Source organism: Dendrobates tinctorius, unplaced genomic scaffold, assembly GCF_039654945.1.
Source record: "Dendrobates tinctorius isolate UK_male_01 unplaced genomic scaffold, ASM3965494v1 ptg000120l, whole genome shotgun sequence".
NCBI classification, from domain to species: Eukaryota; Metazoa; Chordata; class Amphibia; order Anura; family Dendrobatidae; genus Dendrobates; species Dendrobates tinctorius.
In genome coordinates, this window is record NW_027361788.1 from 36499736 (window position 1) to 36788093 (window position 288358).

General features: G+C 46.3%; 1 long non-coding RNA gene across 1 annotated transcript; it reads left to right on the forward strand.

The window, feature by feature from the left end:
• The first annotated feature begins 30083 nt into the window (after positions 1–30083).
• On the forward strand, positions 30084–209512 carry LOC141046781 (uncharacterized). Its single transcript, XR_012219660.1, has 4 exons — positions 30084–30308; positions 168136–168231; positions 209199–209369; positions 209477–209512. It is a non-coding gene; the product is annotated as an uncharacterized lncRNA (long non-coding RNA).
• The last annotated feature ends 78846 nt before the right edge of the window (positions 209513–288358 follow it).

Genomic DNA, 288358 nt, shown 5'->3' on the forward strand with positions numbered 1-288358 from the left:
TCAGCAATGATCAGTCTTTGCCACAAGTGGGATGTAAAGAGATGACCATTAAGGTGGGGCGAGTAGAATTAAAAAAACAAGGTCTGATAGTTGTATATATTGATCGATGAGAATGTAACCCAATAGTAACCTTAGGTACTAATGTGATGGAAAATTGTCTTGCCGAGGTTATTGTTTTGTTACAACAGGTAGTTGAAACTGTTGGTTCCAGTGAGCAACGGGTCCTGCAAAAGGTGATCAAGGCCCTGATGCAAAGGCAGCAGGTAGAGTTATCTGGCGGAGAAGTTGGCAGCGTCAGAGTGAATGATTCATTCCCCATTGCAATATCCCCTAGGAGTGAAATGTTAATTTGGTGTTGGGCAGCCATAGGCCACAGGGGAAGAAATTACCAAGCCCTGGTAGAACCAGTGTACTCTGATATTAGGCCCACTGTCCTGACAGCCAGAGGGGTAGTTGATATTCGCAAGGGGAGAAGACTTGTACGCATCTTGAATTGTGGGGAGGAGGAGGCCACAATACCTCGGTATGCCACAGTTACTAAGCTGTTTACTGTCAATAGCAATGCAATACAGACAGCAGGACCCTTGGTTTCATTCGACCCAGCAGAGGACAATGGTTCTGCAAAACAGCTGGAGGAGTGGTGTCAGCAACTGCACTGACTCCACCCCTTCATACCAAAAGAATGGGGTTTAGCGAGTGGCTCAAGAGTATGAACGGGTATTCAGCAAACATCCTTTAGACTTTGGGAAGGGAAAAGGGGTCCAACACCATATCCCCACTGGAGATCATCCACACAATATCAATATGCCAAAGGTATGTTGCGGGAAATGAAGGAAGCTGGGGTGATCAGAGATAGTTGTAGCCCCTGGGCAGCTCCAATAGTCTTTGTGAAAAAGAAAGATGGTACTATGAGAATGTGTGTTGACTACAGGAAAATTAACAGCATTACACATAAGGATGCCTACCCATTACCCAGAATTGAAGAGTCATTAGCTGCACTGAAAACAGCTATTTTTTTTTACCTTAGATCTCACTATTGGGTATTGGCAGGTTCCTGTGGCAGAGGCAGACAAAGCCAAAACAGCATTTACTTCACCAATGGGTCACTGTGAGTTTAACTATATGCCGTTCAGGCTCAGCACTGCCCCAGGGACATTTCAACAGCTAATGGAGTGCTGTCTTGGGCACAAGAACTTCAAGACAGTCCTGTTGTTGTGCATCGGATTTCTGGCTCTGCACAGCAGGAACCCAGAGCCATATATTCAGCGGTCTCCCATTCCGCTCCAACCGCTAAGGGCCCTGCTCAGCAAGCACGGCGTGCTGCTCAGACTTGTTCTGTGAGCCTGGATCTTGCTGCCACCTCTGGTGCAGCAATGGTAGCGCAACCTGCTCAGCAGGGAACCGCTCCAGAGGCTAAGTCCTCCTGCCGTGCTACTGGGCATGCCCGCAACTTGACCTCTAACTGGAGAGCAGAGGTCACGTGCTCAGGTCCTGCGTTGGATCTGATTGGTTCCTTCCAGGGTACTGGATGGTCCCGGAAGCGCATGGCTATAAAAAGCCCGCATGGCGGCTCGGCCATGCGCTAGTGTAGCATATTATGCTGAGTGTGAATGGTGATGGATGCATGTTCTGGTGACTGACTTATTAAGAAACCCCTTCCCTCTGATAATGCGAATGGTGACAGAGTGTTGGTCCTAGTCAGCGCCAGGTAGTGGCAGGCTATACGCCACTGTGCTCTCCGCACCTAGCACTAGCGTCCGACAGTGGCCGGCTCCTCCGGCACTGTCGTTAAGCGACTTCTGTTTACGTCGCGCAGCAGTCAGCAACACCTCTTGGCGTTCGTGGCTGCGATGCCACACGCTGGCTGGCCAAGTGATGTGAACAGGTCCAGCGTTTATTTCTAAATTACTCTAGGGTGTCTCTGTGCCTTAAACAGAGCCGCTCCTATCACCTCGGGTGACGCTAACCTGAGCGCTGCACCCCGCCCTTTGGTGAATCTGCCATTATCCAGCAGCGGTCTTTACACCTACCACACGGTGGACCCCGGGAGGCAAATGCACCTCCTATTATTTATATTTGGTGCGTTCCACCATCCCTAACATTATATTAGCGCCAGGGTCTGGCTGGTAATGGCAGACGTGCAGCAGTTGCAGCGCTATATTTGGCAGCTGGAGAGCAGGTTGGCGGCTATTGAGAGCGCCAACTCAGCTGCGAATACTGCGCTAGCTGCCACTCAGACAGTTGCTGAGGCTGTCTCACGTGTGCCCGCACTTTTACCCACGCTGGCTATTACTCGCCTCCCGCTTCCCGACAAGTTTTCGGGTGACAGTGCCACCTGTAGGGGATTCGTGAGCCAGTGCTCAATTCAGCTCGAGTTACTGGCTGCACAGAGCGGGCTAAGGTGGGCTTTATTGTGTCACTCTTGTCTGGCCGGGCATTACAGTGGGCTACACCGTTGTGGGAACGTGATGATCCAGTGGTTCAGGGTGCTGCTCAGTTCCTCGCGGTCCTGAAGCAGGTCTTTTTGGGACCACGGATCACGCACAATACCTCTCTCCTATTACTATCCCTAACACAGGGGTCACTCTCGGTCAGCGATTATGCCGTCCGGTTCCGGACATTGGCGTCCGAATTAGAGTGGCCGGACAAAGCTTTAGTCCCGGTGTTTTGGAGAGGGTTAGCTGAGCACGTTAAAGATGCTCTAGCTACCAGAGAGGTTCCCGCAAGTCTGGAGGAATTGATTGCCGTTTCCACCCGCATAGACCTCTGGTTTACGGAGCGTGGGCTGGAACGGGCACAATCCAGACGCAGGGTTCACTTGGCTCCCACATTCTCCGAGCCGCTAACATACCCCGCACAGGAGCTTTCACCCTCCGAACCTATGGAGGTGTCTCGCACCGGCTCAAAGCCACGGCCGATGCGAAGCTCTGTATGTTGCTATCAGTGCCGACAGTTTGGTCACCCGGCTAGCACATGTCCACTGCAGGTGAAAAAACGTCCACGTCCAGTGGCCGTAGGTGGTGGGCAGTCCAATATGAAACCCTTCTCACCCAAACCGGTATTCCGGGGCATCTTAGACAGTGGGTCCTCCACCCTGGAGGCAGAGGTTACCGTGGATTCCGGGGCCAAGGGGAACTTTATGTCTTCTACCTTCGCCCAGAAACACGCCATTCCCCTGGTACTATTACCACAGCCTCTGACCATCAGGGTGGTTAACGGAGCACCGAATACCCTCTCAGGTGACTCATCAGACAGCTCCACTTGGACTCTCTATCTCACCGTCTCATCATGAAACTCTGTCCCTGCTCGTCTTGCAGATGGCATCGATCAGGTGCTTCTCGGGGTTCCCTGGCTCCGTTGCCACTCTTCTCATATTGAGTGGGCGACAGGGAAGATACTCACCTGGAGCAAGGACTGTTAGGGGAGGTGTCTGAGGGTCAGTCTTCAGGTGGCCTCCACTGAAGTGCCTGCGGATCTCTCCGCACTACCTAAACCCTACCACCAGTACGCGGACGTCTTCTACAAAAAATCTGCGGAGACGCTCCCGCCGCACCGTCCATACGATTGCCCGATAGACCTCATGCCAGGCACAGAACCTCCTAGAGGCTGTGTATATCCACTATCACTCCCCGAGACAGAAGCTATGTCACAGTATATCCGGGAGAACCTGGCTAGGGGTTTTATTAGAAAGTCGGTGTCGCCGGCTGGTGCAGGGTTCTTCTTCGTTCAGAAGAAGAGCGGAGAGTTACGTCCCTGCATTGACTACAGAGGTCTCAATGCCATAACTGTAAAAAATAAATACCCTCTTCCACTGATCTCTGAACTGTTTGATAGGTTGCAAGGGGCCCGGATCTTTACGAAACTAGATCTACGGGGGGCATACAACCTGATCCGCATTCGCGAAGGAGACGAGTGGAAGACAGCCTTTAATACCAGGGATGGCCACTATGAATATCTGGTCATGCCCTTCGGCCTTTGTAATGCGCCCGCTGTCTTCCAGGATTTCGTCAACGACATCTTCCGCAACATGCTCTCTACTTCGGTGATGGTCTATCTGGATGACATTCTCATCTTTTCGACAGATTTGGCCACTCACCGAAGAGACGTCTGCAGGGTCTTCCACCGTCTACGGGCGAACTCCCTTTTCGCCAAGCTGGAAAAGTGCCAGTTTGAGCAGGAGTCCTTGCCATTCCTGGGCTACATCATCTCGGCCCAGGGGTTGGCTATGGATCCTGCCAAACTGCAAGCGGTAATGGATTGGCAAGAACCTCATTCACTCAAAGCGGTGCAGCGCTTTTTAGGGTACGTAAAATATTACCGCCAGTTTATACCTCACTTTTCCACACTGGTTGCTCCATTGGTTGCTCTCTCAAAGAAAGGAGCTAACCCTAATGCTTGGACCAAACAGGTCTCCAAGGCCTTCTCGGCTATAAAATCTCATTTTGCTGGCGCTCCCATTTTACATCGTCCCAATGTGAACAAACCATTTACTGTATACTGGAGGTAGATGCATCTTCTGTCGGTGCAGGAGCAGTCCTTTTCCAAAAGGATGCTCAAGGTCGGAAACATCCCTGCTTCTTCTTCTTTGCATCGGCGGAGAAGAATTACTCCATCGGGGACATGGAGCTGCTAGCCATGAAGTTGGCATTTTCAGAGTGGAGACATCTCCTGGAGGGAGCTCGGTTTCAGTTCCAGGTCTGTACGGACCATAAAAACCTGGTCTACCTACAGACGGCCCAACGCCTGAGCTCTCGTCAGGCCAGGTGGTCGCTCTTCTTCTCCCGCTTCCGCTTCACCTATCAGGAGAGAAGAATGTCCGTGCAGATGCTCTCTCACGCTCGGTGGTTTTGGCGGAGGAAGGGGAGGCTGAGTCTCGGTTAATCCTCCCGCCGGAGAGTTTTACGACCGTGGCTCCAGTGGCTCTCGAGTCAGTGCCACCAGGCAAGACCTTGGTGCCTCCTCAGCTACGGCCTGAGGTCCTCGCCTGGGCACATGCCTCCAGGGTGGGTGGTCATTTTGGCAATAAATGGACCGCCAAACTCCTGGCAAGGTCATATTGGTGGCCACATATGGCTCGAGATGTTAAGGAATATGTGCAAGTATGCATCTCATGTGCTCGGAACAGACCCTCTATACAGAGGCCGGCGGGGCTGCTGTATCCCCTGCCAGTGGCGGATAGACCTTGGGAGATGGTTGGCATGGATTTCGTGGTTGGCCTGCCCAAGTCTGGTGACAGTACGATCATCTGGGTGGTCACCGACCATTTTTCCAAAATGGTGCATTTGGTGCCACTCGCACGGTTGCATTCTGCTCATGGTCTTGCCACTTTGTTCATCAAGCATGTATTCTGCCTACATGGCATGCCGGACAAAATCGTTAGTGACCAGTTCGCATCTCGGTTTTGGAGGGAGCTCTGCAGCTTACTCAGCATCGAGCTAAATCTGTCCTCCGCTTACCATCCCGAAACGAATGGATTGGTTGAGAGAGCCAATCAGACCTTTGTCCGAATTTGCCCTAAACAATGCAGTGGCTGATTCCACTGGTCAGACGCCCTTTCTCCTAAACTATGGCCAACATCCACGCGTCCCTGTCCCGATGCCAGTGTCCTCCACTGACTCCAGGGTGGCAGACTGGGCAGTGGAGGCACGGGACATTTGGGATCGCACTCAGGATGCTATCCGTGCTTCTAAGGAAAGGATGAGGGCGTCCGCCGACACACATCGGCGACCCCCTCCAAGCTTCTCCCCTGGCAACATGGTATGGCTCTCCACCCGAAATATCAAACTGCGGGTCGAGTCCCCCCAAGTTCGCGCCGCGTTACATTGGACCTTTTAAGGTCCTTGAGCTAATTAGCTTGGTGGTCTATGGCCTGGCTCTTCCTCCACATTTAGCCATTTCGGACGTGTTTCATGTGTCCCTCCCCAAACCAGTTCACATGGCCCGGTTTTCTGAGTCATCGGCCGGGTTGTCAGACTTATCGTCTGACGAGTTTGAGGTTAATGCCATCGTAGGGCGCAGGTTTGTTCGTGGCAAAAAAATTTATTTAGTGGATTGGAAGAGTCATGAGCCCAAGGCTCGAACCTGGGAGTCGGTGGAAAACATCCACGCACCGCTCCTGATTGCAGCCTTTGAGCGCAGTGAGGCGCAGAGGAGGGGCCCTGGGAGGGGGGGTAATGTTAGGCATCGGATTTCTGGCTCTGCACAGCAGGAATCCAGAGCCGTACATTCAGCGGTCTCCCATTCCGCTCCGACCGCTCAGGGCCCTGCTCAGCAAGCACGGCGAGCTGCTCAGACTTGTTCTGTGAGCCTGGATGTTGCTGCCACCTCTGGTGCAGCAATGGTAGCTTAACCTGCTCAGCAGGGAACCGCTCCAGAGGCTAAGTCCTCGTGCCGTGATTCTGGTCATGCCAGCAACTTGACCTCTAACTGGAGAGCAGAGGTCACGTACGCAGGTCCTGCATCGGATCTGATTGGTTCCTTCCAGGATACTGGAAGGTCCCGGAAGCGCATGGCTATAAAAAGCCCACATGGCGGCTCAGCCATGCGCTAGTGTAGCATATTATGCTGAGTGTGAATGGTGATGGATGCATGTTCTGGTGACTGACTTTTTAAGAAACCCCTTCCCTCTGATAATACGAATGGTGACAGAGTGTTGGTTCTAGTCAGCGCCAGGTAGTGGCAGGCTATATGCCACTGTGCTCTCCGCACCTAGCACTAGCATCCGACAGTGTCCGGCTCCTCCGGCACTGTCGTTAAGCGACTTCTGTTTACGTCGTGCTGCAGTCAGCAGCACCTCTTGGCGTTCGCGGCTGCGACGCCACATGCTGGCTGGCCCTGTGATGTGAACAGGCCCAGCGTTTATTTCTATATTACTCTAGGGTGTCTCTGTGCCTTAAACAGAGCCACTCATAGCACCTCGGGTGACGCTAACCCGAGCACTGTACCCCGCCCTCTGGCGAATCTGCCATTATCCAGCAGCGGTCTTTACACCTACCGCACGGTGGACCCTGGGCGGCGAATGCACCTCCTATTATTTATATTTGATGCGTTCCGCCATCCCTAACAGTTGTACCTTGAAGACGTTATTGTTTTCTCCAAGACTTATGATGACCATTTGGAACACCTGGCTGAGGTATTCGAAGCCCTGTCCAACTTTGGCCTGAAAGTGAAGCCATCCAAATGCCACCTCCTGAAGCCCAAGGTGCAGTACCTAGGCCATGTAGTGAGCGCAGAACGCGTGGCACCAGACCCTGACAAAGTCACTGTCATCCGGGACTGGCAGAAGCCCAGCAACCTCCATGAGGTACGTCAATTCCTCGGGTTGGTAGACTACTACCGAAGGTTCATCAAAGGTTTCACTGAGATAGCCACACCCATGCAAAACCTTCTAGTGGGTCAGCCCAAGAAGAAGAGTCCTACATTTGACTGGAATGATGAACTGGAGAGGTCCTTCACTCGACTGAAGTTGGCTCTCACAGGAGATGAAGTTCTGGCCTACCCAGACTCTGACCAACCATTTGTCCTTTATACTGATGTCAGCAACGTGGGACTGGGAGCGGTACTGTCACAGGTACAGAATGGCAAAGAAAGGGTGATCTCCTACGCCAGCAGGAAGCTACATCCCACTGAAAGGAACCCTGACAACTACAGCTCCTTTAAACTGGAGTTTCTTGCCATAGTCTGGGCTGTGACTGAAAGATTCAAACATTACCTAGCTGCGGCCAAGTTTACCATCTTCACGGACAACAACCCGCTGACTCACTTGGAAACCGCAAAGCTAGGTGCGCTGGAGCAGCGATGGATGGCCCGGCTGTCCAACTAAGAGTTTACCATCAAGTACCCAGCAGGGCACAAGAATGCCAATGCTGATGCACTGTCCAGAAAGCCCAATCTGTCAGATGGGGGAGAAGATCCTGAAGCACTCAAAGAAATCGAGTTACCTGCCTTTCATCGGCCAATTGCTGCCCAACGCACTCAAGGAGTGAAATACAAGCGCTACATCATGAAAGAGGCCACACTAAACCCATTGCTTCATCATGAGTGAGCAGAAATACAGGATAGTGACCCAGCAGTCTGCCTGGTAAAGGAGCTACTGACACAAGTTGACTCACGCCTGGGTCCAGATGCTCCTGAAGAAACCCAACAGTTGTGGAAGGAAAGGGGCAGGCTGTTCATCTACGAGGGAAAGCTGTGTCGGAGGAGTGTCAATGCCCACACTCACGAGTTGGTCTGGCAGGTGGTATAGTCCAGTCAAAATACGAGAAAAAAAAATCCTTTACCCTGAACAAATTCCAAAAAAGCGTTTAATTGTTTTTTTTGGTAGTATTACATGTAGGGAAAAACATACTAAAAGTTTACCAAGATAGGGTTACCACAAAGGGTCCAAATGTGACGTCAAAGAATATGGCCGCCAAAGCTGTAAAATGTTAAATGCGACTCGCCTTTCAGTGTCTATCATATTTCTTTTACAGTTACTACTATTATTATATTTATTATTTAACGATTTATTTATCTTCTTTTAAAGAGCTGAGAATGATGGAAAGTCAAGAAACTTGCCCCTTATGCAGCCATGAAATAGAAGATGACGGAGAAAGAGTGGTGATTGGTGCGTAAGGAGCTGAAGGGATCAATAAAGCCAGTATTGAGAGGGGCGTTAGCACTGTGCTAGCTGCTGGAGCAGTGGTACACAAGAGATGTCGTATGAACTACATAAACAAAAAGCAATTAGACTTGCATAAGAAAGCTACTTCCGTTCATCGTTCACCTGCCAAGAGAGGTACACGGGTGTCTACTGGATCCTATGATAGCATGATGCAGTGTTTGTTCTGTGGACATGAAGTGGTGAAGACAAGATCTAGTAGTGATTTCGATGACTATATCTTTGTTAAAACGCATGGATTTGTAAGGTCCATCTTGTCACATTGCAAACAGCGTAATGATGACTGGGCAATCACCATTCAAGGGAGAATCGCGAACTTTGGGAAGGACTTACATGCTGCAGACTGTCTGTATCATCGTTCATGTGACATTAACTTTCGGACAAATTACGTAATTCCTATGCGTCATGGTGGTGGATCTACTACAAAGAAACCGCGGAAGGTAGGGAGGCCGATGAACATTGTTAGCAGCGGATTAATCAGCGTAACATCCAGAGTCAGCAACACAGAACGTAGATTTATTCATATCCAGGTTGAACAGCTTAAATCATGAAATGTGATCAGTCTGGTATCTGCTATGGCTTGCAGCATGGGAGCATTACAACAACAAGAAGGGAAGAGAAGGAGGGGGCATCCTGTCTGAGTTTCCCTCCCTTTTTTTTTTTAGTGAACTTTGTTAACAATCTCACAATATGCACAATACATCAAACAGTACAGTAGTAGTTGTTGCAATACATACAGATCAATATGCATTATTCCAACACCCCCACTTAACAACTACTTATCCTTTTAGTCCCATTGTGGTTCTTAATTCTTGAAACCTGGCTCGTGGCAATGGCTTTGTCATAATGTCAGCTGCCATCTTATCAGTTTCACAATAGATGAACTGAATTATGCCACGATCTATCAAATCACGTAAATGATGATGTCTGACGTCAATGTGCTTGGTTCTAGCACTGATCTTTTCACTGCATGCAAGTTTAATGCATCCTTGGTTGTCCTCATAAATCACCGTCGGCTGAGTTGACGGTGTGCCAAGATCATCCATCAATTGTCTTAGCCAAATGACCTCCTGGCTTGCATAGGCTGCGGACACATACTCCGCTTCTGTAGATGACAAGGCAACAGATACTTGTTTCCTACTAGACCAGGAGATTAAACTTTCTCCAACTTTAAACAAGTATCCGCTTGTGGATTTACGATCATGCGAATCACCAGCCCAATCTGCATCTACATAGCCGGTGAGTTCTAGATCTCCCGTTGCAGACAGCTTTAAATTTACATCTTGCGTTTCTTTTAAATATCGGAGAAGTCTCTTAACAGCATTCCAGTCTCTTTGGCGTGGTTTTTCCACATATCTGCAAAGGATTCCAACTGTTGTTGTGATATCCGGTCGAGTCATAGTTGATATGTATAGCAGTGCCCCCACTGCCTGACGATATTTCTCATTGTTTGGCAACAGGTCATCTTCTCCTTCCAGCTTCAGGTAGGATGGTTCCATTGGGGTTGATATACCTTTGGCCTCTGACATTCCAAACTGATTCAGAATCAAATTAATTTTTGCACTTTGGTTTAGAAGAAAACTTCCATCTTCCTCTCTCTCTGAATTTGGATTCCTAGATAATATGTCACATTTCCAAGGTCTTTCGTTTCAAAATGCTGGTTCAGAATTTCAGCCATTTTTCCAATTTCTGCGTCTTCCTGATGAACTACAATCACATCATCCACATATAAGAGAATATACATCCACTTTCCATCTGTATATTTTGTGTATAAGCATGGATCCACTTTTAAAACCTTCTTCCAACAAGACCTTATTCATCTTGGTGTTCCATGCTCTTGCTGATTGCTTAAGACCATAAAGGGATTTTTGTAGTTTGCAAACAAGATTCTCTTCACCCCCTTTTACATAACCTTCAGGTTGAGTCATGTATAAGTCCTCCTCAATGTCACCATTTAAAAAGGCAGTTTTTATATCCAAATGTCTGACATTCATCTTTTGTACAGCAGCTACAGCTAACAAAGCTCTGAACGTGGTCTGTTTAGCGACTGGAGCAAACGTAGCATCGTAATCTTTGCCATACTTTTGAGAATATCCTTTTGCCACCAACCTTGCTTTAAATCTGTGGACTTTACCTTCAGAGTCATATTTTGTTTTGAAGGCCCACTTGCACTTGATTGCCTTTTTGCCCTGTGGCAGCTTGGTGAGTTTCCAAGTTTGAAGTTGATGAAGCGATTTGATTTCCTCATTAGCGGCATTGATCCACTTTGTTCTTTCATGGACAGGTAGTTCTTGCATTTCATCCCATGACTGCGGCTCTGATTCAGGTAGTGTCTTGACTATGTAGGATAGACGTTTAGCTGGTATGCCTTTGTTTGATCTTGACGATCTCCTGATTTCGGATTCACCTGATTTTTCTGTTGTTCCTTCAGTGGTTGAAGAATCCAGCCAGACCTCTACATCCTCCTTGTTATTGTCTTGTAATTGTGACTTCTGCTGGACTACTGGCGTGATGTCACAAAACTTGGGGGACACAAAGTTCTCATCAATCACTACATCTCTACTTATTGTGACCTTGTTTGTTTCTGGGTGTAGAATCCTATAACCTTTTTGGGTTTCACTGTAGCCTACTAGGATCCCTTCCTTAGCGTGAGATTCCCACTTAGTTCACCTTTCTTTGGGAACATGTACAAGTGCTTTACTTCCGAATATTCTTATATGATGCAGTTTTGGCTTTCTGCTGTTCCATTGCTCAAATGGAGTTTTCTCTGTAGCTTTACCTGGTAGTCTGTTCTGAAGATAGCAAGCTGTCATGATTGCTTCACCCTAATATGCTGTGGGCAGATTTGCATCAAACAACATACTTCTTCCACTTTCACAGAGTGTTCGGTTCCTTCTTTCCGCGACACCATTTTGCTCAGGATTGTACGGTACAGTGGTCTGAAATAGGATTCCATTTTTCATTAAAATGCTCTGTGTCTCATTACTTGTGTATTCAGTCCCATTATCTGCACGTAGAATCTTTGGCATTCTCCCAAATTTATTATATACCTCAGCTAGATATACTTCAAGTTTCTCTGGAACGTCTTTCTTGCTGTGAAGCAGATGGACAACTGTATATCTTGAATGATCATCAATAAATGTGAGAAAATATCTCTTCTTCCCAGGAGTCTGAGTGCTCATTGGACCACAGACATCTGTGTGTATTAAATCTAGTGTCTGTTCTGTTCTTGTTGTACTTCTCTTAGGAAAAGCTTTTCTAGACATTTTCCCTTTGATGCAGCTAGTACATTTCATTGTCTGGTTACATAGATCAATTGTAATGTCCTCAGCTAGTTGCTTTTGAACTAACTTCCTTATTGCTTCTGGGTCTCTGTGTGCTAGGCGCCTATGCCATACATGAATGCAGTTATTGTGCCTTTCTTCCTGAGCAGTGTACACACACTCTTTGCATTTAAGCTGGTAAAGTTCATCTGTGATTTTTCCTTCTGCTAGTGTGTGACCCTCTTTTGAGATGATGCAGCTATCATGCTTAAATGTAACTTCATTTCCTTGTTTTGTGAGTTTCTTCACAGATAGCAAATTACTCTCAAGACTAGGCACATAGAGCACATCTTTTACTGGGATCTTCTTGCTTTGTGTTGGTGAGATTTGACAATCAATATAACCATCTCCTATACCTTGTGAAGTCATGTACTGACCATTAGCCATAATCACTTTCTCTGACTTACTTTGGTTAAGCTTAGAAAAGAAGTCTCTGTTATTAGTCATGTGACTAGTTGCTCCAGAGTCTATACACCATGCATGCTTTGATGTATTTACACTGACAGTAAATGCAGTTTCAGTATTCACAGAATTATTTTCTGCAGACACAGCACTTTTAACTCTTTGAAGACTGCTTTGCTTTTTCAGCTGATTCATTCTAGCTTTCCAGACTCTGCAGTCGGCTTTCAATTGTCCTGATTTCTTGCAAACAAAACATTCACGTGTTTCTTTTAGGTGCTTTCTGTTATCATTTAGATTTTGTGTCTGTAAAACAGATTCTGCATTGCATGTCCTGCTGCTTACACCTTCCGCTTTCCGCTTATATTCATCTATGAGCTTCCCTCTGACATACTCCAATGTAAGCTCATCATCTGGGAGCGCATCTAGTGCGGTTACAAGAATGTCATAGCTTTCTGAAAGACCACTAAGCAGTTATGCGGCTACATGAAAGTCCTTCAAATCTTCCCCAATGCCTCTCAGGCATTCTACAATCTCTAGAATGCTTGTTATGTAGTCCTGCATATCCTGGCCATTCTGTAGTTTAGACTGGTACAATTTTCTCATGAGATAAAGTTTATTGCTTAAATTTATCCTCTCATGCACCTTTTGCAGCTGCTCCCACATTTCTCTTGCAGTTTCACTTTTACGCACATGCACAATCTGATCATCATCTATACTGAGTGATATGGTACTTTGTGCTTTCTGATCCATCTCTATCTACTCCTGTGATACTGGGTCAGGTTTAAGCTCCTGTGCGTATTTCCACGTACCTTCTCTTATAAGCAGCATTTTCACTTTGAATTTCCAGGATTGATAATTCTGGTTAGTGAGACTTGGTACTGTAAACTTCATGGAGTTGCTGCTGCTGGTGGCCATCTTTGCTGTCTTCCTTTCTTTTCTTTTCTCTGTGCTCTGGGGATCTGGGACTCTAGGACTCTGGGCCCATAACCTGTTAGCAGCGGATTAATCAGCGTAACATCCAGAGTCAGCAACACAGAACGTAGATTTATTCATATCCAGGTTGAACAGCTTACAGCATGAAATGTTATCAGTCTGGTATCTGCTATGGCTTGCAGCATGGGATCTGTTGTGAGTTCATTCTCCCCTTCACCTTTGATGTCTGATGAACTCCCTCTGCTGGTGAAGAGAGGTAGTGAAATTGATTGGGATGGGAAGAACCTGTCATCTGAACTGGCGGAGTGTGATTGGACATCTGGAATTTTTGAGTGGATGTAAGGCAGCCGACGCCCTGCAGGGCTGCTGGTGATCCTTTCTGCTCTGAGCTCTTGCTTCCAGCTTAGTTCCTGTCCACTAAAAGCTAAGTTTTTGCCCTGCTATTATTCCATGAGATTTTGTCTGGTTTCCTTAGTGTTTGTATTCAGCCAGTTCTGGTTTGGACTGGCTGAATTCCATTTTTGTCTCTGATCAGTCGATCTCTTTGCTCTGTTTTCAGAATATACCTGAGTGCTGATATAGTGATTTTGAAGTCTAGCGACTTCAGGGCCTTTTTCCCTATCAGAAGGTTGGGACATTTTTGGTAGGGTTTTTTGCAGATTGCAGCCAGCATCTTTTCTGTCCTGTCCTATCTAGTTAGTTGGGCCCCATCGTTTGCTCAGCCTGTCTTTTTGTCTGTGTTTGTGTTTTCATCTGTTTTTCACCGACAATACATGTTGGGGGCTGTCTATTGCTTTGGGGTATGCTCTGGGGCAGTTTAGATTTCCCCTTTCCTTCTTTAGGCTTATGTAGTTCTCCGGCTGTGACGAGGGGTCTAGGGCACTGTAGGAACCCCCCACGGCTACTGTTAGTTGTGGTGTATAGGATCAGGGGTCTGCAATCCGATAGCTACCAACCTCTCTGGTTTTTTGGACTTAGCTTGTATTTTTGTTTTCTCCTCCTCCGGTGACTCATTCATAACAGAATCACCAGCCATACCGCAGATTCTAGGGTGCTCAATAGCAGGAAAAAATTGTAAAAAAAAATAAAAAAAAGGGTCAAAATTTTTTTTTGTTGGTGTATATTTTTTCCTCTATTTCTCTGAGGCCGTAGGGGGAATTTTTTCTCAATGGAGATTAAGCAATTGTCTGATCGTGTGGAGCAGCTTACTGCTGAAGTGCAGGGAATTTCCGCCTATCTTGCTCATTCACATGCTGCTGAACTAAAGATCCCTACTCCTGATGTGTTTTTTGGGGATCAGTCTAAATTTCTGAATTTTAAGAATAATTGTAAATTATTTTTTGCCTTGAAGCCTAACTCATCGGGGAGCTCCGCACAGCAGGTTAAAATTGTCATCTCTTTGCTGTGCGACGATCCCCAGGATTGGGCGGTTTCTTTATAACCTGATGATCCTATTCTGACTGATGTGAACGCATTTTTTCAGGCCTTGGGGTTGTTGTATGATGAACCTAATGCTATTGATCAGGCTGAAAAGGCCCTGTTGGCATTGAGCCAGGGTCAGGATTCTGCAGAGTTGTACTGTCAAAAATTCCGAAAGTGGGTGGTCCTTACTACCTGGAATGATGGTGCCTTGGCAGCTCTCTTTCGGAAGGGTTTGTCAGAAACCGTAAAAGATACTATGGTGGGATTTCCTGTTCCCTCTTGTCTTGAGGATTCTATGTCATTAGCCATTCAGGTTGATCGGCGTTTGCGTGAACGCAAAACTGGACGAGAGGTGTTGCCATCTGTTGAACAAATGTCTGAACCTATGCAATGTGATAGAGTTTTGTCTAGGGCGCAATGTCAGGAGTTCAGCAGGCGTAATAAGCTGTGTTTTTTCTGTGGAGATTCCTCTCATATTATTTTTGTCTGCCCTAAATGAGAGAAACGTTTTGCACACACATTTGCTGTGGGTGGTGTTCAACCTAAGTTTCTTCTGGCAATTACTCTGATCTGCTCCCTGTCCACATTTTCCGCTAAGGCTTTTGTGGATTCGGGAGCAGCTCTGAACCTGATGGACTTGGATTTTGCTAAACGTTGTGAGTTTCCTATGACACCTCTGCGGACACCTATCCCTTTGAGGGGTATTGATGCTACTCCTTTGGCAAAGAATAAACCTCAGTTTTGGACCCAGGTGGTAATGCGGGTCGCCCCAGACCATCAAGAAAATTGCAGATTTTTGGTGTTGCATAATTTGCATGATACCATCGTTCTGGGGTTTCCCTGGTTGCAAATCCATAATCCAGTTTTGGATTGGAAATCTGTGTCTGTGGTGAGTTGGGGTTGTCGGTGTGCCCTTAGTGACGCTCCTATTTTCTCCACCTCTCCCCAGTCGCATGATGTTGCTGACTATTTGGCTGATTTTTATGATGTATTTAGTGAGAATGAGTCTGCGTCTTTGCCTCCTCATAGGAGTTATGACTGTGCAATTGAGCTGAGCCCTGGGTGTAAATTTCCCAAGGGTCGACTTTTCAATTTATCTGTACCCGAGCACGAGGCTATGCGATCCTATATTAAGGAGTCGTTGGAGAAGGGTCATATTAGACCATCCTCTTCACCCTTAGGTGCTGTTTTTTTTTGTGGCCAAGAAAGATGGTTCATTAAGGCCTTGTATTGACTATCGTTTCCTCAACAAAATTACTGTTAAATATCAGTATCCGTTACCCCTGATTTCTGATCTATTCTCCAGAGTTAAAGGTGCTTGCTGGTTTACCAAGCATAACCACAGGGAGGCGTATAATCTTATGCACATTAATCAGGGGGATGAATGGATTAAATAAATTTTTGATCATCTATCTGGATGAAATTTTTAACTTTTCCAGGGATTGGGACTCTCAGGTGGAACATGTTTGGACTGTGTTCCGGATTTTTAGGGAAAATTCCCTGTATGTCAAGGGATCGAAATGCCTCTTTGGTGTACAAAGGATTTCATTTTTGGGATTTATTTTGTCTCCATCAACTATTGAAATGGACCCGGCCAAGGTACAGGCCATTTATGATTGGGTTCAGCCCACTTCTTTGAACGCCCTCCAGAAGTTTTTGGGTTTTGCTAATTTTTATCGGAAAATTATAGCTAATTTTCCTGGTATTACCAAACCATTGGGGTTCAAAAATTTCTTCTGCTATCTCCTTCAGTACTCTGGGGTGTAATTCATCTGGACCTGGAGACTTGAATTCATTTAGGTTAGCTAAGTGTTTCCTCACTATCTTTCTGTTTATAGATATCCTGGATTCTTCTATTCCCTTAATAGGACAGTGAAGAACAGTTGATGTTACATTTCCTTTCTGAGAGAAAACAGATGCAAAATAGGAATTTAAAAGTTCGGCCTTCTCAACATCCTGTCTTACCATTTCATCATTTTCATCCTGTAAAAATCCTATAGCATCTTTGACTTTTCTTTTACTTTTGACATATCCCCAAAATCCTTTATTATTGCTTTTGACATCTCTTGCAAGCCTCAATTCATTGTCAACTTTAGCTAATCTGATTTGTGCCCTGCAGGTTCTGCAGACAGCATTATATTCTTCTTTAGATATGCCTCCCTCTCTCCATTTTATAAACATTTTTTTCTTCCTTTTTAGCATGTGCTTAAGATCTGTGTTCACCCATCCTGGTTTCCTTAAATGCTTCCTATTCTTCCCTCTTTTCGGAATTGTTAACAATTGTGCTTTGAGAATTTCATTTTTCAAGATTTCCCATCCTTCCTGGACATTTTTGTCTTTAAGGATATCCAGCCATTGGATCCCTCCAATTCTCTTTCTGAATCCCTTAAAATCTGCCTTTCTGAAATCTATCCTTGACGTCTGAGTCATCACAGGTCTTCCTCCTCTAGTTATCCAAAATTCTTAAATAGCATGGTCGCTACCTCCTTGGGTCCCAGCCACTTTTACCTCCTCAACCATTTCCTCCCTGTTTATAAGGATTAGATCCAAGGTAGCAGTTCCCCTTGTTTTCTCCCCTGCCTTTTGGAAGATAAAGTTGTCAGCAAGAGAGGATAAGAATTTCCTTGACCTGTTAGTTTTGCCTGAGAGAGATTCCCAACAAATGTCTGGATAGTTGAAATCTCCCATGACAACCATGTCATATTTTTTGGAGAACTTGGCCATTTGATGCATAAAGAGTTCATCCATATCTTCAGCTTGCACAGGCGACCTGTAGTAAATGCCTACAATGGTGTCCTTTCCATTGTTCTGTCCATGTATTCTTACCCAGACAGTTTCCACAGAACTCCCAGTCTCTGAAGCTTCAATCTCTGTGCAGATATATGCGTTTCTAACATACAATGCGACACCTCCTCCTCGTTTATCAAGTCTGTTTCTTGCAAATAAGTTGAATCCTTCTAGTCTTGTATTCCAATCATGTGTATTGTCCTACCAAGTTTTAGTGATTCCAATGACACCATATTTCTTTTCCTGTGTTAGTAGTTCCAATTCTCCTTGTTTGTTGCCCATGCTTTGTGCATTAGTATAGAAACATTTTAGTTTGTGATCGTTTTCGCTTTCTCCAATATTTGTATTAATTAGATTCTTTTGTCTTTGTTCTTCCTTTCCACTTCTAATAGCAGAATTCTCAATAGCATTTGTCAGGTGTATGGCTTTTTCTGGTCTTTTGCTTCCCTTCCCATGTTGTTCTAGTTTAAAGCTCTCCTTACAAGTGTAGCAAGGCGACTTCCAAATACATGTTTTCCAGTCTTCGTAAGTTAGTATCAATGACAAATAGGAATGTTTTAATAAAGAGATTTGAATAAAGATGAAGATTTGTAAGATGCAGGTGACGAACCAGGCATCCACGGTTGTCACTTAGGGTTAATAAAAGAAAGTAGAAAATGTGTAAGGAGAAGTGATAATGCTTGAAATAGCACTTTAAATTAGGTAGCATAACTTTAAAGATAGTTAGTTAAAATTGTTTGCAATGTTCAAGAGACAGTGCCTCTCATATTGAGAAGATTCGATAAGAACTGTTTATTAGCATTACAAAAATTTTGTATGTTCCTGTATTTGTCAACTTCTGTTTTCTTGCAGCCTGCGGACGTGCTGTGTTTAACGGGGGGGTATGTGGTGCCCCTGAGGGTTCAGTCACCACAGAGGTACTGCACCTCCTCCTGAGGTGTGGTGCCCCACCATCCAGGTAAGGTGGAGACACCTGACCACACTCCAACACCTGCACCCCACACCACAAAGTAGTGTAGCAAAGCACCTTCGGCGGCTCCCTGCTTGGAGTGTAGCATAGCACCCCTTGGTGGCTCCCTGCTTGGAACACGAAACGTACTGGGAGGTGGGTGGAGTTTAGTTTACACAAAAGAGCGGGAAGAGTTGAGTCAGTCATTCAGTCATTCACTCAGTCAGTGAGTGAGGATGTAGAAGGACAGAGAGTGAGACAGAGAAGATACCCGGGAGAGGAATGGAAGAAGGAAGTGCTGCAGCAGGCCACAGTGATCTGGGTCTGCTGGCACAGGAAAGAGACAGAGAAAGGAAGCTTGATTCTCCATTGGGAAGAAGGATTAGAACGGAATGTAAGGAGAAAAGAGGAACTAAGGAACAGGGTTGGAAGAGAGAACCCTTCCCAAGTTCACAGCGCAAGGCCGGGGCCCGGTCCCCGAGGTTGTATGGATACTAATGGTCCTGCAGCAGACACCGGAGGAATAGAAGTAGTGACCACTTTATTCCCACACAAGACTTGGGGGCACAACAGCAACATAAGAGAGAGCCGGTACTGAGTAGCAAAGAGTCCCCGAAGCAGGCTACAGCTGTCTGCAGTACAAGTAGAGTTCATAGGAACATCTGACAGGAGGAACTCCAGTGTAACTCAGTACTAGGAGTACTTCATTCAAAGGCGCTAAAAGAGGAGACGTTCAGAAAAGGCACATATGTTGGCGGAGTGTTGAAAAGGAGTACTTCATCTTGCCTGGAATTTGGCTGAGCTCCTGACCCGGAGGACACGGCACGGATGCGGGCACCTGTACCTGCAACAGACTGTGAGTAAAGCTTTGAAACTACATGCCCTGGTGTCCTCCACTTATTCCTGCGCCAGCATGCCCAGCACTGCTACATCCCTCGCGCCTGACACTACACCATCTACGTGTCACTTCACCTACACTGCCCTGGGACTCCAGTCCTGCCTGTGGAGGGCTATAACATCACTGCTGCACCACACCATCTGTCCCAGAGGATCTGTCTGCAGCGTCGGCTTACATGTTCATTGCCAAACACCACAGGTGGCGTAACGAATCACTTATAAACTTTCATCACCATAAGCACACTGCAACAACCCCTTTTACAATGGGCGCCTAGGGCCACGGGCCGGGTCCCAGCTGCCGTGGCCTCTCCCATTGAAGCTCATTGGGCCCGGTACAGAGTGCCCCACAGCCCTGGGAAGGCAATCTGTTGTGAGTTCATTTTCCCCTTCGTCACTGAGGTCTGGTGAACTCCCTATTCTGGTAAAGGAAGGTAATGAGCCTGATTATCAGGCACCTGAGCCTAATGAGGATGACTGGCTGAGTGGAGTCACGGACTGGATATAAGGCTGCCGACGCCCTTCTGCCCTGCGGGTGATTTCTCTGTGGACTTCTAGGACACCATTCTGATTCCTGCTCCTCTAAAGCTAAGTTTTCTGTTTTGCCTGTTAGCATTTTTGCTTTGTTTTTTGTTTTCCTTGCTTTTCTGTATTCTGCCATTCCCTGCTGGGTTGAGCTGAATCTCCTTTTGCCTGTAGCTCTGTCTTCAGAATATTCCTGAGTACTGACATAGTTTTTTTGAAGCCTAGCATCTTCAGGGCCTTTTTCACTGTCAGTCTGTTGGCTCTTATTTTCATAGGGTTTTTCACGGATTGCAGACAGCAGCCTTCCTGTCCTTTTCTATCTAGTTAGCTTGGGCCCCGTCTTTGCTCAGTCTATCTTTCTGTCTGTGTTAGTATTTTCATCTTGCTTCACCGTCATTTTATGTTGGGGGCTGCCTTTTGCTTTGGGGTCTGCTCTGGGGCAGTTTAGATTTCCCCTTTCTTTCTTTAGGCCTATTTAATTCTCCGGCTGTGATCGAGGGGTCTAGGGCATCGTAGGAACCCCCCACGGCTACTGCTAGTTGTGTTGATAGGTTCAGGGTTCTGCAATCCGATAGCTGCCAACTTCTCTGGTTTTCTGGACTTAGCTAGCATTTCTGTTTTTGCCTCCTACGGTGACTCAGTCATAACAGAATCACCCGCCATACCGCAGATCCTAGGGTACTCAATAGCAGGAAAGAATTGTGTTTAAAGAAAAAAAAAAAAGTGTGTGTATATTCTTTCCTCTATATCTCTGAGGCCGTAGGGGGAATTTTTTTTTTCTCTCACAATGGAGATAAAGCAATCATCTGATCGTGTGGAGCAGCTCGCTGCAGAAGTGCGGGGAATTTCCGCCTACCTTGCTCGTTCGCATGCTGTTGAACCAAAGATCCCTACACCTGATGTATTTTTTGGGGATCGATCTAAATTTTTGAGTTTCAAAAATAATTGTAAATTATTTTTTGCCTTGAAGCCTAACTCGTCAGGGAGCTCCGCGCAGCAGGTTAAAATTGTCATCTCTTTGCTGCGTGGCGATCCCCAGGATTGGGCGTTTTCTTTGAAACCAGATGATCCTATTCTGACTAATGTGAACGCATTCTTTCAAGCTTTGGGGATGTTGTATGACGAACCTAATGCTATTGATCAGGCTGAAAAGACCCTGTTGGCATTGAACCAGGGTCGAGATTCTGCAGAGTTGTACTGTCAAAAGTTCCGAAAGTGGGCGGTCCTTACTTCCTGGAATGATAATGCCTTGGCTGCTCTCTTTCGGAAGGGTTTGTCAGAAGCCGTAAAAGATACTATGGTGGGATTTCCTGTTCCCTCTGGTCTGGACGATTCTATGTCATTAGCCATTCAGGTTGATCGGCGTTTACGTGAACGCAGGATTGCACGAGAGGTGTTGCCACCGGTTGAACAGACGTCTGAACCTATGCAATGTGATAGAGTTTTGTCTAAGGCGCAACGTCAGGAGTTCAGAAGGCATAATAAGCTGTGTTTTTTTTGTGGAGATGCCTCGCATATTATTTCTGTTTGTCCTAAACGAGAGAAACGCTTTGCACACACGTTTTCTGTTGGTGGTGTTCAACCTAAGTTTCTTCTGGCAATTACTCTGATCTGCTCCCTGTCCACATTTTCCACCAAGGCTTTTGTGGATTCGGGAGCAGCGCTAAACCTAATGGACTTGGATTAACCGTTGTGGATTTCCGATGACACCTCTGCAGACGCCTATCCCTTTGAGGGGGATTGATGCTACTCCTTTGGCTAAAAATAAACCTCAGTTTTGGACCCAGGTGGTCATGCGGGTCGCCCCAGACCATCAAGGAAATTGCAGATTTTTGGTGTTGCATGGTCTGCATGATGCCGTTGTTCTGGGGTTTCCCTGGTTGCAAATTCATAATCCAATTTTGGATTGGAAATCTGTGTCTGTGGTGAGTTGGGGTTGTCAGTGTGCCTTTAGTGAGGCTCCGTTTTTTTCCACCTCTCCTCAGTCGCATGATGTTCCTGACTATTTGGCGGACTTTTATGATGCATTTAGTGAGAATCAGTCTGCGTCCTTGCCTCCTCATAGGAGTTATGACTGTGCAATCGAACTAAGCCCGGGGTGTAAATTTCCCAAGGGTCGGCTCTTCAATTTATCTGTACCCGAGCACGAGGCTATGCGGTCCTATATTAAGGAGGCGTTGGAGAAGGGTCATATTAGACCATCCTCTTCACCCTTAGGTGCCGGTTTTTTTTTTGTGGCCAAAAAGGATGGTTCTTTAAGGCCTTGTATTGATTATCGTGCCCTCAATAAAATTACTATTAAATATCAGTATCCGTTACCCCTGATTTCGGATCTATTCTCTAGAGTTAGAGGTGCTTGCTGGTTTACCAAGCTTGACCTCAGTGGGGCATATCATCTTATCCGCATTAAGCAGGGGGATGAATGGAAGACGGCGTTTAATACTCCGGAGGGACATTTTGAGTACCTGGTGATGCCTTTTGGGCTCACTAATGCCCCTTCTGTCTTCCAGTGCTTCATGAACGATATTTTCCGAGACTTTGTCGATAAATTTTTGATTATCTATCTGGATGATATTTTGATCTTCTCCAAGGATTGGGATTCTCATGTGGAACATATTCGGACTGTGTTCCGGATCTTGAGGGAGAATTCCCTGTATGTCAAAGGATCGAAATGCCTTTTTGGAGTACAGAGGATTTCATTTTTGGGATTTATTTTGTCTCCGTCAACTATTGAAATGGACCCGGCCAAGGTACAGGCCATTTATGATTGGGTTCAGCCCACTTCTTTGAAGGCCCTCCAGAAGTTTTTGGGTTTTGCTAATTTTTATCGGAAATTTATAGTAAAATTTTCTAGTATTGCCAAGCCATTGACTGATCTGACTAAGAAGGGTGCTGATGTGTTGAATTGGTCTCCGGAGGCTGTTGCTTCTTTTCAGGAGCTGAAGCGAAGATTTACCTCCGCCCCGGTTTTGCGGCAACCTGATGTCTCACTCCCGTTCCAGGTAGAGGTGGATGCATCTGAGATTGGTGCAGGAGCTGTTTTGTCCCAAAAGGATCCTGTAACATCTAAAATGAATCACTGTGCTTTCTTTTCCTGAAAGTTCTCTCCATCTGAATGTAACTATGATGTGGGGAATCGGGAACTGTTGGCCATGAAATGGGCATTTGAGGAGTGGAGACATTGGTTGGAGGGAGCTAAACATCAAGTTGTGGTCCTCACTGACCACAAGAATTTGATTTACCTAGAGTTGGCTAAACGCTTGAACCCTAGACAGGCTAGGTGGGCCTTGTTTTTTACATGTTTTGATTTTGTGGTCTCTTTTCTTCCTGGAACTAAGAATGTCAAGGCAGACGCCCTCTCTAGGAGTTTCTTTGCTGATTCTCCTGTGGTGACCAAGCCTGCTACCATCTTAGGCAAAGGGGTAGTTCTTTCTGCCATCTCGCCCGATTTGAGACTTGCTCTGCAAGAGTTCCAGGAGGACAAACCTGAGCGTTGTCCCAGTGGAAAGTTGTATGTTCCTGACCAGTGGAAGAAAAGAGTGATGTCTGAAGTTCATTGCTCTGCATTGGCTGGTCATCCAGGTATTTTTGGTACTAGAGATCTGGTGAGTCGCTCTTTTTGGTGGCCCACCTTGTCTCATGATGTCAGGAATTTTGTGCAGTCCTGTGGGACTTGCTCCCGGTCTAAATCTTGTTCTCGCTCTAGTGGGTTGTTGATGCCTTTGCCGGTCCCCAGGAGGCCATGGACCCATATTTCAATGGATTTCATCTCTGATATGCCGGTCTCTCAAAGAATGACTGTTATTTGGGTGATTTGTGATAGGTTCTCTAAGATGGTTCATCTTGTACCAGTCCCTAAGTTGCCATCTTCCTCTGAGTTGGTGCCCCTGTTTTTGCAACAGGTGGTTCGCTTACACGGGATTCCTGAGAACATTGTATCTGACAGAGGAGTTCAGTTTGTGTCTAGATTTTGGAGGACTTTCTGTTCCAAGCTGGGAATTCAGTTGTCCTTCTCCTCTGCTTTTCACCCTCAGACCAATGGGCAGACAGAGAGAACAAACCAGACCTTGGAGTCGTATTTGAGATGTTTTATTTCCGCTGATCAGGATGATTGGGTTTCATTTTTGCCCTTGGCCGAATTTGCTTTAAATAATAGAGCTAGTTCTGCCACTTTGATGTCACCTTTTTTTTGTAACTTTGGGTTTCATCCTCGATTTTCTTCAGGGCAGGCGGAGCCATCTGCCTGCCCAGGTGTTGACACTGTGGTGGAGAGAATGCACCAGATCTGGGACCAAGTGGTGGATAAGTTATCTCTCTCCCAGGAAAAGGCCCAGCGGTTTTCCAATTGACATAGGACCATTGGTCCCCAGTTTAAGATTGGTGATATGGTGTGGTTATCATCAAAAAATATTGCTATGAAGGTGGCTTCTCCTAAGTTTAAGCCTAGATTTATTGGACCTTACAAGATTTTGGAGATTATTAATCTGGTCTCTTTTCGTTTGGCTCTTCCTGTCACATTTAAAATCCATAATGTGTTCCATAAGTCCTTGTTGAAGAGGTTTGTTGAACCAGTTGTTCCTGGGGTGGCACCTCCAGACCCTGTATTGGTTGAAGGTAACATGGAATATGAGGTAGAGAAAATACTGGATTCCCGTTTGGCTAGACGGAGACGCCAGTATTTGGTTAAGTGGAAGGGTTATGGTCAGGAGGATAATTCCTGGGTCTCTGCCTCTGATATTCATGCCAAAAGATTGGTGCGTGCCTTTCATCGGGCTCACTCTGATCGCCCTGGTGGCGTGGTTGAGGGTTCGGTGACCCCTCCTCAAGGGGGAGGTACTGTTGTGAGTTCATTTTCCCCTTCGTCACTGAGGTCTGGTGAACTCCCTATTCTGGTAAAGGAAGGTAATGAGCCTGATTATCAGGCACCTGAGCCTAATGAGGATGACTGGCTGAGTGGAGTCACGGACTGGATATAAGACTGCCGACGCCCTTCTGCCCTGTGGGTGATTTCTCTGTGGACTTCTAGGACACCAGTCTGATTCCTGCTCCTCTAAAGCTAAGTTTTCTGCTTTGCCTGTTAGCATTTGTGTTTTGTTTTTGTTTTCCTTGCTTTTCTGGATTCTGCCATTCCCTGCTGGGGTGAGCTGAATCTCCTTTTGCCTGCTGCTCTGTCTTCAGAATATTCCTGAGTATTGACATAGCTTTTTTGAAGCCTAGCGTCTTCAGGGCCTTTTTCACTGTCAGTCTGTTGGCTCTTATTTTCATAGGGTTTTTCACGGATTGCAGACAGCCCGCTTCCTGTCCTTTCCTATCTAGTTAGCTTGGGCCCCGTCTTTGCTCAGTCTATCTTTCTGTCTGTGTTAGTGTTTTCATCTTGCTTCACCGTCATTATATGTTGGGGGCTGCCTATTGCTTTGGGGTCTGCTCTGGGGCAGTTTAGATTTCCCCTTTCTTTCTTTAGGCCTATTTAATTCTCTGGCTGTGATCGACGGGTCTAGGGCATCGTAGGAACCCCCCACGGCTACTGTTAGTTGTTGTGGATAGGATCAGGGGTCTGCAATCTGATAGCTGCCAACCTCTCTGGTTTTCTGGACTTAGCTAGCATTTCTGTTTTTGCCTCCTACGGTGACTCAATCATAACATTTATGGCAACGGATGGACTGTAACTGTGCTGCAAGAATTTGTTTCTAATAATGAAGAATGAAGAGTTGGAGAACGTTTGTGTGAGTTCACTTGCCACAGGGACACTATATCCTGTTCAGTCTCTGGTCCCGCAGGTGGGTGAAGGATCAAACACATGCCAGCCACACACCAGCAAACACTCCACAATTGTAGTTTCGGGGCGCCCGGGTGCTGAAGAGTTAAAATTCCTCATCACAGCTGGCACCCGGGCCCTCGTTACAAAGTGGTGCTGCGAGCAGGGTGAAGAACTTTTGCTGAAAGAAGATGGCGGAAACCACAGCATGATCAAGATGGCGGCCGTGAGTACTAACTGGGCGAAAAATGGCGCGGAGGCTGGCGATGGCTCTGCCCATCGTGGGCGTCATATGAAGAGAATGGGAGGGTGCCTTATGCCCTTGTGACATAATCGCGGGGTCCGACTTGAGCCATGATGACCTGGGGGTTATCATGGTTTCAGCAGCTTTCTCCATAGAGTTTAATACATTGCAATGCTGGAGCATTGCAATGTATTATACCTGAAATGAAAGTGAAAGTCCCATAAAGGAACAAGATTAAAAATTTAAAAAAAAAACAAAAAAAAACGTAAAAAAATAATTAAAAAATCCCCTAAAAATTCCCCTAAAAAATAAACATTTTTATGTAAAAAAAATTAAAATAAACAAATAAATACACATGTTTGGTATTGCCGTATCTGTAAAAATCCCATCTATAAAAGTGTCACTCTAGTTAACCCCTTCAGTGTACACCATAAAAAAAAACAGAAAAAAGTAGCAAATTATACTTTTTGCAAGCTGTGTCATCATACGGCTTGGAAAAAGTGCAATAACACATGATCAAAGAGACGGATATAAATAAACATGGTACCACTGAAAGCGTCATCTTGTCCCGCAAAAAAATGAGCCGCCATATAGCTCCATCAGCGAAAACATAAAAAAGTTATAGCTCGCAGAATAAAGTCATGCAAAAATAATTATTTTTTCTGTAAAAGTTTTTATTGTGTAAAAAACACCAAAACATAAAAAAAAGATATAAACGAGGTATCTCTGTAATTGTAGTGACCCGAAGAATAAAGCTGCTATAAATTTACCACACATAGAACAGAGGAAAAAAAAAACGTCAGCTTGTCCCGCAAAAAACAATCCCGCACCTGACTCTGTCAACCAAAATATGGAAAAATCATAGCTCTCAAATTACGGCGATGCAAAAATTTCTTACAAAAAATTCTTACAAAAAAAGTGTCTTTTAGTGTGTGACAGAAGCTAAACATGAAAAAAAGGATATAAGGCTGGTTTCACACTTGCGTTTTTTTGCTCAAAAAAGCGCATGCGTTTTTTCCTATTCTTAACATGAGTGCGCATACACATGCGTTTGTACGCGTTTGTATGCGCATGCATTTTTTTGTAGTGTGCGCTCGGGCGCACAAAATGCACTCTGTTGCATTTTTTGAGCGTCCGACTTGCCCCTCAAAAAACGCATGCGCATGCAATGCGTTTTTTTTCACCCAACCACCCATTAAAGTCTATGGGTGCGCTGACGTGCGCATGGTAATGTGCACGTCAGCACAAAAAAACGCATGCTTTTTAGAAAAAAACGCACACAAACCCGCAAAAAAACGCACAAAAATGCATGATGCGTTTTTTATGCGCGTTTGCACTGCGCACGCAAGTGTGAAAGCAGCCTAAATCTGGTATCGCTGTAATCGCACAGACCCGAAGAATAAAGTCTCCTAATCAAAAATACTGCAGCAATTCTTCACCGTTTGTGGATCTGTGTATTCTGCCTCCCAAGGATCAAAATAAAGCGATCATAGTGGTATACCCCCACGTATCGGGTATCAGCGTACTTAAGACAAATTGCACAACAATTTTGGGGGTCTAATTTCCCCTTTTTCCCTTGTGAAAATAAAAATTTTGGGGCATAAAGATAATTTTTGTTGAAAAAAATATAATTTTTTTATTTTCACGGCTCTATGTTATAAACTTCTGTGAAGCACTTGGGGGTTCAACATGCCCACCACAAATCTAGATGTGCACCTTGGGGGGGTCTAGTTTACAAAATTGTGTCACTCGTGGGGGGTTTCCACTGTTTAGGCACATCAGGGGCTCTGGAAGCTCAACATGACGCCCGCAGACTACTCCACCATAGTCTGCATTCCAAAACGGCGCTCCTTCCCTTCTGAGCTCTGCCATGCACCCAAACAGTAGTTCCACCCCACATATGGGGTATCAGCGTACTCAGGACAAATTGCACAACAGCTTTTGGGGTCTTATTTCTCCTGTTACCCTTGTGAAAATAAATATTTGGGGTCAAAAAGATCATTTTGTGGAAAAAAATATGATTATTTTATTTTCCCGGCCAACGCTATAAACTTCTGTGAAGCACTTGGGGGGTTCAAAGTGCTCACCACACATCTAGAGAAGCTCCTTTGGGGTCTAGTTTCCAAAATAATGTTGATTGTGGGGGGTTTCCACTGTTTATGCACATCAAGGGCTCTCCAAACGTGACATGGCATCTGATCTCAATTTCAGCTAATTTTGTGTTGAAAAAGTTAAACGGCACTCCTTCCATTCTGAGCTCTGCCATGCACCCACACAGTGGTTTACCCACACATATGGGGTATCAGCATACTCAGGACAAATTGCACAACAACTTTTGAGGTCCTTTTACCCTTGGGAAAATAATATTTGGGGATGAAAAGATCTTTCTTGTGGAAAAAATATGATTTTTTAATTTTACGGATCTATGTTATAAACTTCTGTGATGCCCTTGAGGGTTCTGAGCTCTCACCACACATCTAGATAAGTTCCTTGGGGGGTCTAGTTTCCAAAGTGGGGTCACTTGTTGGGGGTTTCCACTGTTTAGGCACATCAGGGGCTCTCCAGATGCGACAGGGTGTCTGATCTCAATTCCAGCCAAAAAGGTCAAATGGCGCTGCTTCCCCTCTGAGCTCTGCCATGCGCCCAAATAGTGGTTTACCCCCACATATGGGGTATCAGCGTACTCAGGAAAAATTGCAAAATAACTTTTGGGGTCCTGTTACAGCAAGAGAACAACAAGGTTTACCCGTCCAGGCCTCCAAACAAATGCACTATCAGGGTGCAGCGGACCCATATAATAAAGATGGCAACACAGGTGCAAAAATACCAATAAAACAACTGCTCGCAGCCTACCAACACATGGAGGGGGCGGTTGCCTGGTATATTGATGCACAAAACAACTTGTATGCGGCGCTGTTCACATTAAGGCCATGCACAGCATCCAGGCCAGCCTAGTAACCACACCCTTCTATTAGCTCAGGCGGGCTGCCCAGCGCTATCAAAATGCATGCCATGTGAACAGACACCGCAGTATACAAGACCAAATGGGCCCAGCTGCACCCCGAATAAAAAGTGCAAAAAACACATTTAAAAAAATGTGGAGTATTAGCTGATATTTTGGCCAAAATACGTGAGCCCGTAATCTTTAGAGGACACCATTGTTGAAAAAAAAAAAATAAAAAGGCCAGACTGGAGTTTGCCAAACTAGATGTTGACAAACTACAAAGCTTCTGGGAGAATGTCCTATGGACAGATGAGACAAAAATTGAACTTTTTGGCAAGGCACATCAGCTCTATGTTCACAGATGGAAAAATGAAGCATATCAAGAAAAGAACACTGTCCCTACTGTGAAACATGGAATAGGCTCTGTTATGTTCTGGGGCTGCTTTGCTGCATCTGGCACAGGTTGTATAGAATCTGTGCAGGGTACAATGAAATATCAAGACTATCAAGGGATTCTAGAGAGAAATGTGCTGCCCAGTGTCAGAAAGCTGGGTCTCAGTCACAGGTCATGGGTCTTGCAACAGGATAATGACCGAAAACACACAGCTAAAAACACCCAAGAATGGCTGTTGCCTCAAAAGGTTGTGCAACAAAATATTAAGCTAAGGGTACCATCATTTCTGTCCAGGCCTATTTCATGAGTTTTTTTTTTTAAATTCTGTGAAAGCATGGTTGAGAAGCAATGTCTGACTTTCATTTCTTCATTTTCATAGATTTTTTTATTTATTATGTTTGACAGATTAAAGTTATTTCTGTGACCATTGTGGGTTTTTCTATCATTAAACGAGGTGTACCAACAATTTTGACCATGTGTGTAGGTCTTGGACAAGCTATCTGTCCAAGGCAGATTTAAGAAAATCTGCTGGGCTTTTATTTTTGAAATGGACTACAGCAGGGTTTCCCAACTCCAGTCCTCAAGGCACACCAACAGATCATGTTTTCAGGATTTCCTTTGTATTGCACAGGTGAAGCAATTATCACCTGAGCAATACTAAGGAAATCCTGAAAACATGATCTGTTGGTGTGCCTTGAGGACTGGAGTTGGGAAACCCTGGACTACAGGATGGCATTGGGACAGTCCCTTTCCTCCCCCGACCTGGGTTTTACATGTGGCCCATGGCCACAGATTCCAGTTAAAAACCCTGCAGTAAAGGGTTTGGGTGTGTCAGTCAGGGTCAGTGTCAATTTGGTGTTTGCATTAGTGCAGAGCAGAAGGCTCTGCAGAGCTCCACCTGAGGCAACATAGGCAAGCGGAGCCAAACAGCCAAGGAAGATGAAAGGCCTTGCACCCACTGCATACACGGTGGTGCAGTCGCTCACGGTAACCGGTCTCGGAGGTGGACTGGCGTGCTTATCAGCTGCAATCTGGAGGATATATTTCCCACCTGCAATCTGGAGGATATCGTGTTCTGTGTATTGCTGTGAGTTGAGCTTTAAAGAGACTATTGTTTTGGAAATTTCCTGGGTCACTGCCTCATCACTGTACACTGCACAACAATATATATATATATATATTGCATGAGTATGCAGACTTACTTTTACAAATTTTGTGTGTATGTTTCTGCTGATTGATCATTTGTTGTATTTTTTGTAATTGTATTAGTGTTTTAACAACTTCAAAATGTGCAAGTTTATTGTGTGTGTGCTTTTATATCTTAATATATAATTGCATTTGGTACATTAAGAAGCATTTCACACCAACCAGTATGATAAAAGAGGAGAGTGCCAAAACAAGGCTGGAAATATTGAAGGATAAATATTCTGCATTGTTGCAATGTTTCCATCTATCATTTATTTATATATTATCTGTTCCATTACACATTGCAGACTATTGGGCATGTAAACACTTGCTGTACCACTAGATGGCAATGTTTTCTTGATGATGTCCCAGTAGACATTTGGATGCAGCAACTATAATTTGGGTCTAAGGCTTAACATTTTACATTGTACAGCCAAATCAGATCCCATGTTTTGCACTGACAAGGAACAACACTTTGAAAACACATGTCTGCAAATTGAAATTTGCTTTTGCTTTAGGATAATAAGTCATGTTTTTAGGATTACTATTTCCAAAAGGTGCGCTAAAGTTCTAGTCCTCCTTTCTGAAGAGACAATTTGGTGCTGTAATTTGCACTCCTCGAATTAACACTTACAACACAACCAGATCATTACAAAATTAGAGAAAGAGACTACTTTACATTAAGTCTTGAAAATATTAACCCATTCACGCCATATGATGTAACTGTACATCATGATTGGGAATTGGTCAATGTAAATTGACGCACCGTTACGTCATGTCTGTTCCTGCTAGCACATAAACTGTGCCCCCATGATTGCTGCCTGAGCTCAGCTTAAGTGATACCCGAGCTCTGGCTATCACAGCCAGGGGCAGTGAATGCACTGTTCCTGGTTGTTTAACCCATTAAATGCGACATTCAATAGCGATTACCAAAATTAGAAGGCTAAGAGAGGGATGGGGTTCCTTATCCCTCCTGATCAATGCCCCCGTGACAAAATCTCACACTCTCTTAAAAAAAAAAAATCTGGAAAAAGCAATGATTTTTTCATCATACCGTCAAACAGAAAGTGAAATAAATGCAATCAGAAATTTAAATGTAAGTAAAAATGGTTTAGCTGAACACATCTTGTCCCGCAAAAAACAAGCTGCCATACAGATTAGTTAATGGAGAAATAAAAAGGATAAGGCTATCGTTTTAAAATGCTCAGGAATCGCATCCCCTTTCCCAGAAAACGCGCGTCTTTTTCTGTGCGATTCTTGCGCGGTTTTTGTTAAAAGGCCGCTCGTTTTTGACACGTTTTTTGACACGCGTTTTCTGGGAACATTGGGGAAGGCTAAAAACGCTCAGCTATGCGGAAATTAATGAGCATGCTGCGTTTTTAGCCGCTAAGCGATTCCTGAGCGGTTAAAAACGCATGCATTGGCACAAAAGGCCAAAAATGCATGCAAATTAATTGGAAGCATCTTGCAAGCGTTTCTGCAGTGTCTGATCTAGCACAAACGCTGCAGAAACGCTTACAAAAACGCAACGTGGGCACACAGCCTAAGGCTCTCAGAATATAGCGATGCAAACACAATTATTTTTTCTTTAACCCTTTCTGACAATGGGCGTAACAATCCGTCCATGTGCCCTGGGCCTATTTGACCAGTGACGGATCATTACGTCATCGCGATCAGGGGGGTGCGCTGGTGATCGCCGGCGGCTATCAGCTGATTCTGACAGCTGACACCCGGCACTATGTGCCAGGAGCGGTCACAGACATGGACATCGGGGGCTTAGGCTACTTTCACACATCAGGTTTTCGCCGTCAGGCACGTTCCGGCGTCGTGACAGATCCGGTTTTCTGCTGGATCCGTCTTGGGCATGACAGCCAAAACCGGATCCGTCTCATCCGGTTCATCCGTTTTTCAACAGATTACGCCAGATCCGGTTTTTAAAAAGGCCCCTTGTGGCCTTCCGAACGGGATTGGCTACTGGAAAACTATATATATACCGTGTTCCTACAGCCCTTCTTTGACAGGTTGTAGAGGAGAAAGTGCAGGTTGGAGAGAAGAGCAAGTGACTGGCGGAGATGGATGTTGTGATTTGAAATATTTTGAAGAATTTCGTGGATTTTACAGCGGAGGCGAATCGTTTGAGGGTGATTGTTCTGGAGAAGGAGAGAGCGAGACAGCAGCGCATCAGGCATCGTAGACGACGTTTGTGGATCCACCCCATCACAGCCAAGAGAATGACGCGTGGGGTCTATTCTACACTCTGCATGGACCTTAGACGAAACCCGGAGAAATTTTTTGGATATGTTCGGATGAAAATGGAGAATTTTGATTACTTGGTGGAGCACATTGCACACCTCATAAGAAAATCGGACACCTATTGCCGCTTCTCTGTTTCACCCGCAGAGCGTCTGATGGTGACTTTAAGGTAAGCCACATTTATTGGATATGCTCGCATCAGAGCACACTTTCACTGCAATCTTGTTGGTGGTAGTTTGTATCTCTGTAGGGTTGAGCAGGTTCGCAGGATGCAGTGACGAGACACTAGACGAATGGTGGTTTTCGAAATCACTTTTATATACTTCAGCCGATGGGCTTGGCTGAACAGAACAAGAATTAAGTACAACACAAACAGTCCGCGCAGGGACTCAACAATCTTAACCAAGTATAGTATCACTTAGCCTTCCAGGGACTGCTGGTTTCGGTAGCGTGGCCGCGTTGAGGTCGCTGAGGCGGCTGTCCTGAGGAAAGTGATGTCGGTGGGGCAACAGGCCCTGAGGAAAATAATACCGTTGGGGCGCAACAGGCCCTGAAGGAAACGCTGCCGCTGGGGCGCAACAGGCCCTGAAGGAAACGCTGCCGCTGGGGCGCAACAGGCCCTGAAGGAAACGCTGCCGCTGGGGCGCAACAGGCCCTGAAGGAAACGCTGCCGCTGGGGCGCAACAGGCCCTGAAGGAAACGCTGCCGCTGGGGCGCAACAGGCCCTGAAGGAAACGCTGCCGCTGGGGCGCAACAGGCCCTGAAGGAAACGCTGCCGCTGGGGCGCAACAGGCCCTGAAGGAAACGCTGCCGCTGGGGCGCAACAGGCCCTGAAGGAAACGCTGCCGCTGGGGCGCAACAGGCCCTGAAGAAAACACTGCCGCTGGGGCGCAATAGGCCCTGAAGAAAGCAATGCCGTTGGGGCTCAACAGGCCCTGAAGAAAGTGATGGAGGTGGCGCGCGGTGATGACGCAGTTCCCCAGAAGGCCTATAGCCGTCCTTTACCAAGGAGTCTCTTCCTAAGCCAGGGTAGCGAGCCTTTTATCCCACCTGTGACAAGGTGGCGTATCTTGAGGCCGATGATGGCCGGGTCGGCGTGATGGGGGAAGGCTGGGGGGAAGGGCCCAGGTCTCTGTGGCCTGGTTACCGGTACTCACGGCCACAACCTGAGGTATAGTTCCTCTCTCTCCAAGGCGGGGGTTAGCGGGGATAATTCTCTCAGAACGGGAGCGGGGAGCAGTCTCTGGGCACAGTCTCTCACGTCTCTCTTGTCGGTAAATCGCCCGCTTTCTCCTCGCAGGCTCCTCTCGGTGCCCCTGCAAGTCACCCTGCGTCTTGCCTTCACTCCCTCCCTTCCCCAACTGCCACTTCAGCGCGTCCCCTGCTCCTTTTACCCTAGCCCCACCCCCTGTTGCCCTGACAACCTCAGTCGCATGTCTCCCTTTGTAATCCCCCTGTTGTGCTTCCTTCAATAACTCTGATGGCGGTCCCCTTGGTTCTGGCCCAAACACTATATGGGGGTCCTCCTCCCCACATTCCCCCACCCTGTAAGCTCGACAGTCCTCGGGCGAGGGAGTTAGTCTATAAAGATTGGCCTGTAAAGGTGTTAATATTCGTTGCCATACGAACTGATCTTGTTCATACCATTCGGGGGGGTTTGCCGGCTGTTGACCGCTCGGAGCGTCTAAGTTCAACTGGGGTGGAATCTTCTGGGGTGGTGAACGTCGGTGGGCTGCATGATGCTGGTGGGTTAATTGTGTCAACTGGCTCATTATTGGGTGGAGCGCCCTTGGGAACTGGAGGGAAATCCTCGTCTTCTGAGTCCCAGCATATGGACTCCGGTTCGGATGTCTTCGGGACAGGTTCCAGTTGCCTCGGGTCGGTGGAAATACACGGGCGTAACATATTACGATGCACAATGTGTGTGGGCAGTGTTTCATCCTGCTCGGGCCGTATTTCGTACACAGGTCCTTCTGGATGGATACGGCGTAGTACCCGATAAGGACTCTTCCCAACGTGACTCCAGTTTATTCTGGGGGCGTTGATCTAGTACAAGCACACGGTCCCCGCTTTGGAGATGGGGAGGGGAGGTTGTATTCTTCCCTGGGTGTTCCCAGTCTTAAAGTTTGATATGTACAATTCGGTGAAGAGTTTGCAGCCTGTGGCGATTATTTCGGACCCAAGACGACACTCCGGTCCAGGGCCGAGGCTCTTCGGGGTCCAACTCTACCTCCGTGATCCCTTTACCCTCTCGTCCGAACAGCAGGAAATAAGGAGTATAGCCCGTAACTCGATGTACCCGATTATTATAAACCCATACTAATTCAGAAACATATTCAGGCCAACGAGCTTTCTTGTCACTCTCCAGAGTGCGTAGCATTTGAATCAATGTCCGATTAAATCGCTCACAAGCCCCATTCCCTTGCGGGTGATATGGTGTGGTCCGGGATTTATCAATCCCATAAAGATGATGTAGTTCCTCCATAACTTTCCCCAAAAAACATGCTCCCTGGTCGGAATGTATACGTTGAGGACAGCCGTACACTTGTATAAAGTTTCTGCAAATTGCGGGGGCGGCTGACTCCGCGGTCTGGTCTCGAATAGGGGTGACCACAGCAAACTTGGTGAAATGATCCACCATGACGAGGCAGTGTTCGTATCCCTGGAATGCGGGACCAATGTGCAGATAATCCACCGTCAGGAGCTCAAAGGGTGCTGAAGTCACAATCGTCTGTGTTGCGGCCCTCTGAGCAGGCGGTTTGGCCAATTCACATAAGCGGCAGGTACGGCAAACTTCTTCCACAACAGCCGACAAGCATGGGTGATAAACTTTCTGTTGTAACCATTGCAAAGTCTTTTTGACTCCAAAGTGGGCCCCTTTTTTGTGAGCCTCTTGAGCCAGCTCGTGTAGTTGAGCTCCGGGTGTAACCACCTGCCAAACAGTCGTTGAGGTTGTTTGCGAAGTGATTTTACGGTACAGTAGTCCCTTTCGGATAATCAGTCTCTCCCATTGTCGCAGCATCAGCGACAGGTCTTGGGTCAAAGTTTGTCGTTGAGTATCAGTGGGTAATTGACCAGCGGCGACCCATGTCCGGAGAAGTCCAACTTCTTCATCTTCTTGTTGCTGTTGTATCCACTTATCCCGAGATTGTTCCAGGATGCCCCTGTGGGCCTCTGGAGAAGATACTTATGCATCAACATTGCTGAGCACGGCAGCGGTAAGAGCGAATGGTATTTCCTCTCCTTCTAATTCTTCATCTCGATTCTGTCCGGGAGTTGTATGTCGAATCCTGGAGAGAGCATCTGCATGAACATTCTCGGCCCCTCTTTTGTAAATAATCTTGTAATTGTACTTCGCCATTCGGGCCACCCATCGCTGCTCCAAAGCCCCCAACTTGGCGTTTTCCAAATGAGCCAGTGGGTTGTCAGTTCGCACTACCACCTCGGAGCCCGCTAGGTACTCTGCGAATCTCTCCGTCATAGCCCACACCACTGCGAGGAGCTCGAGCTTAAAAGAGCTGTAATTGTCAGGGTTACGCTCGGAGTCATGGAGTGAACGGCTTCCATAAGAGATAACCCTCTCCCGGCCATCCTGAACCTGTGACAACACAGCCCCTAGCCCGTGAAGACTCCCGTCAGTGTGCAGGATGAACGGTTGAGAGAAATCCGCATAAGCCAACACTGGGGCGTCCGAGAGTGCAGCCTTGAGATCTCGGAAGGCCTCTTCCTGAGGGTGTTGCCACTGGATTTTTCGCCCATTGGCCCCAGCGGGAGCCCCCTTCAGCAGGTCATGCAGGGCTCGAGCTCGACATGCAAAATTCTTTACGAAACGACGGTAATATCCAGCTAACCCCAGAAAAGCCCGCACGTCTTTCACCGTCTCGGGGGTAGGCCATTCCTGGATAGCAGCAACCTTCTCCCGGGATGGTCTCACACCCTCTGCCGAAACGACATGACCCAGATACTCAATCTGAGAGCGAAATAGGTGGCATTTCTGAGGCTTCACCTTCAACCCGTACTTTTGCAGCCGGCTGAGTACCTGTCCCAACTGCTTCAGGTGGTCCTCGAAGGAGGCGGCATAGACAATGATGTCGTCCAGGTAGATCAACGTGGCCTCAAAATTGAGATCCCCCTAAACATCGCTCCATCAATCGCTGAAAGGTCCCGGGGGCGTTGGCCAGCCCGAATGGCATACGATTAAACTCAAACAGTCCCATGGGCATTATGAACGCCGTCTTAGCTCTGTCCTCTTCTGACATGGGCACCTGCCAGTACCCACTGGCCAAGTCAAGGGTCGAAAAATATGTTGCTTTGCCCAATGCAGACAGTGATTCTTCTATGCGGGCAGTGGGTATGAGTCTTTAATAGTGCAAGCATTCAATTTACGATAATCCACACAGAATCGTAGTGTACAATCTTTCTTCCGGACCAACACGATGGGGGCCGCCCAAGGGCTTTGACTTTCCCGTATCACCCCTTTTTGCAGCATCTGAGCCAGCAAAGTTTTCACCTCCTGATAGAGTTGTGGCGGGATCTGTCGATATCGTTCTCGAATAGGGGCCGCTCCTGCTGTGGGGATCTCATGAGTGATGGCGGTGGTACACCCAAAGTCGTCCTCATGGCTAGCAAATACTTTATGGTACTGTCCCAGCAATGCTTTTACTTGTGAAAGTTGGGCCGCAGTTAGTCCAGAAAGCTCGGCCCGCATCTGCTCCAAAATATTTCGGCCCTTCTCTTGTGTCGAGACTTCGTGGGCCTGTAAGGTTCGTATTGTTACCTCCCAAGGATCCTCGGGGTGTACTCGTAATTGAACCACAGGAGCGGGCAGCACTTCTTCTAAAGGCTTTACTAGTTTGGCCAGTACAGTCCGTGCTTTCAGAATAGTATCTCGGGCCTTCAAGGTTAACGCAGCGGACCAGGACAGTTCCTTTTCGCACCGTAGCGAGGGAACGGGCCACCAGTATGCCAGGAGGTAAGTGCTCTGAGTGACACGGCTCCACCTGCACCTCTACGCCCTCCAAAGGTATCAGGGCCCGAATTGGCAGGGCCACCACTGTCTGTCCAGGAGGCAGCACAAGCAGGGGTGCCGCTGACGCGATGACCTTGCCCAGAGCCTCACCCTCCTGGCAGTCCCGATGCACCCGCGCACCTCGCACCAGCTGCTGGAATACCTGTCCCTGGGCTGTGCGAGAACCCCACTGCTTCAGTGCCCTTTGTGTGGGATCATTAAGCAACAGGTTACCAAACTCTTTTAAAATATTCATGCCTAAGGTGACGGGGTGTTGTTGATCAGCTTCTCCTTGAGTCAGCACCACCCCTCTGCGGCCGAGGGGTTTACCGCACAACGTCATCTGCACCCACACTACCCTGGCAACCGGGACCGGCAGTTGGTTAGTTACTAGTCTAATCATGGGCCCCCACTGAGGCCTTGCTGCCTCCGGAAAGTTTCGTTGAAAGTACGCTGCGGGCATAGTGGTTACTTGTGACCCCGTGTCCACCAGACACCGGACAGCCCGGCCCTCTACTTCTGCCCAAACTACCGGACACTTTGCTACCAAATCTTCGGGACTTCCACCACCCCTAGTTGTGGTTTTCGGCTCCGAGCAGCGTCCCCCCAGCCCGGAGCCCTTTAGTTTAATGGCCGCCGGGGTGGGTATCTCCCACGCCGCGGACACTCTCGGGCGAAGTGGCCTGGTTCTCCACACTCATAACACCGGGCCGGTATAGATTGACCACTCCGCGGAGAACGTGACCCCCAGGGACCTGGATTAACACTGGGTCGTCCAGTCTCCGGTTCGGTTCTGATGAGCTCCACATAATGCTACAGTATATGTTGGTCCCCATTGATGAAGCTCCACTGTCTTATGGGCCCAAATAATGCTCCAAACATAATGGGCCCCATATCTAATGCTCTAGTGTATAATGGGCCCTGTAAATGCTGCTCCAGTGTCGGATGTCCACCTTTGGAATGTTCCAGTGTATGGTGGGCCCCATCTATCATTCTCCAGAGTATAGTGCTCCCCAACAATTGCTGTCCCAACATTGAAAACAATCAAATAAGTCTATGCAAGAAAGCGGACGGCACCGCTGTTACCGTGCTAAGGTCCATGGCTGGCAGCAGGCGGAGAGCTCACATCCAGGACTCCCGGGTGCTTGACCTCGTAGCAAGACGAATGTAGTTTCCAAGAGAAAAAGGTCGCACTCTGCGGGATAATGATGAATGTTTATTGACACTGAATTACATGTCACGTCGGAGATGTGAAGGAGAGTGTGTCAAATGGCTGACTACGGCCGTTTCACGCTACTCGAGCGCTTCCACGGGTCCCGAGTAGCGTGAAATGGCCGTAGTCAGCCATTTGACACACTCTCCTTCACATCTCCGACGTGACATGTAATTCAGTGTCAATAAACATTCATCATTATCCCGCAGAGTGCGACCTTTTTCTCTTGGAAACTACAATCAAATAAGTCTCCTCGCTAGGGAATCCCTGTACTAGTCTGGACTCCTCGTCGTCCCCATCTTCCATCTCACTGCACAGTATTTCAACCTTGCAAGTGCTGTGATCCTGAGCAAGCAGGGGGGCCCACTCGTTGGCGACGGCACTGGCACAGGGCCCCTGATAGTACGGTGGTGTGTCTGACGGCGGGTGTGCCGAACCTGCACTTTCATCTGCAGCTTCCTCTTTGTCACCGTGTAAGATGGAACTGTATATGGGAAGGGTAACCTGAGTTTCATCAGGGTCAGATTCAGGCCGTGTAGCATGCGAGGGGAATGTAGTGGTCTGGGTCAATGTACCAGCAGATTCATCGAGCAGTGGCTGGCCATCAGTGCACTTGTGTCACCCCCAGGAGTACGGTCTCCACAGTGGCATTACCTTCCTCCTAGGGAGTGTGATGTCATGCTTGGGAGCAACGAAGGATCTCTCTAGCAGGTTAACTTATTGGGCGGCGTTATTCCCACGAGTCACGACCCTCCAAACAGCGTTCATGAAGGCAAAGTGTTTGTTTTACGTGGGCAGTATGGTTGCAAAGCTGAACCTTAAAGGAATGTCCAGAAGGGCACCACCAGGAGTGGAGCCTACGGCGTAATTTGACTCAACATGGGCAACCTCAACCATCCAGCCACAAAAAAGATGCACACATTGCAAGCTTAATTCCGTTAACGAACGAGACTCCGTCATGCCCCGCAGTCCGAGTCCGGCTTACTAGAGGGACACGCGAGGCTCTGGCACGTGAGATTGGCCAATAACTGGTGTGTCATGCCCTTACATGTCCGTGGCTGCATGTGCGCTACACTGAAAAGGCCAGCGTTTGTCGCTTACAGGTGCAGATAACCCGCTGAACAACGTTAGTGATGGGGATCACTGATTACAATTATTACCCGCGAACAATGATTTCCCAGTAAGTGCAGGTCAACCGCAGTTCCGGAATTAGGCCTAACCGTCATTCCTGAAAAAATGAAAAACTTACGTGTGCAAACCACAGGTGCTGTAGCTTGCTTAACAGCTCGCCAGCCGTTCCCAGGCCCAGTATGGATTACACGTGATTGCACAAAGGTGAGAAAGGGTACCGTATCCCCGGATAACATGTATGGATAGCATAGTGTACACATTCAAAATATATGTCTATAGATCAGGAGGCAGGCTCAAACGGTGTCAGGCCCAGTATGGATTACACGTGATTGCACAAAGGTGAGAAAGGGTACCGTATCCCCGGATAACATGTATGGATAGCATAGTGTACACATTCAAAATATATGTCTATAGATCAGGAGGCAGGCTCAAACGGTGTCAGGCCCAGTATGGATTACACGTGATTGCACAAAGGTGAGAAAGGGTACCGTATCCCCGGATAACATGTATGGATAGCATAGTGTACACATTCAAAATATATGTCTATTGATCAGGAGGCAGGCTCAGACGGTGTCAGGCCCAGTATGGATTTGACAGCCCAGACTACACAGCGGAGGAGCAGGGAGAGGTAAAGATTGCAAATGCTGGGGCCCTGCCCAAGCAAGGAGGGCCCACTCGTGGGCGTCGGTACTGGCACTGGGCCCCTTATAGTACGGTGGTATGTCTGACGGCGGGCGTGCACCACCACCGTCAGAGACACTCGATTGCACTATGAGGGACCCTGTGCCAGTGCCTGCGCCCAAGAGTTGGCCTACCCACCTGTCCAGGGCAACGGCACTTGCACGGTTTCGTGCGCTAGGTGGTGACCCCGGCCATGGGGGGGGGGAGGCAGCACAGTTATGAAGTTTTAGAAAGTGGCATATGTTGATGTTGGACATTCAGCTGATGCAAAAGGTGTAATTGTTCAAGTCCCAGGAAGAGGAGGACCAAAGCAAGCCATTTTTCTGTCACCCTATGTGTCATCAGGGGAAGGTGGGACAAAATCCTTGGAAACCCATGCATGATTCATTTTAATGAAGGTTAGATCATCCACATTTTGGGTTGACAGACGGGTCCTTTTTTTCTGTCAGGATTGATCCAGCTGCACTGAAGACTCTTTCCGATAGCACACTTGCAGCTGGGCAAGCGAGCTCCTGTAAGGCATATTGTGCCAATTCAGGCCAGGTGTCCAGTTTAGCGGCCCAATAGTCAAAGGGGAATGACCTGTGCGGGAGAACATCGATATGGGAGGAAAAGTAGTTTGTAACCATAGTTGACAACTGCTGTCTCTTGTCACTTTCTATCGATGCGGTACTTGAAAAATCAGTCCACAACATTGTCATGAAACCCCTGTCTCCAACACCACTTCTGCTGTGTGCACCACGAACACCTCTGCCAAGCTGCCCCCGGCCCATACGGCTCGTGTGAGAACCATCACCGCTGCTGTGTGCTGGGAATGCCTCAACCAACCGGTTTACCAGAGTTGCTTGTTTATTAGCCAATATTAGGTCAAGGTTCTCGTGTGGCATGATGTTTTGTAATTTGCCTTTATAGTGTGGATCCAGGATGCTGGCCAACCAGTAGTCGTCATCGTTCATCATTTTGGCAATGCGGGGGTCCCTTTTTAGGATCTGCAAGGCATAATCTGACATGTGGGCCAGTGTCAATGATGCACTGCGAGTGCTGGTTGGAGGAGCACTTTCTGGCAAATCCACATCCCTCCAGTCACGCACAAACCCTGTACCAGACCTTGCCACGCCAACATTTTCACTTGCCCCACAAGATGCATCCTCCTCCCCTAAGTAATCATCATCCTCCTCATCCTCTTCTTCTTCCACCTCGTCCAGGAGAGGTCCCTGAGCAGACAATGGCTGAATGTCATCAAGGATTCCCTCCTCCTCTTCCTCCTCGTCAACATTGGCTGCAGACGCCTTCTCCTTAAGGTGTGTCAAAGTTTGCTTGAGCAGACGCATGACGCTGGGATTGTCAAGTTGTTCTCGTTTGTGGGAGACAAGACCATCCTGAAGACCAACGCCACCCCCCATAACTTAACCCCATACGCCGCTTAATAACACCAGAGACAAAAAGTTTCTTTTGGAATTTGTATGGCCACAGCAGCCTTTTATTAAATTAACAAACAACAATAAATAATGTAATATGAACACCATAAATACAATACTTGAACACTGAGGAGGAGTCCTTGAAGCCACAAAGATCTAGGTGAATTAAACCCAAAAAATGTTGTGGACAAAACTAACATATTACTCCCAGCCGTTACCCCACAGGCTCGGGAGCACCACCACACCGAGGTATATTGTCCACTAATCAACTAGGGGATCCGCCCACTTTACGGAAACTCCCCATCCAATTTTCACCAGATCACCACCACCATAACTATGAACGTAGGATACCCAATACCATGAGTCTCCAAAACCAATTTCAAAACGACTCCAAGGACTCCTCCGCCGCCCCCCTTTCGAACCGCCACAACGAGGGCCCTTGAACACCTCAATGGCCCGAGACCCCCCGAAAACGCCATGCCTTGGCCCTCTCAATGCCTTCCTGCAGACCCAGAGCCCAAATGTCGGATCCCACCGCGTTTAAATGAACACCATCAGCCAACCAAAAATCTCCTTCCCCCTTTTCAAGATCAAAATGACGTACAACCACGCCCCCATTCCTAACCACAAAGGAAGATGCCGCCCTGTTAACTTTTATCCTTGCCTTGTCGACCTTCACCAAGGATCTCATAGAACGCCAACGCTTGCTTGGAACAATTTCTGACCAGACAATGGTGACCCCCGGATACAACAACCACAACCGCAAGAAATCCTGCTTGATGTCCTTAATCAGCACCCGAAAAGGTCGAACCGCTAGATCGTTGCCCCCGACATGAAGAACCAGAATGTCCGGCGCGCGGTCCAACTGAGCACACACATGGATTTCTTTCAATACCCTTCTCCACTCCATTCCTCTGAAACCTAGCCACCGCACCACTGCCACGTTCCTGGAGAAGCCGAGTTGTCTGCCATCGTTCCGGACGTCAGCTTGCATCAGCTCCCCAATGAACAAAGGAGTGCCCAAAAATCCAAACTAACAAAGGTGCGGTACCTGAAACAAAAAAGAGGGGGAGGGGGCGCTAAACATCACAACATACCACGGTACTCGAAAAGTAAATTCCCGATATACCACCAAACCTCCACTCAAGCCGCCCCTCCCTCCCATTGAGGCCGAACATAGCTTCGGTACCGATTAGACTTCCAGCCACCAATATGCATTATGTCCGCAGGACCTAAACCCCCAACCGCTGCTTCCGTAGCAGCCCCAATCCTAAAAGAGTGAGTTGCAAAACGGGATTCGTCTAAGCCCAACAACTGAATAGACTTTTTGAAAACAGCCCCAAACTGATAACGAGACAAACTAGTGCCGTCAACATGACACAACAATGATCCGCTCAAGCTGGGACGCAGTTCCCAAAAATTCTGTAAACCCTGAACAGGGCACATTGAAGAGCCGGGCACACTGCCCAACACCACCCGACGGCCTTTTCCCGACTGATCTGTCTTGGAACGTTGTAACCAAAATTCCACACCACGCGATGTCAACACAACATCCCTTGCCAATAACCCACCAACTGAACCTGTGTTGGGGGAAACAAGCTCACCCGCCCGTAAAGCTCCGAAAAAGGCGAACGAGAAAGCTAAACGAAACAACAGAAGCTCATAATGCGAAGAACAAACCGACTCCAGCACAAGGCCCAACTGTTCCAACATATTAAAAGATACCGGCCTCCTCAAATCCCCCCCACTTTTGCAGCGGCGAAAATCTTTAGCCGCTTGTCTGACCAAAAACGTCTTCGTCAAATCGCGACTATTGCGTAACCGAAAGCCAAAAGACAATCCAGCCAAAACCTGTGACACTTTTGCGCAAGACCAGCTCTCAAGTGAACCGCGCCCCAACCAGGCCAGCAGCATTCCCTCCTGATCCTGCCCGAAACCAATGACAGGGCCAGCTGCCACAACTTCCTCCCACGTCCGCCATACAGCCCGGTAGGCCTCCCAGGTTTTCGGCGCCAAGGAGGACTCAATCAGTGACTCTGCGGCCCATAAGCCAACCTCCACAGTTCCTCCGGGCAAGCCAAACCCTCGACCTCTGCTTCTGGCGCCAAGGAGCGAAAGCGATCCCACTGCGAACGAGAGAGAGTCAGCTATTTCATTCCTGACTCCAGGAACATGTGACGCGGTCACGTACGCATTCAAAGACAAACATAGCAGAACCAATTGCTGCAGTACCCGAACTACCGGAGGAGATGAGGCAGTAAGCCCATTGATTGCGCACACAACACCCATGTTGTCGCAATTAAACCGCACTCGCTGATCCCGAAACTCCCGACCCCACAAATGCACTGCCACCAGGATCGGAAAAATTTCCAACAATGTAATCTTACGCACCAAACCAGACTCGATCCACTCATCAGGCCAACGAGACGTGCACCACTGTCCTCTGAAATAAGCTCCAAAACCGATACCCCCGGCCGCATCCGTAAACAGCTGCAGAGCGTCGTTACCAACCACATCAGACATCACCAAAGAGCGACCGTTGTACCCAACCAAAAAAGACTCCCAAACCGCCAAATCTGCCCTAAGCTCCGACGACAATCTGACAAAATGATGGGGGGCCTGAATCCCTGCAGTAGCGCTCACCAGCCTACGTGAAAAAACTCGCCCCATCGGCATTACTCGACACGCGAAATTCAACTTCCCCAACAACGACTGGAGATCGCGAACGATATTTTCTTCAAATGGCGCGCTTGAACCACCTAGGCCCGCAGATCAGCCAACTTGTCCTTCGGCAGCCTAAACTCCCACTCAACGGTGTCAATAACAATCCCCAAAAAACGCAAGCACGTACTTGGGCCCTCGGTTTTACCAGGCGCCAGCGGAACGCCAAAACGCTCAGCAACCCACTCAATGGTTTGCAATAGTCTTTGACAACGCAACGATTCAGCAGATCCGACGCACAAAAAATCATCCAAATAATGGATAACTGATTCGAAACCAGAAAAGTCACGCACCACCCACTCAAGAAAAGAACTAAAGGCCTCGAAATACGCGCAGGACAATGAGCAACCCATGGGTAAGCACCTGTCCACAAAAAACTTGCCGTCCCAAAAACAACCCAGGAGCCTCATGCTGTCCGGGTGGACCGGTAACAGACGGAAGGCAGCTTCAACGTCAGTCTTAGCCATAAGGGCCCCCCGACCACAACTCCGCACCCACCGTGCCGCCTCATCGAAGGAGGAGTAAACCACCGAACATATCTCCGGATCAATACCATCGTTGACTGACCTACCCCGTGGAAAAGACAAATGCTGGATAAGCCGAAACTTATTTGGCTCCTTCTTTGGAACCACGCCCAGGGGAGAGACCACCAGATCCGGAAAAGGCCGGGACGAGAAAGGGCCGGCCATACGGCCAAAGAAACTTCCATTTCAATTTTGTCCGAGACGACAGCAGCGTGAACCAGAGCCGAACGCAAATTTTTTAAAACGAGCGGAATGACAAAAGGAGGATGCGGAATCACAAAACCATCCCTAAAACCCGCGTACAACAATGCCGCTTTTTCCCAGTCCGCATATCTATTTAGATAAGGGACCATCCTTTCCAGTTTCACTGGAGTCTACCCCTTTTGAATTACCGCCCCCGGCTCCTGGCTTCCCTTTCTTGAAACACTTAGACGCTCCTTGGGAAGCACCGTTACAAGAGGAACAAAGGTGTTTGAATTTACAATTCGCCCCGAATTTACACTGCCCATCGTTGAACTGCCAACAAACCCCCAACTTGTGGTGCCCCCCTTGCCTCGATCCGCTTCCGCTCGTGGCACTTGAGTTACCGCTGCTCTGGCTGGTGCTGCCAGCCCCCCCATGAAAGGAGCTCCCATACTTGTTCTGTGCAATGACGCGCATCCATAACCCAATATCCTTCTGATCCCAACGAATGGCTGGGCGAACAGCCTTCCTCTGCCGGAATTGTTCATCGTACCTCAGCCACGCCTGCCCCCCGTAAACGCCTATCGCATCCAGGTAACAAAACAATGCCGAGCAATTGTTGGGGGCCCTTTCCCCTATAATGCTTGCCAAAATGGCAAACGCTTGCTGCCAATTCACAAACGTTTGAGGAATTAAGCGCCACCTGCGTTTCTCCTCTTCCTCCTTTTTGCTATCCACCCTCTTGCTCTTATCCAGATTAAATTTTTCGAGAGGCAACAACGAGAATATCTCCACATATTCGTCCTTCCATATGCGCTCCTTAACTTCCTTCTTTAAATGAGCCCCCAATGGGCCCTCAAAGCAGACATAGACCTCGCTGTGAGCCCTGTCATCCAAGTGCACGCGACATTCCATCTCCTTTTCTGTTTGCACCGAAACTGACACTGGTTCGCTAGTGCGCCCCGCCAGCCCTGGCCCGCTCAGCCCCACCTGTCCCCCAGATGGAGACCCCACCCAGGCTGCCAAAGGGGATGGTACAACGATACCCCGCTCTAAACGTGACAGCAAATTGCGGACATCTGCAAGCATGGACGTAACCCCCACCCCATTACTCAAACCGTCCATCAAGGGACCCACCCCGCCTAACCCTGGAGACACCAATGACTGACATACAGGGGACACAGATGCATACTCACTGGGCTGCGAGGGAGCTGTGAGCCCTCCAGCCGAAGCATCGGGATCCCCGGATGCGTTCCTGCCCGATTGGCTCCTGATGCTGGCTCCACTTGACCGCCGCTGTCGTCCGGGACTCCCCCCTGAGGGAACCAGGACATCGGGCCCGAAACCCAAGGGGGATCCCGCTTGCAGATCCCCAAGCGACGTTGCTGACTGCGTCGCCACGACCGGAGACCTCGATGACACGCCAGCCGTCCGCACTGACGCGTGTGCGGCCCCCGATGAAGAGCTCCGTGGGACCGGAGCATACCCCCTGCTGCCAGATATGGGGGTGGATGACAAGTGCCCTGCAGAGCAGCAGGCCGACCCGTCCCTGCTGCTTGGCCTCCTGTTACTGCCCCCGGAGCAGGAAGCAGGCCACGTTGCGGGCATCCCCCCCCCCGCCGCGGCGCCCCCGATGGACCCGCTGACCCCGCCACGCTGGAGGGTGAGGGGCAAGGCCCTGCTGTAGCGCAGGCCGCTGACGCCGTCCTTGCCGACCGGGAAGTGGAGCTGGGAGCAGGCCGCGCTGTATTAGAGCCACCAGCGCGGCCCTCCGATGGATCCTGTGTAAGGCGCCGCCCGGCGCGTGTCCGCCCCGCCCCCTGCACAGAGCGAGACAGAGGCCCGGACACCGCCGCAGGGCCTCGCCGGGCTTGAGGATTCCTCCCAAGCCGGGGCCCGTTGGAGCGAGCAGCGCGGGGCGCCCGGCCTGGAGGGTCCCAGGAGGGGCTCCTGCGCCGACGGGAGGCCCGAGGAGCCGCATCTGGGGAAAGACTTTCAGGCGGCCTCACCCGCCGTGCGCGCCGCTCCCTCGCTGCAGGCAGGATCGGCTGCCCGGACGTCCCCGGGGTGATCGCCGCCAGTTGCGCCTCCAGCCATCCTGGCGGCTGGTTCAAGGAAGCCGCCCTCACGCACTGCAACGCCCGCTCCAAGTCGGCCATGGTGAGTCGACAAACTGCTTGGTGTAGCAGAGCGGGAACTGTGAGGAGGGAGGCCCCATTGCATGCCCCTATATATAGTGGCAACACCCCCTCCACCAACCCACTCCCCCCACCTTCACCCTCCAAACCCCCCCGTCATGCTGGCCTCCGCCTAACGCCTTTCCTGAGGGGAGGGGAGGCTCCGGCCAATACTTAAGTGGGATGCTCATGCTTAGGATGGCGTCGTCTGCGCTTACCAGCCGTGTGCATTCCTCAAAACACTGAAAGACTTTACAGAGGTCTTTCAGCTTCGACCACTGCACACCTGTCAACTCCATGTCTGCTCTCAAAGTGCCTGGCCGTGTATCCTCCCACAAATGCATTATGGCCTGCCTCTGTTCGCACAGCCGCTCAACCATGTGCAAGGTGGAGTTCCACCTTGTTGCAATGTCGATAATGAGGCAGAGGTTGGGAAGGTGGAGCAATCGCTGCAGCTTCTGCATATGAATGGAGTGTACAGGCGACCGGCAGCGGATGTGCGCGCACAATCTTCGCACCTTCTGGAGCAGGGCTGTTAACTCCGGATAATTGTTGAGGAAGCACTGTACCACCAGGGTCAAGGTGTGAGCCAAGCAAGGTATGTGGCTGAGTTTTGAAAGGACTATGGCTGCCACAAAATTACGGCCGTTATCACTAACTACCTTGCCTGCCTCAAGATGTATACTGCCCAGCCATGACTCAGTTTGTCGCTGAAAGTACTCGGCCAGCACCTCCGCTGTGTCTGTCGTCCAAACACATCATCTTCAACACAGCCTGCTGACGCTTTCCACTACCTGCTCGATAGGGGGACACCCGTGTGCAACAGTGGCAGCTGCAGATGGAGCGCTCATACGACTGCGCTCTGTGGACGAGCTTTCGCTTCTGGAGGAGGAGGAGGAGGGTCGAACGCCTACAGCCAACTGTTTCCTATACCGTGGCCTAGGCAGCACTGTCCCACCACCGCTGTCCCCTGTGGACCCTGCATCCACCACACTAAACCAGTACGCAGTGATGGACACGTAACGGCCCTGGCCATGCCGACTGGACCATGCATCTGTTGTGAGGTGCACCTTTCCACTCACTGACTGCTTGAGTGCATGGACAATGCGGTCTTTCACATGATGGTGGAGGGCTGGGATGGCTTTGCGAGAGAAGAAGTGGCGACTGGGTAGGTCATAGCGTGGTACTGCATAGGCCATGAGTTCGCGGAAAGCTGCGCTTTCCACCAACCGATAGGGCATCATCTCTAACGAGATTAGTTTGGCAATGTGGGCGTTCAAACCCAGTGTACGCGGATGAGAGACTGAGTACTTTCTCGACCTACTCATAGTCTCTGGGAGGGTGAGCTGGCTCTTGAGAGCTGCATATGGAGGAACTAGCGGTGGACAGGGCGGACTGAGAGAGGGTTGATGGTGGTGATGGAGTTGGTGTTCTTTCTGATGGCCTAGATTCAGTCTTTCGTTGATATAACAGTGGGATTCCCTGACTGCTTTGGCCTTGCAACGACACCTCAACATTTGCTGCTGTGCTAACAGTGTGGGCTTACAGTGGGGGAAACAATGTAGCGTTGCTGACTACCATCTTTTGTGATCAGTTGCACATGTGGTACTTGAGGTTTGGTGTTGTGTCCACGCTTGCAAGTGCATGCTGGTTAAATGTCTAAGCATGCAACTGGTATTCAAATTTTTCAGATTTTTCCCTGGGCTAAAGGTCTTTGCGCACTTCTTACAGATAACTTTGGCCTGATTATGAGGATTTTGTTCAAAAAAGTGCCACACTGCACTCTTCCTACTTTGGAAGACATTTTGCGGCCTAGCACGCTGTGCTATTTTGACAGTCTGGACAAGCTGTCCAGCAACTCTTTTGATTTTTGGAATCTGTCTTTGGAGTGCTCCGGGCCTGCCAGATAACAGCTATTGCGATGTCGATGTCTGCTGTGGATGCTCCTCCTCCTCATCTGAGCTATTGGAAGCAGCACCCTCTTCCTCCAATGGATGCCAATCTGGGTCAACAACTGGGTCATCCATCGCCTCCTCTTCAATGTCATGTGCACCTTCCTCTGTGTCACCGTGTATGGTGGTATAGTATGCGGGAAGGGGCACCTGAGTCTCATCAGGGTCAGAATCTGGCTCATTACACTGCGAGGACAATGTAGTGCTCTGACTGAATGTACCAGCAGAATCATCTATCAGTGGCTGTGCATCAGTGCACTCCATGTCAGATTCATCTTGGCCTGGGTAATTCACCATTTCACTTGATAACCCAGGCATGGTATGTGAAAACAGCTCCATGGAGTAATCAGTTGTATGGCCTGCGTCATCCTTCAATCTTGGTTGGGGTGAAGGACACAAGGAAAGGTGTAGTTCATGAACATGAGCCTCCAATGAAGACTCAGTGCTTTTATTTTTTACAACTTCAGAAGAGGAGGCGATAGAGCTGGAGGCTGAGTCAGCAATGTAAGCCAAAACTTTTTCCTGATGCTCTGGCTTTAAAAGCAGTTTGCCAACTCCTAGAAAACTAAGCCTTCGAGGCCTTGTGGAGCCAGACGATGACGCAGGCTCAACACCTCCTGCATTCGGTCCTATTTTGCTTTTGCCACTACCATCAGATCCACCACCAACACCATCATTACCAGCTGGCAACCCCAGCCCAATTCCACGGCCTCTTCCACCAGCCTTTCTCATTTTTGGTAAAAATGTACCCAAAATCCCACAAACTATATAGTAATGTAAAACAAGGTACAAGGTGTATATCGGACAGGGGAGACGTCGAATTTCTGAACACACTTGTGGACACTGTTGGATTGTGTGATGCCCAGTTAATATCACACTGCTATGTCACAGGCTCAATGTCGCAGGTGTGAAAAATGTCACTATAGGACAGGGGAGATGTAGAATTTCTGAACACACTTGTGGACACTGTTGTGTGAGGCCCAGTTAATATCACACCGCTATGTCACTGGCTCAATGTCGCAGGTGTGAAAAATGTCACTATAGGACAGGGGAGTTGTAGAATTTCTGAACACACTTGTGGACACTGTTGTGTGAGGCCCAGTTAATATCACACCGCTATGTCACAGGCTCAATGTCGCAGGTGTGAAAAATGTCACTATATGACAGGGGAGATGTAGAATTTCTGAACACACTTGTGGACACTGTTGTGTGAGGCCCAGTTAATATCACACCGCTATGTCACAGGCTCAATGTCGCAGGTGTGAAAAATATCACTATAGGACAGGGGAGATGTAGAATTACTGAACACACTTGTGGACACTGTTGTGTGACGCCCAGTGAATATCACACCGCTATGTCACAGGCAGAAATTGGCTAGTGTATGACAAACTACAAGGTGTATATAGAATTGGGCAGAATAGGAATCTCCCTAGAGTGTAGGTCTGTAAGAACGGAACATGTCCTCGACTTATCCTTACAGAGTGACACACAGCTTCACTGTGGCTGTGATAACAGCCGTTACACGGTACTGAGAGAGGAGCGTGCACGTACACCGCTGTCCGGTATCCGTAAAATTGTCAAGCTCCGTGTTTTTTAAGTATACGGACAGACACACGCTGTCTCTCTATAGTTTTGAATGTGATCAAACAGCAAATATACTTAACTGTTTGAAAAGCAATCAAAACTAGAAGGTGTAGGTCTGTAAGAACGGAACATGTCCTCGACTTATTCTTACAGAGTGACAGCTTCACTGTGGCCGTGATAACAGCCGTTACACGGTACTGTGTGAGGAGCGTACACCGCTGTATGGTGTGAAAAAATGCACGCTCAGTACCTCGCCAGGACAAAAAATTGGATTGCTTTTAAAAAAGCAGTTTGCAGAGCAGTGGGAAAACAGCAATGCAGCTATCAGGAAGCCTTAAAAGGCAGCCTAATAACCAACAGAGCTGATGCACCAAAATATAGCCTCCCCTTGCACTGCACAGTAACTGGTGTGTTGTACAGGCTAAATCGCTAGCAGCAGAAGTAGTTTTTGGTATCTTCTTCCCTGCCTAACGCTCTCCCTACAGAATCAGCAGCAGCTCTCCCTATTCTGAGATCAGCATGAGTAACATGGCGGTCGGCGTGCACGCCCTTTTATACCCTCTGTGACGCCCCCCAAAGCAAGCCAATCACTTGCATGCCCTTCTCAAAGATGGTGGTGACCCCTGCCTATGTCATCACTTTGCCCACAGTGTCCGTGGATCCTGATTGGCTGAAAAAGGGCGGAAAACAAACTTTTGAAACACGACTTTGGCGCTAAAGTCACCGAGCTCGTGGCCGACCTCACCCTAGAGTCGGGTTTCGTTTCATGAAACCCGACTTTACCAAAAGTCGGCGACTTTTGAAATTTTTCGACCCGTTTCGCTCAATTCTATCGGTAACTAGATCAAATGGTTAATGTATACATAATAAGCTCAAGAAGTCAGTATAGTAGATAGCTGTAATAAAATAGCGTTTTATAGATATACCGTAGATATCCACAATAGACTCATGGATTCACTGTAGCTATAAGCATTCATTTAAAAAGTAAAAGGTGCTCCCCAATCAGGACAAAGGAAAAATATCCAATTTATGACACATGATTCCAGCCAATCCTGCTGGGATCATACACATCCATAATAGATGCACATGTTTTACAGTCAAAACATATTAAGGTAGGTATGACACTTATCATGAAACAGTGTCACGCTGGCGCCGCCTGGCAGGTCGGTACCAGCGCCGGCTGTCAGGTCGGGCCGGCGTCACCTGTCTCGCCGGGTCCCGCTCTGCCTGCTCCTGCTCCCGGGGTCTCCCCCGACTCCCCGCTTACCACTCCAGCTGGCGCGCAGCGCCCCAAGTCTCCCGTCCTGCTGCTCTGCATGGGGCTTCCTCCTCCTCCTCTGCTCCTGTCCCGGGCATGCGCCTTAGGCCACGGGCGCGCTCTCTTCCCCTCACTTAACCCCTGCTGCACCAGCCCTGTGGAGCGATTACCAATCAAGCTCCAGCACAGGGTATGTCAGGTGGCTCCTTCCTCATGGAGGTGCCTGATTATCGTGTGCCTTCCGTACGGTACTCTGGCCCCGTCTGGTCTCTCCTGACTCCGGTCGCTCCTGACTCCGGTCGCTCCTGACTCCGGTCGCTCCTGACCCTCTGCCTTGTTTGTCTCATTCACACCTGAGCCGCCCCTCTTGGTATCAGCTGTCACGGTAATCGACTCCTTCGGGCCTGCTCCTAACGGTCCCTGTATAGGGGTTGGCACCACCTGGCCAGCTCGCCCCAGGGATCCTGGTACCGTGACCCAGAGGGTCCACTCTTGCTACTCCTTCCAAACAGCTTGTCCCAACACGGTTCCCCCTGCGTTATATAGGGTTCCTAAGGGGAACGATGGGAGATCTCAATGTCTCTCCATATGGAAATGAGTGTATGTCTAGAAAAGCCACTTTTATAGGCAAATATTGCTCACCGCCTCATGGACCATGATTGGAGAGCACCATATATTTTTATATATGGAAATTGCATTCTCCAGCAGGACTTGGCACCTGTCCATGCTGCCAAAAGTAACAATATATGGTTTCAAAAAAACAGTATCACTGTGCTTGATTAGCCAGCAAACTCGCTTGACCTTAAAGGGAATCTGTGCACATCACAATCTGCATTTGTGCGCATGCGCTGGTGAACTAAGTCCCGGAACACAGCAAAATACTTCTGGGACATAGTTCACCGACGCATGCACACTAATACTTTTCGGCTTTGCCCGCAGTTGGGCAAAGCATACTGCGCGTGCGCGAGTCGAAATTGCAATGAGCACGCACGTAATATGGAGGCCAAGTATGGATATTTCCTGAAATATTGCAGACAGCAGCCAAGGAGGGGTGGAGGAAAGGACCCGAAACACCGCCCATCGGACCGGACCCAAGTCATTTAAATACTGTGACATAATGAAGTGACAGATTCCCTTTAACCCAATAGAGAATCTATGGGGTATTGACAAGAGGAAGATGAGAGACACCAGACCTCACAGTGCAGATGAGCTGAAGGCTGTTATCAAAGCAACCTGGGCCTCCATAACACCTCAGCAGTGCCACAGGCTGATCGCCTCCATGCCATGCCATGCCGCACTGATGCAGTAATTGATGCAAAAGGAGCCTCCACCAAGTAATGAGTGCGTTTACTGAACATACATTTCAGTAGGCCAACATTTCGTATTTTAGGCTATGTGCCCACGTTGCGTGTTAAAACGCACACTGAAAACCGGACTCCTTCCCAGAAATCGCGATTTCACAGCGATTCTGTTCGTGATTTTCTCAAGCACTTTCCAAGCGATCTGAAGCATCACTTGGAAAGTGATTGACAGGTTGGTCACACTCATCAAACATAGTGTTTGACAAATGTGAGCAGCTTTTTACCATTGAGGCCGCCTATGCGGCATCAATAGTAAAAGATAAAATGTTAAAAATGATAAAAAATAAAAAATCGGGATATATTTACCTTCCGACGTCCCGCGCTGCCATCCCGGGCCACAGCGTTCCCAGTAATGCCTTGCGAGACCTGTGGTGACATTGGTGTCGCGTTACTTTAGCGATCTCGCGAGACCGCTAGAGTCACACGAGACTACGTCATCACAGGACCTTGCCGCAAGGCATTACTGGGAACGCTTAGGCCGGGAATGCAGCGCGGGACGTCGGAAGGTAAATATACCCCGATTTTTTATTTTTTATTCTTTTTTTACAGGGGTATGGTACCCAGGGCCTGGAGGACAGTCTCCTCTCCTCCACACCGTGGGTACCAACCACACATGAGATGCTTAACTTCCCGCATGGTGGGCATAGCCACATGCGGGAAGTAAGCGATTCTCATGCATTCCCGTCAGCCAGAGCCACCGGACTACTACCCCTAATATCCCACATCATCCCGTCAAAGCCACCAGACTACTACCCCTAATATCCCACATCATCTCGTCAGCCTGGGGTCAGAACCAGAGCACTGAGTGGATTTGCCCTGACTTCCATACCAATGATCCCTTTAATAGAAGCCTGGGGTGAGAATCAGTGCTAACTGGCGAGGAATACGGCCAAGTGAGAGGCGCTAAAAGCACGCATTAGACACGGACCAATGATTCTCTATGGGGTCACTTGCACCAGGCATATATTTCTCATCCGTATTCTACGCTCCGTGCCAATCGCAGCATGCTGTGATTGTCAGCGTACTACGGCCGTAGTACGCCAATGCAAGTCTATGGGTGCGCAAAAAATACGGATTACACACGGACCAGACGTGTGACCTGCGAGCAATACGCAGATCTTTTGGCTGGTGACAGGAAATGGGCCAATCCATCATCAGGAAGTCTAGACATGCAAATGAGCTCAAAAAGCGCTCCAGACATCCAGGAAGTACGCCTCCACGGAGTACAGCAGCGGCATGGTGTCCACTTACATAAATGTGGAGATGTCTATAGTCCTGGTGCAGGAGCGTCCCGAAATCTGGGACAAACGCGATGCCAATTATTCAAACCGGGCAAGAAAGGAGGCGTCATGGAGGCGCATCTGTCGCCAGATGTACCATGACTTTGATGACCGACCACGTGAGGAGCAGCATAAAATTCGTAACTACAAGCCAAAACATGAGTAACCTTAGCGCACAACAAAAAAGGAATATAGAATCAGCATGTGCATGTACTTTTTGCCTCATGAGGCTGTTAGATCTGGATGTGACACGTGGATTCACACAGCCATAATTTGGGTTTAGGCCACAAGCTCCTCATCCTCCTAGACAAACCAATTATTAAGTGTAGCTAAAGAGACCCTGTGTATCTTCCAATTAGATATGCCACCATGGGTAGAAAGCACACCCCAGAAGGCCCCATGCCTAGACTACTGGTAGCAAATGTGACCTATCAACTATGTGAATTTGACAATATTTCCTGCCACATTGCAGTGGAAGATGTGATGAAATGCTGGTGAAGCATCCGGGACCAATACTGCCAGGAACGCCAGCAGCGGTCCAGGAGTGGGGATGCGGGATATGTCAAACGAAAATATATCTACTACGACCGGCTTTCCTTCCTCGCCCCAATTCTGGATCTGAGACCATAAGTAGATACCTCACACCAGATTACACAGATACTTTACAGGGCCAAAAATATTGATGTATTTTTGCCTCTGTTCTATTTCATAACAGAACTCAATCCAACCTTACAGATCGAGGAACGGGCTCAGAGACAGAGCCCATAATTGATCCAGTAGGGGATGAGGTGGCTGGCCCATCTTCTCCCCCTACAAGAAGCATGGCAGAAGATGAGTCATCACAGGAGAACCCATTGGCTGCCCAACAAACACCACCACCAGGACGGTCTGCTGCTGCCCCATCACCCATCCTGGAAGAGCCGGGCAACTTGAGCAGAAGCCCAACTGGCCAGATCAGGGGATCCCCACAGGCTGCTGTTACATCCCGGCAAGGCCGAATAAGGCGCCAGGTCACTGTTCAAGAGAGCAGGACCAATGTGGACACAGGGGTGCTAAATTATTTATCTCGAGTCACTACAGATGATGGGGAGGAGGCCTTCTCACGTAGCCTGACCCTTTATCTCCGTGCCCTTACCCGTGAGGTCAGGCTCCGTATTAGGGGATGTTTTCAGATCCTGCTTGATGCAAGCACCCCCCCAGTACCCCATATGAGCTTTTCGAATATCTGGAGAGGTGGCAGCTTTCCCCCCGAAATCTAATGCGCATGAGACCATCCACACAGATGCTTGCTCAAGCAGGGTCTGAACATCCTCTAATACATGGGCCTACCCTCACCCCCTTCCTCCCCCTACCCAACCTTCCCAACACCAGCAACAGATTTTTGTCTCTAGCCATCCCCACCAATATGGCCACTTAGTCCCACCCAGTGTTGGAGGCTGGTCCCAACCTGGTTGGGGACGACATGGCTATTATTACTCCAGGACACCGCACCAGGCAGGGCGGAGTTCTCCGGAGTGGACCCTCTGGACCGTGGCACCGAGGGACCCCGAACGAGCAACCAGGTGTGGCCGACCCCTATACAGGGACCGTTAGGCGCAGGTCCGGGGGTTCGAATGCCACGGTAGCCGGAACCAATAGAGGCGGCTCGGAATGGATCCGGTAGACTGGACTGGAACAGGACAGCGAGCTGGAACCCGGGTTAGCACGGCTTGTGACGGACAGCAGGTATGGACTCGGGTAGGCAGTGCTGGAGCAGGTACGGAGACTGGACTGGAACAGGTACAGACGCAGGACTGGAGCTGGTACGGACCCAGGACTGGGACAGGTGCGAACACGGAACTGGAGCAGGTGCGGACACAGGGCTGGAGCAGGTACGGACACAGGGCTGGAGCAGGTTCGGACACAGGGCTGGAGCAGGTACGGACACAGGGCTGGAGCAGGTACGGACACAGGGCTGGAGCAGGTTCGGACACAGGGCTGGAGCAGGTTCGGACACAGGGCTGGAGCAGGTTCGGACACAGGGCTGGAGCAGGTTCGGACACAGGGCTGGAGCAGGTTCGGACACAGGGCTGGAGCAGGTTCGGACACAGGGCTGGAGCAGGTTCGGACACAGGGCTGGAGCTGGAGGAGACAAGAGATATTAGCAAAAGGAGCCTGATAACAGGCGAGCGCACGGACCCAAGAGTGCTGAAGGAACAACAGCGGTCAGGCTCCTCCACTAAGGGAGGACGACCTGATATAGCTGCCGCTGCGCCCCCATTGGCCCGGCGGCGCTATCGGGGCAGGGCGCCGCCGGAGGCCGGGTCAGATGGGGAGAGCCGACCGCGGCCTACGGCGCATGCGCGAGGCCCGCGGTGACGTCACCAGCCGCGGGCCGCACAGAGGAAGAAGCCGACGTCGGGGCTGGGAGGAGCGCGGCTGCCGGACGCGGTAAGTATGGCCGCGCGCGCTGGGACACCTGGCGGGGAGCGTGGCAGGGGACCCGGGAGCCAAGACAGCAGGGCCAGGGACCATGACAGTACCCTCCCCCTCACGCCGCCCCCTACTGTGGTTGACAAAAAATCTCCTGAGAATGCGGGGGGCGTTGATGTTCTCCTGGGGCTCCCAGGATCTCTCCTCAGGACCAAAACTCTCCCAGTCAACAAGGAAAAAGGTCCTCCCTCTAACTCTCCTCATGGCAAGAATATCCCTTACCTCGAAGGTGTCATCTGAACCCACCGGCAGAGGAGCTGGAGCAGTAGAAGGATGAAACCGTTTCAGGACCACAGGTTTCACGAGAGAGACGTGGAAGGTGTTCGGGATACGGAGCGAAGCAGGCAACCTCAACCTGTAGGTGACTTCGTTGACTCGATGCAGGATCTCAAAAGGACCAATGTACCGGGGACCCAGCTTGTAAGAGGGTAGTTTCAGTCGGATGTACTTGGACGAAAGCCAGACCTTATCCCCAATGTGAAACGGTGGGGGGTCAAGCCTTCTCTTGTCTGCGTGTCTCTTCATTCGCTCACTGGCTCTCTTGAGGGCTGCGTTGGTCTCGGACCAGATCTCAGAGAATTCCTGGAACTGGGAATTGGCTGCCGGTACCTCGGAGGCTGGGGTGACAGGAAGAGGTATGTTAGGATGTTTGCCAAATACTACGAAAAAAGGTGATTTGGTAGAGGATTCGCCGGCATGATTATTATAGGCGAGCTCCGCCCATGAAAGCAGCTCAACCCAGTCATCTTGATGGGCATTGGAGAAATGCCGAAGGTATGCAGTCAGCGTCTGGTTAGTTCGTTCTACTTGCCCATTGGTCTGCGGATGATAGGCAGATGAAAAATCCAAGGATATGTCCAGAAGTTTGCAAAGCGCCCTCCAAAATTTAGCCGTAAACTGTACTCCACGATCAGACACAATTCGTTAAGGAAGGCCGTGTAATCTAAAAATCTGATGAATGAAGATCTTGGCTAAACCAGGTGCGGAAGGAAGGCCACTTAACGGAAGGAAATGCGCCATCTTAGAAAAGCGGTCCACGACCACAAGGATCACCGTACAGCCAGACGAGTGGGGCAGATCCGTAATAAAATCCATGGCGATACTTTCCCAAGCAGACTTCGGTATCGGTAAGGGAAGCAGCAGGCCAAAAGGATAACGACGAGGTGTCTTATTCCTTGCACAAGAGGAACAGGAGGCGACGAAGTCTGCCACATCCTGACGAAGAGTGGGCCACCAGTAATACCGTGTTATGAGGGCCAGGGTTTTCCTAATTCCGGCATGACCAGCCACTTTGGAGGAATGACCCCACAGAAGAACTCTCCTCCTGACGTTCTCTGGCACAAGAGTTTTGCCCGGAGGTGGAGACAGCAGCGTCAGCGGGGCCACTGTGATTATCTTCGTGGGCTTGATAACATGGGAAGGTTACTCCCCAGATTCAGTCGGCTGAAAGACCCTGGATAGGGCATCGGCTTTAGTGTTCCTGTCTCCGGGGCGAAAGTGCAGCTCGAAATCAAAACGAGCAAAAAACAGGGACCATCTAGCCTGTCGAGGATTGAGCCTCTGGACGGACTGGAGGTAGGCTAGATTCTTGTGGTCAGAATAAACAACAAATGGATGGACAGCTCCATCCAGAAGGTGATGCCACTCCTCCAATGCCAGTTTGATGACCAATAACTCGCGGTCGCCAATCGAGTAATTACACTCAGCTGGGGAGAAGGCTCTGGAGAAGAAACCACAGGGACGTAAGAGGCCTGAACCGGTTCTCTGGGATAAGACAGCCCCGGCGCCATTCGAGGAAGCGTCCACCTCCAGCACAAAAGGTTTGCCGCTCTCTGGACGGATCAAAACGGGAGCCGTGGAAAACGCTTGTTTTAGCGACTGGAAGGCCTCTTCGGCTTCGGGTGTCCAAGAATTAGTAGAGATCCCCTTATGGGTAAGGGCAGAGATCGGCTTGGAGAGTGTGGAAAAATGCGGAATGAATTGCCGATAGTAGTTGGCGAACCCCAAAAAACGTTGGATGGCTCTTAAGCCAATGGGACGAGGCCATTTGAGAATGGCGGAGAGTTTTTCAGGGTCCATCTGCAGCCCGGCATCAGAGACGATGTAACCCAGAAATGGCAGTGAGGTCTGCTCGAACAGGCACTTCTCCATTTTGGCATATAAATGATTCTCCCGAAGACGCCGAAGAACAAGGCGGACGGTCCTCCTGTGAGATGGAAGATCTGAGGAGAAGACCAGGATGTCATCCAGGTATACTACGACACAGGAGTACAGGAGGTCCCAAAAGATTTCATTGACGAACTCCTGGAACACCGCTGGGGCATTGCACAGACCGAAGGGCATCACCAAGTACTCGTAATGGCCGTCACGGGTGTTAAAGGCGGTCTTCCATTCATCGCCAGCACGGATACGGATGAGGTTGTACGCCCCCCTGAGGTCCAATTTGGAGAAGATGCGTGCCCCTCTGAGACTGTCAAACAACTCCGGGATAAGAGGGAGCGGGTACCGGTTCTTGATCGTGATGCTGTTCAATCCTCTATAGTCGATACAAGGGCGCAGAGAACCGTCTTTCTTTTTAACAAAGAAGAACCCAGCGCCCGCAGGAGACGAAGACTTCCGAATGAATCCCTTGGCGAGGTTCTCCGCGACGTATTCAGACATGGCTGCGGATTCTGCAGGAGACAGTGGATAGATCCTGCCATTAGGAGGAATAGAACCAGGGATTAACTTGATCGGGCAATTGAAGGACCGATGTGGTGGGAGAACCTCCGACTCCTTCTTGTCGAAAACGTCGGCATAAGCCCAATAGGCTGAGGGAAGTCCCGAGAGCTCCTGAGGTGGGCGGGTGGGAACAACCGGATGAATGGGGTTCAGACAGCGACCATGACACGGATCTCCCCAGTGCAAGACCTCCCCGGTCGACCAGTTGAGTACCGGCTGATGTGTCCGTAGCCACGGGAGGCCAAGTAGAATGGCATGAGACAGGTCGGGCTATACGTAGAAGACCACTCTTTCACGGTGGAGAGCGCTGACTTGCAAGACAACCTCCTCTGTGACCGCGGTGATGGACTCCTGTAGCGGTCTGCCGTCAACGGAAGCGAGAAGCCGGGGGTTCTTCAGCGTGACGACGGGAATACGATACTTATCCACCACTTCACGCCGGATGAAGTTGCCTGCTGAGCCCGAATCCACATAGGCCACCTCGGACCCACGCCTCTCCTCTGAAAGTAAAAGAACAGAAAGTGTAAGGGCCTGAGAGGACTCATAATCACCTAGGCCGGCCTCTCTTACCTGGCCTAGGTGGAAGAGTTTCCCGGTCTCTCAGGACATGAGCGGATGAAGTGATGAAGTGGGATGCGCTTCCACAATATAGACAGAGGCCCTGCTCCCGTCTCTCCCTCTGACGTCTCTCAGTCATCCGTACCCGATCTACCTGCATAGGCTCAGGAGGCGGAGTATGTACAGGACCAGGCGAGCGTGGACTAAAGGGCCGACTAGCGGTCGGAGCAGGCCGAATGGCTCTCCTGTCCCTCTCTGATTCCCGGGCGCGCTCCTGGAACCGGAGGTCAATTCGAGTGGCCAGGGAGATGAGGTCCTTGAGGGTGGTAGGAGTATCCCGCCCCGCCAACTCATCCTTAATTCTGCCCGACAACCCCCGCCAAGAGGCCCCGACCAATGCCACGTTATTCCACCCTAACTCAGAGGACATGGTGCGGAACCGAATGGCGTACTGACCAACAGTAAGGGAACCCTGGTGGAGGTTGAAGAATGATTCCGTAAGCGAGACTATTCGTCCAGGCTCATCGAACACCTTGCGAAAGGTGTCCAGGAAAACCGGAATATTAGAGACTATGGGATCGTCCCTCTCCCAGAGCGGATTTAGCCAGGACAAGGCCTCTCCCTCAAGATGGGACATGATAAAGGCCAACTTGGCCCTATCGGAGGGATACTGGTGAGGCTGAAGCTCAAAATGCAAGCCACACTGGATTAGGAACCCCCTACACTGTTTGGGGTCCCCACTGTACTGGGGTGGTTTAGCCAAGCAAGGAGAGGGAAACTGAACAGGATTGGGGAGGGCGGCCGAGGCTGCGGCAGCGGACTGGAGATCTCCCAGACGACTGTCTACCGAGGCCATATAGGACAAAATATGGGACTGAGCATCCCGCTGCTGGCTCAACTCCTGCTGGAGGCCAGCCAGCTGAGCGGCATTCCCGGGATCGGCTGCCTGAAGAGCGGACAGACGGGACTCCATGGACTTCATGACCGACATGATGCGCCCCTGGTTCTCCCATAAAAAGAGCAACTCCTTTTGACCGGGAGCAGAAATACCGGCAGGATCCATGGCCTGACCGCACTGTTACTCAGGGCCCCGCACCAGGCAGGGCGGAGTTCTCCGGAGTGGACCCTCTGGACCCTGGCACCGAGGGACCCCGAACGAGCAACCAGGTGTGGCCGACCCCTATACAGGGACCGTTAGGCGCAGGTCCGGGGGTTCGAATGCCACAGTAGCCGGAACCAAGAGGGGCGGCTCAGAATGGATCCGGTAGACTGGACTGGAACAGGACAGCGAGCTGAAACCCAGTTTGGCACGGCTTGTGACGGACAGCAGGTACGGACTCGGGTAGGCAGTGCTGGAGCAGGTACGGAGACTGGACTGGAACAGGTACAGACGCAGGACTGGAGCTGGTACGGACCCAGGACTGGGACAGGTGCGAACACGGAACTGGAGCAGGTGCGGACACAGGACTGGAACAGGTACGACCACAGGACTGGAGCAGGTACAGACACAGGGCTGGAGGAGACAAGAGAGATTAGCACAAGGAGCCTGATGACAGGTGAGCGCACGGACCCAAGAGTGCTGAAGGAACAACAGCGGCCAGGCGCCTCCACTAAGGGAGGACAACCTGATATACAGTATATCTGCCGCTGTGCCCCCATTGGCCCGGCGGTGCTATCGGGGCAGGGCGCCGCCGGAGGCCGGGTCAGATGGGGAGAGCCGACCGCGGCCTACGGCGCATGCGCGAGGCCCGCGGTGACGTCACCAGCCGCGGGCCACACAGAGGAGGAAGCCGACGTCGGGGCTGGGAGGAGCGCGGCTGCCGTACGCGGTAAGTATGGCCGTGCGCGCTGGGACACCTGGCGGGGAGCGTGGCAGGGGACCCGGGAGCTGAGACAGCAGGGCCAGGGACCATGACAGCTATATTGTTGGGTATGAGACACGGGCCTACCTGCACCAACAAGATGCCCCTCAGCAGTATTACTATGGCCACTACCCCCAACAATCACAGGAGGAAGGTCAGTACCAACAGCATGGGCAACAGTATGCACCCACACAGGGCGATGTTGCTCAAAGTAGTCAGCAGCAACCACAGGCTGCTCCTCCGCCTTCTCCTTCCCCAACATTCCACAATTTATAAGTGGCTTAAAACATGGAATTAGTAAACCCATACTGTACATGACTGTTCTTAATTGGTCTGATGGGAGGAGATGTCCAGTGTGTTTGAACTGGTGGTTAAAATCCCAAGGCAAAGTCAAAAGGAGGTTTTATCCAGCAGCAACATGAGCTAAAACAGATAATACTAACATTTCTTATGACTGTTTTCAAATCATATAATTAAGACACCATGACAGGCAAGGCTACCTTAGGCGTTTCTGAGACATATTACATGTCTGTAAAAAATACAATATTTTACGGGGCTATACTGGCAAAGTCAAAGGATCAAAATAGAGTACTCACTTGAAAATGCATAGAAAAGGCGTGCTGTCCATATTCTCTTAGTCCAATTTAGGCCAGCTAACTATATTCCAAAATCAAGGCAGACAGCCTCAAGACCATCACGCTCTCTTTATGTATTATCAAGTCAGTCTTCTAATTTGATCCTTTGACTTTCCCAGTATAGTGTGGTGAAATATTGTGTTTATTACAGACATGTAATATGTGTCAGAAACGCGTAAGGTAGCCTTGCCTGTCATGGTGGCTTATTAATATGATTTGAAAACATTCATAATAAATGTTAGTATTATCTTGTGTAGCTCATTTTAATAATGGATAACTCCTCTTTTTTACTTTGGATTCCAAATGTGTACAGTTGCAATGATGTTATTGCACTATGTATTTTGTCGGATATGTTTGTAATTTTGCTTGAACAACAATGTTGAAATATGGCAAAAGCCCAATTTGGGCCATTACCCAAGTTTTTCATAGGGCAAGAATATGTTTGCCTTACAAACTTAAAAAAAACCCACAAAAAAGCCAAAAGTAAAAACTGGCCAACTACACTTTACGTCTCTGTCTTAATTGTCCAAACCCATATCAAAATACGCTTACCAAATCAAAGCAACAGTCAGAGAATCAGAAGGGGTAGAAATATATATATTTTGACACACATCAAACCAACATTGCCAACATAGATCCAGCATGCTCTTGCCAAGAAGGTTCCCCCTGAGGTGCCATAAAGTAATTAGTGAAATGATCACGCACATTGAGGCCAGAGATCGGTCTACGTTGATGGTTGATAGGTGGTCTCACCCTACACACATTGTCCGGCCTACGCAAAACACCAGCAGAGGAGGAGCAATCATGTATCTTGGTGAAGTTATGAAGTACCACAAAGGCTTTCACTACTTCATTAACATTTTGTTCACTCAGCTGAATGGCAGACTGGAGTACCCGCCATTTGGCACAAATAATGCCAAAGGAACACTCCACCAGTTGCCGAGCACGTGATAGGCGCAAGTTACATATCCTGCGCCTGTGGTGAAGGTTGCGCCGGGGATAAGGCCTCATGACATTGCGCGTTAACTGAAAGGCCTCATCTGCCACAAGAACATAAGGGACAGATTCTTGAGTGGAGCCTGGTAGCTGGCGTGGTGGTGGTAGATCCAACTGGTTGGTGCGTAGCCGCCGAGCCATTATGGAAGTATTGAAGACTCTAGAGTCTCCCGTCCTTCCATAGGCCCCAATGTCAACAATTATAAACTTGTATTGAGGGTCGGCCAGAGCCAACAATACAACAGAAAAGTATTGTTTATAATAGAAGAATTGGGAGCCACAGTTCGGTGGATTACACCCCCGGATATGTTTGCCATCAAGGGCCCCAATACAATTTGGAAACTAGCATTCTTCCTCAAAGTCCCTTGATATCCTCAACCAGTCTTCCATCCTGGCCTCGGGCATGACGACTTGATATAGTCTTGTCCATATTTCAAAACATGTTGACCTGACTATGCCAGATATGGTTGATCTTCCAATCCCAAACTCATGGTGGAGGGCAGCATAAGACAGGCCAGTGGCCAGGAAGCTGAAGAACAACAGAAAAGGATGATTGTCGAATGCACATATTTACAAAACAAACAGGTCCATACATACCAAACTTGGTAAGATTTCAGAGCAAATAACACACACACATCTTGCTTTGCACAATGAGTAAGTGATATTCAGTACGTATTCCACACAACATTCGTGTCTGTAAGTTGAAACACATGTGGACTAAGATGAGGGCCTAAAACGTACTCCAAGAAGGCAAAAATTCAAACTTTGCCCAACACATCATGAACATAGAGAATGTGGTTGTGTAATACATACCGTATTGTGAGTACAAGTCGCTCCTCTGCAGATATAGCTTTGCGCATCCTTGTATCCTGAAAGGTTATCCAAGGGCGCACTGTCTCCAAGAATGTAGAAAATGTTGCAAGGCTCATGCGACAGTATTGGTAGAATTTGACAGGATGCTCCCACAGAGAATAATAGAGACGGTGAAAATGACCTCTTGTGAGTCGCTGCCTCAAAAGTGGATGTACCCACATGTGTCTCCTCCTCCGCAGATCCACTATCACAGGGTATGGTTGGCCAAAGCACCATGACAAAAGCCAGTTGAAGAGAACCTGCTCAGTTGTGTTGAAAGTCAGACTGTCTGCCATGTTGCACATACCACAGCAACACACCTAGTGAAGGCAAGGTGACAAATGGACAGAATGGAGGCTGCCAGCTGTTCCTGAGCCAATAAATACAGTGCAGGCTAATGTTTTAAATATTTATTAGGCCTCAAAACCGTTAAATGTCAATTTTGCAAGGCTGCGAGAAAATCTCGCCATACGGATTGCATACGGATGCCATATACGGATTACATACGGATGCTGACATGCGCAAAATACACAACCGCACCTTGCTTACGGATGACCTACGGAGCACTATTTAGGGGTCATTCATCCGTATTACGCATGTAAACTACGGACCGTATTTTGTGCAGGTTAGTGTGACTCCAGCCTAACTTTCATACCAGAGATCCCTTTAAGAGAGGCCTGCAGTCAGTACCAATGCGCAAAGTGGATTTGCCCTCACTTCCATACTGGGGATCCCTTTAAGAGAGGCCTGGGGTCAGAACCAGAGTGCTGTGTGGAATTGCTCTGACTTGCATGCCAATGATCCCTTTAATAGAATCTTGGGGTCAGATTCAGAGCGCTGTGGGATTTTCCCTAACTTCCATACAGGAGATCCCTTTAAGAGAGCCTGGGGTCAGTACCAGAGCATTTGAAGGCAATTGCCCTGACTTCCATACTGGGGATCCCTTTAAGAGAGCTTGGGGTCCAAACCAGAACGCTGAGTGAAATTGCCCTAAATTCCATACCAATGATCCCTTTAATAGAAACCTGGGGTCAGAATCAGAGCGCTAAGGGATTTGCCCTAACTTCCATACAGGAGATCCCTTTAAGAGAGGCCTGAAGTCAGTAGCAGAGTGGAACTGCCCTAACTTCCATACCAACGATCCCTTTAATAGAAGCCTGGGGTGAGAATCAGAGCGCTGAGGGATTTACCCTAACTTCCATACTGGAGATCCCTTTAAGAGAGGCCTGGGGTCAGTACCAAAGTGCAGAGTGGAATTACCCTAACTTCCATACTGGGGATCCCTTTAAGAGAGGCCTGGGAACAGAATCAGAGCGCTGAGTGGATTTGCCTACCAATGATCCCTTTAATAGAGGCCTGGGGTCAGATTCAGAGCACTGAGGGATTTGCCCTAGCTTCCATACTGGAGATCCCTTTAAGAGGGGCCAGGAGTCAGTACCAGAGCGCTGGATGGATTTGCCCTGACTTCCATACCAATGATCCCTTTAAGAGGGAAGATGTGCCTATAGAAAACCAAAGCGCTGGATGGATTTGCTCTGACTTCCATACCAATGATCCCTTTAAGAGGGAAGATGTGTGATGGGGATATGGGCAGGGAGGGGGGATTAATTTCTGTCATGCTCTCTGCTCCTTTCAGGGGGGCAGACAATGGCTGGTAGCTTATGTTTCCGGGAATGCTAAATTTCTCCCACCATGTCAGTGTCTGTTGAGGTGTTTTCTGGCAAGGGAAAACTGTTGATCATAGCAACCAATCACAGCTCAGCTTCTTTTAACCAGCTCTGGCGAAATGAGAGATGCTTAGTGATTGGTTGCAAGGAAAACTGTTGCTCATAGCAATCAATCACAGCTCATCTTCTTTTACACAGCTCTGGTGAAATGAAAGATGCTTCATGATTGGTTGGTGATACACACATTCATTTTTATATAGATATATATATATATATATAGTAGGGATTTGCTCTGGTAGGCAGTGGCAGGACCACAGTAATGAGGCAACACACAGGCTAAGGCCGGGGTCACACTGGCGAGGAATACGGCCGAGTGAGAGGCGCTAAAAGCACGCATTAGACACGGACCAATGATTCTCTATGGGGTCACTCGCACCAGGCGTATATTTCTCATCCGTATCCTACGCTCCATGCCAATCGCAGCATGCTGCGATTGTCAGCGTACTACGCCCATAGTACGCCAATGCAAGTCTATGGGTGCACAAAAAATATGGATTACACACGGACCAGACGTGTGACCTGCGAGCAATACGCAGGTCTTTTGGCTGGTGACAGGAAATGGGCCAATCCATCATCAGGAAGTCTAGACATGCAAATGAGCTGAAAAAGCGCTCCAGACATCCAGGAAGTACGCCTCCACGGAGTACAGCAGCAGCATGGCGTCCACGTACATAAATGTTGAGATGCTCATTGTCCTGGTGCAGGAGCGTCCCGAAATCTGGGACCAACGCTATGCAAATTATGCAAACCGGGCAAGAAAGGAGGCGTCATGGAGGCGCATCTGTCGCCAGATGTACCATGACTTTTGTGACCGACCACGTGAGGAGCAGCATAAAATTCATAAGTACAATGCAAAACATGAGTAACCTTAGCGCGCAACAAAAAAGGAATATAGAATCAGCACCCCCCTTCCTGTGCATGTACTTTTAGCCTCTTGAGGCCGTTAGATTTGGATGTGACACGTGGATTCACACAGCCATAATTTGGGGTTAGGCCACAAGCTCCTCATCCTCCTAGACAAAACAATTATTAAGTGTAGCTAAAGAGACTCTGTGTATCTGCCCAATTACATATGCCACCATGGGTAGAAAGCACACCCCAGAAGGCCCCATGCCTAGACTACTTGTAGAAAATGTGACCTCTCAAATATGTGAATTTGACAATATTTCCTGTCACATTGCAGTGGAAGATGTGATGAACCGCTGGCGAAGCATCCGGGACCAGTACCGCCGGGAACGCCAGCAGCGGTCCAGGAGTGGGGATGCGGGATATGTTAAAAGGAAGTACATCTACTATGATCGGCTGTCCTTCCTCGCCCCAATTCTGGATCTGAGACCATAAGTAGATACCTCACACCACATTACACAAATACTTTACAGGGCCAAAAATATTGATGTATTTTTGCCTCTGTTCTATTTCATAACAGAACTCAATCCAACCTTACGGATCGAGGAACGGCCTCAGAGGCAGAGCCCATAATAGATCCTGTAAGGGATGAGGTGGCTGGCCCATCTTCTCCCCCTACAAGAAGGATGGCAGAAGATGAGGCATCACAGGACAACCCAATGGCTGCCCAACACACAACACCACCAGGACGGTCTGCTGCTGCCCCATCACCCATCCTGGAAGAGCCGGGCAACTTGAGCAGCAGCCCAACTGGCCAGATCAGGGCCTCCCCACAGGCTGCTCTTACATTACGGCAAACACGAAGAAGGCGCCAGGTCACTATTCAAGAGAGCAGGACCAATGTGGACACAGGGGTGCTCAATTATTTATCAAGAGTAACTACAGATGATGGGAAGGAGGCCTACGCATGTAGCCTCACCCTTTATCTCCGTGCCCTTACCCGTGAGGTCAGGCTCCGTATTAGGGGATGTTTTCAGATCCTGCTTGATGCAAGCACCCCCCCAATACCTCATATGAGCTATTCGAATATCTGGAGAGGTGGCAGCTCTCCCCCTGAAATCTAATGCGCATGAGACCATCCACACAGATGCTTGCTCAAGCAGGGTCCGAACATCCCCTAATACGTGGGCCAACACCTCAACCCCTTCCTCCCACTATCCAACCTTCTATTCAGCAGCCACAAATGTCAGCCTCTAGCCAACCCCACCAATATGGCCACTTGTACCCACCCAGTGTTGGAGGCTGGTCCCAACCTGGTTGGGGACGATCTGGCTATCTTGGTGGGTATGAGCCACGTGCCTACCACAGCCAACAAGATGCCCCTCACCATCATCATTACTCTGGCCAGTATCCCCAACAGTCCCAGGAGGCAGGACAATTCCAGCATCATGGGCAACAGTATGGCCCCACACAGGGCGATGTTGGCCACAGTGTCCAGCAGCACCCACAGGCTGCTCTTCCACGTTCCCCTTCCCCAACCTATGAGGATTTATAAGTCTGATGGCCGGAGATGTCCAGTGCGGTTTAACTGGTGCTCCAAATAGAAAGGTAAAAACAGGTGTTCTCCATCACCAAATTTTTTTACCTAATTTTAACATTCTAATTTTTTCACAATGTTTTCCAATGAGATGAAACAATCCATCATGACAGGCAAGGCTACCTCACGCCTTTCAGACAGATATTACATGTGTGTACAAAAGAGAATATTTCAACGCGCTATACTGTAAAATGAAAGGATGAAAATACACTACTCACTTGCTAATGGCTAGGAAAGGCGTGCTGGCCTTAGTGAAGTAGTCACCTTTTTTGCTATCAATCTATAGTAAAACAAATCAAGGCGACCAGCCTTCAGAATATCACGCTCTCTCTATGTCTTAACAAGTGAGTTTTGTTTTTTCATCCTTTCCAGTATAGCATGGTTAAATATTCTCTGTTCTACAGACAGGTAATATCTGTCTGAAAGCCGTGAGGTAGCCTTGCCTGTCATGGTGGAATATTTCTATGATTGGAAAACATTCTGAAGAAATGTGAGTGTTATCTTTTAGCATTAATTTTGGTGATGGAGCTCACCTATTTTTTTTCCTTTCTAGTTTAATATTCTCATGCAGCAATGTTGTTATTGCCTAATCTTTTTTTGGGTTATGTTATGTAATGTTACTTTTCAAAAAAGTTGAAGGCACAAAGGGTCATTTTGCCCATTGCCAAAATGTTCTTATGGCAATATTATGTTTGCCTTTAAGCAACCAAAAAAAGGCAAAACTAAAAGTTTGTCTACTATAGTTAACGTCTCTGTGTGATTTTTCACAATCCCTCACAACATTCTAACAGACACCAACCAATGCAATGAAACAGTCATAGAATCATAAAGGCTTGAGTAATATATATTTAGACACACTTTTAAAGAAACATATTAGAACATAGACACAGCATGCTCTTGCCAAGAAGTTGCCCCCTCAGGTGAGCTAAAGTAATTAGTGAAAATATCACGCACTTTGAGGCCAGAGAGCAGTCTACGTTGAGGGTTCATAGGTGGTCTCACCCTGCGCACATTGTCCGGCCTACGCACAATACCATCAGGGGAGGAACAATCATGTATCCTGGTAAAGTTATGCAGAACAACACAGGCTTTCACAACTTCATTCACATTTTGTTCACTCAACTGAATGGCAGACTGGAGTACCCGCCATTTGGCACAAAGAATCCCAAAGGAACACTCCACCAGTCGCCTAGCACGTGATAGGTGCAAGTTAAAAATTCTGTGCCTGTGGTCAAGGTTGCACCGGGGATATGGCCTCATGACATTGCGTGATAACTGAAAGGCCTCATCTGCCACAAGGACATAAGGGACGATTCTTCAGGGGAGCCTGGTAGCTGGCGTGGTGGTGGTAGATCCAACTGGTTGGTGCGTAGCCGCCGAGCCATTATGGAAGTATTGAAGACTCTAGAGTCTCCCGTCCTTCCATAGGCCCCAATGTCAACAATTATAAACTTGTATTGAGGGTCTTCCAGAGCCAACAATACAACAGAAAAGTATTGTTTATAATTGAAGAATTGGGAGCCAGAGTTCAGCAGCTTACGCACCCGGATATGTTTGCAATCCAGGGCCCCAATACAATTTGGAAACTGGCAGTCCTCCTCAAAGTCCCTTGATATCCTCAACCAGTCTTCCATCCTGGGCTTGGGCATGACCACTTGATGGAGTCTTGTCCAGATTTCTGTACATGTAGACCTCACTATGCCTGAAATGGTTGATCTTCCAATGAGAAAATCATGGTGGAGGGCGGCATAAGACAGGCCAGTGGACAGGAAGCTGTAGAACAACATAAATTGATAAGTTTAGAATGCCTAAAGTCCAAAAACATCAGTTACATGCCGACCAAACTTGGTAGGAATTGAGATAGAATAACACACACATATTTGGTTGCACAATGACTAAGTGATATGCAGTACATATTAGAGCTAACATTCTGGTGTGTAAGTTGAAACATATTTGGAGTAAGATGAGGGCCTAAAACTTTGTCCAAGAAGGCAAAAAAACATACTTTAGCACACACATTATGAACATAGAGAATGTGGTTGTGTAGTACATACCGTATTGTGAGTAGAAGTCGCTCCTCTGCAGATATCGCTTTGCGCATCCTTGTGTCCTGAAAGGTTATCCCAGGGCGCACTGTCTCCAAGAGTCGATCAAATGTGGAAATGCTCATGCGACAGTACTGGTAAAATTTCTCAGGATGATCCCGCAGAGAAGAATAGAGGCGGTGAAAATGACCTCTTGTGAGTCGTTGACTCAAAAGTGGATGGACCCACATGCGTCTCCTCCTCCGAGGATCCACTATCACTGGGTATGGTTGCCCAAAGCGCCGTGACAAAAGCCAGTTAAAGAGAACCTGCTCAGTTGTATTGAATCTCAGACCCTCTGCCATGTTGCACAAAGAACACCAACACACCTCGTGAAAGCAAGCTCACAAATGGACAGAATGGAGGCAGCCACCTGTTTCTGAGTGTATAAATAGGGTGCAGGCTAATGATTTAAATTGTTAGCAGGCCTCAAAACCGTTAAATGTCCATTTTGCAAGGCTGCGAGAAAATCTCGCCATACGGATTACATACGGATTACATACGGATGCAGACATGCGCAAAATACGCGACCGCACCTGGCTTACAGATGACCTACGGAGCACTATTTAGGGGTCATTCATCCGTATTACGTATGTAAACTACGGAGCGTATTTTGCGCTGGTTAGTGTGACTCCAGCCTTAGGCCTCTTTCACACATCAGTTTTTTGCCTTCAGGCGCGATCCGGCTTTTTTTTTGTAAAACCGGATCCGGCAAAATGCAATGCCGGATCCAGTTTTTCCCCATTGACTTGCATTAGCGCCGGATCGTGCCGGATGGCATTGCGTTTCATCCGTTTTTTGCCGGATCCGGCAACTTGTCTCATTCCGGCGTCTGGAAAAAACGGCTACTGTAACGTTTTTTGTCTCCGGCGAAAAAGCCGGAAGCGCCGGATCCGGCGCTTCCAGCTTTTTGCTACAATGAAAGTCTATGGGCGCCGGAATGCGCCGGATCCAGAAAAAGACGGATCCAGCCACCGGATCCGTTTTTTTTAAGTCTGCGCATGCTCAGATCCAATTGGCCAGCCCCCAGGAACAGATATAACCTGCTAGACGGATCCAGCAAAAAAACGGATCCGTTTCTACAGTTCTCCAAAATTTATGCCGGATCCGTTTTTTCTAAAAATAGCCGGATCCTGCCTGACGGCAAAAAACTGATGTGTGAAAGTAGCCTTAGAGTCCAACTTCAGTGGTTTAATGTCACTTTTAGGCCTCTTTCACACATCAGGTTTTCGGCGTCAGGCGCGATCCGGCGCTTTTGACTAAAAACGGATATGGCGAAATGCAATGCCGGATCCGGTTTCCCCCCCATTGACTTGCATTAGAGCCGGATCGAGCCGGATGGCCATGCGTTTCATCCGATTTTCACCGGATCCGGCAATGTGACGCGATCCGGCGTCTAGAAAAAACGGCTACTGTAACGTTTTTTGTCTCCGGCGAAAAAGCCGGACACGCCGGATCCGGCGTGTCCGGCTTTTTCATACAATGAAAGCCTATGAGCGCCGCAATGCGCCGGATCCGGTTTCTTTGGTCTGAGCATGCTCAGTAGCTCTGCCCACAGGACATATATAAAAGCAAGACAATGGGACCCTCAGCCTCACCCAACATGCCACCCAAGCCAAGAACCAGGAGCAGGAGAAGGCAGCAGACATCTGCAGCAGCAGCACCATCAGCACCACCCCAAATGGAGCAGCATGCTGAACAACGGGAGGGGAGTCCAGCAGCAGATGAGAGACGGTAATTATCAAATCCCCCATTCCTCCAAACTAGGGCTATGGAATATCAAGATATTCATTGGCCCTTTGTTTCTCTTTATTCAACAGCCGCCCAATAGATGCAGCAGCAGCAGCAATGGCAGCAGCAGAAACACCACCCACAGCCATGGAGTCTGGCCATGAGGAAGACAGCACATCTTCTGGGAGCCCTCCCTCGCATCGTCAGCGTTTGACGGTAAGTTTTTATTTCCAAAATCCATCATCTCTGTAATATATGTGTATTCATTGCCTTTTATTTCAAAACAGGAATCACAAGATGAAGAGGAGCTCCCAGAAGAAGAAGGAAGGGGTGGACAGACACTTGGAGTGGGCTCACAATTGGTAAGTTTTTTGCATCAAACGCAGAAACACAACATCACACTACACACAACACATAGAAAACAATGTTCTGCAGACCACACACAGCAAACAAATGCCTACATCCAAAGACATAACATTTTTTGTTTTCTTCTCTAGTCTTCCCAATCTGGTGCTCGGCCAAGAGGTCCTCGCAGTGCCTCCCAGGGTCGTCGGCGACAGCAACGCGGCGGTCACCAGCGTGTAAGTATAAATATTTTTGCTTTGTTTTTTTTGCACTTTTTATTTCATTTCTTTTGTGGAGGCTAATTATGTTATTTTTGTCTTTTTCTTTAACAGCCTTCACAGCGTGCTCCCGACTCTGACGGTGAGGATGGAGGGATTGATGTGGACCGCCTCATCGATCTCGTCAGAGAAAGGGAGCCGCTCTGGAATATGGCTGACCGCCGCCACGCTGACCTGATCGTTACCCGACGACTCTGGGAGGAAATCTGTTCGCTCCTTGTGGACCGCTGGGAGGACCTCGAAGCTCGGGCCCAGATTAAAGAGCGTAAGTATATACAGTACCGGTTGCTTAATTTAAACCAGTGTTTCCCGAACTCCAGTCCTCGTGGTCCCCACGGATCATGTGTTCAGGATTTCTATTTACTTTGGAAATCCTGAAAATATGACCCCTGGGGACCATGAGGACTGGAGTTTGGGAAACACTGATGTTGTATACTAACCACTTTGTCCTTTCTCATTTCAGGGGAGAGAATTGTGAAGCGGTGGCGGTCTGTGAGGGATCGTTTCAACAAGGAGTTCAATAAAGAGATGCGGGCCCCGAGTGGATCTGGAGGACGCAGGAGCAAGTACAAGTACGCACGAGCCCTGTCGTTCCTCCGGGAGACAATGCTCACCAGAAGGTAAATATTACACACCACATGTGACAAAAAAATGTTTAGATGTAACTTTTTTTTTTCAGCCAGGGCCATACCATGTCAGTATTTTAATTGTTTTTTTTTCTCTTTATTCCACAGCACGGTGAGCAGCACTCGGGAGCCGGCACGATTGGACCCTTCTGAGGCGATCCCTGAGGAGACCGGCACCGAGGGACACTTCGACCGCCCCGGTACATCTGCACCTTCCCAGCCTTCCAACACATTCGACCCATCTGTCCCATCCACCAGCACAGGAGCATCGTGGCCGCCTACATTACATGAAGCTGCTGGTGAGGAGATCGCTTTCCCTTTACCCCACCCTTCTGCCCCTGCCACCTCTAGTACACCTGCGGGTACTGGGCGGCAGCGGCAGAGGGGTCAGGAAAAGACTTATGCGCCAGAGTTCTTGCATCTGAATGCATCTTTCCAGAACTGTCTAAAAGTCTTGTCAGAGCAAATCTCCGCAGGCTATCAGCAGATCAACTCCAGCATTCTGGAGGTGAAGACACTTCTGCAAACCATGCATTCAGAAGCAAGATCTTCGCCAAACCACACCTTTTTCAGGTCTGTTGTGGAGCGCATGGAAACGCTCTCTCCTGCCCAGCAGATGCATGTAATGCATTCATGCCACGCTGCTCTCCAGCAAGTTACCTCCCAACCTCCTCCTCCCACCACAGTAGTTCCTCCACCTGCACCCCCTCCAGCCACTTTCCATCCTCCCCCTCCTATTACATCTACACCCCCTCCAGCCACTTTCCATCCTCCCCCTCCTATTACATCTACACCCCCTCCAGCCACTTTCCATCCTCCCCCTCCTATTACATACCATCCACCTCCCCAGCACCAGCAACCTCCCCAGTACCAGCAACCTCCCCAGTACCTGCAACCTCCCCAGTACCAGCAACCTCCCCAGTACCTGCAACCTCCCCAGTACCTGCAACCTCCCCAGTACCTGCAACCTCCCCAGTACCTGCAACCTCCCCAGTACCTGCAACCTCCCCAGTACCTGCAACCTCCCCAGTACCTGCAAACTCCCCAGTACCTGCAAACTCCCCAGTACCAGCAACCTCCCCAGTACCAGACATCTCCCCACTTCCAGCAACCTGCCCCGTACCAGACATCTCCCCACTTCCAGCAACCTGCCCCGTACCAGACCTCTCCCCACTTCCAGCAACCTGCCCCGTACCAGACATCTCCCCACTTCCAGCAACCTGCCCCGTACCAAACTCCTTCCCCATACAACTTGCCATCAACATCATCTGCTCCTACAGTCCCTGCCCAACCCTCCACTCCACCACCCACCACCTCTTCTGCTTCCCACATGTCCACCCATTCTGTAGTTTTTTCCACACCTTCACCTCTAACTGTTCCTTCCCCACCACGATCCCAGTCCTCTCTCCACACTCCCAGTGTCGAAGTGTCCCGCAGCCCCTCCAGCAGTATTTCCACCACACACTACACAGATTTATAATGTGTGTATTTAAATAAAAATGACCAGTTTTATGGTTTCAAAGCTTTATTAAACAAGTTTATTAAAATTTTAAAAAAGTTTACTAAAAAAAACATTTTTCAATAAAAGTTAAATTATTTTACACTGGTTGTCTGTCATTTCTTTCTGCGGCGAAAAAGGTTAAATACAGGGTATTTAAAAGGTGAAATGGTATTCAAAACTAGGTATATAACTGTGGGTACATTTTAGCTTTTTGCCACAGTTGTGTTCCTGGTTGTGTTTGAAGCAAAGTATTTCACCTAAAAAGTTGTGTTTATTGTTGGTGATTTCCTAACAATGTACACAACTTTTGTTAAAAGGTGAAATACTTTGCATAAAACACAACCAGGTACACACCTGTGGCCTAAAGCTAAAAATAGAGACCATGACAAGATAGCCAACTTTGGTTGGCAAAGGTATATACTGTTGGTACAGAAGGTACACAAGTTTGGTTAGGGCACAAATCTTTCACACTCTGTCATCCTGCCAGTGTACTCTGCCTTGAGGTGACATAAAGTATAGTGCAAAATTGTCCCTCATTACTGAAACCGTCACAGAACTTCTAGTGGTAATGTCCTGGTAATCTTGCAAGGTGGTTTCTTCAGAGGTGTCCTCAATGGAAATGGGTTCCTTGCAGATAACAAAATTGTGGAGTACCACGCACGCTTTGATCACCTCGTCCACAGTTTCTGTCTTGAGGTTGATCGCAGTCAATAGGACCCGCCATTTGGCTGTCAGAATACCAAAGGTACATTCAACCATTCTTCTTGCTCTTGTGAGGCGGTAATTAAAAATGCGTTTTGGTCTTGTCAATCCTCTGCTAGAGTACGGTTTCAAAAGGTGTTCTGACAGCTGGAAGGCTTCATCCCCTACACAGACAAATGGCATAGGTGGACCAGATGTTTGCGGCAGCGGTCTAGGTGGTGGGAACTGGAAGGTGTTTCCATACAGTTTACGCCCCATGGCAGACAGTTTGAAAACTTGAGAGTCATTGGAGCGGCCATAGGCCCCAATATCAACCGCAATAAATTTGTATTCCGCGTCAGCGATGGCCATGAGGACAATTGAAAAATATTTCTTGTAATTGAAATATTCCGATCCCGATCCAGCTGGCTTTACAATGCGGATATGTTTCCCATCCACAGCGCCCAAGCAGTTGGGAAACTGACATATCTGTTGAAACTTGTCAGCAATTTCAATCCACCTCTCTGTTGTGGGCTCTGGTAAAAACTCTTCAGCTAAGGAGTCCCACAGTGCACGGCATGTGTACTTCACAATTCCAGATATGGTGGAAATCCCGAGTCTGTACTGGAAATGCAGTGACGAAAGGGATTCTCCAGTTGCAAGAAATCTGTGGGGAATTAAAAAACAATCAATTAGTTTAAAATCACAGCATTACATACCAAAACTGAGCTATAACACTTGGAGATACAAACTACCACCAACAAGATTGCAGTGAAAGTGTGCTCTGATGCGATCACATCCAATAAATGTGGCTTACCTTAAAGTCACCATCAGACGCTCTGCGGGTGAAACAGAGAAGCGGCAATAGGTGTCCGCTTTTCTTATGAGGTGTGCAATGCGCTCCACCAAGTAATCAAAATTCTCCATTTTCATCCTAACATATCCAAAAAATTTATCCGGGTTTCGTCGAAGGTCCATGCAGAGTGTAGAATAGACCCCACGTGTCATTCTCTTGGCTGTGATGGGGTGGATCCACAAACGTCGTCTACGATGCCTGATGCGCTGCTGTCTCGCTCTCTCCTTCTGCAGAACAATCACCCTCAAACGATTCGCCTCCGCTATAAAATCCGCCAAATTCTTCAAAATATTTCCAATGACAACATCCATCTTCGCCAGCAACTTGCTCTTCTCTCCAACCTGCACTTTCTCCTCGACAACCTGTCAAAGAAGGGCTGTAGGAACACTCTATATATAGTTTTCCAGTAGCCAATCCCGTTCGGAAGGCCACAAGGGTCAATTTTAAAAACCGGATCTGGCGTAATCCGTCGAAAAACGGATAGAAAAACGAATGAACCGGATGAGACGGATCCGGTTTTGTCTGTCAAGAAAAAGACGGATCCGGCAGAAAACCGGATCCGTCACATCCGGTTTTACTAAACATTTGCCGGATCCGGCGTTCCGGCACGACGCCGGATCGCGCCTGACGCCGAAAACCTGATGTGTGAAAGTAGCCTAAACAGCAGGTTAACAGAAAGGAAAGAAAAGCACAAATATACTCCAGCTTGGAGAACCACTGGTTCCAGACACACCCTTGCATGGGACAGGTTTAACTAAGGGTTATTTTGATTCTTCCTGCTAACGGTGAGTGCACATGGTGCGGATTGTGCTGCGGATTTTTCCACACAGATTTGCAAGTAAATCCACACGTAAAATGACCTGCATTTTACCTGCGGATTTGCCTGCGGTTTCCCCTGCGTTTTGACATCTGTACAATGGAACAGGTGTCAAACAGCTGCAGAGTCCACAGAAAGAATTGACATGCTGTGGATTTAAAACCGCAGAAAATCCGCGTGGAAAAATCATAGAATCATAGAATCATAGAATCGTAGAGTTGGAAGGGACCTCCTGGGCCATCTGGTCCAACCCCCTGCTCAAAGCAGGATTCACTAAATCATCCCAGTCAGATGTCTGTCCAGCCTCTGTTTGAAGACTTCCATTGAAGGAGAACTCACCACTTCTCGTGGCAGCCTGTTCCACTCATTGATCACTCTAACTGTCAAAAAGTTTTTTCTAATATCTAATCTGTGTCTATTCCCATTCAGTTTCATCCCATTGCTTCTAGTCTTTCCTTGTGCAAATGAGAATAAAGTTGATCCTTCTACAATGTGACAGCCCTTTAGATATTTGTAGACAGCTATTAAGTCTCCTCTCAGTCTTCTCTTTTGCAAACTAAACATTCCCAAATCCTGCAACCTTTCCTCATAAGACAGGGTTTGCAGACCGGTCACCATTCTGGTCTCTCTTTTCTGAACTTGCTCCAGTTTGTTGATGTCTTTTTTAAAATGTGGTGCCCAAAACTGGACACAGTATTCCAGATGAGGTCTGACCAAAGAGGAGTAGAGGGAAATAATGACTTCACGTGATCTAGACTGTATGCTTCTGTTAATACATCCTAGAATTGCATTTGCCTTTTTTGCTGCTGCATCACACTGTTGACTCATATTCAGTCTGTGATCTATTAGTATACCCAAGTCTTTTTCACATGTGCTGTCACTTAGCCCTATTCCTCCCGCAGCATGTGCACTGCGGTTTTGAAAATCCATTGATTAGCATTGTACTGTACATCGCTTGCGGACTGCGGTGGATCCGCAGAGGCAAATCCACTGCGGATCCGCAGCAGAATCCGCACCATGTGCACATACCCTAAAGCTTTGCAGCACAGTTAGTCCAGTAAAACAAATTCAGGCTAACTCCAGCCAAGTTCCTAATATCTTCCACATACCATGTGCCAAACACCAGCCTCCATTACATAGCCCATAACGCCACCCACAGGTGAGGTACACATCACACGGGCTGATCACGTGACCGTGACATCATCGCAGGTCCTTGACTTTAGGGAAAATCCCTGCCAAACTTTATCCTGCTGGGAGAAATGTATCTCCCATCCAGCACTACACCCTTAGCTGTACCACTTTATATATATATATATATATATATATATATATATACATATATATATACTGTATATATACAGTATATTTTTGTCTTAAAGATATAAGATAAAGATAGAGATATCAGCAGGACACATAGCAGATGTACAGACATGCTACAAGTACCTTGACATCCCACATAGATACGGTAACCATGATGAGGAGGCAAGGAAAGCAGCAAAAATCCAAATACCATCAAAGAGTAAGACAGGTTCTGAAGAGCCAACTCAATGGGAAGAATAAAATCCGTGCCATCAGTACATATGCACTGCCAGTTATCAGATACCCTGCTGGCATTGTATGCTGGCCAAAAGAAGAGATGGAAGCTGCAGATGTGAAGACACGGAAGCTCCTCGCATTGCATGGAGGACTCCATCCTAAGTCTGGCACCAAAAGATTGTATACCAACAGAGAGGAGGATGGTCGAGGCTTGATAAGCTTCCAAGGCACCATCACAGGTGAAAAAAAGAGTATCCACGAATACATCAGAAAAATGGCACCAATGAGATGAGATGCTGAGATAAAGTCTAAGGCAACAACGACAATGAAGCACCATGGCAAGACAAGCCGCTGCATGGGATGTACCACTGACAGATAATGGAGGTGGCTGACATGAAGAAATCCTACCAATGGCTAGAGAAAGCTGGACTCTGAGACAGCACAGAGGCACTAATCATAGTGGCACAAGAGCAAGCTCTAAGTACCAGATCCATAGAAGCGGAAATTTACCACACGAGACAAGACCAAAGGTGCAGACTATGCAAAGAAACCTTTGAAACCATTCAACACATAGGGGCAGGATGTAATATGCAAGCAACAACAGCGTATACCGAACGTCACAACCAAGTAGCGGGAATTGCATGGAGGAATATCTGCACAGCATATGGGCTAAGTCTCCCTGAGTCCAGGTAGGAGACCCCAGAGAAAGTGGTGGAGAATGAAAGGGCAAAAATCCTGTGGGACTTCGAGATCCAGACAGATAAGCAGGTGTTGGCTAACCAACCAGACATTGTGATAGTAAACAAGGACCAGAAGACAGCAATGATAATAGATGTGGCAGTGCCAAGTGACAGCAGCATCAGAAAGAAGGAATATGAGAAGCTGGAGAAATACCAGGGCCTCCAAGGAGAACTGGAGAAGATGTGGAAGGTAAAGGCAAATAAGAAAGGGAACACTTAAACAACAGAATATAACTCCAAGTAAATCAAACTTCTGGGAAATCAAACTGTCCACTTAGGAAGCAACACCGATTGACAATCAATTTCACATGCTGTTGTGCAAATGGAATAGACAACAGATGGAAATTATTGGCAATTATCAAGACACCCTCAATAAAGGAGTGATTCTGCAGGTGGGGACCACAGACCACATCTCAGTATCAATGCTTTCTGGCTGATGTTTTAGTCACTTTTGAATGTTGGTTGTGCTTTCACACTCGCGGTAGCATGAGACGGACTCTACAGCCCACACAAGTGACTCACGTAGTGCAGATCATACAGGATGGCACATCAATGCGAGTTGTGGCAAGAAGGTTTGCTGTGTCTGTCAGCGTAGTGTCCAGAGGCTGGAGGCACTACCAGGAGACAGGCCAGTACACCAGGAGATGTGGAGGGGGCCATAGGAGGACAACAACCCAGCAGCAGGACCACTACCTCCACCTTTGTGCAAGGAGGAACAGGAGGCGCACTGCCAGAGCTTTGCAAAATGACCTCCAGCAGGCCACAAATGTGCATGTGTCTGCACAAATGGTTAGAAACTGACTCCATGAGGATGGTCTGAGTGTCCGACGTCCACAGATGGGGTTGTGCTCACAACCCAACACCGTGCAGGACGCTTGGCATTTGCCACAGAACACCAGGATTGGCAAATTCGCCACTGGCACCCTGTGCTCTTCACAGATAAAAACAGGTTCACACTGAGCACATGTGACAGACGTGACAGAGTCTGGAGACGCCGTGGAGAGCGATCTGCTGCCTGCAACATCCTTCAGCATGACCAGTTTGGCAGTGGGTCAGTAATGGTGCGGGGTGGCATTTCTTTGGAGGGCTGCACGGTGTTGGGCTGTGAGTACAACCCCCATCTGTGGATGCCAGGCCCTCAGACCATCCTCATGGAGTCGGTTTCTAACCGTTTGTGCAGACACATGTGTGGTGCCCCCAGGAGTATGGTCGCAACAGTGGCTTTGCCTTCCTCCAGGGAAGGGTAATGCCAGGCTTGGAGGCAATGATGGGTCTCTCTCGCAGTTAATCCATACATGCAACACAGTTCCACTCCAGGCCAGCAGGGGGAACTCTGAACCAGGATTAAGGGGAGGGGTGCCCTCTGAGGGCCAAGAGGAAGGAGTGGTGAGTGAGTCTGCGGAGGGTGAAGTGTGCAGACATGTAGAGAGAAGCTGGAGGTTGAGCTAGGAAGGAGAGCTCCCTCAGCTTGAGAGCGCACGAACTGGAGCCTGGTCTCCACGGCTGTACGGATACTAAGGGTCCTACAGCAGATACCAGAGGAGTAGGAGGCTGTACATGCCCTACTCCCATCTAAGACTTGAGACACAACAGCAGCTTGGATAGAGAGCCAGGACTCAGAGAAGGGAGTCCCCGAGAGAGGCTACAGCTGTCTGCCGTGCAAGTACGGTTCTTAGGAACATCTGACAGGAGGAACTTCAGAGTAACTTAGTACTGGAGTGCTTCATTCAAACAAGCGTTAGGAAGGAGACTGCACAGCCTCTGTGAGGGCCTGCCAGGGGTCTGTACGGGCCTGCCAGGGGTCTGTGCGGGCTGCCGGGGGTCTGTGCGGGCCTGCCGGGGGTTGTGTGTGTGTGTGTGCAGGCATCGTCCGATGGGGCTACAAGTCCCATCGGGCTATGCCTGCTACAATGACAGTGATTGACACATTAGCCAATTATGGGACAATAGTAGTCCCATCATCCGGCTAATGTGTTGAATGTAAAAAAAAAAAAAAAAACACACATACTACATACATACTACATACATACTACATATATTCTACATTCATACAACATACATACATACTACATAATATATACATACTACATATATACTACATTCATGCAACATACATACATACATACTACATAGATACCACATATATACTACATACATACTACATGCTACATACATACTACATACATGCTACATACATAATACATGCTACATACATACTACATATATACTACATGCATGCAACATACATACATACTACATATATACAACATGCATGCAACATGCATACTACATATATACCACATGCATGCAACATGCATACTACATATATACCACATATATACTACATGCAACATGCATACTACATATATACTACATGCATGCAACATGCATACTACATATATACCACATATATACTACATGCATGCAACATACATATATACTACATGCAACATGCATAGTACATATATACTACATGCATGCAGCATACATACTACATATATACCACATGCATGCAACATGCACACTACATATATACCACATGCATGCAACATGCATACTACATATATACCACATGCATGCAATGTACATATATACAACATATATACTACATGCATGCAACATGCATACTACATATATACCACATATATACTACATGCATGCAACATACATACTACATGCATGCAACATGCATACTACATATATACCACATATATACTACATGCATGCAACATACATATATACTACATATATGCTACAAGCAACATGCATACTACATATATACTACATGCATGCAACATACATACATACTACATACATATATACCACATGCATGCAACATGCATACTACATATATACTACATGCATACTACATATATACCACATGCTTGCAACATACATATATACCACATATATACTACATGCAATATACATACTACATATATACTACATATATACTACATGCATGCAACATACATATATACTACATATATACTACATGCAACATACATACTACATATATACTACATGCATGCAACATACATAAATACTACACACATACTACATATATACTACATGCATACTACATATATACCACATGCAGGCAACATACATATATACCACATATATACTACATGCATGCAACATACATATATACTACATATATTCTACATGCAACATACATACTACATATATACTACATATATACTACATGCATGCAACATGCATACTACATATATACTACATGCATGCAACATACATATATACCACATATATACTACATGCATGCAACATACATATATACTACAAATATACTACATGCCACATACATACTACATATATACTACATATATACTATATGCATGCAACATACATACTACATATATACCACATATACTGTATACTACATGCATACTACATATATACCACATGCATGCAACATACATATATACAACAGATATACTACATGCATGCAACATACATATATACTACATATATACTACATGCAACAAACATACTACATACATACTACATATATACCACATATATACTACATGTATGCAACATTAATACATACAACATATATACTACATATATACTACATGCATGCAACATACATATATACTACATACAATACATTCATACAATACATACACATAGACATACAGTACATATAACATAGAGTACATACTCACCATCACTTGTCACTTTGTTCCCCAAAGCCATTGTCATCTGTGGAATAAATATTAAAATAACAAACCACCAATATACTTACCCCTGATCCGCAAAAGTCCACAAGTGTCCCACAACGATCTTGCGTGGAGAACAGCAGCATCAGCTGATGCTACCATTCTATATGGGCTCCAGGAATCCAATGACAGGAGGTAGGTATCCTTCCGCACTGTATTCCTCCGCCACTGTAAAAAAGTCCCTAGTCTCACTTTATGGCAAAAGCTGTGTGGGAAATTTCTCACACAGCAATGCCATAAAGTGTAGTATGTTGCATGCATGTGGTATATATGTAGTATGTATGCTGCATGCATGTAGTATATATGTAGTATATATGTAGTATGCATGTTGCATGCATGTGGTATATATGTAGTATGTATGTTGCATGCATGTAGTATATATGTAGCATGCATGTAGTATATATGTATGTTGCATGTAGTATATATGTGGTATATATGTAGTATGCATATTGCATGCAAGTAGTATATATGTAGTATGTATGTTGCATGCATGTAGTATATATGTAGTATGCATGTTGCATGCATGTAGTATATATGTGGTATATATGTAGTATGCATGTGGTATATATGTAGTGTGTATGTATGTTGCATGCATGTAGTATATATGTAGTATGCATGTTACATGCATGTAGTATATATGTAGTATGCATGTTGCATGTAGTATATATGTAGTATATATGTATGTTGCATGCATGTAGTATATGTGTGGCATATATGTAGTATGCATGTTGCATGCATGTAGTATATATGTATGTTGCATGCATGTAGTATATATGTAGTATGTATGTTGCGTGTAGTATATATTTTGTATATATGTATGGTGCATGCATGTAGTATATATGTTGTATATATGTATGTTGCATGCATGTGGTTTATATGTGGTATATATATGTAGTATGTATGTATGTTGCATGCATGTAGTATATATGTAGTATGCATGTTGCATGTAGCATATATGTAGTATATATGTATGTTGCATGCATGTAGTATATATGTGGTATGTATGTTGCATGCATGTAGTATATATATCGGGTATATACTACTACTGTCCCATCATTGGCTAATGTGTCAATCACCGTCATGGTAGCAGGCATCGCCCGATGGGACTTGTAGTCCCATGGGACGATGCCTGCACAGACCCCCGCAGTCTGCACAGACCCCCAGACAGTCGGTACAGAAGAGGCTGGGGAAGAGGCTGTGCAAGGACAGAAAAGGGTTTTTCTTATTCCGATACCGGAAGTCCCATAGACTTGAATGGGACTTCCGGTATCGGAATCGGCGATACCCGATACTTTTTTCGTATCGGGCCGATACCATCCGATCCGATATTTTAGGGTATCGGATGGTATCGCTCAACACTACATACAGTACATATAACATGGAGTACATACTCACCATCACTTGTCACTTTGATTCCCGAAGCCAGTGTCATCTCACTGTAAAAAATATTAAAATAACAAACAACCAATATTCTCCCTGATCCGCAGAAATCCACGAGTGTCCCACGATGATCTCCTGCAGTGCATCACTGAGAGGTTACTATAGTTCACTGGTCTCACTTTATGGCAAAAGCTGCGTGGGAACTTTCTCACACAGCAATGCCAAAAGTGAGTCTAGGGACTATTTTTTTACAGTGGTGGAGGAATACAGTGCGGAAGGATACCTACCTCCCGTCATTGTATTCCTGGAGCCCCTAGAGAGCGGTCACATCAGCTGATGCTGCTGTTCTCCACAGGAGATCGTCGTGGGACACTCGTGGATTTCTGCGGATCAGGGAGTATATTGGTTGTTTGTTATTTTAATATTTTTTACAGATGACACTGGCTTCGGGGATCAAAGTGACAAGTGATGGTGAGTATGTACTCTATGTTATATGTACTGTATGTCTATATGTATGTATTGTATGAATGTATTGTATGTAGTATGTAGTATGTATGTAGTATGTATGTTGTATGTTGGTAGCATGTTTTATGTATGTAGTATGTATGTAGTATGTACTATGTTTGTATGTATGTATGTTGTATGAATGTAGTATATATGTAGTATGTATGTAGTATGTATGTTGTATGAATGTAGTATATATGTAGTATGTATGTAGTTTGTATGTTGTATGAATGTAGTATATATGAAGTATGTATGTAGTATGTATGTATGTATGTTGTATGAATGTAGTATATTTGTAGTATGTATGTAGTATGTAGGTATGTATGTTGCCTGAATGTAGTATATGTGTAGTATGTATGTAGTATGTATGTATGTTGTATGAATGTAGTATATATGTAATATGTATGTATGTTGTAGGAATGTAGTATATATGAAGTATGTACAGTATGTAGTATGTAGTATGGATGTATGTTGCATGAATGTAGTATATATGTAGTATGTATGTAGTATGTATGTTGTATGAATGTATTATATATGTAGTATGTATGTATGTTGTATGAATGTAGTATATATGTATGTTGCATGAATGTAGTATATTTGAAGTATGCATGTAGTATGTATGTATGTTGTATGAATGTTGTATATATGTAGTATGTATGTTTTTTTTTTTTTTACATTCAACACATTAGCCGGCTGATGGGACTACTACTGTCCCATAATTGGCTAATGTGTCAATCACTGTCATTGTAGCAGGAATAGCCCGATGGGACTTGTAGTCCCATCGGACGATGCCTGCACACACACACAACCCCCGGCAGGCCCTCATAGACCCCCGGCAGCCTGCACAGTCCCCCGGCAGGCCCGCACAGACCCCCGGCAGCCCGCACAGACCCCCGGCAGGCCCGCGCAGACCCCCGGCAGGCCCGCACAGACCCCCGGCAGCCTGCACAGACCCCTGGCAGGCCCGCACAGACCCCCCAAGAGGCCCGTACAGACCCCGACCACACACACACGCACACGTACAGTCTCCGCCCACGCACTGCCCACACCCTTCCCCACTCCTGAACTGGATGTGCAAGGAAAGAAAGGGTTTATTTTCATTCCGATATTTGTGCCCCATTGACTTGCATGGGTTTCCGGTATCAGAATCGGCGATACCCGATATTTTCGGGTATCGGTCCGATCCAATCCGATCCGATATTTCCTGATATTGGAAGGTATCGCTCAACACTAGACAGAAGTGATTACAGAATGCATTGAGAAAAACAGACACGCAGACATTAGCTTGTATACTCACATTTTGCTTGAATTCAGTATCTTTACAGATGTCTTGTCTTGTCTTGCAGTCTCCAGAGGCTTGAGAGTAATGGACAATGAGTGTGGGGGGCTGGCTAATCAGTGTCTTGACAGGTTTACTCTGGAAAAACACATGCGTATGAAAACGCTAGCGAACGCATGTGCTTGCGTACGCATGCGTTCTCATAGACTGTAAGGGTACGTGCACGCGCTGCGGATTCCGCTGCGGATTTTGCCAAAACTGCAGATAATCCGCAGGTCCAAAGACCTGCGGATTATCTGCGGTTTTGCCTGCGGATTCACTATCTCCACAATGGTGGAGATAGGAACCCGCAGCGGTTTCCGCAGAAAGAATTGACATGCAATTCTTTCTGCGGATTCAAAACCGCAGCAAATCCGTGCGGATTTTTCCGCAGCGTCGGCACAGCGTTTTTTTTTTCCCATTCATTTGAATGGTACTGTACACCACAGCTAAAACTGCTGTGGGTCCGCAGCGGCCAAAACCGCTGCGGAAACGCAGCGGAATCCGCAGCGTGTGCACACAGCCTAATGTGTTGTTTAGACGCATTCCTTCCGCAATTTGCCGCTTCCAAAGTAGCAACATGTTGCATTGGCCACGCCCCGCCGCACAAGCCGAAACGACGCATGCATTGTCAAAAGCGACCGAATGCATACGATTGAATGTACCTGCGTCCACGACGTTAAAGATAGGAAAACAGGACGCATAAGGATGTATGCGGCAGAAACACTGAGGACACAACCGCAAATGTGAATCCAGCCTAACATGTTTTTTATGCTATGACTAAGGGCAGTATTGCCTGAAACACATCAGTTTGTTTTTATGATGCACTAATAAAGGACAAGATTTTTATTCTACTTTCATCTCCTCCATTCAATATTTGCATGAACTGGACAAGTGAGTGATTTGCATTTTTACCTGGGAGTCAGCTGGCAGGAGCTTGATGGTGATCCATGCTCTGCACATGTCTAATGAGAATTGGATTCAAACACGTCTGGTTGAGTGAGCTGATGAAATCCTAGTATCGGCAATGGTATATTTACCATATATATTTATATTTAATGGTATTATTATACCTTGTAGAAAAACCATAAGCAAAAAAGGGCCCCATAAAATATAACTTTTATTAATAATTTAAAAGGACTGTACAAAAAACCCACACAATCACTACAAAAATGTCTATCAAAAACAGGAATGGGATATATATATATATATATATATATATTTACCAATTAGCAAACATCAATTGCCATCCGAGCTTTTTAATAGCTCTGTTCCTGCATATTGTTGAAAACCCAGCTTGTGAATAAAGCGCAAAATTAGTGCAATAAAAATAATAACCATTTGGATTGTTTTGGGCACATATATAGATATAATGCTTATACACAATGAATCCTGAATCAAAACCAGGGAGAGATTTACTGTATTTTACTCTAATGCACCCTATTAACTTTGAGGTTGGCCCCCACTCAATGTCAGCAGACCTAAATGCCCTAGTTAGGCCCTAAACAGATATTTAGATCATAGACAATGCCCCCCTTTTTTACTAAAGAAACATATGGTGTCTTATTTAACACACAAGGGTAGGTCGCCCATATGCACAGAATATGGAAAAAGGCCACTATATAAAGGGGTAAATGGATACCACAATCGGTAACTAGATCAAATGGTTAATGTATACATAATAAGCTCAAGAAGTCAGTATAGTAGATAGCTGTAATAAAATAGCGTTTTATAGATATACCGCAGATATCCACAATAGACTCATGGATTCACTGTAGCTATAAGCATTCATTTAAAAAGTAAAAGGTGATCCCCAATCAGGACAAAGGAAAAATATCCTGCTGGGATCATACACATCCATAATAGATGCACATGTTTTACAGTCAAAACATATTACAGGTATGACACATCATGAAACAGTGTCACGCTGGTGCCACCTGACAGGTCGGTACCAGCGCCGCCTGTCAGGTCGGGGCCGGCGTCACCTGTCTCGCCGGGTCCCGCTCTGCCTACTCCTGCTCCCGGGGTCTCCCCCCGACTCCCCGCTCACCATCCCAGCTGGCGCGCGGCGCCCCCAGTCTCCCGTCCTGCAGCTCTGCATGGGGCTTCCTCCTCCTCTTCTGCTCCTGTCCCGGGCATGCGCCTTAGGCCACGGGCGCGCTCTCTTCCCCTCACTTAACCCCTGCTGCACCAGCCCTGTAGAGCGATTACCAATCAAGCTCCAGCACAGGGTATATCAGGTGGCTCCTTCCTCATGGAGGCGCCTGATTATCGTGTGCCTTCCATACGGTACTCTGGCTCCGTCTGTTCTCACCTGACTCCGGTCGCTCCTGACTCCGGTCGCTCCTGACTCTGGTCACTCCTGACTCCGGTCACTCCTGACTTCAGCCACTCCTGACTCCTGTCACTCCTGATGCTCCTGACTCCAGTCGCTCCTGACTCCAGTCGCTCCTGACCCTCTGCCTTGTTTGTCTCATCCACACCTGAGCCGCCCCTCTTGGTATCAGCTGTCACGGTATTCAACTCCTTCGGGCCTGCTCCTAGCGGTCCCTGTATAGGGGTCGGCACCACCTGGCCAGCTCGCCCCAGGGACCCCGGTACCATGACCCAGAGGGTCCACTCTTGCTACTCCTTCCAAATAGCTTGTCCCAACGCGGTTCCCCCTGCGTTATATAGGGTTCCTAAGGGGACTGATGGGAGATCTCAATGTCTCTCCATATGGAAATGAGTGTATGTCTAGAAAAGCCACTTTTATAGGCAAATATTGCTCACCGCCTCATGGACCATGATTGGGGAGCACCATATATTTTTATATATGGAAATTGCATTCTCCAGCAGGACTTGGCACCTGTCCATGCTGCCAAAAGTAACAATATATGGTTTAAAAAAAAACAGTATCACTGTGCTTGATTAGCCAGCAAACTCGCTTGACCATAAGGGAATCTTTGCGCATTACAATCTGCATTCGTGCGCATGCGCCGGTGAACTAAGTCCCGGAACACAGCAAAATATTTCTGGGACATAGTTCACCGACGCATGCACACTAATACTTTTCGGCTTTGCCCGCAGTTGGGCAAAGCATACTGCGCGTGCGCGAGTCCAGATTGCAATGAGCACGCATGTAATATGGAGGCCAAGTATGGATATTTCCTGAAATATTGCGGACAGCAGCCAAGATTGGGTGGAGGAAAGGACCCGAAACACTGCCCATCGGACCGGACCCAAGTCATTTAAATACTGTGACATAATGAAGTGACAGATTCCCTTTAACCCAATAGAGAATCTGTGGGGTATTGACAAGAGGAAGATGAGAGACACCAGACCTCACAGTGCAGATGAGCTGAAGGCTGTTATCAAAGCAACCTGGGCTTCCATAACACCTCAGCAGTGCCACGGGCTGATCACCTCCATGCCATGCCGCACTGATGCAGTAATTGATGCAAAAGGAGCCTCCACCAATTAATGAGTGCGTTTACTGAACATACATTTCAGTAGGCCAACATTTCCTATTTTAAAGTCATTTTTCCAGCTGGTGTTATAAAGTATTCTAATTTACTGAGATAATGACTTGGGTTTACAATGGCTGTAAGCCATAATCATCAACATTAAAAGAAATAAACACTTGAAAGTAATCACTCTGTGATGACTCTACATAATATATGAATTTCACTTTTTGTATTGAAGAACTGAAATACATTATCTTTTTGATGATATTCTAATTTTGTGAGAAGCAAGCATCTGTGTGTGTGTGTGTGTATATATATATATATATATATATATATATATATACTAGCTGAAGAGCCCGGCACTGCCCGGGCATAGTAACTGCGGTTAGTTATAACAAATTATAATGATTATATCTTTCTCTATATATAAAGCTGAGTGTACAGCCCCACCCACTCCACATAGCCACATTCACTATAATATCCCACATCATCCCGTCGGCCAGAGCTACTGGACTACTACCCCTAATATCCCACATCATCCCATCAGCCAGAGCTACCAGACTACTACCCCTAATATCCCACATCGTCCCGTTAGCCAGAGCCACCAGACTACTAATATCCCACATCATCCCATCAGGCAGAGCCACCGGACTACTACCCCTAAGATCCCACATCGTCCCGTTAGCCAGAGCCACCAGACTACTACCCCTAATATCCCACATCATCCCCTCAAAGCCACCAGACTACTACCGCTAATATCCCACATCATCCCGTCAGAGCCACCGGACTACTACCACTAATATCCCATATCATCCCGTCAGCCTGGGGTCAGAACCAGAGCACTGAGTGGATTTGCCCTGACTTCCATACCAATGATCCCTTTAATAGAAGCCTGGGGTGAGAATCAGTGCTGAGGGATTTACCCTTCTTTCATACCAGAGATCCCTTTAAGAGAGGCCTGGGGTCAGTACCAATGCGCAAAGTGGATTTGCCCTCACTTCCATACTGGGGATCCCTTTAAGAGAGGCCTGGGGTCAGAACCAGAGTGCTGTGTGGAATTGCCCAAACATCCATACCGGGGATCCCTTTAAGAGAGGCCTGGGATCAGAATCAGAGCGCTGATTGGATTTGCCCTGACTTGCATGCCAATGATCCCTTTAATAGAATCCTGGGGTCAGATTCAGAGCGCTGAGGGATTTTCCCTAACTTCCATACAGGAGATCCCTTTAAGAGAGCCTGGGGTCAGTACCAGAGCATTTGAAGGCAATTGCCCTGACTTCCATACTGGGGATCCCTTTAAGAGAGCTTGGGGTCCAAACCAGAATGCTGAGTGAAATTGCCCTAAATTCCATACCAATGATCCCTTTAATAGAAGCCTGGGGTCAGAATCAGAGCGCTGAGGGATTTGCCCTAACTTCCATACAGTGGATCCCTTTAAGAGAGGCCTGGAGTCAGTACCAGAGTGGAACTGCCCTAACTTCCATACCAATGATCCCTTTCATAGAAGCCTGGGGTGAGAATCAGAGTGCTGAGGGATTTACCCTAACTTCCATACTGGAGATCCCTTTAAGAGGGGCCTGGGGTCAGAACCAGAGCACTGGATGGATTTGCCCTGACTTCCATACCAATGATCCCTTTAAGAGGGAAGATGTGCCTATAGAAAACCAAAGCGCTGGATGGATTTGCTCTGACTTCCATACCAATGATCCCTTTAAGAGGGAAGATGTGCCTATAGGATAGGAGATGTGTGATGGGGATATGGGCAGGGAGTGGGGGATTCATTTCTGTCATGTGCTCTCTGCTCCTTTCAGGGGGGCAGACAATGGCTGGTAGCTTATGTTTCCGGGAATGCTAAATTTCTCCCACCATGTCAGTGTCTGCTGAGGTGTTTTCTGGTGAAGGAAAACTGTTGATCATAGCAACCAATCACAGCTCAGCTTCTTTTAACCAGCTCTGGTGAAATGAAAGATGCTTAGTGATTGGTTGCAAGGAAAACTGTTGCTCATAGCAACCAATCACAGCTCATCTTCATTTACACAGCTCTGGTGAAATGAAAGATGCTTCGTGATTGGTTGGTGATACACACATTCATTTATATATATATATATATATATATATATATATATATATATATTTATATATATATATATTGTAGGGATTTGCTCTGGTAGGCAGTGGCAGGACCGCAGTAATGAGGCAACACACAGGCTTCAGTGGTTTAATGTCACTTTAAACAGCAGGTTAACAGAAAGGAAAGAAAAGCACAATCATACTCCAACTTGGAGAACCACTGGTTCCAGACACACTCTTGCATGGGACAGGCTTAACTAAGGGTTATTTTGATTGTTGCTGCTAAGGGTGAGTGCAGTAAATCCACAGGTAAAATGACCTGCATTTTACCTGCGGATTTGCCTGCGGTTTCCCCTGCGTTTTGACATCTGTACAATGGAACAGGTGTCAAACAGCTGCAGAATCCGCAGAAAGAATTGACATGCTGTGGATTTACAACCGCAGAAAATCCGTGTGGAAAAATCTGCAGCATGTGCACTGCGGTTTTGAAAATCCATTGATTAGCATTGTACTGTACATTGCTTGCGGATCTGCAGTGGATCCACAGAGGCAAATCCACTGCAGATCTGCAGCAGATTCCACACTGTGTGCACATTCCCTAAATCTTTGCAGCACAGTAAGTCCAGTAAAACAAATTCAGGCTAACTCCAGCCAAGTTCCTAATATCTTCCACATACCATGTGCCAAACACCAGCCTCCATTACATAGCCCATAGCGCCACCCACAGGTGAGGTACACATCACACGGGCTGATCACGTGACCGTGACATCATCGCAGGTCCTTGACTTTAGGGAAAATCCCTGCCAAACTTTATCCTGCTGGGAGAAATGTATCTCCCATTCAGCGCTACACCCTTTGCTGTACCACTATATATATATATATATATATATATACATGTATACTGTATATATACAGTATATTTTTGTCTTAAAGATATAAGATAAAGATAGAGATATCAGTAGGACACATAGCAGATGTACAGACATGCTACAAGTACCTCGGCACCCACATAGATACGGTAACCATGATGAGGAGGCAAGGAAAGCAGCAAAAATCCAAATACCATCAAAGAGTAAGACAGGTTCTGAAGAGCCAAATCAATGGGAAGAATAAAATCCATGCCATCAGTACATATGCCCTGCCAGTTATCAGATACCCTGCTGGCATTGTATGCTGGCCAAATGAAGAGATGGAAGCTGCAGATGTGAAGACACGGAAGCTCCTCGCAATGCATGGAGGACTCCATCCTAAGTCTGGCACCAAAAGACTGTATACCAAAAGAGAGGAGGATGGTCGAGGCTTGATAAGCTTCCAAGCCACCATCACAGGTGAAAAAAAGAGTATCCATGAATACATCAGAAAAATGGCACCAATGAGATGAGATGCTGAGAAAAACTCTAAGGCAGCAACAAAAATAGAACTGGAAGGAAGAAAAGAAACATGAAGCACCATGGCAAGACAAGCCGCTGCATGGGATGTACCATTGACAGATAATGGAGGTGGCTGACATGAAGAAATCCTACCAATGGCTAGAGAAAGCTGGACTCTGAGACAGCACAGAGGCACTAATCATAGTGGCACAAGAGCAAGCTCTAAGTACCAGATCCATAGAAGCGGAAATTTACCACACGAGACAAGACTTTGTGATAGTAGACAAGGACCAGAAGACAGCAATGATAATAGATGTGGCAGTGCCAAGTGACAGCAGCATCAGAAAGAAGGAATATGAGAAGCTGGAGAAATACCAGGGCCTCCAAGGAGAACTGGAGAAGATGTGGAAGGTAAAGGCAAATAAGAAAGGGAACACTTAAACAACAGAATATAACTCCAAGTAAATCAAACTTCTGTGAAATCAAACTGTCCACTTAGGAAGCAACACCGACTGACAATCAATTTCACATGCTGTGGTGCAAATGGAATAGACAACAAATGGAAATTATTGGCAATTATCAAGACACCCTCAATATAGGAGTGGTTCTGCAGGTGGGGACCACAGACCACATCTCAGTATCAATGCGTTCTGGCTGATGTTTTGGTCACTTTTGAATGTTGGTTGTGCTTTCACACTCGTGGTAACATGAGACGGACTCTACAGCCCAAACAAGTGACTCACATAGTGCAGATCATACAGGATGGCACATCAATGCGAGTTGTGGCAAGAAGGTTTGCTGTGTCTGTCAGTGTAGTGTCCAGAGGCTGGAGGAGCTACCAGGAGACAGGCCAGTACACCAGGAGATGTGGATGGGGCCGTAGGAGGGCAACAACCCAGCAGCAGGACCACTACCTCCGCCTTTGTGCAAGGAGGAACAGGAGGCGCACTGCCAGAGCTTTGCAAAATGACCTCCAGCAGGCCACAAATGTGCATGTGTCTGCACAAATGGTTAGAAACCGACTCCATGAGGATGGTCTGAGTGCCCGACGTCCACAGATGGGGTTGTGCTCACAACCCAACACCGTGCAGGATGCTTGGCATTTGCCACAGAACACCACGATTGGCAAATTCGCCACTGGTGCCCTGTGCTCTTCACAGATGAAAGCAGGTTCACACTGAGCACATGTGACAGACGTGACAGAGTCTGGAGACGCCGTGGAGAGCGATCTGCTGCCTGCAACATCCTTAAGCATGACCGGTTTGGCAGTGGTCAGTAATGGTGCGGGGTGACATTTCTTTGGAGGGCTGCACGGTGTTGGGCTGTGAGTACAACCCCCATCTGTGGATGCCAGGCCCTCAGACCATCCTCATGGAGTCGGTTTCTAACCGTTTGTGCAGACACATGTGTGGCGCCCCCAGGAGTATGGTCGCAACAGTGGCTTTGCCTTCCTCCAGGGAAGGGTAATGCCAGGCTTGGAGGCAATGATGGGTCTCTCTCGCAGTCAATCCATACATGCAACACAGTTCCACTCCAGGCCAGCAGGGGGAACTCTGAACCAGGATTAAGGGGAGGGGTGCCCTCTGAGGGCCAAGAGGAAGGAGTGGTGAGTGAGTCTGCAGAGGGTGAAGTGTGCAGACGTGTAGAGAGAAGCTGGAGGTTGAGCTAGGAAGGAGAGCTCCCTCAGCTTGAGAGCGCACGAACTGGAGCCTGGTCTCCACGGCTGTACGGATACTAAGGGTCCTACAGCAGATACCAGAGGAGTAGGAGGCTGTACATGCCCTACTCCCATCTAAGACTTGAGGCACAACAGCAGCTTGGATAGAGAGCCAGGACTCAGAGAAGGGAGTCCCCGAGAGAGGCTACAGCTGTCTGCCGTGCAAGTACGGTTCTTGGGAACATCTGACAGGAGGAACTTCAGAGTAACTTAGTACTGGAGTGCTTCATTCAAACAAGCGTTAGGAAGGAGACTGCACAGCCCGTCAGCTGAAAGAGAATCCCTGAGTTGCTTCCAGGCTAGCCTGCTCCGTTACCATCTGTAATCAGGACCCTGGACAGCAGTTATCAAGTAAAGGTACAGAAATTGCACCCCGCTGTGTCTTGTCTGCTTCCTACCTTTCCGGCACTGCTACATCCCCGTGCCAACCACATCTACACTGCCCTGGGACTATAGCTTCACCTGTGGTGAGCTATTACATCTTTGCTGCACCACACCATCAGTCCCAGCAGATCTGTCTGCAGCGTCGGCTTAACATCTCCCATGCCGAGCACCACAGGTGGCGACACGAACTATTCCATTCCATTAACTACATTTCCCCATTACTTGGGTGCCCAGGGCCACGGACCGGGTCACTGCTGCTGTGACACATCCCACTGACACCGGCCCGGTACCGAGTACCCCACAGCCCTGGGAGGGCAACCCACATGCACATTTGTGGCCTGCTGGAGGTCATTTTGCAGGGCTCTGGCAGCGCTCCTCCTGTTCCTCCTTGCACAAAGGCTGAGGTAGTCATCCTGCTGCTATGTTGCTACCCTCCTACGCCCCCTACATGTCTTCTGGTGTACTGGTCTGTCTACTGGTAGCGCCTTCAGCCTTTGGACACTATGCTGACAGACACAGCAAACCTTCTTGCCACAGCTCGCATTGATGTGCCATTCTGGATGAGCTACACTACCTGAGCCACATGTGTGGGTTATAGAGTCCGTCTCATGCTAACACGAGTGTGAAAGCTCCACTAACAGTTAAAAGTGAACAAAACATAAGCCACAAAGCATTGGTACTGAGATGTGGTCTTGTTAGGTGTTGGATTCCTGCATCTGCACAGCAGGAATCCAGAGCCATACATCCAGCGGTCTCCCATTCCTTTTCGACCGCTCAGGGACCAGCACAGCAATCTCGGCGATCCAGGCGCCCTGCTCAGACCAGCTCTCTGGGTCTGGATGTTGCTGCCACCTCTGGACCAGCAATGGTAGAGCAACCTGCTTTGCAGGAAACCACTCCAGAGGATAAGTCCTCTCACCGCGCTACTGGGCATGCCCACAAGACGATCTCCCAGTGGAGATCGGGGGTCACGTGCTCAGGTCCTTGTCCTGATCTGATTGGCCCATCTCAGAGGTCTGGAAGGTCCCAGAAGCGCATGGCTATAAAAGGCCCGAATGGCCGCTCGCCCATGCGCTAGTATAGACTATACTTGCTATGTGTGAATGGGGATGCATGTATGATTCTGGTGACTGACTCATTATGAAACTCCTTCCCTCTGATATTATGCATGTGGATAGGGAATTAGAGTTATAGTCAGCGCCAGTCAGTGGTAAGCCATACGCCACAGTGCATGGATCGCCCTCCCCAGGGCTAGTGGGGAACTCGGAGCCGGGCCCATTGGTTTCAATGGGAGTTGTCACAGTGGCAGTGACCCGGTCCGTGGCCCTGGGCATCCATTGTAAAAGCGGGATGTCGAGCTTGTGGGTGATGGTTAAAGAATGAGTCGTGACGCCACCTGTGGTGTTCGGCAAGGGAGATGTTAAGCCGATGCTGCAAGCAGATCCTCTGGGACAGATGGTATAGTGCAGCAATGATGGTGTGGCCCTCCACAGGAAGGGCTGTAGTCCCAGGGCAGTGTAGATGAAGTGACCGTGAGGAGAGATGTGGATGGTGCAGTGTTAGGCACAAAGATGTAGTAGTGCTGAGTGTGTTGACGCAGGAATAAGCGGAGGACCCCAAGGCATGTAGTTCCAAAGCTTTACTCGCAGTCTGTTGTGCATACAGGTGCCCGCCTCAGTGCTGTGTCCTTCGGGTCAGGGGCTCAGCCAACCTCCAGGCAAGATGAAGTGCTCCCTTCCAACACTCCGCCAACATGTGCCTTTTCTAAACGTCTCCCTGTTTGCGCCTATAGTGAAGTACTCACTATAGTGAAGTACTCTCATTCGCACAAGGAAAGACTAGAAGCAATGGGATGAAACTGAATGGGAGGAGACACAGATTAGATATTAGAAAAAACTTTTTGACAGTTAGAGTGATCAATGAGTGGAACAAGCTGCCACGAGAAGTGGTGAGTTCTCCTTCAATGGAAGTTTTCAAACAGAGGCTGGACAGACATCTGACTGGGATGATTTAGCGAATCCTGCTTTGAGCAGGGGGTTGGACCAGATGGCCCAGGTGGTCCCTTCCAACTCTGCGATTCTATGATTCTATGATTCTATGATTCTACTGAGTTACACTGGAGTTCCTCCTGTCAGATGTTCCTATGAACTCTACTTGCACGGCAGACAGCTGTAGCCTGCTTCGTGGACTCCTTGCTACTAAGTCCCGGCTCACTCTCGTTGCTGTTGTGCCCCCAAGTCTTGTGTGGGAATAAAGTGGTGACAACTTCTATTCCTCCGGTGTCTGCTGCAGGACCATTAGCATCTATACAACCTCGGGGACCGGACCCCTGCCTTGCGCTGTGAACTTGGGAAGGGTTCTGCTCTAACCCTAATCCTTAGTCCTCCTCTCCTTACGATCCGTACTAATCCTTCCTTCTTATGGAGAGAGTCAGGCTTTCCATCAATGTTCCTTTCCTGTGCCAGCGGACCCAGGTCACTGAGGTCGGCTGCAGCACTTCCTTCATCCATCTCACTCAGGGGATCTTCACTCTTCCACTGACTCTGTCAGACTGACTAAATCCTAAACTCTTCCCGCTCTTTTGGTGCCAACTAAGCTCCACCCGCCTCCCAGCACGCTTCATGTTCCAAGCAGGGAGCCACCAAAGGGTGCTTTGCTACACTACTGTGTTGTTTGGATGCAGGTGTTGGAGCGTGGTCAGGTGTCTCCACCTTACCTGTATGGTGGGGTACCACACCTCAGTAGGAGGTGCAGTACCTCTGTGGAGACTGAACCCTCAGGGGTGCCTGTTGTGAGTTCATTCTCACCAGTTGTGAGTTCCCCTTCTGGATCCCTCTGGTGGTGATGGGAGGTGGTGCGGCTGGTTTGATCGGTGGAGATCTGCCACCTGAGAATGAGGATGACAATTGGATCTCAGGATTCTCAGATTGGATTTAAGACAGCCGACACCCTATTCAGTTTCTGCTGATTCCTTCTGGCTTGTCAGCTCTTGGGTTTCAGCTCGGTTCCAGTCATCTAAAGCTAAGTTTTTCTGCTAATGTTCACACTTGATTTTGTTGGTCTATTCAGTTTTTTGTGTGGTCTGCCAGCCCCGGCTGGGGGCTGAGCTGAATTTCCACTCTTATTTATCAGTATTTTGCCAATTGGCTTTTTGTCCCTTACTAGTTCGGTCTCTTTTTGCTCTGTCTCAGAATATTTCAGAGTGCTGATATAGTAGGAGAAGTCTAGTGACTTCAGGGTTAATTTTGCTATCAGAAGTGTTGGGCATTATTTTTGTAGGGTTTTTTGCAGGTTGCAGAAAGTGTCTTCCCTTTCCTTTCCTGTCTAGTTAGTTTGGGCCCCATCATTTGCTCAGCCTATTTTCCTGCCTGGGTTTGTGCCTTCATCTTGTTTCACCGTCAATACATGTGTGGGGGCTATCTATTCCTTTGGGGTCTTCTCTGGGGCAGTTAGTTTTCCCTTTTATTGCTTTAAGCTTATGTAGTCCTCCGGCCATGACGAGGCGTCTAGGTTCATCGTAGGCACGCTCCACGGCTACTGCTAGTTGTGTGGTAAGATCAGGGATCTGCAATCTGCATAGTTACCAACCACTCTGGTTTTCTGTGGCTTACCTTGTTTGCTTTTTTCTCCACGGTGACCCATTCATAACAGAATCACCAGCCATACCACAGATTCTAGGGTACTCAAAAGCAGGAAAGAATTGTAAAACAAACAAAAAAAAGTGTCAGAATTTTTTTTTTTTTTTTATATGTATATTTTTTCCTCTTTTTCTCTGGGGCCGTAGGAGGATTTTTTTTTTTCTAAATGGAGATTAAGCAATTGTCTGATCGTGTGGAGCAGCTCACTGCTGAAGTGTGGGGAATTTCCGCCTATCTCGCTCATTCTCATGCTGCTGAACCAAGGATCCCTACTCCTGATGTGTTTTTTGGGGATCGGTCTAAATTTTTGAATTTTAAAAATAATTGTAAATTATTGTCATCTCTTTGCTGCTCGGCGATCCCCAGGATTGGACGTTTTCCTTGACACCTGAAGATCCTATTCTGACTAATGTGGATGCATTTTTTCAAGCCTTGGGGTTGTTGTATGATGAACCTAATGCTATTGATCAAGCTGAGAAAGCCCTATTGGCATTGAACCAGGGTCAGGATTCTGCAGAGTTATACTGTAAAAAATTCCAAAAGTGGGCGGTCCTTACTACCTGGAATGATGGTGCCTTGGCTGCTCTCTTTCGGAAGGGTTTGTCAGAAACCGTAAAAGATACTATGGTGGGATTTCCTGTTCCCTCTAGTCTTGACGATTCTATGTCATTAGCCATTCAAATTGATCGGCGTTTACGTGAACACAAAACACATAGAGTTTTGTCTAGGGCGCAACGTCAGGAGTTTACAAGGCGTAATAAGCTGTGTTTTTTCTGTGGAGACGTCGCTCATATTATTTCTGTCTGCCCAAAACGAGAGAAATGTTTTGCACACACATTTGCTGTGGGCAGTATACAACGTAAGTTTCTTTTGGCAATTACACTGATCTGTTCCTTATCTACATTTTCCACGAAGGCTTTTGTGGATTCAGGAGCAGCGTTGAATCTGATGGATTTGGACTTTGCTAAACGTTGTGGATTTTACATGACGCCTCTGCGGATGCCTATTCCTTTGAGGGGTATTGATGCTACTCCTTTGGCGGAGAATAAACCTCAGTTTTGGACCCAAGTGACAATGCGGGTTGCCCCAGACCACCAAGAAAATTGTAAATTTTTGGTGCTGCATAATTTGCATGATACTATTATTCTGGGTTTTCCTTGGTTGCAAACTCATAATCCAGTTTTGGATTGGAAATCTGGGTCTGTGGTGAGTTGGGGTTGTCAGTGTGTTCTTAAGGACGCTCCTGTTTTCTCCACCTCTCCTCAGTCTCATGATATTCCTGATTATCTAGCCGAATTTTCTGATGTATTTAGTGAGAGCAAGTCTGCGTCTTTGCCTCCTCATAGGAGTTATGACTGTGCAATTGAGTTGATGCCTGGGTTTAAATTTCCCAAGGGTCGGCTTTTCAACTTATCAGTACCCGAACATGATGCTATGCGATCCTATATTAAGGAGTCATTGGAGAAGGGTCATACTAGACCATCCTCGTCACCTTTAGGTGCTGGGTTTTTTTGTGGCTAAGAAAGATGGTTCATTAAGACTGTGTATTGATTATCGTTCCCTTAACAAGATGACGGTTAAATGTCAGTACCCGTTACCTCTGATGTCTGATTTATTCTCCAGAGTTAAGAGTGCCTGCTGGTTTACTAAGCTTGACCTCAGGGGACGTATAATCTTATTCGCATCAAGCACGGGGATGAATGGAAGATGGCGTTTAATACTCCAGAGGGACATTTTGAGTACCTGGTGATGCCTTTTGGGCTCACTAATGCCCCTTCTGTCTTCCAGTCCTTTATGAATGATATTTTCCGTGACTTTGTGGATAAGTTTTTGATCATCTATCTGGATGATATTTTGATCTTTTCTAGTGATTGGGATTCTCATGTGGAACACGTCCGGACTGTGTTCCGGATTTTGAGAGAGAATTCCCTGTTTGAATCATAGAATCGTAGAGTTGGAAGGGACCTCCTGGGCCATCTGGTCCAACCCCCTGCTCAAAGCAGGATTCACTAAATCATCCCAGTCAGATGTCTGTCCAGCCTCTGTTTGAAGACTTCCATTGAAGGAGAACTCACCACTTCTCGTGGCAGCTTGTTCCACTCATTGATCACTCTAACTGTCAAAAAGTTTTTTCTAATATCTAATCTGTGTCTCCTCCCATTCAGTTTCATCCCATTGCTTCTAGTCTTTCCTTGTGCAAATGAGAATAAAGTTGATCCTTCTACAATGTGACAGCCCTTTAGATATTTGTAGACAGCTATTAAGTCTCCTCTCAGTCTTCTCTTTTGCAAACTAAACAATACCAAATCCTGCAACCTTTCCTCATAAGACAGGGTTTGCAGACCGGTCACCATTCTGGTTGCTCTTTTCTGAACTTGCTCCAGTTTGTTGATGTCTTTTTTAAAATATGGTGCCCAAAACTGGACACAATATTCCAGATGAGGTCTGACCAAAGAGGAGTAGAGGGAAATAATGACTTCACGTGATCTAGACTGTATGCTTCTGTTAATACATCCTAGAATTGCATTTGCCTTTTTTGCTGCTGCATCACACTGTTGACTCATATTCAGTCTGTGATCTATTAGTATACCCAAGTCTTTTTCACATGTGCTGTTGCTTAGGCCTATTCCTCCCATTCTGTATATGCTTTTTTCATTTTTATTGCCCAGATGTAGTACTTTGCATTTTTCCCTGTTAAAAACCATTCTGTTAGTTGCTGCCCACTTCTCCAATTTATTTATATCTTTTTGAATCCTCTCTCTCTCTTCTCTAGTATTAGCTATCCCTCCTAGCTTTGTGTCATCAGCAAATTTAATCAGTTTACCCTCAATTCCTTCATCTAAATCGTTGATAAAGATGTTGAACAATACAGGGCCCAGGACAGAGCCCTGTGGTACCCCACTTGAGACATTCTTCCAACTGGATGTGCAGCCATTTACGACCACTCTTTGGGTCCGATCACTAAGCCAGTTATGAATCCACCTAACAGTTGCCTTGTCCATTCCATACTTAGTCATTTTTTCAATAAGGATTGTATGAGATACTTTGTCAAATGCTTTGCTGAAGTCAAAATATACTATATCTACAGTATTTCCTTGATCCACACAATCAGTGATTCTGTCATAGAAGGAAATTAAGTTAGTCTGACATGACTTATTAGTTACAAACCCATGCTGACTCTGTTTAATCACTTCATTCTTATCCAGGTACTGACATACATGCTGTTTAATAATTTGTTCAAAGATCTTTCCTGGTATAGAAGTCAGACTCTCCGGCCTATAGTTGCCTGGGTCCACCTTCTTCCCCTTTTTGAAGATATGAACAACATTTGCTGTTCTCCAGTCTTCTGGGACTTCTCCTGTTCTCCAAGAATTTTCAAAGATTATGGAGAGGGGTTCAAAAATTTCTTCTGCTATCTCCTTCAGTACTCTGGGGTGTAATTCATCTGGACCTGGAGACTTGAATTAATTTAGGTTAGCTAAGTGTTTCCTCACTATCTTTCTGTTTATAGATATCCTGGATTCCTCTATTCCCTTAATAGGACAGTGAAGAACAGTTGATGTTACATTTCCTTTCTGAGAGAAAACAGATGCAAAATAGGAATTTAAAAGTTCGGCCTTCTCAACATCCTGTCTTACCATTTCATCATTTTCATCCTGTAAAAATCCTATTGCATGTTTGACTTTTCTTTTACTTTTGACATATCCCCAAAATCCTTTATTATTGCTTTTGACATCTCTTGCAAGCCTCAATTCATTGTCAGCTTTAGCTAATCTGATTTGTGCCCTGCAGGTTCTGCAGACAGCATTATATTCTTCTTTAGATATTCCCCCCTCTTTCCATTTTATAAACATTTTTTTCTTCCTTTTTAGCATGTGCTTAAGTTCTGTGTTCATCCATCCTGGCTTCCTTAAATGCTTCCTATTCTTCCCTCTTTTCGGAATTGTTAACAATTGTGCTTTGAGATTTTCATTTTTCAAGATTTCCCATCCTTCCTGGACATTTTTGTCTTTAAGGATATCCAGCCATTGGATCCCTCCAATTCTCTTTCTGAATCCCTTAAAATCTGCCTTTCTGAAATCTAACCTCGACGTCTGAGTCTTCACAGGTCTTCCTCCTCTAGTTATCCAAAATTCTAAAATAGCATGGTCGCTACCTCCTAGGGTCCCAGCCACTTTTACCTCCTCAACCATTTCCTCCCTGTTTATAAGGATTAGATCCAAGGTAGCAGTTCCCCTTGTTTTCTCCCCTACCTTTTGGAAGATAAAGTTGTCAGCAAGAGAGGATAAGAATTTCCTTGACCTGTTAGTTTTGCCTGAGAGATTCCCAACAAATGTCTGGATAGTTGAAATCTCCCATGACAACTATGTCATATTTTTTGGAGAACTTGGCCATTTGATGCATAAAGAGTTCATCCATATCTTCAGCTTGCACAGGCGGCCTGTAGTAAATGCCTACAATGGTGTCCTTTCCATTGTTCTGTCCTTGTATTCTTACCCAAACAGTTTCCACAGAACTCCCAGTCTCTGAAGCTTCAATCTCTGTGCAGATATATGCATTTCTAACATACAATGCGACACCTCCTCCTCGTTTATCAAGTCTGTTTCTTGCAAATAAGTTGTATCCTTCTAGTCTTGTATTCCAATCATGTGTATTGTCCCACCAAGTTTCAGTGATTCCAATGACGTCATATTTCTTTTCCTGTGTTAGTATTTCCAATTCTCCTTGTTTGTTGCCCATGCTTTGTGCATTAGTATAGAAACATTTTAGTTTGTGATTGGTTTCTCTTTCTCCAATATTTTTATTAATTAGATTCTTTTGTCTTTTTTCTTCCTTTCCACTTCTAATAGCAGAGATCTCAATAGCATTTGTCAGGTGTATGGCTTTTTCTGGTCTTTTGCTTCCCTTCCCATGTTGTTCTAGTTTAAAGCTCTCTTTACAAGTGTAGCAAGGCGACTTCCAAATACATGTTTTCCAGTCTTCGTAAGGTGCACCCCATCTCTAGCAAGTAGTCCATTGTAAAGGTAATTCACTCCGTGATCCAGAAATCCAAATTGTTGCTGACGGCACCATCGACGTAGCCAGTTGTTCACCTGCAGAATCTTATTCCACCTCCTTGTTCCATGGCCATCCACTGGGAGGATGGAAGAGAAGACCACCTGCGCTCCCAGTTCTTTCACTTTCTTGCCTAAGTCTTCAAAGTCTCTGCAGATGGTTTCCAGGTCGTTTCTTGCGGTGTCATTTGTCCCCACATGTAGTAGCAGGAATGGGTAGTCATCTGTAGGTCTGAAGAGTCCTGATATCCTGTCAGACACATCTTTAATTTTTGCACCTGGAAGACAGCACATTTCTCTTGAAGTTATATCCGGTCAGCAGATAGCGGCCTCTGTTCCTCTCAACAGGGAATCCCCCATGACCAACACTCTCCGTTTCTTCTTCACAACATTTTTCTTTCTCCATCCAGAAGGACTCTGAAGGCATACAAGGTTGCTGTTTGTGGGCAAAGTCTTATCCTGATGTATTTCTTCATCGTTTTCCTGCGTGAGAGCCTGGTACTGGTTCCTGAGAAGTATGGGTGCTGACTGCCTCCTGATCCTCCTGCTTCTCTGGGTCACATGTCTCCATTCCTCTGTTTCTTCAGGTGCACTTCGAATTTCTTCTCTTTCTGTAACATGAAGAGATAATTGTGCTCTGTCTAAGAACTCTTCACCTTCCTTAATGATCTTCAATGTAGCTAACCTCTCTTCGAGACTTTGCAACTTTTCCTCCAACAGGGACACAAGCTTGCATTTGTGGCATGTGAAGTTTGGCTTTTCCACTGGTAAGTCTGTGAACATGTAGCAAGAAATGCAGCTCACCAAATGGCTCCTGGCCTCTTCCATATTGAGATTTCTTAAAAACGATGAAAGATGAGCCAGAATTTGCGGTTTTCCGATTGATCCAAAACCCAGTGATCGTTGAGCTCGCGGAGACTCTTCACTTATCCCAGAAGGCACTGGGAATATGCAAATGATCTCCTCAAGACTCTTCCCCTGGTTTTCCGATTTCCTCTTTTCAGCTGCAACGGACAAAACCCAGTGATCGTTGAACTCACGGAGACTCTTCACTTATCCCAGAAGGCACTTGGAATATGCAAATGATCTCCTCAAGACTCTTCCCCTGGTTTTCCGATTTCCTTTTTTCAGCTGCAACGGCCAAAACCCAGTGATCGCTGAGCTCGCGGAGACTCTTCACTTATCCCAGAAGGCACTGGGAATATGCAAAGGATCTCCTCAAGACTTTTCCCCTGGTTTGTTAAGGGATCGAAATGCTTCTTTGGTGTACAGAGGATTTCATTTTTGGGATTTATCTTATCTCCATCGACTATTGAAATGGACCCGGCCAAGATACAGGCCATTTATGATTGGGTTCAGCCTACTTCTTTGAAGGCCCTCCAGAAGTTTTTGGGTTTTGCTCATTTCTATCGTAAATTTATAGGTAATTTTTCTGGTATTGTCAAACCACTGACTGATCTGACCAAGAAGGGTGCTGATGTGCTGAACTGGTCTCCTGAGGCTATCTCAGCATTTCAGGAGCTTAAGCAGAGATTTACTTCAGCTCCAGTTTTATGGCAACCTGATGTCTCACTTCCATTTCAGGTGGAGGTAGATGCTTCTGAGATTGGTGCAGGAGCTGTTTTGTCCCAAAAAGACCCTGTGACTTCTAAGATGAATCCCTGTGCCTTCTTTTCTCGACAGTTCTCCCCATCTGACCGCAACTATGACGTGGGGAATCGGGAATTGTTAGCCATGAAGTGGGCATTTGAGGAGTGGAGACATTGGTTGGAGGGAGCTAGACATGAAGTTGTGGTCCTCACCGATCACAAGAATTTGATTTATCTGGAGTCGGCCAAACGCTTGAATCCTAGACAGGCTAGATGGGCCTTGTTTTTCACGCGTTTTAATTTTGTGGTCTCTTTTCTTCCGGGCACTAAGAATGTTAAGGCAGACGCCCTTTTTAGGAGTGTCTTTGCCAATTCTCTTAGTGTGACCGAGCCTACTACCATCCTAGGTGAGGGGGTAGTTCTTTCTGCCATTTCGCCCGATTTGAGACGCGCCCTGGAGGAATTTCAGGAGGATAAACCTGAGCGTTGCCCTATGGGAAAATTGTATGTTCCTGACCAGTGGAGAAAGAGAGTGATGTCTGAAATTCATTGCTCTGCATTGGCTTGTCATCCAGGTATTTTTGGTACCAGAGATTTGGTGAGTCGGTCCTGTTGGTGGCCTACCTTATCTCGTGACGTCAGGAATTTTGTACAGTCCTGTGGGACTTGTTCTCGGTCTAAACCCTGTTCTCGTTCTAGTGGATTGCTGATGCCCTTGCCGGTGCCCAAGAGGCCATGGACCCATATCTCAATGGATTTTATTTCTGATATTCCTGTCTCTCAGAGAATGACTGTTATCTGGGTGATTTGTGATAGATTTTTGAAGATGGTCCATCTTGTACCACTCCCAAAGTTGCCATCTTCAGCTGAGTTGGTGCCCTTGTTTTTACGACAGGTGGTTCGGTTACATGGGATTCCTGAGAACATTGTGTCCGACAGAGGAGTCCAGTTTGTTTCCAGATTCTGGAAAGCCTTTTGTTCCAATCTGGGAATTCAGTTATCCTTCTCCTCCGCGTTTCATCCCCAGACCAATGGACAGACTGAGAGAACAAACCAGACCTTGGAGTCTTATTTGAGATGTTTTATATCTGCTGATCAGGATGATTGGGTCTCATTTTTGCCCTTGGCCGAATTTCCGCTAAACATTAGAGCTAGTTCTGCCACTTTGATGTCACCCTTTTTCTGTAATTTTGGGTTTCATCCTCGGTTCTCTTCAGGGCAAGTGAAATCTTCGTCCTGCCCAGGTGTGGACACTGTGGTTAAGAGTATGCAGCAGATATGGGACCAAGTGGTGGATAAGTTGTCACTTTCTCAGGAAAAGGTCCAGCGATTTTCCAACCGGCATAGGACCATTGGTCCCCGGTTTAAAGTGGGTGATATGGTTTGGTTGTCGTCTAAGAATATTCCTCTGAAGGTTGCATCTCCTAAATTTAAGCCAAGACTTATTGGACCTTTTAAGATTTTGGAGATTCTTAAATCTGTTTCGTTTCGATTGGCTCTTCCAGTTACGTTCAAGATCCATAACGTATTTCACAAATCTCTGTTGAAGAGGTTTGTTGAGCCAGTGTTTCCTATGGCAGCACCTCCTGACCCTGTGTTCGTCGAAGGCAATGTGGAATATGAGGTAGAGAAAATATTGGATTCTCGTTTGGTTAGACGGAGATTCCAGTATTTGGTCAAATGGAAGGGTTATGGTCAGGAGGATAATTCTTGGGTCTCTGCCTCCGATATTCATGCCAATAGATTGGTTCGTGCTTTTCACCGGGCCCATCCTGATCGGCCTGGTGGGGTGGATGATGGTTCGGTGACCCCTCCTCAAGGGGGGGTACTGTTGTGAGTTCATTCTCACCAGTTGTGAGTTCCCCTTCTGGACTCCCTGTGGTGGTGACGGGAGGTGGTGCGGCTGGTTTGATCGGTGGAGATCTGCCACCTGAGAATGAGGATGACGATTGGATCTCAGGATTCTCAGATTGGATTTAAGACAGCCGACGCCCTATTCAGTTACTGGTGATTCCTTCTGGCTTGTCAGCTCTTGGTTTTCAGCTCTGTTCCAGTCATCTAAAGCTAAGTTTTTCTGCTAATGTTCACACTTGATTTTGTTGGTCTATTCTGTTTTTTGTGTGGTCTGCCAGCCCCGGCTGGGGGCTGAGCTGAATTTCCACTCTTATTTATCAGTATTTTGCCAATTGGCTTTTTGTCCCTTACTAGTTCGGTCTCTTTTTGCTCTGTCTCAGAATATTTCAGAGTGCTGATATAGTGGGAGAAGTCTAGTGACTTCAGGGTTAATTTTGCTATCAGAAGTGTTGGACATTATTTTTGTAGGGTTTTTTGCAGGTTGCAGAAAGTGTCTTCCCTTTCCTTTCCTGTCTAGTTAGTTTGGGCCCCATCATTTGCTCAGCCTATTTTCCTGCCTGTGTTTGTGCCTTCATCTTGTTTCACCGTCAATACATGTGTGGGGGCTATCTATTCCTTTATATAAAATAATACACCCTGTTTCATGCAAACAGTGTAAAAGCAAAATAAAAAGTTGTAACTCTCAGAGCACAGTGAATCAAAAATACACCTAGCTGTGCCCTCAATGGGTCATCAGAGACATTGAGTCTTTTTGGTGCACACTTTGATGAAATTACAAAATGTCATCTAAACGACTTCACACATTATTCTCGTGGTATGAAATGACTGCTTTCAGATCAGTTGAAAAGGTTAATAGGACAAATGATAGCCCAAAGGCAGTGGGGAAAGCATCTTTTCCAATCCTGAACCATAGTACACACCTGGGCGTTGTACAGTGTTAGCTGAGCCGATCGCATGTTTACATGAAGTTCTATGTGTTTTCCCACAAGCAAATTAACTTTTACTTTCTAATCTGATCCTTTTTCCATTTCTGGAACTTTCAAAGTCAATAAGGGTTTTACTGGTTTCTGGTTTGGTTACTGGAAGTAATGCACTAGTGCCTACTGCCTACAAAGTAGGAAGGTTTGTTTTTTTTCGTTCAAAGAGAAACTGTATTACATAAAAAGTAAACCTTTTATAATAAAAATCATAAAAATTCATATATTATCATAACCCCTTAACCCCTTCCTGACATGAGACGTACTATCCCGTCCACGGTACCCGGGCCCGTATGACCGGGCACGGGATAGTACGTCTACCGCGATCAGCGGCGCCCACGTGGTGAGCGCCGCTGATCGCGGCCGGGTGTCAGCTGATTATCACAGCTGACACCCGGCACAATGTGTCAGGGGCGGTCACGGACCGCCCCCGACACATTAACCCCTTGCACACCGCGATCAAACGCGATCGCGGTGTACCAGGAGTTAAAGGGAAGCATCGGCAGGGAGGGGGCTCCCTCCGTGCTTCCCTGAGCCCCCCACGGCAGCGCAATGTGCAGCGCTGCTGCGGGGGGCTCCTATCCTCCAGGCCCCCGAATCCAAGATGGCGACGGGGGCCTTCGGGGGCCTGGGGAAGCTGGCTTCCTCAGTGCCTGCAAAGCGCAGGCATGAGGAAGCCTTGTGCACTGCCTGTGACAGATTGCTGATCTGTCACAGTGATCTGTGATGTGACAGATCAGCGATCTGTCACAGGACAGTGATGTCCCACCTGGGACTATGTAATAAAGTAAAAAAAAATTAAAAAAAAAGTGTAAAAATAAATTAAAAAAAATCGCCAAATAAATTAGTAAAAAAAAAAAAAAATATTCCCCAATAAATTCATTTTTTTAAAATAATAAAAAAAAAACAATAAATGTACACATATTAGGTATCGCCGCGTCCGTAACGACCTGCCCTATAAAACTGTCCCATTAGTTAACCCCTTTAGCGAACCCCTTAAAAAATAAAAATAAAAAACGAAGCAAAAAATAATGATTTATTATCATACCGCCAAACAAAAAGTGCAATAACGCGAGATCAAAAAGACGCATATAAATATCCATGGTACTGCTGAAAACGTCATCTTGTCCCGCAAAAAACAAGCCGCCACACAGCATCATCAGCGAAAAAATAAAAAAGTTATAACTCGCAGAATAAAGCGATGCAAAAATAATTATTTTTTATATAAAATAGTTTTCATTGCATAAAACCGACAAAAACATAAAAAAACGACCTAAATGAGGTATCGCTGTAACCGTACTGACCCGAAGAATAAAAGCGCTTTATCAATTTTACCGCACGCGGAACGGTGTAAACGCACCCCCCCAAAAGAAATTCATGAAACGCTGGTTTTTGTTCATTCTGCGTCCCAAAAATCGGAATAAAAAGCGATCAAAAAATTTCACGTGCCCGAAAATGGTACCAATAAAAACGTCAACTCGTCCCGCAAAAAATAAGACCTCACATGACTCGGTGGGTCAAAATACGGAAAAATTATAGCTCTCAATATGTGGTGATGCAAAAACTATTTTTACAATAAAAAGCGTCTTTTAGCGTGCGACAGCCGCCAAACATAAAAACCGCCATAAATAGTAAATCAAACCCCCCGTTATCACCCCTTTAGTTAGGGAAAAATAATAAAATTAAAAAAATGTATTTATTTCCATTTTTCCATTAGGGTTAGGGCTAGGGTTAGGGCTAGGGGTGTGTTGGGGTAGGGTTAGGGTTAGGGCTAGGGTTAGGGTTAGGGCTAGGGTTAGGGTTAGGGCTAGGGCTAGGGCTAGGGTTAGGGTTAGGGCTAGGGCTAGGGCTAGGGTTAGGGCTAGGGTTAGGGCTAGGGTTAGGGCTAGGGTTAGGGGCGTGTTGGGGTTCGGGTTGGAGTTAGAATTGGGGGTTTCCACTGTTTGGGCACATCAGGGGCTCTCCAAATGCAACATGGCGTCTGATCTCAATTCCAGCCAATTCTGAGTTGAAAAAGTCAAATGGTGCTCCTTCCCTTCCAAGCTCTGCTATGCGCCCAAACAGTGTTTTACCCCCTCATGTAGGGTATCAGCCTACTCAGGACAAATTGCAAAACAATTTTTGGGGTCCAATTTCTCCTGTTACCCTTAGGAAAATAAAAAATTGGGGGCAAAAATATCATTTTTGTGGAAAAAAAATGATTTTTTTATTTTCACGTCCGAGTGTTATAAACTTCTGTGAAGCACTTGGGGGTTCAAAGTGCTCACCACACATCTAGATAAGTTCCGTGGGGGGTCTAGTGTCCAAAATGGGGTCACTTGTGGGGAGTTTCAATAGTTTAGGTACATCAGGGGCTCTCCAAACGCACATGACACCCGCAGACCATTCCATCAAAGTCTGCGTTCCAAAACGTCACTGCTTCCCTTCCGAGCCCCGACGTGTGTACATACAGTAGTTTTCTCCCACATATGGGGTGTCAGCGTACTCAGGACAAATTGGACAACAACTTTTGGGGTCCAATTTCTCCTGGTACCCTTGGGAAAATAAAAAAATGGTGACTAAAAGATCATGTTTGTGGAAAAAATACGAATTTTTTATTTTCACGCCCGGGCGTTGTAAACTTCTGTGAAGCACTGGGGGGGTCAAAGTGCTCACCACACATCTAGATAAGTTCCTTGGGGGGTCTAGTTTTCAAAATGGTGTCATTTGTGGGGGGTTTCCACTGTTTAGGTACATTAGGGGCTCTCCAAAGGCAACATGACACCCGCAGACCATTCCATCAAAGTCTGCATTCCAAAACGTCACTACTTCCCTTCCGAGCCCTGACGTGTGCCCATACAGTAGTTTTCTCCCACATATGGGGTAGCAGCGTACTCAGGACAAATTGGAAAACAACTTTTGGGGTCCAATTTCTCCTGGTACCCTTGGGAAAATAAAAAAAATGGTGACTAAAAGATCATGTTTGTGGAAAAAATACGAATTTTTTATTTTCACGCCCGGGCGTTGTAAACTTCTGTGAAGCACTGGGGGGGTCAAAGTGCTCACCACACATCTAGATAAGTTCCTTGGGGGGTCTAGTTTACAAAATGGTGTCATTTGTGGGGGGTTTCCACTGTTTAGGTACATTAGGGGCTCTCCAAAGGCAATATCACACCCGCAGACCATTCCATCAAAGTCTGCATTCCAAAACGTCACTACTTCCCTTCCGAGCCCCGACGTGTGCCCATACAGTAGTTTTCTCCCACATATGGGGTATCAGCATACTCAGGACAAATTGGACAACAACTTTTGGGGTCCAATTTCTCCTGGTACCCTTGGGAAAATAAAAAAATGGTGACTAAAAGATCATGTTTGTGGAAAAAATACGAATTTTTTATTTTCACGCCCGGGCGTTGTAAACTTCTGTGAAGCACTGGGGGGGTCAAAGTGCTCACCACACATCTAGATAAGTTCCTTAGGAGGTCTAGTTTCCAAAATGGTGTCATTTGTGGGGGGTTCCACTGTTTTGGTACATCAGGAGTTTTCCAAACGCGACATGGTGTCCGATCTCAATTCCAGCCAAAAACGTCAAATGGCGCTGCTTCCCTTCCGAGCTCTGCCATGCCCCCAAATAGTGGTTTACCCCCACATGTGGGGTATCAGCGTACTCAGGACAAATTGCACAATAACTTTTAGGGTCCTGTTACCCTTGGAAAAATAAGAATTGAGGGTGAAAAGATCATTTTTGTGGAAAAATTATGATTTTTTAATTGTATGGCTTTATGTTATAAACTTCTGTGAAGCCCATGGGGGTTCAAAGTTCTCACCACACATCTAGATAAGTTCCTTAGGGTGTCTAGTTTCCAAAATGGTGTCATTTGTGGGGGGGTTTCCACTGTTTTGGTACATCAGGGGTTTTCCAAACGCGACATGGTGTCCGATCTCAATTCCAGCCAAAAACGTCAAATGGCGCTGCTTCCCTTCCGAGCTCTGCCATGCGCCCAAATAGTGGTTTACCCCCACATGTGGGGTATCAGCGTACTCAGGACAAATTGCACAATAACTTTTAGGGTCCTGTTACCCTTGGAAAAATAAGAATTGAGGGTGAAAAGATCATTTTTGTTGAAAAAATATGATTTTTTAATTGTATGGCTTTATGTTATAAACTTCTGTGAAGCCCATGGGGGTTCAAAGTTCTCACCACACATCTAGATAAGTTCCTTAGGGGGTCTAGTTTCCAAAATGGTGTCATTTGTGGGGGGTTTCCACTGTTTTGGTACATCAGGGGTTTTCCAAACGCGACATGGTGTCCGATCTCAATTCCAGCCAAAAACGTCAAATGGCGCTGCTTCCCTTCCGAGCTCTGCCATGCGCCCAAATAGTGGTTTACCCCCACATGTGGGGTATCAGCGTACTCAGGACAAATTGCACAATAACTTTTAGGGTCCTGTTACCCTTGGGAAAATAAAAATTGGGGTGAAAAGATCATTTTTGTGGAAAAAATATGATTTTTTAATTGTACCGCTGTACGTTATAAACTTCTGTAAAGCCCTTGTGGGTTCAAAGTTCTCACCACATATCTAGATAAGTTCCTTGGGGGGTCTAGTTTCCAAAATGGGGTCACTTGTAGGGGGTTTCCACTGTTTAGGTACATCAGGGACTCTCCAAACGTGACATGGCGTCCAATCTGAATTCCAGCCAATTTTGCATTGAAAAAGTCAAACGGCGCTCCTTCCATTCTGAGCTCTGCCATGCGCCGAAACAGTCGTTCCCCCCCACATATCAGGTATCTGCGTACTCAGGACAAATTGCACAATAACTTTTGCAGTTCAATTTCTCCTGTTACCCTTGGTAAAATAAAAAAAATTGAACCTGAAGTATTTTTTTTATGAAAAAAAGTTAGATGTTCATTTTTTTTTAAATATTCAAAAAAATTCCTGTGACGCACCTAAAGGGTTAATAAACTTCTTGAATGTGGTTTTGAGCACCTTAAGGGGTGCAGTTTTTAGAATGGTGTCACTTTTGTGTATTTTCTATCATATAGACCCCTCAAAGTGGCTTCAAATGTGATGTGGTCCTAAAAATAAAATGGTGTTGTAAAAATGAGAAATCGCTGGTCAACTTTTAACCCTTATAACTTCCTAACAAAAAAAATTTTGGTTCCAAAATTGTGCTGATGTAAAGTAAACATGTGGGAAATGTTAGTTATCAAGTTTTTTGTGTGCCTTATCTCTGTGATTTAAGGGCATAAAAATTCAAAGTTGGAAAATTGCGAAATTTTCAAAATTTTCGCCAAATTTCCGTTTTTCTCACAAATAAACGCAAGTTATTTGAATGAAATTTTACCACTAACATGAAGTACAATATGTCACGAGAAAACAATGTCAGAATCACCGGGATCCATGGAAGCGTTCGAGAGTTATGACCTCATAAAGGTACAGTGGTCAGAATTGTAAAAATTGGCCCGGTCATGAACGTGCAAACCACCCTTGGGGGTGAAGGGGTTAAAGACCACCGATATGCATTAAAACTGAGACCTTTAAGGGGCCTTATTCCTCATTATCTCAAAACTGCGGCAAGAAATAAGTAAATTGCAGCCCCCTCAGTGGGCAAAAATCCTTGTGTGATAATTGCAAAACCTAAAGAAACCTGATATAAATCTGGTATCGCTGTAATTGCACCAACCCGAAGAATAAATCTGTCTTATCACTTATATCGCATGGAAAATGGTGCAAAAACAAAATAACTATTTTTGTGCTGCTGTCTATATGTTAATTTTTCCTTCTAAAAATCGGATTAAGTCTCGGTTCACACGTATCCAGCTCTCTTTGATGAGCACTTTTTGAGGTATATCCCCAAAAACACGATTCAGTTAAAATCCCTGAAGGGACCACTCACAATAATGAGGCAGATGAACTCACTTTGGACTTTGTCTAGTCTCTGTGTTGTCAATATCCCATCATTTTTAGATGTCTTTTTACAGCACAAGTGTGGTCAATCACCATTCTGTGAGCGCCTAAAAATATGAATATCACAGGAAGAGATGCCAAAAGGGCTCCAAAGTATCTCCATCTGCCTCATTATGGTGGGTGATTCCTTCAGGGGTTTCTTCTGAATCGCATTTCTGTGGAATTTACACTAAAACCCCGTCAAAAGTGCTCAGCGTATATCACAAGAATGTGATCCTAGCCTTATAGTGAAAGTGATCAAAAAATGTTGTGTACCCCAAAATGTTACTGTAAGGATTCTGGACTTTTCTTTGTGCCTGTTCACCCTTTTCCAAGATGGAGTCTTGTATCTCGCCTTGTCATGGAACTTCCTGTCTGTTCTGATATTTAAGTCCAGGTCGTGTGTTCCTCTTTGCCTGAGTATTTTGTTGCTGTTGGCTCTTGCCTTACTGCCTGACTACTGGTGGACTCCCTGCTGCTGATGCCCATTACTCGGTGCTCTACCTATCCTTGTTGTGCTGCCTACTGTCCTCTGTGCGTTTCCCTGATGCTGTCTGTGCTTAACTACTGTCTGGACTTCTAGCGCGGAGCTATTCACTTCTGGATCTGGGCCTGTGTTTGTTGAGCTGCGGTGCTGGACTTGTGTGGGACTTTCAGCTCAAAAAGATACATATAGTGAACTTCTCCTGTTAATGCCACTTCTGTATAATGCTGGTCTTCTATGTTTAACCCCTTTACCCCCAAGAGTGGTTTGCATGTCAATGACCAAGCAAATTTTTACAATTCTGACCACTGTCCCTTTATGAGGTAATAACTCTGGAACGCTTCCATGGAACCCAGTGATTCCGACATTAGTTTCTCAGGACACATTGTGCTTCATGATACTAGTAACATTTCTTTGATATGACTTGCATTTATTTGTGAAAAAAATGGAAATTTGGCAAAAATGTTGAAAATGTCGCAATTTTCCAACTTTGAATTTTCATGCCCTTAAAACAGAGAAATATGTCACACAAAATAGTTAATAAGTAACATTTCCCACATGTCTACCTTACATCGGCACAATGTTGGAACCAACATTTTTTTTTGTTAGGAAGTTATGAGGGTTAAAAGTTGACCAGCGATTTCTCATTTTTACAACTCCATTTTTTTAGGGACCACATCACATTTGAAGTCACTTTGAGGGGTCTATATGATAGAAAATACCCAAAAGTGACACCATTCTAAAAACTGCACCCCACAAGGTGCTCAAACCACATTCAAGAAGCTTATTAACCCATCAGGTGCTTCACAGGAATTTTTTGAATGTTTTAAAAAAATGAACATTTAACTTTTTTCCACAAAAAAATTATTTCAGATCCAATTTGTTCTATTTTTACCAAGGGTAACAAGAGAAATGGGACCCCAAAAGTTGCTGTACAATTTTTCCATAGTACGCTGATACCCCATATATGCACTTAAACCACTGTTTGGGTGCATGGCAGAGCTTGGAAGGAAAGGAGCGCCATTTGACTTTTCATTGCAAAATTGGCTGGAATTGAGATTGGACGCCATGTCAAGTTTGGAGAGCCCCTGATGTGCCTAAACAGTGGAAACCTCCTACAAGTGACACCATTTTGGAAAGTAGACCCCCTAAGAAACTTATCTAGATGTGTGGTGAGCACTTTGAAACCCCAAGTACTTCAAAGAAGTTTATAATGTAGAGCTGTAAAAATAAAAAATCATATTTTTTTCACAAAAATAATCTTTTCACTCCCAATTTTTATTTTCCCCGGGGTATCAGGAGAAATTGGACCCCTAAAGTTGTGTATTTTGTCCTGAGTATGCTGATACCCCATATGTGGGGGTAAACCACTGTTTGGGCGCATGGCAGAGCTCGGAAGGGAAGGAGCACCATTTGACTTTTTCAACGCAGAATTGGGTGGAATTGAGATCAGATGCATGTCGTGCCTAACCCTAACCCTAGCCCTAACCCTAGCTCTAACCCTAATGGGAAAATGGAAATTTTTTTTAAATTATTTTTCCCTAACTAAGGGGGTGATAAAGGGGTGTTTGATTTACTATTTATAGCAGGTTTTTATGTTTGGCAGCTGTCACACATTAAAAGACGCTTTTTATTGCAAAAAATATTTTTTGCATCACCACCTATTTTGAGAGCAATAATTTGTCCATATTTTGGCCCACAGAGTCATATGAGGTCTTGTTTTTTGCGGGATGAGTTGACATTTTTATTGGTACCATTTTCGGGCACATGGCTTTTTTTATCGCTTTTTATTCCGATTTTTGGGAGGCAGAATGAACAAAAACCAGCAATTCATGCATTTCTTTTGCGGGGGGCGTTTACTTCATTCCACATGTGGTAAAATTCATAAAGCAGTTTTATTATTCGGGTCAGTACAATTACAGCGATACCTCATTTATATCATTTTTTATAAATAATTATTTTTGCATCGCTTTATTCTGAGAGCTATAACTTTTTTATTTTTTCACTGATGAAGCTGTATGGGGGCTTGTTTTTGTGTGACAAAATGATGTTGTTCAAAGGTACTACATTTATTTATATCCATCATTTTGATCGCGTTATTCCACTTTTTGTTTGACGGTAAGATGATAAAGCATTGCTTTTCTTGGCTTGTTCTTTTATGATTTTCACTAAAGGGGTTAACTAGTGGGACAATTTTATAGGTTGGGTCATTACGGACGCAGGGATACCAAATAAGTGTACTTTTAAAAAATATATTTTTACAATTATTTAAAAAATAATTTTTTATTTCATTCTTGCTTTTACACCTCGTCCCACTATGGAACATTTATTTTGTGCAAGCTGACCGCTTCTATAGCATGCAGATCTGCATGCTATAGAATCTGCCAGTGCTGCATGCATTTTACACTGACCTGTGAGACTTCCTGACATGCACTGCGCATGACGGGAAGTCTATCAGGCCTGGAGACCCGGATGTTGTCATGACAACATTGGGTCTCTATGGCAGCGACTGGGACCCCACGTTATGCCGCAGGGTCTCCCATCCAAAGGCAAAGGGGCTGTCACAGCTGACAGCCCCTCTGCCTGCTCCCGGAACACTGTGACCATGTTTGATCGCAGTGTGCCAGGGGTTAAGGTGCCGGGAGTGGTCCGTGACCACTCATGGCACTTAGTGCCGGGTGTCAGATATGAGAATCAGCTGACACCCAGCTGCAATCAACCGCACTCCCCCTGTGAGTGCGGCTGATAGCCTATGACGTACTATCTCGTCCATGTGAATTAAGTCCCAGGGCACATGGATGGGATAGTACGTCATCTGGCAGAAAGGGATTAAGTGCCGTGTGCATTTCCACTCATATGATTGCTGAAATTCTACACTTTAGGGCTGCGTGTGTGTGTTCATTCATAATATAGCTGGACTTCCTTATTAAACACAGTGTGCTTACTCTCATACTTACTGCTGGACTCCCACGTTTAGTGCCTTTTGCACACCTGCATCATATTACTGTTGGACTGGTTCATATTAGCGGTTGCGCTCCATTCTTCAGTCACACTGGACATTTCCATATTGTGCTGTGCGTTCGGTACTGTTGCAGGAAGTGCACTGTTAGTTTTGCTTTACTTGCATCTTTCTATATTGTGCTGCGTTTTCGTTACTATTGCGGGAAGTGCTCTGTTAGTTTTGTTTCACTTGCATTATTCTATATTGTGTTGTGTTTTTGTTATTAATGCAGGAAGTGCTCTATTAGTTTTGTTTCTCTTGTTAATATACTCATTTGCATCAACTTTAGTCTCAGTTTCGTATTATCCCACGCACTCAGATACCATAGTACCCATATAATTGTTACAGTTACCAATAAAAACCCTAACGTATCCCACAAAAAATCAGCCCCCACTCAAGTCCGTCAGCTGTCACTGGAAATATAGGGGGTTCCCACATTGCTGGCAGAGCAAAGATTTTGAAAAAGTGGCAATCCTTCCCCCTTCTGTAGGGGAGATGGACTGACGTACGGACCTGTCTGCAGTGGGAAGGTAAAGGTATAGTGTGCTTTAGGTGGACTGTTGCATTTATACACTCACTGGCCACTTTATTAGGTACACCTGTCCAACTGTGTGTTAAGACTTAATTTCTAATCAGCCAATCACATGGCGGCAACTCAGTGCATTTAGGCATGTAGACATGGTCAAGACAATCTCCTGCAGTTCAAACCGAGCATCAGTATGGGGAAGAAAGGTGATTTGAGTGCCTTTGAACGTGGCATGATTGTTGGTGCCAGAAGGGCTGGTCTGAGTATTTCAGAAACTGCTGATCTACTGGGATTTTCACGCACAACCATCTCTAGGGTTTACAGAGAATGGTCCGAAAAAGAAAAAAAATCCAGTGAGCGGTCGTTCTGTGGCCGGAAATGCCTTGTTGATGCCAGAGGTCAGAGGAGAATGGGCAGACTGGTTCGAGCTGATAGAAAGGCAACAGTGACTCAAATTGCCACCCGTTACAACCAAGGTAGGCAGAAGAGCATCTCTGAACGCACAGTGCGTCGAACTTTGAGGCAGATGGGCTACAGCAGCAGAAGACCACACCGGGTACCACTCCTCTCAGCTAAGAACAGGAAACTGAGGCTACAATTTGCACAAACTTATCGAAATTGGACAGTAGAAGATTGGAAAAACGTTGCCTGGTCTGATGAGTCTCGATTTCTGCTGCGACATTCGGATGGTAGGGTCAGAATTTGGCGTAAACAACATGAAAGCATGGATCCATCCTGCCTTGTATCAACGGTTCAGGCTGGTGGTGGTGGTGTCATGGTGTGGGGAATTTTTTCTTGGCACTCTTTGGGCCCCTTGGTACCAATTGAGCATCGTTGCAACGCCACAGCCTACCTGAGTATTGTTGCTGACCATGTCCATCCCTTTATGACCACAATGTACCCAACATCTGATGGCTACTTTCAGCAGGATAATGCGCCATGTCATAAAGCTCGAATCATCTCAGATTGGTTTCTTGAACATGTCAATGAGTTCACTGTACTCAAATGGCCTCCTCAGTCACCAGATCTCAATCCAATAGAGCATCTTTGGGATGTGGTGGAACGGGAGATTCGCATCAGGGATGTGCAGCCGACAAATCTGCGCCAACTGTGTGATGCCATCATGTCAATATGGTCCAAAATCTCTGAGGAATGCTTCCAGCACCTTGTTGAATCTCTGCCACGAAGAATTGAGGCAGTTCTGAAGGCAAAAGGGGGTCCAACCCCTTACTAGCATGGTGTACCTAATAAAGTGGCCAGTGAGTGTAGATGGGAGACAGCTGAAATAGTGAGATGGGTGCAATACTGAAGGTTGGCCACAAGATGGGAGTAGAGAGAGTTGTGAGAAATGGGCTTAAAGGGAATCTGTCACCTTTTTAGCCTCTATTAGCTGCCGGCATAGACATCGGGGGCTTATCTACAGCATTCTGTAATGCTGTAGATAAGCCCCCGATGTAACCTGAAAGAGAAGAAAAACACGTTATATTATACTCACCGAGGTGGGCGGTCCGGTCCAATGGGTGTCGCCGTCCCGTCCAGCGCCTCCCTTCTTCATACGATGACGTCCTCTTCTCCCGTCCTGTAATGGCGCCGGCGCAGGCGCACTGCTCTGCCCTGTTGAGGGCATAGCAGAGTCCTGCAGTGCGCAGGCGTCGGGAGAGGTCTGGCGCCTGCGCACTGCAGAATTCTGCTGTGCCCTCAACAGGGCAGAGCAATGCGCCTGCACCGGAGCCATTACAGGACGGGAGAAGAGGACGTCATCGTATGAAGAAGGGAGGCGACGGACGGGACGGCGACACCCATCGGACCGGACCGCCCACCCCGGTGAGTATAATATAACGTATTTTTCTTCTCTTTCAGGTTACATCGGGGGCTTATCTACAGCTTTACAGAATCCCTTTAACATCAACTTATGGCTACAAAACCGCATAGTCATGGGGGCGGGGTTATAGGAACTCTGGGAGGAATCCTCAAGGAGGGGGATAAAAGGCAGGTAGAGAGTTCTAGAAGAGTCAGTTCAGGGAGAGGAGCTGAGGAGAAGAGTAGACTGGAGGAAGTAGAAGTACAGTGCTGATGACAAGAAAAGCAGCAGACGGAGAGACAGGAGAAGTTGCAGACTGAGAGAGCCCGGGGGGTACCATAAGATGGACGGACTCGGGCAGGCAAAGCGCTGCAGTGTATAGGCCTAGGGCAGCTGCAGTGAAAGAGCAGCGAGGGCCGTCTGTTAGGAGTGGCGGAAGGCACTAAAAAAAAGAAATAATTAAAGTGCCTTTGCCACTTGGGGTCCACCGTGCGGCAGGTGATATGACTGCTGCTAGAGAGGCAGAGCACTGTAGCATTAATGTGCACGGGGTTAACTGCACCCAGAGAGCACTGGAGCAGGCTCTGTTAAAGACACAGCTGCAAACTTAAAGCACACAAAACCGCTGCGTCTGTTTAAGTCACAGAACGACAGCGATATATAAACACAGTATTAAAGGGTCACAGGTGCAGCCTTAAATGTCAGAACTACTCCGACAAGACCTACCGTGAAGAGGAGGTGCCTGGCGTCGCAAGTGCGAACGCTCGAGGAACTGCAATCGCAGCGCGGTGTAAACAGAGCCTAAGAGGAGACACCGCAATATCGCTGGCGCGATGCAGGACGCTAGCTGCTGAGACAGGAAATAGCTGGAGTGCGCTGGCGCTGGCGCTGCCACTGGCGGCTGCCCAATCACTCACACAATCGTAATATCAGAGGGAAGGGGTTTCTTAATAAGTCAGTCACCAGTCCAAGCATCCGTCACCATACATACAGCAGCAGTATGAAATACTAGCGCATGGCAGAACAGTCATGCGCGCTTTTTATACCAAACGGGACCTTCCGGAGATCTCCCAAAGTCCAGAAGGAGCCAATAGGATTAGACACAGGACCTGAGCATGTGACACCCGAACTCCAATGGGAGCTCGTCCCATGAGCATGCTCAGTGGAGGGAACAGAGGACTTAGCCTCTGGAGAGAGTTGCCGCAAGGCACTCTCCTCTGCAATCTCCTTTACTGCAGATGAACCGCAGGAGACTGCAGCATGTAAGGGTCTAGATTTCACCATAGGGAAGGGAGAAATCAGACTCCTAACACCGTCATACAGAAGTAAGAAGGAAGCGAAGGTACCCGGGCCTGTGTGCGGAGAGTGTCTAGCTGCTGCTGTATGTTGCTGTGGTCTTCAAGAGTACGGCCAATAAAGAGGACCTGTTGGACACACTTCAGTCTCCGTCTCAGTCTGTTCGCGGCGAAGAAAGGGGTCACCCCCCAGTCGGCACACCTTCCTACACCTCTCTTAAAATCCAGTGAAATCTGCACACCCAAATGCCCCCCTCCTTCTGAGTCCCACTGTGTCTAAACCACAGGAAACGGCCACATGTTTGACATTGTAACGGGGTCTACCAAGCTGGGGTACCTCTTTCAGTACCACCCCGTGTTTTCGGAGGTCCACTCTGCATTGGCTGGAGTCTGAATGAATGACGCTGGCTGGAATCCCCTGTTTACATAAGCGCATATAAAAGATCACTGCTTCTCCATGTATTTCCAGTCTGACAACACTTTACTCACAGGACACAGAATATATCACACAGATACAGAGGGCAGGCCAATAGAAAAGCGGCAGGCCAGACATGCATTACAAAAGTCGCAGGTGGCCGAAGCCTGCCGATGTTTACTGTGGAAATTACAAAGGTGGAGGGTGGGCGGACAAAAGGGGAATGCTGATGCATTAGGGACATGCATCTCACATAGAACCTATTATACATACATATAACTGCACAACATATTCTGGGTGCTAAGTGGTTCTGTAACACGTACCACGGCTCCCCTTTTCAGCGATGCGATCGGCATACACAGTCTGATCCTCAACGGATCGGTTTGGGGATGACCGAAGTTTATGGGGTTGGTACAAGTTCCGTTTGTCGACTTAGTCCATCGGCGTTACCGTTTTGTTTGCCGGGTCTGTGGTGGATGGTGAAGTCCAGAGGTTGTAGGGCTAAACTCCACAGCAGCAATCTGGCGTTGTCTCCGGAGACCTGATTAAGCCAGACTAGGGGATTATGGTCCGTTAGGAGGGAAAACTGTCGTCCATACAAATATGGTTGCAACTTCTTGAGTGCCCATACTACCACCAGGCACTCCTTCTCAATGGCCGCATAGCTTACTTCACGGGGCAGTAGTTTCCGACTCAGGTAAGCTACCGGGTGTTCTTGGCCGTCCGGCCCTACTTGGCTCAGTACTGCCCCCAATCCAAGCATAGAAGCGCGTGTGTGAACCAGGAAACGTTTAGTTGGACCGGGTGCGGCCGATGCAGGGGTATTGCTGAGGGCATCCTTTAGTTGGCGGAAGGCTTCCTCACACTCTGAGATCCAGGTTACCTGGCGGGGTTGTTTCTTACGGGTCAAATCAGTGAGGGGCTTGGCTACGCTGCTGTAATTGGGAACGAATTTCCTGTAATACACCGCTGTCCCTAGAAACGCCATGACCTGGGTTTTAGTGCGTGGGATGGGCCACTTGGCTATGGCCTCAATCTTGGCTGGTTCTGGTCGTTGTTTCCCACTTCCCACCCAATGCCCTAAATACTGAATCTCTGCTTTGCCCACGTGACACTTGTTTGGGTTCAGGGTGATTCCGGCCTGGTGGATCCTGTCCAATACTGTCTCTAGGTGATTTAGATGCTCTTCCCATGTCGCACTGTAGATGGCGATGTCGTACAGGTAGGCACAAGCATAGTCCTGGAGACCATCCAGAAGCCGGTCAGCCAGCCTTTGGAAGGTCGCCGGGGCATTCTTCATCCCGAATGGCATAACTCGAAACTGGAATAAGCTGAACGGGGTGACAAAGGCCGACTTGGGAATAGCGTCAGGACTAAGGGGAATCTGCCAGTACCCTTTGCATAGATCAATGGTGGTCAAATACTTTGCCCCCGCCAGCTGGTCTAACAACTCATCCACACGCGGCATAGGATATGCATCCGTCACTGTTTTCTCATTGAGCTTACGATAGTCTACACAAAACCGTGTAGTCCCATCCTTCTTGGGCACTAACACTACGGGGGATGCCCGGGGACTATCTGACTCTTCAATGACCCCTAAACGCAACATCTCTTGTTATCTCTTGTCGCATCCCCTCTCGTACAGACTCAGGGACGCGGAAGGGGTTTTGTCGCAGGGGGGTCTGATCCTGGGTCTCAACCTTGTGTTGTGCCAGGCGAGTGTACCCCGGTCTCTCTGAAAACATCCTCTGTCACAGCCTCAACAACGCCTCCGCCTGCTGTCTCTCCCGGGGGCCTATGTCTTCACCCAAGTTTACCTGGTCCCATGTTTTAGACTGAGTCCTTTCCCCTAAGACATCCGGCAAGGGAAGTCCGGCTAAATCCTCTGCTTCAGGTGCACAGATGGCCACTACCTCTTCAGGGCGCTCCCGGTAGGGCTTCAGCATATTCACGTGGAACATGCGGATAACCCTGGGGTCGCCACAATCGGCGACATTATAGGTTGTGTCGGCTATTTTCCCCACTACCTGGTAGGGCCACTGCCATGCAGCTTGAAACTTAATCTGCTTAGTGGGCTCTAACACCAGGACCTTCTGTCCTATTTCCAAAGTGCGCTCTCTGGCCCTCCGATCATACCATATGCGCTGGCGCCGCTGGGTCGCCTGCAGGTTCTCACGTACAACCTGGGTCAGCTCCTGTAGGCAGTCCCGGAATTCCAGCACATAGGGTACAATAGGTACCCCTTCTATGAGGCCCTCCCCTTCCCAGTGTTCCAGCTCTAAGTCTAGGGGTCCCCTTACCCGTCTCCCGTATACCAGCTCGAACGGGGAGAACCCCATGGATTCTTGGGGCACCTCCCGATAGGCAAACAGGAGGTGTGGCAAGAATTTCTCCTAGTCCCTGTAGGTCCTGGTAAAAGTCCCAATGAGCTGTTTTAATGTCCCGTTAAAGCGTTCACACAACCCATTGGTTTGCGGGTGGTACGGGGCGCTTCTAATGGACTTTACGCCGCACAGCTTCCACAGTTGGTTGGTTTCTTCTGCTGTAAACTGGGTACCCTGGTCCGAGATAATCTCCCGGGGAAATCCAGCCCGTGAGAACACCTGGAGCAGGGCGGCTGCCACCGTCTCTGCCAGTATGTTAGGTAACGCAACCGCCTCTGGATACCGTGTGGCATAATCTACCACTGTCAATATATACTTTTTCCCAGACGGACTGGGTTTGGCTAACGGCCCTATCAGATCGACAGCTACTCGGCTACATGGTTCCTCCACAATGGGGAGGGGGCGTAATTTGGCCTTGCATCGATCCCCCTCTTGCCAATGTGCTGACAACTGTCACAGGTCTGGCAGTACTGATGAACATCATAGGTTACCCCCGGCCAAAAGAAGTTTTGTGTCAGACGATGCCTGGTGCGACTGACGCTGAAGTGCCCGGCCAAGGGTATATCATGAGAGATTCGCAGTAGCTCCTGCCTATACTTATTGGGAACTACCAGCTGTTGTTTTATAGTGGGGCTCATCCCTGTGTGGTGCTGCTCTGTGATCCGGTAGAGGAGTCCCTGCTTCCATACAAACTGTTCCCCTTCCAGTACTCCTCTCCCCTCCTGTGCCTTCCCACGATATCCCTCTAATGAAGGATCCTCAAGTAACTCCCTCTTAAATTCATCTGGGGTGGCCCAAGAAATGTGTCTGGCTATGGGAATACGTGCAGGGCTGGGATGTCTTACCTGGGCCTCTTCTGAGTGTGATTCTGCCTCCGCAGCTTGATCTTGTCTCCGGGTGGTCACAGGATAGGCCTCAGCCAGAGGGGCCACTGAGAATGCAGACAACATGGGCCCCAAGTCATTTCCCAGCAAGACGTCTGCAGGCAAATCCTCCATCAAGCCGACCTCAAAAAGGCCATCCCCGACTCCCCAGTTCAGGTGAATCCTGGCAGTGGGTAGTCGATGTATAGCTCCCCCTGCTACATGGACTGCCACTGTCCGGTCCATCTTCTCTTGGTCCCTGATGAGATGAGGCTTCACAAGGGTCAAAGTTGCCCCAGAATCTCTTAGTCCCTGCATACGTTTCCCATTAACCCACATGACCTGTCGATGCTGTTGTCGATTATCTTCCCGGGCTGCCTGCACGGGGTCTACTTCATGCAGCACTTCCTCCATCTCTTCCACCCATTGGTTAGTCATAGCCCCCAATGCCGGGTCAGCTTCGCCTTGGTAGCAGTGTACAGCAGCCCGGCTGAAGGTAGCTGTTCCCGCCTTTGGCCACTGGGTATGCTGAGTCCGGTTGGGGCATTGTCTTTGCAGGTGGCCCAGCTGAAGGCAGGTGTGGCATCGCGCCCAAGGGGGACTGTGGTAGGCCGGGTTTCTAGCTGGTCCCCCTACAATCTTCGGTGGTTTGGGGCCCTCCAGGTCCATGGGCGGGCCCCTAGTGACCACCTTTGATCTGGAGAACTGCGGCCTCCTGGCATCATGATGTTCATTGGCCAGACGAGCGGCTTCCTCAAGAGTCGTTGGCCGCCTGTCCCGAAGCCATTCCTGTGTCTCGGGGTTTAGTCCATTAAAGAATCGTTCTAACAGGAAGAGCTGAAGGACGTCCTCCTTAGTGGTTGCTTGGCTCCCTTGTACCCACTGTAGCAGTGACTGCCATAATTTACAGGCCCATTCAGGATGGGTATCGGTTACGCGTTTTATAAGTCCGCGGAACTTTAGGCGGTAGGCCTCTGGTGTCAGCGCATACCGGGCCAAGATCACTTCTTTGATCCGCTCATAGTCCATACAGTCCTCATCAGGTACCATGCGATAGGCGTCCGCTGCCCGGCCTGTCAGCTTGCTGGCCAGAATCTGAACCCGTTCCTCCGGCTTCACTTGATGAAGGGCACACTGCCACTCAAAGTCCTGCAGAAAGCCATCAATGTCTTCCTCTGCCTCCCCCAGCTGTCAGAAGGCATTATACTGAATCTTTTTGTGGCTTACTGTTGAAGGTACCTGGTTGAAGGCAAGAGCTCTCCCTGCTCGCTGGCTCTCCTCTCTCCGCTCTGCAATCTCCATCTTGGCCAGCTCCACTTTGGTCTGCTCTGCCATCTCCATCTTGGCTAGCTCTATCTTGGTCCGCTCGGCCATCTTTTCCTTCAGATCAGTACGCACATCAGCCATCACCTCTCGTATGATCTCTACTGCAGGGTTTAGGCCATAGAACGCCAGTCTGTTCTTTACCTCTCTCTGAAATTCGGTCTCCTCCACGTTCACATTGGGGGGCGCTGCACGGTCGTGTTCCTTGATGGCTGCTTTCAAATCCGCTTTTGTTTTGTTGCTGGCGATCAACCCTCGGGCTTCCACCAGATCTTTTAATGTAGTCCTCTTTAACTTCTGGTAGTTATTTTCCATTCATTCCTTTCCTCCTGTAGAAGGGGTATCATATCCCGCCGCTGCCACCAGTGTAACGGGGTCTACCAAGCTGGGGTACCTCTTTCAGTACCACCCCGTGTTTTCGGAGGTCCACTCTGCGTTGGCAGGAGTCTGAATGAATGACGCTGGCTGGAATTCCCTGTTTACATAAGCGCATATAAAAGATCACTGCTTCTCCATGTATTTCCAGTCTGACAACACTTTACTCACAGGACACAGAATATATCACACAGATACAGAGGGCAGGCCAATAGAAAAGCGGCAGGCCAGACATGCATTACAAAAGCCGCAGGTGGCCGGAGCCTGCCGATGTTTACTGTGGAAATTACAAAGGTGGGGGGAGGGCGGACAAAAGGGGAATGCTGATGCATTAGGGACATGCATCTCACATAGAACCTATTATACATACATATAACTGCACAACATATTCTGGGTGCTAAGTGGTTCTGTAACACGTAACAGACATTATTTAGTGGGGAGAGCCCAAATAACAATTATGGGGTGTGTCTCCAGAAGCATAAGCTGGTCACAATGTATGGGGGCACTAAAATATATGGGTGCTCTACTCAGTATGTGGACATAATGTATGGGCACTAAACTGGCAGATTTTCAATTCTCCAGAATAAATCACAGTGTGGATGTTACAAAATAGTCACTGCAGCCGTAGATGAATTCATTGAGAGGTGCAATTTCTACAATGGGGTCCGTTTGTTTTCTTTTCTCCTGTTCTGGCATCTTATGAGCTCATTAAGAAACACCTCTCAGGACGTGTGCAGCTGCCACCTTACACCACATATGGGCTATCACTGTCTTCGGGAGATATTGCAGAACATATGATCCATTTTCCCCTATTACCCCTTGTGTAAATTCTACATTTGGTGCTAAAACAGTATTTTACGTGAAAACATGTTTTTGATTTCACATCAATGTTATAAAGTTTTGTGAATCACCTCTAGGTTAAAAATGCTCAGTACACAAACAGATGAATTCCTTGAGGGGTCTAGTTTCCAAAATGCAGTCAGTTGTTAGGGGTTTCTGCTGTTTTGGATTTTTTGGAATAATTACGAAAAGTACTGGAAAAACTAACATGAAGAACACAAGATATACTTTATTATGACATTTAAAAGTGGACAAACCAATGTTATTAAACTGGCAAAGCTATTAAGGTGATAGCAAAGATAACACAGCTTACAACTGGTATTTCATGTAGCTTAGGCCTCTTTCACACTTCAGTTTTTTACAATCAGTCACAATCCGCCAGGTTTTGAAAAAAACGGATCCTCAATTTTCTTTTGAGGATCCGTTTTTTTTCTTCATTGACTTTCATTAATGGCGGATTGTGACGGATTGCTGTCCGTTGTATCCGTTTTTTTTGAGGATCCGCCAAAAGTTGCTGTCCGTCACCATCCTCAAAGATTTCAAAACGGAGCTTGCAACGTTTTTTTTTCTGGCGGATCCTCCAGACACTGATTTAACCCGAAATTCTTTCTGGGTGCCGGACAAAAAAAAAATCTCTCTCTCTCTCTCTCTCTCTCTCCTTTTCCAGGCTGCGATTCCTTTAAAATTCTTCATGGGTGGCATCCGTTGTCATCAGTTCTAAAACGGATCCAGCATCCGTCCTTTTGGCGGATTTTGACTGATGCAAAAAACTGAAGTGTGAAAGAGGCCTTAGGAACTCAGCATCTTGTCTGTCAGCTTGCAAAGTGAAAGTAAAATGTGCTCCAGCTGCTCACACAGTGAAAAGGAATTTCCAGGTTGGTTTGTTTTTAACAGTGCTTTACTGGCAATTTAACACTATTGCTGGAAAAAGAAACTCATGAACTATTAACCAGTAGTAAATAGTAGCTGTTGCAATATACTCAATAATAACCATTATTCCAAAAACCCCACTCAACAAATACTTATCCTGATAGTCCGATAGTGATTCTGAAATCTTCAAATTTGTCTTTTAGAAGCGGCTTTGTCATAGCATGAGCTATTATCTGGTCAGTCTCGCAATAAACAAACTCAATTGTACCACACTCTAACAAATCAAGCAGGTGATGATGTTTAATGTCAATATGTTTGGTACTCGCACTGATCTCACTGATTGCAAGTTTAATACATCCTTGATTGTCTTCCTAAATCACCGTCAGTTGAGTTGATGGCTTACGAACATCGCCTAACAGTTGGTTTAACCAAATCACCTCTTGACTTGCTTAGGCTGCAGACACATACTGTTCTTCTGTAGATGACAAGGCTACAGATACCTGTTGTCACGGCACTGTTGCAGGATATCACGGGGATACAGGCTCCTTCCCTATCCGTAAAACTTTGGGCACCCTAGCTTTCACTGCTCCCCAGATTACTTCTGATGGTGAAGACATCGGGCCACATGCCTTGATGAGCTCCTAAATCAGCCCTTATCTGTCCCCTCACCCACCCACAAACCAGACTAACAAGGAAAGACATTCAAGGCTAAATGAAAATACCAATCATACAAATATGCACTCACAAACAACAAAGTGGAACATCAGGAAGGAAAAAAAACAAATAGCAGAGGATGAGGACATGCACACAGATAAATCAAACAGTCTTCAGAACAACACTCCAAATGCCTCCTCAAACAACTAACACCTTCAATTTCAGAACCAGGCAGTTTGAAATTAAAACTGTCAATCCCTAATTGCCAGAGGCAACTATATATAGCAAAAGGGAAGTGGCCAACACTGAACAGCTGACACCATCAAAGCAGGAAAGCTCCAGAGCTCTTAGCAGAACAGATTAACCCCTGCAGTCATAGCAGAAATCTGCAGTTTAATGGTGAAGTGCTTCTAATCAGTGCAGGAGTATGTGAAATCAGACACCATAGTCTTCTTGCCCCTCTTTGTTGAGGTAAACCCATGACACCTGTTTTCTGCTAGACCAGGAAACTGAACTTTCTTCAAGCTTGAACAAATAGCCACTTGTCGATTTAAGATCACTTAAGTCACAAGCCCAGTTTGCATTTACATAACCTGTTAGTTTTAGATCTCTTGTGTAGATATCCTTACATTTATGTCTTGAATCTCTTTCAAATATTGAAGAACTCTCTTCACAGCATTCCAGTCTTTTTGGTACTGTTTTTCCTTATATCTGCAGAGAATTCCAATTGTTGCTGCCATATCTGGCAAGTCATAGTTGCTATGTATGTAGATGCCCCCACTGCCTGCCTGTCTGTACTTCTCATTGTTAGGTAACAGATCATCTTATCCTTCCAACTTCAAGTAGGATTATTCTATTGGGGTTAATATTACCTTTTGGCTTCTGATTTTCTAAACTGATTCAGACTTGAGTTGATTTTTACACTTTAGAAATCTTCAGTGTTCTGCTCTTTGCAACTGGATTCCTAAATAATATGTCGCATTTCCAAGGTCTTTTGTTTCAAAATGCAGATTTAGAATTTTAGTCATCTTGGCACTTTCTGTTTAGTCTTGATGAACCATAATTACATTATCCACATATAAGAGAATATACATCCACTTTCCATCTGTATAAACACGGATCTACTTAACCTTTTTAAAATCGTTCTTCCAATAAGACAGTTCATTTTGATGTTCCATGCTTCTGACAATTGCTTAAGACCATAGAGAGATTTTTGTAGTTTGCAAACAAGATTCTCTTCATCCTCTTTGACACAACCCTAAGGTTAAGACATCTTCAATGTCACCATTTTAAAAAGCAATTTTGATGTCCAGATATCTGACAAACATCTTTTGGATGTTTGAAGTTGATGAAGAGATTTCATTTCCTCATTAGCAGCATTAATCCACTTCAGTTTTTCATGAACAGATGGTTGTTACATCTCATCCTATGACTGTGGCACTGACTCAAGTAGTGTTTTCACAAAGTAGGATAGACACTTAGTTGGTATAGACTTGTTTGACCTTGACAATCTACTAACTTCAGGTTTACCTAATTTTTTTGTTGCTTCTTCCGTGGTTGAAGATCCTAACAAGAAAAAGGATCTAGAAGTTTGGTTATTTTGAAATTGTGACTGAGATTTTTGTTGCTTCAGCTGGACTACTGGTATGATGTCATGAAACTTGAGCAACACAAAGTTCTCATCAATCATTACATCTCTGCTTATTGAGACCTTGTTCGTTTCTGGGTGCAAGATACTATATCCATCCTGGGTTATACCGTAGCCCATCAAGAGACCTTCTTTTGTGTGAGATTCCCACTTTGTACGTATTTTTGGGAATATGTACAAATACTTTACTTCTGAAAATTCTTATGTGTTATAGTTCAGGCTTCTTGCTGTTCCAATGCTCAAATAAAGTTTCCTCAGTGGATTTGCCTGGTAGTCTGTTTTGAAGATAGCAAACTTTATCCCAATATGTTGTTGGCAAATCTGCATCAAATGGCATACTTCTTCCACTTTCACAAAGTGTCCGGTTCCTTTTTCTGTTACACCACTTTGTTCAGGGTTGTATGGTACATTGGTCTGAAACACGATTCCATTCTTCCTTAAAACGCTTTTTGTCTCATTTAAATATATACAATTCCATTATCTGCACACAGAATTTTTGTCATTCTTCCAAATTTGCTATATACTTCAGTGAGATATATTTCAAGTTCCTCTGGAACTTCATCTTTGCTGTGAAGCAGATAAACAACTGAATATCTTGAATAATCTGTTACTCAGGACACCGCACCAGGCAGGGCGGAGTTGTCCGTAGTGGACTCTCTGGACCATGGCACCGAGGGACCCCGAACGAGCAACCAGGTGTGGCCGACCCCTATACAGGGACCGTTAGGTGCAGGTCCGGGGGTTCGAATGCCACGGTAGCCGGAACCAAGAGGGGCGGCTCGGAATGGATCCGTTAGACTGGACTGGAACAGGACAGCGAACTGGAACCCGGGTTGGCACGGCTTGTGACAGACAGCAGGTACGGACTCGGGTAGGCAGTGCTGGAGCAGGTACGGAGACTGGACTGGAACAGGTACAGACGCAGGACTGGAGCTGGTACGGACCCAGGACTGGGACAGGTGCGAACACGGAACTGGAGCAGGTGCGGACACAGGGCTGGAGCAGGTATGGACACAGGGCTGGAGCAGGTACGGACACAGGGCTGGAGCAGGTACGGACACAGGGCTGGAGCAGGTACGGACACAGGGCTGGAGCAGGATCGGACACAGGACTGGAACAGGTGCGGACACAGGGCTGGAGCAGGTGCGGACACAGGGCTGGAGCTGGAGGAGACAAAAGAGATTAGCACAAGGAGCCTGATGATAGGCGAGCGCACGGACCCAAGAGTGCTGAAGGAACAACAGCGGTCAGGCGCCTCCACTAAGGGAGGACGACCTGATATAGCTGCCGCTGCGCCCCCATTGGCCCGGCGGCGCTATCAGGGCAGGGCGCCGCCGGAGGCCGGGTCAGATGGGGAGAGCCAACCGCGGCCTACGGCGCATGCGCGAGGCCCGTGGTGACGTCACCAGCCGCGAGCCGCACAGAGGAGGAAGCTGACGTTGGGGCTGGGAGGAGCGCGGCTGCCGGACGCGGTAAGTATGGCCGTGCGCGCTGGGACACCTGGCGGGGAGCGTGACAGGGCACCCGGGGCCGAGACAGAAGGGCCAGGGACCGTGACAGTACCCTCCCCCTCACGCCGCCCCCTACTGCGGTTGGCAAAAAATCTCCTGAGAATGCGGGGGGCGTTGATGTTCTCCCGGGGCTCCCAGGATCTCTCCTCAGGACCAAAACCCTCCCAGTCAACAAGGAAAAAGGTCCTCCCTCTAACTCTCCTCATGGCAAGAATATCCCTTACCTCGAAGGTGTCATCCGAACCTACCGTCAGAGGAGCTGGAGCAGGAGAAGGATGAAACCGATTCAGGACCACAGGTTTCAGGAGAGAGACGTGGAAGGTGTTCGGAATACGGAGCGAAGCAAACAACCTCAACCCGTAGGCGACTTCGTTGACTCGTTCCAGGATCTCAAAAGGACCAATGTACCGGGGACCCAGCTTGTAAGAGGGTAGTTTCAGTCGGATGTACTTGGACGAAAGCCAGACCTTATCCCCAATGTGAAACGGTGGGGGGTCCAGCCTTCTCTTGTCTGCGTGTCTCTTCATTCGCTCACTGGCTCTCTTGAGGGCTGCGTTGGTCTCGGACCAGATCTCAGAGAATTCCTGGAACTGGGAATTGGCTGCCGGTACCTCGGAGGCTGGGGTGACAGGAAGAGGTATGTTAGGATGTTTGCCAAATACTACGAAAAAAGGTGATTTGGTAGAGGATTCGCCAGCATGATTATTATAGGCGAGCTCTGCCCATGGAAGCAGCTCAACCCAGTCATCTTGATGGGCGTTGGAGAAATGCCGAAGGTATGCAGTCAGCATCTGGTTAGTTCGTTCTACTTGCCCATTGGTCTGCGGATGATAGGCAGATGAAAAATCCAAGGATATGTCCAGAAGTTTGCAAAGCGCCCTCCAAAATTTAGCCGTAAACTGTACTCCACGATCAGACACAATTCGTTGAGGAAGGCCGTGTAATCTAAAAATCTGATGAACGAAGATCTTGGCTAAACCAGGTGCGGAAGGAAGGCCACTTAACGGAAGGAAATCTTAGAAAAGCGGTCCACGACCACAAGGATCACCGTACAGCCAGACGAGCGGGGCAGATCCGTGATAAAATCCATGGCGATACTTTCCCAAGGAGACTTCGGTATCAGTAAGGGAAGCAGCAGGCCAAAAGGAGAACGACGAGGTGTCTTATTCCTTGCACAAGAGGAACAGGAGGCGATGAAGTCTGCCACATCCTGATGAAGAGTGGGCCACCAGTAATACCGTGTTATGAGGGCCAGGGTTTTCCTAATTCCGGCATGACCAGCCACTTTGGAGGAATGACCCCACAGAAGAACTCTCCTCCTGACGTTCTATGGCACAAGAGTTTTGCCTGGGGGTGGAGACAGCAGCATCAGCGGGGCCACTGTGATTATCTTCGTGGGCTCGATAACATGGGAAGGTTCTTCCCCAGATTCAGTCAGCTGAAAGACCCTAGATAGGGCATCGGCTTTAGTGTTCCTGTCTCCGGGGCGAAAGTGCAGCTCGAAATCAAAACGAGTAAAAAACAGGGACCATCTAGCCTGACGAGGATTGAGCATCTGGGCGGACTGGAGGTAGGCTAGATTCTTGTGGTCAGAATAAATAGCAAATGGATGGACAGCTCCTTCCAGAAGGTGACGCCACTCCTCCAATGACAGTTTGATGGCCAATAAATCGCGGTCGACAATCGAGTAGTTACACTCAGCTGGGGAGAAGGCACTGGAGAAGAAACCACAGGGACGTAGGCGGCCCGAACCGGTTTTCTGGGATAAGACAGCCCCGGCGCCAGTCGAGGAAGCGTCCACCTCCAGCACAAAAGGTTTGCCACTCTCTGGACGGATCAAAATGGGAGCCGTGGAAAACGCTTATTTTAGCGACTGGAAGGCCTCTTCGGCTTCGGGTGTCCAAGAATTAGTAGAGATCCCCTTAAGGGTAAGTGCAGAGATCGGCTTGGAGAGTGTGGAAAAATGCGGAATGAATTGCCGATAGTAGTTGGCGAACCACAAAAACGTTGGATGGCTCTTAAGCCAACGGGACGAGGCCACTTGAGAATGGCGGAGAGTTTTTCAGGGTCCATCTGCAGCCCGGCATCAGAGACGATGTAACCCAGAAATGGCAGTGAGGTCTGCTCGAACAGGCACTTCTCCATTTTGGCATATAAATGATTCTCCCGAAGACGCCGAAGAACAAGGCGGACGGTCCTCCTGTGAGATGGAAGATCTGAGGAGAAGACCAGGATGTCATCCAGGTATACTACGACACAGGAGTACAGGAGGTCCCGAAAGATTTCATTGACGAACTCCTGGAACACCGCCGGGGCATTGCACAGACCGAAGAGCATCACCAAGTACTCGTAATGGCCGTCACGGGTGTTAAAGGCGGTCTTCCATTCATCGCCGACACGGATGCGGATGAGGTTGTGCGCCCCCCTGAGGTCCAATTTGGAGAAGATGTGTGCCCCTCTGAGACGGTCAAACAACTCCGGGATAAGAGGGAGCGGGTACCGGTTCTTGATAGTGATGCTGTTCAATCCTCTATAGTCGATACAAGGGCGCAGAGAACCGTCTTTCTTTTTAACAAAGAAGAACCCGGCGCCCGCAGGAGACGAAGACTTCCGAATGAATCCCTTGGCGAGGTTCTCCGCGACGTATTCAGACATGGCTGCGGATTCTGCAGGAGACAGTGGATAGATCCTGCCCCTAGGAGGAATAGAACCAGGGATTAACTCGATCGGGCAATCGAAGGACCGATGTGGTGGGAGAACCTCCGACTCCTTCTTGTTGAAAACGTCGGCATAAGCCCAGTAGGCTGAGGGAAGTCCCGAGAGCTCCTGAGGTGGGCGGGTGGGAACAACCGGATGAATGGGGTTCAGACAGCGACCATGACACGGATCTCCCCCGCGCAAGACCTCCCCGATCGACCAGTTGAGTACCGGCTGGTGTGTCCGTAGCCACGGGAGGCCAAGTAGAATGGCATGAGACATGTCGGGCAATACGTAGAAGGCCACTCTTTCTCGCTGGAGAGCGCCGACTTGCAAGACAACCTCCTCTGTGACCGCGGTGATGGATTCATGTAGCGGTCTGCCGTCAACGGAAGCGAGAAGCCGGGGGTTCTTCAGGGTGACCACGGGAATACGATACTTATCCACCACTTCACGCTGGATGAAGTTGCCTGCTGAGCCCGAATCCACATAGGCCACCTCGGACCCACGCCTCTCCTCTGAAAGTAAAAGAACAGAAAGTGTAAGGGCCTGAGAGGACTCATAATCACCTAGGACGACCTCTCTTACTTGGCCTAGGTGGAAGAGTTTCCCGGTCTTTCAGGACAAGAGCGGATGAAGTGGGATGCGCTTCCACAATATAGACAGAGGCCTTGCTCCCGTCTCTCCCTCTGACGTCTCTCAGTCATCCGGACCCGATCTACCTGCATAGGCTCGGGAGGCGGAGTATGTACAGGACCAGGCGAGCGTGGACTAAAGGGCCAACTAGCGGTCGGAGCAGGCCGAATGGGTCTCCTGTCCCTCGCTGATTCCCGGGCGCACTCCTGGAACCGGAGGTCAATTCGAGTGGCCAGGGAGATGAGGTCCTCGAGGGTGGTAGGAGTATCCCGCCCTGCCAACTCATCCTTAATTCTGCCCGACAACCCCCGCCAAAAGGCCCCGACCAATGCCGCGTTATTCCACCCTAACTCAGAGGACATGGAGCGGAACCGAATGGCGTACTGACCAACAGTAAGGGAACCCTGGTGGAGGTTGAAGAATGATTCCGTAAGCAAGGCTATTCGTCCAGGCTCATCGAACACCTTGCGAAAGGTGTCCAGGAAAACCGGAATATTAGAGACTATGGGATCGTCCCTCTCCCAGAGCGGATTTAGCCAGGACAAGGCCTCTCCCTCCAGATGGGACATGATAAAGGCCACCTTGGCCCTATCGGAGGGATACTGGTGAAGCTGAAGCTCGAAATGCAAGCCACACTGGTTTAGGAACCCCCTACACTGTTTGGGGTCCCCACTGTACCGGGGTGGTTTAGCCAAGCGAGGAGAGGGAAACGGAGCGGGATTGGGGAGGGCGGCCGAGGCTGCGGCGGTGGACTGGAGATCTCCCAGACGACTGTCTACCGAGGCCATATAGGACAAAATATGGAGGCCAGCCAGCTGAGCGGCATTCCTGGGATCGGCTGCCTGAAGAGCGGACAGACGGGACTCCATGGACTTCATGACCGACATGATGCTCCCCTGGTTCTCCCGTAAAAAGAGCAACTCCTTTTGACCGGGAGCAGAAATACCGGCGGGATCCATGGCCTGACCGCACTGTTACTCAGGGCACCGCACCAGGCAGGGCGGAATTGTCCGGAGTGGACCCTCTGGACCGTGGCACCAAGGGACCCCGAACGAACAACCAGGTGTGGCCAACCCCTATACAGGGACCGTTAGGCGCAGGTCCGGGGGTTCGAATGCCACGGTAGCTGGAACCAAGAGGGGCAGCTCGGAATGGATCCGGTAGACTGGACTGGAACAGGACAGCGAGCTGGAACCCGGGTTAGCACGGCTTGTGACGGACAGCAGATACGGACTCGGGTAGGCAGTCCTGGAGCAGGTACGGAGACTGGACTGGAACAGGTACAGACGCAGGACTGGAGCTGGTACGGACCCAGGACTGGGGTAGGTGCGAACACGGAACTGGAGCAGGTGCGGACACAGGACTGGAACAGGTACGACCACAGGACTGGAGCAGGTGCAGACACAGGGCTGGAGCAGGTACGGACACAGGGCTGGAGCAGGTACGGACACAGGGCTGGAGCAGGTACGGACACAGGGCTGGAGCAGGTATGGACACAGGACTGGAACAGGTGCGGACACAGGGCTGGAGCTGATTAGCACAAGGAGCCTGATGACAGGCGAGCGCACGGACCCAAGAGTGCTGAAGGAACAACAGCGGTCAGGCGCCTCCACTAAGGGAGGACGACCTGATATAGCTGCCGCTGCACCACCATTGGCCCGGTGGCGCTATCAGGGCAGGGCGCCGCCGGAGGCCGCGTCAGATAAGGAGAGCCGACCGCGGCCTACGGCGCATGCGCGAGGCCCGCTGTGACGTCACCAGCCGCGGGCCGCACAGAGGAGGAAGCCGATGTCGGGGCTGGGAGGAGCGCGGCTGTCGGACGCGGTAAGTATGGCCGCGCGCGCTGTGACACCTGGCAGGGAGCGTGGCAGGGGACCCCCAGGGGCCGAGACAGCAGGGCCAGGGACCGTGACATAATCATTGATAAATGTGAGAAAATATATCATCTTTCCAGGAAATGGAGTACTAGTTTGACCACAAACATCTGTGTGTATTAAGTCCAGAAGCTGTTATGATTTTGTAGTACTATTCTTAGGAAAGGATTTTCTTGATATTTTCCCTGTAAGCCTGCTGTTCTGTTCGAATTCGCAATTGCATTATTTAACTATATGCAGGGCCGGTGTTAGGGGCTGGCAGACCAGGCAGCTGCTATGGGGCCCCCGTGAGGCAGGGGAACCCGCCTGCCCCGAGTGCCGACTCCCCTCGCTGCCGCAATGATGGAGGAGATGGATGGAGGAGAGAGCGTCAGCTTACACTCGCTTTCCCATCATTCCCTGCTCTGCCTCTGACACAGCGGGTGCGCGATGACGTCATCGCGCTTTCACTGTGTGCCAGTCAGAGCAGGAGACTGAAGCCAGGAGCAGACAGCAGGGCGAGCACGAGGAGAAGGTGAGGAGTATTTTTTTTTTCAGTGTGAGTACTGGACTGTGGGGCCATTCTGGGGGGCTGTGCAGCTATATACCATGATGGGCTGTGCTGCTATATACCATGGTGGGCTTGTCATGATCCAGGTTTGATATGACAGAGATAAAGCACAGGTAACCTTTTTTTTTTCTGTGCTTAGGTTTGGTTTTTGCCCCCCGGTGGCCATTAGGATTATTGCACTGTGGTGTCTTTTTTTCTAAATTTGCCCCCCCGGTGGTGGTGAGCGTCATTGCACTCTGTTTCTTTAGTTTAGTGCACATGATTAGAATACAGGTGTGATTGCTGGCTCTGCTATAAAAGAGTCTCAGGTGTTGCAATCAGCGTTGGTGATATTATTGTTTGGCTTTTCCAACCATGCTGGGTGAAGGAAGGAGCTGGTCCAGGACAGCTCAGTCAGAGTCCTGGAGAGGCAGCTATCGTGTCAGAGAGGAGTTCGTGTAAAGCATGGTGGAGTGGCAGCTATGGTGTCAGTGAAGAATCCTTGCAAAGCCTGCTGGCCGCGTCACACTGGACAATTACACGTGCCGTGTCCTGTTGTATCAGTTACCGGCCTGCTGGCCGTGTCACACAGGACGGGGCACGTGACAGGGCTGTGTTGCTATATACCAGGCTGTGCTGCTGCTATACACCATGGTGGGCTGTGTTGCTATATACCATGGAGGGCTGTGTTGCTGTGCACCATGGTGGGCTGTGCTGCTATATACATGACTGTGTTGCTATATACCATGATGGGCTGTGCTGCTATATACTGGGCTGTGTTGCTATATACCATGGAGGGCTGTGTTGCTATATACCATGGTGGGCTGTGTTGCTATATACCATGGTGGGCTGTGTTGCTATATACCATGGTGGGCTGTGTTGCTATATACCATGGTGAGCTGTGTTGCTATATACCATGGTGGGCTGTGCTGCTATATACCATGGTGGGCTGTGCTGCTATATACCATGTGGTGGTGCTGTGGCTTAGTTGGTTAGAGTGCTATATACCATGGTGGGCTGTGCTGCTCTATACCATGTGGTGGTGCTGTTGGTTAGAGTGCTATATACCATGGTGGGCTGTGCTGCTATATACTGGGCTGTGTTGCGATATACCATGGTGGGCTGTGCTGCTATATACTGGGCTGTGTTGCTATTTACCATGGTGGGCTGTGTTGCTATTTACCATGGTGGGCTGTGTTGCTATTTACCATGGTGGGCTGTGTTGTTATATACCATGGTGGGCTGTGCTGCTATATACTGGGTTGTGTTGCTATATACCATGGTGGGCTGTGTTGCTATATACTGGGCTGTGTTGCTATTTACCATGGTGGGCTGTGTTGTTATATACCATGGTGGGCTGTGTTGCTATATACTATGGTGGGCTGTGCTGCTATATACTGGGTTGTGTTGCTATATACCATGGTGGGCTGTGTTGCTATATACCGGGCTGTGTTGCTGTTTACCATGGTGGGCTGTGTTGCCGTGTACCATGGTGGGCTGTGTTGCCGTGTACCATGGTGGGCTGTGCTGCCATATACCATGGTGGGCTGTGCTGCTATATACATGACTGTGCTGCTATATACCATGATGGGCTGTGCTGCTATATACCGGGCTGTGTTGCTATATACCATGGTGGGCTGTGTTGCTATATACCATGGTGGGCTGTGTTGCTATATACCATGAAGGGCTGTGTTGCTGTGCACCATGGTGGGCTGTGCAGCCATACACCATGGTGGGCTGTGCTGCTATATACATGACTGTGTTGCTATATACCATGATCGGCTGTGCTGCTATATACCGGGCTGTGTTGTAATATACCATGGTGGGCTGTGTTGCTATATACCACGGTGGGCTGTGTTGCTATATACCACGGTGGGCTGTGTTGCTATATACCACGGTGGGCTGTGTTGCTATATACCACGGTGGGCTGTGTTGCTATATACCACGGTGGGCTGTGTTGCTATATACCACGGTGGGCTGTGTTGCTATATACCATGGTGGGCTGTGTTGCTGTGTACCATGGTGGGCTGTGCTGTCATATACCATGGTGGGCTGTGTTGCTATATACCGGGCTGTGTTGCTATTTACCATGGTGGGCTGTGTTGCTATATACCGGGCTGTGTTGCTATTTACCATGGTGGGCTGTGTTGTTATATACCATGGTGGGCTGTGTTGCTATATACTGGGCTGTGTTGCTATTTACCATGGTGGGCTGTGTTGTTATATACCATGGTGGGCTGTGTTGCTATATACTATGGTGGGCTGTGCTGCTATATACTGGGTTGTGTTGCTATATACCATGGTGGGCTGTGTTGCTATATACCGGGCTGTGTTGCTGTTTACCATGGTGGGCTGTGTTATATACCATGGTGGGCTGTGCTGCCATATACCATGGTGGGCTGTGCTGCTATATACATGACTGTGCTGCTATATACCATGATGGGCTGTGCTGCTATATACCGGGATGTGTTGTGATATACCATGGTGGGCTGTGTTGCTATATACCATGGTGGGCTGTGTTGCTATATACCATGGTGGGCTGTGTTGCTATATACCATGGTGGGCTGTGTTGCTATATACCATGAAGGGCTGTGTTGCTGTGCACCATGGTGGGCTGTGCAGCCATATACCATGGTGGGCTGTGCTGCTATATACATGACTGTGTTGCTATATACCATGATCGGCTGTGCTGCTATATACCGGGCTGTGTTGTAATATACCATGGTGGGCTGTGTTGCTATATACCATGGCGGGCTGTGTTGCTATATACCACGGTGGGCTGTGTTGCTATATACCATGGTGGGCTGTGTTGCTGTGTACCATGGTGGGCTGTGCTGTCATATACCATGGTGGGCTGTGCTGCTATATACATGACTGTGTTGCTATATACCATGATGGGCTGTGCTGCTATATACCGTGCTGTGTTGTGATATACCATGGTGGGCTGTGTTACTATATACCAGGCTGTGTTGCTATATACCATGGAGGGCTGTGTTGCTATATAGCATGGTGGGCTGTGTTGTTATATGCCATGGTGGGCTGTGCTGCTATATACCATTGGGGGTACATTTTACGTTATATTCTCTGGGGAGGCTGTGTTATATAATATGGGGGCTATGTTATATTCTATGGGGAGGTGGGCTGTATTATATTCTATTTGGGGCTACATTATATTCTATGGGGGGGCGGTATTATATTTATTATATTCTATGGGGGGTGATTGCATCATACTCTATGAGGAGGCTACATTATACTATATGAGGAGGCTACATTGTATTCTATGTGGGGCTGCATTATATTCTATGGGAGCTTCATTATACTTTATGAGGGGCTACATTATATTCTATGGGGCTGCTTTATACTACAGTGGGGAAAAAAAGTATTTAGTCAGTCAGCAATAGTGCAAGTTCCACCACTTAAAAAGATGAGATCCATCTGTAATTTACATCATAGGTAGACCTCAACTATGGGAGACAAACTGAGAAAAAAAAATCCAGAAAATCACATTGTCTGTTTTTTTTTCATTTTATTTGCATATTATGGTGGAAAATAAGTATTTGGTCAGAAACAAGCAATCAAGATTTCTGGCTCTCACAGACCTGTAACTTCTTCTTTAAGAGTCTCCTCTTTCCTCCACTCATTACCTGTAGTAATGGCACCTGTTTAAACTTGTTATCAGTATAAAAAGACACCTGTGCACACCCTCAAACAGTCTGACTCCAAACTCCACTATGGTGAAGACCAAAGAGCTGTCAAAGGACACCAGAAACAAAATTGTAGCCCTGCACCAGGCTGGGAAGACTGAATCTGCAATAGCCAACCAGCTTGGAGTGAAGAAATCAACTGTGGGAGCAATAATTAGAAAATGGAAGACATACAAGACCACTGATAATCTCCCTCGATCTGGTGCTCCACGCAAAATCCCACCCCGTGGGGTCAGAATGATCACAAGAACGGTGAGCAAAAATCCCAGAACCACGCGGGGGGACCTAGTGAATGAACTGCAGAGAGCTGGGACCAATGTAACAAGGCCTACCATAAGTAACACACTACGCCACCATGGACTCAGATCCTGCAGTGCCAGACGTGTCCCACTGCTTAAGCCTGTACATGTCCGGGCCCATCTGAAGTTTGCTAGAGAGCATTTGGATGATCCAGAGGAGTTTTGGGAGAATGTCCTATGGTCTGATGAAACCAAACTGGAACTGTTTGGTAGAAACACAACTTGTCGTGTTTGGAGGAAAAAGAATACTGAGTTGCATCCATCAAACACCATACCTACTGTAAAGCATGGTGGTGGAAACATCATGCAGTGGGGCTGTTTCTCTGCAAAGGGGCCAGGACGACTGATCCGGGTACATGAAAGAATGAATGGGGCCATGTATCGTGAGATTTTGAGTGCAAACCTCCTTCCATCAGCAAGGGCATTGAAGATGAAGCGTGGCTGGGTCTTTCAACATGACAATGATCCAAAGCACACCACCAGGGCAACGAAGGAGTGGCTTCGTAAGAAGCATTTCAAGGTCCTGGAGTGGCCTAGCCAGTCTCCAGATCTCAACCCTATATAAAACCTTTGGAGGGAGTTGAAAGTCCGTGTTGCCAAGCGAAAGGCCAAAAACATCACTGCTCTAGAGGAGATCTGCATGGAGGAATGGGCCAACATACCAACAACAGTGTGTGGCAACCTTGTGAAGACTTACAGAAAACGTTTGACCTCTGTCATTGCCAACAAAGGATATATCACAAAGTATTGAGATGAAATTTTGTTTCTGACCAAATACTTATTTTCCACCATAATATGCAAATAAAATGAAAAAAAAACAGACAATGTGATTTTCTGGATTTTTTTTTCTCAGTTTGTCTCCCATAGTTGAGGTCTACCTATGATGTAAATTACAGACGCCTCTCATCTTTTTAAGTGGAGGAACTTGCACTATTGCTGACTGACTAAATACTTTTTTTCCCCACTGTATATGAGGAGGGCTACATTGTATTCTGTGGAGGGGCTGCATTACACTATAAGAGGGGGGCTGCATTATAGTCTATGGGGGTTATATTATACTCTGTGGGGTGGCTGCATTATGCTCTGTGGGGTGGCTGCATTATACTATATGTGGGCTGCATTATACTGTATCGAGGACTATGGGGAATACATTATATGAAGAACTATGGGGTGCATAATACTATGGGAAGTGAATTGTACTGCATGGATGACTATGGTGGTGCATTATACTATATGGAGCACTATGAGGAGTGTAATTATACAATATGGAGGACTGAGCAGTGTATTGTAATATATGGAGGACTATGAGGAGTGTATTATACAATATGGAGGACTGAGGAGTGTATTATACTATATGGAGGACTATGGGCCACATTATATGGAGGACTATTGGGTGTAAACTGTAGATGTGTTGCTGATAACATGATACTGTATGATGATCTGTTAGTGATCCATTAGTGATTGTTCTGTCCCCATCATTCTTCCTCAGATGGTGGATCGAGGCCAGGAAACAAGTGTTGAACGATTTCAGTATTGTCGATCACACTCCTTTAGCGACCTGAACTCAGCCCATGTAACTAGAACCAAAATGCTTCTGTGTGATGTGCAATATGTTAGCATTTGGGGCCCCATTTAAAACTTTGCCTAGGGCCCCACTTTGCCTTAAACCAGCCCTGACTATATGTGAACATGGTTGGTCGAAAACAAATGCAAAATTAAAATCAAAACTTCAGTTTGTTTTATTTTCTTTAGAAAATGTTGTACTTGTTCACTTATTGCTATATTCAGGTATTCTTACGTTTTTGCACAGAAATAACTCGCATGTGCTTTACATAAATATTTACTACGACTAGAATATGTAATATTTGTTTTATCACACGAAGATGGTCAAATGCTGCATTTTTTTTCCTTTTCAGGCTTTTTTCTAGCGCTGGTGGAGCCTGTGGGTCTGTGTTGTTGAGCATGCTGCTGGATACGGTTTACTATGACTGCTGCTTCTTCACTTTGGGGTTTTATTTTTCTTCCCAAAATAGATGGCAGAGCAAGTGACTTTCCTAATTCTTTCAGAAAGAGTCTTCGTTTATGCAGTTTACTGGTGTTCTATTTGGGATTTATTTTGCACCATAAAACAAATGCATTGTGTTCAGATACATCAGCAATATTATAAACTAAAACTATTAGCCACCGATTGGTTTTACGTTTGCTTATGTACCTTTGGTGGAATTATAATATAATATCATCTGCGGCTTTTTGTTATCTCACTGCATTGTCATGGTGCATCATGCTCATCAGAATGAGCTGTTTGTTTTTATTGGGGGATACAACCATTGTTGTATCAACAGTAAAGTAAAATGGTGAACTATGACCATCTTTTATCAATCATACATTGCGGCGGTTCAGGCTTGCTTTTTCTTACAGTGCCCAGCATTGTAAGGTTTCCTCTTATCAACAGCTGCCCCAGTTGGTGCAACATAAAATAGTTGTCACGTGTCACATTTTGTCCTCTTAGTCCATACGTCAAATCTGAAATTACTCGCATACCCTAATTCTTTTCAGGCTTTTCTCCAAGTTTTTTTTACCTGTATATACCTGAGTGCTTACAAGTAGAACATATGATCTGCTGCTGTCAGAAAGTGTCCTTATCTTGATACTATACTTTGCTGGCTTACTTGGTTTGTGTTGTCTGAATGGCCACCGACCTCGGAATTCCACAAGTTGTTCATCCACAGTGACATTTTCATCAGTGTTGTATAATTTTGGAAGAATCTGTATCTATTTATTCTAAACTTCTCAAATAGCAGCTAGTTATTAGAGAATTATGCGATGTTAGCAGAGAACAATTTTATTGCCTGGGTTTGAAGGCTGCAAGTTCCAAATTGTTTTTGTTTTTAGACTAACTTGCTTGCATCTGACTAGTTGTCTGGGTATTGTGCCCCATCAGATTCAATTTCAGAATTCTCATAATAATCACTTTTCCCGCCACTGACCAGGAAAGGGACAAACTTTTACAAATGGTTCAGTCTGGCCAGGGAGGCATTTTATACCTTGAAGGAATGTTTTGCATATTTTTCTAAAAATCTGTCATCTGCTGAGAAACATTGTGAGAGTGCAGTTCATCTGTTTATGGTAATCACGGATCATAAGAATCTTGTATATCTAGAATCTGCGAAACGTCTAACGCCTAGACAGGCAAGATTGGCAATGTTCTTTACCAGGTTTAACTTTTTTGTGACATAGAGGCCAGGGAACATTAAGACGAATACCTTATCTCATTGTTTTCCTGAGGGGTGGAGATAATTGTGAATTAGTGCCTATGCTACGAAAAGGGTGTGGATATTATATCTATATGCTCCGATCTTGAGAAAGAGGTTGTTGAGGCTCAGGGGGACACCCCTGCTTCCTCTCTATTAGGGAAATTGTTTGTACCTGTGAATCTGCGTTTGAGAGTTCTTAGTGAACAGCATGATTCGGTCTTGGTTAGACATCCAGGTAATAAAGCCACCACAGATGTTCTTACTCAGTGTTTTTTGGTGGTCAGGGGTACAACATGATGTATGGGAGTATGTAGCCGCCTCCAGTGTCTTTGTGCGTTCTAAAACCTCTCATACTCGTCCATCTGGGTCTCTCCAACCGTTGGGGATACGCAGTAGACCTTGCACTTATTTATTGGTCAATTTTATCACTGATCTATCTGTGTCGGCAGGTAATACTGTAATTGTGGTGGTGGTGAACAGATTCAGTAAAATGTCAAGTTCATTGCGCTATCCACTTTACCTAATGCCAAGACCTTGGCGCAAATTTTCATCAGAGACATTGTAAAATTACATGGGATCTTGACCGATATTTTTTATGATCAAGGAGTGCAGTTTATTTCCAAATTTTGGTGGGCGTTTTGTATTCGTTAGGGATCCACTTGTTGCTTTTTTCAGCATTTCACCCGCAGTCTAATGGGCAAACTGAACAGGTTAACCAGAATCTTGAGAATTGTATTATGTTTTTTGTGTCTTAGAATCAGTAGGATTGAGCTACCTACTTACCTCGTTGTCATGAGTCTACTGGTAAGTCCCTGTTCTTTGGAGTGTACAGGTTTCATCCTCAGTTTGTGACGCTAGTCACTTCTCATGGCCAAGATCTAACTCAGAAAGGTCAAGGAGTCTAATGTCAGAAGCCAGGACAGTACGTCATAAACAGAAGGAAGAGACAAAAACGTCATAAACAGAAGGAAGAGACAAAAACGTGGTCAGGCAATGTTCCGATGTCAGAATACCAGGAAGATAATAGATCACAGCAAGAGGGACTAAACAGTCGGATGGTCAGAACAAAGTCCAAGGTCATGCAGCAAATGATCAAGCAGCTAGAACTCAAGGCACAGGGTGCACAAACCTCACTTGTTGAAAATACGTCTGGCAGAGGTCTGGGAGTCGCAGCTTAGTTAAGTAGTATGTCAATCACCTGAGATAGTGAACACTTCCCAGTTACAGATTGGATAGTCGAGCTATCAATCAACACACTAACAGCTTCAGCCTCTGTACAGGATTGGATGGCTGAGCTGTCAGTAACTGCATCCCAGACACACTGAGGGTTGGAACCATGACAGGTGTAACCATTACAGTACCCCCTCTTCTGGGGGGGGACCAGACCCCCAGGCCTCCCAGGAAATCTTAGATGGAAGGCCCTGACTAACCGATCGGCCTTCACATCTCAAACAGAGACCCAGGATCTCTCCTCTGGTCCATATCCCCTTCAGTGGATGAGGTACTGGAGGGGATTACAGACCCTCTGAGAATCCACAACCCTCTGAACCTCATACTTCAGACCAATGTTAACTGAAAGCAGAGGAGGCAGGGATGAGGAAGACAGTGCAGAAGGGACATACTCCTTTAATAGGGATAATCTAAATGCTATAGGATTGACCACCTCTAGGATCTCATATGGACCAATAACCTTTGGACCTAACTTCACCGGCGGCACTTTAAGTTTAATGTTCCTAGATGTGTCATGTCGGACGCTGTTCACACCACAGCGTCCGGCAGGCAGAGGTAGTTCCACCTCCATCCACTATAGCCTCAGTGGCGCCGGCTTGATCTTCAGGCTCTCGGGGGTTAATCTTGCTGGAGACCAGGTTGGATGGTTAGTCACGCCCACGGTCTTTAAATAGTCATGCTGGCCTATGGGCGTCGACGATTATAGCTTGTGTTTCATACCAAGTGGTTCCGGTCTGGAGTGGAGGTGTTGAAGAGAGAGAGATTTGTATCTGGTGGCGTATGATCCGTTGTTATCCTTTCTCCTTCCCATATTTGTGTTTAGTTGTGCCCTGTTCACATTACTGTATATTCCTGTGTGTGCGGCGCAGTGCAGTTTAAGTTCTCCCTGTCTGTCATAATTTGTGTGGGGGCTTTGGTGGTGTGTCTCCTCACTGGGTGGAGGGTGGAGGGTTAAGTGCAGGGCTGAGCAGGAGATAAGGAAAGGTTGGAGGCTCAGGCATTTGCACCATCAGCAAAATCCCTGGGTTGAGGGTCAGACAGGGTTTCCCCTAGTTAAAGGGACATCAAAGGGGCCCCGGGTATTTCAGCCTTAGTTGAACTAAGCCCCGCGTGACATCGGAGGAGGGTGAAACAGCGTTTGTTGAGCATGAGTGCTAGGTACAAACGGGTGGCTGACAGTAGACGCGTGCCAGGTCCGGACCTGTGTGTGGGTGAATGGGTGTGGTTAGCTACGAAGAACATAAAACTCAAAATTCCATCTTTAAAACTGGGTCCAAGGTTTATTGGGCCTTTTAGGATTTCTGCCATCATTAACCCGGCTTATCGGTTGGAACTTCCTGCGGTGTACAAGATACACAACGTGTTTCACAGGGCTTTATTGAAAAAGGTGGTAGGCTTGGTGGACACGACGCCGATGCCACCTCCAGTCATGGTGGATGGCGATTTAGAGTTTGAGGTCGCCAAGGTAGTGGACTCTCGAGTAGTACGCCATACTCTTCAGTATTTGGTGCACTGGTGGGGGTATGGTCCGGAGGAGAGGTCTTGGGTTCCAGCCTCAGACATACATGCGAATCGGCTGGTCAGTTGCTTTCACCATCGTCATCCGGACAAGCCGGGTCCTATGAGTCTTGAGGGTCCGGGGTCCCTCGTAGAAGACGGGGTAATGTCATGTCGGACGCTGTTCACACCACAGCGTCCGGCAGGCAGAGGTAGTTCCACCTCCATCCACTATAGCCTCAGTGGCGCCGGCTTGATCTTCAGGCTCTCGGGGGTTAATCTTGCTGGAGACCAGGTTGGATGGTTAGTCACGCCCACGGTCTTTAAATAGTCAGGCTGGCCTATGGGCGTCACCGATTATAGCTTGTGTTTCATACCAAGTGGTTCCGGTCTGGAGTGGAGGTGTTGAAGAGAGAGATTCGTATCTGGTGGCGTATGATCCGTTGTTATCCTTTCTCCTTCCCATATTTGTGTTTAGTTGTGCCCTGTTCACATTACTGTATATTCCTGTGTGTGTGCAGCGCAGTGCAGTTTAACTTCTCCCTGTCTGTCATAATTTGTGTGGGGGCTTTGGTGGTGTCTCCTCACTGGGTGGAGGGTGGAGGGTTAAGTACAGGGCTGAGCAGGAGATAAGGAAAGGTTGGAGGCTCAGGCATTTGCACCATCAGCAAAAACCCTGGGTTGAGGGTCAGACAGGGTTTCCCCTAGTTAAAGGGACATCACAGGGGCCCCGGGTATTTCAGCCTTAGTTGAACTAAGCCCCGCGTGACAAGACGACAGCCAAACCTTATCCCCAATCTTAAAAGCAGGACCCACCGAACGTCTTCTATCAGTGTTTTGTTTTTGGTGAATCTGAGCAGTCCCAATATTCTTCTGACCCTCCCTCCAGATATCCCAAAGTCTCTGTACGGCAACCTCCACCCCAGGGCATTCAGAACTAATCCTAGAAAATTCACCAAAATGGGGATGAAAATCATAATTAAAGAAGAACGGTGAGGTTGCGGTAGATTGATATACTCAACTGTTAAAAGCAAACTCAGCAAGAGGCAAAAACAAAGACAAGTTCTCCTGTCGAGCTGCCACAAACCACCATAAAATTTGCTCCAAAGATTATCCTCTCAGTCTGACTATTGGTTTCCGGGTGATAGGCCAATGAAAATGGCAAGTCAATCCCTAGGAAGGAAGCTTTAACCACCATAATGTTTCGGTTTATTCTCATTTTCACCCCCATAGATCTCTATTTTGTCCGATCTCCTGTAATCCCCCCACCTAGTAAGGAACTTGTCATTTCCCCCTCCATCCTCCCCAGCCACCTAACCTTCTCCTCAGAACTGTTCCTCCACATACAATCCTTTTTCTCTAGACACACACAGCCACATCATGTCCTATCCTGCTCCCACCTTCTAACGCTCTGTCTGCTACTCCTCTTTGCTGGCGACGTATCCCCAAATCCTGGCACTCCTCAAAACATCCCCACACTCATTTCTAACATCCTGCCACAATCCTCTACATGTTTTTGCAACCATGATAACCTCATGCTTTTTCATCCAGCCCCCACTCCCCCGGTCCTCTTACCTGGCACCTTATGGAACGCACGCTCTGTCTGCAACAAGCTGTCGTTTATCCATGACCTCTTTATCACCAACAAAATATCCTTCCTTGCTATCACTGAAACCTGGCTCACTCCCTCTGACACAGCATCTCTAGCTGCGCTTTCCTATGGCGGATTCTATCTCTCTCACACCCCTCGCCCCAGCAAAAAAATGTGGTGGAGGAGTTGGCTTGCTCCTCTCTGATACCTGCACCTTTACCCCAATTCAACTTCCAGCCTCCGCTACTCTTCCCTCGTTCAAGGTGCACTCCGTCCGCATCTATTCCCCCTCAAATTGGCTGTCATCTATCACCCCCCAGAACTAGCCATCTCCACCTTTCTCGACCACTTCACCACCTGGCTACTCCATTTCCTCTCTGCTGACATCCCCACCATCATCATGGGCGATTTCAACATCCCCATTAACACTTCCACCTCAGCTGCCTCTAAACATTTATCACTGACTGCCTCCTATGGCCTCACTCAATGGTCCTCTGCGGCCACTCACAAAGATGGTAACATGCTGGACCTTATCTTCACCCATCTCTGTTCCCTCACTAATTTCACTAACTCACCCCTCCCCCTGTCCGAGCACAACCTACTGACATTCTCTTCCCTCTCCTCTCAGACTGCGCAACCCCCACTCCATAAACTTGCTCACCCTCGCAGAAATCTCAAACACCTCAATTTGCAATCACTCTGAGTCCCTTCTCCCTCTCACAGACATAGCTTCCCTTCATGACACAGATGCTGCTGCTACTTTTTATAACACCACAATATCAGCAGCAGCCCTGGCTGACCAGCCTGACCAAAGAACTGAGACGGGTTTCCAGGGCCGCTGAGCGGAGATGGAAAAGAACCCGTTCTACTGAGCACTTCAACGCATACAAGTAGTCCCTTGCCAACTTCAAGTACATGCTCTCTGCCACAAAACAAACTTACTTTGCATCCCTCATATCCTCACTGTCTCACTACCCTAAACAGCTTTTCAACACTTTCAATTCTCTATTCCATCCACAGCACCTCCTCCATCTCCTCTCATTTCTGCTGAAGACTTTGCCTCCCTCTTTAAGCAGAAGATCGATACGATCAGAGAAAGCTTTGGCCCGCAGCCCCCAATGCCCCTCTTGGCTGCTCAGTCCAGTTCTTCCAAAACCAGCTTCTCCACCATGATGGAAGATCAGCTCTCCACCCTCCTGTCAAGATCACACCTCACCACTTGTGTGCTTGACCCGCTCCCGTCCCACCTCATCCTTAACTTTGCCACAGTCTTCTTCCCAACTCAACACACACAACACACATCTTCAACCTTTCACTTACAAATGGTGTCTTTCCCTCATCCTTCAAACATGCCTCAATCACACCCATCCTCAAAAAGCCCTCCCTCGACCCATCCTCTGTGTCTAACTATCGCCCAATATCTCTTCTCCCTTACACCTCAAAACTACTGGAACAGCATGTATATCTTGAACTGTCCTCCCACCTCTCCTCCTGTTCCCTCTTTGACCGTTTACAATCTGGCTTCCGACCGCATCACTCAACTGAAACTGCCCTAACTAAAGTCACTAACGACCTACTAACCGCCAGGAGCAAGCGACACTACTCTGTCCTCCTTCTCCTGGACCTGTCTTCTGCCTTTGACACCGTGGACCATTCCCTCCTGCTACAGATTCTCTCATCTCTTGGCATCACAGACTTGGCCCTATCCTGGATCTCATCATACCTAACAGACCGAACATTTAGTGTCTCCCTCTCACACACCACCTCCTCACCTCACCCTGTTGTGAGTTCATTCTCTAGTTCACCAGTTGTGAGTTCTCCTTTCAGACTCCCTCTGGTGGTAACAGGAGGTAGTGAGGCTGATTTGATCGGTGGAGATCTGCCACCTGAGAATGAGGATGACGATTGGTCCTCAGGAGTCTCAGATTGGATTTAAGACAGCTGACGCCCTATTCAGTTGCTGGTGATTCCTTCTGGCTTGTCAGCTCTTGGTTTTCAGCTCTGTTCCAGTCATCTAAAGCTAAGTTTTTGTGCTAATGTTCACACTTGATTTTGTCGGTCTATTCAGCTTTTTGGTGTGGTCAGCCAGCCCCGGCTGGGGGCTGTGCTGAATTTCCACTCTTATTTATCAGTATTTTGCCAATTTGCTTTTGTCCCTTACAAGTTTGGTCTCTTTTTGCTTTGTCTCAGAATATTTCAGAGTGCTGATATAGTGGGAGAAGTCTAGTGACTTCAGGGTTAATTTTGCTATCAGAAGTGTTGGACATTATTTTTGTAGGGTTTTTTTGCAGGTTGTAGACAGTGTCTTTCCTTTCCTTTCCTCTCTAGTTAGTTTGGGCCCCATCGTTTGCTCAGCCTATTTTCCTGCCTGTGTTTGTGCCTTCATCTTGTTTCACTGTCAATACATGTGTGGGGGCTATATATTCCTTTGGGGTCTGCTCTGGGGCAGTTAGTTTTCCCCTTTTCATGCTACAGGCTTATTTAGTCCTCCGGCTGTGACGAAGCGTCTAGGAACATCATAGGTACGCTCCACGTCTGCTGCTAGTGTGTGGTAGGATCAGGGATCTGCAATCCGCATAGTTACCAACCTCTCTGGTTTTCTGTGACTTAGCTTGTTTTGCTTTTTTCTCCTCGGTGACCCATTCATAACATCGCCCCCTGTCTGTTGGTGTTCCTGAAGGCTCAGTCCTTGGACCCCTACTCTGCTCCAGGTACACCTTCGGCCTGGGACAGCTCATAGAATCCCACGGCTTGCAGTACCACCTCTATGCCGATGACACGCAGATCTACCTATCTGGACCTGACCTCACCTCCTTACTTACCAAAATCCCACAATGTCTGTCTGCTATTTCAGCCTTCTTTTCTGCTCGCTTTCTCAAACTGAACATGGACAGTCTACTGAACCACCGCACAACCAGCTCTACCCTCTCCTAGTGTATCCTCACCCATCCCTGTAGACTGTGAGCCCTCGCGGGCTGGGTCCTCTCTCCTTCTGTACTTGTGTGTCCCTTGTCTTGAACATGTTTATTGTACTTGTCTATATATCCCCTTTTCCCATGTAAAGCGCCATGGAATAAATGGTGCTATATAAATGTATTATAATAATAGTTCACTGCAAAAAGCTGTCCAAAATTTAGAGACAAATTGTACTCCCCTATCAGACACAATGTTCAGAGGGATCCTATGTAACCTTACAATATGAGAAACAAACAACCTGGAGAGCGTCTCTGCATTAGGCAATCCTGACAAGGGAACAAAATTAATTTTGCTTGCTGAATCGATCAACTACCACCCAGATAGCAGTATTCTTAAATGTGTCCATCTTTTTGGAATTGACAATGGAGCTAATTCCCCAGCCAGCTGGCTATGACTGATTTTTGCTTGTGCACAGACTTCACAAGCAGATACAAAATCTTTAATATCATTATGCATAGTGGGCCACCAAAAAAGTCTAGCAATGGTGTCCTTGCAGCAGTAATCCCAGGAGGACCCCTTAAAATGGAATCATGAAATTCCTGTTACACCCGCAATCTTAGGTACACAGGCACAAATAATTTGGACCCTGGGGAAGTGGCAGGAGCCAACGACTTTTCTAATTCCAAGGTTACCATAGACACCACAATACCCTGAAGTGTAAGGAAGACCAGGCTGTGGGTACCTATGAGACACTGGGTCCGGAACTGCCGAGGCCACATTCAGTGTGGCAGGGGGGGAAGGAAATCCAGCTACCAGTGGGTGTACCGAGAGACGAGTACCATGTGAAGCATTGCGGTGTGGGCATACAGGTATCGGCGGGTGCACAGGGAACACACGCCGAGTGGTTACCTGCGCAGAGCTTCAGTCTTGTGCTCTGCAGTTCAATGGACTTGGGGCTCAGCGGGCAAAACTGGTGACCGCCCGCTGCCACCAGAAGCAGGACCATGTATTGGGCAGGGAAGCCTGAAGATGCAGCATCACCCTTCGGACTGCAAGTGCGTAAAGGACAGTGGAGTCATGATAAGTTGAATCTGATAAAAAGACTATTGAATTAAGTAAGCATTAGGCTGTGTGCACACGCTGCGGATTTTGCTGCGGTTCCGCAGCGGTTTTGGCCGCTGCGGGTCTGCAGCAGTTTTTGCTGTGGTGTACAGTACCGTGATTCCCTATGGGAATCAAAAACCGCAATGCAGACGGTGCGGAATGTTCCACGCGGATTAGCTGCGGTTTTCAATCCGCAGAAAGAATTGACATGTCAATTCTTTCTGTGGATTTTGCTGCGGTTTGCCATCTCCTCCATTGAGGAGATGGAAAAACCGCAGGTAAAACCGCAGGTATTTTGACCTGCGGATTTTACAAAATCCGCGCGGATGAATCCGCACCTAATCCGCAGCGTGTGCACACAGCCTTACACTGCTTAACCTGTTTTCCCCTCATTGTTGTCTCCCTGGAGGAGCTCATTACTGTTAATTAAGTAAACAATAGTTAACCCTTGCTCTGTGCCTCTGTGTTACTGCATCCTTTTACCTTCTTTACTTTTGTCATAGTCGGCAGGATGCAGTCTTCTGACACAGACGCAGCAGACCAATTGATCATGAGTGCCCCAAGGTATAGCTTGCTGTTGACGGTCCTAGTTTGGGTATATTCTGGCCCGGAGGGGTATAAACTGTGGAGCGTTGGCAGAGTATTTGCGCTTGCTTTACAAGGACTGGGGTATGGACAGCTGAACGCTGCGCTGGGACAAGGTCATGGACGTGCTTGCTGATGGTGATAGTTGAGTGTGTGCAATGCAGGTGAAGGGCAGGAGGTATCTTCGCATGCACCATGGACAAGGGATTGACTTGCATGCACAACAACGGAAGAAGCAGTGGTGTCACTCGCAGACACTGTTCCTGGACCCTGGAGTTCAAAACACAAAGTCGGGTGCTTTGCTGCCATGTGCCTGATCATGCTGGTGGTCAGACTGGTAGTTTTGCTACCCCTGCTGATGCTGGCCTGGCAAGCGGTGCAAATAGCCTTTTTGGGGTTATCGGCAGAGTCTTTAAAAAACAACCAGACTCAGGAAGACCTATTAGTTGGACTGGCAACTTCCGTCGTGTTGGTGTTGCGGGTAACGGTTGCCCGCGTTCTGTCTGTGGCCACCACACTGCTTCTTCCTGCCTGTTGGGGTGCTACACCTCCCTCCTCCTGTGTGCTGCTCTTCTCGCTCTGCATGTCCTCCTGTCAGCTTGGATCAGTTACTATATCATCCACCACCTCGTCCTCCACTTCTGCACCCTGGTCCTCCTCCTGACTCTCTGGAAATTGTGTCCACCTCTTGTGACACTTTCCCACCGTCGCCTTCGTGTGACCGTGGCTGCTCAAATATTTGGGCATCACTACATGCGATCTCCTCTTGCCCTGCTTCAAGTGGACTGGAGAGAGGCCCGAATCTATAAGTGGAAAAGTGAACAGCTCTTCGGAGTGTCCATGCATGGGATCAGTTGTCTCCAGGCACTCAGCACGGTGGGAGGAAGGAGGATCAGGGTGAGGAATATGCAGTCCAGACTCAGGGCTACAGAGACTTGACAGGGTGGTGGTGGCAAAGTGACTAGAAACAATATCCACTATCCAACCAACAACCTTTTGACACTGCTCTGGGTTCAATAGTGGTGTGCTGCTGTGGTGCCCTAGTAATTGGGACAGGAAGGTCGGGCGAGAAGATGTGGGTGTTTGTTGTGGCACAATTTCAGCTTGCCGTCGATCTCGGCCTCTGCATGCACCATCACGTCCAGTTCCCCGTCCCTTGCCACGCTCCTTACCCATTTTAAATGTAGGACAATATTTTCCACTTTCACTACAAATGGCTGAATTTGGAGCGAACTTATATGTGATCCGTGTGACGGACAAACCCCAGTTTAACTTATCTGGCTTGTAGGTAACTTTTTTTTCAGCAAAGTGGTGTCAATAACTTGGCTAAGACACTGCAACAAAATTTAAATGGAGGCCTCAAATGGCGCAATTTTGAGTGCACTGATATGTGACCAGACGGACAAACCACAGTTTGAAGTATCTGGCCTGTAGGTAACTATTTTTTTTTTCAGCAAACTGGTGTCAATAACTTCTCTAAGACACTGCAACAAAATTTAAATGGAGGCCTGAAATGGCACTGATATGTGATCTGTGGGACCAGTGGCGTATCTACAAAGTTATGAGCCCGGTGCGAACTTTCAAATGGGGCCCCCCATGCCAAACTATTCGGTGCCCAATCCTGGTATATATTTGCCCCCCGTACTATCGTTGTTCTGTAATGTATAAAAGAAAATAAACCATTATACTCCTCAGGGGCTTACATAGAAGTCATGGGGATCCATATAAGAAGTATAATGCACTCCCTTAGTCCTCCATATAATATAATGCATCCCCATAGTCCTCTATGATATACTGCACAGTTCATAGTCATCCATGTAGTATAATCAAATGCACCTCCTTAGTCATCCATAAAGTATAATGCACAGCCCATAGTACTTCATAGTAGTAAAATGTACCTCATAGTCCTCCTAAATCCGAGCCCCCCGGATGAGATTACACCGCTGGATTACAGATTCATTCATTTCCATCCTCCAGCACAGTGTATGTATGTATATATATATATATATATATATATATATATATATATATATATATATATACACTGAGTCCGCTAGGGGACGCTGTGTGGATGTCCCAGGAGAAAGGATGAATGGCAGAATGCTGAATGACCGTTCTGTATCTTAAAGTGGGTGGCTTTGGGATGGAGACTTATGTGTTGCTCAGCAGTGATACTGCTGAAGTGTTGTTTCAATGTGTAAGGGAGAAATCTCCAGGTAACTAGAGAGATGGAACACAAAGAGAAAACACAGAATGACAATTGTGCAAAAATACTCTGCAGTAAAAAATTTTGCTGATTACTGTCAAAAATTTTTTACTGCAGAGTATTTTTGCACAATTGTCATTCTGTGTTTTCTCTTTGTGTTTCAGTCAGTGGGTGGTGTGAACACTGTCCCACCGACTTGTTCACATTTGTGCATGTCACATTTTTTTTTAAACTAGAGAGATGGGCGGACCTGGTTACCTTCAAACCCACCCAGGGGGTGTGTTTAAAGCACTGCTGGAAAGAGTGTGTAAATGCTTGAAGGACCTGTGATGAGGTCAGAGTCATGTGACCTGGTGGGCGTGGCTGTGAACCATATAATGTGGCCAGGGTAGGTCACAGGGGGTGGAATGCTTTGACCGGGTTGGTCCAGTGTGGAAGGTCCCGCTGAGATGGGGCTTCCTGCCTGATAGCACGTGTGGACGCTGTGAGTAATGGCTGAAAGTGCCTGAGACTTCCCTGGAGGGAATGAATGTCTGCAGTATAGAGAAGCAGCCATGAGAGAACCATGACGGAGTGAGATATAACTGTGAGGCTGAAAAGCCTGCATATTGGACATTGCTAACAGAGTGAAGCTCTGTCATGGACGCTATGCCGTTTATATATTGCTGGTCATAGTTTATGATGTTTAATAAACCGCATGGACCGTTCTGAGTTTATGGAAAACCTGTGCCGGATCTGATTTTGTGGCTGCCAAGCGAGTGATCCCCTAACTGAATGATAGCACTACCTCACTATATATAATATATACAGTTGTGGCCAAAAGTATTGACACCCCTGCAATTCTGTCAGATAATACTCAGTTTCTTCCTGAAAATGATTGCAAACACAAATTCTTTGATGTTATTTTCTTCATTTAATTTGTCATAAATGAAAAAAACACAAAAAGAATTGCCCTAAAGCCAAATTGGATATAATTCCACACCAAACATAAAAAAGAGGGTGGACAAAAGTATTGGCACTGTTCGAAAACTCATGTGATGCTTCTCTAATTTGTGTTATTAACAGCACCTGTAACTTACCTGTGGCACCTAACAGGTGTTGGCAATAACTAAATCACACATGCAGCCAGTTGACATGGATTAAAGATGACTCAACCTCTGTCCTGTGTCCTTGTGTGTACCACATTGAGCATGGAGAAAAGAAAGAAGACCAAAGAACTGTCTGAGGACTTGAGAAACCAAATTGTGAGGAAGCATGAGCAATCTCAAGGCTACAAGTCCATCTCAAAAAACCAGAATGTTCCTGTGTCTACCATGCGCAGTGTCATCAAGAAGTTTAAAGCCCATGGCACTGTGGCTAACCTCCCTAGATGTTGACGGAAAAGAAAAATTGACAAGAGATTTCAACGCAAGATTGTGCGGATGTTGGATAAAGAACCTCGACTAACATCCAAACAAGTTCAAGCTGCCCTGCAATCCGAGAGTACAACAGTGTCAACCTGTACTATCCGTCGGCATCTGAATGAAAAGGGACTGTATGGTAGGAGACCCAGGAAGACCCCACTTCTTACTCTGAGACATAAAAAAGCCAGGCTGGAGTTTGCCAAAACTTACCTGAAAAAGCCTAAAACGTTTTGGAAGAATGTTCTCTGGTCAGATGAGACAAAAGTAGAGCTTTTTGGGCAAAGGTATCAACATAGATTTTACAGGAGAAAAAAAGGCATTCAAAGAAAAGAACACGGTCCCTACAGTCAAACATGGCGGAGGTTCCCTGATGTTTTGGGGTTGTTTTGGTGCCTCTGGCACTGGACAGCTTGACAGGACAATGACCCAAAACACACTTCAAAAAGCACTAGAAAATGGTTTAAAAGCACTGGAGACTTCTAAGGTGGCCAGCAATGAGTCCAGACCTGAATCCCATAGAACACCTGTGGAGAGATCTAAAAATGGCAGTTTGGAGAAGGCACCCTTCAAATATCAGGGACCTGGAGCAGTTTGCCAAAGAAGAATGGTCTAAAATTCCAGCAGAGCATTGTAAGAAACTCATTGATGGTTACCGGAAGCGATTGGTCGCAGTTATTTTGGCTAAAGGTTGTGCAACCAAGTATTAGGCTGAGAGTGCCAATACTTTTGTCTGGCCCATTTTTGGAGTTTTGTGTGAAATGATCAAAGTTTTGCTTTTTGCTTCATTCTTTTTTGTGTTTTTTCATTTTAGACAAATTAAATGAAGATAATAATACCAAAGAATTTGTGTTTGCAATCATTTTCAGGAAGAAACTGAGTATTATCTGACAGAATTGCAGGGGGTGTCAATAATTTTGGCCACAACTGTATATCAGACACAATGTCTCCGGCTTTAGCAGATCTCCCCCAATCCTGGCAGCTCCCCCCATACAGGTCACATCCTGTAGGGGCACTCCTGGGCCAACAAAGCCCCATCTCCCCCTCAGACGCCAGGACAAGTAGCCCATAAGACCGTCACTTTGCTCCCCTGTGCACCGACCTCAGTGATCCGCTCCCCCATGCACCAATCTCCGTGATCCACTCCCCCATGCACCGACCTCACTGATCCGCTCCCCCGTGCACTGACATCAGTGACCGGCTCCCCCGTGCACCGAGCTCAGTGATCCGCTTCCCCATGCACCAACCTCTGTGATTCGCTCCCCTGTGTACCGACCTCAGTAACCTGCTCCCCTGTGCACTGACCTCAGTGATCCGCTCCCCCATGCACCAATCTCCGTGATCCGCTCCCCCGTGCACCGACCTCACTGATCCCCTCCCCCGTGCACTGACATCAGTGACCGGCTCCCCCGTGCACCGAGCTCAGTGATCTGCTTCCCCGTGCACCGACCTCAGTGATTCGCTCCCCTGTGTACCGACCTCAGTAACCTGCTCCCCTGTGCTCTGACCTCAGTGATCCGCTCCCCCATGCACTGACCTCCACCAAACCCTCCTGTAATCTCACCGGAATGGCAGGAACCAGAAATCTGCTGCTGGCTGATAACAGAGAACACGAGCTGCACACAACCAGGAGCTCCTGCACTGAGAGCTGAAAGACCTGTGGTGACGTTGATTAATGGTGAAGGCCTGTGATAATGATGACGTCACCACAGGTCCTTCTTCTCTTCCTTAGTTCAAGTGTCGGCTGCTGTGCTGAATTGTGTGCGCCCGGAAGGTCAGGTGGAGGGCAGGTCTGTCTGTTGCCATGCGGGAGGAATCTCCTGCATGGCAACAGATTTTAACTTTTTTCTGGTGATGGCGTGCGTCTGACCTGCCGGGTCCCTGACTCCCCCTGGGCCTGGTCGCAGTGGCAACTGCTGCGACCGTGGTAGTTACGCCCCTGCATGGGACTGACAAACCACAGTTTGAAATAGCTGGATTTTTAGTGCTGTAATATGGAAAGGATCTGGCTGTATTCTGCAGTGCCAACAAGCAAATGGAGCAAAAAACTGATCTCTGGATTGCTTTTAAAGCAAATAATCAGGATTAAGATCCCCCAGAAAATTATTCCTGGTCCCTGATACCTGGGGCTGTGTCTAGAAATATCTGTAATAGGCAGCAGCAGCAGACAGAACTGGAATGGACCCTGTTGCTATATGCACTGCAGTCTACCACATACACTGCCTGCCTGCCTAGCACTGATATCTGTGCAGCTTTATTAGTCCTCAGATGGACTGTTAGTTGAGATGGATATGTGTATTATATATGGTATACCACAGTAAGTACGAAGCAAACAAATCTCTCCCTAGCTCAGCAGCCACTCTTCCTACATTGACTGATTCCAGAGCAGACTGTGACGAGCATGGCGGCACCAGGTCTGATATAGACCTGATGACACAGTGAGGCCAGCCATTCACTTTAATGCCACAGCCAATATGGCTGCAGCATTACAGTGTGTGGCAGACAATCCCTGCATGTTCATTGGCTCTCTAAAGAGCGCCAAACATGCAGGGTGGGGACCCGAGCTCCTGCCAAGCAACCCCGGAAATACTCGGCGAGCTCCGAGCACCTCAAGCAGTGAGATGCTCAGGCGATCACCGAGTAGTGGCAAGCATGCTCGCTCATCACTATTCTTTATTTATAGCTATTTATAATAATTATTATTATATTTTTTGTATATTTTAATGAAACTTTTATTATTCTTCATAACCCTAGCTCCATCACTAGTTACGGCTTTAAAAAATTTCTAAAAACTCAATATTTATTATAAGGTTAGTGGCATTTTCTTGTCTTACAGGGAACAAATTTTTTTGGATCTCTGTAATTCATCTCACAAAAGTACAAGTGAGATGAGAAGCTGGAGCTGTGGGAGGTCAGGTTAGAGTGTAACACACATGATTCATTATTTGCTCAGCCTCTGTCATCTTAGTTGCTGCCTATGCAGGGCATACCAATTGATAACAAAATCTTTTTGGCTGCTGTGCTCTGAATGAGAACCAGCAGCAGAGATCCAGGTGATATTGCAGTCTTTGTCTCTTTCACTCATCCAACCACCATGCAGGAAATCATTGCACCTTTTTTATTATCACTATGAACTCAGGGTATGGTGGAAGTTGAAACAAGCAGGGTATAAAAATGGGTATACCAAATTAAAAAAATATATTAAAAAATAATACAATAATGGTAATTAATTGCCTTTATTAAAAAATAACACAACATATAAGTGCAAAATTAAAAAGGCACTCTGAAATAATACATGGGACCATATGATAAATAATTAGCTAAATATTAAAGCATTTTTGATATCCATAGTATGCTGGCTAGATTAATAATAACCAGTAAATACATTGCCACAAAATAATAAAAAGGAAATAATAAAAGATTTTTTTTTAAAAACATACAAATAAAGTGCAATTGTGCTATCATGTGAGGAAAAATGTCCACTATGAACGACTGTGCAATTTGAACAAAGATAAAGTGCAATTGTGCTGTCATATAAACAATGAACAAACATCAGTGGCTCAGTGAAACACTAACACAAATAAGGGGCAAATTTACCTGATAAGCCAGAAATATAACGCAGAGTGCCAATATAACGGGCCCCGACGCGTGTTTCGGAGTTACTCGCCTTCATTAGGGGTTAATGAGCTGCTGATCTATGAATCTATTTATAACATAGTTAATTCCAGGCACAGAGCATGATGGCGCATGTGCCGCCGACACGACCCGGAAGACACAATGCACGGAGGAGTCATGTTACCAAACACCGCGGGGTAAACCCGACGTGTCAGAGCACAGCGAGACGCCATCTTCATGTGAACCGCTGGCTCGTGAGACAGCGCATGCGCTCTGCACGATGACATGAATAAATGTGCTTTACTCAGGGAGGTACAAATGAGCGCATTAAAGCATGAAAGAATGTAAAGTAGTCTAAATATAGGGAACTTATAGGCAACATTAGAGCATGAAAGTAAGAATATAGAATAGTCTCGATATGCGGACAGAGGATATATATATATATATATATATATATATATATGCCTAACTATTCATATTAGTGAAGCCACAACATACAGTGCAAATATGAAAAAAATATTTTGCAATAGTATACAAATGATACTTCATAGACTACATAATAAACGTATACAATGATACATGAGACACACAAAAGTAATTGATAAGCAATAGATATATATAAAAGCATGACCATTCAAATGTCATAATATATAGTGCAGATATGCAAAAAAATTTTTTTATTTATTATTGCAATAATATAAAAAAATACATCATAAACTACATGATGAATGTGCTATGTGATATATAAGACAAACAAAAATGTGAATTAATATAATTAATATAAATTAATAAATATGTCCAAAAACATGTGAGGAATGGGGAAAAAAATAAATAAATAAAACAAAAAAAAGTGGAAAAAATATTGAAATAAAACATCTTGGGAAAAAAAATGATATATATATCATATATCCATGTCACAACAGATATATCCATATTAACACGACGTTTCATGCCCCTGTTTCTTCTTTCATAATGTCATGCAGATCAGTCCTCCATAATATACAATATCGACCACACAGCTGAAAAAATAAAAATAATATTAAAAAAATGCACTAAAACCATACAAGCTATAAACTTATAAAAATGGAATAAAAGATAGACTCTCATTTAAACCCAATGGAGACACAGTACCTTGTGTCCATATCCATTTGGTCTCTAACTGGGCAAAATGTTTACTGATGTTTCCACCTCTGATCTCACTGCATACCATATCTATGCCAGACACCTTCAATAATGTAGGATCACAATTGTGATACATTTCAAAATGTCTTGGCAGTGTTTTAAGGGAGGAAACGTCTTCAACCTCTCTAGCTGCCTTAATGCCCAAAACATGCTCACAAGCCCTCACCTTAAGGCCTCTTTCACACATCAGGTTTTCGCCGTCAGGCGCGATCCGGCGCTTTTGACAGAAACCGGATCCGGCGAAATGCAATGCCGGATCCGGTTTCCCCCCCATTGACTTGCATTTGCGCCGGATCGGGCCGGATGGCCATGCGTTTCATCCGGTTTTCGCCGGATCCGGCAATGTGTCTCAATCCGGCATCTGGAAAAAACGGCTACTGTAACGTTTTTTGTCTCCGGCGAAAAAGCCGGACACACCGGATCCGGCACGTCCGGCTTTTTCACACAATGAAAGCCTATGAGCGCCGCAATGCGCCTGATCCGGCGAAAGCTGGATCCGGTAGCCGGATCCGTTTTTTTTGGTCTGAGCATGCTCAGTAGCTCTGCCCACAAGACATATATAAAAGCAAGACAGTGGGACCCACAGCCACACCCAACATGCCACCCAAGAAAGCAACCAAGCGCAGCAGGAGAAGGCAGGAGACCACTGCAGCACCATCAGCACCACCACCACCCCAAATGGAGCAGCAAATGGAACATGCTGAGGAGGGGAGGCCAGCAGCAGATGAGAGACGGTAATTATCAAATCCCCCATTCCTCCAAACTAGGGCTATTGAATATCAAGATATTCATTGGCCCTTTGTTTCTCTTTATTCAACAGCCGCCCAATAGATGCAGCAGCAGTAGCAATGGCAGCAGCTGGAACACCACCCACAGCCATGGAGTCTGGCCATCAGGAAGACAGCACATCTTCTTCTGGGAGCCCTCCCTCGCATCGTCAGCGTTTGACGGTAAGTTTTTATTTCCAAAATCCATCATCTCTGTAATATATGTCTATTCATTGTCTTTTATTTCAAAACAGGATTCACAAGATGAAGAGGAGCTCCCAGAAGAAGAAGGAAGGGGTGGACAGACACTTGGAGTGGGCTCACAATTGGTAAGTTTTTTGCATCAAACGCAGAAACACAACATCACACTACACACAACACATAGAAAACAATGTTCTGCAGACCACACACAGCAAACAAATGCCTACATCCAAAGACATAACATTTTTTGTTTTCTTCTCTAGTCTTCCCAATCTGGTGCTCGGCCAAGAGGTCCTCGCAGTGCCTCCCAGGGTCGTCGGCGACAGCAACGCGGCGGTCACCAGCGTGTAAGTATAAATATTTTTGCTTTGTTTTTTTGCACTTTTTATTTCATTTCTTTTGTGGAGGCTAATTATGTTATTTTTGTCTTTTTCTTTAACAGCCTTCACAGCGTGCTCCCGACTCTGACGGTGAGGACAGAGGACTCGATGTGGACCACCTCATTGATCTCGTCAGAGAAAGGGAGCCGCTCTGGAATATGGCTGACCGCCGCCATGCTGACCTTATCGTTACCCGACGACTCTGGGAGGAAATCTGTTCGCTCCTTGTGGGCCACTGGGAGGACCTCGATGTTCGGGCCCAGATTAAAGAGCGTAAGTATATACAGTACCGGTTGCTTGATGTAAACCAGTGTTTCCCGAACTCCAGTCCTCGTGGTCCCCACGGATCATGTGTTCATTCAGGATTTCTATTTACTATGGAAATCCTGAAAACATGACCCCTGGGGACCATGAGGACTGGAGTTTGTGAAACACTGATGTTGTATACTAACCACTCCTTTCTCGTTTCAGGGAACAGAATTGTGAATCGGTGGCGGTCTGTGAGGGATCGTTTCAAGAAGGAGTTCAATAAAGAGATGCGGGCCCCGAGTGGATCTGGAGGACGCAGGAGCAAGTACAAGTACACACAAGCCCTGTCGTTCCTCCGGGAAACAATGGTCACTAGAAGGTAAATATTACACACCACATGTGAAAAAAATGTAACTTTTTTTTTTCAGCCAGGGCCATACCATGTCAGTATTTTAATTGTTTTTTTTTCTCTTTATTCCACAGCACGGTGAGCAGCACTCGGGAGCCTGCACGATTGGACCCTTCTGAGGCGATCCCTGAGGAGACCGGCACCGAGGGACACTTCGACCGCCCCGGTACATCTGCACCTTCCCACACATTCGACCCATCTGTCCCATCCACCAGCACAGGAGCATCGTGGCCGCCTACATTACATGAAGCTGCTGGTGAGGAGATCGCTTTCCCTTTACCCCACCCTTCTGCCCCTGCCACCTCTAGTACACCTGCGGGTACTGGGCGGCAGCGGCAGAGGGGTCAGGAAAAGTTATGCGCCAGAGTTCTTGCATCTGAATGCATCTTTCCAGAACTGTCTAAAAGTCTTGTCAGAGCAAATCTCCGCAGGCTTTCAGCAGATCAACTCCAGCATTCTGGAGGTGAAGACACTTCTGCAAACCATGCATTCAGAAGCAAGATCTTCGCCAAACCACACCTTTTTCAGGTCTGTTGTGGAGCGCATGGCAACACTATCTCCTACCCAGCAGATGCATGTAATGCATTCGTGCCACGGTGCTCTACAGCAGGTTACCTCCCAACCTCCACCTCCCACCACTGTAGTTCCTCCACCTGCACCCCCTCCAGCCACTTTCCATCCTCCCCCTCCTATTACATCTGCACCCCCTCCAGCCACTTTCCATCCTCCCCCTCCTATTACATACCAGCAACCTTCCCAGTACCAGCAACCTCCCCAGTACCAGACATCTCACTTCCAGCAACCTGCCCCGTACCAAACTCCTTCCCCGTACCAAACTCCTTCCCCATACAACTTTCCATCAACATCATCTGCTCCTACAGTCCCTGCCCAACCCTCCACTCCACCGCCCACCACCTCTTCTGCCTCCCACATGTCCACCCATTCTGTAGCTTTTTCCACACCAACACCTCTAACTGTTCCTTCCCCACCACGATCCCAGTCCTCTCTCCACACTCCCATTGTCGGTGTCCCGCAGCCCCTCCAGCAGTATTTCCACCCCACACTACACAGATTTATGATGTGTTTTGTAATAAAAATGCCCTGTTGGTTTCAAACCTTTATTAAAAAAGTTTTTTTAACTTTAAAAACTGTTTACAAAAAAAAAATATTTTAAATAAAAGTTAAATTATTGTTTAAACTGGTTGTCTGTCATTTCTTTCTGCGGCGAAATATGTTTAAAAAAAAGGTTAAATACAGTGTATTTAAAAGGTAAAAAGGTATTCAAAACCAGGTATATAACTGTGGGTAAATTTTAGCTTTTTGCCACAGTTGTGTTCCTGGTTGTGTTTGAAGCAAAGTATTTCACCTGAAAAGTTGTGTTTATTGTTGGTGATTTCCTAACAATGTACACAACTTTTGTTAAAAGGTGAAATACTTTGCATAAAACACAACCAGGTACACACCTGTGGCCTAAAGGTAAAAATAGTAAGACCATGACAAGATAGCCAACTTTGGTTGGCAAAGGTATATACTGTTGGTCCAGAAGGTACACAAGTTTAGGGCACAAATCTTTCACACTCTGTCATCCTGCCAGTGTACTCTGCCTTGAGGTGACATAAAGTATAGTGCAAAATTGTCCCTCATTACTGAAACCGTCACAGAACTTCTAGTGGTAATATTTCCAATGACAACATCCATATTCGCCAGTAACTTGCTCTTCTCTCCAACCTGCACTTTCTCCTCTACAACCTGTCAAAGAAGGGCTGTAGGAACATGCTATATATAGTTTTCCAGTAGCCAATCCCGTTCGGAAGGCCACAAGGGTCAATTTTAAAAACCAGTTCCGGCGTAATCCGTCGAAAAACGGATAGAAAAACGGATGAACCGGATGAGACGGATCCGGTTTTTTCTGTCAAGAACAAGACGGATCCGGCAGAAAACCGGATCCGGCACATCAGGTTTTACTAAACATTTGCCGGATCCGGCATTCCGGCACGACGCCGGATCGCTCCTGACGACGAAAACCTGATGTGTGAAAGTAGCCTAAGTTGGCGGGTGGTAAGGCCAACATAGATGAGGGAACATGGGCATGTGGCATAATAAATGACGGCTGTGGATGAACAAGTTATAGATTTCCTTATATCAAAAACACGCGATTTATCAGAACTGGTGAATGTACGTGTTCTTTTTTATTATATATAATATTTATTATATTTATATAACAGAGCTGAAATGTATCCAAGAGCAGCCAGGCATTTCAGACATACAGTTCATCAATGCGAGGAATCACCCCAAGATATAGGCACAGCAGACAGTCCGAGGTAAGTTACCTAACTGGGCACTTTGGTATTATATGTCTTTATGATTCGCATTATTTTATAGTTCTTCCTTTATGAAAAGGCAAGTATAACTTCAGTTTTCTTCTCTGGTGCCAAAAACTGCAGAATCTTCTTGGTACAAAGAACCTACTGCTAGAGTTGAGCGATACCGTCCGATACTTCAAAGTATCGGATCGGATCGGCCGATCTTTAAAAAAAAGTATCGGTATCGCCGATTCCGATACCGGAAGTCCCATTCAAGTCTATGGGACTTCCGGTATCGGAATAAGAAAAACCCTGTTTTTGCCTTGTACAGCCTCTCTGGGGTCTGTACGGGCCTTTCGGGGGGCTGTGCCGGCCTGCCAGGGGGTCTGTGCAGGCTCCGGTGGTCTGTGCCGGCCTGCCGGGGGGCTGTGCCGGCCTGCCAGTGGTCTGTGCAGGCTCCGGTGGTCTGTGCCGGCCTGCCGGTGGGCTGTGCCGGCCTGCCGGGGGGCTGTGCCGGCCTGCCGGGGGGCTGTGCCGGCCTGCCGGTGGTCTGTGCAGGCATCGTCCGATGGGACTACAAGTCCCATCGGGCGATGCCTGCTACCATGACAGTGATTGACACATTAGCCAATGATGGGACAGTAGTAGTCCCATCATCCGGCTAATGTGTTGAATGTAAAAAAAAAAATTACATGCTACATACATGCTACATACATACAACATGCATACTACATACATGCTACATTCATACTACATACATGCTACATTCATACTACATACTACATGCAACATACATACTACATATATACTACATACATACTACATATATACTACATGCATGCTACATACATACTGCATGCTACATACATACTACATGCTACATACATACCACATATATACTACATACATACTACATGCATGCTACATACATACCGCATGCTACATGCATGCTACATACATACTACATGCATGCTACATGCATGCTACATACATAACACATATATACTACATGCATGCTACATACATACTACATGCTACATACATACTACATGCTACATATATACTACATGCATGCTACATACATACTACATGCTACATACATACTACATATGTACTACATGCATGCTACATACATACTGTATGCTACATACTACATATATACTACATGCATGCTACATACATACTACATGCTACATACATACCACATACATACTACATATATACTACATGCATGCTACATACATACTGTATGCTACATGCATGCTACATACATACTACATACATACTACATGCTACATACATACCACATATATACTACATACATACAATACATTCATACAATACATACATAGACATACAGTACATATAACATAGAGTAACATACTTACCAATACTTGTCACATTGTTCCCCGAAGCCATTGTCTTTTCCTGGAATAAATATTAACATAACAAACCACAAAAATACTCACCCACGATCCGAAGCAGTCCACGAGTGTGTCCCACGACGATCTTGGGTAGAGAACTGCAGCATCAGCTGATGCTGCCGTTCTCTATGGGCTGCAGGAATCCAATGACGGAAGGTAGGTATCCTTCCGCACTGTATTCCTCCGCCACTTAAAAAAAAAAAGTCCCTAGTCTCACTTTATGCCATTGCTGCGTGGGAAATTCCCACACAGCAATGGCATAAAGTGAGACTAGGGACTTTTTTTTTTTTTTAAGTGGCGGAGGAATACAGTGCGGAAGGATACCTACCTTCTGTCATTGGATTCCTGCAGCCCGTAGAGAACGGCAGCATCATCTGATGCTGCAGTTCTCTACCCAAGATCGTCGTGGGACACACTCGTGGACTGCTTCGGATCGTGGGTGAGTATTTTTGTGGTTTGTTATGTTAATATTTATTCCGGAAAAGACAATGGCTTCGGGGAACAATGTGAAAAGTATTGGTAAGTATGTTACTCTATGTTATATGTACTGTATGTCTATGTATGTATTGTATGAATGTATTGTATGTATGTAGTATGTATGTAGCATGTATGTAGCATGCATGTAGCATGCATGTGGTATGTATGTAGCATGCATGTGGCATGCATGTGGCATGCATGTGGCATGCATGTGGCATGTATGTAGTATTTTTTTTTTTTTTTTTAACATTTAACACATTAGCCGGATGATGGGACTACTACTGTCCCATCATTGGCTAATGTGTCAATCACTGTCATGGTAGCAGGCATCGCCAGATGGAACTTGTAGTCCCATCGGACGATGCTTGCACAGACCCCCGGACATCAGCACAGCCCCCCGGCAGGCCGGCACAGCCCCCCGGCAGGCCGGTACAGACCCCCACAGGGTGCACAGACCACCGGCAGGCCGGCACAGCCCCCCGGCAGGCCGGTACAGACCCCCACAGGGTGCACAGACCACCGGCAGGCCGGTACAGACCCCCACAGGGTGCACAGACCACCGGCAGGCCGGCAGAGCCCCCCGGCAGGCCGGTACAGACCCCGGGCAGTCCACACAGCCCCCCGGCAGGCCGGCAGAGACCCCCGGAAGGCCCGAAATGACGGCGCATCATGATGCGCACACACCGCGCATCATGATGACGTCAGGCTGTCAATCAACTTTGAACTTCCGATTCCGATGCCGACTTCCGATATTGAAAAAATATCGGAAGTCGGTATCGGAATTCCGATACAGCAAGTATCGGCCGCTACCCGATACTTGCGGTATCGGAATGCTCAACACTACCTACTGCATATATTAGTGATAGTTCATTTGCCTCAAAACCTTGTTAACGTTTGCAATAAGAGAAGAGTTATATATATTTCCATATCGTTGTGTCTCTTATCAGAGATGTCTGTGGGAAATTTTGCTTTAGTAACGTCTTGCCCTGGTGAAGGCTTACAATATCATCTGGAAGAAAAACTGTTTTCTTATAAGCCTTTAATGCGAAGTGAACTGAAACCTGAATGGTTTCCCGAGGGTTTGCTATCATCTTGTGAGCGTTGAAGAGATTTGGCATTTTCTGCTTACGATTTATAAGCTGAAGAATGTTGGTTCCTGGAACATTTTTGGGAAAAGTTGTCTGAAAATGAGGGTCAGTTATATTATTTGGGTAGTAATAGTTTTTTATGAGGTATACAGCATATTTGGATACTTTTTCTCCATTTCTTTCATCATTTCATCCCAGGTTTTGTGACTTCTTGGCAGAATAATTTCATCCATATCATTGAGGGTCACATATCAGCTTTTGTACATATTTCTGTACATACAGTCGTTCAGAGCTGAGAGTTGTCCGTAATAACCAATTTGCAGGTGGGGACCACAGACCATATCTCAGTAAGAATGCTTTCTGGCTGATGTTTTCATCACTTTGGAATGTTGGTTGTGCTTTCACACTTGTGGTAGCATGAGACGGACTCTACAACCCACACAAGTGGCTCAGGTAGTGCAGCTCATCCAGGATGGCACATCAATGTGAGCTGTGGCAAGAAGGTTTGCTGTGTCTGTCAACGTTGTGTCCAGAGGCTGGAGGCACTACCAGGAGGCAGGCCAGTACACCAGCAGACATGGAGGGGGCCGTAGGAGGGCAAACAACCAAGCAGCAGGACCGATACCTCCGCCTTTGTGCAAGGAGGAACAGGAAGAGTACTGCCAGAGCCCTGCAAAATGACCTCCAGCAGGCCACAAATGTGCATGTGTCTGCACAAACGGTTCGAAAGGATGGTCTGAGGGCCCGACATCCACAGATGGGGGTTGTGCTCACAGCCCAACACCATGCAGGACCCTTGGCATTTGCCACAGAAACTAGGATTGGCAAATTCTCCACTGGCTCCCTGTGCTCTTCACAGATGAAAGCAGGTTCACACTGAGTACATGTGACAGACGTGACAGAGTCTGGAGATGCCATGGAGAGTGATCTGCTGCCTGCAGCATCCTTCAGCATGACCGGTTTGGCAGTAGGTCAGTAATGGTGTGGGGTGGTATTTCTTTGGAGGGCCGCACAGCCCTCCATGTGCTCGCCAGAGGTTGCCTGACTGCCATTAGGTACCGAGATGAGATCCTCAGATCCTTTGTGAGACCATATGCTGGTGTGGTTGGCCCTGGGTTCCTCCTAATGCAGGACAATGCCCGACCTCATGTGGCTGGAGTGTGTCAGCAGTTCCTGCAAGATGAAGGCATTGAAAGTATGGACTGGCCTGCCCGATCCCCAGACCTGAATCCGATTGAGCACATCTGGGACATCATGTCTCGCTCCATCCACCAATGTCACGTTGCACCACAGACTGTGCAGGAGTTGTCAGATGCTTTAGTCCAGGTCTGGGAGGAGATCCCTCAGGAGACCATCCGTTGCCTCATCAGGAGCATGCCCAGGCTTTGTACAGTAGGGATGTCATACAGGCACGTGGAGGCCACACACAATACTGAGCATCTTTTCCTTGTCATGAGGCAGTTCCACTGAAGTTGGGTCAGCCTGTAATTTGATTTTCCACTTTGATTTTGAGTATCATTCCAAATCCAGACCTCCGTGGGATATTCATTTTGATTTACATTGATAATTATGTTTTATTGTTCTGAACACATTCCACTATGCAATGAATAAAAATTTGCAGCTGGAATATTTCATTCAGAGATATCTAGGATGTGATATTTTAGTGTTCCCTTTATTTTTTTGAGCAATGTACCAAAACGTTGAAAAGTAGTCAATAAAAGGGGAATTTTGTGCTGCGTTTGGAGAAACAATTTGATACAATTCAGCTATTTACGTTGTTCTTGTTTCACAGGTTTATAAAAAACATCAGAAAGTTTGTAAATTTTGCTAATACGCTGAATTGCTAATAGGGGTGAGTTATTTTGATTGCAAAGATATTATGTATCTATATTAACAAATGCTAATGCTCATGTTCTCTTACCACCTGGTCACATGGACCTATAAATATACCAGTTTTTATATTAACCCCTTAGTGACAGAGCTAATTTGGTAACTTATGACCAAGCCAATTTTTACAATTCTGACCACTGTCAATTTATGAGGTTATAGCTCTGGAACGCTTCAATGTATCCCACTAATTCTGAGAATGTTTTTTCATGACATATTGTACTTCATGTTAGTGGTAAAATTTCTTCAATATATATTCCATTTATTCATGAAAAAATGGAAATTTGTCAAAAAATTTTGAAAATTTTGCAATTTTCAAACTTTTAATTTTTGTACCCTTAAATCAGAGAGTGGTATCACACAAAATAGTTAATAAATAACATTCCCCACATGTCTACTTTACATCAGCACAATTTTTGAAATATCAATTTTTGTTAGGACGTTATAAGGGTTAAAAGTTTACCAGCGATTTCTCATTTTTCCAACAAAATTTACAAAACCATTTTTTTAGGGACCACATCACATTTGAAGTGACTTTCAGGGGCCTATATGACAGAAAATACCCAAAAGTGTCACCATTCTAAAAACTGCACCCTTCAAAGTGCCCAAAACCACATTCAAGGAATTTATTCACCCTTCAGGAGCTTCACAGGAATTTTTGGAATGTGGAAGGAATAACATTTAACTTTTTGTCACAAAAATTTTACTTTAGACCCTACGTTTTTTTATTTTAGCAAGGGTAACAGGAAAAAAATGGACCCTGAAATGTGTTGTGCAATTTCTCCTGAGTACACTGATGCCCAATATGAGGGGGAAACTACTGTTTGGCCACACAGCAGGACTTGGAAGTGAAGGAGCACCATTTGACTTTATGAATGCAAAATTTGTTGGAATAATTAGTGGATGCGATGTCACGTTTGTAGAGCCCCTGTTGTGCCTAAACAGTGGAAACTGCCCACAATTAACACCATTTTGAAAACTAGACCCCTCAGGGAATTTATCAAGATGTGTGGTGAGCACCTTGAACCCCCAGGTGCTTCACATAAGTTTATAACATTGAGCTATGAAAATAAAAATAAATCACATTTTTCCTCTTCGCCACGACAGCACCCACTGAGAGAGGGGATCCGCCCCCCGGAACAGGAAACCTACAGAGAGATAAATGGGGCGGTCCTCCTCGCTCCCTCAGTTTGGTTTCCTGTTCCTGGAAAGGAACCCGCAGAAGAGGATACCTGGTCTGGTAGCCGCCTGCGTGCATAATATGAGCAGCAGGGGCCCCAGGACTGGAAGCAGCGTCGGGCGGAGAGGCGAATTTTTCCCCCCCCCCAGAGCTGGTAATGCAGGTGAGGCCGGAGGAGAAAAAGTGCCAAGGCTCACTAAAGGGGACGGTGCATATACCCCCCCCAGGAAGGGGCGAGAAGCGCATTACATATCCCATGTATCCGGGATGGCGGTGGGCCCGGGACAGAGCAGAAGAGCCTGAGGGCCCAGCAAGTGGGGAGCGCATTGTAAGTACCAAGGAGCGCGCCCCTCTCGGGAGAAAAGCGGAAGGGGCTGAGCGCTGTGCCAGGCAGCGCTACAGGGATCATACCTGTGCAAGGGGGGCGACCGGGCGCATAGGGGTCAGGGTCCGGCGGCCGCTGCATAACCGCTTCCTGCGGCGCTCCCAGGCAAAGGCGACCCGGAAGTGGTGGGACAACTTCCGGGGTCAATACAGGAGGTGGCGATCACGGGGAAACGCCCACACATGCGCAGAGGAAAAAAAAAAAAAATGGTGGAGCATCAAAAAAAAAAGAAAAAAAGGAACCTATAAAAAGAAGCCACGAGCATAGCGCCGATGCGCAGTCATGTCATCCATAGATGACCCAGCTTCGCTCCCGTTAAATCAGCCAGTGGAATCCCCACATGGCAGCAGACAAAGCGGTACTACAAGGAGAAGTAGTAGCACCAGAAGAAGTGGCAGCTCCAGGAAGGAATCTAGTGGACCTTCCAGGCAAGGCGAGGCCTTGGAGAAAAAACGTAAAGAGAAAAAACCGTCCCATGCCTCGCCTAAGCCTGAGTCGCGGACCCCGCAGCCGGTAGTTACTGACGAAACTCACGGGTGAGTGTTTTTAGTCAGAATAAATGACTGATGTTCACTTGTTTCTGGTCCGCACCCCCCTTTTTTTAGGCCAAAAGAACGGAGAAGGCGAAAAATAGAGAGTGTGCCTTATGTTCTCAGCCCCTCCCAGACGGCCACCCTAAGGAACTATGCCAGTCGTGTGTTGAGGAGGCCTTACAGGAGGAATCCTCGCGGAAGAAGGAGGATATCCGAGCGATAATTAGAGAAGAGCTACGGGCCTTAGGCAGCTCCAGGAGTCTGGGAGGTCACTCCTCCGTGAGAGAAATAGGTTCACCAAGAGGGGGAGCTTCGCTGGCGTCAAACTCATCAGCAGAAACCGGGGATCTAGACTCTGATAGATCCCAGGAATACCCTTCCTCAGAGGATGAGGAGCAGACGTGTTTCCCTACAGACAGCGTCAGCAACTTGGTTAAGTCGGTCCGGAATACCATGGGGCTACCAGAGAGTAGGGACCCCAAGACTCCGCAAGACATAATGTTTGCAGGCATTTCCCGTAAAAAGGTCCATGCATTCCCAGTGGTCCCAGCTATAAAGGAGCTAGTAAAAAGGGAGTGGGAGAAACAGGGGCAGAGAACCTTCCTCCCCTTAACGTCAAAGCGTAAATATCCTTTTGACGACGAGGAATTGACGGCTTGGTCGAGAGCCCCCAAGGTGGATGCGGCAGTGGCCTCTACCTCTCGTAGATCCTCCCTGCCGGTAGAGGATTCAGGAATGTTGGCTGACTCATTAGATCGTAAGACCGATACACTCCTTAAACGATCCTGGGAAGCATGTACGGCAGCTTTTAAGCCCGCAATAGCAGCCACGTGCACGGCAAGGTCAATGTTGGTGTGGCTGAATGACCTAGAGGACAATATTAAGAATGGAGTGGCCAGGAGTAAACTCCTGTCCTCTATGCCCCTCATTAAGGGAGCAGCTGCCTTCCTCTCCGATTCCTCAGCGGACTCTCCGTTTATCCACTAGAGCAGCAGGACTAACCAATGCAGGCCGGTGGGCCTTGTGGTTGAAGGGGTGGAAAGGAGACACACAAACAAAAACTAGACTCTGTGCTATACCCTGCCAGGGTAAGTACTTATTTGGTACGGAACTGGACGATATCTTAACAAAAGCGGGGAAGAGAAAGGTTTTCCTAACCCGTATATTCCCTTTAATAGGAGGGCCTACAGAAAACCGCCGTTTGGCAAAAAGAAAGACTTTAAACCCCAGGATCGCTGGGGAAATAAGGACCCCAAACAAAGGGGCAATCTGTTCGGAAAACGTTCCTTCAGAGGAGACAGGTTCCGCTAATACCAGTACACCGGTAGGTGGCAGACTACTGAAATTCAGCCACCAATGGGGGAAGGTAACATCAAACCCATGGGCCATTGATATCGTCTCATCGGGCCTAAAACTAGAATTCGTTCGGCATCCACCGAACCTCTTCCTATTGACTTCCATGAAATCCCAGATACAGCAGGAAGCACTAGAGATGGAGATTGCAGTACTGCTAACTAAACAGGTCCTGATAGAGGTCCCAAGGGACGAAAGAGGAATGGGTTTTTATTCTCCTCTATTTTTAATCCCAAAACCAGATGGCTCTTTCAGGACTATAATAAATTTATAGAAGCTTTATACCTTCTTGAGGCTGAGGCCGTTTAAGATGGAGTCAATAAGTTCTGCAATAAAACTTTTGTTTCCCAGGTGTTATATGGCAGTCTTGGATCTAAAGGATGCCTATTACCATCTCCCCATATTCCGAGAGCACCAGAAGTTCCTGCGGGTAGCTGTCTGGTTCAAGGGTCGGATTCAGCATTTCCAGTTTGCGGCAATGCCATTCGGGCTATCCATGTCTCCTCGGGTATTTACCAAATTGATGCTGGAGGTGATGTTGTATGTAAGATTGAATGACACCCTAGTGATCCCTTACTTGGACGACCTACTAGTAGTGGGGAATTCTGTTTCTCAGTGTGAAACAAGAATGGCTCAGATTATCTCATCCTTATAAACACTGGGCTGGCTAATTAACTGGGAGAAGTCCAGGCTAGAACCAGTGACCTGTCAGAGGTTCCTAGGCCTGCAAGTAGACTCCGTAAGCCAAAAATGCTTTTTACCAGACGCTAAAGCAGTGGCCATAATCAATAAGATACAAGATACTATAGGAAGACCCGTAATATCATTGAGACAGGGTATGTCCTTGCTGGGATCCCTGATATCGTGCATCCCGGCAGTGCAATGGGCTCAATTCCACTCCAGAAAGCTACAATGGGCTATTCTGCAGGAAACAGACTGCAGGGACGGTTGGAAGGGAAGATGTCCCTATCGCCGGAAGTGGTTAATTCCCTAGAGTGGTGGTTGAATCCTACCAATTTGTCAAAGGGAGTGCAATGGTGGGAAACTCCCTCCAAGGTGCTCACCACAGATGCTAGCCCCTTAGGTTGGGGGGCCCACCTGGAGGAGCACATGATACAAGGCCGGTGGCGTAAACATGAAATAGAAACCTCCTCTAATGTAAAGGAGCTAAAAGCAATTTACTATGCGATGTCTCAATTTCTCCCGCAGTTAAGAGGAACCCACGTGAGGGTCCAGACAGACAATACCACCGCAGTGGCCTATATAAACCGACAAGGAGGTACGCGATCGGGACCGTTGATGTCTATCGCGGAAAAGATCCTAGAGGTGGCCGAGGTACATCTTCACTTCTTGTCGGCACTCCACATAAGAGGACGAGTCCTATATCAGGGCGAGTGGGTCCTCAGCAGGCACGTCTTCGAGACGATAGCGTCAGAATGGGGCAGACCAGAGATAGACCTGTTCGCGACCAGAGCCAACAGACGTGTAAAAAGGTTTGCTTCGCTCTACAGGTCAGACAAACCAGACATTCTAGATGCCCTCCAAGCACCCTGGACATTCCAGCTAGCCTATGCCTTCTCTCCAATGGTTCTGCTGCCAACAGTAGTCAGGAAAATAAGACAAGAGAGGGCGAGGGTCATCTTGATAGCCCCGTTTTGGCCCAAGAGGCCGTGGTTTTCCTGGCTGAGAGCCATGTCGATAACCGACCCGTGGATCCTGCCGCTGCACCAGGATCTTCTCTCGCAGGGACCCTGCTACCATCCACAGGTCAAAGCACTACACCTAGCGGCCTGGAATTTGAAAGGGAACTATTAAAGCAGAAAGGCTTTTCGAAAAACCTAATTAATACCCTGCTACAAAGTAGAAAAGAATCTACAACAAAGATATACGCCAAGGTGTGGAGGAAATTCCTGACCTTTCACCCAGCAGCGCTAGCCGGTGAACAACCCATTACGGCCATCTTAGAGTTTCTTCAAAGAGGCAGAGAATTGGGCCTCTCAGTAAATACTCTTAAAGTCCATATATCGGCCTTAGGAGCCCTATTTAACTATAACGTGGCAGCAAATAGATGGGTGACCCGTTTTGTTTCAGCCTGTCAACGTTCAGAACCGGTGCATATTCCTCGGCTTCCGGCATGGGACCTTACTCTGGTCTTGGATGCCTTTACTCAGGCCCCGTTTGAACCCATAGATTTAGCATCAGTGAAGTGCCTCTCATTGAAAACGGCTACACTAGTGGCTTTAGTATCAGCTAGAAGAGTAGGTGATCTTCATGCTCTATCAATAGACCCTCCGTTCTTGTCAATAACACGAGACAGACTGATTTTGAAGACAGATCCGTCCTACCTTCCCAAACGGGTAACTAAATTCCATAGGTCTCAGGAGATATGCCTACCTTCCTTCTATGAAAACCCGTCAAACCAGGACGAGGTGAAATATCACACCTTAGATGTGAGGAGAGCTGTACTAGCCTACCTTGATAGGACCAGTCCCTGGAGGCAGAGTAGGTCTCTTTTTGTCTCCTTCCAGGGCAACAGAAAGGGGTCTGGAGTGACAACAGGCACATTATCCAGGTGGATCAGAGATGCGATCATCATGGCATATTTGGCTAGAGGAGAAGAACCTCCGCTGGGGATTAAGGCGCACTCTACTAGAGCCATATCATCCTCCTGGGCCGAGAGGGCAAACGTCCCAATTGAACAAATATGTAAGGCGGCAACCTGGTCTTCTCCATCTACCTTTTATAGTCACTATAGACTAGATTTATCTCTGGAAATCTCTCAGTGGGTGCTGTCGTGGCGAAGAGGAAAAACCGGATTACTTACCGGTAATACTCTTTTGTAGAGTCCACGACAGCACCCGCTCACTTCCCTCCCGTAAAACTTTTTTCACATGGGTCTCCTTGGTGGCGGAGATTGTAATTAAGATTTTATACGTGGTTAAACTTAGCAAACTTAAACGATGTAGGCGTAAGATAGATGAATCGCCCAAACAAATTGACTAAAACATGTATGGCGGTTCCTCCGTTGTTCTCGGTAACACAAACTTTGGGAGCGAGGGGGACCGCCCCATTTATCTCTCTGTAGGTTTCCTGTTCCGGGGGCGGATCCCCTCTCTCAGTGGGTGCTGTCGTGGACTCTACAAAAGAGTATTACCGGTAAGTAATCCGGTTTTCCCAACAAAAAAGTTTTTTCAGCCCCAAATTTTGCATTTTCACAAGGGTATTAGCAGAAATTTCACTGTTTGTTCTGCAATTTCTCCTGAGTACGCAAATACCCCATATGTGGGGGTAAAATACTGTTTGGCTCACGGCAGGGCTCAGAAAATAAGGAGTGATGTTTTGGAATGCAGACTATGATGGAATGTGTTATGTCTCGTTTCGAGAGCCCTTAATGTGCCTAAATAGTGGAGAACCCACAAAAGTAACACCATTTTGGAGGCTAAACCTCCTCAAGGAATGTATCTGTAACACCCCTGCACCACTGTATGGCCTCCCATCTCCCACTCACCAACTTGCTCACTGCACCAAGCCATGCTGTGAATTCTGTCTGCTGCCAACCCTATGCTCTGTGCTCCGTTCCTCTGCTCTCCTGCATGCTTCCTGGCTGTGTGTGTATAGGGGGGCGGCGCCTGAACTCTCTGCTTCCTATGGAGTCAGGGTGCACCTGGCTAATGTGTCCCTGACCAATTACCTAGAGCCCTCTACTATTTAAGCCTGCCTCGTTTACTGGAACATTGCCTGTGCAATGTCTCAACTCAGTTAGTTTCTTGCTGCTGAGTTAGCCAGGCCCTGTCCTATGTCTTGCCTTCTGTGGGAGCTTTGTGCTTAATCTCTGTGTCTCGGTACCTTGCCTAGTAATTCTCTGTCTGCCCTCCAGGAGGCAGAATATCCTGGTCTCTGTTTCTTGTCTCAGCTTTGTCTTGCCGCCTCCAGGAGGCAGTATTTCCTGGTCCCTGTACCTTGTCTCGTACTGTTTCTCTATCTGAACTCTGTCCTACCTCTGTCTGTCAGTCTCCTTGTCTGTGGTTCCTTTCACTGCTGTGTCTTTCCCTGTGCTCCCTGTCTGTACCCTGCACTCTTGCAAGCTCCGCCTACCCTGCACTCTTGCAAGCTCCGCCTACCCCGCATTCTTGCAAGCTCTGCCTACCCCGCATTCTTGCAAGCTCCGCCTACTCTGCACTCTTGCAGGCTCCGCCTACTCCGCACTCCTGCCTGTGTCCATACCTGCTCCTCCTGTGTGAACAGGTCCAAACCTGTCCCGTTATATTCCATTCCTTCCTGCCAGTACTAGCTCCTGCTGTGTGAACAGGTCCCTGCCTGTTCCTTCGTACACCACACCTGCCTGCCCTGTGTCTCAAGCCGTGCCGGCCTGCCCTGTGTCTCAAGCCGTGCCGGCCTGCCCTGTGTCTCAAGCCGTGCCGGCCTGCCCTGTGTCTCAAGCCGTGCCGGCCTGCCCTGTGTCTCAAGCCGTGCCGGCCTGCCCTGTGTCTCAAGCCGTGCCGGCCTGCCCTGTGTCTCAAGCCGTGCCGGCCTGCCCTGTGCCTCAAGCCGTGCCGGCCTGCCCTGTGCCTCAAGCCGTGCCGGCCTGCCCTGTGCCTCAAGCCGTGCCGGCCTGCCCTGTGCCTCAAGCCGTGCCGGCCTGCCCTGTGCCTCAAGCCGTGCCGGCCTGCCCTGTGCCTCAAGCCGTGCCGGCCTGCCAGTAAATCAAGCCGTACCTGCTTGCCCTGTGTCTCTGCCTGCCTGTCACTCGCACCTGACCAGGTGTCCTGTCCTCGAGTGGGATCAGCAGTCACAGCCAGACACCACCCTGGAGTGGCACCTGGCAGCTGCCTGCCACACAACCTTGACCTCACCATTGGAGGCTCCAGAGAAGACCAAGGCAGCTGTCTTAGTCATGCCCCTTCCAGGGTAGTCTGGTCTGTGGCACAGTGGGGCACAATCCCCCGGCTTGTGCCATTCAGCCAAGGCGTGAGCGTGACAGTATCTAAATGTGTGGTGAGCTAGTTAAACCCCCAGCTGCTTCACAGAAGTTTAAAACGTATTGCAGTGAAAATAAAAGAATCAAATTTTTCCCACAGAAATGTTATTTTAGTCCTAATTTTGTTTATTTTCAGATGGGTAGCAGGAGATAATGGACCCAAAATTTGATGTGAAATTTCTCATGAGTTTGCCGATACTCGATATGTGGTTGAAAACTACTTTTGAGGCACAGTGCAAAGCTCAGAAGGGAAGAAGTGCCATATTGGAGTTCACATTTTACTGGACTGGTTTGAGGGTGCCATGTCACATTCGCAGATTAACACAACATGTGGGTCATAGAATTTTATACAACTGGGCAATAAAGAAAAAAATAATTATACTTTTACCACCAAAATTTTGTTTTAGCCCCAGATTTTACATTTTCCCATGGGGAAAAATGGCACCAAAATTTGTCCCACAATTTCTGCTGAATGTTGAAATAACTCAAATGTGGCTGTACAGTATTGCTTAGCCATATGGCGCGATTTGGGAGGGACAGTGCTCTATTGGCAAATAGCGATCCGTCCCCCTTGAGTCTTGCCTTATAACTAAGCAGTATTGTTTTACAGGAGGCATCCTGGAGCACAGAATTTACTACAATAGTTTGCGGACTCCGTGTAAGAGCCGCTAAGTGCTAGAAGAACAGAATCCCCCCTCAAGTGACCCCACTTTGGAAATTGATCTACAGGTGTCGTGACGATTTGACTCCATGGGAGTTATCCAGAAACAAGCAGCAGTGGATTTTGAGGAGTGAAAATTGCAATCTCCCGTTGTAGTCATCAGTACATTATAGTGCCCATACATTGTGCGCAGATCCTGCACCTGTAAATTAGGCGGTCTCTTATCACTACAGAAATGACAAACATCTGGATGCTAAATGTGAATTAGGCACACTGTGGGGGTCAAAAGGCAGTAAGGCATTTGGATTTGGGAGCAGAGAATTTGCTGAATTTCTTTTGGGGGCCGAGGGCCATTTTACTTTTGTAGAGCATTTGTGCTTCCAGTAATGTTGGAAATCCCATATATTTCAGTTTACAGATGATGGACCTGAGTGGGGACTTGCTTTTTCTGTGGACGGAGTTGAAGCTTTTATTAGGAACATTTTACATAACAATTTGGATTACATTTATCTGGTGTTCTACCCTAAGCACTTACATTGGGGTCTGCCTTTAAATCTTTGAGTGACGCAATTCAAATGAAACTCGCAAGGGAATCATTCACTATAATGAGGCAGCAGAGTCACTCTGGACTCCGTCTGGCCTCTGTTCAGTGATGTCCTTTTTTTTCAGAGGCACACAAAAGTGTGGCCTACGGCACTTTTATGCACTGTTACTAAAAAGCTGGACATTGCCGAATCACAAGTCAGATAGTGTTCATAGTTCCTCCATTTGCCTCATAGGGAATCTTCCACCAGAGGATCCGTCTGAATCGCATATTTTATAGATTTACATGGAAACTCTGATGTTAGCGCTCAGCATAGAGCGCAGGATAAATGTGTCAGGAACACCGCATTGCACTTGCTCACAGAGCCAGTGCGCGTGTCCTGAGTAAGACAAACTGTGCTCAGAGATACCTGTGGAGGGAGCAGCAGCAGAGAAGGTGCGTGCTTCAGACCAACAGGACCTGAAGCACGTGACTGCTGGGGGCGTGGTCTAGACCTCAGAGAGCTAGGAGCTGCAGGAAAACTCCTACCAGGGTAACGACGGGACAAAATTACCAAGGGGCATAGACAGGGACGTAAACAGATCAGGCCGGGGTCAAAGCACGAGATAGCACGACAAAACCAGGGGTTTAGACAGAACGAATAGTCAGGATGTAGCCAATGAGTCATACACGGATATAGCTGCAAAGTACAAAAGGGGCGAGCAAAGAATAGTCGGGTCACAGGCAATGAGTCATACACAGAGAGGTTAGCGCAGTACAGAATCAACAGGCAAACTCACAACGGGAGAAAGAACAGGGTCAGAACCATATAGCAAGCTAGAAGACAATGCACAGGCACACAGGGGTCAACACACTCGGCCAAAGGCAAAAGTATAACTGACAGGGATTGGAGTTTCTCAAGGCTATAAGAAGCTCCCGCAGAACCAAAGAGGCCACAATAATTAACCCCAGGCATGCAGGTCAAAACCTGCACTGAGCTCAAGACATTAACCCATGACGTGCAGCTCAAAACCTGCACTGGGAACATGACAGTACCCCCCTCTCTGCGGGGGCCTCTGGACTCCCAGGCTTCCCCGGGTATTTGGCATGGAAAGCCCAAACCAGATGATCTGCATGTACCGAGTGAGCAGGGACCCATGAGCGATTCTTCAGTCCATATCCCTTCCAGTGGACAAGGTACTGCAAAGAGCGGCGCACCCGCCGAGAGTCCACGATATGTCCAACCTCATACTCCAAGTGACCCTCCACTTACACTGGAGGAACAACAGACTCGGAGTCCTCCTTGACAGACCCCACGGGTTTCAACAGAGATTTATGGAACACATTGGATATCTTTAAGGAGGCGGGGAGACGCAACCTATATGCCACCGGGTTGACTATCTCCATAATCTAGTGCGGACCAATGAACTTTGGTCCCAATTTAGCTGACGGTACCTTCAAGTTGATGTTACGTGTGGAAAGCCATACCTTATCCCCCACCTGAAACATGTGTCCCGGGGCTCTCTTTTTGTCAACAAAATATTTGTACCTCCCCTGAGCCGGAGAGATATTACACTGGACTTCAGCCCAGAGGTTTTTTAACTGTTGGACGGTCCCCTCTGCCCCTGGAAAACCAGAATCCACCAGTGAAAATGCCCCAAAATAAGGATTAAACCCATAATTGATTAGGAATGGGGACATGTTGGTGGACTGACTCATCCGGTTGTTAAAAGCGAATTCCGCCAACGGTAACGCATCACACCAATCCTCCTGTCTGGCAGAGGTCAGACACCTGATTTGTTCCAGGGATTGATTGGTGCGTTCCGTCTGACCATTACTCTCTGGGTGATATGCCGACGAGAAGGAGAGTGAGATACCCAATTTCATACAGAATGCCCTCCAAAATTTGGCCACAAACTGCACACCTCTGTCAGACACCACATTCAGGGGTACCCCATGCAATCGGACCACATGCTGCACAAGCAACCTTGACAATGTTTCCGCTGAGGGTAATGCTGCCAAGGGAATGAAATGGGCCTGCTTTGAAAATCTATCCACCACCACCCAGATCACGGTATTGCCCCTGGAAGGTGGAAGGCCGGTAATAAAGTCCATGGAGTGATGAGTCCATGGCCTATCAGGAACCGGTAAAGGTATGAGTTCCCCAGCTGGCCGGTTATGCAAGCTTTTGGAACGGGCACACACATCACAAGCAGAAATGAATTTCTTGACATCGGACCTCAGTGAAGGCCACCAAAAAACCCTGGCTACTGCTTCTCTAGTGACCGTGATACCAGGATGAGTGCCCAGCCTAGACTCATGAAACTCCTGAAGAGGTCTAGGCGCAATAACTCTGGAACAAACAATTTATCCCCTGGCCTGGTTGCCGGAGCTAGGGACTGAGCCCCTAAAATTTCTTGTTCCAACTCTGAGACCCCCACCACTACCACCCCTGGGGGAAGAATGGAGGACGGCAGCTCAGGGGGAAACACCAGGTCAAAACTTCTGGACAGGGCATCCGCTTTTACATTTTTGGACCCCGGTCGAAAAGTAATGGAGAATTGAAATCGTGAAAAAAAAAAAAGTGACGAACGATCTTGTCTAGGAGTAAGCCTCTTAGCAGATTCAAGGTATGCCAAATTTTTGTGATCCGTGATAACCGTGATAGGGTTAGCCGCCCCTTCCAAAGAGTGCCTCCATTCCTCGAATGCCAGCTTGACCGCAAGAAGTTCTCTATTGCCTACATCATAGTTTCTCTCGGCTTAAGAGAACTTCTTGGAGAAGAAAGCACAGGATCTGAGATTAGTAGGGGTGGCTGGACCCTGGGACAGCACAGCCCCCACCCCCACTTCAGAAGCATCCACCTCCACAATGAATGGTTTGGGTGGGTCTGGTTGGACCAACACCAGGGCGGACATGAAACATTTCTTAAGAGCTGAGAAGGACTCCTTAGCAAGTACAGACCAATTTTTTACATCAGCCCCCTTCCGCGTGAGATCCGTGAGTGGTTTAACCACTTGTGAGAAACCTTTAATGAATCTCCAGTAGTAGTTCGCAAATCCTAAGAAGCGCTGAACCCAGTCAGCGATCGCCAGCACCTTCTTAGGATCCATACGATACCCCTCACAGGACACAATCAGCCCCAAAAAAGACAGTTCCTGTACGAAAAATGAACACTTTTCCAATTTAACAAACAAGTGGTTCTCTCAGAGTCTCTGGAGAACTGTCTGTAGATGTTGCAAGTGAGACTGACTGTCTGGGGAATACACCAAAATGTCATCCAAATAAATGATAACAAAATGGCCTATCAGGTCAGAAAACACAACATTGATAAAATTCTGGAAAATAGCGGGTGCAGTAGTTAACCCAAACAGCATTGCCAGGTTTTCAAAGAGTCCTTCTGATGTGAGGAATGCAGATTTCCACTCATCAGATTGTAGGCCCCCCGGAGATCTAACTTGGAGAACCATTGGGCCCCAGATAACTGGTTACACAAGTCTGGGATGAGGGGAAGCGGTTAAGTGTTCCTAACCGTTATCTTGTTAAGTTCCCAAAAGTCGAGGCACGGCTGCAAACCACCATCTTTCTTCTTTACAAAGAAGAATCCTGCTGCCATGGGTGACACAGAAGGCCTGATAAGCCCTTTGCGGAGACTCTCAGCTATGTACTCCTTCATGACTTGGCGCTAAGGCCCTGACAGACAAATTGAACAATCGAGCCTTAGGTAGCTTGGCTCCGGGTACTAAATTAATGGCACAATCGTAGGGTCTATGTGGTGGCAGCGCTTCAGCCTCACTTTCGGAAAACACATCTTCGAAATCCTTCAGGTACTCCAGAATACCTTCCAGACCAACAGAAGACACAGATACAGTTTTAACAGAGTTAACAAGAGGCCCCAGGTTACAACATTTATCTTTGCATCCCCATTTAGTGATCTCCCCCGTCACCCAATCAATGGTAAGATTATGGCGTTGTAGCCAAGGCATCCCCAGTACCAGTCCTGCAGGCAAGTTATCTAACCTAAGACAGCTTAATTTTTCCACATGAGTGGGACCCACTTTCAGAGAAAAAAGTTCAGACCTGAAACAGATACCGTCCCGGGTAAGAGAGGACGAGTTAATTGTCACAAGTTTAACAGGATCCTGAAGCCTGACTGTCCCTATCTTATTAAGAGTCATAATCCGGTCATCAATCAGGTTAACAGCAGAGCCACAGTCAACAAAGGCGGTAGTCTGAACAGGACCGTCACCAAGTTCTAGTTCCACCTGAAGCACAATTTTTGCAAGTGAGGAAAAAGGTACCTGAAGGTCTGTGTAGCCTCCTCGACTACTACCCAGAACTAGTAGTTTTCTGCCATCTTGGAGGATGACAGACAGGAGGGGCAGTCCTTCTTCCAGTGTCCAGATTCCCCACAATAGAAGCACAATTGCTTCTCCCGGCGGCGTCTTCTTTCCTTCTCACAGGTGACAGTGCTCACCTCCATAGCCACAGGAGGAGTCCGGGTCTCACATCCACTGGAGAATAATGATGTTTTGAGTTGCATAACCCCTATTGCCCACAGTCTGCGAACCATATGAACCGCTTGGGTCATGGCATCCTCCAGGGAGTCAGGTGGAGGATGGAGTGCCAGGGCATCCTTCAGACGTTCACACAGGCCTCTACGGAACAACCCTTGAAGGGCGGCATCACTCCAAGAAATCTCAGCTGCCCAACGCCTAAATTCAGAACAGAACCATTCGGCCGAGTGCTTCCCCTGACAGACACTCATTACCTTGTCCACAGCCAAACGCATTCTATCCGGCTCATCATAAATATGCCCTAAGGCCTCAAAAAATGCATCCACAGTCATTCTCTCTGGGGCAGAAGAGGAAAGAGAAAATGCCCAGGCTTGCGGGGCCCCTCTAAGCAGGGACATAACCACCCCCACAATCTGTTTCTCATCCCCAGAGGAACGGGGTCTCAAGGAGAAAAAGAGCTTACAACCTTCCTTAAGTGCTCTAAATTCATTTTTGCTACCAGCAAACGTATCTGGCAATTTAACCGGGGATTCGGGTGTGACTAAAATGACATCTCTATTTCCCATCTGCTGAAAGCCTGCTGAAAGCGCCCCCTGAACCGAGTCCACAACTTGCCGTTGGGACTGGGCCATAGCTTGGTGTTCCAAACATAGCTTCTGCAGCGACTGAGTCAAGCATTTCACCTGCTCAGATAAAGCATGCATTGGGTCCATGCTGCAGAAGTGAGGCGAGAGAAAAAAGTTCACGGTCAGTTATAATGTCAGGAACACAGCACTGCACTTGCTTACTGAGCTAGTGCACGTGTCCTGAGTAAGACAAACTGTGCTCAGAGATAACTGTGGAGCGGGCAGCAGCAGAGAAGGTGCGTGCTTCAGACCAACAGGACCTGAAGCGCGTGACTGCTGGGGACGTGGCCTAGACCTCAGAGCTAGGAGCTGCAGGAAAACTCCTACCAGGGTAACGACGGGACAAAGTTACCAAGGGGCATACACAGAGATGTAAACAGGTCAGGCCGGGGTCAAAGCACGAAATAGCACGACAAAACCAGGGGTTTAGACAGAATGGATAGTCAGGACATATCCAATGAGTCATACACAGATATAGCTGCAAAGTACAAAAGGGGCGAGCAAAGAATAGTCGGGTCACAGGCAATGAGTCATACACAGGGAGGTAAGCGCAGTTCAGAATCAACAGGCAAACTCACAACGGAAGACATATAGCAAGCTAGAAGACAATGCACAAGCACACAGGGGTCAACACACTCGGCCAAAGGCAAAAGTATAATTGACAGGGATTGGAGTTTCTCAGGGCTATAAGAAGCTCTCGCAGAACCAAAGAGAGGCCACAATAATTAACCCCAGGCGTGCAGGTCAAAGCCTGCACTGAGCGCAAGACATTAACCCCTGATGTGCAGGTCAAAACCTGCACTGGGATCATGACAAAATGTGCTCCAAACCTTAGGGCACATACCTGTCATGATCCCAGTGCAGGTTTTGACCTGCACGTCAGGGGTTAATGTATTGAGCCCAGTGCAGGCTTTGACCTGCACGCCTGGGGTTAATTATTGTGGCCTCTCTTTGGTTCAGGGAGAGCTTCTTGTAGCCCTGGGAAACTCCAATGCCCGTTAGTTATACTTTTGCCTTTGGCAGAATGTGTTGACCCCTGTGTGCCTGTGCCTGTTCGTTGTCTTCTAGCTTGCTTATATGGTTCTGACCCGGTTCTGTCCCCTGTTGTGAGCTTGCCTGTTGATTCTGTACTGCGCTACCGTCTCTTTATACACTCCTTTTGAAAAAATTTCTTGTTGTGGTTGTTCCTGCAGTCAGCATAAAGATGTAATTAGGTTACTTGCTTTTAATTGAAAATGTCCATTCATGTTTTTTTTAAATGTTCACCTGTTGTTAGTCATAGACCAAGGAAATGACATCACATAATTACACACCTGGACCTGTTGAAGTGTCTGTGTACGCGAAATGGCTGTCATCCGTCTTTTTCCCCGCATGCCTCATGTTATCTGCCCGTCCTTTATTGTGTGACCTTTAATGGTTGAATAAAGAAACACTGCACTGCAAATCTGGGTGAGTATAAAGGCAAGAACAAAAACGATCAAAAGTCCAAAATATTATGAAGTTAGAAAATGTTTAATAAATACTTCAAATATAAGGAAGGGAAAGTCACCCACCACGCATTTTCCAACACATTCGTGGTGGGTGACTTTCCCTTCCTTATATTTGAAGTATTTATTAAACATTTTCTAACTTCATATTATTTTGGACTTTTGATCGTTTTTGTTCTTGCCTTTATGTTTATCAATTTGCGATTAGTCCCATAATGGTCCATGTTCATCAGTGCCATAGGCATAATTGAATAAGCATTTTGTGGGTATATATATATTTTGGATTTGATGTACTTCACGAGATATTTACAAAATCTGGGTGAGTGCCGCATCTTTTTCCGTCTTTTACAAATTTAGCATGTTTTTTTTATGATGAGCATAGTTATTCCCAGCAGTATTTTACACACTGTGTGCCTGTGATTGATCCTCGACTTGTTGCTGGTGGATTAGAGCCTTTGTGCCGTTCATCTAGGCTTTCTTTGAATTGAATTGCATACTTGTTTTGAGAACTGAGCACAAGGCCCATGCTTTTTGAGTTTTCACCTGTGAATTTATAGCAACATGGATTTGTCTGAAGACACTATGGATCAGGCTGAACACAGTGCAACTAAACAAGGACTGTTAGCTGGCAGAGAGGATGCGGGGGGTATTTTTTGCTGACTGTAATTACAAAGAAGGGTTGCATATCATTAGCACTAAGACCCTGGAATCTAAAATCTCTTCCCTTGCTGAAAAGGAAATCCGGTTGTTTTGGACTATTAAGTCACTTAAATCTTACATTGAATGTGAACGAGTATCAAGAGGACTTCGAGTTTTCAAGGAAATTTCACAGTTCAATAATGATATGGAATTTTTGAAAGAATGGGAACTTATTCATTTGGATTGTTCTCAAAAGTTACTAAGATTAGTCACAAGTAGTGTTGAGCATTCCGATACCGCAAGTATCGGGTATCGGCCGATACTTGCTGTATCGGAATTCCGATACCGACTTCCGATATTTTTTCAATATCGGAATTCGGCATCGGAATCGGAAGTTCAGTTGATTGACGGCCTGACGTCATCATGATGCGCGGTGTGTGCGCATCATGATGCGCCGTCATTTCGGGCCTTCCGGGGGTCTCTGCCGGCCTGCCGGGGGGCTGTGCCGGCCTGCCGGGGGGCTGTGTGGACTGCCCGGGGTCTCTGCCGGCCTGCCGGGGGGCTGTGCACCCTGTGGGGGTCTGTACCGGCCTGCCGGGGGCTGTGCCGGCCTGCCGGGGGGCTGTGCTGATGTCCGGGGGTCTGTGCAAGCATCGTCCGATGGGACTACAAGTCCCATCGGGCGATGCCTGCTACCATGACAGTTATTGACACATTAGCCAATGATGGGACAGTAGTAGTCCCATCATCCGGCTAATGTGTTAAATGTTAAAAAAAAAAAAAAAAAAAAAAATACTACATACATACTACATGCTACATACATACTACATATATACTACATACATACTACATACATACTACATACATACTACATGCATGCTACATACATACTACATATATACTACATACATACTACATACATACTGCATGCTACATACATACTACATACATACTACATACATACTACATGCATGCTACATATATACTACATGCTACATACATACCACATACATACTACATGCATGCTACATATATACTACATGCATGCTACATACATACTACATATATACTACATGCATGCTACATACATACTACATGCTACATGCATGCTACATACATACTACATACATGCTACATATATACTACATACATACTACATATATACTACATGCATGCTACATATATACTACATACATACTACATATATACTACATGCATGCTACATATATACTACATACATACTACATATATACTACATACATGCTACATATATACTACATACATACTACATATATACTACATACATGCTACATATATACTACATGCTACATACATACCACATACATACTACATACATGCTACATATATACTACATGCATGCTACATACATACTACATATATACTACATGCATGCTACATACATACTACATGCTACATGCATGCTACATACATACTACATACATACTACATGCTACATACATACCACATATATACTACATACATACAATACATTCATACAATACATACATAGACATACAGTACATATAACATAGAGTAACATACTTACCAATACTTGTCACATTGTTCCCCGAAGCCATTGTCTTTCCGGAATAAATATTAACATAACAAACCACAAAAATACTCACCCACGATCCGAAGCAGTCCACGAGTGTGTCCCACGACGATCTTGGGTAGAGAACTGCAGCATCAGATGATGCTGCCGTTCTCTACGGGCTGCAGGAATCCAATGACGGAAGGTAGGTATCCTTCCGCACTGTATTCCTCCGCCACTTAAAAAAAAAAAGTCCCTAGTCTCACTTTATGCCATTGCTGTGTGGGAAATTCCCACACAGCAATGGCATAAAGTGAGACTAGGGACTTTTTTTTTTTTTAAGTGGCGGAGGAATACAGTGCGGAAGGATACCTACCTTCCGTCATTGGATTCCTGCAGCCCGTAGAGAACGGCAGCATCAGCTGATGCTGCAGTTCTCTACCCAAGATCGTCGTGGGACACACTCGTGGACTGCTTCGGATCGTGGGTGAGTATTTTTGTGGTTTGTTATGTTAATATTTATTCCGTAGACGACAATGGCTTCGGGGAACAATGTGACAAGTATTGGTAAGTATGTTACTCTATGTTATATGTACTGTATGTCTATGTATGTATTGTATGAATGTATTGTATGTATGTAGTATATATGTGGTATGTATGTAGCATGTAGTATGTATGTAGCATGCATGTAGCATGTAGTATGTATGTAGCATGCATGTAGTATATATGTAGTATGTATGTAGCATGCATGTAGTATATATGTAGCATGCATGTAGTATGTATGTGGTATGTATGTAGTATATATGTAGTATGTATGTAGTATATATGTAGCATGTATGTAGTATGTATGTAGCATGCATGTAGCATGTAGTATGTATGTAGCATGCATGTAGTATATATGTAGTATGTATGTAGCATGCATGTAGTATATATGTAGTATGTATGTAGTATATATGTAGCATGTATGTAGTATATATGTAGCATGCATGTAGCATGTAGTATGTATGTAGCATGCATGTAGTATATATGTAGTATGTATGTAGCATGCATGTAGTATATATGTAGCATGCATGTAGTATGTATGTAGTATATATGTAGCATGTATGTAGTATGTATGTAGTATATATGTAGCATGTATGTAGTATGTATGTAGCATGCATGTAGCATGTAGTATGTATGTAGCATGCATGTAGCATGTAGTATGTATGTAGCATGCATGTAGTATATATGTAGTATGTATGTAGCATGCATGTAGCATGTAGTATGTATGTAGCATGCATGTAGTATATATGTAGTATGTATGTAGCATGCATGTAGTATATATGTAGTATGTATCATGTAGTATGTATGTAGCATGCATGTAGTATATATGTAGCATGCATGTAGTATATATGTAGTATGTATGTTGCATGTAGTATGAATGTAGCATGTATGTAGTATGTAGTATGAATGTAGCATGTATGTAGTATGTAGTATGAATGTAGCATGTAATTTTTTTTTTTTTTTTTTTTTACATTTAACACATTAGCCGGATGATGGGACTACTACTGTCCCATCATTGGCTAATGTGTCAATCACTGTCATGGTAGCAGGCATCGCCAGATGGGACTTGTAGTCCCATCGGACGATGCCTGCACAGACCCCCGGAGCCTGCACAGACCACCGGCAGGCCGGCACAGCCCCCCGGCAGGCCGGCACAGCCCCCCGGCAGGCCGGCACAGCCCCCCGGAGCCTGCACAGACCACCGGCAGGCCGGCACAGACCACCGGAGCCTGCACAGACCCCTGGCAGGCCGGCACAGCCCCCCGGCAGGCCGGCACAGCCCCCCGGCAGGCCGGCACAGCCCCCCGGAGCCTGCACAGACCACCGGCAGGCCGGCACAGACCACCGGAGCCTGCACAGACCCCCTGGCAGGCCGGCACAGCCCCCCGAAAGGCCCGTACAGACCCCAGAGAGGCTGTACAAGGGCAGGAAAGGGTTTTTCTTATTCCGATACCGGAAGTCCCATAGACTTGAATGGGACTTCCGGTATCGGAATCGGCGATACCGATACTTTTTTTAAAGATCGGCCGATACCATCCGATACGATACTTTGAAGTATCGGATGGTATCGCTCAACTCTAGTCACAAGTCAAAATGAAAAAGAATATGCGGTTTTATGTGAACAGTTGGAGAAAGCAAAAAAGGAATTATCTTCACGTTTAAGTGAAAGTCAAAACACCAATTTTTTTGTATAAATTAGAAAGGAAATTAGTGGTCATTCGAATGGAAACTAAACAAAAGAAAAAAAAAATTTCTGAGGGATAAAATGGATTTTGACACTGGACATATTTTTTCATGGAATTCTAAAAATAAAAAAAGAGCTTTTTATAATAAAAATCGATCTTTGAGATTAAGAAAGAAAAAAGTTTATTCTGATGGCTGGATCACGGACTCTGATTCTAGCGCTACAGAGGAGATGATAGTTTGTCCAAAAGAAACAGCAGCCCCTTTAGAAAAAAGACAAGAAGAGGGGGCAGAAATCGGAAATTCCAAGAAAAACCGCAAACAAGTAATGTGGAGGAAGTAATAGATGCGTGTGATGATCTGCAAGTTCTGAATTTATCTAAGAGAACTTTAACAGAAGATCACCTGTCGGTGCTCTCTAAGGGACTGAATTTCTGCTTACCTGAACCTTTCGATTTAACGGACTTTAAAATTGAGCTTTTTAAATCAATTAGAAAGTTACATTTACATAAATCTTTTGTTAATGTCAATGAGAACAAAGTCAATAGTGATCACATTAAGGAGAATCCTGGTACTATAGGAACCTTAGGCTTCATGTTTCAGTCATCTGATGTAATAGATGTTAATGATATTGTTACTCTGATGAGCATAGCTGATCCGTTAGTGAGTAATGAGTCAGTAAGCAACACCAATTTTTTAATCTCTGTAGAACCTTTTTTAGGAGGGGTAAAATCTAATTACATGCCCCCAATTTCTCCAGGTAATGTCATCGATTTATTTCAGGATTTAGTAATAAAAGATGTGGAAGCTGTTTAATATGATACACCTAGAAAAAATTTGCTGGATAAGGAGTTGAAGGCTTTACGTGATATAAAAAAGTGGGATGATGTAGTAATCCGCAAAGCGGATAAAGGAGGAAATATCGTTATTTTAGATAGGGATTATTAAATAAAGGAAGCTTTGTCCCAATTGGAGGATAGATCGACCTATGTCCCTTTGGATTGCAATCCGACAGAAAGATTTAAAAACAAATTGAGAACTTTTTGAGAAAAAATGTTGAAAATGCCGTTTTATCAAATTTGATGCCTGATTTCCCAGAGATTGCTCATTGGTACAGCATTCCAAAGATTCATAAGTCTATTACGCAACCCCCGGGTCGCCCCATAATATCGAGCATTAATTCATTGACAGAGCCATTATCACAATATTTAGACTGGCTCCTTAAACCATTACTTCCTCAGATTCCTTCCTACGTAAAAGATTCAGGGGATTTTATCTCCATTTTAAAAAACTTTGATTGGCAGTCAAGTTTTTCTTTAACCACAATTGATGTAGTGAACCTTTATACACGGATTCCTCAAAAAAATGCTATTGAAGCTATTCAAAAAATTTTGATGAATTCTGATTGGATTGCGTTTATTTTAGATGGATTGGACCTTGTATTATCTCCTAATGCATTTAAATTTCTGAACCAATGGTATCTTCAGAAAACCGGTACCGCTATGGGGATTCCCGTAGCATGTGTTTTTGCTAATTTGTTTCTAGCAGCATTTGAAGAAAAATATATTACAAATATTTCCAATCTTTTTTAAAACACATCCGCATCTTCCTGAGATTTGTGGATGATATTTTCATCATATGGGATGGTTCTCAGAATGATTTTGATAATTTCGCTAAATACCTAAACGAACTCAATGTGGATAACATGCGATTTACCTCCTGCTTTGGACAAAAAAATATAGAATTTTTGGATGTAAAAATCGATATTGTCGATGGTAATATGATCACCAGGGTACATAGAAAACCAACCGCGACTAATTCACTCTTAGATTTTAATAGTGCACATCCCATGCACACTAAAAAAGGGCTTCCTTTTAGTCATATGGTTAGATTAAGGAAACTGAACAATAACGATGATATCTGTAATAAACAAATTGAGGAATTAAAAACACGTTTGTTGAGGAGAGGTTATCCCATTGGTGTTCTGAATGAAGCTCATGAACGGGTTAAAGCTATATCTCAAAGCGATTTATTAAAGAGGGTAACTAAACGCCATAAAAAACAAATACATAGTGAAATAAATCCACAAAAGAGATTTTTCTTTAGCTTTAAACATAAAAGTAGTTCCATTGATAGGGTTATACATACAGCCATCAGAAAAAAATTGGCATGTTTTGCGCTCTGATAAAGATTTGCAGGAAATCTGTACTATGGCTCCACAATTTGCATATAAACGCACTAATAATATAGCAGATCTTATAGTTCATAATTGTTTGTTACCTCTTGATAAAAACTGGTTACAAAAAAATTCACCAAAAGGGAACTTTAAATGCGGTAATTGCAATTACTGTCATTTACATATGACTTCCAATCCTCTAAAAATCGGACCTGTTCAGCATAGAGTAAAAGATTTAATATCTTGTAAAAGTAAATTTGTGGTATATATTTTGTTTTGTCCTTGTTTATTTTTTTACATAGGAAAAACTATTAGACCTCTTGCAACAAGATTCTGTGAACATTATCATTCGATTAGTACAGGAAAAGGGTCTTTGCACTTAATAAAACATATGCAAGAAAAACACAATTCCAACCCTGAATTATTATGCTTTGCTGGTTTAGAAATTACAAAATTTCCACCACAAGGTGGTAATCATAATAAATTGTTGATGAGACCCGAAGCCAGATGGATAATTAAATCTAAAGCGCAGGTTCCTTTAGGACTGAATGATAGGTTGGATCTGTCTATTTTTTTGTAAAGAGAGAAAAAAAATGTTGTAAAAATTTTTTTTGTAAAAAAATTTTTTTGTAAACAAGAAAAAAATTTTCTGTAAAGAAAAAATCGTTTGTAAGGATCTTAATGCACTCCTTTTGACAAAATTTCTTGTTGTGATTGTTCCTGCAGTCAGCATAAAGATGTAATTACACAGGTCTGCAAAAAATTTTTTTCTTAGAGCTGTTTTGGTTATTCCACGTAATCTTTGTCTTTGAGTGCGCTGAGTCCGAAAATGACCTCCGTTTTGTCATAGGACATCACATTTTCTGACAATTTAAGTAACTATGTTAAATAAGACAATGCCTCAAAATAAATGAAAATAGACTCATAAAATTAATTTTTTATTACAAATGTTTCATGAAAATCATTTTTTTAACTGCAATGAGCTCACTAGCACACACTAAAATCGATTCTTCTTCCCTGTGAGGCTTCTCTTGGTACAGTTACGCTTGTGAGTAGCATCTGTAATGTCTCTCTGAAGCGTCCAACAGTAGTCTGCCATCATTGTAATGCTCCATCTTCCCTGGTATCTTCTTTCCATCTCTTTAATGTCCTGGTGGAATCGTTCACCTTGCTCTTCACTCACAGCTCCCAAATTTTCAGGAAAGTTGTCAAGGTGGGAATGGAGGAAATGCACTTTCAAACTCATCAGGCAACCTAAAGCTTGAAATGCTTTCAGCATTCGTCCGACGATTTTTTTGTAGTCAGGGTCTTTGTTATTGCCTAAAAATTTCTCTACGACCTCTTTAAATGCAATCCACCCTTCTTTTTGAGGATGCGTCATGGTATTGATAAACTCTTGATCAGCTATAAGCCTTCTAATGTCTGGTCCGAAAAACACACCTTCCTTCAATTTTGCTTCCGAGAGGCCTGGAAACTTGGTGACCAAGTATTTGAAGCATTCTCCATCTTTTGGAAGTGATTTTACGAATTGCTTCATCAATCCCAATTTGATGTGGAGAGGTGGTAGAAGAACTTTATGGGGAGGAACCAAAGTTTCTCGGAGGACATTTTTTTCACCAACTGTGAGCACCCTCGGCTGCCAATTCTTCTTGGTCCAGTGATTTTGTCGGTCTCGACTGTCCCATAGACACAGAAAACAAGGGTATTTGGTATACCCAGCTTGTTGCCCAAGCAGCATGCACAAAACTTTCAAATCCCCGCACACTTGCCAACTGTGGTCTTCATATTTAAGTTTACGAAGAACCAATTCCAAGTTCTCGTAGGTTTCCTTGAGGTGTACGCAATGACCTACAGGAATGGAAGCATAAAAACCGCCGTTGTGGAGTAAAACTGCTTTGAGACTTCTTTTTGAAGAATCTATAACAAGACGTCATTGCGCTGAATCATATTGGATTTTGAATTGACCCATCAAACCTTTGACATCGATGCAATAAACCAACTTATCTTCCTGGGCAAAGTAAGGAACGAACTCGTCTTCACGATGTCTGAACCATGAAAAAGACACTCCTGGCAACAATAAAGTCTTGCTTTTGAGCCTTGATCCAAGTAACTCAGTGGCATCTTTGGGAAGATTCAAGTCTCTTACCAAATCATTCATCTCCTCCTGGGAAAACAATTTTGGTCTTTTATCATCTTCAAAGTCAGAACTTGATTCATCATCTGGTTAAGGTATGACTCCTCTTTCATCGGAGCTAGTTATCTCTTCCAAGGTAGCAGGGGCCTTGGGTACTTGTATATCTGTGCCATGGGGGATGGGACGAATTACTGAGTGAATATTGGGGTATGAAATGGAATGCTTCCACTTTGAATTATACCCTTTCATATCGCATGAACAAAAGTAACAATCGTCACTATGGTTCTTTTGCTCTTGCCATACCATAGGAAACCCATAACGGAAAGCTTTTTTCTTACCCTTGAACCAATTTCGGAGGTCCTCAACACACCGTTTGCACACTTTATGAGGCGCCCAAGCTTTATCTTGATCTCCAAGCTTTAGTTCGAAATATGTGAAGTATACTTTTTTCACAAAGTCTGTAATATTCAGCTGTTGCTTCAACACTGTATATTCACCACAAATGTAACAGAAACTGTCAGGCGAATTAATACACTTCCGCTGAGCCATAATGCTAATTTTGGGAAATAGGATTGAATATGACGAGCTAACACGAACTGAGATTAAAAAGTGTGAACAGGCGAGAACCATGATAAAACAATTTAAATAAGTCCGGGCATGTCAGAGCCCGCTCGTTCAGCTTGCAACATGTTGATGCTGGTTTCATTAGCTCACTCTGCAAGTTCTTTTCTTTGAAAGTTATATTTTTTTGGCATTGTATATCTTCAATGCATTGATGTGAATTAATTAATAGTAATTTTGACTTTCAAAACCCTAAGATAAAAAAAAATAATTGAGAAAAATTTACTAAATTTGAAGAGCATTTTGTGGCAAATCCTGATATCCAGGATTTTTTTCAATATTTTTTTTCGTTTTCAGCACACCAAAATACATGGAAATTAGATGAAAATAATCAAACAGCTTTTTAGTCGCAGACCTGTGTTATGTTACTTGTTTTTAATTGAAAATGTCCATTCATGTTTTTTTAAATGTTCACCAGTTGTTAGTCATAGACCTATTTAACCCCTTCACGACCTATGACGCCTACGTAGGCATCATGAAAAGCAGTGCCCAAACGACCTATGATGCCTACGTAGGCGTCAAGCTATAAATAGCCCCCCTGCGGGTCGGGTGACCGGGGTCACTGAAAGGTCACCCGACCCGCACACAAAACCCTTCAGAGTTAACACCTGGGGGTGTGGCTTAGCCCCCACGTGCCTACGATCGCTCTGATTGGCTGTTAAAAGTGAAACTGCCAATCAGAGCGATTGTAATATTTCACCAATGAAAATTGGTGAAATATTACAATCCAGCCATGGCCGATGCTGAAATAGCATCGGACATGGCTGGACACTGAGACCCGACCCCCCCCCACACCGACTGATGGCACCGATCGGCTGCCGCCACCGTCTGACGGCACCGATCGGCAGCCGCCGTCATGATCTGCCCCTCCGCCTTCCCTCCGCCCCCCCAGCCCTCCGATCGCCCCTCCGATCACCCACTCTCACCCTCCTTTGTGCCTCCGACCTCCCGCTATCCGTCCCGGTGTCCTGCCGTCCAGCGTCATGGGCGCCGCCATCTTGCAAGATGGCGGGCGCATGCGCAGTGCGCCGAATCGAATCTGCAACGCTGCAGATTCATTCATTTATTTTGATCACTATGATAAACTTTCATAGTGATCAAAATAAATAAAAAGTAAATCACCGCCCCCCTTATCACCCCCATAGGTAGGGACAAATAATAAAATATATATATTTTTTTTTTCCATTACGGTTAGGGCTAGGGTTAGGGCTAGGGTTAGGGCTAGGGTTAGGGCTAGGGTTAGGGCTAGGGTTAGGGCTAGGGTTAGGGCTAGGGTTAGGGCTAGGGTTAGGGCTAGGGTTAGGGCTTAGGGTTGGACTAGGGGTTAGGGTTGGACTAGGGGTTAGGGTTGGACTAGGGGTTAGGGTTGGACTAGGGGTTAGGGTTGGACTAGGGGTTAGGGTTGGACTAGGGGTTAGGGTTGGACTAGGGGTTAGGGTTGGACTAGGGGTTAGGGTTGGACTAAGGGTTAGGGTTGAATTTAGGGTTAGGGTTGGGATTGGGATTAGGGTTGGGTTGGGGTTGGGATTACGGTTAGGCTTGTGGGTAGGGTTAGAGTTGGGATTTCGTTAGGGGTGTGTTGGGATTAGGGTTGTGGTTAGGGTTATGATTAGGGTTGGGATTAGGGTTAGGGGTGTGTTGGGGTTAGGGTTGGAGATAGAATTGAGGGGTTTCCACTGTTTAGGCACATCAGGGGCTCTCCAAATGCGACATGGAGCCACCATTTATTCCAGCCAATTTTGCGTTCAAAAAGTCAAACGGTGCTCCCTCCATTTCGAGCCCTGACGTGTGCCCAAACAGTGGTGTACCCCCACCTATGGGGTATCAGGGTACTCAGGAAAAATTGCACAACAACTTTGGGGGTCTAATTTCTCCTGTTACCCTTGGGAAAATAAAAAAATGGGGGCTAAAATAATTATTTTTGTGGAAAAAAAGATTTTTTATTTTCACGGTTCTGCGTTATAAACTTCTGTGAAGCACTTGGGGGTTCAACATGCTCACCACACATCTAGATAAGTTCCTTGGGGGTCTAGTTTCCAAAATGGGGTCACTTGTGGGGGGTTTCCACTGTTTAGGTACATCAGGGGCTCTGCAAACGTAACATGACGCCCACAGAACATTCCATCAAGTCGGCATTTCAAAGCGTCACTACTTCCCTTCCGAGCCTCAACGTGTGCCCGAACAGTGGTTCCCCCCCCATATATGGGGTACCAGCATACTCAGGACAAACTGGACAACAACTTTTGGGGTCCAATTTATCCTGTTACCCTTGTGAAAATAAAAAATAGTGGACTAAAAATAATTTTTTGAGGGAAAAAAAAATATTTTTTTATTTTCACAGCTCTGCGTTATAAACTTCTGTGAAGCACTTGGGGGTTCAAAGTGCTCACCACACATCTATATTAGTTTCTTAGGTGATCTAGTTTCCAAAATGGGGTCATTTGTGGGGGGTTTCCACTGTTTAGGTACATCAGGGGCTCTGCAAACATAACATGACGCCCACAGACCATTCCATCAAGTCGGCATTTCAAAACGTCATTACTTCCCTTCTGAGCCCCAACGTGTGCCCAAACAGTGGTCCCCCCCACATATGTGGTACCAGCGTACTCAGGACAAGCTGGACAACAACTTTTGTGGTCCAATTTATCCTGTTACCTTTGTGAAAATAAAAAATAGCAGGCTAAAAATTTATTTTTTGAGGGAAAAAAATATTTTTATTTTAACGGCTCTGCGTTATAAACTTCTGTGTAGCACCTGGGGGTTCAAAGTGCTCACTATGCATCTAGATAAGTTCCTTAGGGGGTCTAGTTTCCAAAATGGGGTCACTTGTGGGGGAGCTCCAATGTTTAGGCACACAGGGGCTCTCCAAATGCGACATGGTGTCCACTAACGATTGGAGCTAATTTTCCAATCAAAAATTCACATGGCGCTCCTTCTCTTCCGGGCCTTGCGGTGCACCCAAACAGTGGTTTATGACCACATATGAGATATTGATGTACTCAGGAGAAATTGCCCAACAAATTTTAGGATCCATTTTATCCTGTTGCCCATGTGAAAATGAAAAAACTGAGGCCAAATAAAATTTTTGTGAAAAAAAAAAAAAAAGTACTTTTTTTTTTACAGATCAATTTGTGAAGCACCTGGGGGTTCAAAGTGCATACTATGCATCTAGATAAGTTCCTTGGAGCGTCTAGTTTCCAAAATGGGCTCACTTGTGGGGGAGCTCCAATGTTTAGGCACACAGGTACTCTTAAAACAAGACATGGCAACCGCTAAACATTCAAGCATATTTTACATTCAAAAAGTAAAATGGCGCTCCTTGCCTTCTGAGCCCTGCCGTGCGCCCAAACAGTGGTTTATGACCACATATGAGGTATCAGTGTACTCAGGAGAAATTGCCCAACAAATTTTAGGATACATTTTATCCTGTTACCCATGTGAAAATGAAAAAACTGATGCTAAAATAAAATTTTGGTTGGAAAAATTAAAATGTCCATTTTTTCATTCCATGTTGCTTTAGTTCCTGTGAAGCACCTGAAGGGTTAATAATCTTCTTGAATGTAGTTTTGAGTAGCTTGAGGGGTGCAGTTATTAGAATGGTGACACTTTTGGGTATTTTCTGCCATTTAGACCCCTCAAAGTGACTTCAAATGTGAGGTGGTCCCTAAAAAAAATGGTTTTGTAAATTTTGTTGTAAAAATGAGAAATTGCTGGTCAACTTTTAACCCTTATAACTTCCTAACGAAAAAAAATGTTGTTTCCAAAATTGTGCTGATGTAAAGTAGACATGTGGGAAATGTTATTCATTAGCTATTTTGTGTCACATAACTCTCTGGTTTAACAGAATAAAAATTCAAAATTTGAAAATTGCAAAATTTTCAAAATTTTTGCCAAATTTCCATTTTTTTCACAAATAAACACAAAAATTATCGACCTAAATTTACCACTATCATGAAGCCCAATATGTCACGAAAAAACAATCTCGGAATCGCTAGGATGCGTTGAAGCGTTCCTGAGTTATTACCTCATAAAGGGACATTGGTCAGAATTGCAAAAAATGGCCAGGTCATTAAGGTCAAAATAGGCTGGGTCATGAAGGGGTTAAGGAAATGACATCACGTAATTACATACCTGGACCTGCTGAAGCGTCTGTGTACGCGAAACGGCTGTCGTCCATCTTTTTTCCCCGCCATGCCTCATGTTAACTGCCCATCCTTTATTGTGTGAACTTTAATGGTTGAATAAACAAACACTGCGCTGCAAATCTGGGTGAGTGCCGCATCTTTTTCCTTCTTTTATAAATTTAGCATGTTTTTTTCTGATGCTGAGCACCATTATTCCCAGCAGTGTTTTACACACTGTGTGCCTGTGATTGATCCTCGACTTGTTGCTGGTGGATTAGAGCCTTGGTGCCGTTCATCTGGGCTTTCTTTGAATTGAATTAGTAATGAGGGTGTCTGGCTGACACTTCTTCATTACTAAACCTAGCAGGGGCAGACATACCGGAGGTGGAGGGGGTTCCCCTGTAGGGCGGTTAATAATGAGGGCAATCTGGCCTGTTTATCCAGCCCCGAGGGAAGCCCCTGGCCAGATTGCCCTTATGTGCGGCGGGCAGGGAGAGATCCCTGCTGCTCTGCTGTCTGCAAGAGAAAATGGCAATGAAGTGGAGCTGCAGCAATCCGTCATGCTCCCTGCCCGCTCTGTCAGTAGCGTGGCTGGATGACATCATCATTCAGCGCTACAGCTGTGCCAGGGAGAGGAAGCAGGAAGCTGCCGGCGACAGTGATTCTGCAGGAGAGCGAAAGGAGGGGTGAGATGTGCTGTGTGTGTGTATGTGTATGAAATAATTCATCTTTATTAACAAAAATACTACAAAAATAAAAATGGAGATAAATACAAAAAATAATAACTACCTAATAGGGTAGTATACCCATATCTGACTAAACTACTGCAGTGTCATAATACAAGGCCTATAAATACATTCTAGCTACCATATCACAGCCAAAAAAGTAATCCCAAGTAAAAAGCTCTAAAGGATGGGGTTAACTAGCAGATATAGTGCATGAAATAATCTAACTTAATTCAAGATGGCAGGTTACATGGGACCAGTGTATTGTAACACTCATTAGGCTTAATGCGTACGTATATAGGCAATGTAAGACTTTACTTACCCAGCTATAAAATCTAATTGCTCAGCATGCAAATGAAGATAGATATACATTAAGAAATTTAGCTAGAAAAGTGCATTGTACTTATATATATTTATATCTAGTGTCATGAAGACTAACAGTATTGAAAAAACGTCATTAGAATGGGTTTCAAAAAATAGATGCATCAAATAGCAGCAAAAGAATAACAGATAAATACAGCCCCCAAAAAAATTAAATAAGGTGGCATGTGTGCATAAGTAAAGGGTATATGACCTAGTTAGTGTCATGGTCACGCGTGGGTGGACACAGCGCCTCCAGCAGGGTGGATTTAGATGACACGCGTGACCCTGGATACACCGCCTCCAGTTGGGCGAATTTAAATAATAAACGTGCAGCTGGATACGCCGCCTCCAACAGGCGAATTTCGGAAATACACGTATGTCTGGAAACCCCGCCTCCAGTAAGGAGAATTTAAACAATAAAAGGGAAAACCTGGGTAACAATAACAATGGTGGCCCTGCGATGGGGAACAGGGACATGGAGACCTCCTGCACTCCCCTGAGTCAGTGTCTCTGCACTCCTAACGTTCCCTAGGCTGGTTCCGCACCGGGCGCCGATCAGGAACCTACAAACCCTGACTCGCCCTGCACCTAAACCCTCACTAGTGAAGTGGACGGTGTGGAAACTAATCCCACCACTGCACTAAAACACACATAAGGAAAGGAGACAAAACAGGGAAACACCACTTAGCTTTGCTCTGTTGCTTACGCTCCCAGCAACAGAGCCCACCACCTGCGTGCATCTTTTCCTCCGACTGGATCCAACACCATAGTGCAGCCTTGGAGCAGAGTCCACCACCTGTGTGCAGCTGTCTAGAAACAGAGTCCAGCATATGAGTCCAGCTTTCCAGCAAAAGAGTCCAGCATCTTGAGTCCAGCTCTGCACCTTAGCTGCCACTCCACCAAGCCATGCAAGAACTCCTTGCTGACACCATAGCTGCAACTCCACCAAGTCATGCCAGCCCTCCTCGCAGACACCATAGCTGCCGCTCTAGGACTCTCACTGAGCTGCCCTGGACTCTCCTTCAGCTCCATCCTTCACCCAGGCTTGCTTGTAACTGAGGACTATCACACCTGCATTATAATCATGTGCACTAACAAAAGAAACTAGAGTGCAATGACGCTCACCACCACCAGGGGGAAAACTTAGAACAAACGACACACAGTGCAATAATCCTAATGGCCACTGGGGGGGGCAAAAACCAAACTTTAGCACACAGCTAAAGGAAAAAAAAGGTTACTTGTGCATTTTCTCTGTCATATCCAACCTGGATCATAACAGTTAGGCAGTACAGATCCCTACTTTACTTATAAAGGCTGATAACAGCTCAAAGGATCTCTAAATGATAAGCATGCAAATGAGAATTTGTAAATATACCTCACAGGAATCAATTAAATAAAGTGCATTGTGCTAGCATATATAGTGTCATGAAGACTACAGCAGAATTGAAAATGCCATTTACATGTAAGAAAGGGGCTGATGCCTCAGACCCTGTCCTGGGAACCCCACCAGGAAGAAGCTGCACGCAAAACGCCCATTGGGGATCTGCACTGCCTACCCTTTACTTATGCACAAATGCCACCTTATTGATCTCTTTGCTGTTCTCACCTGCTGCTATTCTATCTGCTGCTGGGTCTAATGGCACTATACAAATGAGTAAAAATAAAAAAATAAATAAGCTGTCCCATCCCTATACCCCAGGAGGTCTGGGACTAGAGCTGGGCGAACCTGAACAGTAAAGCTTGGCATCCATACCGAACACCTACTGTTCAGGCACGGACACTGAACACGGACTTCACCAGGAACTGTTTGGGTTCAACTGTATGAACACCGGGTGTTTGTCGCACTGTCATGTACGTGGCAAAAACTGTTTTTGATCGGTGGTAAAATCATCCCCGCTGGTCAGAGAGTCATGGTTTCCACCCTGTCAAAAGATGGAGGTGTGTCTTATTGACACCTCAACATTAATAACCTCAGGGCTTCATGTCACCTGACAATATAAAGGTGACATTAACTCCCCAACTATCACCCCACTTGCCACCGCTACAGGGCAATTGGGAAAAGTCAGGCAATGCACCAGAATTGGCGCCATCTAATAGATGTCCCTTTTCTGGGCAGTTGCGGGCTGCTATTTTTAGGCTGGGGGGGTCAATATCCATGGCCCCTTAACAGCCTGAGATTACCAGCCCCCAGCTGTCTGCTTTAGCAAGGCTGGTTGTCAAAAATAGGGGGAGACCCCACGTGATTGTTTTAAAATTATTTATTTAAATATTTAAAAAAAACAGTGTGGGGACCCCTCTATTATTTATAACTAGCCCTGCTGAAGCTGACAGCTGAGGGTTGCAGCCCTCAGCTGTGAGTTTAGCCTGGCTGGTTAGCAAAAATATAGGGGAACCCAAGCTGTTGTTTTTAATTATTTATTTACAGCGCAGGAGTGACTGATGAATACTCCTATCTGCCGCTCCTGCTCTCACTGTAATTAGTGGCAGCAGGTGTCGGATGATGGGAACAGTAATTCCATCAGCTGACACCAGGGACCGGAGGTAAACTGTAAATCTGTGGTACTCAGCAATAAAAGTGTTAGCCGACGCTGCTTGTACAGACCACTGGGGCTGGTAGTAATGCAGCAGAGATGGTTCAACTTTCCACAGGCAGAGCCTAACCCCAGGACATTGTAAGTGCAGGATGGTGGATAACTGTAGTGCAGGGCTGCATGTGCGATCAATAACTGCAGACACAAGAGTTACTGTTCCTTTTACCTTTTACTGAAGGCTTGAGGTACAGACCAAAGCACTGGTACTGATGGAAATGGAGATCCAGCAGCCTGAAAGCAGACCAGGGTCCCTTGAACCAAGTGTTGGAGGCCTCCTTTCTGTGCTAGCATCTGAGATCCCTGCAGCTTGATGCTATTCTCGGTCCTCTGTTCTCTACAGTCCTTAGTACTTGCCCTTATTGCAGGCAGCTCGAGCCTCTTCTTCTATGGCAGCTCCATGCTTTCATATGCGGCTGCGCCTCTGGGGTTTTGGTGAGGCCAGAAGGCCTGCATTCTCCTGCTCTCCAGATTTGGCTACTGAGAGTGTTGTTCCCAGACAGCCATGGAATCCGATGTCCAGTATCCAGCGCACTGACCGGGGGTGAGCTTATTTACAGCTCCACTTCCCCTGGCTTTTCTTAGCTCTTTCTCCTTTCCTCTCTCTACTTTAGTCTGGGGAGCAGCTCCTTCATGCTTCCTGCTCCTTCTCACTCCCAGACTCAACTAACTCACTCCTCCCCCAGCCCAGAACTTACTGGAAGCTCCCCTAAAACAGGGTTCAGAGCTCTCCCTTCTGGTCTGGAGTAGAAAAAGTGTTGTGTGTAGTGGTTACCTGATCAAGGAACTCACCTCTGCTTCCAGGTATGTCATCACCCCCCCGGAAGGGAGGCAATTCCACTGTGGCAACCGGACTCCTGGGGTGCCACATTCCCCCCTATTAAAAATCAGTACTCCGGGACTGAGGAAACAAAAGCATTATAACAGTAAACCATAATAATTATTTACAAACTCTCAAAAAAACCCAAAAATTACAAAAACCAAATTCAAAAATAGTCCAAGTGATGATTAGTCCATGCGTCAAAGTCCCTTGGTTATTCCTGAGCAAGGTGGTTAACTATTTTACAGGTATTATCCTGGTCACAACGAGTCCAGTGACCCATTGTCCATTAAAGCAAGTCAAAATGATTGCTCAAAAGTTCTTACAGAGTCTCTGTAGGCACATAAGCTTAATGGTTGCAGTAATAAACATTACTAACTTATTTACATTTCAAATTTACATATACTGTTTGCATTTTAGTTCCTATACCGATCTGGGATCTCACCTCTTGTGCTATGGGTAGATCTACGCAGCATGGGTACCTCTAATGGCCTAATTTGGTTTAGTGTGCTTGCTGTTGATGTTGGTAAACTGGGCAACTGTCTGCAAACTTTTATGTGAAGAAGGAAAATAGTGGGTGTGATGGGGAAAGAAGAGTAATGGGGAGAAGGCAAATGATGGGTGTGATGGGGAGAGAAGAGTAATGGGGAGAAGGCAAATGATGGGTGTGATGGGGAGAGGGGAGTAATGGGGAGAAGGCAAATGATGGGTGATGGGGAGAGTGGAGTAATGGGGAGAAGGCAAATGATGGGTGTGATGGGGAGAGAGGAGTAATGGGGAGAAGGGTAATGATTTGTGTGATGGGGAGAGAGGAGTAATACGCATGATGGACAGAGAGTATATAAACAAATATGTGAAGAGAAATCTGTAGCCCTAGAAAACTGTTGTAATGCCTAGACATATTAGCAAACTCTGTTGCGTCCCCAAAGAGACTGCGGTATAAATATAGGACGCATCTGCGTTCCCAAACGTGTGCCGTGACGTCATGATGCTCTGGTGGGCGGCGTTAATGCGGCCTGGAGGACACATGAGTGACTAAAGATGGTGTCCAGGCGTTCAGTACCGTGGGGAGAACCAGAGGTGGGATTCCTAATACAGGAATTGGATGCACGGGACTACGGATGCGCAAGACACACCCATGCTCCACAAGAAGTGGGTACTCCACAAAATCAGGAGAGGCCTAATGCGGAACTTTGGCATCGAGAGGACCACCACGCAGATCCGCAAAAAGCTCGCCGATCTGCGATACCGCTCGAGCCAACGCATCGCCAGCATCCGCACAGAAAACCAAAAGGGACAGGGTGAGTATTTTTCACCGGATCTGACGAGGTTCTTTTTAATTGTTTGTTTTGCCATTTAAGAACTTAACATCGTTTTTTTTCATAAAGAAAGGCAGTTTTTTTTTTTGTCTTGAAAATTCCTTTTGTATGATGAAATATGTTTTTTTGTTTTTTTTTTGGGTTTACTCATGTTGTGTATGTATGATGTCTATGGACGTCTCCTTTTACCGCACCACAGACTGCACGTTGTGCTTTTGAACAGTGTCAGAATGTAAACACGCAGCATGATGTCATTTGCTTTCAGCATTGGTATAAAATATAAAAATGCTGGCGCATTGTAATGTATTATACCGAAAGTGAAAGTGAAATTAAAATAAAGTGTCAAGGCTTTTTTTTTTTTTTTTTTTCAAATAAACATGCACTGCAAATTATTTACAAAAAAAATGTTTAAAAAATTATTAAAAACCTTTTTAAAATTAAAAGATAAATTAATTTATAAATGTTAGGCAAGTAGTAAAAGAAAAATAAAGAAAAAAAAATATTTGCTATTGCAGTCGTTAAAAGCACACGTATAAAAGAAACAGACAGATATCAATAAAATGTTTTTCCTATCTCTAGGACCACCATCACCATCAACCCCACAGTCTCAGGCAGCACCACCATCAGCCCCACCATCTCCAGGGGATTCCTCTGCTTCACCAGCAACTCCTTCGCCAGCTGCCAGCACGCCCCCACAGGCGATATTCTCACCAGCATCACTCCGTGATATCAGTGCAGGCTCTCCATCCGGTAATTAAAGCACATATTATTAGATGAAAAAAAGGGGGACGGGAACCTATGGGTTTGGAAAGGATGGAGGGCCGTTGTGTAATTTTTTTTTTTTGTTTGTCCCCTAGCTAGTGGTGCCACTGGATCTGATCCGCCACAACACCGTAAGTATTAAAACAACAACCATGTAACTTTATTTTGTTGTTTCCAAATAATTGACTGGTTTACTTTTACCATTTCATCTACAGAAATCCCCACTGCACAGGCCCTGCTGGCATCTCACCGGCGGATGAGGGCAGCGATGGCAGTTACTCTGGCAGCAATGGATGTCCACGAAGTGATGCTGCAGAGGTTCTTGGCGGGCCTACAACAGGGTGGCAGTCCAAATTTGTTTTTTTCTTCTGTTGAAATTTTTTTTTATTGGTTAAATTGTGACAAATGTTTAAAAGAAAATATATAATATATTTAGTTAAAAAAAATAATATATATATATATATTTTAAGTTTATATACGCAGCTGTGTCGTATTATTTCTAAATGATGGGTTAGTTGGGCACACGTCAGGGTGCGTGTGTAATGTTTTTTATTTGCACACACATAAACTTGGATTGGCGTTCTATGGGCGTCTTTAAGTTTTTAGCGCCAGTGTGACCGCGGCCTATAAAAGAAATTGTGTCCTTTTTGTAACATTTTTTTTTTAACCCCATCACTGCTGGTACTCCCGTCAATGCTGGTACTCCCATGACTGTTATTACTCCCATGACACCCATTATATCTGTGCATCTTGAACTTCTGTACAGCCAACATGGCGGCCATGACCAGCCCTTAACCCTTCCCATAACCCCGTGCTGAGTAGATTAAAGTAGATTACAGATAAATATAAAAAATGTTTTTGTAAAAAATATTGTTGAAATAACAAAAAAAACACAAGAAAAGCAGACCACAATTCAGTAGATAAATAACATTTTTATTAAAATAACAGAAACAATTTAAAAAATGTATACACAACAGAAAACTTTACAAAATATTCCCCCTACTACAACTGTTGGTAATATGTTTCGTTGTCATTAACACGCTGCCTTGGCGGTGTATAAAAAAAGGGTGGGGGAACAAGGCTTGGGTTCTGCTGAGGGTCTATCCCCCTCCTCATAGTTGTTTCAAGAGGCTCTGGATTGTGCGGCCAAGAGTACAGCGGATTATGATGTCTGCCCATGACACCAGACGTGTCAGCAAGTTTCCCTGTTGCCGCTTGACTCAACGCCTCTAGCATTTTCTGCATGAACACGCTGTATTGGATCTAATGTTGGTAGCTTCTAATTCACATAGTAAGCAAAGCCGGTAATCTGTGGTTGGTTCTGCGGTGTAGTTAGGACTTTTGTTGCTAGTTGTAAAAATTCTGGAGTAGCCGAGGTGGGGGCCTTCCTTTTTCTACCAGAAAGCGTAAGTCGCCTCGGCACAGATGAGGATGGTGGCTCTACAGTTTCCTCCTCTTGTACCGTTGCCATGCGGTCTTCTTCATGCGTGATTGACGGAGGTGTGGAGACAGCCTCTTCTGTGTCCTGCGTGAATAGAAAAATGCATGTTACATGACAAAACAAAAGAAATTTATCATCACACTATAACACCCAAATATAGCAAAAGTTTGCATAGAATATCACGATCATCAGTCACAAGCATTCATGTTAACTGCAAAATAATGTGAGGACGGGATTAGTATCAATGGTTATTAACTGTCCTTCCACGGTATGAAAAATGGATAGGCCTAAACCGGTAAAGTTGATTAATTATCAGTACATGAAGGGATAACTTTTGCTATGTGGTAGATTTATCCTTTTTAATTTAAATTTTCTAGTTCAGTAGGGCATGTACATTGCAATGTTTATTACAAGAAAAAAAGGTACTTACATCTCCGACAGGGGAGTCCTGCTGGATCACAGGGTCTGGTGCCAACATAGAAGCTATTTTTCTTGGTACTTCTTGGTCCCTTATGAAAGCAAGAAGGTCAAAGTACCACAATTTGGGGACATATACGTCTTCAGACCCGGCTCCAGACTTGCTCGAATTCTCCACTTTGTTTGTTTGGGAGTACAAATTTATGACGAACTTTGACACTCTCAGTGCTGGAATGAATGTGTCGCATGGATTTATGTCTTTTTACATCAATTAAGGAATTTCCTTTTAAAACCTTGCGGGGCAACACAGAACTAGACCCCAATCAGAGGACCATAAAACATCCAGACTCCTTATCTATGAACTGGTCCAATGTTTATATTTATGTTTCTCCCTCTCCCATATTGATAGTTCTGCTTCACGTCACTTGTCTTATCTATTGCATTTTTTCTAGGCTGTATTGTGCATAAATATGTGACTTCAGATTTTGTATTAGTCTAGCCTGATGAAGAGACCTGAGTAGACTTGAAAGCTTGCAATATATTACCATCTTTTCAGTTAGCCATTAAAAGGTATCAACTACTGAGGACTCTCAATCCTGAATATTTTTCCACTTTGTTTAGTTCTTTCCTGTATACAGTGCGGAGGCCCTGAATTCTTTTTTTGACCGCTGACTCATCCACTGGCTCATTGGGATAATGTTTTTTTGAAAGTTCAACCAGTTTTTGATACGCCTCCTTCTTTTTCATCCTGTTGCTGTAATCCGCCAACTTGATTTTCCACAAGCAAGGCATCGAGCGGTACATCTCAATGAAGTCACGCAGAAAATCTTGCTTATCGGCCATCTGAAATAAAAAAAAAAAAGGAATCAGTGAGAACGGCCCAATACATGTAACATTTGTTTTATTTAAAGGTATGATTAAATAAAATTCATAGATGGCCTACAAATGTTAACACAGCTAGGATCATAAAATGGCGGTGGTGGGCGCGGCAGGAAAAAAAATGGCTGCCCATCCCAAAGCGGCCCCTACAATAGTTAGTTGTTTTTGCATAACCTCAATGGAGAATAGTAATGGCGGGGATGGGCGCGTCAGGAAGATTGATAAAACCAAACGTGGCAATGTAACAGCATTACAAAAATGTGTAATCGAACTACAATTACATACAATACATAGAAGACCTACAAATCTTTACGCCGCTATGATCCCAAAATAGCGGTGGTGAGCGCGGTAGGAATAATAAAATGGCTACCCATGCCAAAGCGGCCCTTAGCTTGTGGGGGCATTACATTCATGGACAATACAGTTATGGCGGGGGTGGGCCCAGCAGAAAAATTGAAATGGGCAAACATGGCAATTTAACAGCATAACAAAGAAGTATAATCTAATTAACATTGAATTCAATACATATATGACCTACAAATGTTAACGCTAAATGGCGGTGGTGGGCGCGGTAGGAAAAAAAATGGCTACTCATGCCAAAGCGGCCCTCCATTAGTTTGTGGTACCATAAACTAAATGGACAATACAGTAATGGCGGGAGTGGGCGCTGCAGTAAATAAGGAAATGGCTAATCGTGACCTTAGAAAAGCATAAAATGCCTATTGAAAACATAAAACAATTGTACAACATAGTTAAAATTACATATAAATGATAACTGTCCGATAAATGGAAATTAAATACTGAGATTGTGATGGCGGCGGGTGCGGCTGGAAAAGTACCATGGCTGCTGTATATAAAAACATATGTAAATGTTGAATAAAGTTATAAGTTTCCCTTAGTTGGTCAGGGCACATGACACTATATAAAGAGCTCCTGTGTATAATGTCACCGGTGATCACTGTATTACCTATACACGGACACTGTATATGAAATACAGATCTCCTGTGTATAATGGCTCTTATAGTGATATTAGTATTGTGTTTTTTTTATTAATGATCAGTTTGTAGCATTCGGTCACTATGTTGTGGTAATATGTGATCTGATCATGTTGTGGCGGTATTTGTTCCTTGTACATAGTATTTTTCAGTAACCATGTGGTGGTAATATGTGGTCTGGTCATGGTGTGGTGGTTTCTGTTATTTATATGTGGTATTATTTGATCACTATATGGTGGTAATATGTGGTCTGGTCATGGTGACGGAATTTGTTTCTTGTTTGTGATATTATTGGTCATTTTAAAAATTGAAAAATAGATAAAAATATACCTAAATTGTTTTGGATATTTTAACAAATGTTTAATAAGTTACAGAAGAGTTGAGCCCGGCGAAAATAGTTTACCTTGTCATGTTGGTGGATTAAAAAAATCTTTTGGCCAAAACCAAAGCTGCTGGTTATGTATGTGGTGATGGGAACTGTAAATGTGTGATTGTTGAGGATGTGGTGCAGAAGTGGAGTTTTTCCAAGAGAGGGCGGTGAGACTGTGGACGGTTCGAGGCAGAACTGGGGTGAAGCCTGGGCGGAGTCTCAATGGGGCCTTGAAAATTTTGCCAGTATGGGACCCCAAATTTCCCAGTGGCAGCCCTGAAGATAAGGACATCCTTCTTTTCCTTGTACTTGACCAACAGCATGTTGTTGCTACATTGGACTCTGAGCTTGCCCTTTATAATCAGCAGTTGCCCAATTAGCAACCTATGGAGTTCTCTCTGATTTTTGTGCAAAGTACTGCATGCTGCAGTAGCTCTGGCAGAGAGGGACTTGAACAGTGGGACACTGGTTAGAAGTTATCCATGTAGATGTGACTGATAACCCTGATCCAGCAGTGGGTGCTCCAATTCCCAAAAGATTTTCCCCACTCACTTCCAAGGACAGAGTGTCATTCAAGGGGTTCAATCCGTGTGTCTCTCCCTTCGTAAACACTAATTCTATGGGTATATCCTGAGGTGTCTTTGCACAATTTGATTCCATACCTTTCCCTCTTACTGGACAATTATTGTTGGCTTTTAAAATAACCTAAAAGGTATAAAAACTAAATTATAAAATGATGTACTTTATAAAGAAAACCTAATTGACAAACAATGACATATTAAAAACATAATAGGAAACAAAAAAAATCTTAAAACAGGAAAAGAGATGTGGGACAGTTAACACCATGAAAACTAAAACAGTTCAAAAACTAAATGAGGCAATAAAAATAGTGATAGATCTGAACACACAATGTAATTGACAACCCATTCAACAAATAATCAAAAGGTGAAAAATCAAGTGATAACTATTGTACAAATGGGAAGTGTGAAGTAACTGTGCCTGACCAAAAACAAATTGTCTGAAATCTCAAGTAGGTAGTGAGGGCAAGTATAAAGGTATACACAGGTGAGTACATAGGCACCAAGAAGTAGCATATATAAAAGATATAAACCCATATTGCTCACGTAGGTAAAAATAACGCCAAGACAAATAGAAAATAACCAAGTGGAGGATTAACGAAAATAAGGAACAGAAATGAACATGGAAAAGCAATGACCTTTGTTCATGGTGAGGCAAACCACCCCTGACCCAAACTGTGACACACCTTTCACACGGGCTTCCTCAGGGAAGCAACTCCAATGAATGGACATCAGTAGAAATGAAGTTACTGGATGCACGCACTTCCATTGATTACTAGAAAAAAATTGTAGTAAAATAATTACTACAGTAATTTTCCAGCAATTTTTTGGAAGGTAAACTAAATAAAAAACGCAGTAAATTGATGTCAGTAAAAGAAAAAATATTGAACACAAACAACTATATATTTTAGCAGAAAAAACCCTGTCCCATAAAAATTTTCTAGTAAAATTCTGAAACTATACTAAATTATTTTACTAGGCAGACATCAGTAAAAACAATTAATGAGCGCCCGCCAGTGACACTAACTGTCATTCTATGTTTTAATGCACAAATACTGTAGTATAAGCCAATTACAATAAACTTTTACTACAGATTATGCTGTCCCTAAATCTACATATGCACATATAAAATATATTCATTTTACTCTTTTTGAAAAAAAAAAAGACTGCTGCAGACTCTGATCAGTAGGTTGCAGCACTGATCAGATCAGTACTGCAGTCGCAAGTTGCACCCATAGAGGTGCTGCAGATAAAGAAGGTCACAAAATTAAAAAAAAAGGTAATAAGTAAAAAAAATTGTAAATCCAGCGCCATATATTGAGCATGTATGGTGCTTCGTGAGGTATGTCACTGAACAATGCCTAGCAGCAGCAAGTTGCACGCACAGAGGTGGTGCGAAAGCAAAGATGAAAACCCAACAGGACAAAGAAAAAAGTCCTGGACAAAAATTGAGCACGGACACCGATCAGTGATGTGTGTCATTGATAGGCACTCAGTGACCTTAGGCAGGGCCAGCATCAGCACCAGGCGCACCCAGGCAAGTGTCGGGGCTCGAGCATGCGGGGGGGTGACTACTCACCGTTGGGGACACCGGTGCGCCATGGGGGTCTGGTGCCAGCACCTGCGAGTGGGCCCCCTTGCTTGCTCAGGGCCCAGGTACTTGCAATACTTTCCTCTCCCAGATGACATGACTAGTGTGCTCCCTCTGCCTGAACAGTCACAGTGCAGAGAGCCAGAACACAACGATGCTGAGGAGTCCAGATGAGAGCAGCGGCCACTGAAGAGAGTCGAGCACTTCTTTTTTTTAATGCTTGGAACATCATATGGGGCCCATTATATTGGGCCCAGCATATACTGGAGCATCATTTGGGGCCCATTATATATGGAGCATCATATAGGGCCCATTACGCATGGAGCAATATATGTGGCCCATTATACATGGAGCAATATATGAGACTCATTATATATGGAGCAATATATGGAACTCATTATATATGTAGCAATATATAGGACTAGGGATGGGCGAATCTACTCGTTAGGACTCGTTACTCTGCGAGTAGTAGGGGACTCGCAGGACTCGGTACTCTGCGAGTTTCCAAGCGATTACTCGCACAGTAACGAGTCCAAAGTAAATCAATGGCAATCCTAGTTTTGGTCCGTTTTGTATTCTACTCAGATTCTCAGATCAATGCTTTCTGCTTTCAGAGTTTAAATCCGAGTTTTGCTTTCAGAGTTTAAATCAGAGTTTTGCTTTCAGAGTTTAAATCCGAGTTTTGCTTTCAGAGTTTAAATCCGAGTTTTGCTTTCAGAGTTTAAATCCGAGTTTTGCTTTCAGAGTTTAAATCCGAGAGCATTCAGAGTTTTGCTAACTCGCTATCACTGTAGGATCATTTTTGACAGTCAATCCGGGTCCAGCAGCAGAGGAATCGCTGCAAACTCGCTTCCCCATTAATTAACATTGGACTCGCTAGACTCGCAACGAGTAGCGAGTCCTGCACTCGGACTCGTTAGAGTCTAGCGATTCCGAGTAATTTAGGATTCGCCCATCCCTATATAGGATCCATTCTGTTTGGAGCAATATAGGGGGTCCATCATATACTGGAGCAATATATGGGGCCCATCATATATTGTATGGAGCAATATAGAGCTCTGACAAAAATTAAGAGACCAATGCAAAATTTTCAGTTTGTCTGATTTTTCTCTTTCTAGGTATATTTTTGTTAAAATGTAAATTGCTTTTTTATTCAATAAACTACTGACAACATGTCTTTGAAATTCCAAGCATTAAATTTTGTATTTATTTTCATAAAATGAGAAATGGTCAAAAAAATGCAGTGCTTGCAGACCTCAAATAATGCAAAGAAAACAAGTTCATAATCATTTAGCAATATATGGGACTCATGGAGCAATGTATGGGACATATATATGGAGCAATATACACTCACTGGCCACTTTATTAGGTACACCATGCTAGTAAGGGGTTGGACCCCCTTTTGCCTTCAGAACTGCCTCAATTCTTCGTGGCAGAGATTCAACAAGGTGCTGGAAGCATTCCTCAGAGATTTTGGACCATATTGACATGATGGCATCACACAGTTGGCGCAGATTTGTCGGCTGCACATCCCTGATGCGAATCTCCCGTTCCACCATATCCCAAAGATGCTCTATTGGATTGAGATCTGGTGACTGAGGAGGCCATTTGAGTACAGTAAACTCATTGTCATGTTCAAGAAACCAATCTGAGATGATTCGAGCTTTATGACATGGCGCATTATCCTGCTGAAAGTAGCCATCAGATGTTGGGTACATTGTGGTCATAAAGGGATGGACATGGTCAGCAACAATACTCAGGTAGGCTGTGGCGTTGCAACGATGCTCAATTGGTACCAAGGGGCCCAAAGAGTGCCCAGAAAAAATTCCCCACACCATGACACCACCACCACCAGCCTGAACCGTTGATACAAGGCAGGATGGATCCATGCTTTCATGTTGTTTACGCCAAATTCTGACCCTACCATCCGAATGTCGCAGCAGAAATCGAGACTCATCAGACCAGGCAACGTTTTTCCAATCTTCTACTGTCCAATTTCGATGAGCTTGTGCAAATTTTAGCCTCAGTTTCCTGTTCTTAGCTGAGAGGAGTGGTACCCAGTGTGGTCTTCTGCTGCTGTAGCCCATCTGCCTCAAAGTTCGACGCACTGTGCGTTCAGAGATGCTCTTCTGCCTACCTTGGTTGTAACGGGTGGCAATTTGAGTCACTGTTGCCTTTCTATCAGCTCGAACCAGTCTGCCCATTCTCCTCTGACCTCTGGCATCAACATGGCATTTCCGGCCACAGAACTGCCGCTCACTGGATTTTTTTTCTTTTTCGGACCATTCTCTGTAAACCCTAGAGATGGTTGTGCGTGAAAATCCCAGTAGATCAGCAGTTTCTGAAATTCTCAGACCAGCCCTTCTGGCACCAACAATCATGCCACGTTCAAAGGCTCTCAAATCACCTTTCTTCCCCATACTGATGCTCGGTTTGAACTGCAGGAGATTGTCTTGACCATGTCTACATGCCTAAATGCACTGAGTTGCCGCCATGTGATTGGCTGATTAGAAATTAAGTCTTAACACACAGTTGGACAGGTGTACCTAATAAAGTGGCCAGTGAGTGTATAGGACCCATTCTGTTTGGAGCAATATAGGGGATCCATCATATACTGTATAGAGCAATATATGGGGCTAATTATACTGTATGGAGAATTATATGGGGCTAACTATACTGTATGGAGCATTACATGAAGATCATTATACTGTATGGAGCATTATATGGGACTCATACTGTTTGGAACATTATATGGGACCCATTATATATAAAGCAATATATGGGCCCATCATATACTGGAGCATTATATGGGGCCCATTATTTATGGAGCAATAAATGAGGCTAATTATACTGTATGAAGCAATATATGAGGCTCATTATACTGTATGGAGGATTATATGGGGCTCATTATTCTGTATGGAGCACTATGTGGTGCCAATAATACTGTATGGAGGACCATGTGGTGCCCATAAAACTGAATGGAGGACTATACTGTCTGGTTTCTAAGCTATTGTAGAATGTACAATAGATATCACTCATGTAATGTAAGAGAAATCTTTGGCATTGTACTATACCTATATTTCTCTGCTGTATCAGGGCATCATGAATTGTGGTATGTGTTTATTTATTTTACTCACTTATATAGCACCATTAATTCCATAGCGCTTTACATACATTATCAGCACTGTCCCCATTGGGGCTCACAATCTACATTCCCTATCAGCATGTCTTTGGAATGTGGGAGGAAACCAGAGAACATGGAGGAAACCCATGCAAACATGGGGAGAACATACAAACTCCTTGCAGATGTTGTCTTTGGTGGGATTTGAACCCAGGACCCCAGCGCTGCAAGGCTGCATTGCTAACCACTGAGACACTTTCATCCGAGGCGAAGCAGTAGCATTTTTAGTAGCATTTCATTGACAAGGATCAGAAGACCGCAATGATAATAGATGTGGCAGTGCCAAGTGACATCAAAATCAGAAAGAAGAATTGTGAGAAGCTGAAGAAATATCAGGGCCTCAAAAGGAGAAATGGAGAAGATGGTGAAGGCAATTGTGATTCCAGTGGTGATAGGAACAACAGGAGCAAAAGAAAAAAATTGCTCTGTGCCAAAAAATTATGTGCAAATGCTGATCAGCAACTTGCATCAGTGAGCAGCGTATAACAGCAGCAGGATGCACACGGGTGAGGGATGGTAAAGTGGTAATTAGGATTTAGGGCTTGTGTCATGGAATCCTCTTTTGCGATCCCACTTATATGTCAGGGATTTATTTGTATATCCCACTTTCCAGTTCTCCCTTAACCTCAGGTTAGTCAGGGAACTACACCTAGGATAAGTGGTGGCCAGAAAAGCTGTCTTGCCATGTACTGGCTATTGGGCACTCTGCAGTGAAGACGGTGTATATATCCCCAGTCTCAGGCAGGAAATAGACACATACCCTCGATTCTGTAACTGCCAGGGTCTCCCAAATCCCCAGAACACCTTGCGGCCACCAGCTCCTCGTTTGACTTTAAAACCAATATTGGGTCAGGAGCCCACCCGCAGGGTAGCGCAATTAGCGCAGAGGTCATGGCGGTTCATTTATAGAGCAAGGAAAATGAAACTAGTAAATTTTATAGATTTACTCCAGAGAATATAGGCAGTGTTTACAAAAATATAAAATATATTACAAAAGAGACAGGATACAGCATATACAGACAGTTACAAAATAAAAGGGATTAAAATATGAAACTTACGCATCTTAGTCACTTGCACACCGTGTGGAGGAGGGGGAGGAGAGTTCCCAAGGACAAAGATTCAGTCCACAGCATGGATGGCAGAAAGCTGTCTCCTCAGGTCTGAACAATAGCCTCATTGAGCCTTATGCCTTTTCTTTGCTGACCTCACTGGGTGGGCAGAGCCAGGGAGTGTACGCTCCTTTTTAACCCCTTTCTGACATGAAACGTACTATACCATCCATGGGACCCTATGCCCATGGACGGTAAAGTACATCTAGCGCGATCAGCGGCGCTCACGGGGTGAGCGCTGCAGATCGTGGCCGGGTGTCAGCTGATTATCACAGCTGACACTCGGCACTGTGTGTCAGGGGCAGTCACGGACCGCCCCCGACACGTTAACCCCTGGCACACTGCAATCAAACACGATCGCAGTGTACCGGGGTTTAGGGAAGCATCGGAACGGAGGGAGTGCGATGTGCAGCGTTGCTGCGGGGGTCTCCTTCCCTGCAGGTCCCCAGATCCAATAAGGCGGCGGGGACCTCCGGGGGCCTGCAGGGAGCTGGCTTCCTCACTGCCTGCAAAGCGCAGGCATGAGGAAGTCTGCGTCAATGCCTGTGACAGATCGCTGATCTGTCACAGCGATCTGTGATGTGACAGATCAGCAATCTGTCACATGACAGTGATGTCCCCCCTGGGACAGTATAATAAAGTTAAAAAAAAAAAAAAAGTGTAGAAATAATTTCTAAAAAAAAATCGCTAAATAAATAATAAAAAAAAAATATTCCCTAATCATTTTTTGGAAATAAAAAAAAAACAATAAAAGTACACATATTTAGTATCGCCGCATCCGTAACGACCCGCCCTATAAAACTGTCCCATTAGTTAACCCCTTTAGCGAACCACTTAAAAAATAAAAATAGAAAACAAAGCAAAAAATGTTTAATGCTTTATTATCATACCGCTGAATAAAAAGTGCAATAACGCGCGATCAAAAATACGTATATAAATATCCATGGTATCACTGAAAACGTCATCTTGTCCCGCAAAAAACGAGCTGCCATACAGTGTCATCAGCGAAAAAATAAAAAAGTTATAGCTCGCAGAATAAAGCGATGCAAATATAATTATTTTTTATATAAAATTGTTTTCATTGCATAAAAGCGCCAAAACATAAAAAAATGACATAAATGAGGTATCGCTGTAACCGTACTGACCCGGAGAATAAAACCACTTTATCAATTTTACAGCACGCAGAACGGTGTAAATGCACCCCCCAAAAGAAATTCTTGAAATGCTGGTTTTTGTTTATTCTGCGTCCCAAAAATCGGAAAAAAAGCGATCAAAAAAGTCACGTGCCCGAAAATGGTACCAATAAAAACATCAACTCGTCCCACAAAAAATAAGACCTCACATGACTCGGTGGGTCAAAATATGGAAAAATTATAGCTCTCAAAATGTGGTGATGCAAAAACTATTTTTACAATAAAAAGCGTCTTTTAGCGTGTGACAGCTGCCAAACATAAAAACCCGCCATAAATAGTAAATCAAACCCTCCTTTATCACCCCCTTAGGCTAGTTTCACACTTGCTTTTTTTTGCAGCACGTTTTTCCCGCAAAAAAACGCATTGAAAAAACGCATACATAAGCATACAACTGCTGCGTTTTTTTCAAGCATTTTTATGAGCATGCATGAAAAAAACGCAGCGTTTTTATGCGTTTGTATGCGTTTTTAGTGCGTTTTTACCGCGTTTGCGTTTTTTTCCAACATTTTTAGGTGGCCCCTCACACTACCCAAACCATGACTTTACTAACCCTAACCCTGACCCTAATCCTGACCCTAACCCTGACCCTAACCCTAACCCTAACCCTTAACAAAACCATACTTAACCCTAATCCTGACCCTAACCCTGACCCTAATCCTTAACAAAACCATACTTAACCCTAACCCTGACCCTAACCCTAACCCTGACCCTAACCCTAACCCTAACCCTGACCCTAACCCTTAACAAAACCATACTTAACCCTAATCCTGACCCTAACCCTGACCCTAACCCTTAACAAAACCATACTTAACCCTAACCCTGACCCTAACCCTAACCCTGACCCCAACCCTAACCCTAACCCTGACCCTAACCCTAACCCTAACCCTGACCCTAACCCTTAACAAAACCATACTTAACCCTAATCCTGACCCTAACCCTGACCCTAACCCTTAACCAAACCATACTTAACCCTAACCCTGACCCAAACCCCAACCCTAACCCTGACCCTGACCATAACCCTAACCCTAAACCCCCTTAACTAACCCTAACTCTAACCCAAACCCCTAAATTCCATGGTTAAAAAAAAAAAACGCATATGCAAAAAACCGCATACATGAGCATGCCAGTGCGCACATATGCGCATCCATAGGCTATAATGGCCATTTTTAGCGCAAAACGTGCGCATATGTGCGCATGCGCTTTTTTGCAGGGCCAAAAAATGCAACATGCTGCGTCTGGAAAATACCAACGCACACCCCAAAAAAACGCAGCGCATGAAAATCGCATACATGCGCTTACCAGCGCGCAGGTATGCGCACCCATGTTAAATATAGGGGAAAAACGCATGCGCAGGTATGCGTTTTTTTCCAGCGCTAAAAAACGCAAATGTGAAACCAGCCTTAGTTAGGGAAAAATAATAAAATTAAAAAAATGTATTTATTTCCATTTTCCCATTAGGGTTAGGGCTAGCGTTAGGGCTGAGATTAGGGTTAGGGGTGTGTTGGGGTTAGGGTTGGGGTTAGAATTGGGGGGTTTCCACTGTTTAGGCACATTTTTTAATTGTACCGCTGTACGTTATAAACTTCTGTGAAGCCCTTGTGGGTTCAAAGTTCTCACCACATATCTAGATAAGTTCCTTGGGGGGTCTAGTTTCCAAAATGGGGTCACTTGGGGGGTTTTCACTGTTTAGGTACATTAGGGGCTCTCCAAACGCGACATGGCTTCCGATCTGAATTCCAGCCAATTTTGCATTGAAAAAGTCAAATGGCGCTCCTTCCCTGCTGAGGTCTGCCATGTGCCGAAACAGTGGTTCCCCCCACATATCAGGTATGAGCGTACTCAGGACAAATTGCACAATAACTTTTGCAGTCCAATTTCTCCTGTTACCCTTGGTAAATTAAAAAAAATTGAACCTGAAGTATTTTTTTAGTGAAAAAAAGTTAAATGTTCATTTTTTTTAAATATTCAAAAAATTCCTGTGACGCACCTAAAGGGTTAATAAACTTTTTGAATGTGGTTTTGAGTACCTTAAGGGGTGCAGTTTTTAGAATGGTGTCACTTTTGGGTATTTTCTATCATATAGACCCCTCAAAGTGGCTTCAAATGTGATGTGGTCCGTAAAAATAAAATGGTGTTGCAAAAATGAGAAATCGCTGGTCAATTTTTAACCCTTATAACTACCTAACAAAAAAAAATTTTGGTTTAAAAATTGTGCTGATGTAAAGTAAACATGTGGGAAATGTTACTTATTACGTTTTTTGTGTGCCATATCTCTGTGATTTAAGGGCATAAAAATTCAAAGTTGGAAAATTGCAAAATTTTCAAAATTTTTGCCAAATTTCCATTTTTTTCACAAATTATCGCAAGTTATTTGAATGAAATGTTACCACTAACATGAAGTACAATATGTCACGAGAAGACAATGTCAGAATCACTGGGATCCATGGAAGCGTTCCAGAGTTATTACCTCATAAAGGGACAGTGGTCAGAATTGTAAAAATTGGCCTGGTCATTAACGTGCAAACCACCCTTGGGGCTTACGGGGTTAATTATGCAGATTCCAAAAATATAAAAGTTTCCTATGATTATTCTGGGTTATTATATTTGAGTTTGAATAGACAAAGGAACTTTCAAATCCATGTGCTACAGTCAAACCAGATTTACCTAGTCAAAAGCCACATTCCCAAGGGAGGGGGTAAGGAGGGGGTAAAGAGTGGGATAGAATTACGCACAGGCAGGGGCAGAGAGAACTGCACACAAAAAGCTCAGTGTAACACTGCACAAACATGAGCTCTGGAAGAGTACGTAGAAGTTTAGGAGTTATTCATATTTTTGACAGCTTGATGCAAAGGGCAGGGCAAAGAATGTCTTCAATTTTCAGCTGTGAAACAGGACAGCATGGCAACAGCAACAAGATTTTTGTGGTTTTGTGGTAGAACCAAAAGCAGCAAGACTACAGCGACCCATGCAAACTCCCAGATAATCCCCAACCCTTTTTTCTGAACACTCCACCTAACAATAATGAGACCCAAAAGGGAAGAGGAGGAGAGGAGTTCTCTCCCCTCTATATACCAGGGGAGGGGGATGAACTTAGCCTCAACAGATTTCCATTATCCATATTAAACTTGGGTAGACCACTCTCAGTAAAACAGAAGAGGGGGGAAATGAACCAACAGGATGAGGGAGCAGGGCACTGGAGTTAGTGGCCCATTCCTATGCCATCCATATTCACCACTATGAATAAGGCACCAGGATAGGGCTTTTAATATATGATTTCTGCATTTGGTCGGTCAGAATTAACTGGTTAATCGAACTGATTGCTGATGCCAGGGGTGGCAATACCTACTGGGCTATGAGGTTCAGCAGCCATCTTTACCGATTACCATGACTTTTGACAAATGTGCTTAAAGATGCGCTAACTCATTCAGTGAGAGCCACAGTGATATATCTGTCTTTTCTACACTGCTTAATGTAAGTTTTCATTGTTTAAATATTTTATCTAATTACTAAATATACAGGGTGCTTCTCACAAAATTAGAATATCATCAAAAAGTAGTTTATTTATGCTCTTCAATACACAAAGTGAAACTCGTATATTATATATAGTCATTACAAATAGAGTGATCTATTTCAAGTGTTTATTTCTGTTAATGTTGATGATTTTGGCTTACAGCCAATGAAAATCCAAAAGTCATTAACTCAGTAAATTAAAATACTTTATAACACCAGCTTGAAAAATGTTTTTAAAATCCAAAATGATGGCCTACTGGAATGTATGTTCAGTAAATGCACTTGTAAGGAAGTGAAATGTGATGTTTTCTTGTTTCCTTCCTTAGAGTTGTCCCTCCTATGTTACTATGTATATATTGCTGTATTGTAATATTTCTGATTAATGTCTGCTGTACTGCTACATAGAAATATGTATTATCACCAGTCTTTAATGTTATAGATACATGTACGTGTTACCATTGTGTATTGTATAATATTATGTGTCTGTTGTCTATGTATAGTAAGGGTAAGCTAGTGCATCCTTCTTGGGACATTAGAGAAGGGCACTCTAAGTACATAGTTCCCCATAGACAGGGTAGATGTAATTATGTTGCGGGCCACTAGATGGGGGCATACTAGTAGGGCCTGATAGGACGTTCATAGAGGGTTAACTGTAGGAGGGGCTGCTGGGAGTTAAGGTTAGTGCTGAAGAGTAGTTTAGTCAGATGGCGCCAGGGCGCCCAAGGGTCCACATGGGCTATAGACCCGGACAGCTCGGCAGCCACGTAACGTTAAGTTGTTATACCCCACGTTACCCACGGCCACTGAGTGTCTTAGCAGTGGGCCAGAACAGGAAAAGATGTGGCGTCTTATCACCTGGGCCAATGCTTTTAGGGCAGAAGTTGGCTGGACTAAGGAGAAGAAGGGAGTTGGAGCTTCGATGAGATTGGTACAGACAGGCCAGATGCTTCACCAGAGGCCACGAAACGTAGTGACTGATGAATTCGTGTTTGTGGCAAAACAGGCTGAAGGAATTGTCATTATGGCGAGGTCAGGCCAGGAAGGAACTGGGAAGCAGTCTAATATGGTTCAGTCCGGGTGTGTACTGCATAGAAGTGACAGCAAGCAAGAGAAAGATAAGGAAGCAAGCAAATGTTATGATGTATCAACTGTGGATGTAAAGTGCAAAATCCTAAGTAAAGAAAGTGTTAAAGTTGACTCAGACTGTGTCTCCATTGATGGGGGTCGCCTAGAAGAGGGACCGTTATGGCCTGGGAAGTGCCCGGGTGAAGCTGAACCTGGATATGCAGGTATGCCGAGGAGAAGAGTATTGCTTCATGTAGGGAAAGGGACTGGACACAGCTGCTACTGTACAGTAATACAGGTCACGACTACAGTCTTGTCCCTCTCTTACACCCTTAATACTTGGTCGGGGCTCCTTCTCCATTAATTACTGCATCAATGCGGCGCGGCATGGAAGCGATCAGCCTGTGGCTGAGGTGTTATGGAACCCCTGGTTGCTTTGATAGCTGCCTTCAGCTCGTCTGCATTTGTTGGGTCTGGTGTCTCTCATCTTCCTCTTGATAATACCCCATAGATTTTCTATGGGGTTATGGTCAGGTGAGTTTGCTGGCCAATCAAGCACAGTGATACTGTTGTTTGTAAACCAGGTATTGGAACTTTTGGCAGTGTGGACAGGTGCCAAGTCCTGTTGGAGAATGAAATTTCCTTCTCCAAAAAGCTTGTCGGCAGAGGGAAGCATGAAGTGCTCTAACATTTCCTGCTAGACAGCTGTGTTGACTTTGGTCTTGATAAAAAACAGTGGACCTACACCAGCAGATGACATTTCTCCCCAAACCATCACCGATTATGGAAAGTTCACACGAAACCTCATGCAGCTTGGATTGTGGCCTCTCCACTCTTTATCCAGACTCTGGGACCGTGATTTCCAAATGAAATGCAAAATTTACTTTCCTTCTTCAGTGTGTCAATGACTGCCTCCTGGACATCTGTCAAGTCAGCAGTCTTCCCAATGATTGTGGAGCCTACTGAAACAGACAAGGGACCTTTTTAAACGCTTAGGAAGCCTTTGCAGATGTTTTTGGTAATTAACAAAAAGTTACTGAGATAATTACTTTTGGCTTTTCATTGGATGTAAACCATAATCATCAACATTAACAGAAATAAACACGTGAAATAGATCACTGTTTGTAATAACTCTATAATATATGAGTTTCACTTTTAGTACTGAAGAACTGAAATAAATTAACTTGATGATATTCTAATTTTGTGAGAAGCACTTGTACTTACAAATTGCCCTACATAAGTATGATCAACTTGTGCAAATTTAACTAGAAAAAAGGACTAAGAAAACTGAGTGAAATAACTCAGATTTGGTACAAAGGTGTAAAATGAAAGACTTCACAACCTCCCTCAACTTTTTACTTTTAAATTGTGGGAGTAGAATGGAGCCAGGTCTACATGGCACTTTCCAGCCTCTCTGCTCTGGAAAAACAAGAAATTTCAGTTCCAGAGATACAAGTTACTGCTACATTACACAACGAGACACAATCTTAGAGCCACATTACTGGAGATAACAGCTATGAATATCTAATACTATAATAAAGGAGACACGGCGGAGAGCACTCATCTGACAAGGTAACAGACTATGGATGCAATATTATTATATCTACAACTGACGATGTGATTACTTTATTCTACATCAAAGGGTAGTTTTGGATTATTACAACATTATTATGTTGCTTTTTTTTTTTTAACTATCTTCTTGCATCCATGTTGATCAGAAAGGCTGGACTAATCAATGGGAGTGCTTGTGAACTTGGTCCACACCTCAAATAAAGTTTCTGAGGCTGGGGATAAAAGGTTTGCCACTATATACAAGTGTGACTACATTTTTACTAGTAGGATTTGTATTGTGTTTTTATGATACTTGAAGAAGGATATTCCTGTATCCAAAACGTGTTGCATCTCCTCCTATCACATAAAATAAACTTTTAATATAATCTTTGGATGCGAGTCCTGGGAAGCGCTGCCATTCATGGGCTGGATGTGTTCTTTTTGATTTACTTGTCCTGTGTGAGCCTGTGCTTGGCTCTTTCACTTGGATCCACCCGAGGCAAGCTGCAAACACTGTCCATTGAAAAATATCCCAGAAGGATTTTTTGAGAGTACACGATCTAAAGCCTTCTTAGTCTTCCACCAGGTGAGTGCATGACTTTGTGCACCCATCAAACACTATAACATTGTGTTTTATACACTTAGGACCTCGCAATTCATCTGTTCTTCTCTCCCAAACAGGGTTTTTTTTTGCATATTTGAATAATATGGTTCATGTTTTTTTAATCTAATTTCCATCCACCCTCCCCTGTGAAGTATACTACTTGAATTAAAAATATTCTGCAATTACTCACCGTGTATGACAATATATGCCTGTCCTGTTATTGATTTTGTTGCCATGGCTGCTCCGAACCTGAAGCATAGGAAAAGAATATTTAAGTTATAATCTACTGTGCTTTCTAGGCATCAGTAAAATCTATGGAATGAACAGGATCATTTGGGGCCACAAGCACATGTTCTGCATCTCTTGTCCTAATGAATATTCAGGGTCCCCTCTACACAGGTTTTACATACAGAGATATAGAATATTAACCCAAAAGAAGATGGAAATGAGACAGGGTAGAAATGGTTAAACAGCACCAGAATGGAGTCTATATTAAAGGTGTTTTCTATATAATATTATGTCACTTTATATGTTGCGGGCCGACCTGCGACCTAGCATTAGGACATTATTTTAAGAGATTAGAATGTATTCTTTGTTCTGCGACCTGCTCACCGCTGGGTACTTTCCTGCTTATAAGATATTATCTGCTGGAAATTATACATTTCAAAAAGTAGCTGATAAATTAGTATATGTTGTCATAGAAAAATCAGCATTTATAGGATTAGCTATCATCTACTGTTAATTATAACCAGTGAATTACATAGAATAAGTTACTATTTGCTGTAAATAATAAAGCTAGCACAAAACACAAATTGTAAAATGTAAACGGGCAGAATGTAAATTTTGGGACGTGGTATAAAGGAATGACGAAAAGGAATAAATGAAAAAAAAACAGAACTTATTTGTCAAAATTTCTCAGAGGCGTAATAGATTTCTTGGGCATGTTAGACAAAGAAAAAACCTGGAATATCTGAAGATAATAGGGAAATTAACACATATCCCACATAAACAGGTGAATATCATATTCCATATGCTTGTTAGGTAGAGAATCATCGCAGATGGCGTGTGATCCTCTTATGACTGAATCAGTTGTTTCTGAAACTCGTAAGGAAGCACGCTTATTACAGCTCCCGTATCAAACCTTGTGATGTCAACGCCATCCGCCATCCTTGTTCTGCAATCCCTCTCATGTGATGCCACCGGCCGGGACTCTCTGTATCTGGACCCATGCTGGTCTGACTGCCCAAATAGTTGCAGCACGTTTCTGTTCAGCTTCAGCAGTCTGTTTCATCATCAAGGGATTTAAAGGGAATCTGTCACCCTTTTTTGAGATATCATATAATGATATCATTCAATTGTGTGTCACATAAGGATTCTCTTAGTACTTTTGCTTCCCCCTGACCCCGCACCTTTCATGCATAAATACCTTTTTATATCGGTTCAGATGTATGTAAACTGCCGCTGTCCGGTCCGATGGGCGGGGCTTATTTACCTGCTCCCCCCTCCCTGTTTTGCTCTATGCATTTCTTCTTGTGTAGAGCAAGACAGGGAGGGGGGAGGAGGTGAATAAGCCCCACCCATTGGACCAGACCGCGGCAGTTTACATACATCTGAACCGATATAAAAAAAGGTATTTATGCATGAAAGGTGCGGGGTCAGGGGGAAGCAAAAGTACTAAGAGAATCCTGACACACAATTGAATGATATCATTATATGATATCTCAAAAAAGGGGTGACAGATTCCCTTTAATACTAAAACAATTTTCTTCTGGATTCCTTTGGACTTGTTTCAGCAGCGGTGAGTTGGGCTCATATCACCCTCTCCACTATGTTATTACTTATGTATTACATATTATTCTAATATTGAGGTTATCATTTACACATTGGCCCAATATTTTTATGCTCTTTCTGGAGGTACATGTTGTTACAGTTGACTGGCAACTCGCTTTAGCTCAGCTGTTTGTGCTCATATAATATAATCATTAGATTTTTTTATACATATTTCTTTTACCTTAATAAAATGGACCTTAATTGCTGAGCTTATTCTGTGCTCCAGACTCCTGGTTATTCTAGTCCTGCATTTAGTGAGTTGCAGTTTGTTATTTATGCTGTCAGCCTTATTTATTGTCTGTACTTTTTTATTGTTGTCATTGGCGGCAACACTGAGGTGCGGTGTCGGACATTACATAGTATTTTTATTATATTTTATCACTCCACTCTTTTTATTCAATACTATCATATGTCCGTATGCACCATCGGATTGTCACTTTAACATGATTTTAGTTGTTTGACCTATTTTAGATTTAACAAATTCAGTGGAGAAAATAAGTATTTGCTACACTGTCGATATTGCAAGTTTTCCCATCAAAGAATGGAAAGGTCTGTAATTTTTATTGTAGGTATACTTCAACTGTGAGAGACATCTTAGAATTTTTTCAGAATTAATTTGCATTTTATTGCATGAAATAAGTATTTGGTACAATAGAAAACCAGAACTTAATATTTGGTACAGAAAACTTTGTTTGCAATTACAAAGGTCAAACCTTTCCTGTAGTTCTTGAACAGGTTTGCCCACACTGCAGAAGGCCCACTCTTCCATACAGATCTTCTCCAGATCTTTCAGGTTTGAAGGCTGTCGCTAGGCAACATTGAGTTTCATCTCCCTCCAATGACTTTCCATTAGGTTTAGGTCTGGAGACTGGCTAAGCCACTCCGGGACCTTGAAATGCTTCTTATGGAGCCACTCCTTAAGTTGCCCTGGCTGTGTGTTTCGAGTTATTGTCATGCTGGAAGACCCAGTCATGACCCAACTTCTATACTCTTACTGAGGAAAGGAAGTTGTTGGACAAAATCTCACGATACATGACCCCGTCCATCTTCCCTTCAATATGGTGCAGTCGTCCTGTCCTTTGCAGAAAAGCACTTCCAAAGTATAATGTTTCCCCCACCATGCATCACGTTTGGGATGGTGTTCTTGGGGTTGTACTCATCCTTCTTCTTCCTCCAAACATGGCAAGTGGAGTGGATACCAAAAAGTTCTATTTTGGTCTCATCTGACCACATGACCTTCTCCCATGCCTCCTCTGGATCATCCAGATGGTCAATGGCAAACTTCAAACAGGCCTGGATATGTGCTGGCATGAGCAGGGGGACCTTGAGTGCCATTTGGGATTTAATCCATGATGGCATAATGTGCCACTAACGGCAATGTTTGAGATTGTCTTCAAGTCATTGACCAGGTCCTCCTGTGTAGTTCTTGGCTGATTCCTGTTCTTTCTTAGAATCATCCTTACCCCACAAGGCAAGATCTTGCAAGCAGCCCCAGACCGAGGAAGATTGACCATCTTCTTGTGTTTCTTCCATTTTCAAAAAATTGTGCCAACAGTTGTAGCCTTCTCACTAAACTGTTTGCCTATTGCTCTGTAGCCAATCCCAGTCTTGTGCATGTCTACAATTTTGTCCCTGGTGTCCTTAGACAGCTCTTTGGTCTTGGCCATGGTGGAGAGGTTGGAGTGTGATTGAGTGCGTGGGCAAGTGTCTTTTATACAGGTAATGAGTAGAGAAGAGCGAATATTTCAATGTTCAGTTTGGATTATGATCGCCAAATTTGCGCCGATTAATTAGTTGAATATTCGTCAAACATAACTGAATGCCATTTATGTCAATGGGAGGCAAAAACAAAGCAAGCACAACACCTTATAACAGCCCCAAATGCTGCCAAAACACATCAAATTAGATGCAGACAAAGTGGCCTGAATTCACCAACAATACTAATTGTAGAATGGCACTGCAGCAATCAGCCAGCCATGAGGTATTGGGGTCTGGGACAACATATACAGCTTTCAATTGAGCGTCACAGTAAGACGAGGTGGGTGAGGGATTGGGGTAGGACTATACACTGAAAGTCCTGATACCACATGCAACAGCTCAACCTGCTTTCATACTCAGCCACACTCAGGTGGCACAAATATCATGTAAATTTCATACAAATACAACAAGGAAGAGAGAGAGAACAGAAGGTTCAATGTAAAACGTAATTCATTTTATTAGAAAACATATTAAAAGCACCAATATATATATACACGTACACTGAAAAATGACAAAGATGGATAATATGGATTAAAGGTGAAAACAGCACCAAACCCAAAAGAAAATATGTAAAAAGTTGATGGGGACCCAAGAGATAACCTTGTTAAGTATAAAGTGCTAGTGCCTATATTAATCCTGACTAAACATCATGTGCTCTCAATACATCATCAAGATCAACAGATCTCCGTGGTCAAAGCCAGTGAGCAAAGTAACATGAGACATGGATAGAGAACACCAATGATCAGGCAATAGATAAAGTTAAATCAAGTAAAGGGGATCTTACCTATAGTCTCCACGTACAGGGTTTCATACACTCTATTGTCATAGTAACACTTGTAGTTGACTCCAAGGAGGTAGCGGCCTGATGGTCTTGGAGACCTACTGCTACAGGCAACATGCATGAAGGAACCCAACCAGGAATCTACACATTTACAAAAATTAGTGGCAGACACCAACAAAGTGGCATCAATTGCCATAGAGTAGAACTAGTATGGCAGGGACCAACACCTCTTCCACTATAGCCAACCCAGCAGATGGAGACTGTAATGGGCAAGGTGGTGGAATCACTGTTCCGTATCCCTCTGAAAGCCTAGAAGGGGCGTAACTAGGTGGCCTACCAAATGCCTACTTGGACAAGTGACAGCAGGCGAAAACTGTGACCCAAGGTGGGACAAAGAGGTGGCACCAGGTGCTACTCCATGACTGACCTACAGATGGATGAGAAATGCAGGCAGGCACTGTAGGCACTCTGGAACCATGGGTGCAGATGGGACCAGCTGAGGAACAGAAAAGCACTGGTAGGTGCGGGCTGGACCAGCTGATGGACAGAAGAGGACAGACAGTTATGAGCAGACAGGCACAGGGTAGACAAGCAGACAGGCAGACCTGGAGAACCTGACAACTGGCAAGCATGCAAGGCAAATTAAGAACAAAACTCAATCACCTCCATATTGGAGAAGCCTTAAATAGAAGGTGTCGCCCAGCTATAGGCTGGGAATACCGTAGGTTGATCAGCGTGGTCCTTTTAAAAGGGAGGGAGCGCATGCGTGCATCCTCTAAGCTTAGTTCCTGGTCCTACAACTGAACCTTGGTGGACACCGACACATAGGGGGCAAGATGAGGAGGTGGTGTCTGAGTGAGAGACATTGAATGTCCTGTCTGTTAGATATGAGGAGATCAAACAAAGGGCCAAGTCTATAATGTCAACAGATCAGAAAGTCTGTAGTAAGAGGGAATGATCCATTGTGTCAAAGACAGATGCCAGGTCAAGGAGAAGAAGGAGGACAAACTCGCGTCGCTTTGATTTGGTGGTGAGTAGGTCATTGGTGACTTCAGTCAGGGCAGTTTCAGTGAAATAGAAAATCAGAGATATCCAGTGTTAGGTGAAATGGCTAAAAAATTAACTTTCATTACTTAGTTACTTTAAAAAGATGCAAAAAATGTTCTATATAATCATAATGGCTGGCATAAACACCATATAGACAGATCAACGGGTTTATGCTTGCCAGTATGATTATATAGAACATTTTTTCTATCTTTTTACAGTAAATACATAATAAAAGTTAATTTTTAGCCATTTCACATAACGCTGGATATCTCTGGTTTTCTGCTGCACTTTCTGGTTGCTCTGCATGGATCTGTGCGAGGTACTGGCCAAATCTTAGGGAATCACTGTGACTGCTCTAGTAAGCTGACTACCTTTTCTGTAAGTTTCAGTGGAATGGTGCAATCTGAAGCCAGATTGTAAGCAGTCAAAGAGGGAGCAAGAGGAGAGGTGAGATGACAGTTTAAAATGGATGTGTTGTTCCAGTAATTTGGAGGCATAGGCATACCTCCCAACTTTTGAAGAGAAAGAGGGACAATGGCTGTGGGGCAGCAAATTTTATGCCACGTCCCGACCCCACCCATTTCACAGCTAATCACACCTATGTCCACACCCCAACCACACCCATTTAGCACTGCTGATCACACTGACTGGTACTGAAGGCACAGTGGCTGGCATTACGAGCACAGTGGCTGGCATTATGGGCACAGTGGCTGACATTATGGGGACAGTGGACGGTACTGTTGGCACATTGACTGGTACTGAGGAAAAGAAAGAACAGAGAGAGAAAGAAAGAAAAGAGGGAAAGAAAGAACAGAGAGAGAAAGAAGCAAAGAAAGAAAGAGGGGAAAGAAAGAGAACAGAGAAAGAGAAAGAAAGGGGAAATAAAGAACAGAGAGAAAGAAAGAGGGGACAGAAAAAAAGAACAGAGAGAGAAAGAAAGAACTGGGAGAGAAAAAGATTAGAGAGAAAGAAAGAGGGGAAAGAAAGAGAAAGAAAGAACAGAGCAAAAGAAAGAAGAAAGAGAACGACAGAGGGGAAAGAAAGAAAGAACAGAGAAAGAAAGAACAGAGAGAAAGAGGGGACAGAAAAAAAGAACAGAGAGAAAACAGAAAGAGGGGAAAGAAAGAACAGAGAGGGAGAGAGAAAGAAAGAGGGGAAAGAAAGAACAGAGAGATAGAGAAAGAAAGATGGGAAAGAAAGAACAGAGAAAGAGAACAGAGAGAAAGAAAGAGGGTAAAGAAATGGAACAGAGAAAGATAAACAGAGAGAGAAAGAAAGAAAGAACAAAGAGAAAGAAAGGGGACAGGAAAAAAGAACAGAGAGAGAAAAAAAGAAATAGGGGAAAGAAAGAACAGAGAGGGAGAGAGAAAGAAAGAAAGAGGGGAAAGAAAGAACAGAGAGGGAGAAAGAGGGGAAAGAAAGAACAGAGAGAGAAAGAAAGAGGGCAAAGAAAGAACGGAAAGATAGAAAGAAAGATGGGAAAGAAAGAATAGAGAAAAACAGAGAGAAAGAAAGAGGGGAAAGAAAGGGAACAGAGAAAGAAAAACAGAGAAAGAAAGAACAGAGGGAAAGCAAGAAGGGACAGGAAGAACGAACAGAGATGGAAAAAAGAAATCGGTGAAAGAAAGAACAGAGAGGGAGGGAGAAAGAGGAGAAAGAAAGAACAGAGAGAAAGAAGGAACAGAGAGAGAAATAAAGAAAGAGGGGAAAGAAAGAACAGAGGAAGAACAGAGAGAAAGAAAGAGGGGAAATAAAGGGAACAGAAAAAGAAAAACAGAGAGAAAGAAAGAGGGGACAGGAAAAAAGAACAGAAAGAAAAAAATAGGGGGAAGAAAGAAAGAACAGAGAGGGAGAGAGAAAGAAAGAGGGGAAAGAAAGAACAGAGAGGGAGAGAGAAAGAAAGAGGGGAAAGAAAGAACAGAGAGGGAGAGAGAAAGAAAGAGGGGAAAGAAAGAATAGAGAGAGAAAGAAGGAACAGAGAGAGAAAGAAAGAACGAGAGAAAAGAAAGAACAGAGAAAGAGAACAGAGAGAAAGAAAGAGGGGAAAGAAAAGGAACAGAGAAAGAAACAGTAAGAGAAAGAAAGAAAGAACAGAGAGAAAGAAAGAGGGGACAGGAAAAAAGAACAGAGACAAAAAAGAGGGGAAAGAAAGAACAGAGAGGGAGAGAGAAAGAAAGAGGGGAAAGAAAGAAACAGAGAGAAAGAAAGAACAGAGAGAAAGAGGGGACAGTAAAAAAGAACAGAGAACACCTGGTTCCCACGCTGCTATACTTCAACCCTCAAATGGAGGAAATCCAGTCGATTCTAGGAGTAGGTTCCAATATCAATGCTTTATTTCATGGTACATACAAAGACAATGCGTTTCGAGGTCCATTCCATGACCTCTTCCTCAGGTCGGATGTACAAGGATGAAGACAAATCAAAGGTTGACGGTTTATATCATATCGGGGTTAATTACCCTGCTGCTCACAAAGCGGAAGCTGTGGGGTGGAGTAACCAAATGCAAATACATAAACATTTCATTACAAAACGAACCAATATTAAAAGACACAATAACTTACTCCTCATAAATCACAAATTGGAATAGATTAAAAAGGAAAAAACAAAAAAATTTTTTTTAATTTATAAAGAAGAAAAAAAATAAAAACTTCTCTTACCAGAATCAAAACTATAAGGCTGTTGGACTAAAAGTATGTATGTGAACTAAAATCATCCACTTTAACTAGTAGTGCTATAGGCACACTATTATATTGGACTAAAAAGAGCCATCTATTTAAGATAAAAAGTGAACATTATATACACAGAAAACCAAGACCGTGAATAACCAGACTGGTTTTCCACTTACAGTACTAACATAAGAAGTCAGGAAACCTTTTCAGAGTGACAGAAAAATAAACGCATCTGAGAAGAAATTTCACTCGAAAATATCGCACACCTCATTGAGGCCATTTGGATTTATGGCATTCAACCTATAAATCCAGTAGATTTCTCTTCTACACAAAGCCTGGAATCTGTTAGGGGTATTAGAATCAACCCGGTCAATAGGTAAAAACCGCAAACCCGAAAAATCCCGTCCATGTATGATAGCGCAGTGTCTGGACAGGCCGTGCTTCATAAAGCCTTTTTTGACATTGTGACGATGTGCATTAAGTCTTTCTCTTAATGTTTGTGTTGTCCGCCCTATATACTGCTTATTGCAGCTGCACTGTATCAAATAAATGACAAAGTCCGACTCGCAGGACAACCTTTCACGTATGGGAAAGGATTCATTGGTGGAGGTAGAGCTGAAAGAGGGCATATTATGAGTGATGTCTTTACAACAATGGCATTTCAATTTCCCACACCGAAACACTCCAACATTACTAGCTATTTTAATATTCACAGAGGGATTCAGGGTTTTTTCCTTCAAACGACTGGGGGCTAATAGCGTGCCTATAGCACTACTAGTTAATGTGGATGATTTTAGTTCACGTACATACTTTTAGTCCCACAACCTTATAGGTTTGATTCTGGTAAGAGAAGTTGTTTTTTTTTTCTTCTTTAAAAATTAAAAAAAATTTTTTTTGTTTTTTCCTTTTTAATCTATTCCAATTTGTGATTTATGGGGAGTAAGTTATTGTGTCTTTTAATATTGGTTCATTTTGTAATGAAATGTTTATGTATTTGCATTTGGTTACTCCACCTCACAGCTTCCTCTTTGTGAGCAGCAGGGTAATTAACCCCGATATGATATAAACCGTCAACCTTTGATTTGTCTTCATCCTTGTACATCCGACCTGAGGAAGAGGTCATGGAATGGACCTCGAAACGTGTTGTCTTTGTATGTACCATGAAATAAAGCATTGATATTGGAACATACTCCTAGAATCGACTGGATTTCCTCCATTTGAGGGTTGAAGTATAGCAGCACGGGAACCAGGTGTTTTTTTTTTTCCCTTTTGGGATCTCCTCTTTGAGTAATGGAAGCAGACGCCGTCTGTCTACACCCTCCTGCTGCAGCTTCAGTATATGGGATTGAGCATATTTAGTAGTTGTGGCGTTACACAACCTCTGAGGGTGAGTACCCTGAACAACTCAAATTTTACTTATTATAACTGGTAAAGCCCTATGGGTGCGCTTTTGTGGTTTCTTTTATCTAAAAAAGAACAGAGAGAAAGAAAGAAAGAAAGAAAGAAAGAAAGAAAGAAAAAGAACAGAGAGAGAAAGAGTGTACAGAAAGAAACAGAGAGAGAAAAAAAAGAAAGAGGGGAAAGAACAGAGAGGGAGAGAGAAAGAAAGAGAGGAAAGAAATAAAGAACAGAGAGAGAAAGAAAGAAAGTAAGAAAGAGGGGAAAGAAAGAACAGAAACAGAAAGATAGAAAGAAAGAAAGAAAGAGAAAGAAAGAAAGAACACAAAGAGAGAAAGAACAGAGAAAGAAAGAACAGAGAGAGAAAGAGAGGAAAGAAAGAACGGAGAGTGAAAGAAAGAGGGGAAAGAAAGAGAACAGAGAGAGAAAGAACAGAGAGAGAAAGGGAGAACAGAGAGAGAAAGAAAGAACATTGAGAAAGAAAGAAAGAAAGGAGAGAGAAAGAAAGAGGGGAAATAAAGAACAGAGAGAGAAAGAAATAAAGATTCTATAAAGTTACTATAGCAGCCCGGCTCCCATTGTACTAACCACCTGAGCCTCCCAGTGCAGGACATATCGTGATCCACTCACATGGCCGGCATCCCCGATTCCAAGGCAATCTCGCTGTCTGCGCTGTCAGAGGAAGACACGTTGATGGATCTGAAGCATTCCCTGAAGTGCCTCCATGGTTCCGTCACAATCTCCTCCCAAAATTACCTCATTTCTGGTCAGCTTCCAGAGCATCATTTCCAGTGGAACGTCACATATGAATTTTAAAGTGCTCCTCGGGGCTCTGCGGTGTACTCCTGTGTCTGTGGGAAAAGTAACCTCACGGCCAGGGCAGTCTCAAAATCGGGACTGTCCTGCTGGATCCGGGATGGTAGGGAGGTATGAATGCTCCCCACCATACACCTTGTACACGCATGGCTCTGCACACCTCATACAAACATGGTTCCGCTTTGTATGCCTCGTACACACACAGCTCCGCACACCTCGCGCACACACATGGCTCCACTCCGTACACCTCATACACACGCGACCATGCTCTGTACACCTTGTACACACATGGCTCCACTCTGTAAACCTTGTACACATGCGACTTTGCTCCATACACCTCTCGTACACACACGGATCCGCTCCATACAACTCGCACACACACAGCTCCGCACCATTCACATGCAGCTCCACTCTCTACACCCACGGCTCCGCTCCATGCACACGCGGCTCAGCTCTGTAAAAACACGGCTCCGCTCCGTACACCTCGTACACACACGGCTCTACTCTGTACACCTCGTACACACGCGGCTCCGCTCCGTACACCTCGTACACACGTGGCTCCACTCCGTACACATCTCTGCTCCATACACCTCGTGCACACGCGGCTCCGCTCTGTACACCTCGTACAGACGCGACTCCGCTCTGTACACCTCGTACACACGCGACTCCGCTCTGTACACCTCGTACACACGCGACTCCGCTCCGTACACCTCGTACACACGCGGCTCCGCTCCGTACACCTCGCACACACACGGCTCCGCTCCGTACACCTCGTACACACGCGGCTCCGTTCCATACACCTCGTACACACGCGGCTCCGCTCCGTACACCTCGTACACACGCGGCTCCGCTCCGTACACCTCGTACACACACAGCTCTGCTACATCCACCCTGTAAACCCCTCCTGACCCCACACAAACTTCCCTCATCCAGCACCATGACGACCAGCACAGCAGAGTCCTGCATACACTGAGGCCCCTGATCATGTGACCCCTGACTCCTCCCCTCCTGTGACCTCATCATAGGTCCTGTGCCACAGAAGAGAACACAGCCTAGCAACATCATTGCAGGCTGTGAGAGGCTGCGGTGAGTCTCTGGGAGGGCGAGGATGGGGTCGGTGCAAGGGCGCGGCTTATCTCCCTGCAGTGAGGGAAAAATAGAGTCGCAGGCGGGACAGCGGGTGGGTGGGGTAAAAACAGGACTGTTCTTTGGCAGCTGTACAGCGGTATGCTTTGTAGATGAGGGCCTGAAAGAAGATGTGCTCCAGTAGATGGCAAGCGCTGCATCAAGTGACCTCTACACCTCTTCCTCCACCTTAACATCACACACAGTATAGTCCTCAATGATGGCACCCCAATTACCCCTTTTTTTCCCCCACATCACAACTCTCCAAGTGCCCAACTGACTTTTGGGAACCACAAATGGCTGAGTCTGCAGATCTCTTCACACATTGTATGCCATGGGCATACGAAGTGTACTCTAAAGATTCACTGTCAGAAAGAGGAAATCATCTGCACCGATGGCCAAATTTTTTCTCACTTTGATCCATGGCCAGACGAAGTTTGGTCCAAGCATAAAGCAAAACCTGGTCAACAGGCGTTAACCCTGTTGGGTGAAGCTGATCCATTTGTGAATAGACTCAGATACTTGAGGCACCTGCAGACTGTACTGTACAGTTTCAAGGCAGGAAGAGGAGGAGGGTGACTCTCAGGGCGAGGAGTGGGAGAACAGAGAGGATGACAATGAGGTAGTAGATCACACTTGGTGTAAACCCAGAGGCATCTAGCTGAGTAGCTCAGCAGAGGAGGAGAAGGAGGAAGACGAGGATGTTACATAGACACAGAATTATGCAGCCACGACAACCAATGCATCTTAAGCCCCAATTCTGGCAGTGGACAGCAGCATTTGTGGTTCTGCAGTTACCTATCTTGGATCTTTATTTCAGAACGGCAAAAATCTAAAAAAAATCACATTAGCTGTCAAGTTTTTTTAAAAAAAAGACCTAGTAGAGAAAAAAAAATAAAATTTCAGTACTACATGCATGAACTAACCCATGCATGATCAACATGCATTAATCGGGGAATGTAACTGTGCTAAAATGCAGACTAGCCGGAATCGCCAACTACCGTCCACCCCTTCAACCGCATCTTCTGATTCTTCCTCCTCACTCATCGTGGCAAGTGTTGTCATACACGTCTTCAGCTGAAGAACCTCCACTTGTTTACCACCTACAGTTGGGGTGACCGAGAGCCTGTCAGATGATATGGAATTGGACATGCCTGCTGTTTTTGATTGTTCTTACATACTAAGCACACCCCATCTTTCTCAATCCACTGTAAGGGTATGTGCACACGCTGCGGAATGGGGTGCGGATTTGGCCGCACGGATTTTGTAATATCCGCAGGTAAATCTGCAGGTTAAAATATATAATATATCTTAAAAGTGTATATATCTAAAAGTGATATTTCCAAAGGAAAACATCCCACCTCTAGGCAATCTTACATGTTCTGTAAATGATGGAGAGATCACTATACTGTTACACGTCATATTTTTGCCCGCCCTCATACTTTTACACTTTTTATCTAAACTGGAGCCACATATAATAGCCCTCTCCCCATCCCCAGTCTGATTCAACATATTTAAATGTTGGCATCTGCCTATTTTATCACAAGTCCACTGACAGCATGGATCAGCTGGCATAATACTTGGAATCTTTCTGTTAATCATTTCTCCCATTAGAAATTTCTTCAGTACAGTTCACACTTTGGGTCATATCTTCTTAGATATAGATATAGCACCATACAAGTTTCTAATATATATAGTGGTAGCAGTGATAGTCTTTTCCCGTCAAAAATGGCTAGTGTTCCACTGAGCCAAGTAAGTCCATAGATTCTGTTTGGTTTTCAGAAATCCACATTTTCCATAGTTGGCATCTGTCTGAAGATTGCTTGGCTCTTGAAAGCAGTCACACAAGATGAAAGAAATAATACAACACTTACAGATCAGATTTTGATCTAAAGGGAAAACAAAAAACATTATTATCTGAGATCACATTGACTGCTACTTGAGAAATGACTTGAGCTGATTCTGGACACCTAATTGATTCCACCAAATTTTAGAAATCCACTGACTGAGCTATTCTAGCTTCTCTCTGTATTATTAACATGTCACTTTAGTCAATATTCATGCATTTCTCCTGGATAAATCTGATCTATCACAATACCTCTATTCATTGAAATATCAAAACGTAACTGTTCAAGGTGCAATTTACAAACGGATTTTACAAACCTATTATGTTCCTAATTGAAAATAAAGATTAAGAACATACATAAAACTAAACCACAACTTTTAGCTAAATGCAGTCCAATTCATCACAATGGGATGATTACTTATTTCATTGTTTGCAAACAATTATTTTAACCTTTACCTTTGAGCTCATTGTCTACCCCTATGTCTTATATATAGATAAATACATTGAATCTGATTCCTCTGAAAAACTGGTTTGTCCAGTCTGAAAAAAAAACAAAGAAAAGATAATATGTACAAGTCAAATACTGCACTTTGTCCTTATCTGGACAGAAAAAAACATACAACCTCACTGGATACGTTGTATTGTCTTAAAAAATAACACAGGAATGATGACTGGTGACCAATGTAAAATGATCCAGCCCCATAGACAGAACACAGGAATAGTTGCACCGTCTTTTTGGGGTCTACAATATGACAAGTTCTGCTCTTTCCCAGTCTCACTCTTATCCACCGTTGGGATCTGCATTTCTTGCGACTTTTGTGCAGTTGTAGCAAAGTCGGCTTTTTTACATGAGTCTGTAAATTCAGTATCGTAGATGGCAAGTCCTTCCTTATTCTCCATTCTATCAATATTCTGGTGCAATGAATGGCTCTCTGGTTTGGTATTACAATAACGTTTAATGTGGCCTATCTTCCCACATTTAAAGCAATACCTAGGCCTGTAAACAGCAGACACATTCTCGGATACTTCATCCTGCTCTTTTGACTTAAGAGACCACTCAGTTAATAGTTTTACAAATCTTTCATATGAACTGGTATTTCTTAGAGACACTCTTGTGGCATAATCTACATTACAATGATTTGCCATTGAAAATAGAAAATTAGGATCATTCTGAGACATATCTGGATGACTGCAAACATTTCTGTACAATGCCAAATAATTACTACAGAACAACATGGGATCATCAGATCGCCTGAATCTGAATATTGCCGGGGCCTTGCCACCCCTAGTATTTCTTCTACTTAAGGTAGATTGCAACTCAGATCTATTAGACACACTGCAATCTTCTACCTCATTCTGGTCTTGCTTCCCTGTAGCTGTCTCTACAACCTGGGTCTGGCAAATATGATGAGGTTTTAATGGGTTAAGAAGAAGATCCATTTCCATCTCCCCATTAAAATGATCATTCCCCTGTTCTGGGTTGGCGACAGTTTCGGAGTCAGTTGACTCCTGTGCATCACCATCCCACTGATCTGGGTTCCTCTCCAACTCTGCTCTGGCCATGGCCAAAGCTTTCTTCCTTTTCACCTTCCCCCTCTTCTTTCTGCACTTATACTGCTTTACACATACAGCAGCCTGTCCTGCATCATGCCGAGTTCCAACACATTTGTCCATTACGAACTTATTCTGACCCTGTGCTGCCACCAATGTATTCTGGGCCTCACATAGCTGTATTTCCAATTCCTGCACTTTAGTTAACATTCTTTGCTTTTCCTCATGCTGTTTTCTATACGCAGATAGCAGGATCCAGCCACACCTACCAAGAGCACATAATTCTTTCCCTTTTTCTACTTTTACTTTCTGCAAGCATTCTGCTACATCAGCAGGCTCTGCATCTTGCCAATATTTGCCCCAACGTTCACTTGAACCAACACTGTGCGACCACTTAGTCGCCAAAATATGATATGGAGTTTCCTCCCACCCTGGAGTCTCAATAGACTCACAACCACTTTTTGTTCCATTTCTGACAACTTTCTTTGCATAAGGGTGTTTTGCTCATGCGTATCTCGGTATGCACTGAGTAAAATCCACATACGCCGTCCTAAAGACACTACATCACCTGCCTTAGCAGGGACACCCCTGAGTACATCAACAACATCAGGGGGTGCTGACTGCATCACCTGCCTTTGCAGGGACACCCTCGAGTAACTTACCAACATCGAGGTGCTAACTGCATCACCTGCCTTTGGAGGGATCCCCATGCGTACACCAACAACATCATGGGGCTCTGAGCCCTTGAGCTTATTCTCCCAGCCACAAAAACGCATTTTCTGTGCTATAATAATGTATGGAGCCCTGGTCCAGCCAGGGATCTCCACACAATAATCCTCTTTTTTCTAAAAGAGAGACATTTTGTACGCAATATCACACAATTTTTCTGGACTATCGGAATTTGTAGTTTAAATTCCGGATTATCGGAAGTTTAACAAAAAATTCAATTCTAAGCCTTCTGCGTATCCTGCCGACTACGCCAATTTATGTACTGCCAACTGTTTAGCAATAAGGTTCGGATACGGCTTTAAAGAAGGCACCACTTAGATCTGACACTATTTTATTATACAATGATTAATTTAAATGATAAAACAGCAAATTAGTGGAATGGCAGATATAATATCACCCTTTTTTGTTAATTCATTTCATGTGAATCATACAATTAATATGAATTATTGTTACGGCCACCACCGCTGCGCGCCCTGCTCCGGTCTCCACCGCGCACTCTGCCGCTTGCTTCCATACTGACCTGTCGGCACCGCAGCGTTCCTCCTCCCAGCATCGGCGGCAGCGTCCTCCTCTGGCCGGTCCGCGGCCTGTGACGTCACTGCGACTCCTGCGCATGCGTCCTAGGCCGCGGCCGGCTCTCCCTGGCTGACTCACTATTCCGGCGGTGCCCTGACCGGCTAGCACCGCCGGACCAATGGGAGCGGGTCCCTGCCTATATCAGGCCGCCCTCCCTTAGTGGAGGCGCCTGATCGTTAATGTTCCATTAGCACCCTGGGCCCCCTTGCGTTAACCTCTCTGCCTTGTGCTCCCTGCAGTCTCCGTTCCTGTTGTCCGTGCTCCAGCCTCCGTTCCTGTTGTCCGTGCTCCAGTCTCCGTTCCTGTTGTCCGTGCTCCAGTCTCCGTTCCTGTTGTCCGTGCTCCAGCCTCCGTTCCTGTTGTCCGTGCTCCAGTCTCCGTTCCTGTTGTCCGTGCTCCAGCCTCCGCTCCTGCTGTCCGTGCTCCAGCCCTCCTCCTGTTGTCCGTGCTCCAGCCTTCCTTCTGTGGTCCGTACTCCAGTCTCAGTCCCGCTGCCCATGGTTCGTTCCTGCCGTCCTACTCCAGTTCGCCTACCCGGGCCTAGCTCCTCAGCACGCTCCGAGCCGCCCCTCTTGGTTCCGGCTACCGTGGCATCCGAATCCCCGGACCTGCTCCTAACGGTCCCTGTATAGTGGTCAGTTCCACCTGGTTGCTCGTTCGGGGCCCCTCGGTGCCGCGGTCCAGAGGGTCCACTCCGGGACTTCCGCCTTGCCTAGCGCGAAGGTAACAGTACGACCAGGCCATGGACCCCGCCGGTACCTCCGCTCCCGCTCAAAAGGAGTTGCTTTTCCTACGGGAGAACCAAGGGCGGATCATGTCCACAATGAAATCTATGGAGTCACGTCTGTCAGCTCTCCAGGCCGCCGATCCGGGGAATGCTGCCCAGCTGGCCAGTCTCCAGCAGGAGCTGGGTCAGCAGCGGCATGCTCAGTCCCATATCTTGTCGTACATGGCTTCCGTGGATAATCGTTTGGTGGCCCTCCAGTCCGCCGCTGCGGCCACTGTCGCACCTCCTAGTCCCGCACCATTTCCGTCTCCCCGCCTTGCCAAACCCCCCCGATTCAGTGGGGACCCCAAGCAGTGTAGAGGGTTCTTGAACCAATGTAGCCTGCACTTCGAGCTTCTGCCTCATCAGTACCCCTCCGATAGGGCCAAGGTGGCCTTTGTCATGTCCCATCTGGAGGGAGAAGCCCTGTCTTGGGTCAATCCTCTTTGGGAGAGGGATGATCCCGTGGTGTTAAATATCCAGCTCTTCTTGGACACCTTTCGGAGGGTATTTGATGAGCCAGGCCGGGTAGCCTCCCTTACCGAGTCCCTTTTCAACCTTCACCAGGGCACCCTGACGGTCGGTCAGTATGCCATCTGGTTCCGCACAATGTCGTCGGAATTGGGGTGGAATAATGCGGCTTTGGTGGGAGCCTTCTGGCGTGGCCTGTCGGGCAGGATAAAAGACGAATTGGCGGGTCGGGATACTCCCTCCACTCTCGAGGACCTCATCTTCCTGGCTACCCGCATAGACCTCCGTTTTCAGGAACGCGCACGGGAGTCTGCTAGGGATAGGAGACCCCCCAGGCTAGCTCCGCCTTCTGATCGGTCCTTTACGCCACGACCAGCGAGTTCTGCCCACGCTCCTCTTCCCGAGCCCATGCAGGTAGACTGGAAACGGTTGGCTGAGGCACGTCAGAGAGAGAGACGGGCGAAAGGTTTATGTCTCTATTGTGGAGGAGCATCGCATTTTATCCGTTCTTTCCCTGAGAGGAAGGGAAACTCCTCCGCCTAGGCCAGGTAAGAGAGGCCTCCCTAGGTGAATATGATTCCTCTCAACCACTTACGTTATCTGTTCTATTGCTTTCAGGGGAGAGGCGTGGGTCCGAGGTGGCCTACGTGGATTCGGGCTCGGCAGGCAACTTCATCCGGCGTGATGTGGTGGATAAATACCAGATTCCCCTGGTGGCCCTGAAGAATGCTCGTTGGATTGCCTCCGTTGATGGCAGACCACTACGGGAACCCATTTCCATGGTCACAGAAGAGGTTGTCTTGCAAGTTGGTGCTCTCCATCGGGAGAGCGTGGCCTTCTACGTGTTACCCGATTTGTCTCACGCCATTTTGCTTGGCCTTCCATGGCTCCGGACTCATCAGCCGGTCCTCGACTGGTCGTCTGGGGAGGTGTTGCGCTGGGGTGACTGGTGTCTAGGTCGGTGTCTGAACTCTATTCATCCTGTCATCCCTGCACGCCCCCCTCCGGGACTCTCGGGGCTTCCGGTGGCCTATTGGTCCTATGCCGACGTCTTCGACAAGAAGGAGGCAGAGGTCCTTCCACCGCACCGCCCTTTCGATTGCCCAATCGAATTAATCTCCGGTTCCACTCCTCCCAGGGGTAGGATCTACCCGCTGTCTCCTGCAGAGACTACAGCTATGTCCGAGAACGTCCAGGAGAACCTCGCCAAAGGTTTCATTCGGAAGTCTTCCTCTCCGGCGGGAGCCGGTTTTTTCTTCGTCAAGAAGAAGGACGGTTCGCTGCGTCCATGCATCGACTATAGGGGCCTCAACAACATCACTGTCAAAAATCGGTACCCTCTTCCTCTCATCCCGGAGCTGTTTGACCGCCTCAGAGGGGCAAGGATCTTCTCCAAGCTGGACCTCAGAGGAGCTTACAACCTTATCCGTATCCGGGCCGGTGATGAATGGAAGACCGCCTTCAACACCCGTGACGGTCATTACGAGTACCTGGTGATGCCCTTTGGTCTATGCAATGCTCCAGCTGTGTTTCAGGAATTTGTTAACGAGATTTTCCGAGACCTCTTGTACTCCAGTGTCGTGGTATACTTGGATGACATCTTTGTCTTCTCCTCGGATCTTCCGTCTCTTAGGAGGACTGTCCGTCTGGTTCTGCAGCGTCTCCGGGAGAATCGTTTGTATGCCAAGATGGAGAAATGCCTGTTTGAGCAGACCTGTAATACTTATGTATGGTATAAGGACTTCAATGGCGCAGGGCAATGACGGCAGAGACACGCTTAGTGAAGCAAGTGATTTATATACAATTGTGCACAACAAACGTAGAAATACGTAACGGGTTCAGAGCACAGATATACAGCAGTACATAGCAAAAGGTTCAGCAAGGATGGTGAGTTATCAAGAGTCACTGAGTACGGAATATAACTGGGTATTGTAAGCAAAGTCCAGAGTATAACAAATGTCCAGCAGGATAATTTTCAGCGGGCACCGGGTAACAGCTACTAACCAGTATAGCAAACAGAAGTCCAGTTGTAGCGAGCCTCTGGTATGATGAGTCCGGTGGAGATCCAGTAAGGGGAGCTTCAGTGGGCACAAACACTAACCGGGTACGGTAGCCAGAAGTCCAGTGGTATCCAGAGGTCCAGAGAGGTGGAGTTTCAAGCAGGAAGCAGGGTTGTTCCAGAGTCACAAGATCTGGGAGAGTGGCAGGGCAGGAGCACACCAGGAATCAATATACTCAAGCGATTTGTTTGTGTTTAGGGGCGGGTTTTTATGCAGCTGGGGAGGAAGTGATGTAAACGAAAACTCCATCTTAACCAAGGGCAAGGTTCATTCAAAACAGACCGGAAAGTCCTAGACTCCATCTTAACCAAGGGCAAGGTTCATTCAAAACAGACCGGAAAGTCCTAGGATCCTGACAGTACATCCCCCCAAAAAAAGGCCTCAGGACGGAACAGGACCGGGCTTGTCCGGGTACCTCCGATGGAACTGGGCAATCTTCCTAGATGCGTTGATGTTGTCAATGGGTTCCCAGGAGTCGTCCTCGGGTGAATAGCCTTGCCAGCGAACCAGGTATTGCAGCCATCGCCGATGGAGACGGGAGTCGAGAATGGCCTCAACGACGAATTCTTCTTGGCCATCTACCATCACCGGGGGAGGAGGAGGTACAACACGTCCCTGAAAGGTATTAGGAGTTACCGGTTTGAGCAGAGAAACATGAAAGACCGGGTGTACCTTCATAGTCCGAGGTAACTTCAGCCGACAGGCCACGGAGTTCACAATCCCGGAGATCCTGAATGGGCCGATGTATTTTTGCCCCAGCTTCTGTGAAGGGCACCAAGCTTCAGGTTTTTGGTGGACAACCAAACAGAGTCCCCTACCTGGTACGAGGGTGCTGGTCGCCTGTGAGCGTCTGCCAAGTCCTTGTAACGTCGCTGAGCAGTTGCCAAGGTGTCTTTCAGGACCTCCTGAACTCGTTGCAACTCCGTCACCCTGTCTCCAACCGCGGGTACAGGGACTGCGACCGGTGACCTAGGCAGAATACTTGGATGGTAACCCAGGTTTTCAAAAAAGGGTGTTACCTTCGTGGAACTACTCTGGGTGTTATTGTAGGAGAATTCTGCCAGAGGAAGGAGCTTCACCCAATCGTCCTGTAGATGGCTCACGTAACATCTCAGGTATTGTTCCAGGGTCTGGTTGGTCCGTTCCGTCTGTCCATTCGTCTGGGGATGGTAGGCAGAAGATAGACACACATTAATTTGGAGTGCAGAACAAAACCCCTTCCAGAACCTAGAGGTGAATTGAACACCTTGGTCAGAGATGATCTGATCCGGGACCCCGTGTAAACGAAATACGTTCCGTACTACCAGGTCAACAGTCTCTGCGGCCGAGGGGAGGCCAGTACAGGGGATGAAATGGGCGGCTTTGGTCAACCGGTCTATCACTACAAGGATAGTAGTGCTGCCACTTGATGGAGGCAGATCCACAATAAAATCCATGGAGATGGACCCCCAGGGGCGAGATGGCACGGGTAAAGGCTGGAGAAGGCCTGTAGGAGCCATACGAGGGACCTTGCACCGGGCACAGATCACACATGATGTGACGTAGTTTTTCACGTCTTTCATACAGGTAGGCCACCAGAAGAACCGGGTCAAGAACTCCTGAGTCTTTTGTACCCCCCTATGTCCTGCCACCATGGAGTCATGAACCAATTTAAGGACTCAAAGTCTTACAGCCTCCGGGACATACAGGCGACGTTCTCGTAACCACACACCATTCCGAAGAACAAGTGCCACGTCGCTCGGGGGGGCAGCAAGGAATACATCACCATCATAGGCCTGTTTGATGTCCTTCCATAAGTCCTGGTCCCGGATCACTCCGATGAAGTTGGAATCAGACAACACGGTTTGAGACGATGATGAAAGCACAGGGTCCAAGGTGTGGAGACGGGATAAGGCATCAGCCTTTCCGTTACGGGAACCTGGTCGATATGTGATAACAAAATTAAATTGATTAAGAAAAAGGCTCCACCTGGCTTGCCGTGGGGACAGACATCTGGCAGATTTCAGAAATTCCAGGTTGCGGTGATCTGTGAGGACCACCACTTGTTGTGCCGCTCCCTGTAAGTGGTGCCGCCATTCTTTGAAAGCAGACACGATCGCCAGCAACTCCTTGTCTGCAACATCATAATTCCTCTCCGCAGGGGACAACCGTCGAGAAAAGAAAGCACATGGGTGCAGTAAAACTTTGTCCCCAGTTCTCTGGGACAGAACTGCTCCCAGAGCATAATCAGAGGCATCGACTTCTACAAGGAAAGGAAGTGAGGGATCTGGGTGAATCAGAATTGGTGCTGATGTAAAAGAAACCTTGAGATGGTCAAAAGCCTCCTGAGCCTGGACGGACCACACAAACCTCTGACCCTTCTTGGTTAATGCAGTAATAGGGCGGACAATTTCTGAGAAATTACGGATGAAACGCCTGTAGAAGTTGGCAAATCCGACGAATCGTTGCACCTCTTTGATGGTACCCGGTACCGGCCATTCCAGTATTGCTTTTATCTTGCTGGTTTCCATATTTAGACCCTGTGGAGAAATGACATACCATAGAAATTGAATATTAGTACAATGAAATTCACATTTCTCAAGCTTGATGTACAGGTGGTTATCACGTAGGCGAGCAAGGACCGTCTTGACATGCTCTTTATGTTCCTGTAAAGAATTAGAATAAATCAAAATATCGTCCAGGTAGATGACCATGAACTGGTCCATAATGTCCCTGAATATATCGTTCACCAAGTGTTGGAATGTTGCGGGGGCGTTGCAAAGGCCGAAGAGCATGACTAAATACTCAAAATGTCCGTATCTACACCTGAATGCTGTCTTCCATTCGTCCCCTGGACGGATACGGAGCAGGTTATACGCCCCTCGGAGATCTAACTTGGTGAAAATTGTAGCCTGTTGGACCCTTTCTAATAATTCGGGGATCAGGGGCAATGGGTACCGGTTCGGATGGTGATTTTGTTGAGCTCCCGGTAATCTATGCAAGGGCGCAGAGTTCCTTCCTTCTTCTTTACAAAGAAGATGGGTGCCCCTGCGGGTGAGGTAGAGGGACGAATGAAACCCTTGGCAAGATTCTCATCAATATATTCTTTTAGGGCGTGTAGTTCAGGGGCCGCCAACGGGTACACATGTCCAAACGGTATCTCCACCCCGGGTAATAAGTCTATAGGACAATCGTAAGGTCTATGTGGGGGGAGCTGATCAGCATTCTGTTTATTGCAGATGTCAAGAAAGTCATGATAGACCGGGGGCAGAACGGGTACCTGTACATTGTCCTCCATAGCATGCGTTGTTGGAGCCGGTTCAGTTGGTTTTACGGCAGGAAGTCTGGGATGGGAAGGAAATCTCCTTTGTCTCCCAGTTGATGACTGGATTGGTAGCCCGAAGCCAGGGGATTCCTAAAATGACTGGAAAATGTGGAGACGAAATTAACATGAAGACAAGGGTCTGCTGCTGACCTGGTTTGATCATACATTCGAGGGGTACAGTCTCTTTATCCACAGGTCCGGAAGTCAATGGGGACCCGTCCACGGTTTCCATAGTAACTGGTGATGCTCTCTGTTGAGACGGGATACCGTTTTTCCTAGCAAAAGAGAGATCCATGAAATTCCCCCCAGCCCCAGAGTCAATCATTGCAGCCGTAGGAATTAGCTGTTTCTTCCATTTTATTTGTATAGGGAGCGAGCAATGGGTGGATCTCCCTTCAGAGTCCTTAGCTGCAGTGGATAGTACTGTGGAGGGAAATACCGCATCCAGGTGGGAACTAGCTTCGGAGGCTTCGGATTCTATGTCGGTATTATCATATTCAGCTACCGCCGCCAAGATCTTATTGGAACGATTAGGACGCCTTGGACAGTCAATAAGTAAATGGTCTGATTTGCCGCAATAAAAACATAGCCGTTCACGGAGCCGATGTTCGCGGCGTTCCTGGTTCTCTCGGTTTTGTACAGAGTCCACTTGCATGGGAACCTCCGCAGGCTCTCGTGGTGTCTTAGGAACAGGTTCCCTGGTAGGTGACGGAAAGTCAGGTACCCGGTTAAGTGCTGCCCATTTTTCCTGTCTGCGCTCTGTTAAACGGGTATCAATGCGCACACAGTGTTGAAGGAACAGGTCAAGATCATCGGGTGATTCGGTACGGGCTAACTCGTCCTTGATGGCACCGGACAGTCCCTTTTTAAATACCGACAACAACGCATTGTTACCCCAGTCAGTGTCCACCACCAGTCTTTTGAAGTCGGTGACATATTCAATCACAGGCCGCTTGCCTTACCGTAAAGAAAGGAGAGCCGTTTCAGCAGTATTACGGCGGTTCGGATCGTCGAACATCAGTGCCATAGCTGTTAGAAAATCCTCTAAGCAGTTCAACCGCACGTCCCTGGTCTCAATCATTGGGTTAGCCCAGGCCAGGGCACGTGAAGTCAGCATCATGATTATGCATAATACTTTAGATCGATCCGATCGGTAATAGTCAGTATTCACATCAAAGAATAGCATACACTGATTAATGAAGCCACGGAACTGACTGCGCTCACCATTAAAGCGGAAGGGAGGTAATTTAGGCATACTGGGAGCAAATCCGGGCGAGGTACGGTCGGCCACCTGAGCCTCCACCTTGCCCTGCAGCTCCTGCATAGCTGTACCCAGGAACTGGTGGTTATGATTCAGCCGTCCCTCGATATCTCCAAGCTTGGCGTGCACAGTATCCATGTCCTGCTGTAAGGAGTGGATCATGGCGTATAGCTGATCTAATCGTGCCTCTGACATTGCCCCAGCGAAGTCCTCTAAAAGGGCTTGAGTATAATGTGATACTTATGTATGGTATAAGGACTTCAATGGCGTAGGGCAATGACGGCAGAGACATGCTTAGTGAAGCAAGTGATTTATATACAATTGTGCACAACAAACGTAGAAATACGTAACGGGTTCAGAGCACAGATATACAGCAGTACATAGCAAAAGGTTCAGCAAGGATGGTGAGTTATCAAGAGTCACTGAGTACGGAATATAACTGGGTATTGTAAGCAAAGTCCAGAGTATAACAAATGTCCAGCAGGATAATTTTCAGCGGGCACCGGGTAACAGCTACTAACCAGTATAGCAAACAGAAGTCCAGTTGTAGCGAGCCTCTGGTATGATGAGTCCGGTGGAGATCCAGTAAGGGGAGCTTCAGTGGGCACAAACACTAACCGGGTACGGTAGCCAGAAGTCCAGCGGTATCCAGAGGTCCAGAGAGGTGGAGTTTCAAGCAGGAAGCAGGGTTGTTCCAGAGTCACAAGATCTGGGAGAGTGGCAGGGCAGGAGCACACCAGGAATCAATATACTCAAGCGATTTGTTTGTGTTTAGGGGCGGATTTTTATGCAGCTGGGGAGGAAGTGATGTAAACGAAAACTCCATCTTAACCAAGGGCAAGGTTCATTCAAAACAGACCGGAAAGTCCTAGACTCCATCTTAACCAAGGGCAAGGTTCATTCAAAACAGACCAGAAAGTCCTAGGATCCTGACAAGACCTCACTACCGTTTCTGGGATATATCGTCTCCGACGCCGGGCTGCAGATGGATCCCGAGAAACTGTCTGCCATTCTCAAATGGCCCCGTCCCATCGGCACAAAGGCTATCCAGCGATTCCTCGAATTCGCCAACTATTACAGACAGTTTATCCCACACTTCTCCTTACTCTCCAGGCCGATCTCTGCCCTTACACGTAAGGGGGTCAGTTCTAACTCCTGGCCATCGGAGGCTGAGGAGGCCTTCCACTCGCTAAAACAAGCTTTCTCTATGGCTCCAGTGTTGTCCCGTCCGGAGAGTAACAAACCCTTCGTGTTGGAAGTGGATGCATCCTCGACAGGCGCTGGGGCAGTTCTGTCCCAGAAAACCCCCTCTGGTCGCCTTCGTCCCTGCGGGTTATTTTCCAAGGCCTTCTCCGCTTCGGAGTGCAATTACTCGATTGGCGACCGGGAGCTCTTAGCCATCAAGTTGGCCCTGCAGGAGTGGTGCCATCTTCTGGAGGGCGCCGTCCACCCATTTATTATTTACTCGGACCACAAGAACCTGGCTTACCTGCAGACCGCCCAGTGACTTAACCCTCGACAGGCCAGGTGGTCCTTGTTTTTTGCTCGTTTCGACTTTGAGTTCCACTTCCGTCCTGGAGACAAAAACACCAAGGCCGATGCCCTGTCCCGAGCTTTCCAACCATCCGAGGCTAGGGAGGAACCATCTCACATCATCGAGCCTACGAAGATGATCACTGTGGCTCCGTTGAATTTGCTTTCTCCACCGCCAGGCAAGACGTTCGTGCCGGAGAGTGCCAAGAGTAAAGTCCTACAGTGGGGGCATTCCTCCAAATTGGCTGGTCATGCCGGAATACAGAAGACCCTTGCTCTCGTGTCCCGGTACTATTGGTGGCCAACTCTCCACCAAGATGTAGCAGACTTTGTTGCCGCCTGTTCCTCCTGTGCCAGAAATAAAGTCCCACGTCGGTCTCCGTTTGGTCTGCTGCTCCCTTTACCGGTGCCTACATCTCCTTGGGAGAGCATCGCCATGGACTTTATCACCGACTTGCCCCACTCCTCCAGCTGCACGGTGATCCTAGTAGTAGTGGACCGCTTTTCCAAGATGGCGCATTTTATTCCTCTGACCGGTCTTCCCTCTGCGCCCGAATTGGCCAAAGTCTTCGTCCATCACATTTTTAAGCTTCACGGCCTACCCCGTCGTATTGTGTCGGATCGTGGAGTTCAGTTTACGTCTAAGTTTTGGAGAGCGCTATGCCGGCTTCTGGATATTTCCCTGGACTTCTCTTCAGCCTACCATCCACAGACCAATGGGCAAGTAGAGCGAACTAACCAGACGCTGATCGCGTTCCTTCGTCACTTTTCCAACGTTCACCAAGATGACTGGGTGGACCTTCTTCCCTGGGCAGAGTTCACTTACAACAATCATGCCGGCGAGGCCACTACTAAGTCTCCGTTCTTCGTGGTATTTGGCAAACATCCCAGCATGCCCCTTCCTGTAATCCCGGTTTCCGAGGTACCCGCAGCCAACGTCTTGTCCCAAGAATTTTCGGAGGTCTGGTCCGAGACCAACTCTGCCCTCAGAAGGGCCAGTGAACGGATGAAGAGACACGCAGACAAGAAGAGGTTAGATCCTCCACCATTTCGCATCGGAGATAAAGTCTGGCTCTCTTCCAGGAATATCCAGCTGAAATTACCTTCTTACAAGCTGGGTCCCCGGTACATTGGTCCTTTTGAGATTCTGAAACGTGTCAACGAAGTCGCCTACAAGCTGAGGTTGCCTGCTTCGTTCCGTATCCCGAACACCTTCCACGTCTCTCTCCTGAAACCCGTGGTGCTGAATCAGTTTCAACACTCACCTTGTCCTGTTCCCCGGCCGGTGGGTTCTGACGACACCTTCGAGGTAAGGGACATTCTCGCCATGAAAAGGGTTAGAGGTAGAACCTTTATTCTTATTGACTGGAGAGGTTTTGGTCCTGAGGAGAGATCCTGGGAACCCCGGGAGAACATTAACGCTGCCCACGTTCTTAGATTTTTTGCCAATCGCAGTAAGGGGCGGCTTAAGGGGGGGTACCTGTTACGGCCACCACCGCCGCGCGCCCTGCTCCGGTCTCCACCGCGCACTCTGCCGCTTGCCTCCATACTGACCTGTCGGCACCGCAGCGTTCCTCCTCCCAGTGTCGGCGGCAGCGTCCTCCTCTGGCCGGTCCACGGCCTGTGACGTCACTGCGACTCCTGCGCATGCGTCCTAGGCCGTGGCCGGCTCTCCCTGGCTGACTCACTATTCCGGCGGTGCCCTGACCGGCTAGCACCGCCGGACCAATGGGCCCCCTTGCGTTATCCTCTCTGCCTTGTGCTCCCTGCAGTCTCTGTTACTGTTGTCCATGCTCCAGCCTCCGTTCCTGTTGTCCGTGCTCCAGTCTCCGTTCCTGTTGTCCGTGCTCCAGTCTCCGTTCCTGTTGTCCGTGCTCCAGCCTCCGCTCCTGCTGTCCATGCTCCAGCCCTCCTCCTGTTGTCCGTGCTCCAGCCTTCCTTCTGTGGTCCGTACTCCAGTCTCAGTCCCGCTGCCCGTGGTTCGTTCCTGCCGTCCTACTCCAGTTCGCCTACCCGGGCCTAGCTCCTCAGCACGCTCCGAGCCACCCCTCTTGGTTCCGGCTACCGTGGCATCCGAATCCCCGGACCTGCTCCTAACGGTCCCTGTATAGGGGTCGGTTCCACCTGGTTGCTCGTCCGGGGCCCCTCGGTGCCGCGGTCCAGAGGGTCCACTCCGGGACTTCCGCCTTGCCTAGCGCGAAGGTAACAATTATAGTACATAGAGAAGTAAGCATCATTACTATACATTACCAAGTATTGTAGCATCACTTCTCCACTGGAGGGACCACAGTGTCAGCGAGAAGGAAATACTCTGGTCTTGTCATCACAGAAACCGTGCACCCACGATACCTTCTGGAAAATGTCCCTCCCTCACTGACACAGGGTCCACCTTTTTATACACAACTTCCAGATCCTCCCCTATTACATCTGTGCAGTATGTTTAGGCTGCATTAGAATCTTGCATATAAGCAATATATTACAATATGTAGGCTATAAGATATTCATATTTTTATTAGCACCACACCCTACTCCACCCTGTGTCAACACAGCAACAAACCCTAATTTGTGCAGTTGTGCTCACGTACAAGATTCTTTCCTCCTACACATGGCAAAGCTTACAACTTGAACTTCACCATCTTTAATCTACTAATAATAATAACAAGCTTAATTTATATATCACAAACACATTCCACATAGATGGAACTGAGCCGGACAAAGTCCACGTCAGGGGTGTTACCATCTTTGTGTGTCTCAGAGTTTGAAAATTGTGACTGGCCACGAGAACTGACTAGAGATAGAAGCTGGGATGCAGTTGGTGAGGTGGAGCTGTTGAAGTCTCCCAGGATAAGGGTTGTCAAGCCTGAGGACATGAAGTGTGACAGCAACATTGGTCAAGGAAGTGAATGGGCAAGTCTGGGAGCTGGTACAGTGCCTTGCGAAAGTATTCGGCCCCCTTGAACTTTTCAACCTTTTCCCACATATCATGCTTCAAACAAAGATACCAAATGCAAATTTTTGGTGAAGAATCAACAACAAGTGGGACACAATTGTGAAGTTGAATGAAATTTATTGCTTATTTTAATTTTTTGTAGAAATTCAAAAACTGAAAAGTGGGGCATGCAATATTATTCGGCCCCTTTAACTTAATACTTTGTTGCACCACCTTTTGCTGCGATTACAGCTGCAAGTTGCTTGAGGTATTTCCCTATCAGTCTTGTACATCGAGAGACTGAAATTCTTGCCCATTCTTCCTTGGCAAACAGCTCGAGCGCAGTGAGGTTTGATGGAGATCGTTTGTGAACAGGAGTTTTCAGCTCTTTCCACAGATTCTCGATTGGATTCAGGTCTGGACTTTGACTTTGCCATTCTAACACCTTGATTCGTTTATTTGTGAACCATTACATTGTAGATTTTGCTTTATGTTTGGGATCATTGTCTTGTTGGAAGACAAATCTCCATCCCAGTCTCAGGTCTTTTGCAGACTCCAACAGGTTTTCTTCAAGAATGGTCCTGTATTTGGCTCCATCCATCTTCCCATCAATTTTAACCATCTTCCCTGTCCCTGCTGAAGAAAATCAGGCCAAAACCATGATGCTGCCACCACCATGATGGACAGTGGGAATGGTGTGTTCAAGGTGATGAGCTGTGTTGCCTTTACACCAAACACATCGTGCCAAAAAGTTCGATTTTGGTTTCATCTGACCTGAGCAACTTCTTCCACATGTTTGGTGTGTCTCCCAGGTGGCTTTTTGCAAACTGTAAACGACATTTTTTATGGATATCTTTGAGAAAAGGCTTTCTTCTTGCCATTCTTCCATAAAGGCCAGATTTGTGCAGTGTACGACTTCATCCAGAGTGATCATGGGCCTCTCTGATCAGTCTTCTCCTTGTGTTAGATGAAAGTTTACAGGAACGACCGGGTGTTGGTAGATTTTCAGTGGTATGATACTCCTTCCATTTCAATATGATCGCTTGCACAGTGCTCCTTGGGATGTTTAAAGTTTTGGAAATCATTTTGTATCCAAATTTGGCTTTAAACTTCTCGACAACAGTATCACAGACCTGCCTATTGTGTTCCTTGGTCTTCTTGATGCTCTCTGTGCTTGAAACAGAACCCTGAAACTATCACAGAGCAGGTACATTTATATGGAGACTAGATTACACACAGGTGGATTATATTTATCATCATTGGTCATTTAGGACAACATTGGATCATTCAGAGATCCACAATGAACTTCTGGAGTGAGTTTGCTGCACTGAAAGTAAAGCGGCCAAATAATATTGCACGCCCCACTTTTCAGTTTTTGAATTTGCACAAAATTTAAAATAACCAATACATTTTGTTCAACTAACAAATGTGTCCCACTTGTTGCTGATTCTTCACCCAAAATTTACATTTGATATCTTTATGTTTGAAGCATATGTGGGAAAAAGTTGAAAAGTTCAAGGGGGCCGAATACTTTCGCAATGCACTGTATATGATTGCTACTCTGAGGGAGAGGGGATGGAACACCCTGATGGTGTGAACCTCAAAAGAAGAATGGTGTCCAATCAGCCTGTATTTATTTATTGGGTTAAACACCACATTGTTGTTGGCAGCAAGGAGTGTAGGGTTATCGTGGAGTTAGCAGTGATCATACGGCGGGATATACACATATTCCATGTGTTCTAATCTGGACGTGGATAAGCCGTATACTATTACTTTTCTGAGAACTAAATTATTGTGAACAGCCTGCGGCCTCCTCGGATGATTGTCACCCAATCGAGTCATTGTCTGGACGATAGGGGACAGCTGAGAGCTCTTCGGTACAAGGATCACAGCCCTTGTTTCTGTATGACTTATGGCTTGTGATCTCTGTGATTATTGCATGGCCAGTCCAATCTGTTAGCCACGGAAATGCAGCCTTTCCACTTTATGGATACAGACAGTTTCCAAAAGCTGATGGCCGTCGCAGTCCCCCCAGTACCAGTTGCCCAGTCACCATTACGTCTCTAAAAAACATGTGCCTGAGCTACAGCAACAAGTCGCAGACATCACCCGTTCCATGAAATATTCTATGTCTGCCAGATTTTTTTTTTACTTTCGCAAGAGTAACAAGAGAAAATTGACCATACAATTTGTTGTGCAATTTCTCCTGAGTACACAGATACCCAAAAAGTGGGGGAAAACTACTGTTTGGGCACACGTCAGGGCTTGAAAGGGAAGGAGCGCCATTTGACTTTTTGAATTCAAAATTTGCTGGAATAATTAGCAGACGCCATGTCGCATTTGGAGAGCCCCTAATGTGCCTAAAGAGTGGAAACCCCCCACAAGTGACACCATTTTGGAAACTGTCACATTTTCACTTTATAATATTAAGTTGTGAAAATAAAAAAATAACATTTTTCCAGCAAAAATCTTTTTGGCTCCAAATTTTGTATTTTCACAAAGGTAACATTAGAAATTGGACGTCAAAATTTGCTGTGCAATTTCTCCTGAGTTTACTGATACCTATGTGGTCAAAAATTACTTTTGAGGCATAGTTCAAAGATCAGAAGGGAAGAAACTCCATATTAAAGTTCAGATTTTGCTTCACTTGTTTGAGGGTTCCATGTTACATTGGCAGAACCGCATGAGGTGCCAGAACAGCAGAATTCCCTATAACTAACCCCATTTTACAAACTAAACCTCTCAATGAATTCATCTAGGGGTGCAGTCATTATATTGACACCACAGGTGTGTCACAGAGTTTTATACCATTGAGCAGTGAAGAAAAAGCGCTATTTGCCTCCTGGAGTGAAGATTTTCCTAGAATAGTTTACAGACTCCATATATAGAGCCCCTACTGTAAGTGCTAGAAAAAGCAGAATCCCCACTCAAGTGGAAATTATACCCATTTGGGAATTTATCTACAGGTGAAGTGATGATTTTGACTCCATGGGTGTTTTCCAGAAACAAGCAGCAGTGGATGTTGCTGAATGAAAATTGCAAACTGCTGTTGTAGTGACTAGTGACCAGTACATTGTAGTGACCAGTAGGTTACAGTCACCAGTACATTATGCCTAGCCCGTGCTTCTGGAGACAGGCGCCTGTCAATTAGGCAGGCTCTCATCACCACAGAAATGCCAAACATGTGGGCGCTATGTGTGGTTTAGGTACACTGGGGCTCAGAAGGGAATGGGTATTTAAATTTAAGAGAGCAGAATTTGCTAAATATCTTTTGGAGGGTGAGGAGCTATTTCACTTTCCAGAGCCTTTTTACTACCAGTAATGTGAAAGCCCCCTATATTTCCGTTAACAGATGGCAAACCTGAGTTGGGACTTGCTTTTTTGGATGGCACGACACTGTTTAAGGAATGTGCCCCTCCCATCCACTTACTAGTCTTGCTGGGTTTCCTCTCCCTCCCCCTCTTTGTCAGACTATGGTGGCCTGTCCCATTTTAAATTGGTCAATAAAGTCCGTTGGGCTATGTTCAACCCCCCTTTTTACCTGGTATATATTTGCTGCAGCAGCTTGTCTTCTCCTCTTCCCCTTTGGGTCCTGGAGGAGTTCGTCCCGTCCTTCCCCCCCTTTTGAGTGTATGTTAATACTGGTTTCCTTTTAGAAAATCAAGTCACAGCGGCTGTTTTCAACGAATTAAGTATCGCAATGTTGCGACTAAGTAGGCTGACTTGCCTTTAGTTGTTTTAGGGCATTTGGCTACTGGTCTTTTTTGTTAAGTTTCAAGTGCTTCCTTTTATGTTTTATATTTCTATGAAAAAAATAAAGCTGTGACCGACTTTCACCCATCAATTCTTTGTGTTTGCCTTGTTATTGTTAGATGGGATGTTTCTGGGGGGGAGGGGGAGGGGGGTGTTTGCATGGGTCGCCGCAGTCTTGTGGATTGAGTTGAAGCTTTCATTGGGAACATTTTACATAACATCTGGGATCACGCTGACCACTTACTTTGGGGTTTCCATCTAAATCTCCGAGTGACGTGATTCAGATGAAACCCCCGAAGGATCCATTAATGAGGCAGCAGAGTTACTCTGGACTCCATCTGGCCTCTGTTCAGCAGTGTCCTTCTTTTTATGAGTGCATAAAACTGTGGCCCACAGCACTTTTATGCAATCCTAAAAAGACGGACACAGCCGGATCACGGGTCCTGTAGTGCCTCCAGAGTGCCTCCATCTGCCTCATTATAGGGAATTTTCCGCCAGGGGTTCCATCTGAATCACGTATTTCTGAGATTTACACCGAAACCCCGGTGTAAGCCCAGTGCGCAGGATAAATGTGCCGCAAGCCTTACTGCATTCTTTGGGACGCAGAATGAACAAATCAACAGCAGGTGAAGAATTGGTTGAATTGGTTTTATTTTTTATGCGTTCCTCATTCGATATAAGTGATTAGGTGACTTTATTCTCAGGTGGGTGCGATTACAGCAATACCAGATTTATTTAGCATTTTTATGTTTGGCTGCTGTCACACACTAAAAGACGCTTTTTACTGCAAAAACAAGTTTTCACAACCCCATATTTTGAGAGCTATAATTTTCATATTTCGGTCAACAGAGTCATGTAAGGGCTTATTTTTTGCAGGACAAGTTGACATTTTTATTGGTACCATTTTCAGGTACATGACATTTTTTGATCGTGTTGGCAGCGGATTACTCACGATACTCTCCAAGCGTGTGACAACAGAGCTTGTTTTTTCAAGAACAATATATGATAAGCTTAATAGATCAGGAATAAATCATCTATATCTGTGCAGCATCTACAGCAGGCTGCTTCATCTTCCACAGACACAGGAAACCAGGAAATACATGCTCTTCCTGTGTGAGCCTCTGGGAGTTTTTTTTAACTTTATAAACAGCATACAAATCTAGCAACTAAACACTCAGACAGGAATGGAGTTGTTGCACCAAACATATTGCAACATCCCCACTCAACTACTTTTCTTGTTAGTCCCATTGCGGTTCTGAAGTGCACAAACTTGGCTCTTGTTAATGGCTTTGTCATACCATCAGCAGGCACTGGGAGCTGGTATCTAAGGTAAATATCAGGTTACTAAGCGGCGCGCGTCACTTAGTTACCAGATGTGTACCTTAGAAACCTGCGTGCTGGCAGCTCCCGGCGTGAGCACGCAGGTTTCTAAAGTACACATCGGGTACCTAAGTGACGCGCGCCGCTTAATAACCCGATATTTACCTTAGAGACCAGTGTCCTCGCTGGTGCTGATTGCTGGTGAAGCTGCCTGTTTGGCAGCTCACGAGCGATCATGTAGCGATGCTCCAGCAATCTTGACAAGGTCGTATCGTTGTCGGGATCACTGGTGCATCTTTATGTGTGACGGGGCCTTAAGTCATGTAAGTGGTGATGTTTTACATCAATGTGCTTAGTCCTTGCACTAATCTTCTCAATACTGGCTAGTTTAATGTATCCCTGGTTGTCCTCATAGATAACTGTTGGTTGAGCTAGTGGCTTGCTGAAAACTTCCAAAAGTTGTTTCATCCAAATTACTTCTTGACTTGCATAAGCAGCAGACATATATTCTGCTTCTGTATAAGATAATGCGACTGACACTTGTTTTCTGCTGGACCAAGAAATTGAATTTTCTTCTATCTTGAACAAGTAACCACTTGTTGATTTCCGATCACTTAAATCTCCTGCCCAATCTGCATCCACATATCCTCTGAGAGTGAGATCTCCTGATGCAGATATCTTAAGATTTAGCCTTTGAGATTTTTAAGATATTGAAGAATTATCTTAATTGCATTCCAGTCTCTTTGGCGTGGCTTGCTTACACATCAGCAGAGAATTCCAACTGTGGCTGTGATATCTGGACGAGTTGTGGTTGCTATGTACAGAAGTGCCCCCAATGCTTGTCTGTAAGGGTACCGTTACACCTAGCGATGGACCAGCGATCCCGACCAGCGATATGACGCGGTCAGGATCGCTGGTGCATCGCTAGGTGGTCGCTAGTGAGCTGCCACTCAGGCAGATCTCACCAGCGACATCGCTGGGGACGGGGATCGCTACTTACCTGTTAGACACAGCGATCCTGCGTCCTCCCGCCCGTGTCCACGTGTCGCTCGTCGTCACAGCAGGAAGCGCCGCAGAAAGTAGCCGATGAGGAATGATCCAGCAGCTTCTCGCGTGATCAGCGATAACCAGCGGGGCAGCCGGTCGGAGGTAAGTATCACATGCAGTGATATCGCTAGCAATATCGCTGCAACGTCACAAAATCGGTGACTTTACAGCGATATTGCTAGCGATATCGCAGTGTGTAACAGGGGCTTAACTGTCATTGCTGGGTAGCAGATCTTCCTCTCCTTCCAACTTTAAGTAGGACCAATCCATTGATGTTGACGCACCTTTAGCTTCTGACATTCCAAACTGATTTAGTAAGTGTTCTGACCATATAGGAAAGGCGTCTAGCTGGGATACCTTTGTTTGGCCTTTCTGATCTCCTGACTAGAGGTTGACTTGGTTCTTCTGTGTCTTCCTTGGTGGCTTCAGAGCTTATCCACACTTCGGTGTTTTCCTTTTCGGTGTCTGGGTTTGGCGAGTGAGATTCTTGTTCTTGCTTCTTAGGTTGAATAACTGGTGTAGCGTCATACCTAGAGTTGAGCGATACCAGCCGATACTTGAAAATACGGGATCGGAATGGATCGGCCGATCTTAAAAAAAAATATCGGTATCGCCGATTCCGATACCGGGAACCAATGCAAGTCAATGGGGCCAAAATATCGGAATTAAAAAAAAAAACTTTCTTTCCTTGTAGGTTAATTCTACATGAAGAAAAACAACTAAGAATAATGTAGAATGTATTGTGGGAGGTGGAGGAGACATTAAAGCCATAGAGGTTTAGCCCAATCAAATGGAATAGCAGGAATTAAACTTTTTTTTTAAAGATGTTAGGAGTTAAAGATATTGACTATGTTAGCCTCATTTATATTTTGCCAGACATGTATGTCTTCTTCTTCTTTCTTCTTCTTTCTTATTCTTCTTCCTTTTTTTACCTTCTTCTTCTTCTTCTTCTTCTTATTCCTTTTTTTTTACATTCTTCTTCTTCCTTTTTTTACATTCTTCTACTTCCTTTTTTTACATTCTTCTTCTTATTCCTTTTTTTACATTCTTCTTCTTCCTTTTTTTAAATTCTTCTACTTCCTTTTTTTACATGACTTATGGATATGGGACGGACCCCCACTCCATCTTAAAACCACCATAACTACAGTAAACCTAGGCACTAGAATAAATACACAACACATTATTTTGGTTGTCAAAATGGCCACAGCTTTATTTAAATCACAGGATTAACACAATCACAGTAGGAGTCAGGTGAAGTGCTAGTACATTGGGATTGACAAGTACTGTGATATCCCCAGCTGTCTGACATACAGAACCAGGACAGACAGCCATAAAGGGGCGGCACGCACTGGCTTGCCATTCAAGCAGAGCCAGTAAACTTTCAGGGCACCAATGACCCTATTATCCTCACTCCTGTGCTTAACCACTGTACCGCCCCTGATTGACGTTACCATTACAACGTCCTTGAGGCTGGCCACCAAAGCCGAGCCTGTTCACCACCATGAGGTTTTACATCCTCTATTAGTTAAAATGAGTCCACCTTAACTTGCCTGCAACTTCCACCTGACTCCTAAACCGCCACCAGAGAGGCCATTTGACACCTTAAATGGACTCGACCCCCACCAACCATGCCTAATAAAGCCATCAACCATTTCTACATGCTATGGAAAGTCTGTGCACACAAGTAATTAAATTAAAATTCCAGAGCTCTGACAGATTAATTTTATCGATGCCATGCTACCAAGTTATAATCGATATAATACGGTAACTACAGCAAAATAGCAGTTGTTAAACATCCTGCAATGAGGATCCCATAATGGGGAATGTGGAAAGTAAACTATAATTAAGGTCGTAGCTACAATCTGAATACCTGTATAATGACATCTGTCATGCCTCAAAAACCATTATACCGCACGTATTGTAGCCAGCTCTAATAATTCACCAAATCACAGATTTTAGTTCTAGAAACCACCATTATTTACAGCAGCTGTGCAGTAAAATTTCTTCAACCCACTTACTATCACTACCCGAAAAGTGATGAACATATCAATAGAAAGATATTATAAATAGGGAGTAATTAAAACTATACACAATATAACAACATTATAACCGACCATAAAATAACGTTCAGAATATCTGGAAGTAGTAATTTAAATAAACCTAAAGCAGAAAAAGTCTACAAAGGCATTATTAATAACCCTGCCACGCCATTGTTAATTGCTTTTCATGCACTTGATAACATTTACTGTTGACCTCTCCAACTGGGTCAAATGCATTGGGAATAGGCATATTGCCCTTTTTGTTAATGCACTTGATTACTTTACCCTTAGCGGCTCCCACTGGCTCAAGAGCACCGGGAGTAGGCATACTGCCCTTTGTGTTAATGCACTTGATGATACCCTTAGCCGCTCCCACCAGCTCAAGGGCATCGGGAATAGGCATATCGCCCTTCAGGTTAATGCACTTGATTACTTTACCCTTAGTCACTCCCACTGACTCAAGGGCACACAGATCAGGTGCATTGCTCTTCACTTTTATGCACTAGATAACTGCATTGTCCAGACGACAACCTTCTTCTCTTCACCCCTCCAGCCGCCGTCCCTGGCTCAGAGGGGCCAATTTCTTCTATAGGCATGCAAAATATGATTGCCATGACCCCAGGGACATTACCCTAACAGGGTCCTATAAAATATAAATGCTTCTGGAGACCAGGGGGTCATACCTTGATGGTCACCTCTCCATACCAGGGGACCATACCCGAGATGGTTACCCCCTCCACACCAGGGGGCCATACACGAGATGGTTAATCTCCACACCAGGGGGCCATACCTGAGATGATTACCCCTCAAAAACCAGGGTGCCATACCTGAACTGGTTACCCTTCCAAACCCAGGGGGGGGTCAGCGGCCAGTTTATTAACAAATAACAAACATTTACAATAAGTATTAAATACACAATCTTATACGACATGAGGGGAGGGTTCTTGGAGCCCCGAAAATTCTGGCTAAATATTTTGGCAAAAACACAAGAGCTTAAAAATCCACGTTACCCACAGCCGTAAACCACCAGCTCGAGGGCACCAAACATCCCATTCCGGGAAGTCCAACCACCAAAAGCTCCCGGGTAACACCCCGTCCAGAGTTACCCGTCCTGAGCCGTAACCAAAAGCCAGATCCAGAATTTTAACTTCCAATTCCTTTTCGCTGATTCAGCGTCAACTCCAAGAACCCCACCCCAGAGGTCCATACTTAATATGGTTACCCCTACTGACCAATTTATAAATAGCTTCAAGGACCCACTAAAAGGAAAGCAAATAACTTTTTTTTTTAAATTCATGTTCTTATTAAAATAAACATAAAATAAACATCAAAGCATAAATAACATTAACACGCTGGGGGAGTCCTTGAAGCTCCCAAATCTGGTCATTACCAAACTTAAAATGTACCAACAATTACTCCCAGCCGTTACCCCCACTAGATCGGGAGCACATAGCCACAAGGGTTCCAATGTTCACTTGAATTTCCTGGGGATCCGACAAACTCTTGCCGAAACTCCCCTCCACCTTTCACCAGGTCCAGAACCATATTAACTTCCAAAAAGAGGAAGCCATATCCCAATGGATCCCCCAGACCAATTTCTAACCAACTTCAAGGACCCCCCCAACCACCAGGCTCCAGGTAATCCACTCAGGCCTGTGCTATCTGCCATTTTAAGTAATATAAAATAAGCACTTGGTGGGTATACACTGATCCCTTTTTTTTTTAATTATTATTCACACATTTATTAAAAGAAACATACCAGAAACATCAAAACATAAATAATATTAACATGCTGGTAGGAGTCCTTGAAGCTCCCAAAATCTGGTGATTACCAAACATAAAGTGAAAATAAAATGTACCAACAATTACTCCCAGCCGGTACCCCACCAGCTCGGGAGCACCATAATCACAAGGGTTCCGATGTTCACTTGAATTTCCTGGGGATTTTATTTTACACATGATAAAACATAAACCATTCAGGCCTGTGCTATCCGCCATCTTAGGTAATATAAAATAAGCTCTTGGTGGGTATACCCTGATCATGCAACATACGAGGGGGAGGACTAACGGCAGCAATAGCTGCAGAAATCAAGCACTAAGCTGGAAGTCATGTCCAGGTTATATGTACAGCCAAGAAAATAACCTGGAGACACAGGATGTCTATACCCAGCATGATCCGTATATAGCAGAGTGAGGAGTGATATCATGTATACAGACCTGTGGTACAGGTGAAGTATACAGCACAGGAATAGAGCCTTTACACATATACCACATATAGTGAGTAACCTGGTTACACTGGATCTGCACACCCAGCCTCACAGTATGTAACAGAGATGAGGTCACATACAGATCAGACTCCATAACTGGGAAGGGGGGTAATCAGCACACAGCAGGGTCAGCATACAGTGCACTAACATGAAGTGCAGCCTCTCATCATCATACATATACCATCCCCCGACTGCTCCTCTCACCAGTGTCTCTAATACATGTGACTACCCAGCTCCACCATAGTAATGGCAGACACTGTGTGTCCCTGCTCTGTCCTATCATACATAAACCCAGAACTCATGAAGACTCTGTATAATACAGCAGTAATGTGATATATCAGAAACGTCTGCAGGGAGGACACACAAAAGCTGCCTCTGCAATAAGTGAGGGAACATGGCAGCTACATGAATTTCTGAGGTAATCTTGATCCCAGATATGACGTAGGAGCTGATACTACCCTAGTACACACTACACAATGTCTGAGGTGAATGCAGAGTCGTATATCAAACATGTCTGCAGGGAGGTCACCCAGAAGCTCACAGTCTGTGAGGAAAATGTAGCATGCACATGAGGGACATGGCAGCTACATGAATTGCTGAGGTAATATTGATCCCATACATAATGTAGGAGCTGATACTACACTAGTACATGATGTCTGAGGTGAATGTGCTCCTATCATCTGTAATGTGAGGTGATAACCCCAGTATTATACTCCCTGACACTGCAGACATGCTTCCTCCTGTTCATCCTGTCCAAGAAAGAGGAAGAGAGACACAGATTTCCTGCTCTATATAAGCCCCACCCTCCTCACAGTAACCCACCAGGCACAGACATACTGTGCTTCTTACTCTGAAAGCAACATCACTCTTGATTAAAAATCTACACTATACCAAAAAAGCTGCAGGAGTAAAGGTCCACCCATCCCCAAGTCATGTCCTCCTCCGCCTATGGCTCCAGTGGTTTCTTTCTTCTTCTTCTTCCTTTTCTTACATCCTTCATATTCAACAATTATTATTCTACATATTCAACTTCTTCATCTTCTTCCTATTCTTCTTCATCATATTCTTATTTGTGTCAGGCATTCCTGTAGTTGTTATCTAGAAATGTTAGAAGTTTACACCTTCCGTTCTGCAAGTCACAAAAGATTTACAACAGGATTTGTCCGCGTTCAGTTTGGCCTGCAGCAGCAGGCCTTTTCCAGGGGCACCACGAGGAGGAACGGACTCACCCCCATACACTGCTTAGTCTTCTTCTGCTTATAAATAAGATAATATCATTTGCTCAGAGTATTAGTCTTATGCTTAATGTTCTTCTGCTTTGTTTTTTTATGCTTCTTTGTCTTCTCTCTCTTGTTGTTCTGCATCTTGGTGGTTGTCTTCCTGTTCTTTGTCCTCTTGAACCAGCTGACGGTACTGGCACCCGGAGGGGCAGCAGAAGGAACAAGAGCCAATGGCACTACAGAGGACCAGCTGACGGTGCTGGAACCCGGTTACTAAGCAGGAGGTACCTGTGCTACAAAGCACTACCAAGGACCAGCAGATGGTGCCGGAACTCAGATACCGAGATGGAGGCACCTAGGCCAAAGGCTCTGCCGAGAACCAGCTGACGGTGCTGGAACCCGGATGGGTAGCATAAGCTGCAAGAGCAAATGGAAATAGCGAGGACCAGCTGACAGTGCTGGCACCCGGAGGGGCAGCAGAAGGAATAAGAGCCAATGGCACAACCGAGGACCAGCTGACGGTGCTGGAACACGGTTACTAAGCAGGAGGTACCTGTGCTACAAAACACTACCAAGGACCAGCAGACGTTGCCGGAACTCGGATACCGAGATGGAAGCACCTAGGCCAAAGGCTCTGCCGAGAACCAGCTGACGGTGCTGGAACCCAGATGGGTAGCATAAGCTGCAAGAGCAAATGGAAATAGCGCGGACCAGCTGACAGTGCTGGCACCCGGAGGGGCAGCAGAAGGAATAAGAGCCAATGGCACAACCGAGGACCAGCTGATGGTGCTGGAACCCGGTTACTAAGCAGGAGGTACCTGTGCTACAAAGCACTACCAAGGACCAGCAGACGTTGCCGGAACTCGGATACCGAGATGGAGGCACCTAGGCCAAAGGCTCTGCCGAGAACCAGCTGACGGTGCTGGAACCCGGAGGGGTAGCATAAGCTGCAAGAGCAAATGGAAATAGCGAGGACCAGCTGACAGTGCTGGCACCCGGAGGGGCAGCAGAAGGAATAAGAGCCAATGGCACAACCGAGGACCAGCTGACGGTGCTGGAACCCGGTTACTAAGCAGGAGGTACCTGTGCTACAAAGCACTACCAAGGACCAGCAGACGTTGACGGAACTCGGATACCAAGATGGAGGCACCTAGGCCAAAGGCTCTGCCGAGAACCAGCTGACTGTGCTGGAACCTGGAGGGGCAGCTGAAGTTACCCCTGAAAAGCAAAGTTGGCATGCGGCAAGCTGGCCACAGTTACCGAATCACACAGTCCTACAGGGGGTGCTTGTCCTACTGGCACTACGGAACAAGCCTTTCTTACCAGAACCCGCAGTCCACATAGGAAACACCTAAACTGCTGGCACCCTAGCCTCGGCTAACCCAACCGCAACACGACATGGCAACTTGGGGTGGCAAACTGACATTGACACTTCCCGGAAACAGCAGGCAGGGCTGGAACCAAGCTGGGCAGGAGGGAGTACCCGTGCCAAAGTCAGTTATGAGCAGCAACTGGCGATGTTGGAGCCCAGGGACAAGCACTTAGCAGGCTGAGGCCTGATGTGCTGTCAATTGGGAGGCAGCAGGACAGATTGCCATCAAAACAGCAGGGTAACAGCTGACGTTACTGAACCCCACAAACACAGGAGCTAGTGTTTTACTCTGTGAAGATGGCACTTCCGAGCAACAACTGGCTGTGTTGAAGCCCAGGGACAAGCACGGAGCAGGCTGAGGCTGCATTGAAGAAATTTTAAGATCGGTTGTAGACTTCTACTAATTTTAACCAAGCTCCACTTAGGCCTGTGGCTTCACTGATTTTCGTATTTCCCCTGTCCTCCAACCCCGCCAGTTACAGCTCCGAAGTGGCGTCTGCACAATCCACACTTGTTCCTGTGTTCCAGGTGTTCAGTCCGGTCAGTTAATCCCCTGATGTGTGTCCGGCAATGTCGCCTGCTCTGTCCACATTCCCATAACTAGTTATGGGAATGTGGACAGAGCAGGCGACATTGCCGGACACACATCAGGGGATTAACTGACCGGACTGAACACCTGGAACACAGGAACAAGTGTGGATTGTGCAGACGCCACTTCGGAGCTGTAACTTGCAGGGTTGGAGGACAGGGGAAATACGAGAGACAGTGGAGCCACAGGCCTAATTGGAGCACGGTTAAAAATCAGTAGTTGTAGGACTGTGTAGGCAGCAGGAGACTTTGCCATCCACACAGCAGGGGATCAGCTAGCGTTACTGAACCCCACTGAGACACGGGAGCAAGTGTCTCTTTCCGTGTGGACGGCACTTCCGAGCTACAACTGGCTGTGTTGAAGCCCAGGAAATAGGAGGGTGTAGGCAGAGGCCTACTGTCTTTGGAATACGGAGACAGCAGGAGAGACTGCCATCCACACAGCAGGGGAACAGCTGGCGTTACTGAACCCCACTGAGACACGGGAGCAAGTGTCTCTTTCCGTGTGGACGGCACTTCCGAGCTACAACTGGCTGTGTTGAAGCCCAGGAAATAGGAGGGTGTAGGCAGAGGCCTACTGTCTTTGGAATGCGGAGACAGCAGGAGAGACTGCCATCCACACAGCGGGGGAACAGCTGGTGTTACTGAACCCCACTGAGACACGGGAGCAAGTGTCTCTTTCCGTGTGGACGGCACTTCCAAGCTACAACTGGCTGTGTTGAAGCCCAGGAAATAGGAGGGTGTAGGCAGAGGCCTACTGTCTTTGGAATGCGGAGACAGCAGGAGAGACTGCCATCCACACAGCAGGGGATCAGCTAGCGTTACTGAACCCCACTGAGACACGGGAGCAAGTGTCTCTTTCCGTGTGGACGGCACTTCCGAGCTACAACTGGCTGTGTTGAAGCCCAGGAAATAGGAGGGTGTAGGCAGAGGCCTACTGTCTTTGGAATGCGGAGACAGCAGGAGAGACTGCCATCCACACAGCAGGGGAACAGCTGACGTTACTGAACCCCACTGAGACACGGCAGCAAGTGTCTCTTTCCGTGTGGACTGCACTTCCGAGCTACAACTGGCTGTGTTGAAGCCCAGGCAAAATCTGGGTGTAGGCTGAGGCCTACTGTCTTTGGAATGCAGAGACAGCAGGAGAGACTGCCATCCACACAGCAGGGGAACAGCTGACGTTACTGAACCCCACTGAGACACGGCAGCAAGTGTCTCTTTCCGTGTGGACGGCACTTCCGAGCTACAACTGGCTGTGTTGAAGCCCAGGCAAAATCTGGGTGTAGGCTGAGGCCTACTGTCTTTGGAATGCAGAGACAGCAGGAGAGACTGCCATCCACACAGCAGGGGAACAGCTGACGTTACTGAACCCCACTGAGACACGGCAGCAAGTGTCTCTTTCCGTGTGGACGGCACTTCCGAGCTACAACTGGCTGTGTTGAAGCCCAGGAAATAGGAGCGTGTAGGCAGAGGCCTACTGTCTTTGGAATGCGGAGACAGCAGGAGAGACTGCCATCTCCACAGCAGGGGAACAGCTGGCAGTGCTGAACCCCACTAACACTTGAACGAATGTGTTTGGCTCTGTGGAGACGACACTTCTGAACACCAACTGACGCTGTTGGAGCCCAGGATTACGCATGCCGCATGCAGAGGCCAATGGGCAGCGGTTTTTATGGAGGTTGTTGACTACTACTGATTCTAACCATGCTCCACTTAGGCCTCTGGCTCCACTGTCTCTACTATTTACCCTGGCCTCCAACCCCGCCAGCTACATCTCTGAAAAGGCGTCAGCACAATCTACACTTGTTCCTGTGTTACTGGTGCTCAGTCCCGTCAGTTGATCCCCTGATGTTTGTCCGGCAAGTTCGCCAGCTCTGTCCTCATTCCCACTACTGGTTATGGGAATGTGGACAGAGCAGGAGACCTTGCCGGACACACATCAGGGGATAAACTGATGGGACTGAGCCACAGGAACACAGGAACAAGTGTAGATTGTGCTGACGCCACTTCAGAGATGTAGATGGCGGGGTTGGAGGCCAGGGGAAATAGTAGAGACAGTGGAGCCAGAGACCTAAGTTGGGCACGGTTAAAAATCAGTAGTGGTTTGAATGTTGATGGAGCTGGTGACTTTGCCGTCCACACAGCAGGGGATCAGCTGGCGTTACTGAACCCCACTAACACAGGAGCTAGTGTGTTTCTCTGTGCAGACGACACATCTGAGCGACAACTGGCTGTGTTGAAGCACAGGGATTATAGTTCAGGTGGTAGAAAAATGAACACACCAGCAGACCTGGATACAGTTGCCAACCACTAATTTAGTCTGTAAGAGGAATGGCAAAGTCTTTGGAGATCCAGGCCTTGTTCATTTTCAGAAAAGTCAGCCGGTCAACATTATCGGAAGATAGTCGCGTGCGACGGTCTGTTAGTACACCACCTGCGGCACTAAAGACACGTTCCGATAATACACTGGCAGCAGGGCAAGCCAGCACCTCCAATGCATACTGGCTAAGCTCTGGCCATGTATCCAGCTTAGAGACCCAAAACTTGAAGGGGGAAGAGCCATCTGGGAGTACAGTGACAGGGCAAGACATGTAGTCTGACACCATCTGACGGAAGCGTTGCCTCCTGCTGACTCGAGGCGTCGCTGATGGTGTAGACAATTGTGGTGGACACACAAAACTTTGCCACATTTGGGCCATAGTGGTCTTGCCGTGTGCTGCGGCGCTGCCTCTGCTCCCTCTTTGTGCAGAGTTTCCTCCACTGCCTCGACGCACAGAGCTGCTTTGTAAAGCACTAGCAACAATGCTGTCGGGTGGAATGGAAAACATTATGGACTGCACCAGTGACTCTTCGTACTCCCGCAGTTTACGCTCCTGGTTCAACGTTGGTATGAGCCTTTGTACGCTGTCCCGGTAGCGAGGATCTAGGAGGGTGTACACCCAATAATCAGCCGAGACGAGAATGTGGGCGATGCGGCGGTCGTTTCTCAGGCACTGCAGCATGAAATCAACCATGTGCTGCAGACTCCCAACTGCCAAAGAACCGCTGTCCCGTTTGAGGCGTGACCTCGGCCTGCTCTGCATCACCCCACCCTCGCTGTACATACTGAGTAGTGGTTTGTGTACCTCCCTCCTCTGGAGAGATGTCTTCCTCCTCCATCGACTCCTCCTCATCCTCCTCACAAAGTATCCCCTGCCTAGGCCTTTGTGAGGAAACACGTAGCGCAGACTGTCCAGAAGCAGATGGCATTTGGGACTCCTCATCCTCCACCTCTTCCGAAACCTCATCCCTTAGTGCTTGCAGTGTTTGTTGAAGCAGGCAGATAAGGGGGACAGTCATGCTGACTAGTGCATCATCTGCACTCGCCATCCGCGTGGATTCATCGAAGGCACGCAAAACGAGGCAGATGTCCTTCATAGAGGCCCACTCAATGGTGCTGAAGTGTGAACAGCGCACAGTGCGACTTGTTTGCGCCTGGTGCAGCTGGTACTCCATGACTGCTGCCTGCTGCTCACACAACCGCTCCAACATATGTAACGTTGAATTCCACCGGGTGGATAGGTCACATATGATGCGATGTTCCGGAAGGCCAAATCGTCGCTGCAGAGCAGCGAGGCGCGATCTTGCCGTGCTGGAACGCCGCAAGTGAGCGCACTCTATGCGGACCTTGTGCAACAGTGCATCAAGATCCGGATAGTCCCTCAGAAAGCTCTGCACGACCAAGTTAAGCACATGTGCCAGACATGGGATGTGTGTGAGGTTGCCTAGGCCAAGAGCTGCCACCAGATTTCGGCTATTGTCACACACTACCAAGCCCGGCTGGAGATTCGCTGGCCCAAACCACACATCGCTCTCCTGCTTGATAGCATTCCAGAGCTCCTGCGCTGTGTGGCTTCGATTCCCCAAAGAAATTAATTTGAGTACAGCCTGTTGACGTTTGGCCACGGCTGTGCTCATATCGGTCTTAACAGGCTCCTGCTCTGCTGTTTCTGAGGAACTTGAGTAGGAGGAGGAGTCTATGTGTACAGACTGGAGTCCTGCAATCCGTGGCATTGGAAGAACACGTACAGCGCCACTCTCCAGATCTGTACTCGGCTCCACAACATTGACCCAGTGGGCAGTGAGGGAAAGGTATCGTCCCTGTCCATGGTTACTGGTCCACGCATCGGTGGTCAGGTGGACCTTGCTACTAACGGCGTTTAGTAGCGCATGTTTTATTTTGCCCTCAACATGTTTCTGCAGGGCAGGGACGGCTCGCCTGCTGAAATAAAAGCGGCTGGGCACGTTGTATTGGGGGACTGCCAATGCCATTAAGTCCCGGAAGGTGTCAGTGTCCACCAGCCTGAATGACAGCATTTCAACTGCCAGAAGTTTGGCAATGCCAGCATTCAGAGACTGTGCTCGGGGATGGTTTGCCGAGTAAGGGCGCCTTTTATCCCATGCCTGTGCTACCGATGGCTGTGATGGATGGGAACGTGCTGCTATGGGTGGAATCTGACAGGGTCTCCGGACAACAGTGGCAGAGGTTTTTCCTTGGCGATCCTGTGAGGAAGCCGAACCAGCAGTGTGTGAGCTGGAGGAAGAGGCCCCAACACGAACTGAAGAGGTGGTAGGTGGTGCTGTACGTTGGCCTACGTCTTCAGGGTGTCTCTGCAACTCCAACTCGTGCTTGGTGCGCACATGTTTCCACATATTTGTAGTATTGAGGTTGCTGACATTTCTCCCTCTTTTGACTTTCTGATGACACAGCTTGCATTTGACAAAGCAAATGTCATCTGCAACTGTGTCAAAAAAGGACCACGCACTGCAAGTCTTGGGAGCGCCCGTTTTGCCTTTGGAATGAGGAATGCTCCTAACGGGTGCCGAAGTGGAGGGTACAGGCAACCAAGTCTTCCCCCTCCCTCTGCCTCCTGTTTTGGCTGGTAGGGGAATCTCTTCCTCTGAGCTGCTCCCACCACCTTCCTGTTCCTCACGCCATGATGGGTCAAGGACCTCATCATCTTCCCTCCCCTCTTCAAACAGCTGCTTCTCCGGGGTTGTCTCGCCAGCACCGTACGCACCAGAAAGTGGCAACTGAGTCTCGTCATCATCTGATGCGTACTGAGGTGTGCTGACCATAGGCACTGGCCCACTCGCCTCTTCAGATTCAGAGGGACAAAGAAGTTGCGCATCACTGCATACTCCCTCTTCTTCACATTCAGGAATTCTGCTTGGCTGGCCCCCTCTTTCCAAGCCAACAGATTCCGAGAACAGAAGTAGAGACTGTGATGGCTCCTGTCCATGTCTCTCTGACTGCCTGGGCACTTTGGCAGGTGGTGAAGAGACAGATGGTTGCTCTTCGGTGCACTAGGTCCTGAGAGGCTGTGGAAGTAATTGAAGTCGATGCGTTAGCTGCCATCCATCCGACAACGGCTTCAATTTGTTCCTCCCGCAGCAATGGGGTACGTTGAGGTCCTACAAAGCTGCGCATAAAGGACTGTTGCCTGCTAAAACTGGGGGATGCTGATCCACTGGTGCCCGCAGCAGGCCCAGAATCCCCACGTCCTCTACCTGCAGAATCCCCACGTCCTCTCCCTGCAGAATCCCCACGTCCTCTCCCTGCTGAAACTCCACGCCCATGCCCACGCCCACGCGCCTTACTCCCTGCCTTCTTCATCTTGCCAGACTGCTTAAGATAGGCAGAAAAGTACAAAGGTGGGCCTTAGTGTGCTTATTCCTGAACAGCTGGTTACAGGTACAAGAAACACTAATTTTATGAAGTGTGTGTGTGTGGACTACACTTTAATAGGAGCTGATGTGGCCTACACAAGTTCCAAATGTAGTGTTTGGTGAACTTTTTTTGTGGTTTCTTTGTCGGAAACAAACTCAAAGTATGTGAACAAAGAATTGAAACTGATAGTATCACCAACTTTTTGGAGCTATTACAATGCAGGCAGGTAACCTACAATGCAAAAGATGAGGCTCCCAAAAAATTGGGTAATACTAATCTGGCTGCGCCGGCAGGGCACAAGCCAGAAAAAAAGGCTCCTCTATCTACTCCTATATAGTGTTTGCAACCAACCAATGTTGATGGATACGGATGGATGCACACTAATAGGAGAGGAAAAAATGAGCTGCACTCAAAGACAAATATTTGTGAGGCAGTGACGCACGTTGAGCGTCCTACAACCAGACGTAGCTGCAGGACACTCTACTCAGCGTGAGCTGCACTCACACACAGTCAGAGACCTCTCAGACAGCCGTGAACAGTGCAGCTAAGGCTGGTTTCACATTAGCGCATTTTCAGCGCGCGCACGGCCGGGGGTAGCTCCGCCCCCGAGCCGGCTCTCTGCCCGGCGTGCCCGCCCCTTGCTTGTAGCGCCGCCTACTAGCGGACAGCGGCGCCTGCGATCGGCGCACCCTATCTTTAGCATAGGGTGCGCAGATCGTGCGCAGGCCGTGCGCTAGTTGCGCTTTGACCTGTGCTGCGCACTTTTGACGGTGCGCCGTGCGCGCCAAAATCCGAAAAGTTTGATTTTGGTGCGCACGGCGCACCGTCAAAAGTGCGCAGCACAGGTCAAAGCGCAACTAGCGCACGGCCTGCGCACGATCTGCGCACCCTATGCTAAAGATAGGGTGCACCGATCGCAGGCGCCGCTGTCCGCTATTAGGCGGCGCTACAAGCAAGGGGCGGGCACGCCGGGCAGAGAGCCGGCTTGGGGGCGGAGCTACCCCCGGCCGTGCGCGCGCTGAAAATGCGCTAATGTGAAACCAGCCTTAGTGGGCACTGGCACTGACAGGCTGCAGAAAGGCTCCGCTGTGTACTCCTACATAGTGTTTGCAACCACCGTAGATGGAGACGGATGGATGCACACTAATAGAAGAAAAAATTAGCTGCACTTAAATAAAAATATGTGTGAGGCACAGCAAAGTGGACACTAGCACTGAAAGGCTGCAGAAAGGCTCCGCTGTCTACTACTAGTGTTTGCAACCAACGTATATGGATACGGATGGAAGCACACTAGATTGAAATTATGTAAAAAATGCAGCTCAAAAATTAAAAGATGTATGAGGCAGCAGTGAGGCACGCTGGGCAGCCTACAACCTGACGTGGCTGCAGGACCCACTCCACAGCGTGAGCTGCACTCACACAGCCCTTGCAGACAGCTGTAAACACTGCTGCTAGGGCAAAGAAGGCTACAGTGGTGGTTTATGTAGCCTGGGTAAAGCACTAGATGTTTGGTGGAATCGCTATTTCTAACTGTCCCTCACAGTCTTCTACAGCAGCCTGTCCCTAACTGAATTCACAGCAGAGTGAACCAGAAATGGCGGCTGCGGTGGCTTTTATAGTGCATCATGACATCATTTCGGCAGCCAATCACAGCCATGCCAATAATTAACATGCCTACATGCCTATCAGGATGTGCCCACACTTCGGAGGATTCCCATTGGCTTACTCAAAGCAAGCAGGCTCATAGCATGATGGGAACTTCCGATTCCGGTATCCGATATGACAAAAGTATCGGAAGTCAGTATCGGAATTCCGATACTGCTAATATCGGCCGATACCCGATACTTGCGGTATCGGAATGCTCAACACTAGTCATAGCATTTGAGCGATACAGAGTTTTCATCAATCACTACATCTCTGCTGATTGTTGCTGTGTTGGTCTCTGGATGCAGGATTTTGTATCCTTTTGAGTTTCGCTATAGCCCACCAGGACTCCTTGCTTTGCGTGTGATTCCTACTTGGAACGTTTTTTTCTTTGGGAACATACACAAATGTTTTGCTTCCAAATATAATGAGGTGCTTCAGCTTAGCCTTCTCGCAGTTCCATAGCTCATATGGAGTTTTATTTGTCGCTTTACCTGGCACTCTGTTTTGAAGATAGCAAGCTGTCATTATGGCTTCTCCCCAATACGTTGTAGGTAGATTTGCATCAAACAACATACTTCTCCCACTTTCACAGAGAGTATGGTTCTCTCTCTGCAATGCCATTTTGTTCTGAGTTGTACAGAATGGTAGTCTGGAACACAATTCCATCCTTTTTCAAAATGGTTTGCACCTTACCACTTGTATATTCAGTTTCATTATCTGCACGCAGGGCTTTAGGCATTCAAATTTGTTAAACAATACAGCAAGATATTCTTCAAGTTTCTGTGGAACTTCATCCTTACTGTGAAGCAGGTAGGTGACTGTATAACTGGAGAAGTCATCCATAAATGTGAGAAAAAAATCTCTTCTTGCTACGAGTTTGAACACTCATTGGATCACACACATCTGTATGTATCAGATCCAGGGGCTGTGCAGATCTAGTGGTGCTTATTTTAAGAAAGCATTTTCTGGATATTTTCCCTTTAAGACAGCTAGTGCACTTCATCATTTGACTACACTGGTTGATTTCAATACCATTTGCAAGTTGAGCTAGCTTCCTTACTGCTTTTTTGTCTCTGTGCCCAAGACATCTGTGTCAAACATGGATACAGTTCTTATATAGATCTTGTCTAGCACTGTACACTCTTTCTTTGCATTTTAGCTGATAAAGTTCATCTTGGATTTTTCCTTCTGCTAGAGTGTGACCCTTCTTTTTGATGATGCAGCTGTTATCTCTAAAAGTAACTACATTCCCTTTTGCGTGAGCTTCTTTACTGACAGAAGATTGCTTTCAAGGCTGGGAACATAGAGAACATCCTTTACTGGGATATTTCTGCTTTGTGCTGAAGAAACTGGTCAGTGGAGGTAGCATCTCTTACTCCTCAAGTCATATAGTGACCATTAGCTAACCTAAGATGACCTTTTCTGACTTGCTTTCATTAAGGTCAGTGAAGAAATCCTTGTTATTTGTCATATGACTTCTTGCACCAGAATCTATACACCACATGTGCTTTGCAGATGGGCTTGTACTGGCATTAAATGTAGCTTCAACACATGCAGAATTTTCCTTTACAGCTGTTTTAACCTTTTGATGACCGTTCTGCTTTTTTAACTGACTCATTCTTGCTTTCTAAATTCTGCAGTCTGCTTTAAGGTGGCCGGGCTTTTGAAAGACAAAACATTCACGAGTTTCTCTTAGATTGCTCTTAGATTTAGGGAAATCTTGTGTCTTTAATTCTGTTTCTGCTCTGGATTCATTACAGCTGCTTACATGCTGCATTTTTCTCTTGAATTCATCCACACGTTTGCCTTTAACATACTCTAGTGTCAGCTCATCATCTGGTCGTGCATCTAGTGCAGTCACGAGTGTGTCATAACTCTCTGGAAGACCACTTAATTGAAGTGCAGCAACATGAAAATATTTAATTTCTTCTCTAATACCCCTGAGATGCTCCACAATCTCTAGGGTGTTTCTTATATAGTTCTGCATATTCTGTCCATCACTTTGCTTAGTCTGATACAGCTTTCTCATGAGATAAAGCTTATTGCTGAGATTTGATCTTTCATTCACTTTCTGTAACTCATCCCACATCTCCTTTGCAGTTGCACACTTGCATATATGCACAATCTAATCATTTACACTGAGGGAGATCATGTTTTGTGCTTTTTGATCCTTCTCTAGCCAATCATGTAGTAAGGGATGAGGCACTTGTTCCTGAGTATATTTCCACGTACCTTCTTTTATGAGCAGCATCTTCACCTTGAATTTCCAGGACTGGTAGTTCTGGTTTGTGAGTCTTGGCACTGAGAACATGACAGTATTGCTGCTAGTGATCATCTTCTCTCTTGCTCTGTGCTGCTTTTGCTTTGGACTTCTGTTGCTGTGTTACTCTGTGGTTCTGTGTCACTTTGGGCCCATAACCTGTTGGCAACGGATTACTCACGATACTCTCCAAGCGTGTGATAACAGAACTTGTTTATTCAGGAACAATATATGATAAGCTTAATAGATCATGAATAAATCATTTCTGTGTCTCTCTATCTGTGCATCATCTACAGCAGGCTGATTCATCTTTTACAGACACAGGAAACCAGGAAATATAGTCACATGCTCTCTCTGTGTGAGCCTCTGGGAGTTTTTTTTTCTTAACTTTATAAACAGCATACAAATCTAGCAACTAAACACTCAGACAGGAAAGGAGTTGTTGCACCAAGCATATTCCAACACCCCCACTCAATAACTACTTATCCTGTTATCCCATTATGGTTCTGAAGTCCACAAACTTGGCTCTGGATAATTGCTTTGTCATACTATCAGCTATCATCTTTTCAGACTCGCAATAAAACTCGAGTACACCACATTCCACTAAGTCACGTCAGTGGTGATGTTTTACATCAATGTGCTTAGTTCTTGCACTAATCTTCTCAATGCTGGCAAGTTTAATGCATCCTTGGTTGTCCTCATAGATAACTGTTGGTTGAGCTAGTGGCTTGCCGAAATCTTCCAAAAGTTGTTTCATCCAAATTGCTTCTTGACTTGCATAAGCAGAAGACGTATATTCTGCTTCTGTATAAGATAATGCGACTGACCCTTGTTTTCTGCTGGACCAAGAAATTGAATTTTCTCCTACCTTGAACAAGTAACCACTTGTTGGTTTCTGATTTTTTTAAACTTTATAAACATCATACAAATCTAGCAACTAAAAATGCAGACAGGAATGGAGTTGTTGCACCAAACATATTCCAACAGATAGCTTTCTATTCTGATTTTTTGGGAGTCAAAATGAACAAAAACCAGCAATTCAGGATTTTTTTTTGCATTTTTTATGTCGTTTTTATCTTTGTTTTCCTGTTTTTCCTGTTGTACAGGTCTATCTCTGTCTGTCCCCATTGATCCACAATCTGCTGGAAAACTGGCGGATCCAGTTCCCGTTACCCTGCTTCAGGGTATTACGGCTGAGAAAACCTGCTTCTTCGTTTTACTTCCCTCTTATATGCAGTGCGGTTAGTCTCAATTGATGCCTTTCCATGAACTGGAAAATTGACTGTGATAGCAGCATCAGGGCCCAAGATCTTGTGCCCCCTGATGGTTGATATAAGCAACGGTTGGATGATATTACTCCAACGTGGTGTCCCTTTAGATGGGGAAGGAATTCTAATACTTCTCTTTTTACCGCCATTAGCTCTTTCATATTTGAGGAATGGCCGACTTCTGTTTCTGACCAGACACCCTGGACTATGCAATCTCTGAGATGTGCTCTCCATCCTTCCGAGCTCGCATCTGTCATGATCACATCTGTTACACGGTAGAACCACGGGATTCCCTGAGACAGATTCCTTGAGTCCAGCCACCAAGCCATGGAATCGATTGATCTTTGGGAAAGAATAACCTTCCCTTCTAAACAGCTTCTGAGTCTTCTTTCTCCTTCTAGGACATCCTGTTGCAAACTCTTAGAGTGTATCTGGGCCCACTGGACCACCGGATTACAGGAAATCATTCTTAGTAGAGACATAGCTTTCCTCAGAGTCGTAACCAGGTTGGTAACCGCTGCTGATACAAGAGTTATGATCCTGTTTTCTTTTCCTCCGGTAGAAGACAGGCTTGTTCCTCAGATTCCAAAATAAGTCCTAAGAAAGATGGAACCTTTAGGAGCTGCAGTTTCGACTTCTCCATATTTATCATCCATCATAACCAAGTCAGAGTGGTTTGCATCTGCCACAGCTGGCGACTGCAGTCCTCCATTGACCTGCCAATTACTAAAACATCATCCAGATACAGCACTATTAACACATTCTGCTCTCCGAAATGTGCAGTCACTTCCAGAACTATCTTTGTGAAAATTCTTGGGGCCATGGATAGACTGAAGGGTAGTGCCCTGTATTGGAAGTGCCTGAGCTGTCTGTCTATATATACTGCTACTCTCAGGTACTGCTGATGGGTCGCCCTCACACCCAGGGCAGCGGGGTAACCGGTACCGGGCCGGTGTCAGGGGGAGGTGTCACAGCAGCAGTGACCCGGTCCGTGGCCCTGGGCGCCCAATATCAATGGCTGTGATGTTAATAGTATAGTTTATATGGATAGTTCGTGACGCCACCTGTGGTGTTTGGCAAGTAAGATGTTGAGCCAACGCTGCAGATCCACTGAGACTGGTGCAGCAAAGATGGTGTAGCTCCCCACAGGTGGAGCTGTAGTCCCAGGGGAGAGTAGGTGCAATGGATGAGGGGAGGCACAGAATGGTATAGATGCTGGTACCCAGATGTAGCGGTGCTGAAGGTGTTAGCGGCAAATGAATGGAGGACACCAGGGCTTGCCGTTTCAAAGCTTTACACACAGTTCATGGTACCCACTGGTGCCTGCCTCCGTGCCGTGTCCTCCGGGGTAGAGACTCAATCAACCTCCCGGGCAAGTCAGGGTTCTCCTCTCCAACATTCCGCCAACATGTGCCTTTCCTGAATGACTCCTCTATTGCGCCTTTTAGTGTGAAGAACTCCAGTACCGTGGTTACTCTGAAGTTCCTCCTGTCAGATTTTCCTAGAACCTTACTTGTATGACAGACAGCTGTAGCCCGATCAGGGACCTCCTGGATCCCGGCTCTCTATCCGTGTTGCTGTTGTGTACCAAGTCTTAGATGGGAGTAGTGCATTTACAGCCAACTACTCCACTGGTGTCTGCTGCAGAACCATAAGTGTCCATACAACCTCGGGGACCGGGCCCCGGCCTTGCGCTGAGAACCTATAGGCAGGGATCCTCTTCCAACCCACAACTCCTCTCTGTTCTCCTACTCCTTCGTTCCGCGCTGTTCCTTCTTTCTCTTATGGAAGCTTAGGTTGCAGTTCTACGTCTTTCTCCTTCTCTTCTCTTTCCCGTGCCAGCTGGCTCAGATCACTGAGGCAGCTGCAGCACTCTTTCTAAACTGAACTCAAACTAACTTCAGAACTGAACTCCTCTCGCCTAACCTCCTGTCAGACTGACCTGCTCTCCTTCTCTTGGACTCACCCCAGACTGACCTGCAATTCTAAACCTTCCCACTCTTATATGGATCTCCACTCCACCCACCTCCCAGCACATCTCGTGTTGCGAAGCAAGGAATCACCAGAGGTGCTCTGCTACCCTCTAAGCATGAGCCGCAATGTGATCAGTGCTGAACTATCCTGTGTGTGGGATGCAGGTGTTGGAGTGTGGAAAGGAGTTCCCAACTCACCTAGGCGGCGGGGCACCACACCCCAGGAGAAGGCGCAGCACCTCCGTGGCGACCGAGCCCCAGGGGCGCCACACTGATCTCTCTGATGGATTGGGACATGGTAGTGTGCATCCTTCAAATCCAGGATATCAAATAGCAGGCTGGGAACACCTGTCTTATGAGGAAAGGTTGCAGGATTTGGGAATGTTTAGTTTGCAAAAGAGAAGACTGAGAGGAGACTTAATAGCTGTCTACAAATATCTAAAGGGCTGTCACATTGTAGAAGGATCAACTTTATTCTCATTTGCACAAGGAAAGACTAGAAGCAATGGGATGAAACTGAATGGGAAGAGACACAGATTAGATATTAGAAAAAACTTTTTGACAGTTAGAGTGATCAATGAGTGGAACAGGCTGCCACGAGAAGTGGTGAGTTCTCCTTCAATGGAAGTCTTCAAACAGAGGCTGGACAGACATCTGACTGGGATGATTTAGCGAATCCTGCTTTGAGCAGGGGGTTGGACCAGATGGCCCAGGAGGTCCCTTCCAACTCTACGATTCTATGATTCTATGATTCTATGAACAACATCTTTATAGCTGATTTTATTGACTCCATCTTGAATGGTCTGTAGACCAGAAATTTGTTCAGACTCCGTAGGTTGACAATAGTCCTGAAGGACCAGTCGGGTTTCCTTAACAGGAACAGGGGAAAATAAAAACACTTCACCTTCTGCTGAATCAGTACCTCGACCAGAGTCATACTTACCCGTCATGACGCTGTCTCTTGAGCCCCCAGCTTCTCCGCGCTCTCTCTTCCTGCCTTCAGCGGTCACGTGGTGCCGCTTATTAAAACTCATGAATATGCGCATATTCATGAGTTTTAATGAGCGGTATCACGTGACCGCTGAACGCAGGAAGAGAGAGCGCGGAGAAGCTGGGGCTCAAGAGACAGCGTCAGGACGGGTAAGTATAGCGATACTCACCTGTCCTGCGTCCATGGCTGCTTGCTGCTGTCTGTCATCGGTCAGTGACTTCAGACAGCAAAAGGGAGCGGTGACGTGGTTAGTGTGCGCCGCGCCCCCTGCAGTCTGAACGTCACTGACCGATGACGTGGCAGATAGCGGTGAGCAGCCATGGACGCAGGACAGGTGAGAATCTGACACCCAGCGACGGAGAGGTGAGTATGTCTTTTTTTATTTTTACATGCAGCAGCAGCGGCAGCACATGGGGGAATCATCTATGGAGCTTCTCAAGGGGCAGCATATGGGGGCATAATCTAAGGAGCTTCTTATGGGGGCAGCATATGGGGGCATAATCTAAGGAGCTTCTTATGGGGGCAGCATATGGGGGCATAATCTAAGGAGCTTCTTATGGGGGCAGCATATGGGGGCATAATCTAAGGAGCTTCTTATGGGGGCAGCATATGGGGGAATAATCTAAGGAGCTTCTTATGGGGGCAGCATATGTGGGCATAATCTAAGGAGCTTCTTATGGGGGCAGCATAAGGGGGAATAATCTAAGGAGCTTCTTATGGGGGCAGCATATGGGGGCATAATCTAAGGAGCTTCTTATGGGGGCAGCATAAGGGGGAATAATCTAAGGAGCTTCTTATGGGGGCAGCATATGGGGGAACAATCTATGGAGCTTCTTATGGTGTCAGCATATGGGGAAACAATCTATGGAGCTTCTTATGGGGGCAGCATATGGGGGAATAATCTATGGAGCTTCTTATGGGGGCAGCAAATGGGGGAATAATCTATGGAGCATTTCCCACCCTAGGCTTATAATCGAGTCAATAAGTTTTCCCAGTTTTTTGTGGCAAAATTAGGGGGGGTCGGCTTATACTCGGGTCGGCTTATACTCGAGTATATACGGTATTTAAAAAAAAGTTGTGATGTCATTTCTTTGTCCAACCTCTTATTTTGCATACTCCATTACACACACAGATATATCTATCTATCTATATATCTATCTTTCTACCTATACATCTATCTATCTATCTATCTATCCATAGATAGATCTGTAGAGAGATATACATTAGATAGATATATAATACCAAGGCTGATGTTTATTAATCAACAATATGTTTAATTTTGAAAAAGGGAAAAAAATGGCGTGGGCTCCCGCGCAATTTTCTGCGCCAGAGAGGGAAAGCTGACGACTGGGGGCAGATATTCATAGCCTAGGAAGGGACCATGGTTACAAACATCTGCCCACAGCCGCTCCAGAAATGGTGCATCTGTTATGGGGTAATAAGGGTTTAATGTCACCTTTGCATTGTAAGGTGACATCAAGCCCGGTAAGTAATGGAAAAGCATCAATAAGACACCTATCCATTGCTAATCCTACTAAGGAAGGAAGGATCCAGCGATGTCAGACAGCGGTTAAAAACAATGATATTTATTCCAAACAATATTTAAAATATATTCCGGCACATAATGTCGGGCAGAACTGCATTGGCAGACAGATCAACGCGTTTCAACCAAAGTCTTTCTAAAGATCTTGAGAAACTCTATGTTATTTGTACTGTCTGTAATGTATGAGTATATGGAAGTCTGCAGAAACGCTACAGATCAGCAAAAAGAATTGACCTGCTGCAGAGAAAAAACGCTGCAAATCTGTGTGGATTTTTCCACAGCATGTGCACAACAAATTTCCGTTTCCCATAAATTTACATTGGTTCACTACACTGCAGATTTGACGCGAATCCATGCAGCCAAAAACGCTGCGGAGCCGCATCTAAATTTGCAACGTGTGCACATACCCTAAGGGGTTTGTTTCTGTTATACTTCCTACTACGAAATGAACTTTTGTATTGTGGAAAAGACACATTGGGAAAGCCTTTCTTCTTATCTGCTGTTTTATCTAGGATATCATCCAGTGCCTGGGCGAAAAGATATTTCCCTTTACATAAGACTGAGCACGGTCTGGCATTGGATTGGGCATACCCTGGCAAGCTTTTGAGCCACAAAGCTCTGTGGGCCGCATGTGATAGAGTCGCTGACCTAGCCGCCAATCTGACTGAATCTGCCGAGGCATTAGCCCGGAAGGCAGCTGCTCCCTGCAACAGCGGAAGGTTTGCCAAGATCTTCTCCTTAGGGGTGTTGTTCTTGATTTGGCTCTCAAGCTCCTGTAGCCACACTATCATGGACCTGGCTGTGCAGATTGCCGCTATTGCTGGTTTTAACGACTCTGCTGATGGTTCCCATGTCTGTTTAAAGTAAACCTCTGCCTTCTTGTCCAGGTGTCCTTAAGGGCCCCTAGGTCTTTAATGGACAATGTAGACATTTTTTGCTGATTCTGCTACCACCGCATCAATTTTAGGAGTTTTTTCCCCATACGCTTGCTTCTTCTTTGTCAAACAGATATCTTCTCTTTGACGAAGATGGTAGCGGACCCTTCCTCTCTGGTCTCTTCCATTCCTTCTCTAATGAGCATTTTGATCTTTTCATTGACCTGAAAGAGTGCCTTTTCCTCTGTTCCAAGCCCACGAATAAGATATCCTGGACTGTTCTACGGGTCTTTGGATCAGCTATGACCATATTTGCTCTAACCAACCTGTCCATGTTGTTGAAAAACAAGGCCTACCCCCGTGTCATTATCAAAGGAGGAGGAGCCAGATAAATCCGATTCCTCCCTATCCTTTAATGTTACTGATCCCTCAGACGCAAATGACTGAAGTCTTGATTTTTCCTTCTCTTTATACTTCATTAGGTGTTTTAATGACTCCTGGACTTCTGATCTAATTATGGACTTTAAGTCCACAGCAAAACAGAGGGGTACCTCTGAGACGGTCTGCTGTATGCAATCAGGACAGTCTTTTACTAAACACACGTGGTCAAAATTGTTGGTACCCCTCGTTTAATGACAGAAAAACCCACAATGGTCACCAAAATAACTTGAATCTGACAAAAGTAATAAATCAAAAATCAATGAAAATGAACAAATGAAAGTCAGACATTGCTTTTCCAGCATGCTTCCACAGAATTTAAAAAAAAAAATAAAGCTCATGAAATAGGCCTGGACAGAAATGATAATATTTTTGTTGCACAACCTTTTGAGGTAATCACTGCAATCAAACGATTTCTGTAACTGTCAATGAGACTTCTGCACCTCTCAACAGGTATTTTGGTCCACTCCTCAAGAGCAAACTGATCCAGTTGTCTCGTATTTGAGTTGCCTTTTCCAGACGGCATGTTTCAGCTCTTTCCAAAGATGCTCAATAGGATTTATGTCAGGGCTCATAGAAGGTTGGAGCTCCCCTAGGGCTGTGGGTTACTCAGTACTGGACTGGTGTCTTAAAGGGATGTGTCACAACAGCAGTGACCCAGTCCGTGGCCCTGAGTGTCCATGTAAAATAAGAATTGATGAGGAACAAAGTCTATGTGTAGATAAGTTTGTGATGCCACCTGTGGGTTCTGGTCAGAGGTGACCAGCGCTGCAGTGCAACTCCTCTGGGACTGATGGTGTGATGCAGCAGAGTTGGAATAGCTCTCCACAGGCAGAGCTTTTTCCCCAGGGCAGTGGTGATAGCAAAGATGTTGTATTTGGTGGTGGTAGATGTAGCAGAGTTGGGTAGGAGACGCAGGAAGTATTAGAGGACACAGCTGGGTGCAGTTCCAAAACTTTATTCACAGTTCACTTGCATATACGTGCCCGCTTGGCGCTGCATTTTCCAGGTAAGGGGTCCAGCAAACTCCCAGGTAGATGGAGAACACCCTTCCAAGATTCCCTTCAGTGTGTACCTGTCCAGCATCTTCACAAGCAGTGTCCCAAGCCATCAAACTCTGATCTTGTCGGGAATAACCTCTAGGTCCCTGGATCCTATGTGTCTGCCTTTTCAGCGAATAATTGTGGATTTGGCTGCAGCACTTGCAATGCTTGTAGCCTCTGGCTGGTCTAGCTGAGTCTGTTGTTCATTCACTAGTTTTAGGGCCAGTCCCTATACTGCGACCTGATCCCTCCACCCAATGTTAGCCGGTGTGGAACGAGCCCCACAGACAGTATGGTCGCTGCCCGTGCCTCTAGGATCCCTTCCCTCTTCGTGGAGCTTCCTTCTGTCTCTTTACTTCCCTGCAGCTTCTCCTGACAGGAAGCTGCTTCACACATGTCTTTCCACTTCCTCCCCTCCTGACAGACTTCTGACTAAACCCTCTTCTCTCGCTCTCATCTGTCTAGCTCCACCCACCTCCCAACACCCTTTACCACCCAGACAAGGTTGAGATCATCCTCCCATAGGGTACATCCAGATGCTCTGCTGCTATAGGGTCTGTGTTGGGTGAAGGTGTTAGAGTCCTGTGAGGTGCTCCCTCCTTACTTGAGGAGTGGGACACCACACCTCTGGGTGAGGTGCAGTATCTCTGTGGTGACTAGACTACCCTGGGGCTCCACAAGACCACTTC